Source organism: Euleptes europaea, chromosome 12 (genome assembly GCF_029931775.1).
Source record: "Euleptes europaea isolate rEulEur1 chromosome 12, rEulEur1.hap1, whole genome shotgun sequence".
In the NCBI taxonomy this organism is placed as follows: Eukaryota; Metazoa; Chordata; class Lepidosauria; order Squamata; family Sphaerodactylidae; genus Euleptes; species Euleptes europaea.
The window spans coordinates 54,929,305-55,217,662 of NC_079323.1; the positions used below are offsets into that span (position 1 = coordinate 54,929,305).

Genomic DNA, 288,358 nt, shown 5'->3' on the forward strand with positions numbered 1-288,358 from the left:
GTTGGAGGTCCTTAGGTAACGTCATACTACACACTTTGTAAAAGCATTTCATTTATTCTAAAAGAGTGAAAATATTTGATAGGACTTCTTGCAGTCCTCAACTGTCCAGTTTTTTCTAAGGGTGTATGTGCGTAATAAAATCCTTGGGTCCTTCACATCTCTACCTGTAACTTTAACAGCAGTCTTAGGGAACAATCCTAAGCAGGTCTGCTCAGAAGTAAGCACCATGTTATTCAGTGGGACTTACTCCCAGGAAAGCCTTTGTATGACTGCTGTTTCCGAGAACACAGGGTTACCGCACTTTGTGTTCCCAGCGATGTATTAAGAGTTTGAAAACGTTATAAAAAACATCGCTTTAAAAGGGTTTTTGGATACCACGGCTGATAAATGGTTGGAAGACGTCTTCACAGCTAAAGGGGCCAAACAAAGTGCGAACAGTATTTTCTATAATGTTTTCAAACTCTTAATACATCGCTGGGAATACATAGAAAGTGCGAACAGTATTTTTTATAACGTTTTCAAACTCTTAATACATCGCTGGGAATACAAATGCGGTAACAGTACTTCAAAGTACTTGTGTTTTTTAACATGAGGGTGTTTTGTGTGTGTATGTATTTCAAGTGTATTTGTGAAAGACAATGAGAGAATGAATTACATAGTTTTCAAAAATGAAAGAATTAAAAAAAAAAGGTGCAGTGCAGAATGAAGATTTCGTCAGGCCTGGTTCTTCTCATCACAGTGTAAGGCAGGGGTCCCCAACGTGGTGCCTGTGAGCACCTTGGTGTTTTTAGAAAGTGGGTGAGGCTTTTGCCCATCAAGGCTTCCGATTGACTGTGCTGATTTTTTAAAACGTTGCTTCGGCGGGCAACGATCTTCACTATGTGCCTGAAGCAAGCTTCGACTGTGCCCACCATGCTGTATCACAATTCCAAAGGTGCCTGTGTGTGTGTGTGTGTGTGTGTGTGTGTGTGTGTTAAGTGCCGTCAAGTCGCTTCCGACTCATGGCGACCCTATGAATGAAAGTCCTCCAAAATGTCCTATCTTTGACAGCCCTGCTCAGATCTTGCAAACTGAAGGCTGTGGCTTCCTTTATTGAGTCAATCCATCTCTTGGTGGGTCTTCCTCTTTTCCTGCTGCCCTCAACTTTTCCTAGCATGACTGTCTTTTCCAGTGACTCTTGTCGTCTCATGGCATGACCAAAATACGATAGCCTCAGTTTAGTCATTTTAGCTTCTAAGGTCAGTTCAGGCTTGATTTGATCTATAACCCACTGATTTGTTTTTTTGGGCAGTCCACGGTATCCGTAACCCTCTCCTCCAACACCCCATTTCAAAGGAATCTATTTTCTTCCTATCAGCTTTCTTCACTGTCCAGCTTTCACACCCATACATAGTAATAGGGAATACGATGGCATGAATTAAACTAGTCTTGGTGGCCAGTGACACATCCTTACACTTCAATATAATTTCTAGCTCCTTCATGGCTGCCCTTCCCAGTCTCAATCTCCTTCTGATTTCTTGGCTGCAGTCTCCCTTTTGGTTGACGGTGGAGCCAAGGAATAGAAAGTCTTGAACAATTTCGATTTCCTCATTGTGAACCTTAAAGTTGTGTAGTTCTCCTGTAGTCATTACTTTTGTTTTCTTGATGTTCAGCAGTAGTCCTGCTTTGGCACTTTCTCTTTAAACTTTCAGCAGTAGTCGTTTCAAATCTTCACCTTTTTTTGCCAATAATGTAGTGTTGTCGGCATATCTCAAATTATTAATGTTCCTCCAATTTTCACTCCACCTTCACTCCACCTCCCTCCAATTTTCACTCCACCTTTTGGTTGATGGTGGAGCCAAGGAACAGAAAGTCTTGAACGATTTCAATTTCCTCTGGTGCCTACAGTGCCTACAGGTGCAAAAAGGTTGGAGACCCCTGGTGTAAAAGAAAGGGTGCAGCTGGAGCTGGTAGAATTTTGTTAAGTAGTAAAAAAATGGGGAAGTAACTCATTCCTCCAGAGCTGTTTCTGTGTGAAAGCCTGGGAGGGATGGGGAAGGGGCTTCGTCCCCCCACAGTGGCATTCCAAGCCCATTTGGGCTGCCCTTTATTTTTTAAAAGCAACTCTGGTCCGCTCTTCTGTGGCTGCGAGGATCCCAACTTCTTTAAAAACACAATCATGTTGTTTAGCCCTAACACAGCATGACAAAAAGCACAGAACTTGCCAAAAAAAAAAAAAAAAAAAGCAGGTGAATAACTTTGTTTTCAACAATACGATTCTGAAGTTTAAAAGGTTAGGCAAGGAAATATAAACCTGGGGGAAAAAAAAACACTACCCCACCCAAGTAGTGGGCTGAGCAGAGATATGTGAAACAGCAACACACAGCTGTCAGCGTAACAATATACAATGAAAAATGCTGGACACTGATAAGAATACACAGTCCCACTATGACACGTTCCCCCTGTTTTCACGGACTGACGACCTATATGCCCGGAGGTGCCCCCTACATACAAAACATCACTAACCCCCTCCATCGGCGGGCTTTTATGCTTGCCAGATTTAACATCCATCCCTCAGCAGTTCTCTCCGGGAAATTCCACAATATCCCGTTTAGAGACAGACGATGTAAATTCTGCCACCTCGAACCCGATTCTGTAACTCACATCTTACTGCTTTGCCCTTTTTTTCTCCAGTTTAAGAAATCGTTTTATAGATGCAATCATCATGAATCTCCCTGGCCCAGCGAATAGGACTACCCGACTTTTACTAGCGGATAAGTCCCCCAACTCTACAGAAGCCGTTGCCGGATATTTGGCAAAAATTTTAGCTATCGGTTTTAGTATTGACAAGTAATAGTTATGCCAATTGCTTGTGTTCTTTGGTGCTTATAGTGGAACTCCACTATTGTATTATATTGAACTTGATAAGTATGGTACTATCTTAACATGCTCTTTTTTATGCCATTAAAGGTTTTTGATATTTGATAAGAATACACTATTTTTGAGTGCTTATTTGTGACAGATTCAGACTTTGCACTGTAGTGATTCAAAACCGATCTCATTATTGAAAGGCTTGACGCTTTCTATTTCTGAAGGCTTAACGTTATGATCTATGCCCCCGTTACATTCTCCTCCCAATCCTTGCACGATTCTCACATAAATCCAGCCGTTATGTTACGTCTACATTAAATTGGGATCTAGATAGAGCAGTGGTTCCCAAAGTGGGAGGTACCACGCCCTGGGGGGTGGTTGGCTTACCTGGGGGCACTAAGAAGCAAAGAAGCGGCGAGGGGCGCTGGAGGTGAGCCCCTTTGACCGTGTTGTTCACGTATTTACAATTGACCAGGCGATGGCACCATGCTGGCAAATAGTGCTCTAAGTTTCTGACTCTGCATAGTGCTGAAATCTGGTGGAAACTATTGGATTTTTTTTTGTAAATACGCCACCAGAGTTCTAGTGAGCCCAGTGTATCACGTTTTGAGAAACTGTTGTCATTGCATATCTTTTTGTCGCTTTGTCATTTTTCAAGTTTTTGCTGGTATGATAACAAATTGGTATTAAGCATGGTATTTATTATCCTATGTTCTTGGTCACCGAACCGGTGTGCTTTTTAGCTATATAAGTGTTATTTTTGTGCCAGCCTGCCCAATATTAATATTTCTAGGTTATGTAAGGATTTAAAGTCTCTCAAGATCAGTTTCTTTAAAAGGAAAAATGTAGGGGACAGGAAGACGAATTTGGGTAATCGAGAGCTCATTTCTGAGCCCTGCAGCGTCCGGGGATGGCTTGGCCATGGCGCCTCCAAGGAGATTTCGTGGCCACTGCAGGATAAAAAAGGGGCATTTTTAAAGTAAAAAAAAAAATTAAAAGAGGGGGGAAAGCCCCATAGAGACAAGTGATGCCAGCAAAAACCTGGCCCAGCACCACTGTGGTGTAAGAGGCCTGAAAGGGGTTAAGAGGCTGCCTACCATCAGCCCTGTCCCCGGAACGCCCCAGGGTGCCTCCCAGGACGCTGGCGCATGCAGTTGCATCGGTAGGATGCCGGCGGGACACCGAGCCGGTGTCCAAGGCCCGCGCTGCCCCAGCAGTCCTAAAGGTAGTGCAAGTGGCACTACGCCTCCTGAGCCCATTCGGCCCTCTGGCTCAGGAATGGGCTGTGAGAGAGAATTTGTGGTAAATATATTGCGTGGAGATTTGGGTATATTTTCAGCGAAAATAGTTTTTTAGACATTTATAAAGAGAACATAACACTTTCTTTGCTCGGAATTGCAGTAATAAAATGAAAAAAACAAAAAAAAGTATTAAAAGGAGGCAATAAATTAAAATAATCTTTGTTCCATCCATCAGATGAAGACTTTACTGAACAGTGAGGTGGTTAATAAATAGGGTGTCTAAGATTCTTCCTAAATGACTGTCAGACTTTGAAAAGCGAGTATCACTGGATCAAGTTCATCAATGTTGTTGAATAAATTGAACTAAGAAGTTCTAATTGGATTTTGAATGAATGTGCAATTAATTGTTACTCTTTTGAATGTTATTTATCTTCCTTAGTAGGTTGTGCAAACAGCTATTCTGAATAACGGGTTTTAAAAGGGAGGGTAGGGGGCAATGGAGATGCTTTTATGGAACCGAGGGTGCAGTGGCCTTAAAAAGATTGGGAACCACTGAGACAGAAGAAATGTCTGGTGCTTTCGAACTTCAACTTATCTGCTGGGTAAAATTGAAAAGGTGTTTTCAGAGAGAAGAAGAAGAAGAGTTGCTTTTTATATGCCACCGCTCCAAATCACCGCTTTTAACCACTATACCGCACTGGCTCTTCTTGGGAAAAGTCCTCTGGCATTTTGTGGTAAAGTAAGAAAAAAAAACCTGAATAATAGAGTAAGAAGGCAGACATTGCTATGGGAGAGAAGGTGGCTTTTCTTTTTTTCAAAACAATTTTATTTTAAAACTTAGATTACAAATATAAATTTACTATAAAACATAAACATACATTCTACAAAATACATAACATACATAAAACATTACATAACGTGCCCTACTCCGGGCCAGTCACCCAGAGGTTGCCAAAAAGCCCTCCCCTGGGCCTGCAATTTTTAAAACATTGGTATAAGAATATTATTATATCAATATACCATTGTAACAATAAGTGTAGCAGGTTTTCTGAATTCCTAGCCTAAGCCTTTTCCCGTATATCTCCGCAAGAGAAGTGGCTAGAGGCATCTTTTGGATAATGAAAGCTGAGAACCTGCTACACTTATTGTTACAAGGGCATATTGATATTCTAGTGCAGGTGTTGTAAAAGTCTTAAAAGACCCCACCCCCAGTGGCAGGGGGGAGGAAAAGGCTGCCATGTGGGCCAGAAAATCCTCCCCCCCCCTTACTGGAGCCATCCAGGCTTTACTGTTCAATGCAGCCGCAATTTATGTGTGACAGTCCAATAACCACCATTCATTTTGCACAGTCCTAGTATTCAGTTGCATTGTGCGTGTTAAGTGCCGTCAAGTCGCTTCCGACTCATGGCGACCCTATGAATGAAAGTCCTCCAAAAGGTCCTGTCTTTGACAGCCTTGCTCAGACCTTGCAAATTGAAGGCTGCGGCTTCCTTTGTTGAGTCCATCCATCTCTCGTTGGGTCTTCCTCTTTTCCTGCTGCCCTCAACTTTTCCTAGCACGACGTGTCTTTTCCAGTGACTCTTGTCGTCTCATGGCGTGACCAAAAGTTGCATTACTTGAAGCTAAATACCCGGTAGACTTGAAGCCTCAGTTGCATTACTTGAAGCTAAATACCCGGTAGAGTTCTTTTTAGTCCAAACCATGCTCTCTCCCACATAATGAAATGAAAAGGCAAGGTCTTCTTAGCCTGGTTAGGATGCTTGGGGGAAGGACCAACTACAAATGAAGACGGGAGAAACCGGTTGGAAAATGTGGCGGTGAATTCCAGGGAGGGAAATGGAGAAGCAAAAATAAATAAATAATAATACTCTGCCAGTCTTGATAAGGAGGATCTGGTGATTACAGATGCGGGAGGGGGCTCCTGTGACTTCATCATTGGAAGGTAGTCCTGAGTCCTGGAGCTGTGCCAGCTATATGCCTAGAAGGGGTAGGGTTGCTAACTTCCAGGTGAGGCCTGGAGGTCTGGAATTACAATTGATGTCCAGACTAACCATGCACTCCCGAGGAGGGGGTGAGTCCTCTTAGGAGGCATCACGACCTCCCTGCCAGCGTAAGTGCGCCTAATCACACAACAAGACCCACTTAGCTAGCGGCGAGGCCAGTTCCGTCGGCGGCCGATGATTATATAGTTATTCTTAAACGCATTATGTATATGTAGCTGCCCATGTTTAGCTGAGGATGTTAATGTTTTAAATAAATTAATAAGCGTTTGTATTTAGGAAGAGAATCCGTTAAAGTTCCAAATGCTGGGTCTGTATATGTAATGTTTCAGCATTCATCCATGACGTTGGTCTGTTGTAGTGGTGGTACTAAAATATTATCACAAGGGAGTTCTTTTTATCTGGATCTCGTTTGCCACTTAAAATACTGAAAACAAACCAAAACCGACTTTATGCAGACTAATGACAGAAGGGCAGCATTTGCATTTTTAGCCTATATAATGCATATATACACATACAACCTTTTTGAAATGGTTGCTGTGGAAGCGAACACTCAATTGCTCTTACAATAGTGGTAGAAGGCTTCAAAAACACCATACCCTCATTTCCAGCGCCTTGCTATTCATTGCCAGGGGAACCAGATTGGCAGCGAATTCTCAGACTTCTTTCGAAACTGTTGGTATTTTTGCCTTGCTCAGCTTCTCAAGTACAATGAAAAAAAGCTTAAGTTGTAACTGTCTTCTTCCTCCCAATTTGGAGAAAGAAAATACTTCTTGTGAATCTTTCAAAGCTTATTTATTTTTGCTACCCAGAGATTTGCTAACCCAGAGAATCCCACTAGTACATGTGGATCTTTGCAAGGCTGACCGTGCAAATGAACTTTTTGAGTGGTCAGATCCATCCAAAACACAGCCTGTGCATGTGGGCTCTAGGGGATAGGTATGCATGCCAGAAGGGATAGTTTTGTTATCATCTTGCAAAAAGCTTCTTTTTTAAAGTTTCATTCAGAGTTTTGAGTGGTCTCTAATTTTGTTGGAGCTTTCCTATTTCAGCTTTGGCAAAGGTTATAAAGTTTCTTGCTATTTTTTTTGCAAATAAATAGCTCTATTCAGAATTCTGGAATACATCCAGAGTTAAAGACGTTTCCAAAGTAACGGAAGACAAAAGCTAAGGCGCTTGCCTAAATCTTTGCTTTTCTTCCTTCTGAGTATGTAAAACGGGAAACTCGTTTAGGGGGAAAAAAATTAATTTTCCAATTAGAGTTTACTATAGTAATAATCATAGCTGTAGAAATATACTGAGGCTTTACAAATTTGCAGGCAGATAAAAGTGCCCCCTATGTAATGTCCCTTGGCACTAAAAAAACAAAAGAAGAAATAAGGTGGAGAAATGCTTTAGGACTTTGCAGTCTTGGGAATCTTCCAGTTTCAACCGACTAAACACCTCCAACAGCTATTTTTCCATTTTGTGTTCAAGAGAGCATGCTTTCTAATTCCAAGCTTGCTGTGCTACTTGATTCATGCCAGCTTGGTGTAATGGTTAAAAGCGGCAGACTCTGATCTGGAGAACCGGGTTTGATTCCCCACTCCTCCACATGAGCGGCGGACTCTAGTCTGGTGAACTGGGTTTGTTTTTCCACTCCTCCACATGAAGCCAGCTGGGTGACCTTGGGCTAGTCACAGCTCTCTTGAGCACCCTCTCAGCCCCACCTACCTCACAGGGTGTCTGTTGTGGGGAGGGGAAGGGAAGGCATTTGTAAGCTGCTTTGAGACTCCTTAAAGCACTGGTTCCCAACCAGGGGTCCGTGGACCCCCAGGGGTCCGCGAAACAAAGTTATAAACCCATAATAAATTAATATTTTCAATTAAAAGTTCTCTATTATAAAATATATATATTCAAATATTATTCTAAGCTTAATGTTTAACTAACAGTTATGATTAAGGTTTATTTTCAAATTCTTGGAATTTTGATTTTGAATCTTGGGGTCCCTGCACTGAACAAAAAAGTCCTAGTGGTCCCTGGTCAAAAAAAGGTTGGGAACCACTGCCTTAAAGGTAGAGGAAAAGTGGGGTAGAAAACCCAACTCCTCCTCCTACACCTTCTTCTTCATTGATGAGCTGTATGCATGCAAGGGGGGACTAGGAACACTCTCCAGGGTTCTTGTTTGCAAAGGAAAAACCTATCCTGGTAGTCAGTCCAATATTATGACAAATGGGCTTAGACAGATAGCTAGTGCCAGTGAGCATTTCCCCATGTCCTAACTTATATTGTGTTTTCGGACTTCAAGATAACATATTAATTCGTGTACATTAATGTCATAATCCAGAACTGGAAATTATTTTCCCCCACATATGTGTTTAAAAGGAAATATAGGAAATAATCTATTTCTTCAGGAAGATAATGAAGCTAACTTTGCGCATCTTTCTTGATGATAGGGTATCGAAGCCTGAAGTCCTGCACACAATACAGATACAGGCTTGTTTAGCTTCCTCATTGCTGCTGCAGCTGCTGATACAGCATGGCTGCAATGGGGCTTTTACACTTAGGGTTGCCAACCTCCAGGTACTAGCTGGAGATCTCCTGCTATTACAACTGATCTCCAGCCGATAGAGATCAGTTCCCCTGGAGAAAATGGCTGCTTTGGCAATTGGACTCTATGGCATTGAAATCAGCAAATGAATATTATTGTTAGGGTTGCCAGGTCCCCCCTCTCAATCAGCGGGAGGTTTTAGGGGGCGGGCCTGGGGCGGCTGCCTGTGTGTGCAGCCGCGCACATGCAGTAACGTCACTTCCGTGATTACTTCCAGAAGTGCCATATTGCCACGGCAGATTTAGTACTCAAACCCCCCAATTTTGGGTGTTTGAGTGCTAAAGCAGCCGCGGTGATGCAGTGCTTCCGGGGGTAAACCTGGAAGCAACGTCATCGCGTGGTCCTGGAACGGTTGGGTGGATTCGCGGGCAATCGCCCACCAAAGCCACATACCTGGCAACCCTAATTATTATAGCGATATGTTGTAACAACATATATCATTTTCTGTGAATTCCCAGCTTCCTTTTTTTTTTTAAAGTGTATGGGCAAAAACGCATGGTCGCTTTATCCTCCTTTAATCCCTGTTTTAGCCAGGATTGAACGCACATTAGGCGAAACGCATGCATTCGATCCAGGCTGAATCCTGGCTGAAACAGGGATTAAAGGAGGATAAAGTGACCATGCGTTTTTGCCCCATGTCTCCTTCCATTGTAGAGTTACAAGGGGAAAGGCTTATCTCCACAATGAAAGGGGCAGAGACTTTTTTTTTTAAATGAAAGCTGGGAATTCACAGGAATTGATACAGATATTATTATAACGTTATATTTGCTGTTTGAAAACAAAACTAAAAGTAGTCCCCAAGTGAAAAAAACAACAACAGTCCCCTGGTGGCAGGGGTAAGGAAAATGGCTTTTGTGTGGGTGGGACTGGGAAGATCCAAACTTTATCACTCGTGTGGCAGCCATCCTGGCATTGCTGCAATCTTTCTCAAAACCTCTCAGCAATGCAGGTTTGGAGATCATAGAAACGCCTGGAAAACCTAGGAGATGCACCAGTGTACCACAATGTTGCAGGGAAACGGGGAAAAAAAACTGCTTTCCAATGCATCGAATCCTGGGCAAGCAACCTGTGTGGAAATGGCTTAAATTACATTACTAAGGAGAGCCTATTAAGAGAAGGGATGTTGAATATGAAGAAAATGTTTCTCTCTTTTTTTGCAGATCATAAAGCTTATGGAATTGATGTCTACACAGAAAAAGAGCATGTTACAGCAAGAGAATTTGAGGGTATAGTATATGTATGCACATTTACATTACAGAAAGTGTATTATGGTGCTGAGTAGAAAAAATTACAATGTGATGCAGCTGACACAATATCCTGCAGTTACTCACTTGGCACAGGCAGTTGTATGAATGTATGAAGCTGCCTTCATACCAAATCAGCCAAGGTCAGTATTGTCTTGCCTTACTGGCAGCAGCTCTCTGGGGTTTCAAGTAGAGGTGTTACACATCACTTACTACCTGATCCTTTTAACTGAAAGTGTCAGTGACTGATAAATCACCAAGGTTGAGGAAGAGATAAAATCTATTACAAGAAGATACATAATCATAGTAAAACAATTCAATTTTAATAAATACACAAGATACATGAGCTCTTTATCTTATATATTTGTGAAACACATGGAATTGTGACAGAGCAATAAGTATTTTTATTATGACATATCAAGCCCCTGTCCCCCATGCTGCTCTTTTAGGTTGGGAAAACTGGTGTTTAACGATTTTAAAAGGAACCGACTGAAGATGCAAGTCTAGAAAGTTGGTAAATATGCATATCTTCCATATTCAACTGCTACATTATTTCCTGCGACTCCACAACCCAAAGGTGTTTTGGGTGTTCTCTAAGGTGCACAGTTCCCAAAAGACAGTGGCAATGTGCTACTGGCCCAACCAACTAACTGAGTATGCACCCTAGAACACCTCCAAAAATCTTATGAAATGCATACAGTTTCTATTGCAGGCATATAGGGATGAGTGTTTTTAAAGTGCTCTCAAGTCGCAGCTGACTTATAGTGACCCTTAGTGGGGTTTGCCATTGCCTTTCTCTGCATGAAGGATTAAGCCATGGACACTATCTTGAGCACATACATACATACAAGTCTTTATTCAGTACATAACCAGCAAAGTTGCAAAAAGTCTAATACACAGGTATATCTAACCCGCCATCCAAATGCAATGGATACAACACCCCACAATAAAATTTGATGCTGACTATAAATATAAACTACACATACAAAGCCCAACAAATCACCTAAATAAAGTTACCTTTACTAGGTAGTCCTTCACTTAGATCACCACTTTATCTTTGCAAATTTTAAGGACTACAGCTAAAAATCTAGCACAATTCAATATAAACTCGGGGTTTGTCTCAAATAATAGTTTGTGGCTTATTTCGGCATCGGTAATTCCATGCCATCGCTTTATTATTGGAGAAATAAGCTTCATTCTACTTGCTTCATAAAACCTACAGTGCAATACGATATGGTCCACCGACTCGATCCTCCCTGATCCACAGGGACAAAACCGCTCTTCCAATGGTACCTTTTTATACCGGCCTTCTGTTATGGCTAACTTGAGCACTGGAGCACTTAGCTGAACAAAGGGGAGGGACCCAAACCTGGGAAACTGAGGTGATGGATGGTTTCTGTGCACTGCAACTGCAAGAATATGTAGCCTCTCCATAATCTAACCATCTCATAAGGTGTCTACAAAAGTAGGGAGAGGCAGTTATAGTGCTTTTCATTTGGATCCTTGCTTAGTCTGCTATGTAAATAGCAGTTGGCTGTTTAAATAGGCCATAATTGAACTTCTTTATAATTTGAATGCTGGTAGCCAATCTGGTCCCAAACCATGCCTGATTCAGTCATACTTATCCAGGAGAAGCAAGGGGAAGGGGTGGCTATAGATACTTTCATCCCCAGAGTTCACCAGGGTGAAATCAAGTCCCGACAGTAGTTGGTGAGTGCAGGAGACAAGGCAAAGAGGAAGAGCCTTTAAGCACCAGCGTGGTAATGAGAGGTGATGCACTAGCATTTCAGCAAAAGACATTTTGTAAGACTAGAAAGATGGCAGAGGAAAACTCGGAGAGACGTAGGTAGGTTGAGAGAAGTGGACAGAAATGTGCCTTGCAAGCAGTGTTTCCCCACATTGTGACATGGAGGTGTCGAAGGAGCAAAATGTCCTTGATATAATGGAAAGGCTGTTGGGTACAGAGAAATGACAAGTCATAAAAATAAAATGTTCAGCTGTGTTATTACAAATTGTGCTGTCAGTAGACCCAGTCCAAGGAATGTGTAGAGATTGCTTCATTTTCTTCAGCGACAGAAAATTCTTCATGTTTGTAATCGCATGGTGCAAATGGAAGGTTCCCTAATACTTATGAACCTGCTTGAAACAGACCTGTATGTATAACCCTATGGAACTATAATTGCCAGTATCATCAGTTGGAGGTCTTTTTTTTTTACTTTTGGGGTGGGGTGAATGAGTGGCTTGTCTTCCCTTCCATTATTTCCCTCCCTATGTTTTTATTGCTGCTTATTATTGATTCCAAATGACCTTTCTTGGCAGTCGTGTATGCTGTTATCCTCTTCCTCAACATTTCCTGTGGCTGAGTTGATGCCAGAACAAAATGGGAACTAATACAAAATGTGCCAACTTTGTCAAACTGTAGGTAATATGGAACAGCTACTGAGAAAGAAGGGCATAAAGTGCTCTCTGGAAGCAGCTGTATTGTGCCTCTGGAGTTCTATTCCTCTCTGAATTTTGGATAAACTTATTTAATGTATTTCTTTGACTGCTATATGGATTTTTCTTTCAGATATAATGCAGAACCGAGCATTGATTTTAATGCAAACCATGTTTTAAAAATCACCAACTAGCCGCAAAATATATTTTCTCAGTCGCCTTCCTTCACTTTGACATCTTCCTTCAATTTCCCCCTTTCTGTCCCTATTTTCTGCCCCATGTATAAGTTTAATAAATGTCTATTATGTTCCTTCAGCCATCTTTTTTTCTTAACCTAAAAGCCTCAAACTCTTTAGCTTTTCCTCATGCATATGTACCCAGCCTCTCTCACGTATGAACCACTACTGTCGCCTCCAGGCACCTTTCCCAGTTAGAAATGGAAGATCACCCCAGAGACCCTGTAGGGCCTCTGGGGCATTTGCTAGCCCATCCACTGCTATACCAGAAATGATCGATCACTAGTTGGTGGTGGGCTCTGTATCATCCTTCATGCCTTGGTGGATGTGTGGGCATGCTGTTCTTTGACACTGACCCTGGAACCGATGACTGCAATAAAGCAGAGAGCAAAACTCTTGAGGCTTCCAAAATGCTTTTGAGGTAGAAACGCCAGGGAGGACATCCTTTTTTGAAAATGATACTCAGAATTTAAAGCGTCTGAGTAGGAGGCATGGATTTCTCTCATTCATGCAGGTTTAAAGGATAGATTTGAAACTCAGCAATCCAGTTGTCCTCACGTTATCAAAACCCTCTGATAGAAGAATGAAGGTTGGCCAACAAAAACACTGAATGATACAAACACAGTAGTTCAACAAATGACTTTCATTTTTAAAAGCACATTAAAGCAAAACAAAGACCAGTTGACGCATACAATTCAGGAAAGGCTCCACCTATCCTACTCAATCTTTACTATACAACTTCTGCAAGCTAGTTGGAACGCCCTAATTTCTGAAGCAGGAACATTGTTTAATTTAAAAATAAAAAACAGGATAACATCCTGTCATTAGGAGTTTTTTTAAGGTTGTGTCTCTTAACTACTACAACAAATGTTCTTAGGGAAAGATGCCAGATGGAATCTTGGCAATCTGGAGTTGCTTTTTATTGTTGGCTGAGGAATTTTCCAAAACACTAAAAAAGGTATATGTGAGCTACATGAAGATTTAAAAGGATTATTTTAACAGTATCTTACAATTTGAGTCACAGTTTCCCTAAGATCAGGTCAACTTATATTGATGTAGTACAAGCCTACTGTGGTGTAAGATATAGGGTTGCCAACCTCCAGGTACTAGCTGGAGGTCTCCTGCTATTACAACTGATCTCCAGTCGATAGAGACCAGTTCACCTGGAGAAAATGGCTGCTTTGGCAATTGGACTCTATGGCATTGAAGTCCCTCCCCTCCCCAAAGCCCGCCCTCTTCAGGATCCACCCCAAAAACCTCCCGCTGATGGCGAAGACGGATGGTTGCAGATCTTCTCCTCTTTCCCCTCCCTTTGAAGGCCATCTCCAACCCTTCAAAAATTGATCCATGGGCCATATGAAGTAATGGCCCTATGGTTCAGAGGCAGGTGGGGATGAAATTGTCCTTCCTGCCTGCTCCCACCAGCTGAGCTGACTTTTCTTTCTGCAAAGCTCTGCTAGCGGAAGGGGAGAGAGATTTTTGCCCCATTTTCACCATAGCCGACTCACCCTCATACCTGTTGTCCCATAAAGACCCTGTGACCCTAGGAATCAACTTTTCTAGAAGAAGAGTTGGTTTTTATATGCCGACTTTCTCTGCCACTTAAAGGAGAATCAAACCGGCTTACAATCACCTTCCCTTCCCCTCAACACAACAGGCACCCTGTGAGGTAGGTGAGGCCGAGAGAGTGTGACTAGCCCAAGGTCACCCAGCTGGCTTCATGTGTAGGAGTGGGGAAACAAATCCAGTTCGCCAGATTAGCCTCCACCACTCACATGGAGGAGTGGGGAATCAAACCTGGTTCTCCAGATCAGACTCCACTGCTCCAAACCACCGTTCTTAACCACTACACCACGCTGGCTCTCGACCCTATTTCTAGGATCAGAAATACCTGCTTTTTGGGGGGTGGGGGGCAGAGAGAACCTTACTCTTAGTACAGGAAAATTGCTGGATGCAGCCCTTAGTCTCCTACCTTCAGACTGCGGGCGGGGGGGAGGGGGGGCATGCATTTTGAAATGTCCCCTCTTCAGGAAAACGACGCCCATAAATTATTCCAAATGCCTTCCTTTTGAAAGATCTGCTGTTAATCATTAGTTCTGGAACAGCAATAAGGAGCTGAGACCGATAAAGTGCTTAGTCAATGACTAATTTTCTCATAATTGAGTTAGTATCATGTTAGCAATTGCTTGGGTTCTCTGGGTTTATAGCACTGTGGGTTGCATCCTATGAAGCACAAGCAGAAGGCACTTACAGATGTAGCTCTTGCCTTCCTCTCCTTTGACCCAGCAGCCCATGACACTTTAAAAAAGTTGATGCTGGAAATTGTGGGACCTGCACGGACAAAACACCATGTTGGTTTCACTGTGTAATCTTAATCTCTCTGCCAGCCACAGAGCAGAAACCCATTGCTTGTTTTCGTTTCCTGCAGAGGCAATTCTAAGCTGTGTACACAAAGCAAAGAAGGTAACCAACCTAAGAATAGAATGGAAGAAAGTTAGATCATCTGGTGTTTCATTTGTTTACTACAACCGTACCTTTGTAGGTAAGTAAATTCTCAGCCTGCATTTGTGTGCAAGTTTCATCATAGCAGCTGGTTGCTTTCTTCGTGTTGAGGTGTTCTATGTACAGGATTGTACTGATACCTCAATATATAGGATGTATGCAGATCCGGGCTGTTGCTGTGAATCCTTGTATAGCTTGGCCTTTTCATCTGGCCCTGTACACAGGAAAATCATGTAGACAAAATAAGCGAGCAACTCATATGTGTGAACTGGCCTTTAGTCATACTTGCACACGTACGTGTGTGTGCATAAATGGCTTTCATCTAGTTTATATTTGCTTGCCCTGTATTCGCCTCATGTTCCTGGCTAAGCTATTTGAACTGGAACATGCCGTTGGAGGAATTTTAGAGAAAAATAAATACTCTTGTGCTAATAGTCGGATGGGAATTTAAATGTTGGAAAAACAAACTGCTTTTGCAACTTTTTATACATTTGGAATGGAAACTGATCTTTATTTTTCAGCAATCTGTTTGTACTCATTTCTCCCTCTATTTTTCTCTTTTATTTAAAAAGGTAATTTTACAGGTCGAGCTGAAATGTGGAATTCAAGCATTCGACTCAGAAATGTGACTAGACATGATGCTGGGAGGTACCGCTGTGAAATCAGTGCAGCCACAGAACAAGGACAAGATGCAGCAGAGACAGAAGTCTTTCTTTCAGTGCTGGGTAGGAATATATTTTTATTTTTTTAATTTTATTCCCTTTATACCTCGCCTTTTCCCAATCCAAGTTGGGCTTGGGGCAGCTTCCAACAGTATATGCATACGACAACTAAAACATAAGTTAAAACACAGGATTAAAATATGTACATTTTAGAAGGCCACCTAAGTTTACATTCTGCAATTTCCTAAAGTGAGGAGAGTCCATCAGGATCATGCGCAGAGAGCCAGTGATCTAATCTGATATTAGTCTTCAAAGGAGTAGAGAAAAGGGGTAAAGGATAGGAGAGGTAAGCTGCTCTATTAATCTTGCTGCCTCAGTCAGCTAAACAAAACTATTTGAGATTTAGATTAAAGTTGGTAATGTGGATATCCTTTTTGAACTTGACAAGTGGGGGAAGTTGTTGGTTGCTGAGCTTACTCCTGTAATTACCCCTAACCTTAACTATATGGTAGTTTTTCAGGAGGATTCCATTACAGTGTTTTGGTGGCTTTTTTTTTTACAAAAAACCCCATGGCGCAGAGTGGTAAGCTGAAGTACTGCAGTCCAAGCTCTGCTCACAACCTGAGTTCGATCCCGACGGAAGTTGGTTTCAGGTAGCTGGCTCAAGGTTGACTCAGCCTTCCATCCTTCTGAGGTTGGTAAAATGAGTATCCAGCTTGCTGGAGGTAAAGGGAAGCTGACTGAGGAAGGCACTGGCAAACCACCCCGTACACAAAGTCTGCCTAGAAAACATCGGGATGTGACGTCACCCCATGGGTCAGGAATGACCCGGTGCTTGCACAGGGGACCTTTACCTTTTTACTGGGACAGCAGCTTACCTCTTAAAACCCCCAAACCATGTAAGGAAATTGCTGAGGTTAAACAGTAAGTGAAGCGCTTTCTCCTTACCTGCTCCCTAAGCCCAGCACAGGTGGGCATTTCTCCTGTCTTATTGATTGTTGGCTGAATGGAAGCAAAATTCAGCTGATCAGCAGAGTGAGAGTTTGTGCCTGCCTAGTTCTCATTCTAATGGTTTTCTTTTTACACACATACAGAATAGAAGAGGGAACCATATTATTCTATATATTTGGGGCTGCCCCTGGGCATGCAGAAACCTCCTTCTCTGTGGGCAGTCCCATTTGGTAGCTGTACTGATTTGGCAGAGGGTTACCCACATTATGGTTTGTGTGTTTATGTTATTTATAGTACACCTTTCTTACTGAGACTCAAGGGGGATTATGCACTGTAAGTCAATGCAGTCAATAGAATGGGATATCCAATAAGTAATGTTATAGGATTAGGATGCATAAATTAAAATCAAGTAAAAAAAAACCTGGAACAAAGCTGAAACAAGGCACAAGTATTAACATGGCGAATTAAAACAATGCAGAAATTACACAACAGGATAATATATACACAGCAGATAATGGAAAGTGCTGTCAAGTCGCAGCTGAATTATGGCAACCCAGTACAGTTTTCAAGGCAAGAGACTAACAGAGGTGGTTTGCCATTTCCTTCCTCTGCAGAGTGACCCTGGTATTTCTTTGTGGTCTCCCATCCAACCCTGTTTAGCTTCTGAGATCTGACAAGATAAGGCTAGCCTGGGCCATCCAGATCAGGACAACAGATAGTATGTACCTTTTTTTGCCATCAGGTCACAGCCAATTTATGGTGACCCCACAGGGTTTTCAATGCAAGAGATGTTCAGAGGCGGTTTCCCATTACCTCCCTCCATGTAGCAACCCTGGTATTCCTTGATGGTATCCCATTTGAATACTGACCAGGGCCAACCCTGCTTAGCTTCCAAAATATGGTGAGATTGGGCTAGTCTGTACTATACACAGTAGTATAGTCCGCACTTGACTTTTATTAAAGCACTTTCCTGAATCAATTAATGCTTTATTAAAACATTTTTCCTGAATCAATTCCATTATAATAAAGCTCTTTGTAAAAACGCCCTCCTAAATAATTCAGTTTTGAAATTGTTTTCCGTTTGATTAGTAGATGGAATATTATAGTATTATACACAATATCTTATGGAAAAGAAAACTTCTGTATCATTCTGCTATTCTCAAATGAATGCTTCCATTTGAAAAGGAATGATTTTCATTAAGATGATATTTAATGTTACTCAGAAATGAAGGGTTTTAAAAAAAGAATAGCTAGAAATTATTCTTAGACATTCTTAAATATACTGACTTTGCATTCAATTTTATTTAAAGTTGAGAAGAATATGGGATAAAATGGAAGTAGCATTCCTGATACGTCAGTCTTTAGTTTGCATAGAGATAAGGGTTGTATTAAGTTTTTCTAGTTCATTGGTTATGAGAGCCAGCGTGGTGTGGTGGTTAATAGTGGCGGGCTCCAATCTGGAGAACTGGGTTCGATTCCCCACTCCTTCTCCTGAAGCCTGCTGCGTGACCTTGGGCCAGTCACAGCTCTCTCAGAACTCTCTCAGCCCACCCATGTCAATGGCAAAACCACCTCTGAATGTCACTTGCCTTGAAAACACGAGGTCGCCATAAGTCAGATGTGACTTGATGGTACGCACACACAGTTAATTGTTTAAGTATATTCAGGCTTACATTAAGCTTCAATGGTAAGAAGAAGAGTTGGTTTTTATACCCTGATTTTTCTCTACCTTTAAAGAGTCTCAAGGCGGCTTATAATTGCCTTCCCTTCCTCTCCCATAACAGACACCTTGGGAGGTAGGTGGGGCTGACAGAGTTCGGAGAGAACTGTAACTAGCCCAAGGTCACCCAACAGGCTTCTTGGGTAGGAGTGGGGAAACAAAACCAGTTCACCAGATTAGAGTCTACCTGCTCTTAACCACTACACCATGCTGGCTACACTGGGCCTGCTCAAGTCAGGTGATTTCAGTAGAACAACTTGGGTGCACATATGTGATGTTTAGCTGTACAAATACTTTTTAAAAAAACATGATTTCACTTTCCAGTCCCACCAGCTCTTCCTGTTTGTGTGGTGCCCAGCTCAGCTATGAGCGGAACAGTAATTGAACTACGATGTAAGGAAAATGAAGGCTTTCCTGCTTCTAAATACAGATGGTATAGGAATGGCATTGCTCTGCTGGCGAGTCCAGATTCAAGAAGCGGTAAAAAAGGGGGAGTTTCTTACACCATGAATACCGTGACTGGAACCCTGGTGAGTTGACACTTGTCCAACACCTAGCATTTGACTGATAAAAAGATTGAAGGGAGTATTTTATACCTACTATAGTAACAGTGAGGAAATTTAAAGTCGAATCAGAGCCCTGCTATGTTTTGCATTAAGAGAGAAATCTCTCAGCTGGTTCAGCAGATAGTTCATAGAAAAGTGCTATGTATTCCATTGCGATTCAGTGCAAGATTTGACAGTGGTTTCAGTTGGATGTGGTGTTCACCTATAGGAGAATAAAATAACTGGGAATGGATTAACAAGAACAAGGAAATAGATTTTAAGAACACACATTGTGTATCTATTTCAGGTGCTATTTAGGATGAGAGAACTATAAGCTTTGCTGATGCAGACGTAAGCACAAAAACATTACCTCGGCTTTGATCCTCAATAATCCAGAAGTCTGATCTGAATTAGTTTCTAACTAGTATCCTTTTGCTATGCCTTCACTAGGTTTGACATGATTCACTAGGCCCTGGCTTTTCACTCATGGGAGAGGGGTTAGAGACAAGGGGAACAGCTCCACCACCCATCTGTCTAGAACCCTGATCATTTTGGTTGCTCTTTTCTGCACCTTCTCAAGCTCTGCAATATCTTTTTTTTAGGTGTGGTGATCAGAACTGTACACAGTATTCCAAGTGTGGTCTCACCATAGATTTGTACAAGGGCAGTATGATAGCAGCAGTTTTATTCTCTATTCCTTGTCTAATTACAGCCAGTGTGGAATTTGCCTTTTTCACAGCAGCGGCACACTGGGTTGACATCTTCACTGAGCGATCCAGTACCACTCCAAGATCCCTTTCTTGGTCTGTCGGTGCCAGCACAGATCCCATCAGTATATATGTAAAGTTGGGATTTTTTTTGCCCCAATATGCATCACTTAACACTTGTTCACATTAAATCTCATTTGCCATTTTAATGCCCATTCTTCCAGTTTGTAGAGATCCTTCTGGAGCTCTTCACAGTCCAGTTTTATTTTAACCACCCTAAATAATTTGGTGTCATCTGCAAACTTGGCCACTTCGCTGTTCACCCCCAACTCCAGGTCATTTATGAACAGGTTGAAAAGCACCGGTCCCAACACAGATTCGTGAGGGATCCCACTGCTCACATCCCTCCATTGTGAGAACTGACCATTGATTCCTAAGGTTGAGCATTTTATTTTCTGGAAACTTGTTTCATGTTATACTTACATTTTTAATTATAACTTTAAAAATTTTAAGATGATGTTTGAGACTGCCACAATGATGTTTTAGACTGCTACATCTCTTAACAGACTTTTTCTGCTTTATTAAAAATTAGCTGTTCAATCCTGTTTCAAATAATGACACTGGAGAATATTACTGTGAAGCTGCAAATGGAATTGGACGACCTCGGAAATGCCCTGTGAAGCGAATGCAAGTTGGTAAGTGTCAAATAGCACAAATAAGGGCAACAGAAGCCGTGTGTACTTAAAATCCCAAATCAGATGCTTTACAAAACAGAGAAAATTGTAAATAGAAGTGCTATTTTCAAAATGCAGGAAGTGCCCCTTGGAAAAAGAAGGCATCTTTCCCCTCATTTCACATTAAGAAGGCGTTCAATTAATAACCAAACCATAGATCATATTTAGAATCCTAAAATGGATGTCCCAACAGTTGCTTTCAGAAAACAGCATTGCAAAAGGATCTTTCTAAAACACTTCACCAGTTATCTCCTCAACCCCCTAGTAGGGCAAAAACAAGCACATTATAGATACCTTTCTCTCTTTTTGCCTTCCTCTCCCTCTTCCCATAGTATTGCTTAAAGTATGTCGGGGCCCATTTTCAGTTGAGATAATAGTACAAAGCATAGAGGGACATTTCCACAATGCCTTGGTCCCAGTCTTTATTGGCTATTTCTTTTGCAGCTATATTAAACAGCACTGGTAGTTTGCCTTTAACTACACCATCAGTTGTCTTACTAAGCTAATTCTGCTCCATAGTGTGGACTGCTTGGACCTAGAGACAGGCAAGAATTTCCTAAATAATTAACACAGGCTCCAGTTGTTTAGCTCCATCATTTCATGCCTCTTTCTAACATGTTCTCTAGAAAAATAGGTACTAACCAGACTTATAACATTGCAAGAAAAATATAGGATAGTGCACCTAAACTTGGAAATGGGTCCCTTCATTTAAAAAGAATTTGCAGTGCGTAATGAAGATCATAACTTTTTGGTTTTAGTGTGGAGTTCTTTGAGAAATATGCTAAATACTTGGTTTGTTTTCAAACCAAATGATATAGGAAAGGCCCAAGTCCTTGTTTGGAAGGAATCAGCAAATATTGTATGTGTGCCATTTCTTTGTAGTAGCTGATTCCCCAACCCTGGTTGTCACATTTTATGCTATAGCTGTAGCATTAAAAATGTGTAATAATCATATCTTTCCAGCTAGTGTAAATAAATGCAAAACATATACCTAGATAAAGAGAGGCTCAAAATGTATGGATGTCAGATGTGATTTTAGATGGATCAGAATACCTTTGCCTCACTTTCTTGTAATTAGAGCGCTGTTTCATTTCCACCATGCATCTATTAGTACTGCAACAACTAATGCCAATTTGCAGGACCAAGTCAAGAATATAAACCTTATTTTATTTATCTGGCCCAAATTAGTCAGAGAAATATATATTAATATATTTATCACTCAGTTGATGATCTTGAAACATCTAGCTACGAAGCTCCTGGGAGACCCACTCTGAATTTTCAGCGGAAGAATGGGATGTTCACCATAAAATTAATAGCCATACTACTTACCTGGTTGGCCAATGCGTGAACAGACTGCTGGACTTGATGGGCCTTGGCCCGATCCAGCATGGCTTTTCTTACAGTACTCAAAGGGGTTTCTAATCTTTACCCTGTTGGTTTTTGCAACAGCCCTCTAAGATAGACTCCTCAATGTTAATAATGATCGTCCTGTGTAAGAGATGGTGAGGCTAAGGTGCAGGAAAGAAAGAGAAGCTTGAGCAAAGCCTATGACTGAGGCAGAATTTGAACTCTCACCTTCCCCTTGCAACACTATAGTACTATGGTTTCCTTGAACATTTGGAGCGGGGATATTTCATTGTCCTCTATCAAGACGCACCGTGGACACTGCCCCCAGAGTTATGTTTTCCTTGTTTTGACTTCTAGATGACCTTAATGTTGGTGGCATTATAGCTGCTGTGGTAATTGTGTCTTTAATAATAGCTTCCTGTGGTCTTGGAGTATATTATGCACAAACAAAAGGTTACCTTTCAAGTAAGTAAAAATTTTTTCTACCTTTATCAAAACAAATGTGACTATGAAGTGTGCATGGGATCAGCAGGAGCACAGATACTTCTGGAGAAGGCTAGCAGATCTCTGAAGAAAGTGCAGTAAAAGGACAGTGTTAATTCTATGTGTAAGAAGAGTTGGTTTTTATACCCCACTTTTCTCTACCTTAAGGAATCCCGAAGTGGTTTACAATCGCCTTCCCTTCCCCCTCACATCAGGCACCTTGTGAGGTAGGTGAGGCTAGTTCTGAGAGAACTGTGACTGGCCCAAGATCACCCAGCAAGCTGCACGTGGAGGTGTGAGGAATCAAACCTGTTTCTTCATATTAGAATCTGTTACTCTTAACCACTACACCATACTAACTCCCTTAAAGAAAGCGTTGCTCTTAATGCATAGTGAGAAATGGTGGTTATACACATTGATTGACAAAGAAGAGCTGGCCATTAGTTGATAGATCGCAAGATCTTATTCCAAGATAAGGAGTTTATCACGGACTACAGAATCTACAATATCGCCTATATTCAGGCTAGATGTAACAATGTTTAACTAAGTGGTTCTGCTTTCAGGTCTTCTTCCCCTCATGCTGTAGTCTCAATCCAAATTGGGACCCTCCTTGGACAGTTAGTTCCCCACAGGGGCAGTCTAGTACTGATTACTATAGCAGCATGGGAGGCTCTTCTCTGTAACCCAATCCTGTGCCATTCCAATTATGGGGTACTGTGTGAACAGAAAGAATGGTGTACGGTAGTTCTTTGTTCCTTAGGTGCTGATAGTGGCAACAATAACAAGAGAAGCAAAACTGTCATTTGCTGAGCAAATGTGGTTCATCTCTACCAGATGTTGCTGGAGCAGTGTGGGGCTGGAACATAGTGCAGGGCCCCCGATGTTGTATGCTGTAGTTGCATGCAAATTGTCTAATAGGCTGATTCGAATGTTGCAGATCGCTAACAACTTTACTTTTAATTATGAAAAGCCAGCAGGTTTTTGCAAAACTAGCAGTAGGCAACACACTGTTTCATGAATTCCTGTTCTGTAGGATGTGGTCATAGTATGTAAGCTGCTTCCATGTGGTGTTGTCTGTTGCAATATTTACCTGGATTTTCTTGGCCAGGCAGGAAAATCTAAGAGGCAGATTACTGCAATAGCCAATGGCATGTGGATCGTATCATTATTCGAAATTCTGTCACTGTTAGAATTTGGATCTCTGAGAAAGCAAATCAGTACTGTGTATAATCCAATAAACATTAAAGCACCAACCTTGAACCTTTCTCTTGTAAAATCACTGACAGCTTCAGTGAATATTGGCACAGTGTTTAGCTGGCTCCCTCTTCTGGGCAATTGCAAAACTGCATCACTACCCATATCTAAAGATTTACCCCCCCCACACACACACACACACACCGAATGGAGATCAGGAGGTGTTGCAGTCATAATTAGTTTAACAGTGATGGTGCAAAACTGACAAGACTTTTTCCATAGGCTGCTGGAATAAGGTAGAAAAACATAAAAGCCAACAATTGATAAGATCCCATTCCTATTACTTTCCATTACACACCGCCCCTTGTAAGCTACTTCGTCTTACAAAAATAGCCCTTGTGTCAGAGTTGGAGATTAATTTTAGATGACACACTATATAGCACGCTAATAGTATACCTTGATCTAGTAACTAGAGAGCGTGTAAACCTCACTCCCCACCAGCATAACAGTATAAGCGTTAAATTCCCTTTGAAAATATAAATACCAGCAATTCATCAGAACTGGTTACTTTCTTTTGGTTCTAATGCCTCCTGCCGTTTATAGTTTGAAAAGGAGAGACCAAGACAGCTGTGAACGTTTTTTGGAGAGAAGATTGTCGCTATTGCTGTCTGCTTTTTTTGTCTGTTGTGGTCAAACTATCATGTGATTGGACTGCTAGATCCAAGAAAGGGACCATTATTATGGGGACCTAGAGAAAACTGTGTGCATTAATACCACCACCATGAAAATCAATGAAGAATTCAGTGCTGTAAGCGTAGAATTTTCTGCGGGACCAAGTACACAGACTGCATCTCTCTTTAATTTATATAGCATATAGAACACCAAAGTTACTCTGAATCCTTGTCCAAACTTACACACACAGCATCATTGTGAGACTAATACTGCTGATATACCTAACATATCAACTAACGCAGTCCAGACCACCGTATGCCCCAAGGATATACCAAGTATACCCAGCAGCATGCAAACTGCTGCAGTTGGGGCACTTGACACATGTTAAACCATGAATTACAGTGAAATGAGGAAAAGCCCCTAATCTGTAAAACAACCCAAAACGCTATGCCTTAACATGTTACCAGCTTTCAGACATAGAACTTGTTTCCCATCAGATTGCTTTTATATGTAAAGATCTTTAAAACGTGACACATCCAAAAATAATGTAAATAAGTAGAACATAGAAGGGAAAATTGTTCTTAACAGACTTCCAAAGAAACAATTTGAATGTCCTGCAGTTCAGGCAGCATCCAATTTAACACAATTAAACACACTTAAGAGATACCTTATTGTCTCTTTCTTCCTGTTTTCTAGAAGGAAATTCTTCAATGTAAGTACAGTTATTTTTCCTGTTGATTTTTATTAGCTTGCAATTTAACTGTAATCAAGTAGCTAAGCAAAATCTCTTGCATTAGTCCCAAATGACTCATTTTCTGGACCATAATCCCTCAATTTAGTCACAGCTACCTAAAGTTAATGTATTGACTTTTATCTTCCTAATGTTAGCTGTTAATTGTGAAATAAGGAAGCACTGAAGGCGTTATTTATTCCGTTTATGGACATTGGTCTAGTTTGCAAAAAAAAAAAAAAAAGTTTTTGACTTAATGAGAATGCAACTCAACAGCTGTTCTTATGACAACACTAGGAAAGCAGTGTTGTATGAGAAGCTGATATTTCCCCCCTGGCAAACCCCCTTAAGCCAGTAAAGCACAACCTTACATCCATGGAGCTTGTGAATAACAAGATTTTCACTTTGTATCTATTATTTATGGCCAACCAAAATGCCTTTCCACCTTACCAATTTAAAACTGTCATGGGGTAGGCATCCTAAAGTTTCCATCTGCCAAGTGAAGCATCTTCCATGAAGAGAAAGTCATATGTAAACAAAAAATTCCTTACTTGGCAGAATGGAACCTTATGGCACAAGCAGTTCTCTATCTTCTTGCGTGCCAGTCATTTCACTAGTCTATTCCCCCAGCACTAGATCATCTTTTTAAAAAGTGAAAATGCAATTGAAACTAGAATACCCAAGGCTTGACTCAAGTAACACGTATGAGAAGCTGAAAATGTAAACAGTTCTCTTCCAATTTGTGTTATCAGGAAGAAGAGTTCTAAGCCCAGCACAACACAAAATGAAAATGTGAGTATTTTGCACCCACAGTGGCAGGAGGGCAAGTGCATGTACTGCTCTTTTTTTAAAGAGGGTGAAAACAGGCCCTTCTGGAAATGCACCTTGCTTACAGCTGTAACATACTAAACTGGTTGACTGAATCATAGGGTACATCTGTTATTAGACTCTCTCGCTGCAGAATTAGAGGAGAAAATTAACAACTTGAAACCCATCCACATATTTTTTAAATATTTTTTTGCCGTCAAGTCACAGTTGACTTATGGCAACACTATAGGGTTTTCAAGACAAGAGATGTTCAGAGGTGGTTTGGCATTGCCTGCCTCTGCATAGCAACCCTGGATTTATCTTGGTCTCCCATCCAAATACTAACTAGGGTTGACCCTGCTTAGTATTCAAGTTCAGGCAAGCCTGTGCTATTCAGGTCAGCACGTATAAAAATACATAACACATTAAAAGGCACGACTAGCATTCTTCTCCATGCTATGCTAGACTTTCTGTGCTCAGGAAGTTTTTTCTATACAATCTTCCAATTACAGTCCGTACCAGCCCGTTCCAGAGACAGGAGAGGGAGTGATTCCAGAGGTTCTAACCATGCCGGTTCATCCAAGGGGAAGTGAGAGGGAGGAAGGCGAGTTCTCTTCAGAAGAAGAGGAAGGGGGGGAGGAATCTGTCCCCCAAGAACAACAGTCTCGCCTTTTCTCTGGGGAGGATTACCAAGCCCTCCTCTCCAAGGTCATGGCAACCCTGGATCTACATGAGGACGAGCAGAATGAGGCAGCTAAGAGCAAAGCCACATTCAGGGGCACTAGGGAATTTTTTACCAGACCCCAGACATGCTCTGTGCTTTTTCCAGAGTATTTTGAAGACCTAGTAAGGGCTGAGTGGGAAAGTTTTTTCGATACAATCTTCCAATTACAGTCTAAAATAAGAGTAAATAAAGAAATACTCCAAAGGCTATTGATCATGTAAGCTCACTTGTCCATTACAACTATGGGATGGGGCGCTTGTTGCATAAAGGTTGTTCCCAGTAGTCTCATTTTTAATGAGCAGTGGCCACAGGAAGATGTGTCTCCAGGTGTCTGTTAATGTAGTTCCTTTACTTAGCCTGCCTTGGAATCAGACTATAATATTTGGGCTTTCTTGTCATCCATTAAACTGATTAATTCACACAGGAAATGTAACACGAGGCACAGCAGCTTACTAATTTCAAGCCCAAAGCTGCTCCCTAAATAAGTTTGTTCTCTAGCACTCAATGGCATCCTCTGCTTAGGATAAAGAAATCGTGTATTGAGAGCCACAAGATAGTTCAGGAATATGGTAACTGTGCCATGTAGCCCAGATGATACAGCTTCTTAGAATACTGTGCTTCTGAACTAATTGACTCAGAAGAATGTCATCTGCAGTAATAACCATCAAATACTTGCTCCTGTATCATGATTATTATAAAGGGACAAGGATTCTGTACTTTGTGTTCTTGAAATACCAAGAGACATTCTTAAAGGCTGTATCGGTTTCTTAAAAAGCACAAAACAGTCATGTTTTAACTTTACTGTAGAAATTTCTAAGTTGCTCTCTGAGATACTATCATGCTTATTTCAGGCTAATAGGTAAGAACAGTGGCTGAAAATGTTTGAATTATCAATTATTTTGTTATTTTTCTCATTCTTCCCTCTTTAGGATTTTAAGCACACAAAGTCCTTTATTATCTAAAAGAAATTCAGCCTCTGTGAGGATCATCAAACGCTGTACAAAGGGATTCTTCAACTGTGTTCTTTAGAAATTAGTGTTAAATGCTGAACACCACTGATGTCAGTGAATTGATGTTACAAGTTGGAGACATGTTTGTCAAAGCTGTTAATTTTCTGTTAGTATTTTCTCTAATGAAATGGTAGAAGATGCCTACTAACAGATGGACATCTTTGTTCTAATGTACAAATGAAGGCATTAAAGTAGTGAAGCAGGTGGTAACATGTAAATGAACTGAGAAATTCTAGATATCTGCTAGCAATTTGGACCAGAAGGGTGGTGTTCAATGTATTTTTTCCACTGCCAAATGTTTCTTTCAAGTGCCTTGACTTTAGACCATAGTCAGATGTAATGAACTTGTGCAAGTATTAATTTGTTGAAATATAGTATCCTTACAACTATTTTGTTTTTAAAAAATCTCTTCCAAAAAACCTATTTATGAATTCTGTTGCTGAAAATTATTTGTATATCATGACTATCAGTGCCTTTTTAAACTTAACAGATATTGTAAATAAATTACTTACATGCTTTGTGATTTCACCGCTGCTGATTAAGACACATATTGAGCATACACAACTATTTCATTCAATGGCATCCATTAAATTGGAACTTAAAATATAAATATTAGAAGGAAAAAGTAATATTAGCACTTCAGAGTTCCTGAAATCTTTGTCCTAAAAATTTTTGATCTTAAAAATTTGATCCTAAAATTTTTGATCCTAAAAAATTGTTTAGTCTAAAAAAAAAAGCTTGCTCTAGCTCTGGACCATTTTTTAACAACTGGCTGTAATGCTATATAGAACTTTAACTTTTCAGAAAGCTGATTGTCCTGTAACTCACTATAGGATAATGCTCAGTGTAAGAATGAGGCCTCTGTTATATAAATAATTTAAATACATCCACCAGAACTCCCCAAAATAGCCAGTTACAACATCAAGTTTGATCTTTGAGGTATTGGTCAATACCTTGTTGGAGCTGTGATGTTTACATATTTCTTCTTCAATTCAGGTGTTTTTAAAAGTTTTTTTGGATTTTTCTGCGAACCTGTGGTTTCTTAAGGTTTGTTCTGTAAAAGGCCATGCCGCTTTGTATGGATATTTTGTTCCATAATCTGGGGCCATGTGTAGAATCTGATACTTATACATGCATCCTGAAGAACAAATGACAGAGCTTACTTACTTACAAGTGGCAGAGCTTACTTCTCCAGTCCTTGCCCATGAGCATTCATTTCCCCTCTTTCAGAGTCCTGAGGCAGGATCAATATTTTATATATGATAGTTGTATAAAATCAGCTTTTTTCAAATTACTACCTTGCTGGATCAGGGGAATGCTGTAGACATAGTTTATCATGATTTCAGTAAGGGTTTTGATAAGGTTCCATACAATATTCTTGTTGACAAATTGGGAAAATGTGAACTTCCGGCAAGATGGCGGATCTGATCACAACTTCTCTCAAGAGCTCTTGAGAGAACCTGGAGACGCTCCGAAAACGGGACACTTTTAGTGCCCCGATCCACGTTCCTAAAAGGTGGAACATGGAGCAGGAAATTCCTGCTGCCGAAGAGTGCGGTTTTGACTTCCAAACTTTCCCCCGGGAATGAAAACCCGGGGGGGGGGGGGTTGGATCCTGCCCAGCTGAAGAAGTAACCATCGCCGTGAGCACCTCTAATGGATCCAGGATCAGATCTCCTCTACCAAACACCAGCTATTGAACCATTTTAACTACAGAAACCCCGACATCCGAGACCTGTAAGTGCTAAGAACTCCTTTTGTCTGCCTTTCAATCAGAAAAAGACTGAGGAGATTTTTCAACTAGCTACAAACCCGCACCCCCCCCCACAAGACCAAGAGATAATTTGATAAAATAAGAAAAATCACCAACCAGACTGAGGAATTATAAATCTTTTTCGTGGGTAAACATAACAACACGATTTGAGTGACATTGTACGCAGCAACTGAAGATTCCGAGTTGGAAGGGGGAGGGACGAAGTTCTATTTCTGATTTGAAATACTTTCACTTTAGAGTCTTCCTGCCACGTTTTGCTGTGAGAACGAGGAGACTTTGTGGGAAGGACCGGATGTCTTTAAAGGCTAGAGGACTCCTGAAACTTGATGGTTTGTGTTACACTAATACTGCCCGCCTATACAACCAGCTCCACAGGGGGAACCATGGATTACAAAAGACTGGAGGAAATGTTGATGCAGCACACTGAAACACTCAATAAACAAATTCAACAACAGACAAAACAAATGACTCAACTAATTGACCAGAAACTTGACAACCTTTTGATCAAGATTAAGACAACTAAAGACCAAGTGAAGGTATTAAAAACAGACATGAAAAAGATGGAAATTACCATAACAAAAGTGGAGGAGGAACAAAAGGAAATTTGCATGGAAACTAAGGATAATGAGAAACAAATTGGAGATTTACAAACACAAGGAGAGATTTTAAAGGACCAGATTGCACTTTTGGATTTGAAATTGAGAGAATCCAATCTACGAATACGCAATCCCGCGGAAAAATATGGAGATACTAGAGGGACTATGATAAAGTCACTTGCTGATATTTTCCATTTAAATGAACAAAAATTAAATTATGCAATAGACAAAATACAGAGTTCCCTTGTCACCAAAAATGAAGAAATCAACACCTAGAGAGATTGTGATTATTTTCATGATCTCAGAATGAAGAATACAATCATGCAAATCCAATATGATAGTTCTCTTTTGGTAGATGGATTATCATTAATATTGCTAAAAGATCTACCTCATCACTTGGTCGCAAAGAGAAATGCTTATAAAGATTTCACAATGATATTGAGGAAAAATGGAATAAAATACGCTTGGTTAACACAAGGACTTACTTTAATCTACAAACAGATCAGATGTGTGGTCAACTCACTAGCAGAGCCTGAAAGATTTTTATTAAGATTTTTATTAAGAAATACAGAACTGACAGATCCCATCCAAGGAAGAGACCAAGAAGAAACACGACGGGATGAAAATTCATCTGGGCAAGATGCAGTAACTGGTCACCATGGACGCCAAGAGACTACATTAAGAAAGCAAGAAAAAACCAATAGAAACCCCCAACAGAAAAAGTCGTTTAAAAAGAAGGGATAGAGGGTCGGAGGGTATTGAAATGTTGGGAGTAAGGGGAGGTGCAGGGAAATAACGAGTTTTTTTTTTTTTACTTGCTTGATAATGTAAAGAATATATAGTTCTATCCTTGTTTTTGGAGTAATTATGTATCCTAATAGTATTTTTAAATTTCTTTAATGCTAATTGAATATATTAGAGATTGGGTTACTAAGTTAAGGAGTATATATGGACACTAGAAAGAAATAGGCAATTTTAAATAAATATATACTAGCTCAGAAGGAACAGATAAATAGTAATATAAAGGAGTAACTTAAGAATGGGTTGGAGGAAGTTGGGGGGGAAGTTCAAATTATTATATGTATTTGATTAAGAAGGCATGCATTAAGCTATGCAATATTATTCATAAATATATGGAAAGATAAGCTATATGGAATACCGAATAAGAAGTGTATTATATTTATGGAAAAAGCAATAAAAAGATTTCTTTTAAAAAAATGACAAATTGGAAAAATGTGGTTTAGATCCTATTACTGTTAGGTGGATCTGTAACTGGTTGACAGATCGCACCCAAAGAGTGCTTGTTAATGGTTCCTCATCCACTTGGAGAGGAGCAACTAGTGGAGTGCCTCAGGGATCTGTCCTGGGCCCTGTGTTGTTCAACATCTTTATAAATTATTTGGATGAAGGAATAGAGGGGATGCTTATTAAATTTGTAGATGATACTAAATTGGGAGGGATAGCAAATATGGTAGAAGACAGAGCCAGGATGATCTTGACAGGCTGGAGAATTGGGCTAAAATTAATAAAATGCACTTCAACAAAGATAAATGTAAAGTTCTGCATTTAGGTAGGAAAAATCAAATGCATAATTATAGGATGGGGAAAAGTTGTCTTATCAGTAGTGTGTGCAAAAAGGATCTTGATGTCTTAGTAGACCAAACTCTGAACATGAGTCAGCAGTGTGATGCGGTAGCTAAAAAGGCAAATGCGATCTTGGGCTGTATCAACAGAAGTATAGTGTCCAGATCACGCGAAATGATGGTATTGCTTTACTCTGCTCTAGTTAGACCTCACCTAGAACATTGTGTTCAGTTTTGGACACCACAATTTAAGAAGGATGTAGACAAGCTGGAACTTGTCCAGAGGAGGGCAATGAAGATGGTGAGGTATCTGGAGATCAAGTTCTATGAGGAAAGCTTGAAGGAGCTGGGTATGTTTAGCCTGAAGAGGAGAAGACTGAGAAGTGATATAACCATCTTCAAGTACTTGAAGGACTGTCCCATAGAGGATGGTGCCGAGTTGTTTTCTGTTGCCCCAGGAAATCGGACCAGAACCAGTGGGTTGAAATTAAATGGAAAGAGTTTCCATCTAGACATTAGGAAGAATTTTCTAAAAGTTAGAGCGGTCCCTCAGTGGAACAGGCTTCCTCAGGAGGTGGTAAGCTCTCCTTCCCTGGAGGTTTTTAAGAAGAGGCTAGATGGCCATCTGTCAGCAATGCTGATTCTATGACTAGGCAGATCATGAGAGGGAGGGCATCTTGGCCATCTAAGCATGGCATAGGGGTCACTGGGAGTGTACGGGGGAGGTAGTTGTGAATTTCCTGCATTGTGCAGGGGGTTGGACTAGATGACCCTGGTGGTTCCTTCCAACTCTGATTCTATGAATCTAAGTTTCTTAATAAGCAGTTAAAGTAAACTGCAACTCCCACTATTTCACACAAATATTGTACAGGTGTGTGTGACTTGTTTCCTGGTTCAGTTTAGGTATCATATTGGTACCTTTAAAAATATGCTTACAAAAATTTCAGAAATACTGAATAAGCTTGCTTGTAATCTGCATTCATAAAAATGAAATGTTTGAAATCTCATATATTTCTGAGTTTAACAACTGCAGCTCATACTCAGAGGGCACTTTCACACAGCCTAAATAATGCACTTTCAATGCACTATGAAGGTGGATTTTACTGTGTGAACTGGAAAAATCCACTTGCTAACAATTGTTAAGGTGCACTGAAAGTGGATTGAAAGTGCATTATCTGGACTGTGTGAAAGTGCCCTTACAGACCAGATACTATAATATGGATATGATTCCTGATTATGCCTATCTCAGGAAAAAGGATATTAAACTACTTTATTGAACTTTTGATCTTGTAAAGCATAAAAATAATTTTCAACAAAAGGAAAGAATTTCTATATGTATATCCTTCTGAATTCAAACACACACATATTTGAACAACCAACTGTTTATTTAAGTTACAACTGCAGACCAACGCAACAAACCCAACCTATTGGGGTAGACATGTCCTTCACATCACTTCTGATCTTCTTCAAACTTGGGTTCTATCAAGAGAAAAGCAGTTTCAGCTTAATTAAAAAAACACGCCTCTAGAGAGATACTGGCTAGTTTGCTACATAAATTTACAAACCAATCATTTGCCAAGTTTACTAGATGGTAAGTAACTTTAACCTACAGATGTACAAAAATAATTGAAATATCTGTTGTGCAAAAGCACATATTAAAACACCACTGGTAGTTTTAGTACTGTCCTTGCAATCAATTTGATAGTTGTACACCTTTTTCCCATGCATATTTTCAAATATGGAAGTTTCTTGAAATAACAGATGACAAGACTAAAACACACATATTGGTAAAAGAACCTATTAATACAGTTTTACGTTGAGAACATGAATAAAAGGGAGTCTCGTAACACTGAGTTAGATGCCACGAAAAGGATTCATACATGCAAGGAGGAAGGGCATTTCCACCAATTCTCCTTCTGCTATGGCAACACTTCCATTCTTCTTTCATACTACTACTCCTAAGGGTCCCATATCCCTCATGAGTGGGGAGGGGCATTTCAGGCTGCAATGGGAAAGGGAAGCAGGGAAGTAACTTTTGAGTGCACAGAATTTAGACAAGAGCCAACCTACTTTGTTAATATCTGGGATACAGGTAGTGCTTGCTCACCACTTATATTAAAAATACTAACCATTTGCTGCAGAATATCTTGCCATCTAATGCTAAATTTTAGTCAATTGAAATGTATTTAGAAGTTGGGTATCTAGTTTCAAAGACTGAGGGCAGTTCTACTGATTGCAAGTTGGTAAGGCATAAGATCTTACTTCAAGCCAATTGTTTCTCCATACTTAAACATGTCTAACAGCACAATCTGGACTACAGACACACCCTTCTAAGTCCACTGAAGTCAACAGGCTTCAAACTGTAATGTAAATTAGTGTACAAGCTTTAATAGCTTACCCTCAAATTTGAAGTCTGGAAATTTGGTCAAGTCTCCACTGCCATATAACCGTTGAAGTTTAGCAATTCCTTCATTCAGATCTTTCTGATATTCTGGGCCAGCATCAACAGGGCCACCAGCTTTCCTTCAAATGAAATAATGAGCATTTAAATAGAAGTAGTTAGTGTTAAGACTATGATCTGTAAGACAAAAGCTAGGCTCTCCAGCTGGCCATGGAACCTTGTGAGGTGACTTTGGGCCAGTCACACACACTCAGCCAAACCTACCTTACAGGGTGGTTGCTGTGAGGATAAAATGGAGGAGGGGAGAACATTGTAAGCTTTTTAGAGTTCTCACTGGGGTAAAAAGTGTGAAATAAAAGTACCAATACTACATTTTCTTATGCATTTAAAATAATTTGTCTCACACAGCTTTTTCCCACTGTATTGTGGGGGGTGAGGGGGTACCTTTTAAAGAAAACAAGTTTCAATCACTGCTTGTCACCTACATTATATTTCTTTATTCAAGGAAGTCTACATAGCACAGGCAGCCCAATCCTGAAGGGGGGAGGCAGATCCGCAGCGGCCAGAGGCAGCGCAGCTGCACCACCTCCTCAGAGGCTTCCCAGTCGTCACAGAGGCAAAGAAACATGTCTGAAAATTTAAAAAACAAAGGGGGGAACACCCCATTGCCTACAACAGGGCTGCACAACCAAAAAAGGTGGCTGCTCAAGGGGGCATTCCCAGGGCGAAAGGGCTGGAAGCTGCCTAAAGGCAGCTCCACCCCCTCCACACCGGTGTGGGCTTTCCTGGCGTAGCTGTGCTAGCAGTGCCCGGACGCTGGTGTGTTTGCCCCCGCGCCAGCGCAGATGCCACCTTATGCCGGTGTGGGGTCACACCGGCTCCAAAAGAGCTTCATCTCGCCGCCCCCTCAGGAATGGGTTCATAGACTTTTAAGCAAAATAATACAACCAAAGTTGAAATACACGAGAAAGAAAAACAGTCAACGCTTTAGGAAGAGGTAAATATTAAATAATTTTAAATATCAAGTTAAAACTAAAATAGTAAGGGGAATCATTACAGCTCTGAATTAATGGCAGTAGCTTGGATTTTTAGTGCAGCCAAGATATATTTGGCAACTGACAGAGGTTATATTACTTTGCCTAAAAACCTATGGGCTTTGTCGCCCTTGAATAAAGAAAGTATATGATAATTTGCTACATTATATTAAGCTTTAAACCTCAGCCTCTTTTGTCTAGACCATTCCTGTTACAATCAGCTGAGCTGCTTTACATATTGTGAATTTAAACTTTTGGCCAAATTTATTCTAAAGTTACTACCTACCAACAGGACCAATCAACAAAAAATATAATTGCCTGTCATTAAGTATCACAGTGGATTCTATATTACTAGAAGCCAATTTCTAGAAGGGCTTATACAAGAACCCTCAAGGGAACTGCCCACCAACTACGAGCAAGGGAAAAAGTACCTCCACCAACTACACAGCTGCACTTTCCTCAATACAGGTTGCTGCCAAGTAAGTATTGACCAAAGGAAAGGCTATCAACCAAGGAAAGACCAGAGGCAGGGAATTCACTTCTGACTGAGCCTGAACCCATACAGAAATAATTTTTTTTCCTGTTCCTTATATCCAACTTTAACGTGTTTTTATTGTGATATTTTGTAAGTTATTTTGAGATCCTCTTGGGACTATAAAGCAGAATATAACATTTAAACGCCTTCCAACTATGGAATGCAAGAATGTTTGGATTTTTTTCTTACACTGATCTCGCAGTTAGTTTAAATGATCATCAAATCGGTAACAAGATATTCAAAGCACTGGCTCCTTAAAATTCCTCATTTATTACTGAACTGTCTCCATACACTTACTGGCTTTTTGTATCGTATTCTCTGATCTTGTCCAAGAAGAGTTTCTGCACAGGATCAAGTTCCTTTGCCTTATTGAACACAACAGCAGAAAAACCAATGTTTCTACGCAAGTGGGTGGAAACAGCGGAACGAAAAATGTAAGAAAATCTGAAGAGCTGTTGGAGAATCATGATGAACTTGCAGGCGATGCAGCTAGAAAGACAAAGTACCAACAACTGTCTCAAAGACTTAATGTTTTGGAGTACATTAAAAAAAAAACACCAGACCTCACTTACAATGACTCAATACTACAGTAAAGTTTAAATCTGTAATCAGATCCAAGTATAACCACCGAGTTCCTTCCAATTCTTTTTTAATTTAGACTACTTGTACACTAGCAGCTTACACTTAGAAGCTAAAAATATAAAGAAGTAATGGTATTGAAATCTGAACTCAAGTAAACACAAATTGTATTATAAAAAAGTTTTAAAACTACAGCAAAGTGCTTTTTGTGTCCTGACTTGTACGGCAATCTACACAAACACATCCTTGGATGGCACATATGGGCATCATGGCAAATACCCTTTTTTGGAATTCATCAATTAGCCTTTAGAGCCAGTTTGTGCTGCAATTTCTGCGCAGGCAAGGACCCTAGGTGAAACAACGGGGGCTACCGCACTTTGTATTCCCAGCGATGTATTAAGAGTTTGAAAATGTTGTAAAAAACATCGCTTTAAAAGGGTTTTTGGATACCACGGCTTATAAATGGTTGGAAGACGTCTTCACAGCTAAAGGGGCCAAACAAAGCGCAAACAGTATTTTTTTATAACGTTTTCAAACTCTTAATACATCGCTGGGAATACAAGTGCGGTCACAGCCAACATTTAGATAACTAGACTGGGAAGATAATTCACAGTGGGTAGCTGTGTTGGTCTGTCTGCAGTAGTAGAAAAGGGCAAGAGTCCAGTAGCACCTTAAAGACTAACAAAAATATTTTCTGGCAGGGTATGAACTTATATGAGCCACAGCTCACTTCTTCAGATACAGCTAGAATGTGAATCCATCTGTCTTTAAGTAGAGGAGAGTGAATTCAGACAAGCATTAGTATGGAAATGTTAACAGTATGTAAATGTGAACAGCAGGCGTGATGGGATTAGGTGTGGTATGCCCATGACTGGGAAGGCTCATGTTCATATTCCCTGATACGATGCTCATTGGATGGCCTCAAGGCAGTCATTATTATTTTTTTATATAATTTTTTTGATTTTTCAAGTTAATTCAAATTCAGTTAAAAAAATCCATTAACATATCATGTCATCTAAAAGTTCTATCCTGTCATTTAACAAACGTTTATATCTTTGGCTTCCCCTCTCCCCTCCTCTGTCCGTTTATTGTCACTGTCACTCTCTTTGTATTTACTGTCTAATTCTTTATCATAAATCACCTGTATCTTTGTCACCTATACCTAGTGAACTATTGCCAGCTCTTAATTATCTCATCCTCAGGGCAGTCATTCTGCCCAAACTACTTCAACGTTACTTAAGTCGCTAAAGGCCGCGCAAATAGGGAAAACAGTCAGTCAAAATTGGCTTTTAAGAGGCTAGAGAAAAGGATAAGAGAACCAAAACCACTGCCATCACTGGGGGGGGGGAGGGGAGCTAGGGTCAGCATCCCTAGGGTGAGAGAGACCAAGACGCGGCCGGCCTCCCCCATTTCCTCCCCGCAGCACCCCCTCCTCACCCTTCCAGCTCCACCAAGCCGTTGCGGGGTCACCTACATCCGTCCTAGACCCAGTATGGCCCCGCCTCTACGACGCGCAGTGGGTGCTGGGAGCTTGCTGACGTCCCTCCTTCCCCTCCCCCCCCCCGCCGCCCCAATTGCGCCTCCACCATGGGATGAGCTGTACAACGACCAACGCGCGAGACACACTCACTCTGACCTCCGGCGCTTTCAGTCTTTCATCAAAGGAAAAGAAACGCAGCTAAAATATAAATAGTACAAATATAAATAGTGAAAAATTATATATATATATATATATATATATATATATATATATATATATATATATATATATATATATATATATATATATATATATATATATATCTCCCTATTTAATATAGTGAAAGATTTTATATATATATATATCCCTATTTAATATAGTGAAAGATTTTATATATATATATATCCCTATTTAATATAGTGAAAGATTTTATATATATATATATATCCCTATTTAATATAGTGAAAGATTTTTTTATATATATATATATATATATACACATATAATATATATACACACACACACACACACACATATATACACTATATATATACTATATATACATATATCCCTATTTATCAGTTCTTGCACCGGAAAGGGAAGGATTTGCTTCCGGTTTAAAGTAAGCGCGGTTGATTTTACCTGCGAAAGCTGGTTTCCTTAGTGGGGGGGGCGTGGTGCGTCGGCGGCGCCTTTTCGCAAAGGATGGCGGGACTCGTAGTTTTCGGCCTGCGGGGGGGGAAGCGTACGCGCGCTTTCCCCCCTGTCAGGGGAAGGACTTGCTTCCGGTTCAAAGTAAGATTTCCACCTGCGAAAGCCGGTTTCCTTAGTGGGCGGGGCGTGTCGGCGCCTTTCCGCAAAGGATGGCGGGACTCGTAGTTTTCGGGCCTGCTCGCGGAGGGGGGGGGGGAGAAAGCGTACGCGCGCCTTTTCCCTGTCAGGGCCCCGCGCGTAGGCCTCGCCACCGGAGCCGGAGCGCGTCCCGGGCTTCGCTCCACCGGCCCCCGCAGGGGAAGGGACCGGGCCCTCCGGGAAGGGCTGTGCCGGGGGGCGAGGCCGGGGGAGGGAAAATATCGGGGAAGGCGGCTCCGGCTGGCGTCGCGGCCTGGTCGCGTGTTTTCTGGGACGGAGGCTGAGGCGGGTGAGTCCGGGGCGCGCGGTGGCGGGGGGGGCGGCGGGGGGGAAGCGCCTCGCGCTGTATCCGGGGCGGAGGGGGGGGGGTCTCGTGGCCTCTTCGCTTTCTGGTGTTTTGTTTCCGTTTCTGCCCCGCGCGGCGCCGCTGCTCTCATTTCCGTTCCGAGTTCAAACGGCGAGGAGGCGCCGCCGCGGGAGGGAGGAAGGCAGGAAGGCCTGGATGGAGGCCGGCCTCCCCTCTTCGTTTTCGACGACTGGCGGGAAGGAGACCCCCCCCCTTTCCCTGGGCCGGGCCCCCCTCCAGGGAAGCCCGCCTGAAAGTCGACCATGTTGGGCCCCCGACTCCGCGTGGACAACACCCAAAAGCCCCTCCGCGCGCACGTGGGGACGGCCGGCCCGCAAGGTGCGGGTCGCAGGCCGGGGGAGTCCTCACAGCCGCACCCCTTACTCCCACACCGGGGCCGGATTTAGCCCTGATGGCGCTGAGACCGCAAGGTAGACTTCCCCTGGCTATGGAAGATCCACTGGTTTGGCGATTCGTCACCGTCTCTTTTCCTTTCTGCAAACGTGTTGGGACAGCCAGGGAATAGCTTGTGGCTGGGCGTTATATGCCATTAAAGGGTTTATGAATGAATTGCGGCTGGGCAAGGGGATCCCTGCGTGCCTGCTTGCCAGGAATTGGGGCAAGAGGCACGGAGGGTCGCAGTGGACCATAGCAAGAACGGGGAGAAACTGTTGAATGGTTTTATTATTACGGCGTTAGCCAGACAAACTACAAACCTTACCAGTTAAAATCGATTACGTCAATCAACAATTAGATTAAAACCTCTCTATAAGGGTGAAACTGTTACTTTACTGCCGCCTCCAGGTCTGCAGCGCTATCAGCTTTACCCTGAATGCTGTTGGGTTGTCATATCTTGAATTTGGATAAATATCTCTCCCTCGGTACAATCGGGACTCAGAGATTTCTGCCCATCAGGGCCTCTGGGTCGCAGCTGCTCCAAATAAATAACTGTTTCTTGAAACAATGGTCTTTGGGTCTCTCTCCCGGCCCCCCACCCCGAACCCCTGGTTTGTCACAACAGGGCCCTAAGCTATTGAAGGTAATGGAGCCCTTTATATGTCCAGCTGTCCTTTGTCAACAATAGTAGAAAAGGGTAAGAGTCCAGTAGCACCTTAAAGAATAACAAACATTTTTTATGGTAGGGTATGAGAAGAACTGAGCTGTGGCTCACGAAAGCTCATACCCTACCGGAAAATATTTTTTGTTAGTCTTTAAGGTGCTACTGGACTCTTGCCCTTTTCTATTACTGCAGACAGACTAACACGGCTACCCACTGTGCTTTGTCAACAATAATTTGTTGCTGTTTTTTGTGTTGAATATATGCTATATGGTAATTTATGGACCCCCTAAAACATGCAGAATGTAGGCACCCTATATATAGAAATGAGCAAACCAGTGATATTTTAGGGAGCAGGTGGGGCCCATTACTTACATCATAGGAGCCTACACAACACAAAACACTGTTGCCGTATGTAGGTTTTACTTTATTTGTTTTTTATCTTATACTTTGGAAATGTACATCCAGTGTGTTTTTTTTCCTTTAAAGTTTTTTGGGGGGCCCAAGAGAGTGTGGCCCTAAGCTATGTTGTGCCAAGCTTGTTTAGCTTATACGTAAATCCGGCACTGGTCTACACTTCCCACTGTCTCCGGATTCAAAGTGCTGTGTGTAGCTGACCCTACTGGGACGCCTATATCGCTTGGTCCGAATGACTTCTTAGGTTCTAAAAAAAAGTCACTGCAAATACTTTAGAGGCGTGCTGTCAAAAACCAGAACAGCTATTTCACGGTCGCGGACCGCTTGCTTCAATAGGTTATTGTGTGTTCGTCTATAAAAGAATGATCACCCCGCTGTTTTGTAAAAAGCGGCTTAAGCTGTGTGCAGAAGCAGTGCCGGATTGACGTATAAGCTAAACAAGCTATAGCTTAGGGCCCCACTGTCTTGGGGCCCCCAAAAAAATTTAAAGGAAAAAAAACATTTACATTTCCAAAATATAAGATAAAAAACAAATAAAATAAAACCTACATACATCAACAGTGTTTTGTGTTGTGTAGGCTCCTATGATGTAAGTAATGGCCTGCTAGCCTGCTCCCTAAAATATCACTGGTTTGCTCATTAATAATTATTTCACTATTAATATACTTCTTGTATTTCAGTTCTACAATTACTTTGATAAAATACATATTTTGTTATGTGCAAATGGCTTTAGATACCTATTAGGTCCATAAATTACCATAAAACATATATTCAACACAAAAAGCGACAATTTGTTGTTGACAAAGGACAGCTGGACATATAAAGGGCCCCATTACCTTCAATAGCTTAGGGCCTCATCAAACCTAAATCCGGCCCTGCGCAGAAGTCACGACACAGAGTGGGGTCCCTCCGCAGCTGCTTTTCATTGGGTATCTGAAACCCTGCCTTGATAAGACAGAACATGGGTGTTGAATTTTCTGTTTTGTTAAATGAATATTTAGCGCTTATAAACTGTGAAGCTGCTAGTAGAATGTGCATTGCCTCTTTTTCTCTGAACAACAGCTCTTGTTAGTAAGAGTTCAATTGGGGTTATTAGTTCCGTTTTTATTAACCAGGCACGCCTGGATCTTGATGCAGTTCAGACCCCCAACCTTTTAGCTGCGTTCCGTGGGGCTGACAGTAGGAGGGCAGAAACAGCCAACTGAGAACCTCTCTTCCAGGAATTGTAGACTCGTAGAGTTGGAAGGGTTCATGTAGGCCATCTAGTCCAACTCCCTGCACAATGCAGGATCAGCTCAAAGCATCCCTGACAAGTGCTCAGCCAGCCACTGCTTTAAGACTGCCAGTGAGGGAGAACCCACCACTTCCCTAGGCAGTCAATTCCACTGCTGAACTACTCTTACCATAGTTCAGTAAGATTCCAGCTGGTACTTTTCCTCCCATAATCCTATTGTGGGTACTGTCCTCTGCTGCCAACAGGAACTGCTTCCTGCCCTCCTCTAAGTGACAGTCTTTCAGATACTTAAAGAGAGCAATTATGTTCCCCCTCAACCTCCTCTTTTCCATACTGAACATTCACAAGGCCCTCAGCCTTTCCTCGCATGGCTTAGCCTCCAGGTCCCTGATCATCCCCGTGAGTCCTCCAGAGCTGTACACAGTAGTCCAAGTGTGGCCTGACCAAGGTGGTATACAGCAGAACGGACATCTTGCAATTTGGATGTTATGCCTCTGTTGAAACATCCTAAGACCACATTAGCCTTTTATGCTGCAGCATCTCACTGGCTGCTCATATTTAGTTTACAGACCACCCGTACCCCAAGATCTTATTCATGCACTTCTATCTAGAAGTGTATTCCCTCATCCAGTATGTGAGCATCTCATTTTTGTTACCCAGATGAAAAACTGCACTTGTTGAATTGCATCTTGTTCACATCCACCCGCTTTTCCAGTGTGTTCAGATCTCATTGGACTTTATCTTCCAGGGTCCTTGCAATTTGGTGTCATTTGCAAATTTAATGAGTCGTACCTCTGCCCCCTCATCCAGATCATTTATAAAATTATTGTAAAGTACTGGGCCCAGGACCAAGCCCTGTGACACCCTACTAGACACCTCCCTCCAATCAGATGAAATGCCATTGACAACTACTCTTTGGGTGCGGCTCTCTAACCAGTTCCCTATCCACCTAACTATTCTAGAGTCTAGTCTGCACCCATCAGAACATCATGGGGAAACCTGTCAAAAGCTTTACTGAAATCCAAGTAAATAACATCAACAGCATTCCCTCGATCCAGTAAGCTCATCACTCAATCAAAGAAGGAAACGAGGTTGGTCTGACAGGATCTATTGGGGAGAAATCTGTGCTGACTTTCCTGGATCACCAAGTTGTCCTTCAGATGTTTGCAGGTAGACCCCTTTAAAATCTGCTCCAGTATCTTCCCTGGGATAGAGGTCAGACTGACTGGCCTTTAGTTTCCTTAGTCATCCCTCCTCTCTTAAAAAAAATAAAAAATAAAATTTACTCTCCTCCAGTCTTGTGGTACATCTCCTGTCCTCCAAGAGATCTTGAAGATGATGGACAAAGGCTGTGCGTGCTCTAGAAAGTTCTTTGAACACTCAGGTGCATACCATCTGCCCCAGGGAATTGTACTCATCCAGTGAAGCCAGGTGCCTCTCAACTACCTCGCTGTCCATGTCAACCAGCAGCCCAGGTACAGTGCCTTGCCTACTACAATTTCTAGAAGAGCCCGTTCTCTTTTTCAGGGGAAAAACTGAGGCAAAATAGGCATAGAGCCTGTCCTCTGTCAGAGTTTCTCCATTTTCAATCACTTTGAGCCTATTGGCTCTTTTACCTTGCAATTGCTCCTCATATATCTGAAGAAGTTTTCTGTTGTGTTGAGCTGCCTTGGCCAGCCTCAGCTCACCCTGAGCTTTGGCCTCCCTGATAGCTGACCTACAGTGCCTAGCAACCCTCAGATACTTTTCTTTAGAGTATTCTCCTTTTCTTGAACATTTCCTTTTTCTTTCTTTGCTCATCACAAAGTTATCTGTTCATCCTCTTGGATCCCCTACCATGTTTCCACCTTGTTGGAATAGCGAGGGCTTGAGCTTGCAAGAGCTCTTGTTTTAGGAGAGTCCTCCCTTCACTTGCTCCTTTCCCTTCCAGCATTCTTGCCCGTGGAATGACTCTCATCATGCCTTTGAGTTCATTAAAGTCTGCCCTACTAAAATCTAACATATGGGTCTGGCTATGAACTTCCTTGGTTCCCCACAGGAAGCTCATAGCCAGGTATAAATGTTACATGTTTATTGAAGTGTCATATGTACTGTTTTCTGATCACTGAATTACCTGGTAGCCAATACTTTACTGAAAATCAGAATAAAAGTATAACTTACACTTTAAGGAGATGGCAAGCTGTGACGACAAGGTACTAAAAAGACTAATTTTCTATACTTTGTGGCCCTTTTGGTAGAATACACAAACTATGGGACTATAAGGATGTATATGTACACAATTTTAATGAGAAAGTTAAATACTGGAAATTATCTTTATCATCTAGTTGTATTTCCATCTTGCTTTCATATGCCCTGAAACTAGTCACTTGATTAAGAATTGCAAAGGTGGAGAAAGCTTCTTGCTCAAGTATTTGTACGATAGCATTCCTATGCTTAATTTTACCACAGATTGAAATTCAATACAAAATTTTAAAAATGGCACCCAGATTCTAGCAGTAAAAACTGACTCATCCTGGTCTTGATTGAACATTTCCAAATAAGCTTGTTTAGGATAAATCTTAATCTATTTACTTGGAGTCTTGTGAGATCAGTGGTTCTTTTTCCTTCGGAAAGAGTATATATATTACTACAGAGGGCGTGTGATCCGGTTGATTCTCCTGGACCTCTCAGGGCAGTCGATACCATCAATCATGATACCCTTCTGGACCATCTCTCAGGGTTGGGGCTGCTGCTCAGCCTCTTGGCTTCTGGCCTGCGGGGTCCCACAAGGTTACATCTTGTCTCCAAGCTTTTCAATATTTACATGAAATTACTGGGTGAGATGATCCAGATTTTGGCAAAGATTGTCACCAACAGGCGGATGACATTCAGCACTGTCTTGCACTTCTGGTGGATCCCAGGCAGCTTGTGGAAATCTTGAACCAATGCCTGGAGGCAGCTTTGGGATTGATGAGAGCCAATAAGCTGAAGCTTAATTCCAGCAAGACAGAGATGCTGCTGGTTGCTCGAAGGACTAGCTTGGGATTTGCTGTTTCTTGTTCTAGATGTGGTTGTATTCCCTCCTTAAAAAGCAGGTTTGCAGTCTGGGGTGCTGCTGGACCTGAGCCTCCTGGTGCATAAACAGGTGGAAGCGGTGGCCAGGGGATCCTTTTACCTGCTTTGTCTGATGAGCCTGCTATGGCTCTTCCTGAGTTGAATAGATCTTGCCACTTTGATGCATGCTCTAGTAACATCTAGATTATATTACCGCAACGTGCTCTGCATGAACCTACCCTTGAAGATGTACGGAAGCTACAGTTGGCACAGGATGATGTGGTCTGAATGTTGACTGGAGTGGGTAGTGGCCACTATATCTCCCCAATCTTGCTCCGTTTATGCTGACTCCCAATATGCTTCTATGCCCAATTCAGGTGCTGGTATTGACCTTTAAAGCTGTACACAGTTTGGTACTAGCATACCTGAAGGTCCAGCGACTCCCATATGAACCTGCCTGATAATTACAACCATCTTCAGTGGTTCTGCTTTGGGTATCACCATCATCTGAGGCTAGTTGGGTGGCCCTCGAGGTCATGCCACCGAAATTATGGAATTTCCTCCCCAGGGATATTTATTTATTTCCATCACTCCTTGTCTTCTGCCTGCAAATGAAGACTCTTCTGTTTGGTCTGATCTTGTTTGTTTTTAATTGCTGATTAAATATGATGTGTGTGTATATTGTTTTTAGAAGTTGGTTCTTTTTAATTATTTGCTGCCTTGAGGACTCTAATTGAGCAGAAATGCAAGATACAGATTTTTGAAATAAATAATAATAAATATTAAGTTATTATGATTTACTTTTGCAGGCTGCCTCTTGAAATATTACAGCCATGACTAAGAGAGAAGCAGAAGAGCTGATAGAAATTGAAATTGATGGAACTGAAAAACAGGAGTGTACGGAAGAAAGGTATGCAGAGTTGAGATGGGTGCATATATATGCATTATTCCAATGTGTATTTCTATGCAGCTTTTCCTCATTGTTCATTTTTTTTAAATAGTAAAACAAGGAAATAGCATATCCCTTGTCCCCACCATTCCCCACCCTATATTAGTCCCGATTACTAAGTGAATATTTTAGTTTCTCAACCCAGGTCTTTAATATTATGCAAGCCAACGAGAGAGGATCCAGGCACTACTCTGCCCCTGATGGCAGTTACCTTTCACATTAAACAAGTATTGCATAGTTGCATTTCAAGTTTAGGAAAGATAGTCAAAATATTTTACTTGGCATATTGTGTAGAATACTTTTATACGAGGTGCCACATAATAACAGATTGCATCTTGTTGACACAGTGAAGCTTTTTCTGTATTACTCCTTAAGGACATACTTTTCTGTGCATTGTACTCTTTTAGTTTTTCTCTCTCTGCGGATTTAAGTCACTCCAGAAGACCTTGCACTGAAACAAGTACTTTAGGAGTATGTTTTACTTTCCTTGGTTTGTTTTGGTTAAAAGATTCTTTTTCTATACCTTGCTATTTGGGTCTTACTTCCAGATGAGACTGTTGACATCTGAAGATATTTTCATAATAGATACAAGCTGAAATTTGGTACACTTACCTTAGTCTATCAATATTACCAGAAACTTCTAAAAATGAGGTCTTTATATCTCTCTCCCTGAAAACTCTGTGCATCCATTTTGACTCATAATCACAGTGAAGGCAGAGCAAACTAAGGCAGGGACGGGACAAAAGGTTGGGCAGTTGGAGTTCAAAGCCAGCCTTGGATATGCTTTTACTTGCAGTTCTTTTTAAAAAAACTGTTCAAATTAAGTTGTAATCTGCCATGGAGACATTAACCATTACTACAGAAATGTTAACGCAAATGCATTCTAACAGTGCATTCCTGAGCCTGGGGGCTGATTCTCCTTAGGAGGCGTGACCTCGCCACCAGCGTAAGTGTGTCTTGTGCTGTGATTAGATGCACTTATGCTGGCGGCAAGGGCAGTTCTGTCAAAGTGCTGTGGAGCTGCGCGCCGCTCCTCTGCCGGCACACTCTCCCCATGGCGCAGATCACGGCGGAGACTTGCGGCACTGGTGTGGGGGGGCATTCCCGGGGCGGGCCGGGGGGAGGAGCTGCCATTAGGCGGCTTCCTGTCCTCTTTCACCCCATAATGCCGGCGCCGAGAACAGCGTTGCTGCACCTACTTTTTAGCTGTTCTCTATGGGGCGAAAAGGCCCCGTTTGACAAAAAAAAAAGCAAAAAGGCTTTTTTTTTGTTTCTCAGCGTAGGTGGAACTGCTTAGGAGGTGGCTCGACTGCGCCTTCTCCCCACCATTCTCCTACGCTGATTCTCAGGAATGCACGGTAATAGTAGTTTTCTTTAAAATCCAGTACAAGACTCTTTCTAACTCTTTCAGCATTGTTGAGCAAACTTACACCACTGCAGAATTTGTGAGTCAGGCTATTGATATCAATGAACCAGTTGGAAATCTTAAGAAACTGCTGGAACCAAGACTTCAGTGTTCCTTGGAAGCACATGAAATCTGCCTACAGGATATACAGGTAAAACAAAAACCTGAACTTCCATTTAAAGTCCAGGTTGTTCTCTTTCTTTAATTTTCCATGCCTTGATTTCCTATTAAGGTGTCTATCAGCTGTGATTACAAGAGGTTGAGATCCATTGTCAGCCAGATATACTGGGGAATATTTATTTGTTCATTAGTTTACTTCTTTTCTACCATACCTTTCTCTTCAGTGGGGACTCGGAGCAACTTACATCATTCTCCTCTCCTCCATTTTATCCTCATGAAGGTAGGTAGACTAGGCTGAAAGTGCGTGACTGGCCCAAGGTTTGAGCTTGCAGAGTGGGGATTCAAACCATGATCACCCAGATCCATGTCTGACATACCAACCACTACACCACACTGGCTCTTACAGGTGTTTTATAATGTGGAAGATTTGGGTACTTGTAGGATGTATTTTGAGCTCTCTCATTTGTGGTGGGCTCACCTTAAAACGTAGAATACGATAAATTGCTTAATGCAAAAGGCTACATCCAAAGCACTACCACTGTAGCGAAGGTGGCGGTGCAGGATTTCCTCACCTTGGCCTACAAAACTAACAATCTGCTCCTGGTGGTCAAGAGAACTGCAGAAAGAGCGTAGGAGACAAAATCGGGCTCTGAAGTGAACAGGGGGGAATTGGCAAAATTGCCCTTCCTTCCTCCACCAAAGTAAATGCTGTTATGCTGTTGTAACAACACTTTGAATCCAGCCCCAAGGATTAACTGGTACAAGGGAGAAAAGGAATGTTGTAACAATGTTGCATGCTGGAGTATTGCTCTGTGAACTGCTCTAGGGTGACTTCTATTTGTTAGAAATAGGCACTGGCACTGTCTTCAGGGTAGCTATTGGTACCTAATCCCTTCCTTAATCTGGAGGCCTGTAAGGATTCCTAGAGATGCACAGCACTAGTAAAACTGACATTGGTGCAAGCACAGATTTTTTATTTAATTGAACAGGCTTTCCAACCATTCAGTTTACCATTTTGTGTCTTATTCTAGCTAGTTTAGCATGGGTTGTAAATATTGGAGGGTGTGGAAAAGCTGCAGAAAGTCCATAGATGCTGAAACATTAATTAGACAGCCGTGGCTGTTAGAAGCATCATGCTTGACTGCAATTTTAAGAACAAAATGTTTTGGATCTATAGATTTTGGATCTATAGTGGGAAGTACTTGTTTTGTACATTTTCAGTTTTAATTTAAAGTTTAGTTTCTCTTCTTGAAGTCATAAGCCATCACAAATCAGTGGTCTCATAAGTGTACACAAAAAGGGATTTGTGGGGGTCAAAAAGCCCATTGCTTCCCATAATTTAAAGCAGAAAACAGCAATATATGCTTTAGTAATGCTTGGATCTAGCTTAGCTGAGAACCCATAGAACTATTGTATTTAGTGCGTTTGATACAGCAGTTTTTCATTGGAAGGTGTGAGTGGAATGCAAGTTTTTGCTACATATCTCTTGCCTCAGTAGTCCGTTTTGGCTCACTGGAAAGTTGATTCCAGTTTTAGTGGTGGTAGCAAGGTTGCAGTGAGGATGAGGGGGCAAAATACCCCTCTTCCTTCCAGAGGAGCAATAATGAGGGAAGAGGAGATGCTGCCTTTTTCCTATCTTCCTACAAGAACAGCTTCACTGATGGAAGGAAGAGTGGGCAAAGTCCCCCCAGTGGGAAGAAAGGAAAAAGGCTGTTTCTCCCCTTTTGGCACTATAGCACCTCTGGACCTTGTGGCTCCTGGAATTAACTTTTCCAGAGTCAAAAAGGGACTGCTGAAAGGGAAGACATGTAAAATCTGTGCTTCTTCTGCTGACAGAACACTGAATCTTATCCCATTGTCACCTGTAGAACTGTGAAATGCTTTATGAGACAATTTTGGCTAAACATTGGAACACCAGTACCTAAATAAAAAGCATATCCTTGTTTGTAAAGCTTGTTAACTATATGCAACACTATTTTTATTAAACGTTTCTTTCTTTGCCCATCATGATCAGTATTGTGACTGATTTTATAACTTCTTCAAATGATTTCTTTCCCCCCTTCCCCCCAGCTGGATCCAGATCGCAGTCTCTTTGATCAGGGTGTCAAGACAGATGGAACAGTTCAACTTAGTGTCCAAGTAATATCTAGGCAAGGTAAGAAACTTGAGTTGTTGTTCTGTGATACGGTGAAAAAGAAACATCTTTCTAAATCCAGTTGCAGACAGAACACAGCTATCAATTTTTGATGGAGAGATTGCATTTTCTTGTGAAAAACCTATTGGATACAGGATTGTTTAACAGTGATAACTGTTATTTATTTTTGAACAAATATTCATAATTTAAACCTGTTACAACTTTATCCATTATTGGGGTGCCCAATTAAGTCACAGTTGAAAAAAATATATTGATTAGAAAATGATGTCAGATTATCATTCTTTCTTACACAGAAATACAAATCTAACATGAAAGCTATTATCATCAATGTGTGTTAAGTGCCGTCAAGTCGCTTCCGACTCATGGCGACCCTATGAATGAAAGTCCTCCAAAATGTCCTATCTTTGACAGCCTTGCTCAGATCTTGCAAATTGAAGGCTGTGGCTTCCTTTATTGAGTCATCAATTATCATCAACAGTACTCAACAATCTGAACCATTCAAAATGATCCCTACTCCGTTTGTGGGAAGTATGCAAGCAGTAGAGAGGTTAGAAATTGTCATTTGGCTGTGTTAGCTCCAGTCATGTAAGCCATGGCAGGGAATGGGTAGGGAGTCAACTGAGAACATTTGAAGATTGGTTCATAGCAATTAGCGCCTTGCAAGACCAGCTCAGTTCATGAATTGATTCAGTGCGCAAACAGATTCACACATTCTGTAGTCAGCTATCATAGTGACTAATGGAAGGATTTGAAATAACCTTCTCAGCCAAATATAATACCTTTTTTCAGTAAGACCTTGCAAGTGTTATAATTGAAAGTTTTAACTGCTGTGCAAAGAATACATAGTTAAATTAAATCTGAGTTGCTGACCAAAGTTTTCCACTTGGGATATAATTGACCCTCAAAGCACTTAAAGTTAAAAATTATGAAAATAGCATAAAATGATAACAGGCAACATTCTGTTGTTTGAGGTCATCATGGCTCAGAAAGCTTGGGGAGTATCATGCTTTCATTTCCTCATTTTACTGGGGCACAATCATATCCCATTAGTGTTCTAGTTCTAGCATTAAATAAAAGTAAACGGGGGGCATGAACCAGCGTGGGACACAACTAATCCTGTTTTTTGTTGGTGAAATATTAAGTGATGCAGTTTTACTAAAAACGTTCCATTTTTAATATCTCAAACACCAGAGTAGCTGAAGGAGGATTTTAACGTGAAACTCAAATCAAAGATTTTGATATTGTGAACTGTTTTGATAAATGTAAGATTTACTGTGATTAAAGAAGTAAATTATATTATTGTTATGGAGGGTAAGAGAAAGGCTGATGTCACAAAATCGCAAAATCACACAAGGTTGGAAGAGACCACAAGGGCCATCCAGTCCAACCCCTTGCCATGCAGGATCCCACAATCAAAGCGCTCCCGACAGATGGCCATCCAACCTCTGCTTAAAGACCTCCAAAGACGGGGACTTCACCCCCCCCCCCCGAGGCAGGCTATTCCACTGTCGAACCGCCCTCACTGTCAGAAAGTTCTTCCTAATGTTTAGGTGGAATCGCTTTTCTCTTAGTTTAAATCCATTACTCCGTGTTCTAGTCTCTGAAGCAACAGAGAACAAGCTAGTTCCCTCATTAACATGGCATCCCTTCAAATATTTAAACATGGCTATCATGTCACCCCTTAACCTTCTCTTCTCCAGACTAAACAAACCCAACTCCTTAAGTCTCTCCTCACAGGCCATAGATTCCAGACCTTTGACCATTCTGGTCGCTCTCCTCTGGACCCGCTCCAACTTGTCAACATCCTTCTTAAATTGTGGAGCCCAAAACTGGACACAGTATTCCAAGTGAGGTCTGACCAATGCAGAATACAGTGGTAGTATTACTTCCCTTGATCTAGACACAATACTTTTTTTGATGCAGCCCAGAATTGCATTGGCCTTCTTAGCCACCATATCACACTGTTGACTCATATTCAGTTTGTGGTCCACTAAGACTCCCAGATCTCTTTCACATGTACTGTTGTCAAGCCAACTATCCCCCATCCTGTACCTGTGTTTAAGTTGTTTCTGCCTAGGTGAAGTACCTTACACTTCTCCCTATTGAAATCCATTTTGTTTATGGCCCAGCTCTCCAGTCTATCAAGGTCATTCTGAACTCTGATCCTGTCTTCTGGGGTATTACCTACCCCTCCCAACTTGGTGTCATCTGCAAATTTAATTATCATATCCTCTGTTCCATCCTCCAAGTCGTTTATAAAAATGTTAAATAGCACTGGTCCCAAGACAGACCCCTGTGGCACTCCACTGGTCACTCCTCTCCAGGATGAAGTTGTGCCGTTAATGAGCACCCTTTGGGTTCGGTTGGTCAACCAATTACCAATCCACCTGACAGTAGCAGTGTCCAGCCCACATGGGGGACTTTATCAAAGGCTTTACTGAAATCAATGTCTCAGGATTAAAAATTTTTTAGAAGAATGGTATGGGAACAGGTATTGAATAAAAATAGAACTGTAATGTTTTCATTTTCTGTAACCTGCTGTTTTGGTAAGTTGTTCAGTTTACCATCTTCCCTTTCTGCTTTTAGGAATAGAACCCAAGTTAAACATCCTTGAAATTGTAAAGCCAGTAGAAACTGTTGAGGTAGTGATTGACCCAGATGCCCACCATACTGAAACTGAAGCACACCTTGTTGAAGAAACTCAAGTGATAACGCTGGATGGGACAAAGCACATTACTACCATATCTGATGAAACCTCTGAACAAGTAACTCGGTGGGCTGCAGCATTAGAAGGCTACCGGAAAGAACAGGAACGCTTAGGAATTCCCTATGGTGATTATTTACACTGATAAACTACATGTTTATCAAATTTGCAAGAAGTTCTGCTTAGACTCCGATCTTGTAATTCGTTGCAATCACAATATGTTTAGTAAGAATATGCATTCCATTTCAACTGTTTGTTTCATATGTTTGTTTCATATTTTGAGTTCCATATGAGTATCGTGAATTGCTTACAGAAAAAAAGATAATGTTATTGAACGTGCAAAATTACCAGCACTGTGGTTGACAATTGCATTTACTCTTGGGAGGTTTCTGGTGTATTTGGGATGTAACTTTTTGTTTTGTTTTCAAATTACTAAATTACAGCAGAAAAGCAGCCTTTTAGAGAAATGTTTTATTGTCTAGGGTAGGGGGGTTGAACTCATTTGTTCTGAGGGCCGGATATGACATAAATGTCACTTGGTTGGGCCAGGCCATGTGTACCATAAAATTTAATGCCAGGTACCGGAGATATAAACTTATACAAGACACAGGTAAAGCCAATTAATTATTGTTTACTTAAAATGTATCAAGCCAGAAAGAGCGGTTCTGTTGGCATTGGAGCTACGGTTGTCATAATTAAGGAGCTGACTTCAATACTTTAAAGAAGTGTTCTAGTAATTTAAAAAGCCAACTTTTCTGTGGAAGTTAGGTGCCATGGTTTCTACTTCCATACATTCAGGCTGAAAGTAAGATTCGTTCTCACAGCCTGGCAAATCATACTTGTTTATGTAAGAAGAAAATGTGCTGGTTCCAAATGAGGTATGTCATTCACCATAGGATTCTGACAACTCTAAAGTCTAGCCAGTTCATAAAGTGAATAGTGGATTCCCTGACAGCATAAGCAGCTCCCACCTACGCATGTATACAGCTCCCGTGAACTGAAGTAATGCATTTATATGCATGCATATAAATAACACTTTGGCTTCTGTTATATGTACTTCTGTAAATCTGAGAGTAGGTGGAAATCAAGGTTTTACTAGATAACCTACCAGAATTCATTTTGTTCATTTGTAATTGCTTCAACTGCAAAGATCTGTTGGGGTTTTTATCATGACTCTTTTTATTTTGAGGGCTGCTTTCATGAAAAATAATTAGAATATGTCTCTCTTTTTCTTAGATCCAGTACAGTGGTCAACTGACCAGGTCCTGCACTGGGTAGTATGGGTGATGAAGGAGTTTAGCATGACAGATATAGACCTCAATACTCTTAGCATTCCTGGGAGAGAATTGTGCAGTCTCAGTCAAGAAGATTTCTTCCAGAGGGTCCCTCGGGGAGAAATCCTTTGGAGCCACCTGGAGCTTCTCCGAAAATGTGAGTTTCCTTGGCAAAAATCGCAACTACTTTTTAATTTAAAAAGTTATCTTAACTTTCCTAGACACCAAGTAACAAACAATACATTTAGTTGATTCAGAGTTCCATTATAAATAGTTACACCTTTCTGAGTCCAGTGATATCAGTGAGCTTACTAAGGTGTAACTTTGCTTAAGGTGGGCACTGTTACATTGCTATCTTATGCAGAGTTACTGGAGTCTGAAACCATTGAAATCAAATGCTACTGAAATTTTTAGGATATTTGCACAAGTCTGTGCAAATTGAAATAGTAATGTATGTACTAATATTTTGGAGTTTTCTCAGATATGGCTAATTGGAGGGGCAGCTGGGATGTAATCAATTTTAGTTCATGTTAAATATGCTCATGTTTCTGAGCAAAATTTGAGTTATTGAGAAACTATTAATAGCATTTTAGTGCTTATACACTCCTAAATTAAAAATATGCATGACCTTTTTAGAAAAGACAATAGCCAGATGTAAGCAAAAGTTATTGTAAGGGATGAAACTGTCAAAAGTGAATACCTATATGAAGCCCATTCATAGATCTGTGGTAAATACCATCTCCATCCCACCCTCTTGCCTAGTATGCATATTTATACTTGTATGTATAATTCTGATTTTAATACTCTTCATGACATAGAACATTTCCTTCATTTTCAAATAGAGAACTCTCTACAATTTTAGTACATGGTGTTTTTTCTTGTATATTGCAGACGTTTTGGCTAGCCAAGAACACTCTGGAGAAATTGCAACAGTTACTATTGACCAACGTGAGTACATTTCTAAGAAAGTGTTGACAGCAAACATGAATTTTCGAAGTCATAAAACAAGCTCTCCAAAAATGCATATGCTTCCATTTGGAAACTGAGCTTTCATATTTTTAGTAGAAAGCTGTGTATGGATTTGCAGACCCATTGCAATAATTCCACATGGCCCCCAGCGGTCTCCAACCCCAGGTTGGGAACCACTGGACTAAATATTATGGTGTAGAAAGAGTGACACGAGAAAACTAACTTGAATATCTTGCTTGGACTGTTCTGATAGTGAGGCTCCATCCTGCCTCCATACCAGAACTTGAACATGGACTTTCTCTCTCTCTCTCTCTCTCTCTCTCTCTCTCTCTCTCTCTCTCTCTCGGGCTTTGTAGTTCTGTGATGTACCAAAATTTTAAAGGAAAAAGTCCTGAAACACAATCTGAATCTCTAGGTCATGAGGTGGAAGCACAGAAGCATACATGCAGCCAAAAAACACTTTTACTTGACTCATTGACTTGTATTGATGTCCTGAAATCTTGGAGGGAAATTAGGATTCCTAAATCCATCTACAGATTCAAAACACTTGATTTCTGAAGTTGTATTTATGCATCGAAGGGGCATATTCATGATTTTAGGTATCTGTGACTGTGAGTACCAGGCCTTATGCCTAGAAGTCTTCTTGTCCATCACATTCATGCAAGTTTCATTAACATTTTGAAAATCACATTTTGACTGGGGCAAGGTTACCTAGTCTGTGAGCTTCATGGCAATATGGGAATTTGAGCATAGGTCTTCCAGATTGGAAGGATTGGGTAACTAAGGAAGCCAAGCAGTTCAACCACTTCACCAAGCTGGCTTAGCATTCACTGAGCAACACTGTGTCTGTCTGCGCCCAGGATTATAATAATAAAAAATGGGAGAAGCCTCTATGCTGCCATGAGCTTCTTGTAGGGAGGGCAGGTTAAAAATGAGAGACAGGTATTGAACACTTAACAAAATATACAGCTTCCCCTCTTAAAAAATTATGGCTGCTAAGTAAGATTTGGACGGAAATTAGCATTATCTGCTAAAATCTGTGGGTTGAAACAACATTTATCTCCCCCGCCCCCGCTGCAGCCAACTGATCTCCCTAAAATGCTGCTACTAGGGGTCAGGGGGCCCTCAGGAACAGCATGAAAGGCAAATTGAGTCTGCAGCAAGAAGAGGGAATTGGTGGGAATCACCTCACCCCTTCCGTTAGCAAAAAAAAATTTAGTCTGTGATGGTGGAGTGGGGCTGAGAAGGATTTCTAGGACGCAGAGTGGTTGTCTTCATGGCTAGGAGAAGCACAGTAAAATATGCAAAAAATTAAAAGCCCATTTGTAGTAGAATAGTAGCTCCAAGACTATGGTTACCTTGGTGCATAATTTAGATTTATTCTTCCAGTTAGGAGCACACAAACCTTTGCAGTGAAATTACAAAATGATGGTAGGCTGTAGCTGACAAGCCACTTCTCCTATACAGCGCCATAGGTTCTCGTAAGTTGTAAGGGATTCCATATTAATGTTTCCGGAAACTGGTTTCAGATGTAACACAGCTCAATTGAAAAACTTGCCATACTATCAAATTTTTGTTTCTGATTGGGAATACTGCGAGGTAATCATGATGCATGATAGTACACTGATATGCCACAAATATTTCAGTAAGTAATCCGCATCAATGTTTAGTGTTATGTGAGAGTTCTGGTGAGTGGTAGCATTTTCCTCAAGTAGTAGTGATAATATTGTCAGAGTAAACGTTCTGCTAGTGTTATGAAAATAAAATAAAACTAATATGTATAATTCTTCATGGACTGAATGTTAAAATATTCGGTCACAAATTCAATATTGCTTCTTCCTTCTGGTACAGATTGCCAAGGTTTAAAAAACTGAATGAAATTTACTAATATCTGTAATACTTTATTACATGTCTCTTTGCGCCTTTAACTATAGTGCTTCATTGATAACACTGTTATATTAAATATTAAATGTTTGTAATATCATTGAAAGATTTTTATACTCTAAAATAGCTGCTCTTTCATAATTTTGTTTGATGCCCCCCCGCAGCTGTGCAGATCATTCCAGCATCTGTACAACCTTCTACCCCAACCACCATTAAAGTTATAAACAGTAGTGCAAAGACAGCTAAAGTACAGAGAGCACCAAGGATTTCAGGAGAAGACCGAAGTTCACCTGGGAACAGAACAGGTATATTTTTTCTAAAATTCAAAGATTACAAGTCATCATAATAAATACAGCGGGCCCTAAGATCAGTGTAGAATATGTCTGTGACCTCCTGACATCCATTTTATTTGGGTAGCGGCAAACCATCTTTGCACTTAGATAGAAAAAGCTTTATGTTGGGGGTAGGGGGAGAAGAACAAAGGAGCAGTTCTGGGTAAACAAACAAAAACGTTTTTTATATGTAAAGACCAATAGAAAATTATAGTTTGTTTCAAATGATAATTGTTGAGGTTTTCGAACATTTTTCAGTGCTGCCATCTCACCTGAAGAACTCGGTGTTCCATTATAGAAAGTTTAGCCAGTGCTTTTTATTAGCATAAGATTTCAAATCATAGGTTTTATTTGCTTGACCTTATTCATGTACTCCATTTGATCAATAGTTTACCATCACCTTTGGGATTTCAGTTCTTTCTTGCCAGTTTATTTTTTGCTGTTTCTTATTGTGTTTTGAAAAATACATTATTATTTTAGCTGACTATTTTGAATGAATAAAATAATATTTTATTCTCTGGGGTGGTTGTTAAAAGGATCCCAAGATTTATACAGATGTTTTAAGAAATAAAAGCAAGGGGAAATTTGCAATACTGAAGTAATGCGGAATTCAGTTGAACTTCCAAGTAAACAAGTTTAGGATTGGCTGCCATTCTGTTAATGATTGTCTTAATCTGCATGATCCTTAAAAAGCCATCTTTAAAAACTTTTTTTTAAAGAAGTTTATAATGTTGACTTATGACATTAGTATTTTTTCTAGTTAACTTTTAAATGCAATAGGGAGGGTAGGGAACTTGATATACCAATTATATTGATCATAGATATGTTTGGAGTCTGATTTTTCTGACTACTTTTGTTTTATTCATCTGTTTCTCAAGTTATCGATTGGCTTGTAGGTGAAAAAAATTAACCATGTCCTTTTTAAATAGGAAACAATGGTCAGATCCAGTTATGGCAGTTTTTGCTTGAGCTTCTGACAGACAAAGATGCTCGAGACTGCATTTCGTGGGTTGGAGATGAAGGAGAGTTCAAACTAAATCAACCAGAACTAGTGGCACAGAAATGGGGACAACGTAAAAATAAGCCCACTATGAACTATGAGAAACTCAGTCGTGCTTTACGGTAAGTTAAGACTTGCCCACGCTGGACCACTTTGTGTTATATCAGCTCTTTTTTATGGTTTAGGTACTCTCTATTCCTTATAATTTTAGGCTTTTGTTTTGTACTTTTTGCAGTTCTGTGATTTCCTTTAGAAATGGACTGAGTAGAATAGTACACAATTTTTAAATTGTGGCTGTGCCATTGATGTCTTACAATGGCATAGTGATACTTGCTCCTATTTCCTAATAATTCCTCTGCCTTTTTCATTCCTGCACTACTAAACGGATGTTTTCAATGAACAAATCCTTTGAATGGTACAATTTTAAGTGCCTCTTATCTTATTACTATACCACTTTAGTGTACGTTTAATCACAGTGGGAATGTTTTGAGGAGAGTCAGAAACAGTATACATTTCAGATACCATGTGTACATATTCCTGTTCTGGTGGAAATAAGAAACAGGATAGAAACAACTGGATCAAGCTCATTGATTTTTTTTTCTTTGAACAGCTGGTCCCTTTGCCACATAAGAAATTGTTTTGAAATCTGTATCTGTGAAGTAGTTTGATATGAGACAAGCATGTTTTTTGGAGGGTTCCCAAATTCCCTTGGGCTCATGGAATTAAGCATCTCTTTAGATCCTGGCCATAATGTGCAAGTTACAATGGAAGGATTGGGTAACTAAGGAAGTCCAAATAGCCCTTCAAATTCTAAAGATTTCCAGCATTTATTATCTGATGCACATTGTTTGAGTGTGGTTTAGCAGTTGAGGTACATGCAGTGCCTTAAAGTGGGTTCCCCCCCCCCATAACGTTGAGGAGCTTAATAAAGTTTACCTTAAATTACCTAACTGTTGCCTTTTATTAACTATAGCGTATACTTCAGTTAAATATTTTATCCCTAAGTGCAACATTTACTGTGTACATAGCCTTTATTTTGTGAACCTCAAGAGCAGACTGTGATGTAGCATATGAGGCTGCTGCGGGAAGGGATAGTTGGTATGAAGCCTCCCCTGTTGCATGAGCTCTTGCTCCATTTATAGAAAACTCACATGGAGTACATATGATTTCTCCTATCAAGCTGCAGCCACCTGTGATGCATCCTACTGTTCCTGAGGGTCCCTCAGCTTTTCAGATGGCAACATGAGCAATGGGAGAGGTCCTGTGAACTCCTTCCATTCACAGTTCATAGGATTCAGTCCAGTGATTAGGAGGGTCTACAGACAGGAATAATTGTTGCTTCCCCATGAGTGAAGGAAGGTATCCTGAAATGGGTTACAAACTCCACAGGTGGGGCTGTGCATATGATCCAGCTCGGGGGCAAACCCCAGTCCTTGCCCTGCCTTACTCTGCATCAGATGAACTTCCACAGCCCTTTGAAAGAAAAAGAAAGACAGTGTCACAGTTCAGTAAGAAAAGGATGAAGAACGACGTGTGGAAGTCCTCGAGCTAGCACAAACATTAAGAAGTCCTCGGGTATGGTGGCCGCCTGCCCTGGTGCCTCTTCAGCGCATACCACCAAGACTCCTCATTAGAGCTGGAAGAGCTCGGCTAAGCACCTGTTTCCCGCAATAGCCACTCCTACAGAAAATAACTTGCTTGCATTGGTTCCCCAGGTTGAGGAAATGGCTGGTGCTTCAACCACTAAAAGAGCCCACCAAGATTCCTCCCCACCCCCCTTGCCAAGGCCTCAGCTGGCCTTCCAGACTTTCATTGCCACCACAGCAGCAGCTTCATAAGAAATACTGATGGAACAAATGGATGACACTTTTGATTCAGGTGTGCCAAATATCAGCCTCCATCTTTGTCAGGCACTATAAGGTGAACACAGGTCTGCAGATGCCGCCTTCGGCAGGAGAATTCTCTAGCAGATGGTCTCCCAGTAATTCCTCTTACACTTTATAAACTTCCCTGCTTTTTAACATTCCATTTCAGAACACCTTCCTCCACCGATGGAGAATGAAATTACTTACTGTGAGGGTTTCTTCTCATCAGTGCAATGGAAGATATTCCTTCCGTCCTGCAAGGAAGGAGGAATTATGGGTGGGAACTTCAAGGGTTCATATATATCTCACAATTACATGGAAATTTGCCTTAACTTGAAGCTTGGCAAGTGTGAATTGGGGCTTGCTGCCTAGCCGGATGTAGACGCAGTGCAAAGATCATTTTCATAGCCCTGTCTGGAGTGAGGGAGGCAGAGTGTATTGCAACCCATTTCAGGATACATTCCATTCCATTGAGGACAAGAAACCCTCATAGTAAGTCCACTGTTTCAATCTCTTAAGCAAAGGCAGTTTGTAATGGCATTCACAGTCCAAATATTTTGATAACTTGAAGATCCTGTTAGGTGAGGTGAAGGGTGCGTTTCAGAACACAAGGGCACTCTCATTTTCTCCATCCAGTTTTATGGATTAAAAACTGGACATTTGTGAAGATATCATTGTGAAGACATCAGTATGGTATAGTGGCAAGAATGTCTTACTAGGAGCTGGAAGGCCCAGATTTGAAGCGCTGCTCTACCGTGGAAGCTTGCTGGGTGACCTTGGCCACTCACACACTCTCAGGTTAACCTCCATCACAGGGTTGTTATGAGGATAAAATGGAGGAAAAGAGGGCGATGTAAGCTGCTTTGGGTCCACACAGGGGAGAAAGGTAGAGTATATGTGAGGTAAATACTCTTGCCTCAGCCAAAGCATTAGTTATTAGACCACAGAGAAAAGCTATATGGCTTTACAGACTTCAAACACATTCAGATATGTCAACACCATGAGAAACCCCAACTGCCATGTAGGTACTGGGGGATATGAGTAAGAAATGAGAACAGCACAGTTCATCTCACGCATTGGACCCCTCGTGCAAGCCACTTGCAAGTTTATCAGCAGAAGGACCATAGTAATGTGACTGTTACCTTGGAGCATTCTGTCTAAAAGATTCTGTGTTGATAATTGGCACTTGCTTTACTAAGGACTTTTTTCTCTTCCCCCCCCCCCTCTCTCTCTCTCTCTTTCTCTCCCTCTCTCAATTAAGGTATTACTATGATGGGGACATGATCTGCAAAGTACAAGGCAAGAGATTTGTATACAAGTTTGTCTGTGACTTGAAGACTCTTATTGGGTATAGTGCGGCAGAGTTAAATCGGTTGGTCACAGAGTGTGAGCAAAAGAAACTGGCAAAGATGCAGCTCCACGGCATTGCACAGCCTGTTACAGCGGTCGCACTGGCCACAGCGTCACTGCAAACTGAAAAGGATAACTGAGCACCAGACCTGGAAAGCTTGGAAGCATGAGGCCTTTCTTGTATACTGAGCAGTTTCTGGTCTTAAAATGGGAGCTACTTCTATTCCTTGGCAATTCACTATGATGCATGGTTTTTCTATGAAGAACTGAGACTCCTATTAATTTGGATCTTTTTCACTTAAAGGCATATATTTCATGTACGTTCAGGGCACTTCACAGTTTCCTCAACATGAAGACAGATCTTTTTGTGGCAAGTAGTCTGGGATTGGTAAGAAACCCCAAAATTGGTTTGTGTTATGTCTCACCCTGCTGATAATTTCCAAGCATTTTAAGAAAGTGAAACATCTACGCAGCATAAACTAGTTAATATACTGAATTTAATTTTCTGCATTTCTTTGTTCTCAAACAGCCAGATGGAATGTAGTATTTCCATATGTAGGGCAGGCTTCTGTTAACCATGCTAGTCATTGCCTAAGCATGCCAAGTTGTTAAAAAATGTACTAAGCTGCTAAGGCAGTTTCTCTGTTCATTAGCAAAAGAAGTGAAATAAAGGCAGCACTGAAGATCACTGCTGAGGAAGAGATCTAACTTTTAAGTCCAACAAGGTCAAAAACCAATTATGAGCATTTTGATATAACGTGATAACATGCACAGATGAGGGAAAGTGCTTAACTATATTGAGAGACATTGCTAAGCATAATGTCTGGCACAAAAAAGGTTTTCCACATTTTTCCTGTTGGGAGATTAAAAACTTGAAATACTGTCTCTCATCCAAAGAATAGGTTTGGTTTTTGTTTCAATCTACCCTGCAGAATATATTAGCTGATGCTGTTTATACTTGCAGCGTAGTAGACTTTGAACTGAAGACTTAAGTTAATCACAGACAGACACCCCTTTCTGTTGAGAAACAAAATGTAAACTGCAGCTAAATTATTAAATGAAGTTTGACTTTCCAAAGGTATATAGACTTCTGTATTAAAATGCAGAAAAGTGCAGTTGTTTTCTTTTAATTGCTTTTGTTTTCAAGCTGTTTTTGGGGGGCTTTGGAAATAAAATAGTGTGTTTTCAGAGTAAATGAGACATAGTTCAATAATTAGATAATTTTTTAATGTGATACCTAGCAAATCCAGAGATGCCAATAATAGTGCTTTGTTTGATTGCTTTTTCTTTGTTAGGAACTGTTAAATTCCACATAAAGCCTAGAAAGCACACTTTTATTTTTGTGATATAAATACTATGTTCTAAATGTGGGCTTTTCCGTGAATCACCATAATGAAAAGAACAAACCTATTGGGATGAATTGTGGCTTCACTTAGCAATCAGTTAAAATGTGGATGTTAAACAGACGAGCTTCATCCTTATGAGTGCTCTAAAGTCCAACAGGGTAATACAGTTATAGGCACTAAATATACAACGTGGCTTAGGGTATGTCAGGCAACATTTACAGTAACATTAAGGAATCTGCCAATTTCCAAGGCTTAGCTATACTTGTTTGTCTTCAGAACATTAAGAAATGTTAAATGTCATATAGGCAATATTAGATTTTACATTTTGGGTGACAATCCTGTGTCCATTAATACAGTTAAGTCCCTTGACTCTGGTAGGTGAAACTTTCTGTATTTAATAGAATGCAGGTTTCCAGTTTAAGCTTCACTAGTTCTCAGTGCTGTTCCTAAAACTGGGTAAGAATTTTTCTGTTCAAGCTTGAAGGATAATTATGATGAGAGATAAGCCTGCTTTAATTGTACAACAAGAATTCTAACTCTTCAATGCATAGCAGGGATATTGGCATAAAGCGAAGGAGTAACTGTGTGCCTAAAAATAAAGAGTTTCAGAATTGTTTATGCAACACTATGGAAAATGAGTAGGTTTGCTGAAAAGAATCATAACTCATATTACTGGTTCAGCTCTTTAAAATGTATTTGAAGTGTTCCAAACATTGACTTTTGTTCTTTGTGAAAGAGGTGGCCTGTTAATATTGAGGCAGTTTAGACTGATCACAAGTACCTGTATAAATGCTGTACTAGGGATGCTCTCAGCTATGCACATAATAGAATAAGCCATATTAGGAAACAATGGCATATGGCCTTTCTTTTATATACATTGGATTTGTCTTCTAAACTTTAGATTTTCATTATTTCCTTTATAAGTTTGCTGCACTTCTTGCAATATTTTTCCCATTTATAGAGTACTAATGTGCTTTCAAAACAGTACATGTCAAGTTTCTTGTGGGGACAATCTGTGACTAATTTGAGATCTTCAGTAAGAGGTGTGGATTATTATATGTTGGTGGCATTGTGTGACTTGTCAGAAGAAAAATATAAACAATATATTCCCAATTTTTTTGTAAGATGGAGGGGTTTTGCATACATTTTTACTCTTTACGGACACATACTCTGCTAATTATGTATTTCTTTTGTGTTGAATTTTTTGGTAATTTTACATGAAACAATTATTTTCTATTTTTACTCTAAAATATTTGTGCATAAAATTGTCAATATAGTAAAGTAAGAAAATAAAATTTTACATAGCAGAAAGTCTGGACATTGATATTTTGAAAAGCTACATACATTTTAAATATTATTGATTTTAATATGCACAGTAGATGCAGTATGTAATATAGGAAGAAATTACAGAAGTGAAATTGTAGCCTGCTTATTTCTGCAATTTATGGTTTTCTAAATTCCTTAAGCCCTTAAAATGTACTGTATTTGGACTTCAGTAATCCAGAATAGGTGGACACTATGAAAATACTATCCAGTAATAACAATGTGAATGCTTTCTATGTAAAAAGCCACCACCATTCCTCCTGAAGAATTGAGTGGGTGTGGTTGCCAGTCTAAAGAGGGCTACTACTGTGAATCTCTTTTGTGGCACTGGATTGGAATGCATCTAGTTTTTTCCTTTTTCATATTTTACAGGCTTGAATTTTAGTTTTTTCTGATAAGTGTTTGAATTTATGTGGTTCTACATATACATCCCAATATTGGTGCTTCATCTCCCTCCAAACAAGCAACTAAGGTATGATTATAATGTAGCTGCATTTCGGATCATAGCATCAGGCCTACCACCTGAAAGAAATTGAAATTAGCAAAGTCTATGGTGAATTCACCATATTTAAAGGGGAAAGCTCAAACAATGTGGAAAAAGAACATTTAGTGACCAGAAAGGGGCTGGACAAGAGTTATTCTAAGATTAATGTGAAGGATTGTACCTTTTTACAGATTTGAACTTTCACGTGAAAGCTTCTGTTTCCAAGGAGCTTGAGGGCAAATAGTGATTAATATCAAAATAGGGTGTGGATTGTACCATTCAGGGTTATAGATTAGGTCTTTGCCTCACCAACCATTTGGTGGGCTCTTAACTGGCAGTGACTGATCAGGAAAGAAATTCTGAGGTCATGGAGGACAGCTCAATAATATCTTTCAGTTCTAGTTGCCATATCTAGGTGCATCTTATGGTCAGGTGAGTCCTATGGAGCGAAAAATACGATACTTTCCTTGTACAGAACGAGGACCTGTGCATGGATGGCTGTGTCAACATGCAGAGAGGTATATGCTTAGTCTTCAGTGAGCTAATCGACTATAGTCCTGATTATCTGTTTAGAGAGATGGGAAACAGGGATTTGGAATCAGGACTGTCTCCCAAATAACTTATTTTCTTAAACAAATGGTTAACCCCCATCTGCTGTGCATGTCTACAGTTGGATTGGGGTCATTGTCTTAGACATAAATGAGTGGTTAACTATAACATAATATATAATACTATAATATTATAAATGCAAATAAATAGGTTAGTAAAAGTTTCCAGCAGATGGTGCTAAAGCACATTCTCCAGAATGTTTGGGGTTACTTAAAAGCCATGGCTGTACAATTCGTTGAGAGAATCAAACAGCTAGCACTCCTTTTTAAAGACCGCATCCTTACCCCCCCCACCCCAAATCCTTAAAAAGGATGATGACTAGGGACAGCCCCACAACATACACCAAAGAGTAACAGCCTGGGTGGTTCTTTCAGGAGAAGATCCACATGGAAAATCTGCCCACCTTTTTGAGACAAACAGCATCCTTGACTGGATGTTCCACCAGCAGGTCTCCTGAGAAGAAAGCTGCCCAGTTAGTGGAGAAGAGAGGCAGCCTGAGCAGCTCTCTCATGAGGAAACCTGCTTGGCTTCATAAAAGCAGCTTTGTTACAAGTGTTGCCCAGCGTCATCTGTGTGTCTGTGTGCTAAGGGCGAGATGACTGCCGCGCAAGTGTGTGAAACAGCGTGAGATTAAATCCATTCTTCAAAATGTCATGAATCGAAGCTTCTGTTTTATATTCTATCCAGCGTTTTCTATTCTCTTGCATTCAGTTTTGTTTTCAGAAGGATTGTTGGCATTCTAAAGCTCACTGGATGAAGCCCTAAATATAAAACAAGATGTCTTTTTGCAGACTAACAATGTATACCAGCATAACTAGCCATCCATCTGTTCTAATTAAAATAATTAGTGCTGAAATTTTATGATTTTAACAAGGGATAATTTTGCAGAAGCACGGTTGGAGGTGTGAAAAAAAGCCTGAATTCTATTTTAAGATAACCCAAGTTCCACCCCCTCAGCATCTTCATAAATAGGGTGCAGAATATCTAGGGTGTGTGTCTCGAATACTATCTTCCTTGAACCAAGGCATGACCAGCCATTAGTGCATGGCTGGCTTTCTAATGGTCCACCATGAAATAACTGCTGAAGTGGCAAATTTGGCTGCTGCTACAGACTCCAGAGATGTTTGCTGTGACTGCCTCAAGCCATTAACAGCCAAGATTGTTTTGGGCAACTGCCAAAGGGCAGCGCTAAGGGCACCACCTTATCTGGTGATCTGTACCATATAATGCCCACCCTCTACTCTTCCGTTCTCTGTCAGTATCCATTATTCTCTCTCTCCACTCTATTTGAATGGCCTCATCCAAGTCTACATCTTTCAATTTCACCTAAACAGTGATGACACAAAGAGGTTCCTCTCTACTTTGGACCGGTTTCCCCCTTCCTGGTACCATTCTTCTGCATGCCTAGCAAACAGGCATTTTTTGAATGGCTCATCAATATCGCAAAACTCACATTTCATTCAGCAGGACCCAAGCTTTAGAGAAGTCAGTTGACTCCTCTTCTCATGTTGTAATCATATTATCATGCTCTGCCACACTCCAGTCCTTATGCTTCATACAGCACCTTACTACGTTATACTGTCTTTCTTTGCACCTGAGCCCAATAGAAGACTGGAACCTCTGATCTCTCTCATCATTCAGTAAAGGCAACTACCACATTGGTTCCAGTCCCTTACACACTAGAACGATTTATAACAGGTCTCTCTCTACTTCAACGCCCCCTTTACTGTGATTTTGGTTGTCTCTGTGAAATTATCTACTTTACAAGTAGGAACAACAAGTACTTGAGGGAAGCGCCTCACTTCCTTTCCCCACTATTATTTTTTCCCTTCCCTGAAAGCCCCCATAGACTCTCACGTTTCCCTGCTTCCTTATGGTTGCCAGCTCCAGGTTGGAGAATTCCTGGAGATTTTGGGGTGGAGCCTTAGGAGGCGAGGTTTGGGGAGGCAAGCAACCATAGAGTCCACCCTCCAAAGCAGCCCTTTTGTCCAGGGGAACTGATCGTTGTCATCTGGAGAGTAGTTAATTCTGGGTGAGCCCCCACCTCTTCTATTTTCCCTAGAGGAAATGGCTGCTTTGGAGGGTAAAGTCTATAACATTATACCCTTTGGAGGTCCCTACTACACACACTTGATCTTAGCCGATAGGCCGCGAAGCGATATTTCCTCTTTTCCTCCCCCTGGCAACCCCATATCCTCTCCCATTCCCCTGCTTCATTCTCTCCTAAGCCATTCACCAACCTACCTTTTATCTGCCTCCCAACTTCAGCTAAATTATTATTAATTTACTTCATTTTACCCCACCTATCCCTACAGTGGGGTCCAAAGCAGCTTACATTATTCCCCTCTCCTTTGTATATGCACAACAACCCTATGAGGTAGGTGAGGATGAAAGTATGTGACTGGTCCAAAATCAACCAGTAAGCTTCCACAGCAGGTGGGAATTCGAACCTGGGTCTCCCAGACACTACTCTGAAGCTGTAACCAATACACCACACTGGCTTTCATAGGGTGGTTGCTGTTGAACAGTAGCAAGCCGCCAGGCCTAGTTGAGTCGTGCAAGTCAGGTGGTATCAAGTCACCAAGTGCTTGCTGCCAGGCCTAGGTTTGCTAACCTCCAGGTGGGACCTGGAGATCTTCCAAAATTACAACTGATCTCCAGAGAACAGAAATCTCTCTCCCTGAAGAAAATGGCTGCTCTGGAGGGACTCTATTGCATTATAACCAGATGAGGCCTCTCCCCTCATTAAACCCTGCCTTCCTCAGACACCGCCCCTAAATCTCCAGGAATTTCACAGCCTGGAGCTGGCAACTGTAGCCAGCCCTGACACTAATGAGTCCTCCCTTAAAGTCCAAAATAGGCATAGAAAGGGCCCTTCCCCTCCTGCCTTTTACTGACAGAACCAAGCCTTGGAATGCTGTGCTTTTCTAGCATCTGCCACTGAGGGAATCAATTGCTTAAAGCTACAGGAACCCCTTTTATTAATTTTGGGTTTTTACGTGCCCCCCATGTGTTTTTGTTTTAGATTTCACATTCTTTAGATTTCACACTTAATGTTAGGCCCCCTATCTGTCTCAGTACCCCAGTATGTCATAAGGGCATATGGGACCAAAGCTAACAGGAAAGAACAAGGCACTGCTTTCTCAAAATGAACCAGTTTCTAGGGCTCTGGGAAACCATTTTGGGACCTGTGGCAAGGCTTTGGTTGCTGTCAGACAGAAGGGGCAATTTGCATTTCCCTTGCCTCCAAGGTGAAACAGATTGCGAGACAATGAGAAAAACCCAGCCTTCCTCCCATAGGTAATAAAGAGCCCCAAGCAAACACTTAGCCGGGGTTCGCCTGGCACTCGGTTTGGAGCTGGGACGGTGCTCTCCGAGCTGCTTGCCCGTGGCTGGAGCCCCGTGCGGTTCGCCCGGGTCCCAGGTGGGAGCAGGATCGTTCCCCGGGTGGCAGGTTCCTGCCTTACTGTAAGCACTTGTTTCCACTGAAAGTCCAATAGCCACATCAAGAGACAGGTAGTCCAAAAGAGTTGGTTTATTAGTAACAGGTATGCAGAGCTTAGAAATGAAAAGGCAGGAACGAAGGGGGAAGAGTGTACATTTGGTTATATGGAGAAACCCAGACAATACAGTCATATCAAGATAATACAGTTCAGACTACCAGGCTCCCACAAAGCTCCCAGGCTCTGAGAAGCTATGCCAGCTGGAGGCTGTTCTGGTAAACAACCTTGAAGCTGGAGGCAAACGGAGAATCCAAAAGTCAGCCTGACATGGGCAACATAAAATTTGCACATATTTATAAACAAAATATTTGGGCCGATAAGCAACCTTAAAGAGCTTTGTGGCGCAGAGTGGTAAGCTGCAGTACTGCAGTCCAAGATCTGCTCACAACCTGAGTTCGATCCCGACGGAAGTCGGTTTCAGGTAGCTGGCTCAAGGTTGACTCAGCCTTCCATCCTTCCAAGGTCAGTAAAATAAGGACCCAGCTTGCTGGGGGTAAAGGGAAGACGACTGGGGAAGGCACTGGCAAACCACCCCATAAACAAAGTTTGCCTAGGTAACTTCAGGATGTGACGTCACCCATGGGTCAGGAATGACCCGGTGCTTGCACAGGGGACCTTTACCTTTTTTAAGCAACTTTATGCAGAATGTATGTATATGAGAAGTAGCAAGATATGCAGCAGGGTATCAGTCATCAATATAAATAAATAGTGATGCTAGAAAAGCATTGCCTGGAGAAGGCATCAGAGTCAATCAAAAGAATATGAAAGACGTAAGTGAACAGCCAGTCTAAAATACTTGGGCAATTGCATGCCATTTTCCTCTCAGTAGCCAGCTGTCATAAGTACTCCTGATACCTCTAGCTTATCCTTTGGGCTTGAGGTCTGACCCTGTAACACAGTACCTTGTGGTTGCTTAGTAACACCATTCCGAGGACTGCAGGTATATTGTCCAAGTGGTTTCTAAGGCAGCATTAAAAAATGAGATATCTTGGCAAAAGAATGAGTCATTTACCATTCTGTAGCTAAGCTGCTTCACTGACCAAATATCAGTATTAAGGGGTTTATGAAGGGCATAATCAATGTCTAAAAGCACTTAATGTCTGTTCTGAGTTGTAGCCTTGTAACTTGCCTTGCAAGGTTTTATTTCGGGACCCAAAACCATGGCCGATATTTAAAGAACCTTGTTTGCATTATTCTACTGCCTCTTCCCTGCACCACCTGTTCAGGCTTTTAGGGCTTGTTCTTTTTTTAAAAAATGTTATATCTGCTATAATAGCTTTTTATTGAGATTGTTACCATTGCATCTGTTTTAATGCTATTCGTATTTTTATCCTGTTGGCATGTTTATGCTGCTATAGATATATTTGTCTGATGGCAACCTTTTAAATTTTATGGTATTCTTTTCATTAAATTGTCTTCTCTGTGGTCTTAGGATTTTTTTCTTTTAAAGATGAGATATAAATGGTTTAAATGATACAAAATCATTTTTGAAGCTATCCTTGAAATTTGAATGAGCCTCCACGCTCAAGCGGGCCACTGGTGTAGAACCTAATCAGGGATGGATTGGCCTTTTAACTTATTGGGAAAATTCTTAGTTGCTGCTCTGGTAGTCTGCTAGTGGTCAGAGGCAAGCCAAGCCATGCCCCCCACAAACACGTGAACACACATTCAGATTAACATGGAGAATTAGCTTGTGTGTTTGGGCAGGAAGCAGAAAACTACGATTTTTAAACAAAAGAGTAGCAAGTTTCCGATGGAAAAACTAAGAGAGATTTGATTTAAAATTTTTTTAAAGAAATATGGAGTTTATGGAGGGATTTAGTACAATGGTGGGTCTCCTAAGCAAATGGCAGCAAATACTGAATCAAAACACCGATAAATAGCACATTCTTTATACAAACTACCAATACAGCAACAACAACAGATACCAAAAATCGATCAGAGCTATTCCAGATTGGAGTAGGCATTACTTTTCAGCTGGTGTGGGGAAAATGGGGAAAGAAGACAGATGAGAAGTGGAATCTGTTGGGACGCCAATGTCGTCTCCCAGATGTGAGGGCTTAAATGGCAGAGAGGAGTAAAGTGTGGTGCAGTGTGTGTGGTGTAGTGTGATTTGTAAAATAAAGGGAGATAGATCAAGGTGGGAGCAAAGATATATCTGACCTAGTCTTCGTAGAGATCAGATGAAAGAAGGAGGGATCCAGAGTGCTGGGAGCCTGAGTTCCAGTCCATGTTATAGTCAGGATCAAATTCCAAAGCCCGGTCAGTTATACTGTTTTAGCAAGAAGAAAATGAAAGACTTGGGAACAGAGACAAAGAAAAAACAATGGTGCAGTGGGAAAACAATGTTATTCCAATATAATAACTCCTACACATTTTGTATTGAGCTTTCTCAGGGGGACTCTATACATATGTCAAAAAATAAAAGAGAAAAATAAAAGTTAACAATTATCTTTTAATGGTTTCTCTAAATTATTGGTTAAAAACTTATCAAAACAATAAAAACATGTTAAAAATATAGCGCACCAGAGCATGTACAAAAACACTTAATTATCAAGAACCACCAAAAACAATACAACAAACTTAGAATAATGTTATAACCATTATTGTTGGCATGTGGAACAAGAGCATTCCAAAGCTATTAATTTAGAAAATATTTTATGGAGTGAATAAACCCTTTATAACCAAAGACTCTATACTGATCTGTAAAATAAAAGCAGCAGTGCTCCCACTGAACCAACTTTAAATATATTGTTTTGGTATTTTTAAACAAATAATTTAGAGAAACAGTTAAAAGAGAAAAGAGGTTAACGATTATTTTTCATTTTTGACATCTTTATTGGAATAAAATTGGTTTCCCACTGCACCATTGCTTTTTCTTCATCGCTATACTGTTTTAGACCAGGCTAGTTATACCATTTTAGGCCAACAGTATAACTGGATCTTTTCAGGAAACAAAAGATCACAACTGATGATGAATACTTGAGAGTTGGGCAACTTATCAGGAGAAAACTATAGAACTAATTAACCAGGGAAGGGAAGCAGGAAGGGAAGTTCTTAATTGAATTATAATTCAGCATTACAAAAATGGAGACATAAAGCTGATTCATATAGTCGGTGGGAACTTACGGGAGAGGTTTTCAGTACACTGAACATTTGAATTGTGTTAATGGTCAGTGATTGTCCACCATGTCAAAGACAATACTGGGAGATGCCGACTTTTTCTTGCTTGGTGTGGCTTAATTGCTTTTGTCCTGCTGGTACTCCCTGATTTCTCCTAAAAAGACTTCCTTGGCAGTCATTGCTGTGTTCGTTACTGCAAGATCCATTTAGAGACTTAAAACATGGTGATTGCCCCTCATGGGACTTGCTCAGTGTTACACATGCAGAAGAGTTGTTTTTTATACCCTGCTTCTCTCTCTTTTTAATATTTTTTTATTATTTTTCAATAATTGCTATATATATCATTTGACAATACATCCTGTATACCAATCTTTGAATCAATAAAACATTAAAGAATTATTAGGTGTATGTCTTCAATATTAAATATAATTAATTTTAGTTGACTTCCCCACCGACTTCCTCCCTCCCTTCAATATCTAGTATCTCCTTTGTATTAATATTTTCTAATCCTTATAAATCATTATTTTAATGTTATGCTTTCCCCTTATTTAATACGTTTCACTAAACAATAATATAATATTAATAATAAAGAGGAAAGAAAAAAATCATTTAAAAATGAAAACAGACATAACAAAACTCATTAGCCTAATTCTCCAATCACTCATCTCTGTCAAAGAATGGAGTAGATCTTAAAAAGCTTTATATACCCCCAAGTAGAAAATTAAGTTGATATCATTTTTCCTCTACCCCCCCCCTTTCCCATATAAGAATCAAATTGGTATTCTTCCGGCTTTCTTAACCCTTCTTTTTAAACTTTTTCTTCTGTCTGGAGTTTCTGTTGTTATCTGCATGCTTTCTTGAAGTGGTCACCTGTTTGTGACAATCTTTACCCATTGCTCATTGGGCTGTTGATTCTTTTTTTTGTATACCTGTAGTCTGGTCTGACAGCTCATTATTTCTTGTCAAAACGTTTTTGATATCTTCCAACGAATTGATGGCATGTTTAACTTGTTTGTAAGTGAAGGTAAGTCCTTGTGGTAACAGCCAACTGTATTTTATTCCCTTTTTTCTCAGTGTCTCAGCAAAGTCATTATAGATGGCTCTCTTTTCAATCAGGCGATGAGGAATGTCCTTGAGAATTATTAATGGTGTATCTTCTACACTTAAACGATTCTCCAAATGAAGTTTCATAATGATATTTTTCATCCTGATGTCAAAGAAAGAGACCAAGATCTCTCTAGCTGTTGTTTTCTGTACTTGAGTTGACAAGGAGATTCTGTATATCTTGTTTATTGCATCATTTAATTCTTGTTCATTTAAATGAAATATATTAGCAAGTGATCTTATGATGGTCTCTCTTGTGCCCCCTAGTCTTTCAGGCAAATTGCATATGCGCAGGTTAGATTCTCTCTGTTGCAGGTCCAAAACAGCTAATTGGTCCTTCACTCACTCTTCCTGAAGACATAATGCTTCAATTTGTTGAGCTTGAGATTTCATGTCCATTTTGACTCCTTTCAATTCTTCAGTTTGTTTTTAACTGAAAGTTCCATCTTATTCATACCCTTTTTCATTACTGTAATTTGATCTTTCATTTCCTTGATCTCATTTATTATGCCATCAAGTTTTCGAGTGATAGTCAAAGTCATTTGTGTAGCTGGTTGTTCCTGTTGCATGGAGACCTGTTCAAATTTCTTCTGTAATAATTCAGTTTGCATGGCCAGCATTTCCTGTATCTTTTGATAATTACATTCCATGATTGTCTGTGGCTTCTATATTTTCCAAACTGGTAAGTTGAATGTAAGCAGGCAGCTCAGTGCAGAAAAGCTACTAAGTTGTTAAAAGGCTCTGGCTTGGCTTTGAAGATTGTTCCAGGAAGTATACCAGGAGTTGTGAGACAGTGGACTTTCCGTCGCTCCTACTCTATGATTAAAGAAGGTAGGCCTTATTTTGCTGCTACACTGAGTGGGGCACATCTGGCCCAGCGGCCCACTGTGATTTCCTGTCTTCCTAGAGAGGCCTCTTCCTGAATAACAATGTGGCTGGAGGACTCTCCTAGGGTAAAGGAATGGAGAATCGAAAGCGAAAGATTTCTCCTCTCCCCTGCTACGCCACAGCAGCCGATTGGTAGCTATTTATGCCACTCAGTTCTTTCCGATTGTTTTGTTTGCCTGCTAATTCAGTTTTTAGTTTAAATAGATAGTCTTTTTAGTCGAAAAATCACTTAAAATCCTGGGTGAGGGGGTGCAGAGTCTTTAGCCGATTTTTAAAAATTCCAGTCATTCAAAATCGGATTAGTTGACAAAAGGAGTTCATGTAACTTACTCGGATGTTGGAAATCAGGGTTCTCTGTTATTAGCTTGTTCGATGTACTGTATAAGGTAGAGGAGATCGCAGCCTAATTCCATGAGACGTTCTTGGCGATGGGAGTTCCTCCTCACCCTGGCGGAACTTCAACCAACCCTCCTCCACATCAAGCGGCTCTTGTGGGAGGGGGTGGGAGTCAAACCGCTCTTCTTCAGCAGCAGGGGGTTGCCTGCATTCCGGTCCACTATTTAGGATCGGGGCTTTAGGGGGGCCCCCGGTTCAGAACGCCTCCTGGTTCCCTCGAGAGATCTCGGGGGACGTCTTGCTGGGATCAGCTCTCTACCGGAAGTCCCTTTTCTCTACCTTAAGACATCTCAAAGCGACTTACAATCCCCTTCCCTTCTCCTCCCAACAGGCACCATCTGAGGTAGGTGGGGCTGAGAGTTCTGAGACCCATGACTAGCCCAAGGTCACCCAGCAGGCTTCCTCCGGAGGAGTGAGGAATCAAACCAGATTAGTCTGCCGTATGGTTGTGCAAAAAATTTTTTTTGGGTAAATTTCGGGTTTGGGTTTATTGGGCCTGATTTTTCAGTAAACCTGGAATAAGCTGAATGCCCACACCGGTAAATTTGTCTTTTGGGTTTATTTCTGGGTTTATCGAAAAATTCAGGTCTATTATAGTCTATGGGGATATTTTTCAAAGCTCCTGTGGGGGCATTTTTGGAGGTAGAGTTCCAAATTTTCACAGTAGCTTCAAGGGATTCTCCTTGCATGAACCCCGACATTTGGTGAAGATTGGGTCAGGGGGTCTGATTTTATGGGGTCCGGAAGGGGTCACCCCCCCTCCTGCATGGTAAAGTTTACAATGTTTTTTCTATAGGGAATGGGATCTACCCCTTCCGCACCCCATAAAATCAGACCCCCTGTCCCAAACTTTACCCAACTTTGGGGTCATGCAAGAAGAGTCCCTTGCAGCTACACTGCGAATTTGGTGACTCTACCTCAAAAAATGCCCCCCTGGGAGACTTTTAAAATTACTTACCTTTTCCACAGTGGCCTCCTTGAAAACACAAGTCTCCCATGAATCATTGCAATGGGCATGTACAATTCTGTATATATGTGTGTGTGTATATATATGTGTGTGTGTATGTATGTGTATATATATAATGGTATCTTAACATTATATAATGGTATCTTAACATTATATATATAATGGTATCTTAATAATGGTATCTTAACGTTATATATGTATATAATGTATATAATTTTCTTAAAAAGAAAATCAAATATATCTTAGAGATTAAATTGGGATAAAAGGCATATTTCCACCCAGTGTATATACTTTGTGTATAATTGAACAGTAGATACAATATAATTGAAGCAGTATTGTAATCCCTTATTTTCCCCTTACCATTTAAAAAAAAATTCCTTTATTCTTTTGAAAATAAAAAAATATAAACAAAAAAAAAGACTAACAAAATTTCTGGCAGGGTAGGAGCTTTCGTGAGCTGAAGAAGTGAGCTATGGCTCATAAAAGCTCCTACCCTGCCAGAAATTTTGTTAGTCTTTAAGGTGCTACTAGACTCTTGTTCTTTTCCACTGTGTGAACTTTGGTCCCAATGAAGAAGGAACTACAGTGGAAACTACTTAATAAACTCCCATACTCAGCTCCAAAGGTGAAAGAAGCCATTAATCCAAAGAAGTGTTGAATCCAAAACTTTTGCATTTGATTATTTGATTCCTTTCATCATCCATACAAAGGTATGCTGAAAAAGTCAGATGCAAGTGTTACAATATGTTCTTGGTCTTAAGGAAGGAAAGAATGATGATGGAGCCTGGAATGGACTAAGTGAACGGAATGGCTGCTCCAAGTAAAATTTGCCCATACTGAAAAGATTGAGAACAACCATAATGTGAAACAAAGACCTTTTTGTAAAATGCAACACGAACACTTTGAGAGAAAAAATATCAGTCTATGGAAAGATGGATAGACTCTTGCAAAAAAGAAACGCAACCACAGTTGCTGGCTATTTTGAAAAAAATGATGCCATTGAGGTTGCAAATGGCAGGATTCAGAACAGGTAGCATGGATTCACAAAAGTGAAGGAACTGATAATGCAGTGGCTGAATGGCTGTGTGAAAATCAGTATGCTCATGATCTATGAAAACCAAACATATGAAATTGCTGAGGAACAATTCTATTTGCAAGAGACACTTTGAAACATTTGGAGGTGGATAAATGTCTATTCTGGTGTTTCAGAAGAGGCCTGCTGTTTTTCTTTAGAGAAATGAAGTAATGGGTGTAGATGATTTTGATGTCTCCTAAGCAAAACTCCATCTGAACTGAAGTCAGAACTCCCAGCAACATAGTAATGCTGTGGAGATAAAAGGACATGCTTTGGTATGGGTGGAGTTTTGATTTTCCAGGATAAGGCTGAAGAAAGGTGTTTTCAAGAAATCTAGGCTCTGTACTAAATTCCATATTGTGCTGTATTAAATTCCATATTGTGCTGTACTAAATTCCATATTGTGCTGAGTTGTTCAAAGAAGAAAGAAAGACAGTGTGTGTTAGGCAAATGACAATTAGGGTATAATTTCTATTCAGATAAACAATAGTGAGCTGCAAAGACTGAGCAGTTGGGGCTAAAACAGTTGGCTAGTTTGTATGTTGACACTATCACAGGTGTAGGAATCTGATAGGCTAGAGGACTAGGATGGAGCACTGAGGAAGAGGGCTCTTTTTAAAGACCTGACTGAGTATGCCCTCTGCCAGAATTGAACATGATATTCAGTTACTTTGAGCTACGGTGACTTGTCAATAAGCAGGAAGGTAGGCAATTGCTTTATCAACTTTAATAAGAAACCCTCAGTGTTAAACTAGAGCACTCTTTGGTGAACAAGTGTCCACTTTCTGCAACAACATGCACAACAGACTGGACAGAAAACTTAGGATAAGCGGTCACAGAATCACACCAGTACAAGAGAGCTCCTCCAGGAATGTATTTATTTACATTAAAACACTATTATACAAACTGAAAAAAGAGACATTGTAGAGGGGAAGGCATGCCCAAGCAAACATCCCTCTCACCCACTGCCATTTTGTTCCACTACATTCAAAATGGGAATTTCTATGATCCATGTTTACTTGGGGGAAAAACCCACCCAAGCTCTAAGTGTGAAGTTTGAAGGTCACTGTTAAAAGTCACCTCCAAAATACTTATTTCTCCATTCAAATAAAACTCTTGCCCAGTTGTCTCAATTGTAATTTATTTATGTAACACAGTGTAGAAAGCTATCAATTCATAAGCAATGATTCTGTACAATCATCCTGCAGAAACATTTGTAGGATCCCCATTAATTTTTCAACCAGCAGGCACTTTTTCCCACCCCCCTATAAAAGTGCTTACAATTAACAGGGATTCTTTTTTTTAAAGATGGAAAGGTACATGAAAAAAGAGTTTACCCCTTAATGCCTAAGGTGTGCACATAAAACAGGCACAAAGAAACAAACATGTATTCCCATGATTTCTACATCACTAGTACAGCAGAAGCAACAATCTGTACAATAAAATGCAACTGCAGAGGAAAATAATTTCAACTCATCTGGAATACTTTTCTAAAAAAAGTCATATTGACTTTAAAATGCATAGTGATCAGAAAAAGGAAAAAAAACTCAGCAAAGAGAAGCAGCTCACCCCACGTACACAGAAAGCATCCCCCATCAATTCTTAAAGCATATTTCAATTCGGACTTTTTTTCTCATCACAAATCACAAGAATAATATACAACTGGCTAAAGGAGCTATATGATAAATAATTGGGAAATAATCTATTCATGCACTAGTTAAGTACAGCTAAACTTTACAGTACACAAAAACATTCATTAATAATGTAGTTTAAAGAACAAAATGTAAAGAGAATACATTACTGATTTTTTAATTCAAGTTCAGGCATCTACTTGTGTTACAGCACAGCTGTCAAAAGGCGATAATGAGTAAATAATAAAACAAAGTGTTTTTTTTTTCATTTTTGTTTGTTTCCACAATTTTCTATAACTGAACACCAATGGGTAGTTAAGCAATCATTTTTGATGTCCAACTCATGAGGCTGCTGTGGTGTTCTAGTTCTGCATCTGTTCAAAGAACTTGTAGGTTGGGTTTTCATATCCATTTTGTTGCATCTTAGAAAGGTGGCGTTCCTCTGGTGTCACGGCAGCATCCACCTATGGCAGGTAAAAAGATGGACTACAGTCAGGTTCCCACGTGGGCAGATGATAAGAGTCACATTCACCACACTCCTTTTCCTCTGAAATGGAACAATCCTGAATTTTGCTGCAGTTATACCACACTAGTGCTTGAATGCTGTGAAGTGACAGATGCTCTTGGGGCTATACATTTTTCATGAATTATTTTTGATTTTTACATTTTAAAAAAGCCTATTTAGGTACCATTTAATTATACAAATAAGAATCAAAGACAGAAGATGCAAATCTGGAGACAAAATCAGTTTTCAGTTGGGTAGGCATTCTTGATTTTAGATAAAGGGACAAAGAGTTTAGAGGCAAACCATTCTTGTTCAGAATATACTACTCCATAGATTAGTTTCATTAGTTTCGTTTTCCGCAGTATTATAGTATTGAGTCACTTTACCTTCTGAAAAAAAGTATTTTGAAAAACCCTCCACTATCTGAAAAGAATTATGTATACTTACTACCAAAATAGGTAAAAGGTATTTGTACTACTGCTGTGTTTTTTTAGCACAGGTATTTGAGCACTGCCTGTTTTAAAGAGAGAAATCCTATCACCAAAAATATCCAATACCAAACAATGAAACAACTGTGACAACTTAAATACAAATTATTTTAGGTAATGACCATTAGTATACAACATCATTAAGTTTTGCCATACGGTAATTCTTTAGTTAATTAAAATTGCATTCTTCCAACAACTGTGCTTTGGAATAAATTATTTTTGATGGCCAATATAGTGTATTGTCTTACAACTCTAAACTGAAGAAATTTCACAATTGGAAAAAGATAGCAAGAGGGACCAATGATGTGATCCAGTATTTTACATTTCTTGTTAAAAGACCAGTAAATAGTTTCTCTCTCTTTTAAACACTATGGCTGCCATGAGAGATTTTACATTGTTGAATGCTGCAAAACCAAAAGTACCTGAAATATGGCAGCTATAAAATATGGCAGCTATAAATAATCTAAGTGAGCATAAATCCCCTTCCCTTCAGACCACACAGTAAGACTAGAAGTCTACAATTTTTAAAAGTACTGTTTCATAAAAATATTTTTGCTGCCACACTATTATTTATTTAGAAGTCATTTGGCATATGGAGGTTGCATACAGTCATGGATTTTGCTGATATTTTTCAGATCTTGATTATATAATGCATATTATACATTTTTAAAATGTCCACATCCTTCTTAAAATTTGTTTAAGTTCAAGTTTCCCTTTCTTGTTACTGTACCATGAGATGTACTCTACCTACAACAGTGATTGAGGACTCATTTTGAAGTGCAAAATCTCTTTCAAAAACATAGAGCGCAGTGTGACAAAATAAGCAGAAATTATTATCAAACTTTTAGTACATATCCGGTGTTTCAGGAATTCCCTCACACATTACTTGCTGCATGCAAGTATATCCAGTAACAGGTCCATTCACTTACTGCCTCACTGGCTGAGGGGAGACATGATAGAGGTCTATAAAATTATGCATGGTTTGGAGAGAGTGGACAGGGAGAAGTTTTTCTCCCTCTCCCATAAAACTAGAACGCAGGGTTATCTGCTAAAGCTGGAGGGTGAGAGATTCAAAACAGATAAAAGGAAGTATTTTTTCACACAACGCATAGTTAAATTGTGGAACTCCCTGCCCCAGGATGTGGTGATGGCTGCCAGCTTGGAGGGCTTTAAGAGGGGAGTGGACATATTCATGGAGGAGAGGGGTATTCATGGCTGTTAGTTAGAATGGATATTAGTCATGCTGCATACCTATTCTCTCTAGTATCAGAGGAGCATGCCTATTATTTTGGGTGCGGTGGAACACAGGCAGGATGGTGCTGCTGCAGTCGACTTGTTAGTGGCTTCCTAGAGGCCCCTGGTTGGCCACTGTGTGAACAGACTGCTGGACTTGATGGGCCTTGGTCTGATCCAGCAGGGCCTTTCTTATGTTCTTATGTTCTTACTTATCAATTCAATCAGCACATTTCATATGATATTTTCCATGTACAAACTTCAGAAAAATGGGGGGGGGGGAGAGAATCCAACCACCCCATCAACATGTATACTACGTACTGTGTGTGTGTGTGTGTAAAGTGCCGTCAAGTCACAGCCGACTTATGGTGACCCCTTTTGGGGGTTTTCATGGCAAGAGACTAACAGAGGTGGTTTGCCAGCGCCTTCCTCTGCACAGCAACCCTGGTATTCCTTGTTGGTCTCCCATCCAAATACTAATCAGGGCTGACCCTGCTTAGCTTCTGAGATGTGATGAGATCAGGCTAGCCTGGGCCAACTCATTACCCCTCAAGAATGCCCACCCCACTGCAAACTGCTGCAAATTTTGAATTTACAGTTGATCTCCAGATTTCCCAGATCAGCTCCCCTTAAGACTATTGTATTATTCCCCACTAGGGTCCCTCCCCTCCCCCAAACCCCTGTCCCTAGGCTCCACCCTCAAGTCTTCAGGAATTTCCTAACCCAGAGCTGGGAACCCAATGGATGTCTAGTATTGGAGGGGGGAGATTGGCAAAAATAGTCTCTTCCTTCTGCTGGCAAAAAAAAAAAAATGAATACCTTTGTTAGGTAACATACAATTTGCTTCCTAGAGAAAACAAAAATTAAATGAGAATACTTTTCCACATTTATAGGCCTGGAGTACAGATTGTTTTGTATATGGTTTGTACTTAACATTCATAATTTGAGACCAGATGTAATAGTATGCTGGCCAATCTTCCGAACAAAAAACCAATAATGTTAACTGGAAAACCAGATGTATATAAAGATGGTACAGGCCAGATAATTTATTTTATTTCAATCAATTTAAGTCACCAAGCATCAAGTAGTTCTGTTTGCCGTAGTTTGCTACCACATTAATTCATGGAATTACATTTCTCTAATGTAGCCCTCACTCACCTCCACTACACCATGATGGATTGATGTATACTGTTTCTTCCTTAGCATCACCAAAGTAATTACAATCACAGTTGCGATGACAACACCTCCCACCATTAGTCCAATGATGGCTCCTTTGTTTGACCCTACATCTTCAGCAAAGAATACCTAAGAATTTTTTTAAAAAGGTATAAGATTAATAACAAGTAAACACAAATCAATAAATACAGTTCTCAGCATGGTCCCATATGTGGATACTGAAATCCAGAGACTGGAACCATGAGAAGACAAGACAGACCTTTTGCAGAAAAATCTGAAATATAAAATAAAAATACATTGTGAGGTTAAACCCCCCCCCCCGATACAAGAGAAGCAGCAACTGTATCTTTAAGAAATTGATGCCCTCTGAGATTTCTGTGTCCATTGTGGGGTTGCTAGGCAGCCACAGTAATATTACCAGCCTTCTAACCTTGGTTTCTGTCAGTAAAAGTGAGGGGGGAAGGGGCAGGCCCTTTCCAAGACAATTTGACCTCCCAGTCCAGCCCTGCTCCCCTCCTCCTGCCCCAGAAATAAGACTCATTTTGGGCCAGGTTTAGGAGCAACCAGCAGGCAACTTACTACCATACAATTTGTGCAACTCACCAGGTGTGGCAATGGCTACAACTTGATTCCAACTTGCCTGGGCCCAGCAGCCTCCACCCAATTTCTGCAACTTGTCTGGCAGCAGCTGTGGCCACCAGACAACCCACCTGAGCAATTTCCTACTGCACAACTTTTGCAACTGGACCAGACAGACATTTCCCAGAAATAGCCTTCCAGGGGGAATGAAGGAAGAAAAGTTGACAGACAGTGTGGTGTAGTGGTTTGAGATCTAGGAGACCTAGGTTCAAATCCCCATTCTGCCATGGAAGCATGTTGGATGACCTAGGACCAGTTACACACGGTCAGCCTAATCTATTTCACTGGGTTGTTGTGGGGATAAAACAGAGGAGAGAAGACTGAGGTAAACTGCTTTGGGTCCCTATTGGGAAGAAAGGTATGGTATATAAATAAAGTTAATAAATAATAAATACACTATTGACTGGGGGCAGATTAAAAAAAAGGTTGGTTGGTGAGTGGGAAGGACAGAAGGATGCAGGCAAAGGGGAGAAGATATGGGGGCTGCCAGGACAAGCAAAAGAGGATATAACGTGCAGAAGGGTATACAGGTGAAAATGAAGTTGTAACAGTTCTCATCCCAGCACCTGTCAGGTTATCTTCTCTCATGACTCTTAACCAACCAGTAAGTAGGTGAGTCAGGTCAGTGCAATCCTGCCCAGAGGGTGGGGACCGTTTTGTCCAAGGGAAACCTAAACCTCCCTGTAGGATTCTCTCACTGCTCCCTGACACTCTTAAGAGCTCTGGGTGGCCCTTTCCTTTGGCAGACACCACCACCTCCTGGAATTCACCCCTCTCACCAGTTTAATACCATAAGGACCATCAAATGGGGCGGTTTGGTAACATGAGACATGGTAAGGCTTGCAGGTAGCAATCACTGCAGTCTCTTTATCTCTTAAACAAGTGCAAAACTTTATTCCACTATCAACATCTCTAGAAAGCATATAGTCTACAGAATTGAGGGTGCAGGTTCTAAGAAAGAAAATAAAAAAGAGAAGGATTTTTAACATAACTACAGTTATCTGGCATTTGCTTTCTCCCCACTTCTGGCTGAAGCAAATGGATGCATAGTAAATGATGCTCTCAGGCTGTATCACACGTGGGGGGGGAGGGAGAGAGAGAGAGAGAGAGAGAGAGAGAGAGAGAGAGAGAGAGAGGGAGAGGGAGAGGGAGAGGGAGAGGGAGAGGGAGAAAGAAAGAAAGAAAGAAAGAAAGAAAGAAAGAAAGAAAGAAAGAAAGAAAGAAAGAAAGAAAGAAAGAAAGAAAGAAAGAAAGACTCCTTTCCAATCATCCCACCCCCAGAGTGTAGAAGGTTTTGGCCAACGTAGGTTCTGGAATTCCTGGCTGCAGGAGCTGCCAGAATGCACCAGCCAATAGTCAGATGTTACTGACATCATTATTTTCCTCACAGGATGCAAAAACATGTAGGTCTGAGAGTGGTGAAGTTTTCCAAGCCTGTCTCTAACAACACCAGTTCATCTCAATAAATGTCAGCCCTTCCTAATACAAAACAGTTTCTTCTGCTTTCAACCATGACAGAAGTAACCCCTGCAAACCCTTACAGGTTCCTTGCTTGTTAAGGTATATTTTAGATTTTGTAAATGCATTTCATAAAGTTCTGTATTAACGGCTTGGCTCATAAGCCCTGCTTCTGCTTGCACTCTGCCCTTTTCCAGTGGAGTCCTCTGCTGTGCAGTACATTCCTCTGGGACTAGGCACTTCTGTTCATGCATGACTAGTGTCTTTTAGTGAGACAAAAGGTGCCAAGGCCAGTGGAATGTGCTCCGCGATCAAGGACCACCCCCAAAATGTAAACGATACAGTACTAGTGGAAACAAAACTTACAATCTAAGCAAATGGTACTTCATTCTAAAATCCAATTGTTCTTCAGGAGTGACTAAGGTATCTGAATCTTGTTTCCATGTAAGAGCAAAATTAACACTGCTATTCTCTTTTACCATTGTGAGGGCGTATCATCCAGTACTGCCAGTAACTGATTTTCCAGAGCAGAGAGATAAACAAAGATAATGTTACAATAACCTGGAATTTGGGGGTAACTCCTTTAAAATTTTGAAACACATTCTGATGGAAAATTGAGAAATTTTGGTAAGCACTGAATATGATCCTCCCTTTTTAAAGTACGTTAAATGCTTTAAACATAGCATGAAATGGTCTGAGGATCCCCTCCCCCAAATTTTGGGGCCTACTAAAAGAACACCCATAGAAACATTTGTTTGTTTGTTTCTGAATTAATGAAATGTGCTAAGAAGCATAGGGTGCAGCAGCTTGTGGCTTTCTTTTGCTTTAGTAAGTGATATATCTTTAATTTGTATTTTTTTAATTCCATAAATATGTCTAATTAGAACAATTTTATATACTTATTAAATTATACATTTTATGTTATTAAAGCAGCAAAATAAGTATAGAGTTGATAGGAAAGTTACTATTGTATATATTTCAATTTCCCTCAATATCTTTTTCTGGAAAAGAAACTTTTCCCCACAGTTTCAAAATTGCTGGAAATTTTACACTATTTCTACCACAAGTACAGGATTTGGATCTGCCACACAGTCTTCAGTAACAAACCCTGTGAGAACCAGAATGAGAATGGTTTTGTGTGTTCAGTCAGTTTTCTGTTCGTTTAAAAAAATTAATATCTTGTACTAGATTTATATATGAACAGTATTTGGACAGATTCAGTAATGTAACCAAAATCAACGGACATCGGAGGACAGTTTGTTAAACACTAGTAGATAGTGTATGAAGTTAGCACAAGGGAGTATGAACATACTCTGAAAAAATATTACTGAAATAATAAATGAAAATGCATGGTTAAAGATGAAAGAATAAAAATGTAAATTGAGAATTATATGTAGTCTGAATAGAATGGATTAGTGAAGACCAATTGTATATTATTTGCACATTTAAATGCTATCATTCAATTTACATGTAGATACTAGCAGCTATGTTTATTTTATCCTTTGCATAGGGTCTGATCTGAATAGAGTGGTCATTTGTGAACTGGTGCCATAGTCAGACCACTTCCTTGTAAGGGTCAGTTTGGGGGTGGCCATTCCACCCTGTAGGTGCGATGAGCATATTTATGCTCGCCCACGGAGAGTAACGGATCCTGATGGTTTCCAAAATATTCTTTAGAATTAACTTGGGATGAAGCTGTGAGAACACACTATAGAGCCCAACTGAAGGCCTATGAAGTGGCAGTGAAAGCAGCAAAAAGAGATTATTTCGCTGCCTCCATTGTGTCTACTAATTTGCAACCAGCTCAACTATTCAGATTCGTTAAAAGGTTGACCACCCCTTTGGTGTGTCCTAAAATTAATACTGATTTGGCCCTTAGCTGTGACACATAGGCAACCTTTTTTTGCAGATAAAGTCTCTAAGCCCTGCCGAGAGTTGGCCACTGAACTGCTTGCACCGTCTGGTTCTTTTTTGGACTCTTTTGGCCAGCTCACCCTTGCAGATGCTGACAGGATCCTTGAGTGCCGTAGGCCAGAATCTTCCAAATTAACACTATTGCATTTTGGACTATTTTCTGGCACTGGGAATTCTTAATTCACAGCATCACAGAATTAAAGTAGTGCTTTTGTTTTTTTCTTGCATACAGGGATTATCTAGTTCTAGCACAAGCCAGATTGCCCTGCTAATTGTAATTTTCAGCACCATTTAGCTTCAAGAATACAATCAAAACTTAAATCTTTCAAGTTTAATATCAGAAAGAATACTATTACTCTCTGATATTAATACATCAGTATACAATACAATTACAAAAGAAGCAGCAATAGAGATTCAGGCTCAGGGTACAACCAGTGTATATCTACCTATATGTGTGTGTACTGGTTTGATGTAAATTCATCTTCATTCAATTTCGCTTCAACGCAAACTCAACCTGGGCATACAAAGAACTCCCCCCACTATTTGGTACAAAAAATGTTAAACGTTTTTAAAAGTAAAAATTATTAGTTAATACTCAGCACTTATTTGATAATGACAGATTAAATAGAATTGGAAACATGAAATTATTTTGAGATGAGGATTAGAAAAGAAATGAGTAAGAGTACTGATTCTTGCTTTGACTGGGAACAGGTAGACCAAGGAAGTGTCCACTGGACTGACAATGCATGATAAATTCTCTTTTGTTAGGAAGCAGTTTACTTCCTTGAGGCACACCCAACACATGAGTTGAGAGAGTCCATCTCTAGCGCTAAATCAGATGAGATGGAGAAGGTTTTTGAAAAATTCAGTAGCAGTCCCAGGTGGCTGCTTGGAAGGTAGGGCAAGAAGTCCTGGAGGAGAAATTATTTAATCTTTTAGTCTCATGCTTTTCAATGATGTAGGTAGCCCCTCTTTGAAGCTTCATGGGTGGGAAGAGGTAGACACAATGTGTTTTTGCATTTGTCTTTTCCAATCCAGGAAACTAATTGAAGCTTTGAAAGGTCCATTTAAACCATGGAAAAGATATACTTTCTCCAGCATCAGTGCAAGATCCTAATCACAGATTTGTATTTATCTAGTTGTGAATTTCCTGCACTGTGCAGGGGGTTGGACTAGATGACCCTGGTGGTCCCTTCCAACTCTATGATTCTATACACCTGAACACGTGAAGCTGCCTTATACTGAATCAGACCATTGGTCCATCAAGGTCAGTATCATCTACTCAGAGCTCCATGTTAGCTTCCATGTGGTTGCTTTTTCATAACACCCTCCTTATAAGTGGGTCTCTTAAATCTGGCACAGTTAGATAATGGTATGTCATAAGCCTGACATATATGCTTAGAGACATCTTCTTTCCAGTGTGTAACGCACGTTGCAGAATCCAACTTCAAGTTTGAAAAACTGACATTGTTACTGTTTATTCAGCACCGAATGTTATTGGTCAGTTCTAATCCTCTTATATGTTTATGTTGTCTCTGTGGAAGCATTTGTTCCAAATCCAGGTGTAACCGCCAAGTCAAAATTATAGTGCAGCCTAATTTGTGCTTCAAATTAAAACAATTTACCAGTTTTATGCCCTGGATGTAGCTACTGAACATGGCGATTTTCATTTCCTGTCCCAGGGCTTTAAATCTGACTACAGTATCAATTCAGTGATCATATTCCGCTCATAATAGGGACATACAGAAAAACTATTCTGTGCATACAACTAACTTCCTATGGGCTCTTACTGCATATGAAAAATAAATAAATCAAATATAGCGATATTTTTTTTAAAAAAAATTGGCAAACCCATTCATTTGAGCTAGGAACACTTAATTTACAACCAAATAAAGAAAGGCTCTGTACATTAAAGGCATGGAAATTTGAACTTGGGTCATAGGATGGGGATCTGAACTTAGGTCTTCTAGTCCAGAACTTTTGCCACCACACAACCCTGGCTTTATGAAAGATATTTCATTAATGATACTACTAATGTAACTTTGGTTCCGAAGATAAGAATTTCACAACTGGCCAATACTTACAGCAAGCTCCAATGTTACTTCATGAAGCAATTTAACATAACATGCCATAAAAAGTAAAACATTATTACGAGACAGCAATATCAAGTGAAAGAGCACACTCACCAGTTTCTGATGATGTACGTATCCCGAGTCATGTCTAAATTCTGCATCCATCTTTACTTCTGAGATCTCTTCTGTTTTAACGTTGGTTAGTCCAGAGCCTACAGGTGCATTTGAAAAACAAGGAATAAATCCAGCTTTTAAATAATGACGTGAACACTCTATGTTGCTAAGGGTAATGATAATGATTCACACGTGAAGAATCATGGAATGAAAACTGTGCCGGATGAGTGTAACAGAAGTGAATGACTCATATCCCATACAGTTTTTTAAGAGTCTAGACACACACAGACAATGGGTTGTATTCTGCGTAAGAACCTTTTGTGTTGAGGCTCCTCGTTTGCAGCCCACAGAATGTATTTTTAAGGGATGTGTCATACATTCTTCCTGTGGCCAAAGGGGGAAAGTAATTTTCAAAATATTTTTAAAAACCAAGTGAGCATGATAATGTTTTACGGGATGATCACAGGCAGGAGAACTTCAACAGCAGCAATGAAGCTGAAAATTAATGTATAACATCTTGCCACTCACTTATCCCCAAAATATGCAATGCAAAAGTATTTTTCTTGGTTCATTTTTCCACCTTATGCACCTCAGAACATGCCATAACAAATTAGTACAATTTACACCTCATCCCCAGTCCTGATAAAGGCTCCACTTCTGAGTTTCCTTTCAAAAGAAATGCTTTATAGTGTTAAGGTATTTATGTGACATAGCCATGGCTCGTTTCCTCAACAAGATGTATGAAATGGGGCATAGCTACACATCACTGATACAGCTAAACAAACTGTTATAATGGCTACTGTTGTAGCTGTATCCTGATTTCCTTCATATGCTGAATTCCATTTTATTTGAGCCCTTCCCTCTCCGCATTCTATAAAAATGCAACTTCAATATTTATTACACTATTATCCAACTTTACAGCCAAAATTGGTTCTCAAAGCAACTCAAAGATATATTAAAAAACAAATGAATACAACTCAACAGGTTAAATTGTGTAGATCTATTCTGCTACAGGTGAAACTATCCTCCCATGCAAGATGCCTTCCCTTGACACAGGAGTATTCTACTGGAATAAAAGCACTACTTAGAGGATCGAATCCACAAGATCCGAGCTGGTATTCCATGTTGTAGGTACTACCCAAAATCTTTTGTGGATCATCCTTTAAAACTACAGATATGTATGAGGTTAATGTAAATATTGTATGTTCACATTAAAATACATAAACTTGGTTTTACTGACAAAACACAACCTAAAGACTTTGTATGGGGAAAAAGTAAGTGAAGCTGCATCCCATTATGTTTTCCACGATGCAAGTGGAGGAACAATTTTCACCAATTCCCTGATCCCATGGCAGACCAAAATGCTGTTCCTAAGGGATGGGGGACCTCTACAAACAGTATTGGGGGGGGGGTTTGAAGGTCTCCTGTGGGAGGAGAAAATCAATAAAAATCAGCTCCTCCTCATACCTGTGGAAATCTATGTAGGATCCAAGCCACAGGGTTAGATCCCATGGATGTATTCCATTCAAAGTATTACTTCCTTCTGGTGCAAGAGACTCTTTGGCTGGCAGAATTCTATTTCAAAAGATTTCTTAGGTTAATACTCCCTTCTGAAAATAGCCAGATTTAGCATAGGCTACTAACAGAATTCTGTATTTCGAGCAGTTTGTCCCAAACCTAGGTGGATGCATTAAGCATCTGAACCAAGATCAATATTTCATGTCTATAGCATTGAACAAATCACCTACCTAATTGCTGAAAAAGTTATCTCCCTGGTTAAGTGTGAGTTGAATTGAAGTGAAATAATAAAATCAGGCATCTATGGCTGCAATTTCCAAGAAAATCTGTATGATTTAGTACAACTCTTTCAGAAAGAGCTATCTGAGGGCTTAACTAGACATGACAACATGGGAACCATGAAGGAATCCTCGCCACCGTTTTTTAAAGCTCCAAACAGCAGGTAGTGGAAGGACTGGGGGGGGGGGGGCAGGCGGAAAGAGAGAGTCAGGTATACTGCAATGTAGCGGAGAAGGAACTAAATATACCAATCGCTATGGGCTCGGTATGTACCTGCATATTTCCTCCCAGCAGGCCTGAGTGGAAGGATAGGCAGGGGTAACTACATTTGTGAAATATGTATGGAAATGACTTGGCCCACAGTTCCAGTCTGAATTGGGGGAAGATGTGGCTGTTATGTGCGGGGTTTGTTTTAAAGGGGGAATTCATTAATTTACCTTCCATTACATCAAGTTTGGCCCTGATATGTACATCTTCTTTATTCTACAAAACAGAAATTTCAACCAAAACTTAACTAAAAGCTAAAGATGTATCTGACGAAGGGAGCTTGGACTCTCAAAAGCTTGTACCCTGAAAATCTTGTTGGTCTCTAAAGTGCTACTGGACTCGAACCTAAAAATGTCAGTGAGATTAACAAACTCCTCGGAAATATAAAACGGGTTTTAAGGCCTGTTTGTAAACATGGCAGTTTGCTGAATGTACCACATGACAAACAATTAATTATCTGTCACTGTTGTCGTATGTTGAATGTCCATGAAGTGCTTGAGAGTTAGGTATTGAACGATAATCAAGTTTTCGCAAGCGTTGTGTTACTGGCATGACATACCAGGAAATTAATCAGGAAATTAAAGAATGAAAGTATGGACAGAGCCCAAAGAAAACTGTCAGGATCTCATATTGCCACGCATCGATGTAGCCATTAAACATACGTCATGAAATGTTTTCGTGGAAATTAGTTAATATGTCAACACCACATTGATATATTATATTTGCTTGGGATGCTGAAAGAAGGGTTGCTGAAGACTACCCTTTTTATTCCTGTATAAGAAAAAACAATGTTTAGTTGATTTTAGCGTATCATCCACTCTTAATTTTTTACTCTATGTGCTCGCCAGCAGTGAGATCCATGCACTTAGGATGAATGCAAGAACATACAAATATGATTCTAACATTATTGTCCTCTTGGATGTGTGACTTGAAACACTCTGCTAGAGATATTCATGCGTCCGCAATGCAGGCTCCTGTGTAATCTGCCCTTAGAATTCTACTAAAAACTATTTGCCTTAGTAAGTGCAGAAATATTTGGCTACCGGTAGGTTGCTTATGTTTAACCTTGTTCATTCAAACACAATCATTCAAATTACCAACAAACAAACATATGCAGCAGTGTTTTCGTAATTTCTAAGATACTTTTAACTTCTGAAATATGTTCCTATATGGACAGAGCGGCTATATCTTACTTTTGATTCGTATCATGTAAAATAAGCAAGAGTGGTTAAAATATAAAAAAACAGCAGTGCTTTCAGAATAGCTACTCAAGCAACATTAATTAGCCTCATGCTTGGGTGGGGGACAATGCCTGTTAACTAGATGCATCAGTAGTTTCCAAATTTTGATTTGAAGCAAGTACTAAAAATTTTAATGAATTATTTTTGGACTGTTGTAATTACATAACAGTAACAGACCAGTTTTCTTATCCTGCAACAATTATATGCAGTATTTTTTATGTGTTTGGTCTAGTGTAATGAGCAGGGCTTTTTTTTGTGATGGTATTCACTATTACTTGGATGAGAGACCACCAAGGAAGACTGGGGCTGCTATGCAAACAAAGGCAATGGCAAACCACCTTTGCTCATCTCTTGCTTTGAAAACCCCATGTGGTGGAACTTGATGGCACACAGCCCTTTATTTACTGGTGTTTACTGGCTCTTTTTTCTGGGCTCTCCCAAGTCCTGATCCTCATATAGGCACAGTAAGGTAACAGTTGTGGGAGGAGCACACATTTGAGATTGGGAAAAAGTTGCAGGAGAGGTTAATTCCACTTCCTCTACATTACAGTCCCAATTGGAATTCTACCTCCAGCAGCTGCTATTTACACAAAAAGAATATTTGCTGGAAATTCTCTTGTCGGAATTATTTGTGTTTGACTGGTTCAGCTGCCTAAAAAGTAAATTCAAAACTGGGAATAAATATTTTAGATGAAAAAATAAATGAAAGGAGAGCCTACATTGATCTAATGATTTTGTTATGTAGAACTATTTTAGTATGGAATCTCATAATGTAGAACATAAAATGGCATAATATTGTTTCTTCACTCCCTCTACTTTGGGAAAAAGAAAATACAACAACAGATTTGTTTGGACATATTTCTTTTGACTTACACTGCAATCCTATGCAGTTACTCCAGTCTAAGCCCATTGAAATGAACAGGCTTAGGGAGTAACTCTCTTCAGGACTGTACAGTCATTCCTTGTGACAAAGTCTAAGGGCAAGAAGAGGCACTAAACAACTTTTAAAAAAACTTTTCTCTTGCAGTCTCAGCTATTTCCAAACCCAAAATATTTGTGTTTCATACACAAAAAAATACAAAGGGAGCTTTGACTCTTGAATGCTTCTACTCCAAAAATTTTGTTGGTCTCTAATGTGCTACTGGACTCGAAAAAAATTCATGTGTTTTAAAAGCTCTCTGGTGAATTCGGATATACTCTCTGGGTGGGGGAATCCCAAATAATCCAGCTACTTCACTTTTAACTTCGGCATGTTCTTCTACAGATACTTCTATCATGGGTCAGATGGAAAATGTTTCAGAAAGCGAATCTGTTAAAGTACTTACAGTGTATGCTTAATTATGTCTGTGAGAAAGACATAATAGCTCAGCAGAGGAATATAACAAAAAAAAAGCGATCCATTCAGCTCAAGCCATTCACAGGCAAACAGGCCAAATACAGGTTAGGTAAAAGCCATGCAAATTCTATACCTGGTCGAGTGGTGAGTCCTCTGTCTGCAGCTGGTCGGGCATCAACTGGCTCAACTGGGTATGTGCAGCCAAATAAAAAAAAGGAAAGAAAAGAAAAAAGAGCAAATAAAAAAATAAACAAAAGCTTCAAAATTAAGTTGCCAATGGTTTTGCTCGGGACAGTGCAGGAAAGATATCTGCCATAAACAAAGTTATAAAAGCGGCAGCTGGAAGAGATCGGCTTTACTTTAATCCTGGAAACAACAGGAAAGGCGTGGGAACAATTTCAGACTAAATGGAAAAAATGCAGCGGATGGCACCTCTGGTTACTTTACAAGTTAGCTATCAAGTACTAAGTACAGAAAGATGGTGAATGAGACTTTCTTCAGGACTTGCTTCAGAATATCTCCTGCCTTTGACTTGGAACCAACATAAATATCACCACACATTGTATTAATAATTTTGTCTCCCTTGAAGGAAAGAGGGCCTTTGCCTTCTCACCATCACTTCAGTCCTCTTAAAACCTACAAGCACAGCCCTATAATCTCCTTGAGATAATTATGCAGTAGTCAGGCTTGTCACAGAACATCTGGGGGAAGTTGATGGCTACTTGTGTATCTTCCACTCACAATGTTCCTTGATATAAAGTGGTACAAATAAAGGGTACTGTTTAAAAGGATACAACCCAAAAGCTCTTAGGTATGAGGCCGTGGAATCATTCAGATATAACAGGCATAGTTTGTCATTGTGGGAACACGCCTGGGGGAACCTCAGGCTTGCATACTCCCTCACTCATTTCCTCCCTTGTCTGGACTGCCATCAAAGAGAGACTGGAAATAAGCACTGTATGTTTTAATAGTTAAATTTACCTCAGACCTATTAAATGGGAGGTGGTCTGAATGTGGATGCTTGGTGTGAGCAAGCCCAACAGTATCATTGGAATATAATTTCAGAACTCTCTTGCTACAAAATTCTGGCATATGTTTATTCCCCCTCTCATCTTTCCCCGTAACATTGGTGATTTGAGTGATTTGAAATTAAATCATTTGCTTAAATTCCAAACAGCATATGTACTAATGCACCCTAACTGGTTATATTCATCTATAGCAGTCGTCTCACACTGTCAGCCCTGCCAGTTTTGGCGGGAAAAGTTAATCTTGCTTCAGTATTTTTTGTTGAAAGCCAGACCCCCTATGTTACAGAGCATCTGTAAACTAAAAGGAAAAAGATGCTAATAATGAAACCAATAAACTAATGTATAATATAAACACATTTTCATTAGTTGGTAATACCTAATTAATGGCAAGACCTCACAACAATTTAATTCAATATAGTGATGGGTAGCATATGTAGCAATAGCATATAGATGACACATAAGTAAAGGCAGAATACCAAGGATCATATATTTGCCAGTGTATAATTCTGCCCATAGTTTCTCTTGCAGTATTTGCAAAAGTATATTCAGCGAGTCAAATATCATCTAGCTTTTCATTTATTGCACATATGCATTTTCTCTTTCTGCAATTGCAGGGTTTTTTGTCTGTTTGTTTTATTTCCTTCTTAAATGCACTGGATCTGTGCAAGCGCATTCTTCCTGCAAGAGGAGAGGAGGGTAATGGTCAGGTCATTAAGTAGTAGACTTTTGTGACTGTCAAATACACAGGTTTGGTTTTGCTTAAAAAATGGACAGACAAAATTAAACTGCCTAGCTTAGGTCTGCACAGTTTTCAATCTATCAAGCCAGTTTAGTCAGCAGTGTACAGCAGTGACTAACCAAAAGCTTGATAACATTTTGATTTTTTTTTCTTGACATAAACTGAAAAATGTGGATCATCAAGAACCTGGTAATCCTCAAAAATTTAGCTGGTGGACTGCATTCAGCAAGACTGATTAATGGTAACCTGGATTTAGGGCAGTTATCAGAATGGGGGAGATCAACTGTGCAAAACCTTGTCTTCCTTTAATATGGTACAATTTCCCCCCTAGATGTTTTTGTAGCCTAAATGTAAGCTTGGAACCAGCCATCAAGACCCCCAAAAGGTTCCTCTTCCCACTTTTCAGAGCGTACACTGCTACCACCAGCACATCCATTTCCAGAGCTTCTGTTCCAGCCTGAGAAACTGCACCCAGGCTCCACTTGCATTTAATTTCTTAAAAGACCTTATTCCCCAATGATGAATTACATCTCTCTCCAAGCTACTACAAAGGGGACTAATCTGTCTCATGTGAACTCTCTAGGCAAGGAGGGCTCGACATCTCCCCTTCACCCTCCTGGTAAGCACGGGCTGAACCGGGCTTGATTTGGTTTAGAGAGATCTGATTGACCATATTGAAAATGGAAAGGTTAATAAACCGAACACACACACTGCATAGGAAAATACAACAGACTGAGCAAGAGCAAAATAAAATTGAACCAGCAGATATCCTTTTCCCCTGGCACTATACTTCTCTCTTTAGACGAAAATAAGAGATAGGCTTCCAAATTGCATTCATTTGGCTCGTCCACTAATTTTCAGAATTCAGGGATCACCATGCAGTTGTGGCTGCTCTCCTGTAGGTTTGTGTAAAAATGACTTCTTCAACCAGTTCCAAAGGTGTGTTTTTTTTTCTTTTCCCCGCCTTTCCTCACCCTCTAACACAGTGGTTCTCAACCTGGGGGTCGCGAAGTGTTTTCTGGGGGGTCGTCGCCACGTTATTATCTATAGTATAGAGCCATCAATAAATAGTTCGACAAGGCAGATATGAAACGGTGGGGGGGGTGATGGTGGCGGCCGGAGGGCCAAAGTTCCGCTTCCCGGCAATGCGTGGAAGGGCTTGTCTGGAAAAGAGGGGGCCCAAACCCACGTGCGCGTCTCTGTCTCTCCCAGCCAGCCCCCCATCCCCCGCCCAGGGTGTTTCTTTCCAGGGTGGCATTAACAGGCTCCTCCAGTCCTGCCAAGCGCGCAGCCACCCGGGCGGGGGCGGGATTCCTCTGGCCGTGATCCGGCATGGGGGAAGGACAGGAGGTCACCGCGGGCGGATCAGGTTGAAGGGGTGTGCGAACCCGAGGGCCATTTCCAGGCAGGCGGGAGGCCATTTCCAGGCGGGCGGGAGGCGAGGCAAGTCGGGCGGAGGCGGCTTCCCTTCTCCAGCCCGCCGCTGGCCATCCCCTGCCTCCCTCCCACCGGCCTCGAAGGGCCAGGCCCGCCGGCCGCCCCTCCTCGGGGTCCTGCCCAAAGGCAAGGAGGCGCCCTTTGCCGGCCGCAGCCTGCAAGGAGCCCCTGCGTCGCAGCCGAGGCGGTGGAAGCGGAAAGCGCCGTGATTGGCAACGGAGAGGGCCGGGAAAGGGGGGCAGCCCTAGGCACACGGGCAGGTGGCAATCGGCCGCCAGACTACCTCTGTCCAATCTTTCTTCCTTCCTTCCCTTCATCTGACAGCCTTGGCCTTCCCCAAAGAGCCTGATTTTTACGCCTTGTGCGGTGGGGGACCACAGGAGCGGAGGGCCTGTCCATGTGCACAGTGTGCCATCAAGTAGCCTCTGAGTTCTGAATTAGGGATCTCCAAAATGTCCTATCATGACCAGCCTTGCTCGTGTCTTGCAAACTGAAGGCCGTGGCTTCCTTGATTGAGTCGATCCATCTCATGTTGGGTCTTCCTCTTTTCCTGCTGCCTTCAACTTTTCCTAGCGTTATTGTCTTTTCCAGTGAGTCTTGTCTTCCCGTGATAGCCGCAGTTTAATCATTTTTGCTTTTAGCAGCTTAATCACCAGGTAAAGCTTTTAATGTGTTTTCTTTATCCTATTGAAAATGTCATTTTATGGCTTGCAAATGTGGCGGGGGTCGCAGGTTACTTGGCAATTGTAAAAGGGGGTTGCGACTCGAAAAAGGTTGGGAACCACTGCTCTAACAGATCTCTCACACTTCCTATCTGCAGGTCTACTCTCATCTCCAGTTACTGAGAGCTTTGACTCAACTGCCTATTGTCCTCCTCTGGCTAGGGTAATCTGCATTTCTATCATACTAAATGGCTCTGGATGGCCCAGGCTAGCCTGATCTCAGAAGCTAAGCAGGGTCAGCCCTGGTTAGTATTTGGATGGGAGACCACCAAGGAATACCAGGGTTGCTGTGCGGAGGAAGGCACTGGTATACCACCTCTGTTAGTCTCTTGCCATGAAAACCCCAAAAAGGGATCGCTGTAAGTCGGCTGCGACTTGAAGGCACTTTACACACACAAAAATGGCTCTGTACCAGGGAGGTGATTCATACCAACCCGTTTCATAACTTTCCTCCCACTAACCATAACGGAGCACCCTATGGCCTTTATGTCTGTACCGAGTGCAAACTCATCAATTACCCTTGGGGCTGTAAACTTTGGTACTAAACTCCTGGGGTGGACAGTATCAACACAGTTTCCATACTTCAACACAAACAACACAAAAAAGGACACGTCTTTATGAGAAAGGGCTGGGATTCAGTGATTAGAGAAAACCATTTACAGGCAGAGTCCTAGATTTACTCCCTGACATCTCTAGTTCAAAGGACCTCGGATAGCAGGTATGAGGAAAGACCTTTCTTTGCTGGACACTCTTGAGACCCATTGCCAGTCAAAAACAAACAATACAGAGCTAGACAGGCTAACAGTCTGGCTCAGTATAAGGCAACTCTGGATTAGTAGATTGCCTGGTTTTAGTGAATGCATCAAGTACAGAAGAAATTGCCTGCATAAATACTTATGCTAGGTTTTATAGATAGGTTCTCAGAAAATCACTGGCATGCAAGTGACAATCTGCATGAATTTTCTCACCAATCATAGCACACTCATCAATGAATTATGCTCATGGTAGCAGGTTCTTATACGCACAACTGCCAAACATAAATTCAATCCAGGCAGAACATAGGCAAGAAAAAAAATGCACAAATGCATCAAAATAAACTCAAAACGTTGTTGTGTTACTGTGCCTAAGGGTGACCACTTTTCACACTGAAGCAGAAGGCACAACATCCAGTAAGACCACGTCTGCTGCTAAAATAGCTTTAACATGTCACTGCAGGAGTAAAAAAATGTGTAAAGTATGTTAAAGTTTCTACTGGCAGATCACACTGAAGGCCATTTCAGATGCTACATAAAGTCAAACTCAAGTTGTCCAGAGCATGCAATTAGAAGAGAGCTGCTGCTAAACATGGTTCCGTGACAACTGTACTTAGATGAGGGATGTGTTTGCAAGCATTTTCTTGCATTCACACTTTATGTCTATAGGTGTACTCTTCAAGCATGTTTTGTGTGCACCTATAAAATGCAGGACCCCAAGTTCCACATACCGTATATACTCGCGTATAGGCCGAGTTTTTCAGCCCAAAAAAAGGGCTGAAAAATCCCAACTCGGTCTATACGCGAGTCAATACGGTAAGTGGAGGGAGGGGGGGAAACTTGCCGCCTCCAGCGCGCCTTCCTCCGTGCCAGGAGCGGCCTGCTAGGCCTCCTGCGCGCCAGGGGGGCCGCCGCCTCCAGCATGCCTTCCTCCGGGCAAGGAGTGGCCTGCGCAGCCTCCTGCGCGCTGGGGGGGGGCACTGCCTCCAGCACGCCTTCCTCCGGGCCAGGAGCGGCCTGCGCAGCCTCCTGCGCGCCGGGGGGGGGCACCGCCGCCGCCGCCAGCTGATCGCCGCCTCTCCCGGTAAGTAGGGGGTTCAGGGACTCTTCCCCCTCCCCCCCTAGGGTGGCGCTGAAGTCGGGGTGGGTCTGGAGGGCCCGGGAGGCTGGGCGGGAGAGCGACCTGGGGGTTGTATAAGCCGACCCTCGGCTTATATGCGGGTGCCTAATTTTTCCCCATTTTTTGGGTTAAATTAGGCACCTCGGCTTATACGCGGGTCGGCTTATACGCGAGTATATACGGTAATTCTAATATTTATTTAAGCAGCAAAAGCACATTTACGTATTGCACAAAATCGCCCAAATGATGTTTTTTGTCCAAAACATGGAAGGATAACACTGGACACTGATAAATGAGAGCCAGGGATACAAAATGGTAAAGTATGACACAATTTTCAGAGAAGGCTCTTCTAGACTAATTAAAACAATGTTTCAGCATATCTTAAAATACTCTTTAGAGAGAGAAAGAGAGAGAGAGAGAGAGGAACCTATTTTTCTGCTTTAGCTGTTCTAGACACATGCTATTTGCAGCCACAAATCTGTAATAGCTAGCCCAAGCATTTGCAAGTACTGGCTGTGAGGTTTATTGTTAGAATAAAAGTTTCATGATATAAAATTCAACAGCATTTTCACAGAAATGAAAGAGAGTTGTGCACGGCACAGCTGATCTATTATACAAATTCTATTAATTTTACTGGTTTCTATAAAGGAGAATGTTTAAGCTCTTTGTACCATTTGCTGTTTGAAAACAGAATGATATAATTCCCAATGCTGTAAGAGGATTTAAATTCTTTATCACACTGTATACGTTTTTAAGCACTCTAAATTGTTTGTACTGGATGAGCATGCTCAGCAGTACATAAAGAGATATACAATATACCGGAGCTTTTAAATTGTCCCAGTAAGCCACTACAATTATTTTCTTAGTAGAAAATAATTAAACATTTAATAATTAAGTACAGCTAGCCATAAGTAGTCAAAGATAGGACATTTTGGAGGACTTTCATTCATAGGGTCGCCATGAGTCGGAAGCAACTTGACGGCACTTAACACACACACACAGCCATATGTAGTGGCAAATTTTATAGCTGGAACAAAAGACATAATAAATTAACATTATTTTCCCATTAAAAGTGCACAGCTTCTTTCTGATATACTTATTATTTGGTTTTAGAGCACTTTTTTTACACTTAAAATAAAGTGAAGTAGTTTTTGTCTTTTAAAAGAAAACATTCTGATACAGAAAGCTTGCATCTAAATCAAATCAGACCTGTCAGATTTGATGTCCTAAAGTTTTCAATTTAGATCTAATTGTTTGAAACATCAAACATTTCAAATATGGTAAGTCCAAAGAAGGCCAAAAATGTTCACTTCAAATAGTTTATCTCGCAGATGTTCAAATTATTTATTTCCCCAGTAATCAAAGATGATCAGCTGCAGCAATTTTGAAATGTCAATTGAGAGCAGTCTATTCAGATCTGCCCATATTTATATTCCCTTTCAAAGAAACTCCAAGGTAGCAAAACTTTTTCATTAACTGCTTAAGGCACCTCTTTTAATTAGGCACTTATTATTTAAAGTTGGAAGTAATTCTGACAAGTTAGTTGATTTTTTAGTGGGGTCAGACACCTTACCCCAATTTGGACTACTTTCCCATTAAAGACAGCACCCTGTGCATCTCAACATCTGCAGTCATACAACAGTTTCTATTCCACTGAAGACTGGCAAGCTGTTGTGGAAGATCCTTCATCAAACACAGCGAACCCTGTTAGTCAGAAAGGTCTAGACTGTCTTATATTGTATCATCCACTCCATCACTATAAAAACAATAACAACAATAAAAAAAACAGCCCCCCCCTAGTCATTTTGCATTACCTTCATTTTCAGTATTGGCTGGGACAGTATCAACTGCAAAGGGATGCCAAGGCTGAAGGTCTAGGCCAAATTCCCCATCAACTGGAAGGAGTTCAACGGTTGTTTTAGTTTCTGTCAATGAAGGCATCAGGGCATCATTTCCGTAGCTGATCCTAGGCTCACTGATCATATTTGCCAAAACGTCATCAGAGTAGTTTTGCTCTCTCTGAAGCAGTTCATCTTTTAAAAACAAACAAACAAACAAACAAACAAACAAAAAGCACAAAGAAACGTCCGGTTACTATATGGTTCCCTAAGAATTACTTGATGATGAAAGTTAAATTCGTAAGAGACCACACAAAAGTGGTTTGGAAGTGATTTTGTATGACAGAGACAGACTACTAAGCAAGCACACATGATTAAGGGGGTTACTGCACTTGTATTCCCAGCGATGTATTAAGACAGGGGTGGGGAACCTTTTTCCTGCCAAGGGCCATTTGCACATTTATGACATAATTCAGGGGCCATACCAGGTGTAGATCTCCCGGTGGGGGGGAGAGGCTAGGGTTGCCAGGTCTCCAGCCACCACCTGGAGGTTGGCAACCCCAGGGGAGGCCACACAGCGAAGACCTGCAGGGCCCCCCCTCCCCCCTCCCAGGCGGGAGGGCAGCCAGCGGTGGGCCCGAGCAAACGAGGCGCCAGGGGGGCGCAGCCCACAGTCGATTGGCAAGGGAGGAAGAGAGGAAGGAAAACAGAGAAAGAGGAAAAGGGAGGGAGAAAGCGAGAGAAAGGGAGAAAGAAATGGAGAGAGGGGGAGAAAGAAAGAAAATGATGGAGGAAAAGAAAGGGACGGAGGGAGACAAAGAAAGAGACAGAAAAAGGAGAGAGAAAGGAGAAAGAGTGACAGAAAAAGAGGAAGAGAGAAAAGCCTTCCCCCCCACACACACGCCGGCCCTGCGTGACCAGGCCCCAGCCTCCCCGCCCCCACACACACATGGCGGTGACCCAGTCTCCATACTTTCTCCCCCCAGAGTCCACAAAAGCCCCCCCCCCAAGTCTGATCGGCTCCCGCATGCAATCTCTGCCACCGGGAGCCGCCGGCCTCTTCCCCCCCTCGCAGCTCAACAGCTGACAGGCAGCGAGAGGGACTTACAATGTGCCGTGGCATTCCTGCATGCTGCGGCTGTAGAGGGCAGTCTTGGGGGAAGCATCCCTCCCCCTCCCCTCTCCTCTCGCCAACCAACAGCCGACAGTTGGCGAGAAGAGGTCCAAAGGGCGCCACAGCGCACCTGTAAGCCGCAGCCTCAGGAACACCCTGCGCCCTGCTTCCGCGGCAGGGCCCCGGAGCTCCCGAGGGCCACAAAAAATGGCCTTGGGGGCCACATATGGCCCCCGGGCCTGAGGTTCCCCACCCCTGTATTAAGAGTTGGAAAACGTTAAAAAAATACTGTTGGCACTTTGTTTGGCCCCTTTAGCTGTGAAGACGTCTTCCAAACATTTATAAGTCGTGGTATCCAAAACCCCTTTTAAACATTTTCAAACTCTTAATACCGTATATACCCGTGTATAAGTCGACCCGCATATAAGCCGAGGTACCTAATTTCTCCCCAAAAATGGGGGGAAATTAGGCACCCGCGTATAAGCCGAGGGTCGGCTTATAACCCCTCCCCCCCCGCAGGCTTACCTGGGCTCCCGGCAGCAAGCGGCGAGGGCCTGGCGGCGGCGGCGACACAACCGGGCAAGGGCCGGGGCAGCCTCCCTGCAGCTGCAGAAGGCCGCCCCAGGCCGCCCTCGGCCGCAAGAAGCGGCGGTGCGGCCGGGCGAGGGCCGGGGCAGCCGCCTCAGGCTGCCCTCGGCTGCGAGCAGCGGCCGCGAGGCCGGGCGAGGGCCGGGGCAGCCGCCCCAGGCCGCGAGCAGCGGCGGCGCGGCCGGGCAAGGGCCAGGGCAGTCGCCCCAGGCCACCCTCGGCCGCGAGCAGCAGCTGCGCGGCCGGGCAAGGGCTGGGGCAGTCGCCCCAGGCCGCCCTCGGCCGCAAGCAGCGGCGGCGCGGCCGGGCGAGGGCCGGGGCAGCCTCCCTGCAGCTGCAGGAGGCCGCCCCAGGCCGCTCTTGGCAGCAGGAAGCGGCGTGGGACCGGCGGCGGCGGCAGTAAGTTCCCTCCTCCCTCCTCCCCTCCCCTACCGTATTGACCCGCGTATAAGCCGAGTTCGGCTTTTTCAGCCCTTTTTTGGGGCTGAAAAACTCGGCTTATATGCGAGTATATACGGTACATCGCTGGGAATACAAAGTACGGTAACCCCCTAAGGAAAAAGCCACAATTGCTGTAAGAATTTGTTGGGATTGTACTTCTTGTTCTTTGCATGTGTAATAACTTCCATTTACTTGTGCTTCAACTATGTGTTTTAAAAATAAGGATCACAGGCACACTTTCAGCTTCTAGATACTATTTTAATTAATTATCCTGTAAATTTACAGGGGTCTGCAGGAATTTGTATTCAGGACAAATATCAGTGAACAACACCAGTCACCTGTGTGGACTGCCAGCTATAAGCATTACTCAATATGAACTATAGCATGCACTGCCTTAATGTGCCACAAGTATTTCCAGCCCTGACACAGGCAGGCAGACCCTCCTGGGTTATTCTTTTGTCTGTATTATACAGCTTTGTTGCAAGAAATGAATAGTAGGATACAAGTTCTCTCTGGAATTTTGTGACCTAAGGACTGGCCTAACACCAATGTTATGTATTAATTTAGGATCAATATCAGCACTCCTATTGAAAAAATACCTGGGGGTTGAAACCTTCCAAAATTTTATAAATAGCACCTGTAACTTTAAAAAATAGATGCCCTCTGCAGTGGCCATTGTGGGGGTTGCTAGGCAACCACAACAATATTGCCAGCCTTCAAGCCTTACTTTCTGTCACTGAAAGGCAGAGCCCTTTCAAGGACTATTTTGGCCTTTGAGGGAGGACTCATCAGGGCCAGGCCCACCAGCAACTACTGGCAGGCTTGGCTGCTCGCTACTATTCAACAGCAGCCACCCCAGAAAAGCTAGTATAGTGTAGTTTCAGACAAGGACCTGGGAAACCCAGGTTTGAATCCCCACTCTGCCCATGATGCTCACTGGGTGACCTTCGGTTAGTCACTGACTCAGCCTAACCTAACTCATAGGGTTGTTGAGAGAATGAAATGGAGGAAAGGAGAACAATATAAGCTGCTTTGGGTCCCTACTGTGAAGAAAGGCGGGATATAAATGAAGTAAACAAATAATAAATATAGTTGAATATGGGGAGGCAGATAAAAGGCTGGTTGGCTGGTGATTGGAAATAAAAAAATGAAGAAGGGGAAAGTTAGATATGGGGACTGCTAGGGGGAGACAAAAAGAAAACAGTGTTGGGAGAGGGATACAGGGGAAAGTGAGGTGCCCCCCCCCAAGTCCTTGCGGGTTCTCCACCATGCAACTGGTCCCAGCATGGGGACCAGCGCTGAGCAACTGGGAAGTTTTCCTGGGTAAAGGCTGCTCGGGGAGAAAAGGAGGGAAAGCTGAAGACAGGGTTTAGATAAAGGTAGGTTGGCTGGTGGGTGGGAAGAACAGAAGGATGCAAGAGAAGGGGAGAAGCTATGGGAGCTTTCAGGGAAGGAAAGGAAATAGTGTGGGAGAGGAAAATGAGATGCCCCTTGCAAGTCTTCGCAGGCCATTTTCTAGATTGGAACAGACACTATAGTTTGTTTTAGTAGATACAATTTTGTTTTAGTAGATACAATTTTTTCGTTGGTTTCTTCCCACATTATTTCAGTGCTTTGCTGTGTATGTAAATGAAATGTTGCACAGATGTCTTGACTAGCTATATACACATAAACAGGCAAGTCGGGTGTAATTCATTTGATAAACTGAAATGAGCAAACTGCCCCTGTTCCTCCCTCCTTCCCTATGTGCCATGCTCCATCCATTCAGCTTTGCCCACCCAAGATTTTCCCTGGTTCAGTTCCTATTTTTAAAGGTCACCATCACCCTTTACCATGCTTAATAAAACCTAAATCCCCACACAAAACATTTCTTTTTTAATTACTGTAACTGAACACTGCATAATGATTAGCATGGTAAAAGGAAATTTGAGAAATCCATTATAAATAGAATAAAATAACTGTTTTTATTCATCTTATAGATTCCTACCACAACCCATTAATAAACACTACAATGCACATAGGCTTGGCAAGAGGGTTCTAGAAGGTTGTACTGATAAGGACATCGCTCATTTTCATTTGAAGCCTCACCAGCATATATGACAGCTTCACTTTGAAAGATAGATTTACAGTCCTAATCTGATGCTTCTTGAATCCCATTATTCAAGCATTATCATTACCCTCCCTGACAGTAAGACACAGTCTGAGAAAGCAGGACAGCAAGTGCAGGAGAGAGCAGGATAGGGAATTGTGAATTTTTGAAGCACCTGTGTCTGGCCCATGAAGCTGTATAACCATCCCTGGTTACAGGGTCCAGCAGCAAACCATGATTCTGATTCTCCCCCTCTCTCTACACAAGGCTGCCTGTAACTTGTTTCTCAAATATAGAAATGGGGAGAGGAAGCACATGATCCTGCACATCAAGTATCCATCCACTCAATGGAACACAATACATCTGCACAGACTCTTATAGCATGACTTAGGCCCCTTTCTAACTGCCCTTATAATCTGTTTGAGCAGCAGGTTCATTTTGGCTCCCAGCTGCTAACAGATTTTTTTTTAACCTTTTCAGACAAAGTCACCTGCATCCCATTTTTAATGAAAACTCCCATTTTCGGTTCTTCCTTGTGCATAAAATCACTGTTTAAAATGTCTGAAGTGCTTCTGGAAGGACCGCCTTTTTTTTTTTTTTTTTTTAGCAGCACATTCTTTTTCGGCTTTTTAAAAAATAGTCTAAGATTAGCACTACAGCACCATAGCAATCCAATGCATCCAAATGCTGGTGAAACAGCAATTCAATGCTATATCACCAGCATTCTGATGCATAGGATTACTATGGCCCTAGAGCTCTAATCTTAGAAGTCCACAAAAAAAAAAGCTGAAAAAGAACACATCGCTAAAAAAGGAGGCGGGGTGGGAAGCACAGCACTATTTGAAATGGCCAGAGTGCTTCAGAATACTTCAGAACGCTTTAGAGACGGCCCATAGACAGATTGAAATGAGCTGTATGAAATACCCCTCCCTATATCACTTTACTTGGAATCAGGCCAACAATGGATAATATCTGGTTTAGAATGGTAATCTGAAAGATGGCTCTGTATTACACTTGCCAAATGAGAACAGTCTCACCTTGTAAAATACCTGTTGAAAATTCTGAAGACTACAAAGAGAACTTCTCATAATTCAAGATAAACCTCCCAATTTCAGAGAAAACTGGCCCACTGTACTTTAGATATACCCTGCTATTTCATCTGCTCAGAAGTTCTAAAAGTAACACTGGCACTAAATGAGAATTCCTTTTTTTTTTGCCAGTTTTAAATATACAACATAAAACACAGCCAATTTCCCCCTTCTCCACTAGCTGCATAAAGATAATAAAAAGGTATGAACAGAAGGCTATTTTTAAAAAGGGAGTAAAAGAGAGACAAAAAAGAAAACAACCGAAATCACATTAACACTCTCATCTTTGCCCAAACTGGGACACATTTCCCAATGAAATGTTGTAGTATTTATTTATGGGATACATTTTATTAACTCTTCTTCCTCTCCCAGCACATTATTTTAATATAAAAAGTTACCTTCTAGTCTTATTTATCAACACTCTATTTAATACCAACAATCCAAATATGTTTTAATTCATTCACCCTTTCCTGAGATGAAAATTAACAGTCCCCCCCCCCCCCGGGCACCTATACTTCTAGTGCAAAGTATAGCAACTTACCAACTTCATCTTGGATCTCTTCAGCAACTAATGGCACTTTGTAGAGGAGAGAAAGAGACTGGTTCATACGCTCATATATCACACGTAGGTGTGTCATAACCTAAAGAGATGAAAAATCAGTTTGCAGTGGTGATCTCTAATGCATCAAGGAAAATGTGATGAAGGGTATCACTTTAAATACACTTTAAAGCAAGACAATCTGTACCTCCCTGTCAACCTTATTGATTTGCACCTGAGAACCTATTAAAAAGTCACAAGGCAATTCAGTTCTGTCATCCATGCACTGAAAGGGTAAGGTTTTGTGGCAGGTATCTTCAATGTTATTCACTGTAGATTCATTGTTGATAGTCTCATCTATGTCAAGGAGGATTAACTCACATTAAACAACTAATGTCAGCATGAAGCACAAGATTGTCAACAGACAAGTGCAGAATTTCTAACTCATGTTTTGTAGGAAAAAATAAAACCCAGCATATGACCTGGATGTTCCTCCCTTTCTGTGGGGAATAGCAGGAAAACAGTGTTGTATTTAGATAAACCTGAAGCAGCAAGTTGAAAACTAGAGCTTGCTCTTCCCAGTGTCTACAGTCAGCTGAAGACTGAAGCTTTAGGTGGCTCGGGATAGACAGGTGCTCCTGTTTTAATGATGATTTTCTTTTTTAAAGCATTAATAACATTTGAGAGTATTAACAAGCTCCTCGTTCTGTGAAACAAAATAATAATAATAATAAAAGATCACTGAAAGTACAGAAGTGATCCTTGTTGGATTGGACCAGTGGTCCATCTAGTCCATCAGTGTGTTTCACACAGTGCCCAGCCATTTACCCTGGATGGCTAGCAAACTGGGTATCAAGGCCAAGTGCTTCCCCCGATGTTGCCTCCTAGCACTAGTATCCAGATGTTTGCTGCCTCTGTATATGGAGGTTCCCATAACTCACTATGGCTAGTAGCTATTTATGGACCCATGCTCTATGAATAGGTCTAAAGGTAAAGGTCCCCTGTGCAAGCACTGGGTCATTCCTGACCCATGGGGTGACGTCACATCCCGATGTTTACTAGCAGACTTTGTTTACGGGGTGGTTTGCCAGTGCCTTCCCCAGTCATCTTCCCTTTACCCCCAGCAAGCTGGGTACTTATTTGACCAACCTCGGAAGGGTGGAAGGCTGAGTCAACCTTGAACCGGCTACCTGAAACCAGCTTCCGTTGGGATCGAACTCAGGTTGTGAGCAGAGCTTGGACTGCAGTACTGCAGCTTACCACTCTGCGCCACGGGGCTCCTTATGAATCTGCCTAGCCCCCTTTTAAAGCTATCCATGCACGTGGCCATCACTACATCCATTAGCACTGAATTCCACAGCTTGCTTGTTGAGTAACATAGTATTGCCTTCTGTCTCCCTAGAATCTACTGCCCATCAACTTCATTGGGTGCCTCTGAATGCTAGTATTATGCTACTAATATTACTATATTATTACTATAATTATGTTATAGCATTATTAAGTAGATCTTGAAATTGCTGCCATCTGGCTTTTAGCAGTGTCTATAACAGAGTTTACACCATTACAAACTGTGTATGAACTAAAGTGGAAGACTACTAATTACAGCATAGCATCACAACTTTTTAGAAACAATAAACTAATACTCTGCAAAATTCTTTTACAACTAAAAATCTGCAAATTTGTGCCAAAAAAGGAAACACACCTTTTCAGTAAGACCCAAAGCACCTAACAGAAATTATGCCCTAATGTTCTCAAAGGAAAAACAATTGATCATGCTCAGTCTATTAAGAGACAACAAAGAGGCAGGACTCCATTGCCATTATTTTGCCATGCATAATTACTCATGGTGGGGCTCCAGAAGCAGTAGTAAGATGCAACTCTATCTCACGAAGGGAGCGTTGACGCTCGATAGCTTATACCCCAAATATCTTGTAGGTCTCTAAGGTGCTACTGGACATGAATCTAGCCGTTCTATCGCAGACCGCCATGGCTATCCTCTGAAACTATCTAAACTGCACTACTGGCTATATGTTTCTCAATAAAAATACCCCCAAATGAAAATATCCTATAAAGTATAGGATGTCTGCAAAAACATATCGCAAAACACCAACTATTGGCCTACATATATTGATACTTCTGCTGCTAGAAGAAATTCACTAAATGTAAGCAGTAGATTTCTGGGAGTAACTGCAGCACATATTTTTATTGGCCCCTGTGTTACCTATATAAATTTAATCTAGGGCATGGTAAAAATGCAATCGCTGCCCAAAATGTGAACTAAATACATAACAGTTATTGTAACAGATATATCACAATACCATGTTAATTGAAAGTGATGGAGTATTAAAAACTTAGTAGACATCAACAGGAGGTGATATATACTCAGCTTCATGTTTCTGGGAACCACTTTTTTCAAGAGCCTCAGGAGCTACCAGTCACAAAATGGCAGCTTGGTGGATGGAGCCAGTCACAAAATGGCAGTTGTGCAAAAATTATAACATTTCAGAGCAAGTCTGCAGCGCTTGTCTGGGGAAACCGTTCCTTCACAGTTTCCCCAAAGCAAACCAACAACCTCCCCAGCAGGACAAAACTTGTTACCTCTATGGAAGAAGCAAATAGCAGTTTTGATGCTGTGGGGAAAAGTCAATTGCATGCTCCTTTATCATCAAGAGCAAGGGTCTTTGTGTGAAGGAAGAGGATGAGAGATAGAGATGGGGAAAGGTGCTATCATTTCCCCAACCAGAGCAAAGGTATGTGTGTTTATGTGTGCCTCCTTCTCCCTTAGCATGAAATAAAGAGGAGAGAAGCTGCTACTGTAGCTTTAAGGAAAGAAAGTGATTACAGCGGCACTGAGCAGCCTTTTCCTTTATGCTTTCAGTTTCAGAGAACTCAACCATAATTAAACAAAAATTTTGAGAAAAACTTCTCTACCTGAATTAAAAGACAAATAGTAACACAGATTTTACTTGTTGCAATAATTAGCATTAATCCAGTAATCCAGTATTAAAAGCAAAGGCTCATTTTTTTGTTGGGTGTGTTACCTGAGACCTGATCTGGGCAGCTTTCTTTGGATCCACCATCCGGACATGCTCGAAGTGTTTGATTGTGTGCTGCCTGTCTTTTTGCTCAGCACGAACATATTTCTTCAGCATGTTAAACACATGCCGAGGCTGTGGAGAGGGAGAAAAAAAATACACTACATGTATAATTCAGAGAGTTCAAAGCACAATGTTATAGACTGTAAGAGTTAGAGATACCTCCATATCCTACTCTCAGATTTGAGTGTTAAGAACTGGGATTTTTACTGTGTGTGTGTGTTCGGTGTCGTCAAGTCGCTTCCAACTCATGATGACCCTATGAATCTAAGTCTTCCAAAATGTCCTATCTTTGACAGCCTTGCTCAGATCTTGCAAATTAAGGGCTGTGGCTTCCTTTATTGAGCCCATCCATCTATGGATGTATACTAGAAGGATACTAAGTTCTTCAAAGCACAGGCACAATAGTATCTATGAAAGCTATTTTTAAAATGGTTCAAGGAAACAAGACTGAATTTATTAGAATTTATTGTGTGCATTTTTTCAGCAGGCTTTTGTTTTTTGAGGAAAAAAACACGCTTAAAATGGATTAAAAACCAGAAAGATATTGCTAGCTCAAGGACTGAGCTTAGTGGTAGATTACATGCTTTACATATAGCAAGTCACAGATTTAATTCTTAGCACCTGCAGGAAGCAGGGACAAAGAATCTCTGGCCATGAGATACCGGAGAACTGCTGTGAGCGAGAACAAACCAACCAATGGTCTTTCAGTCTATAGAAATGTCATACAGTTCTTTGCGGGGTGGATGGGAGAAACAGCACGGTCAGTAACAGAGCATATGTTTTGTATGCAGAAAGCCCCAGGTTCAGTCCCTGGTATCTTCAATTAAAAGGTGGCAAGACTGAGAAAGGCCTTTGTCCAAGGATACCACACTGTCAAATGGTCTGACTTTGTGTGAGGCTTCACGTGTTTATTTATATACTTACTTCATTTATACCCCATCTTCCTTCCCAAATGGGAATCAAAGTGGCTCACATAATTCCCCCTGTTTTCCAAGTCAGTGGCCGGGGGAGCTATACTAGGTTTTTTGTATGGAATTAGTGATTCAAGGCACTGGTTTATGTAATACAGCTACTGTAATGAAGCTTCATGCTGCAGCTGTTATCATACAGTGTGCCATTTCTGTGGAGTGACACCACATGGTTGAAGCAATTTTGTTCTGCACCAGTGCAAGGGTTTGTACTGGCATGGAGAAAACTCACCCTGACAATCTGGTAAGCCATGTGGTATATGGATGTGACTTATTATCATTTTGCTACACTAAATGATGCAACAGAGAAAGTTCTGTGCCTCAATGCTTCAGCAAATTTTCTGCTACCAACAAACAAACAGCTCTGGATGTTTTTCGGAAAAGCAGCTTCGCAGTTAATGCTGTGTCACAATGAACAGGAAAAAAAACTTCAATTAATCATAAGCTACACACACAGCTTTGTGTAACATGGGCTTCTCTGAGTTTCCTGTAAGGAACACTACTCTATGGAAGGAAATGATCATTTATTTGCCTCAGCAAAAAAAGAAGAAGAGAGAAATACCTATGAGATTATATGTCTGTGGCATGACCTACATTGACTATAGTTGGAGCTATTCAAGTACATGTCCTCTAGCATTTTCATATGTCCAGGTTGCTCCACAGAAGTGTCCCTCTTGAAAATAACTGCTTAGCTCTTTTGGACCATATAGCTGTAACTTTTTAAAATTTCAGTCTTAACTATTTCTTTTTCTTTTCTAACACATTAGTTCCAACTACTGCATAAATGCTGCTGTTCTTTCTTCTTGGGACAAGAGCTCTTCAATGTCCTGAGCTTCAAGGAAGGAAGAGCCTGGTGCTGCTTCGCCTCCGATGGTACAAGGGCAGTTGGAGGCTCCTGCTTAGAATCTCTGACACCCTGTATCCATTTCTATTATGACTGAACCCCAGAATCTGCAACCCAGTGGTTCTTTAACCCACTACCTCACACCAAATACATATAGTCATCAACCAGCTCCTTAATGTTAGGTTTGATCATTAGAAGACAGCTTGAGCCCCCAAGTCTTCACAATCTGTGATACTCAAGCACTGATGCAGTGAAAAAGCACTCTCAGTTAAGTATGATGATAAGAATGGCAAAAGCCATTGCAAACAGAAAGAAGGGGCTGCCTAAACTACTAAAATTCCAAACCATTGAAGAGATGTCAAGAGCAAATATATTACTATATTAATGGTCTTAAAATATGTTCCTCAGAGCACTCATAATGTCTACCTGTTATTTTGAAAGTGAACAACTTTTTAAAAGTTATGCAATTCAGAAATGTAGTTAAATAAATAATATTAATTAAACTACAAAAAATCTTTACAACATCATACTGAGGAATAATCAAGTTGGAAAGAGTCATAAAGTAGCTTGCACAATTTATTCGCATGGAATAAATAAGATTACCATGGAGGATTTTCCATTTGCTGTTTTTAACATTTTGCATGCTAATTCTCAATCAAACTCAAGGTGTTGGAGAAAGGAGATAATCAAGTGTGAAAGCTTCTTTGCATTTATGATTACTAAAGTGAGACAAAAAATACCACAGACTTCTTTAAAAGCAACAAGCTAAATGATCTAGTTCAGTTTTGTCAGGCCTGTTAATTTAGGTATAATTTTGAGGGCAGTGATGGTATACAGTAAATCCATCAGCCAAGACCTTTGTGAGCCCCTCCCCCCCAACACTATGTACTATTATACCTTATTGATCATCTTTGTCTTTTGGGCTGACACCATACTGCCCTGGTTAGCCAGCTGTTTGTTCCCGAGTTGTGAATTTGTAGCTGTACTTAGGCCAGGAGTACTATTAGAGCTTGCAAGCTACTGCTTTTTTAGCACCACCTATAGTGTACTGTTTTAAATTTAGTTTTAAAGTTATATATTATTCAGTGTATTGAATAATACCCGCCCATGGCTCAGGGCGGGTAACAGCAATTTAAAATACACTGAATAATACATAACTTAAAAACTAAATTTTAAAACAGTACACTATAGGCACAAATTCAAACTTCGGGAGCAAACAGCTGGCTAACCAGGGCGGTATGGTGTCAGCCCAAAAGACAAAGATGATCAATAACGCATAACAGTGCATAGTGTGTATGTGTGTGGAAGGGGGGGGGCTCACACACACAATACTACTTTCAATGATGTTGCTATTCTTTTTCTTTAAAATCCTTGTCACTGATATGAATGTATATATAATTAGATGTGTTTTAGCAATACTGTTTGTTCTATATTAACTTTGCATTTGATCAAGAAATACTCTAAGGGCCTCTGATACAGAACAGTCCAGAAATTTAATAAATAAAATTATACTGTGTCTGGCATGGGTACCCGACACAGGCATAGAACCACTAACAATGGGGGCACCAGCTTAATTTCCCAAGGCAGTTCAGAACACCATTGTTAGTGCCACAAATCGTAACACTATGACATCTTTTCAAAAGTGGTAAATAATTATTACGTCAAAGCAAAAATGGTACGATGAAATACACTGCTAAATTACTGTCTGAGTAATTTCATAAACCATTAAGCTCTCTCCTGCTGGAAGATATGATCCTAGAAAAATAGAACGGACAGTGCTTACATATGACCAAACTGGGAAGGCAATTAGCAATTCAAAGTCCTAAGATAGCACAGGATATTTCTGTGGGAAAAAACCACGACCCCGTTTCATTTCTACTGGGTTTACCCAGTGATGAGATCACCCAAGTACAACATACATAAGAGTGCTATTGTCTTATTTTTCAATTACTAAGGAAAGTATTTCTATTCTGTTATTAATTTTTATTCCTACCAAAATCCCAAAGCAAAAGATAACATGAAGTATCAAAGCAGACCTATTCTTTACAAGGCAGGCAGGAAACAACAAAGGCGTCTTACGGCATCTTACAGACTAGCAGATTTTTAATGTGGATCCTTCAATAGCATTGCCAGAATGTATATAGGGACAAAGTTGGCAGATAAGTTTGCTACAAGGTCAATTCTCTGTGTTTATGTCTGTTATGCAGCTTGCTATTGCTGCTAATTATCTGTCTTAGGTTACAGGCTGTCTATAAGCAAGAAGAGGCCTAGAGACAGAAGCATTCCAATATACTTACAATTATCTACTATTCATCCTGAACAATATAATCATACTGCTCTCTGACAATGGGATAAAAGACATCACCTGCCACCAATGTACTTCTAACAAGGACAAACAGACAAGTTTGTATTCAAAAGAACACGCACACAAATTTGACATAAAAATGGCAACATTTTTAAAAAATAGTGCAAGAAAAGTTCGATTTTCTGGTCCCTTTTGCTGCCAACATGAAAGTCACCACCATTCTTTAAAACAAAACAAAACAAAGCTAAAGGAAACACTTCAGCATACCGGGAGGGAACTGATGGAGTGGTCCAAGGAGAGGGTACAGGCATGCTCTAGCAAAAGTAAAATGGTTTCCAGTTAGCACACTTCCCTACATCACTACTGGAGTCTGAATAGCCACTCAACTTGCATAAGGGGTGTGTGGATAGATGGACTGCAAAGATCCCTGGAGCAAATGGACATTGGCAGTGGTAACTAACATCTGGACTGTAGGATGCTCATAAGGGCTCACTGGCCAAAATAATGGGCCTGTAGGGACGCCAATCCACATGACAGATCCATCCCCCATGGTGATGTGTGATGGGTCAATACTTCAGTTGTGTTGGGAGACCAGGTGGACTTCCTTAGGGTCCTTCCCGCGTGGGAATCAAACCAAGAGACTTGAGTATAGTGCTCCCTGTCTGTCTGCACGTTTCTCCGCCCTGTTCCATATGGCTCATGTGGTCAGCAATGTGACTGGGGATGCTCTATGATGCCTTATCCCTGTGTGCCCAGTTGAGTGAGTGGTTAGAGAATGCCTCCCGAGTATGGGAGGTGTGGGTTTTAGTCCAGCCTCTTCTTCCTATTTGGCTGCTGCTTGGCCTGTTTTGGGGCAACAAATATGCATTGCCTTCTCCCTTACTGAGAATCAAACCCTTGCCACTTGTTTGCCACATGGGTATCTTTCCCCAGTGAATGATCAGCGGTGTGGGGGGAATGCCAAGGTTGCCTTTGGTGAAAGTGCAGCTGCTTGTTTCCATGTTGCTCTCCCAGTGTCTGCATTCCTTTTTCCTGGCAAAAGGTTGGTGATCCTGTGTCCCATCTTGGCTGAAATCCATACCATTGGTGGGAGAAGTCCTGTCTGGTCCACTATGTTTGCTTGGTACTGGGTGAGATATGGGAGCATGTGCATCCACCTATCAAAAGGGGACTCAGTCTGTAGAACTGGAATAAGTTAACTCCGGGAGTCCCGCCACTCATGCCACCAGCATCCAGTGATTGGCTGTATTCAGGACACACCACTCTATGACTGGTGGATGTTAGAGGGGTTGTTATGCATTCTGGTGTGTTCCCTATGTAGTTAATGCCTTGCCAAGGAGTATTTGTGTCTCATTTCTCCTCTGGACAATGGCTATAGGATGTCAACTAGTGAGGCACTGTCAGTGGTGGGGTCTTAGGATGGGGCTGTAAACTACCACTCCCTGCGCTTGTTAGTAAGGTGATCAGAGTCAATTTCATTGTCTGTTTCTCTAGCTATTCCTAAGAAAAGCTATGACTGCAGTTTTGGGTTTTCTGAGATTTCACCATCAGATTATAGGTAATTTAGTATGTCATAAAGAGTCTGGTCTTGTACAAATACAGAGATAGATGGACAGACAACTTTGCATCTCTTAGTCTTTGGAACTGATGACTACAGTACCTTAAAGCAATTATTAAGTAAGTATAGTTATGGAACAAATATTGGTTTTAACATTGAATATGGGGTTTACAAGCATTAAATGTTTTCCCTGTTCAAGATACATCACTTGTGTGTATGGGGGGAGGGTGGGGGAGCCCAAACTATAGAAAAGAAAGCATTACTCATGTTCACCAGAAGGGGCTGTCTGAGCTCTTTAAAATAATTTCCTATGCCCTCAAAAAAACAAAAAAGGACAATATTTTCACCGATCTTTAGTTATCTGTCAGAAGACAATATTTGCAATTCCAATTTTTATTGTATAAATGTAGTTAATTATTAACTCATGAATGCTGAAGGCTACCCTAAATTATTGAATACCAGGTGAAAAATTACTAGCCAGTGTCACCTCAAACATTTCAAAACCATCTCATTATAAGGAGAATGCTACATTATGCAATCAAAACCTTTAAGTGATTAGTTAGCAGGTTTATTTAATTATGGGAAGGGCAACAATTTAATGGTTCACTTACAGAGGAAGTGGAAGTGTGAAGAATACATCCATCCATCCGTGTAATTAACTGTAGATGGCACAGGCTGATAAACTGCAAAATTCAACTACCTCCACAGAATCTTAATTCTCTCCAGATTACATTCTAAATTTAACAGTGTTAATATTTCCCCCTAGAATGTGCTAATGTTTATGTAGCTCTGCATATTCTTTTATATGTCAATTTAAGGTTTATATGTCTTTTGAATATGCATTATACACCTAAGCGCATTACTTCTTTCTGACATCACAAAACCTTTTTTCTTCTGATTAATTTTGTGCTGCTGTGATTTGCTTGTAACACTGGCAGGTCACACCTTGTGACACTTCTAGCACAGTTATAGGAATGCACAAATTGTTGGTTAGACCACTAATTTGATTTTTACTGAATGCCAATCAACTGTAACTGTCACTATTGCTCCAAAATGTGGCAGTTCAAATTAGAACTGTCAAAGTGCTAACTAGTGTAACCAGGGTTTCACTAGTAGAGTAGTATACGATGTGCCTTAATCCTTCAAACAGTCCAATTATCCTCCCATTCTGCATCTTTCCCCATATTTATTCTTTGTAATTTCCATCAGTTCATTATTACCTGAATATACAGAATCAAAACACTGGCTTACTTGGCAAGTAGGGCAGGATGTAATCACTTGGGAACAGAATTGTACTCTGCTGAAATCAAGAATTAGAATGGATTGCTAGAAGGGCTAAAGACAGCTATACCTGGAATAAGATCTGGTTGACCCCATGGTCAAAAAGTTCCTTTTCAAGCTGTTTGTGGCAAAAGATAAGATCTTGTAGGAATGATACATTATATAACTTAGTTTGGGCTTCTCCACAAGGTAGTTATAATATTATGATCCCCCCCATCACTTTCTCTTTGTTTTAAGACTAGCCGATCACGAGTTCCAGTGAAAATTTCCTTTAACGCTGCCAATTTGCTCACCTCAATACTTTGGACTTCCACCTAATTTCCATTTAAACTACCTGGACCGTTTTGACAATCCTAAACTCAGGAAAGTCTTTACGCAAGCTAGGGCTGATTCATTGCCTTCAGCGATCCTCCGTGGCAGATTGCTGAAAACGCCTTACGCTAAAAGAGTCTGCAGATGTGGCACAGGATGTCCTGATGCCTTGTCTCATATTCTTTTGGACTGCCATCTTTATGATTCCCCAAGAGGAAACCTCATAAAACCTATAGTTTTGAACTTCTCCTCAAATAATACGAAAATACTTTACAAACTATTAGCTGATAAGGATCCTGAGATAATCGAAAACGTGGCAAAATTTCTGACGATAGTAGTCAACCAATGGGAATCTAGTCGAAAGTAGAATCACAACATTAAGGAATGATTTATATTAATTTTATTTTACTCTAACTTTTATCCTTTTATATTCTGCAGATTGTACTATGCCAATAAAGGTATTTAAAAATTTTTTTAAAAAATATTTCTCTTTGTTTTTGAATTTGTAAGATTGTCACTGACATTATAAACTGCAATAGTAAGTATATATCTGCAAAATGGTATCCTACAATTAGCTGTTAGTATTGTAAAGCTTTGAGGAGTTGATAAATACTACATAGTACACTCCTCCCAATACTTTTTCAAGTGCTTTCAGTGAGGCAGACAGCTTTTCCTCAAAAGTAAAAATTGTTGCCTAATATGTCTGTTGTAGTTTGGCACACATTCACCCAATATTGCAACTGGTCTTCAGGTTTTGTTGCCACAATGTATTCTCCTCTACATTTTTGCTGGTTCTGCATGTCTTCTGAGGCTGAGTAGTGATTGCTCAAATGTGAATGATCCCAGATTGGTAGTTACATTTTCTCTGCTGCTTCATGCTATTGTGAGCGGGAACTGCCCAGTTCACTTTTTGCCATATATATCTATAGATATGCAACCCAGCATTCCTGAGTACAATTTTCTAAAATCTGTGTGTAAGTTCTAGAAAGTAACATACCAAGAACAGAACTGAGTCATGAGATATCACAACCAAACTGAAATTAGCCATAAGGAAAAGAAAATACACAACCAAGGGAAGTTACTGTGTGGTACACACTGAATCTTGGACAGTACTCCAGCAATATCCCAGGTGTTCATAGAATGCACTTACCTTGTGCCAAGTCCCAATTTTATTTATTTATATTTAATTATGAGAGCCAGTGTGGTATGGTGATAGTCTGCCTTTCTCACAAGGACTCAAGGTGGATTACACATAGTGAACAAGTACAATCACAAAAAATGGGGCATTCAATAACCAATGAATTAGCATTTTAGAACTCCGGAACCACTAGAAAGAACTGAACCACAGCCTAAGTATTCACATGACACATTAAGCAGTACAGAAATTACATAAATATAATCCTACTTACAATAAGCTAAACAAAGAAGTATAGCCCAAAATCCTTAATCCAAGCAAGTTTGTAAAACCATTTTCTGGAGTGCAACTGCATTAGGTTAAGGTCCCCTGTGCAAGCACCGGGTCTTTCCTGACCCATGGGCAAACTTTGTTTATGGAGTGGTTTGCCAGTGCCTTCCCCAGTCATCTTCCCTTTACCCCCAGCAAGCTGGGTACTCATTTGACCGACCTCGGAAGGATGGAAGGCTGAGTCAACCTTGAGCCGGCTACCTGAAACAGACTTCCGTCGGGATCAAACTCAGGTCGTGAGCAGAGCTTTTGACTGCAGTACTGCAGCTTTACCACTCTGCGCCACGGGGCTCCCTGAACAGAAAAGCCCTCTTGAATAGTTCAGTTTTACATAGTTTGTGGAAGGCCAGGTGAGTGGGAGCTTTCCTGACCTCCTCAGGAAGGCCATTCCACAAGACAGGAGGAGCCTTGTTGATTTTGCCCATTTGCTGGTTGACAGCTGCAGAAGCCCCTGCTGACTTGAGTGAAGTTGTCATGGAGGAGCATAGGGAGAGAGGCAGTCCCACAAATAAGAGGGGTGAAGGCCATGAGGTGCTTTATATGTGATAGCCAATGATTTAATCTGAGCCTGGTAACAAATGGGCAAAGGAGCGACTGCAGAATGGGAGTAATATATGTGCTCTGTCTAGTTCCTGTTAATAGCCAAGCTGTGGCATTCTGGACCAGCTGGAGATTTTGAGCTGATTTTGAGGGGAAACCAATCTACAATGCATTACAGTAGCCTAGCCCTGATGTTACTGTGGCATGGATCTAGAAGCCAGGTTAGCCGTATCAAGGTAAGGGGCCATTTTAAGAGTAGTCTGAGTTGGTAGAAAGCCTGTTTCGCAGTTGCATTAACCGTCTTCTCCAGTAATAAAGCTGGATCCAGTGTGACCTCAAGGCTTTTAAATGAGTCAGCAAGGGTCAGTTGACCTCCATCAAAAGTGGGGAGAACAATGACCTTTAAGACCTCCTCCTTCCCAGTCAGCATTACCTCTGTCTTTTTAGGGCTTGTTTTCAATTTGTTCTCTTTTAACCAGTTAACCACTGCAGCCAACAAACCCAGAGGGATTTTATTTCCAGATAATAACATGCACAGGATTGAGGGCCATATCTATTCCTACTACAATTAAGATTCTGCTTACCCTGGGAGGAACAGACTGCAGGGCTGTGACATAGTTTTCTAGAGCAACACGCCGACGGTCATTGAGCATGGCTTCAACTCGTGCCATATGTGTCTCCACTAGCTGCTGTCTCTCATTTGCAGCTTGTTGCTCCAGTGATTCCACTTTCTCTTGGAAACGCTATTGCAGAAGGGGGGAAAAATATAAGCAAGCAAATGAGAATTAAATTAGCAGACACCATAAATTAGCTGTGAACATAAAATGAACTATATTTAAGATGACTTTCTCTTACACAGACTTAATTGAGAGTTTGTTGGCATTTTGTTTTGTGTTTTATTTTAAACCACATAGTGCCAACTTTTCCTATGGTCCTTTTTCAAAGCATGTCAGAAACTAACCTTTCTGCAGATCACTGAGGTTGTGTCAAAGGGGTCAAGGAAGACCTAATGAAGTGAATTAGTTTTAACTTCAATCTCAGGTTTCATCAACATAAAATGATTTGAATGTGTCTGACCAAGGAAAGGAAAGGAAATCCATGAGAGTATCTTGTGCTTAACATTTTTTAAAAAAAGGTTCAGTCCTTGCAGTATTTTCTTTAATATTAATTTTCATTTTTTTAAAATCTAACCCATCTTTCTCCCTCCTGGAAATTAGGGTTTCAGAAGAATTGTTGATAATTTTCTTGTCTGTAGTCAGTTAATTCACAAATCACAACTCAGATATCCAACAGGAACATATCTGCACTTGTAGTGGTGGGCTAGGTGGCTCATATGTGATGTCAGTTGTGGTACAGTACAGAGAGCCAGTGGTTAATGTCAGACTCCAGTTCAAATCCCCTGTGGGATTTGAAGCTTGCTGGGGGACCTTGGCCGAGTCACACACTCAGCCTAACCTAACTCACAGGGTTTCTGTAAAGATAAAATGGAGGAGAGGAAAATTATGTACGCCAGTTAGGGTTCCCAATGAAGAGGAAGTGGGGTTATACATGAACTAAAGAAATCATCAACTATATATTACCATCTATCACATTTTTATCATGTCACTTAAAGAGCATAGGGTGGTATACATGGTTCTTCCCTGACTGACTGTAGCTCTCACAAACAGAGATGTGAATAACCTTCAGTACCATCCATCAGGTAATTATTAGAACGAGGACCTACAGACCAGCAAGCGTCTGCGTTGAGGCATCATTTCAGTAACTTCTCTCCCTCCAAATATTCACAGGATAAATCATATGAGCAGGGGGTTTGTGTGACTGATCATGGTTCACAATCACAAATCTTTGAGCTGTACAGTTAAGAACAGGGGAGCATGTCCATAGAGGAGTTGACAGTAGCTGTGGATATACATGAACAGGGATAAATCTGTGTCACAGATGCAAGACGTGTGGACGGAATATTCTGCAGCCTACAGAGGAAAATACATGCGCATTTCTAGGTGTACACTAGAAATTAGGGGTTGGATCTTATTACTCTCTTCTGGTAAGTCTTCCTTCAAGGGAATAAAGACTTCTTCCAATGTAGAATAATTTTTCTGGTGGAGAGAGGCTTCCTTAGATGCAGAAAAGTCTTTGTTGGAGGAAATCCTTCTATGTTGAATGAAGGTCTGGTGAAACGGAGTCATAGGATTCAACTCAATGTGTGCATGCACATACAATGGAGTTACTGGATCAAGATTTCACTGTTTAAAAAAGGAGTTAAATGTGACTAAACACACACTAATGTTGGGGGAATTTCTCATCCAGAAACTATCTTCCAAGTTCAGTGACTATTGTAGTGATGCTAGAATGCCTCAGACACATGGAACTCCAGAATCACATTTTATATACCAAGACAATAAGGCACATTTGAGCAAAACATTCAGCTTCCAGCAGTAAATCCTGCAAGATACTGCAGCAGCAATATTGCAGCAAGATATAGCAGCAATGCAATTCTATCAGAGCACACTATTATTAAGGACAATCAGCCTTGTGAAAATACTTGTAATCTTGGAGGGGGGGGAACTGAAACCAGATTCCTGCCACTGTTGTATAACTTTCTCTACAACCCTGACTGCTGTGAAAAAGGCCTACCAAAAACGTGAGCATAAGGAACTACCAAAACTCAAAGTACTAAATACTGAGATAGACATGCAGTGACCAGCTTGTGATATTATACTGTATAACATCTGCATAACTTAGTTACTAGACAGTGGCTGTATTCAGACAGTCCCTTTGACTTGTCTGCTTTCCCCCCACTCGCATGCTCTGCTAAGGCTGAAGAACTAACTGCCACTTTGTGTGATGTCTAATCTGGGTACATTAAGAAATTGTTGTTTGTTGTTGCCCGCAATTCTCATTTCTGGGCAAAACTCAAAAGTGCGATGTGTTGAAGTATGCATAACAGGTTGTGGTTAGTTCGCAACTAGAGTTTTTACGTATCAGCATAGTGCATGAGGAAAGAGGGAGAACCAAACAAACCCCAGTTGCCTGGTTTACTCATGACCAGAATGCAGTCAACATGTAAAATAATAACGACTACTTCCAAGTGGTGATGATTCCTTGGTGCAGACTTACTTGCCTCTGCCTTCACACTGGGCACTCTCTGCCCTTTCCCTTCTGCCCCCCTCCCCCACCAGCACCAATAGGTATCATCTACAGCTTGATACTGTCATGACGCTGTAGAAATACAGCAACTACAAATATTCAAAAAAGTTCACCTGTGACAAGGGTGAGCCCAATAAGGTATTTAGGGGGGAAAGGTGCTAGTTTGGGCGCAGAAATTAGAAAATCCAGTTTCCTGCTCACACAATCTTTCAAGAAGGACTGTACCAAAGCAGGTTAGGGAATGTTGCCAAAAACAGAGGGAAATTTGGAAAGTGGACATTTGCACGTCATCACTTGGTTTTTTTTAAAATCTACTTTGGAAAGCAAGACAGAGCAAAATATCTGTGTGGAAGCAGACAGTAATAATACTTCAGAATTCTCAAAGTGCCCTAAAAACTTCCCATAGATTTTGTTTTATGTTACAATCCTAATTATCCTTTACCTGGATGACAGCCTTTTTATCAGCCTTTGGTAAATTCTTTGCTTCATGTTCTGCTTCCTCCCATTCCCTCATGACCTGCCCAAACAAACAGAAAATGAGGACATTTTATTATAATTATATGTTGCCTTGAGAGGTTTGCTGGGAATGGGCAGAGATTTAAAAAATACAATGAATCTGACAAGTCTTTAAATTTATTATATTTTTTATTGATTTTGATATGAAAAAGCTATGAAAAGTGGTGCTTGGTTTTTTGTTTGGTCATCACAATTTTGTGAAGTAGGCTAGACTGACAAATCATCAATGGCTCAACTAAACTGAGCTGAGATTTGAAAACCACTTTCCATACCCCCTGCTCTGCCACCACACAGTATGTTGGTTACTCTCTGAAAACCTGAATCTAAGAAAATAATCAAACTGCATATGCATAGGTACTTAGAAAATAATTTGGAGATGGTTCTAATGAACATATTGTACCATTGGATGTGCTTTAATTCAATTTTCAGTGATGAGGATTTCACACTGAGATCTGAACTCACAATGACAAATAAGAAAAATGATGGGAGTACTGAAACTTTTACCCCACCATCAGGGTGGATTTAATTTAAATCAAATTGATTTAAATCACGAGTCAGTAAGACGAGATTTAAATCATGTTTTTCTACATAAATAATCATTCTTGCTAATATAATCTTAATATTTACAACCAGATGAAGGTTTCATTTTTAGAATAACTTTTCAGATCAGTTTTTTAGTTGTATCAAAAATTATTGATGTGGTTATACTATTAGAAATACATAGATGGATAATAATGAAATTATTGCGAGGTGAACTATCTCCAGTTCAATAGGTTAATCATTCATATTTGGAAAACTTTTCTGCTGTACTTTATTGGAAGGAGAAAAATAATCATTACTTTAATTATAATAATAGAACAATCTTCTATTCATAGAACTGCTTGAAACTTAGCACTTAAGAGGTAAAGGGTTGATTCAATGTACATAGATTTGCAAAAGAGCAATGAGATTAAGGTCTTTTTCTCAATTCTGTGTGTTTATCTTATAACATTTTGCTGTGAAGAAGAGGCACGTTATCTCTGCAGACACAAATTCACAGTTTTGAGAACTGCAAAACCAAGCATCTGTGATATCTTCTAGAGAGAAAACTCCCCAAAATAATCTTACAGAAACCTCTGTCATTGTGAATAAATTAATGGGATTAATTTACCAAAAAATTTAAACATTGCATGAATATACAGCCTCCTGCTACGTAATTAAAATCTAAGCCTTATTTCATGGATAACCTTTGGACTATAACAGAGGTTCCCAAACTGTGCTCCGTGGAGCACTTGGTGCTCCGCGAAACATCTCCTAGTGCTCCATGAAGAGTCTGGAAAGAAGAATACTATTGCCATTTGGTTTAGAATATAGGTTATAGGTGAAAATCAGTGCTCTGTGATGAATTTGTCTCCTGAAAAGTGCTCCATGACTCAAAAAGTTTGGGAACCTCTGGACTATAATGTATCTTAAATAGAAAGCTATCTTTAGATAGATTTTTCCTCAAAAAGAATTTTATTTTTTTTTAAATCTGATTTAAATTTAAAAAACCCGATTTAAATAAAAAATCTGGCTTTTATTATTTTTAAAAAATCATTGATTTTTATTTACTCTGTTTACCATTAACCTTATGAATTATGCATATTCATTTTTGTAATCTGTTCTGCATCACAAAACGTTCTGATAAAACAGCCTTTGGAGCAGGGAAGGAATAAAAACTGGAAACAGCATGAATACCTGATGCAGGATACAGTGAGCAGATCCTGCTAAAAATCAAAGTTCAAGGATTGTCTCAAAGCTCCATGGAACCATACATTAAGAAATTAACTTCCCCATGCCCAAGAGTCTATATTTTAAGACTAAATCTATGCCATCAATGCAGCCATCCTGTCAATGGTCCCTCCACATTTTCCTTTTTCTAAAGCTTATATTAAGTATTTAAGCAATGGTCTAAATCCTTTCCTTATCAATCTTCACTATGACATTGATATTCCTCTAGCAGTTTTACTTTACAGGGCTTCCTGTTTTTGTTGGTTTTTTATAAGCATAATCCTTTACCAAACAATGAATTTTTGTCTTGAAAACCTACCTTCAAATTTAAAATCAAAGGCATTTGGCTGACACACATTGTGGAAGCCAGCTTTACTGCCAGGGTGATATGGCAATATTTCACTTCAGCAAGTTTTCTCACTCTGCTATCTCCTCTAACCTTTAAGAACGATTAAGGTGCGAGTATAAAGTGACAGCTCACATGGCTGGTCAGAGGACATGTAAATTTGGAGACCAGGAGTTCAGCTCTGGTGCAGGGATGATAAATGCTTTGTGGAGCCTGAACTGCATAATTATCTTTAAAAATAAAACACCATGTAGTACCAGCCCAAGCTTTTGCCGACAGTAAAATCTGAAAGGTCTATTAATACTAACTCGACAGAAAGACGCATCTGTTTTTACCAGACACCATCATTAATCAGTGCTACAAAACAATATACAACAATATACAACTCCACTCCTCAATATAAAACAATATACAACTCCACTTCCTTTTTCCAAGCAGCAGCAGCTTAGAGAAATTAAATGTACTTTAAAAAAAATCCTTAGTATCTCTCAGAAAAAACATGATAGGTGCATGAAGAAATAACACTCCAATGAAATAATATTCATAGAAAATGAGCCACAATGCTATCATATTGTTGATTATAAAGTTATTCTCCTTCAATGAAAATTCAAAGCTATCAGAGCCACACAGATTTGTGGCATTTCAAAGACTTGGCTGCTTCATGCCGTGAAAATGACAACTTTTGGACGGAGTAAAAATAAGTAAGTCATTTCAAAGTCATACAGTCCTCAGAATTCAGGACACACAGCACGATATAGATGTGTGGGGAGACAGAAAGGTTGGAGAAGGGGAATAATAAAAATGATATAATTCACTATAAAGAAAATTCTAAATTACACCAATCCCATTAGAGTTCAGGATTATATATGGAGGGTACATTAAACACAACTACCTTAGAATCATCATCGATACTACTTTAGACAATTTAAGAGAAAAGGCATATGGAGAAGGTCAAGAATACGGCTGTTCTTAAAACAAATGTGCAAGCGTCAGTATAGATATACAGCAACACACCAGTCCATTTTTCTTGACACCCAGGGCTAATACTTCAAACTCCTGGCAGCACTGCTATAGCCAGTGATTAGGGGGCGTTTGCTTTTTCCTGTCATCACCTCCCAGACCTGTACAGTCACCAGTTGAGTCCAAGGTGAATACCTGAGAAGCTGACTCCATAGAAGAAAGAACAACTGGTCAATAGATGGGAATAGCATAGAGCAGGTCAAGTCGTTTAAATATCTAGGCGTAACATTCCAGGCAAATGGCCTCCGAGCAGAGCATCATAGACAGGTAGCATTAACCGCTGAGAGATCCACCTATAATATATTAAAATTCTTCAGGACGAAAGGATCCTTTTGCATTCCAGCAGCTCTAAAACTCTTCCAGGCTAAATCAATTAGCCAAATGCTATATGGCACAATCTTAGGCTCAGCTAAATCCAGTTATACACCTCTGGAGAAGGTACAGTCCAAATTCCTTCGGGTGATTTTACAAGTCCCCCGCCTTGTTTCAAATTCTTGGGTTCGCCTGGAAACAGGCATGCTAAAAATAGAGGCAAAAATTACTCTAGCCTCAATTTTCCTTTGGTTAAAGGCCCATGAGGCATCAGAGGGATTTTTACCACTGCTCAGTTTGGACAATTATAGATCCAGATGGTGGACATAGTCTGTAAAAAAAATGGAGAGTCTTGGTTTTGCACCTCAATCCCTCTTAGAGCTTAAAAAAGAGCAAGCTAAGCTCCTGGTTAGACAAAAGATCTTTGATACAGAAAGACAAACAGAGCTTATGAGTTCCCCAGCTTACTTGGCTCCTATTAGCACACGCTATCATTTAGCGCCAGCCGAATATCTGTCTGCTATTGAGCTAAATAAGCAAAGGAGAGCCTTAACCCTGGCTAGAGGGTCGGCCCTGCCCTCAGCAATCCTGGAGGGAAAGTACAAGAAGTTAGCAAGATCTGAGTGGGCATGCCCTTGCGGGTCAGGTGAAATGGAAAGCACTAGTCATGCTCTATTTAGATGTATCTTCTATGAGGGAATTCGTCAGAAGCTAATTCTACCTCTCATTAGCACAATGGAAGCCAGTTCAGAGGAAGAGAAAATTTAATTCCTCTTATGGGAGAAAGACTCTCAGCGATCTTTGCAAGTAGCTAAGTACTGCTCTGCAGCTATTAAAATCCGCTCGGAGAAGGGTATTACTGACTTTTAATTGATATGTGCCTATGTGAACGAGGTGATTTTAATTGATATAATTTTATCTGTATTTGTATATAGAGATTTTTATTATGTAATCGGTTTTACTGAAAAGGTTTGTATTTTATCCGGCTATTGCCGTAATAATAAAATCACTGAGAAGCTGGCAGTGCCACTGAGCCTTGGTGTGTCTCATCTATTCCCCCACATTTTGTCTGCTAGAACACCAATATCTTTACTTAAAATATTGTTATAGTTCATGGGTAGGAAACATTTTTTGGTACAAGTGCTGAATAAAACATGATGTCTACTTGTAATCATATTTTCTCCAGCACTTAAGCCAAAAAACGTTTCCTGCCCATGAACTATATCAGTGTTTTAATATAACTGCAAAGGATATAGATGCCCTGACCTGGATGGCCCAGGCTAGCCTGATCTCGTCAGATCTCAGAAGCTAAGCAGGGTCAGCCCTGGTTAGTATTTGGATGGGAGACCACCAAAGAAGTCCAGGGTTGCTATACAGAGGACGGCACTGGCAAAGAACCTCTGTTCGTCTCTTGCCATGAAAACCCCAAAAAGGGGTCGCCATAAGTCGGCTGCGACTTGACGGCACTTTACACACACACACACACACACACACACAAAGGATATAGATACTATATCTCCCTCCATAGTCACTGCAACTCCTGTCTTGTGAAGCCGCAAATTGTGTCAGGCCAGAAAGACAATTGTCTAGAAGAGTTTGTATTAGACTAGGGTGACCTGGATGGCCCAGGCTAGCCTAATAGCATCAGATCTCAGAAGCTAAGCAGGGTCAGCCCTGGTTAGTATTTGGATGGGAGACCACCCAGGAATACCAGGGTTGCTGTGCAGAGGAAGGAACTGGAAAACCACCTCTGTTAGTCTCTTGCCATGAAAACCCTAAAAGGGGTCGCCATAAGTCGGCTGCGACTTGAAGGCGCTTTACACACACAGGGAGCTACAAAGCAGGGAGACTTTCTTGTCCCAAAAACAGAAGACTGGGAATTTGAGAGAAAAACAGAGCATGCAATGAAATACTCCAAAAAGAATTAAATATCTCCTGTGAAAGTATGTTTTAGTGATATGGGTCAGCAATAGGGCTGCGCTTATCAGTAAACCTGAGCCTAAAATAAAGCAGAAAATCACCATTTCAGCTTATTTTCGGCTTGGGTTTACCGGACAAAAAAACCTCACTTGAATCAGCCGAGCAGAATAGGCGATTCCCAGAAAAAGCCAAAGTTTGCAATATTTCTCTATGGGGGGTGGTGACCCTTCCAGACCCCATAAAATCAGACCCCCTTACCCAATCTTCACTAAACTTTGGGGGTCATGCAATGAGAGTCCCTTCAAGCTACACTGTGAATTTGGGGGCTCTACCTCCAAAAATGCCCCCCAGGAGCGTAAAAGAATCCCCATAAATGGGCCCAAATTTTTCCAGTAAACCTGGAAATAAGCCAAATTTACCAGTATGGGTATTTGGCTTATTTTGAGTTTACCAGAAAAAATCGGGTCCAATAAACCTGAATATATATATATATTTTTGCACAGCCCTAGTCAGCAACATCTGAAAGGAGCCAATCCTCTTTCCTCTGTTCAAAAGTCTTCAAATGATTCCACTCTGAAAACCTCAGACAGATCTGTGTTTAATAGATTCTGGAACAACAGAAGTTCTGGAATGTTGGGATTATGGCAAGTCTTAGTAGCAAGCAGTATGTAATGAAAATATTTCTATCCTGCCTTTCTATATTAAATAAAGATAGCTAAGAGATGAGATGTGAATTCAATACCATTGATAGATGAAGTATTACATAATCTGAAAGTGGCAACTGGCTGTTTTTTTATTATTATTATTATTTATTTCACATTTTTAGCAAAAAGGCCAAAAATCTCACACTTCCTCTAAAAACAGCACAGGAACAAGTTGAAGGTGGAAAAAGGGCCTTCTTCAGAATTTAAGAACGTAAGAAAGGCCCTACTGGATCAGACCAAGGCCCATCAAGTCCAGCAGTCTGTTCACACAGTGGCCAACTAGGTGCCTCTAGGAAGCCCACAAACAAGACGACTGCAGGAGCATTATCCTGCCTGTATTCCACAGCACCCAATATAATAGGCATGCTCCTCTGATACTAGAGAGAATAGGTATGCAGCATGACTAGTATCCATTTTAACTAATAGCCATGAATACCCCTTTCCTCCATGAATATGTCTACTTCCCTCTTAAAGCCTTCCAAGTTGGCAGCCATCACCACATCCTGGGGCTGGGAGTTCCACAATTTAACTATGTATTGTGTGAAAAAATACTTCCTTTTATCTGTTTTGAATCTCTCACCCTCCAGCTTCAACAGATGACCTCACGTTCTAGTATTATGGGAGAGGGAGAAAAACCTCTCCCTGTCCACTCTCTCCAAACCATGCATAATTTTATAGATCTCTCATGTCACCCCTTTAGCTGCCTTCTTTCCAAGCTAAACAGCCCTAAGCGTCTTAACAGCTCCCCATAGGACAGTTGCTCTAGTCCCCTAATCATTTTGGTTGCTCTTTTCTGCACCTTCTCAAGCTCTGTAATATCTTTTTTTAGGTGCGGTGACTAGAACTGTACACAGTATTCCAAGTGTGGTCTCACCTTAGATTTGTACAAGGGCAGTATGATATCAGCAGTTTTATTCTCTATTCCTCGTCTAATTATGGCCAGCATGGAATTTGCCTTTTTTACAGCAGCTGCACACTGGGTTGACATCTTCATTGAGCTATCCGCTACCACCCCAAGATCCCTTTCTTGATCTGTCGCTGCCAGCACAGATCCCCTCAGTGTATATGTAAAGTTGGGATTTTTTGCCCCAATATGCATCACTTTACACTTGCTCACATTGAATCTCATTTGCCATTTTAATGCCCATTCTTCCAGTATGTAGAGATCCTTCTGGAGCTCTTCACAGTCCAATTTTGTTTTAACCACCCTAAATAATTTGGTGTCATATGCAAACTTGGCTACTTCACTGTTTAACCCCAACTCCAGGTCATTGATGAACAGGTTGAAAAGCACCAGTCCCAACACAGATCACTGAGGGACCCCACTGCTCACATCCCGCCATTGTGAGAACTGACCATTGATTCCTACTCTCTGCTTCCTATTTTTCAGCCAGCTCTCAAGACATAAAAGGACTTGTCCTCTTATCCCATGACTATGAAGTTTGCTTAGTAGTCTTTGGTGGGGGACTTTGTCAAAAGCTTTTTGGAAATCCAAATACACAATGTCCACAGGCTCATTCCTGTCCACATGCTTATTGACACTTCCAAAAAACTCTAATAGGTTAGTGAGACAGGACCTACCCTTACAGAAGCCATGTTGGGTTTTGCTCGGCAGACCCTGCCCTTCTATAAGCTTGACAATTCTATCTTTAATAATGCTTTCCATCAGTTTACCCGGAATAGACGTTAAGCTAACTGGTCTGTAATTTCCTGGGTCCCCCCTGGAACCTTTTTTATAAATGGGTGTTACATTGGCCATTCTCCAGTCTTCTGGTACAGAGGCTGATCGAAGGGACATATTACATGTCTTTGTTAGTTCAGCAATTTCCCATTTGAGTTCTTGAAGAACTCTAGGATGAATATTGTCTGGTCCCTGTGATTTGTTAGTTTGCAGTTTATCTAGACATTCTAGGACTTCCTGCCTTGTTACCACTATCCTCATTCTCCCCTCTCCAAAATCTCTGTTCAGGAGAAGGAATCTGCCCTGTATCTTCAACAGTGAAGACAGATGAGAAGAATTCATTTAGTTTTTCAGAAATCGCTTTATCCTCCCTTAGAGTTCCTTTACTCCCATTGTCATCCAATGGTCCAACCGCTTCCCTAGCTGGTTTCCTACTCCTAATATACTTAAAGGATTTCTTATTGTTTGTTTTGATGCGTTTAGCAATATGCCCCTCAGAATCTTTTTTTTGTTTTGTTTTTTGCATCTCTAATTATCTGCTTGCATTTCCTTTGTGCAAGTTTGTGTTTGCTCCTGTTCACCTCATTTGAGCAAACCTTCCAGTCTCTGAAGGAAGACTTTTTTTCTCTAATTGCTTCCTTCACCTTACCCGTTAGCCATGGTGGTGACCTCTTGGACTTATTACTACCTTTCCTGACCTGAGTTATACAATCTAGTTGAGCCTCTAGTAATGTGGAATTGAGTAACCCCCAAGCCTTTTCCGGAGATTTAACCCTCCTAACTGTTCCTTTCAACTTCCTCTTTATTAGTTTTCTCATTTGAGAGAAGTTCCCTCTTTTAAAGTCAAAGGTAATTGTGTGAGATTTCCCAGTCTCTTTCCCACTTACATATAAACTAAATCTGATGCAATTGTGATCACTATTGCCAACTGGCTCAACTACATCCACATCCCGCACCAAGTCACTGGCAGAACCACAGAGTATTAAATCCAGGATCGCCACCCCTCTAGTTGGGTCTATGACCAACTGTTCGAGGGCACAGTCATTTAGGATGTCTAAAAATTTTATCTCTTTGGCTTGACTGGAGCATACATTTATCCAATCAATATGAGGGAAGTTGAAGTCTCCCATTACTACTACTTCATTACCTTTACATGCTTCCTAATTTCATTCTCCAGCTCAAGATCACCCGGAGCCATTTGGTCAGGGGGGCGATAGAATGTCCCCAGTACTAAATCACCTTTGGGGCTCGGAATCGTCACCCATAAGGATTTTGTGGACGAGTCTGCCCTTTTTATGGTCTCTAGCTTATTAGACACTATGCCTTCCTTGATATATATAGCAACACCCCCTCCAATAAGCCCTTCCCTGTCATTTCTATACAGTTTGTAACCAGGGATCCCAATGGTTCTCTCCCCTCTACCAGGTTTCTGTAATGCTCACTATATCTATGTTTTCTCTTAAAACCATGCACTCTAACTCCCCCATGTTTGCTTGGAGGCTTCTAGCATTAGCATAGAAACATCTCCACACTGTTTCTCTCTTTCGTCTTGTCTGGCAAGTGCCTTTGGGCATCTTTAAGTGGCTATCCAGCATTTCTCCCCCCCCCTTCCATGTCCAAGTAATAATAAACAAAGGATCTGTTTGGTACAAATGCTTATCTTGTGTCACAGCTTTTCAAATAAAACATTTGCAGTCATTTCAAACAATCTGTAGCATCACAGAAAACTAAGGGGGAGGGATGAGAAATTAAGGAAGCAGAAAATCCATGTGTCTTCTCCCTTATCTTCTCATCTCTTATAAGATTGGTTTACCAAAAACAAAAACAAAAAAACATTTTGTAGCTCACCTGAGACATTCTTTCACGGTGCTTGGCTTCAAGCATCTCTTTTGCTTTTAGGAAATGGGAATGTTCATTCTCATCACCAGGTGTCTCCAAGTATTTGTCAACAGCATCAGGGGTGCTGGGCGCTGTGGTGGGAACTAGGGGTTGGTGGTTATGGAAAAAATAAAGAGAAAAACGATCATTTAAATGTGAAGGATAACTGCATTTGTACCTTTTCAATACAGTACAATCATTTACAGCAATCAGATGTTAGAAGGCTACATAAGATGTTACTTTGTAAAGAAAGGATTTACAGTGTTGGCAGAAGAAATGTGCACACCGATAAAGATTTTGCCCAACAAAGAATGCATGCACAAACTGAAGATATTCTAGACTATACAGAATACATAAGAGAGAGTAGTTTAAAACACACACACACACACACACACTTTATTTTAAAAAACAACCTGTGCACCAGCAGCACAGAGGCACATATTTTAAAAACATTTTCAGAGGCAATTTAACTCTTCTGCAGTACTACCCAAGGGACTATGTTACAATCTCTACTTCTGATTTCTATTTACCTAAGTTTCAAACAATGACTAAAAACATTTTATATTTTCCTGACTAATAAATACATCCATTGATCCTTTTACATCAGATATGGAAGAGATTAGTCTATTTCATTCAGAGGCTGGAGAAGCAATGTACTTGAAAACAGCAACATTATGTTCTACAGGACAGAAGCTTGAACTGCCAAACAAGGACTATACACTTTTGCTTCACCATTAATGAGCTATGTGAATTCATAAACTCTGCAAACTCGAACCATTTTTGCTAATTATTGTGGATCTGAAACATAAACAATTCTAAGTTGTGTTGCAAAATAATGACAAGCAGATTTGGAAAGTGACATTGTTATGTGTATGCATACAGACATGCAAAGCTCTGAATTTAAAAAAAAAATCAGCTGTAAACCACATTTAACCCCTCTTTATAGAAGTTCTAGTTTTCAGATGAATTTTGCCAGATGTCAAGAACAATGAAATGCATTTCTGAAGATAATAGTTCAGTAGATCTGCCCATGCAATATTGTATATGCAAAAACTTTAATTACACAAAAGTGGCAGTAGGAAACACAACCCAGCAGGAGTATCTTATATATGCATACATGACATAGCCAGAGAAAACCTATGTGAGGAAAAATGAAGCCTACAAAATAGCACAAAGGACTCTCGCGATTGCAAATATTTGAAAGCAGCATCACCTTTTTATTTTGTGTGAAAATTCTCCTAAAGACAACAATATATTTAAAGGCCAAACATTTTAGTTCACAGGATGACAATCCATTGTTTAAAATTGGGCTAAATATATCTGCCACTGTCTAAATGACAATTTCCAGAAGAGTTCATAGCAGCAATAGCAGCTTTCCACTGCTGCAATGGTGGAACTGGTAGCCACTGCTAAATCTAGACAAGGACTCAGGTGTTATATCAGTTACTCTTAATGAAAAGGTTACAGGGTTACCTGTTAAGACTCACAACTAGTTTCATTTCAGTCTATGTTAGGGAACAACAACAATGCTAATTGAACTAGTGGGATTATACCCACACAAGCTTCTGAAGTAGGATCCAACAGTAGCCAATTTCTGTGTGTCGCATGAAGCAGTTCACATCAATCTGAGGCACAACCAATTTATGCTGTTAATATCCCAACAAAACAGTAGTAGACCTGCTGCTAAGGGCCATTCCAGATCTCCTTCCCAAAAATAAGATTGCTGATCTGCTGGGAGAGAGCAGAGATGGCTGTTATCAGAGAAGCATATGTGTTGCAGGAGTACCCCATTTTGCCAGCTCTCAGACAACAAAGGTTTCATATACGGTTGGCAAGCCCATTAGTTGGCCAGTCAATTATCAATTGTCTATTTGACCACAGTTAAGTATTATTTTTAAAATATATGAACATAAACAAAAGCCATGAACTCTTAAAAACTTCCCCTCCAGGATTCTGTAAAACCTAGGGGGGGGGGGGCGGGTTACAACTTTGTCACCTTTCAACTGATGTTCCACATAAGGCATTTCCTGGAACACATTCAGTCTTCACCAGTCTGGATAATCCACCCCCCCACGCACACACACACCTTAGAACGGACTGATTGATTTACACCTACCCTGTGGGTGGTCTGGTCCACCAAATATTCAATTTTGTATGTAGAAGCTTAACTTTTTATTTCATTCGGGTATCTTTTGAAAGGCAGTAATGAATATTGCTGCAGTACTTACAAGCAGGCCCTGACCTGGATGGCCCAGGCTAGCCTGATCTCGTCAGATCTCAGAAGCTAAGCAGGGTTAGCCCTGGTTAGTATTTGGATGGGAGACCACCAAGGAATCCCAGGGTTGCTGCGCAGAGGAAGGCAGTGGAAAACCACCTCTGTTAGTCTCTTGCCATGAAAACCCAAAAAAAGGGGTTGCCATAAGTCGGCTGCGACTTGACGGCACATTACACACACACACACACACACACACACACACACGCTTACAAGCAGACTCAGCAGTAACCAAAGTTCTTCCTACTGGCTACCTGCTATAATGCCCTAACCTGGACAGCCCAGGCTAGCCTGATCTCATCAGATCTTGGAAGCTAAGCGGGGCTGGTCCCGGTTAGTACTTGGATGGGAGACGACCAAGGAAGTCCAGGGTCACTATGAAGACAGGCAAAGGCAAACCACCTCTGTCCATCTCTTGCCTTGAAAACTATATGGGGTTGTCTTAAGTCGGCTGCTACTTGACAGCAAAACAAAAAACAAAAAAACTGCCATAACAAGAACCTGAAATGACCTACCTTTAAAAACCAGTCTAAAAAAGTTGTTGGTACAGAAATTCCCTTTGTTTAAAAACTGTCATTGTAGGTTGATCCCAGGTCCAAGGATAAAAGCCAAATTGAAGAACCGTTCAGTGACTTGCACAGATTGATAAAAAACCTTATCTTACATATGTCAAACATTGTAATAACTACAATGTTAATAAAAAAATGTTTCAGACATACTCAACCAACCAAATTACAAAATCTATTTTGACCAGACCATAGCTAACCCTAATTTTGTGTATATTAAAATCTAAGCCCCCTCCACAAAGACAATATTACAGCCACAGGATAACTGGTAACACAAACTTCACAGGCATCTACAGGTTAGATCCCTTGACCCTTGTAATGTGTTGCCTCTCTCCACTCCATATCATTTTATGGCTTTTCACTTTGGGCGTGCATATGTTTAAATCATACTAGAGAATTAGGAAACCTTAATTTGGGATAAAAAAGGCCAAAGTACATAAGACGACCTATTTGTTTAACTTTCAGAGCAAATGGAGCTTGCAATGAGAAGAGCTGATATTTCTATTACTTCCGCCCTCCTGCCCACACACTATATATTTTCCACTGCCAAGCAACTTTTTGATCAATATAAATAAATGAAATACATACAAATAAATATCAATATCCATTTAAGACTGCTGCCATTTGTGGGAATTTCATTCCAAGGAGATCATAACATCGGCGTAACCATTCCCTAATGGCAGCTCCAAACAAGGAAAGAGGTTGTGATTCCTAAGTTACACACTGCAAGACTCACCACCCAGCGTAAGCAGCATTTTTATTCCATCAGGGAAAAATTATGGCTGGGAAATGCCTAGGGTTGCCAACCTCCAGGTGGTGGCTGGAGCTCTCCCGCTATTACAACTGATCTCCAGCAGATAGAGATCAGTTCACCTGGAGAAAATGGCTGCTTTGGCAATTGGACTCTATGGCACTGAAGTCCCTCCCCTCCCCAAACCCCGCTCCCCTCAGCCTCCGCCCCAAAAACCTCCCGCCAGTGGCAAGGAGGGACCTGGCAACCCTAGAAATACCAGAGAAACCGTCTAAGAACATCAGGTATGAGCCTTTGCTGGTGCGGCATAGCTTTGAGTGGTGCTTTGCTTGAAGCCCAATATAGTGTATGCCACCAGTACGGTATGTAACTACACGAGCTACACCAGCCACACAGACATAAATTGCAGCCGTTACCGGTACCAAAAATCATAATATAATCCACACAGATTGGCACAGATTTAATTTTAGATCTATGGTGCAGTCATATTTGGAATACAGTGCACAGTTCTAATTGCCATATCTTTAAAAAGAAGACATCTGAGTTGGAAAAGTTACAGAAAAGGGGTTGAAGTATCTTCCCGAAAAGGCAAAGCTAAAGTGCTTATGCCTTTTTTTGTTTAGGAAAACGAAATACAACTAAGGAGGGAGGACATACCATGCAGGATGTGGCAAAAGTTGAGACTCTTTCCCTTTCCCAAAATTCTAGAATATGGGAGGGGGACACAGATATTCCTTCACACAGTACATAACTCTAGTTAACCTCATGCTAAAAGATGTAATGATGGTCACTAGCATCACTTTAGAATGGGATTAGACAAATTCAAGGAGGATTGACCCATCCATGGCTATACCCCCTGAAGACTCAATGGAACCTGCATGTTCAGAAGCAACAGATCTCTGAATATCAATTACAGAGGGCAGCAATGGGGGAGCCTTTTTGCCCCTGCTTCTGGTTGCTCTGGGCCATCTGGTTAGCCATTGCAAGAAAACAGATGCTAGAATACATGGACCATCGGTCTGATCCAGCCAGCTCTTTTTATAATATGTTCTGACCACATCTCTCTGTATAAACTTCACAAAAGTCTTTTAAGCAACAAACAACACAGTTTAACAATCTGTTGTAATAATCCAACTGCACCGTTCAAGTATCTGTCAGCAGTAATCAACAGTCATCAATGTTAATTCTTGTGCTCAAACTGGCCTCCTTTAAAGGCTATGACTGAGAAATTAGAGAAGGAATGTTCCTACTGGGAGGAATACTTATGCACAAGTGACAAAATGTTCTTGTACATAATTGCTTTTTTACACTGATTCAACAGTGTGTGAATCACCTGTAAATAATCTGTTGCTTTATATGTGTACGACATGAACTGACTGATTATTTTAGGAAAACAATTATTTAAGGTTTACCAACTAATTCTATTATCAGACAAGAGGTATAATCCATGGGCAGTCCCTTTTGCCCCTTATTTAGCAAACGTATTCACAACCTCCTTGGAAGAGTCTATTATTTGCAGTCATGACTGGAATACTTTCCCCCCTGCCCCCCAGTGATTTATTAACGTAAAATGGTACACTGATGACATCTTTATCATATTTTCTGGTTTGAATAACCTTGTCTTATGAATTAATAATAATAAATTTACATGTCAACATGACAAAAATGCTCCCTTCCTGAAGGGTTAGAGAAAAATAATAATACTTTATATATTAAACCCACTTACAGGAATTCACTGTTACATTTAATACTTTTCATCCTGCTAGATTACGTAGCAATCTTCCATATAGCCAGCATTTGAGGCTTAAAAGAAATTCCTCAACACTACATTAGTATCACATTCAAAAAGGAAATAAGGTAAACAACTTTTAGATAGAGGTTATCCATACAGAATCGTTCAGGAAGCTGACATCAGTGCTGAACAAGTATCCAGGTGTGAACTGCTTCTAGAAAAAAAACCTAAACCTGTTAAGAATCACATTTGTGTAAACGCTGGCATGTGCTTAAACATATACCTTGATATAATCACTTCACCTTTATTGGTTTTCAAAAAACGACGAATTTTAGAGTTTTCACTCATTCTGATATCAATCATGTGACAAGAAAAAAAGAGAATCAGTCTTAGGTCATTATAAATATGGGTGATATTCTGTTTGTTCTCTTTCTTGTGAGATAAAATGTTTTGAACATCCAAAGGATCACTACATGATTATGTTGTGTTATCAAATGTTCATGTAGCTTAATATACATGGGTATGAGCATGTGTCTATTAGAACATGTATAGTGGAACAACTCTCTCACCTTTGAACTATGGTCACAGAAGTTTTAATGATGTATACATTACGGGTCACTATGCTTTACAGGGATTTCTGACATAAAAGCCTGAATATGTTTGCAAGACGTTTCTCTGCTGTTGTTGATTCCTGTCTCTATACATTCAAGATAGGTGAGGCTCTTTTAAACTTCAGTTTAGCCCATTTTTGTAGCTCCCTTCATGCTGGGTATCAATAAGGAATGTTTAACTGTGTATGAGTGTTAAAGCGTTAGTATTATTAAATGACAAGGAAATGCCCCAAACTGCAGCTGTATTACAAAAGCCCCTGTAGTTCTTTATTACATTTGAAAAAATTCAAAAATAGCTTCTAACTTTAGTGTCTGCTACTTATTGTAATGAACATATTTGTCTTTACAGGAAATCTGAACAACATTTTTGTTTACTTGGTAAACACTGAGTGGATAAACATGAGTCGTGCTGTGGAGATGAGATTCCTAGACATCATAAATCCCTGTGTACTGGTCTCAGAGCCAAGGAGAGGGGTAGTGATCTTGGACTTTGTTCTGAGCGGGGCTGAAGACCTGGCGAGAGATGTGGAGGTTGCTGCACCAGTTGGGAACAATGATCACAAGGCGATTAAGTGCAGCATTCAACTCAATGGAAAGTTACCCCTAAAGTCCAAAACTGTGCTGCCTGTGCTGAGCGTCTCCTGACGTCCTCTGCTGCTGGGCCCCAGAGCGGCTCATGGCTCTGAAGAAGCTGGAGGAGCAGCAGCAGCCGCTTGGGTCCTCAAAGGTTACTGTGTTGTCTGCGCATGCTCAGACAACACTATTTTACTTTTGGGGGAATTAACCCCCTGACATGTATTTTTAAAAAATATTTCAGATTTTTTTGCAAACCTAGGGAGTCCTCCACGTTTGTAGAAATATCTGTTTTGGGTAAGTGTGGCCCTGATCCATGGAATCAGATATCCGCAGATGGGGGCACACTTGGGAAATAGTATATAGATTTCTTTCAAAGCTTCTTTATTTTCACACCTTCTGCATCCTACTTAGCACACACGTGTTAAAGGAATTCTACCTTGGGATGTGCACTAGATAAACATATAGGATAGAGAAGAATAAATACAAATCCTAGGTTTATAATAAGAAACAGACGACATAGTTATTTTAAGAGCCAAATTATACATAAACTACTTCAACAAACTTATTATCTGGATGTGTATATTTTGACTCTACCTTTCAATCTGGATTATATAAAATAATTATATATCCACTATAAAAACAACTGCAAACTGTATGCTGGTTTAAATGCTGAAACAAAATCCCAATTACCTAAGGTATGGGAATTGTGCCTACTTGATTTATTTGATGAAATTCCTTCTCTAACCTCACATCTGCTCATTATTCCTGCCTCACTATTTAACCTCAACATGTTTCCTATTTTAAGTCCATGAAACAGGACTCCGTTTTAAAGCAGGGATGTAAATTGGCCTGACTATTTTTGCCACCTGCAATCAGAATTAAAATCAACTAGTATACCGTAGGCTACTTTGAACTGACATGCATTTGAATTACTACAGCATAATGATTTATTTCCATATGTATCACAAAGTATATTTTTGGCATACATGAGTAGTCCTCAGTTCTGTCATCACTGCTGCCCCGGAATACCCAAAGCCTACACATACATGCTACAAAACGAAGCTCAATCCATTGTCAAAGAAAGATAAAGTAGCATTTAACAACACTAAATTTAACTCCCTTGGTGAAATAATCTATTTTTATAATTAAAAATACAACTCAAGTTGCTCTTTAATCTTTTAAATTATCAAAACAACGCTGTGAGATATGGTTACTATCACTATATGGTTATAACTCTTATCTTTTTCTTGGGAGAGAAAAGCAGTCACTTTGAAAGAGTGTTTTAGGATCTTAGATTAGAACCCAGGTTTTCAGAGATCAGGTCTGTATTCATTAAGCCACCATGGCTTTCTCTAAAGGTTTAAATCTTGGGCAAAATTTAAAACAGTTAATATATTTTATTAATCAGGATGAAATCCCTTTAAATAAAATGCTTTAAGGCTTTTTATCCCTCGTACTCCTTGGGTTAAACAAAAACACATCATCACACCACTGCTAAGGTCAATGACTTGTTAGAACAATTTAATGTGTATATTTTAAATGAATCGTAAGGAACTAGCTAACCATCGCTAATCCTTGATAGACTTTAAGGTGCCCCACTAACAGCAGTAACACAGTTAATGTCAATTTTTCTTAAAGGTACTGCTAGGGTTTTGCTAATCTAATCAACTCACTAAAGGCCAATGGCTGACAAAATCCCAAAGGCGATGTTTCACTAGAGATAAGGTACATTTCCTTTTAAATTATTGCTGATACCAACTGTGCTACTGCAGAACTAACTCGAGAAACTGGCTTGGCTGGATCCTTGGAGAGGAAAAAAACACAACCAACAGCAAGCCTGTTTATGATGCAATTCTTTACAGGCTTTCTGTGCCTTGGTTCTACAGAATTTGTTCTCAAACAACAAGGAAGATTTTCCAACAAAAATGCAGATATTTGTCTATAAAAGCATCATTTTGTTCATGCTCCGCTCCTCCCAATCAGGATACAGTAGACTTGGTGTGCTCCATGCACTTATATACTGATTGCTAGTTCTTTTAACATGTAAGCGTAGAGTGTACAATGTATAATGTCTTGAATACATCCAGGCAAAATCCCAGGTTTAGGGCCAAGAAAGACGATTAGATGCAACAAGCAGGGGACCCATGAGACTCACTGGGGGGAATGCTATACTTTTTTTGCTCCTCCCACGTTTGCTTAACAAGCCCCCTTTGCTGGCCAGTCCACTGCGTCACTGCCTCATACAGTGGGAGGGCAGCGGTGGTAAGGTAGCTCCTGTGCCCACATGCAGAACTTCCCCATCTGCCTGGTTCAAGTGATGGGGGGCAACTGCTCTTTTTTCTTGCTGTCAGCCACTTGCAGCTGCTTTGGTTGGTTTGGACTGTTTAAAGGGTTGCTAAGCTACCCTCAAAATGTCACAATATCTCAGTCTTTTATGCTATTTGTTATTATTATTATTTTCTTTTCCGGCTTTTTGTGTAAAACCAGGGGTTGAATCAGATTTGCACAAACATCTTCCCAGTCTACACCTGGCCTCAAGAAGAGGGCTTTCAATCTGCCACCAATGTCCAGGCCCAGCATTAGATATATGATGTAAGAAAAAAGAAGAAAATGTTCTGTGATCAGAAACAAGTATCCGGGCAGCAAGTGTTAGTGCAGCGCTTTTGCAAACAAGAACTCAGTCTTGCATACGTCAATCCCAAGTGAATGTGGGGTTAATTAAAACTTGAAAAACTAGCAACTGGTTAAGTCCTTTTATTACTTCTGACTGCAGCAAGTGTTTAAATGCTCTTTCCTGTTATTTTTCAATTTATTTTTACCTGATTGTATTACTTTAAAAACAACAACTGTGATCTTTTTCTGGGTTCCCATGTTTGGAGTTGAAATCTCACCACAGAGGAGAATTTATCAGGCTCTCCTCTAATGCAGAAGCATTAAAATAGTGTGATGTACAGAAGCATAAAAGTGCAAAATCTGAAATTTAATTAAGAAAAAATGGGGAGAAATATTCCTGAGATGGAGGACAAGAGAAATGAAGCAAGAACAAACATCAAGAGCAGCAGGCTATATATTCAAATTAATCCAAACTATTGTTATTACAAAATTTACAATTATTGTCCATAGGTGTTTACTCTCTTCCAACCTGCCCCCAATACTAGATATTATAGATAACTGGAACAACATGTCTACTGCTTCAAAATATTAAAACATACCTAATATAGTTCAGACCATAGCTCAAACTTTCTGCTTTTAAAACCTACTGTACAGACTCTTGCTTTTGCAGTAAAGAAGTTCTACCTCTTTTCAGGGTTTCCTGTACCAGCCTGCATGCAATTAAATCACAGCCAGTGTTGTAGCCATGTACTTTTGAGTGTCTGGAAAACATGGTGTGTGTAATTTAAAAAGAGCCAGCTCCAGGTTTTGGAGATTCCTAGGAAACATGATCTTCATCATCCTCACCGGACACAGATTCACTTACGTGAACGCACATGTTCCACTCATTTATCCAAGCAGTACCACTGCCCAGAAAGAGACAGACAGGAAAGTGAGAAAGTAAGGGTATTCTTAGGTACCATTACCTCTTATTTATTTGCCCGGGTGAGCAAATGACAGTGACCTAAGTACAGCAACCACCATCCCCGCTAACTTGCTTCTCTTCCCCTAGGTAACAGCAACCTTTTGTATTCATCCAGTTACAATGCGAATATAATTTCTAATACCATGGTCGTTCCCTCCCCTAACAAAAGCACACAGGGCTAGGGGGGTATTCTGCTTGTACAAACACACCTGCCAGCTTTGGAACAGCAGACTTGCTATTGCTTTTTAAAGGTTCTCATAAAACAAGTGAGAACTAAGCTCATACGGCTCTTCTCTGGGCTATTTTCAAAGTCACTGCAGCAAGGTAAAAAACCCAGAATGGAGCTCGCTTGCACAGTTGCATGAAGAAGCCGGTTCTTTTGTTGTGGCCTTGTTCCAGACTATGTATTTCATTTAAACGCCTAATCAAAAAATAAGCAACTCAGCTGAAGCCCCATTTACTTCATCAGAATTTAAATTGTCTTCAGTGAAACTGAGTATGCAACCCCCCCACCGTCAAAATATCTGTTGGTGAGTTATGCCAACAAACATAGCTCTTAATCCCGGTATAAGGCTTTCGAATAACCAAGGGCTAGAGTTCATGCATGGATGTTCATTTCTTCATTTCCATCAATTTGTAAGGCTTTTTGATGGAGCCAGTCTGAGTGCTAGCTTTGGCTACTCCAAGTGGGTCTCTTCCTATGCCTATGTGGGGGGAGCCTTCTATCACCCATGCCACCCTCATCTTAAGCCATCCTATGTGGCAGAAGCAGTAAGGAATGCACAGGATCTTTCCCTACCCATATCTCAATTAGGGGTGAACTAAGGAAAATGTCATTATAATTTTGGATTCAGGACTTGGAGAAGACACCTTTATAATTTATGCCTGATTTTGGGGTAGAATAGTACTGATTTGGGATTCAAAACATTTTTCCCAGGTTCTAGAATTTCAGGACCATTATTTTCAGTGAGGAAACCAATTTGAGGGTTTGGGGCAGCTGGTTGTAAAAAATAATGGCACTGAGTGTGTCTAAAGACCCCTAAGTTTCAAGCAGAATAGACAAAGGACTTTGATTTTACAGACCCCTGAAGCAGGTGTGCCTCAGTGCACTTCTCTACAATGTTTGCTGTTTCAGGGAAATGGCAGCTGCCTGGCAGGACAGTGCCTGCTGCCAGCATTTTTTAAAAAACCTTCCTGGCTGCATCTGTTTTTTTTTGTTTGTTTTTTTTTTTTACATATTTGGAGGGACTATGTTATCTTTGCAAAGTGGCACTAATCCAAACCCTCATCATCAGGATGGTGATGCCTCCAAATATATCACTGCTCTCTCTCACTGCTGCTGTGGCATGGAAAAGAAGAAACCAGAATGGATGGGAGCAAGATAGAGATTAAGAATGCTTTAGTGTCTCTATTTTCTGTTGGCTGTTGTTCCCTTCTCAGTCCCCAACTGCGATCAGAGGGACTTGGCCGTCTGTAGAAATACTGTCCCACCCCATCAGGATTGGGTGCACCTTTCTAAAGACAGCAAGGTCCTTTTTCTATTATGGATAGGGAGGGGAATGAAGAAGAATGACGGTCATGAACAACCAGTCCAAGAGGCAAAAAGAACACAAAAGTGAATACCCTTGGCCCAATACTATGCAAATGGAACCTTGGCTTACCTGTGAAGGTTCCTTCTACCCTGATGGAGGAGGACATCTGTATCCTATGCTCAGGGAGAGGCAGGATCTAAAATATTTCTTCCTGTCCCCTGGGCTAGGACTGCCCACTGATTTCCAGTTTGAGGACTTCCAAAGCAGTTAATTAACTAACTATATATAGTTATTATTATTTTTGGATAAGGAAGAAAAGTCTCTGGAACGACAAAAACTAGAGGCAGTAATTAGTAACAGTAACAATCATTTGACAACAATGGGAAAAGAGGAAGAAGGGACTTGACTTCTTCCTTCTGTAGTCATGTAGAGTTCTGTTCTTTAACGTAGATCTTATCACCGATGCTAGTCTTCGCCCCGGGCGGGCCAGATGTCCTCCTCCATCAGGGTAGAAGGAACCTTCACAGGTAAGCCAAGGTTCCGTTCTCCCCCTGATCTCGGAGGACGTCTGTATCAGTGGGATGTTCAAAAGCTGAGTTCATCGGGTGGGATCCAGAATTACTCATCTGAAGCCACGTGTTGGAGGACTCTTCTCCTGAAGGCTGCATCGGCTGACGCGAACGAATCTATCTTATAATGCCTAACAAATGTAGAAGGGCTGGACCAGGTCGCAGCCTTGCAAATTTCTTCCACGAATGCTTGTCTATCAAAGGCTGCTGACGTAGCTGCACTGTGCACTGAATGTGCCGTAATTCCCAACGGCACCGGAATCTTGCAGTATTGATAGCAGACCTGAATGCACTGGCGAATGCACTTGCTGATAGACGAATTAGACATCTTACATCCTTTATTAGGGGGAGAGATCGATATGAATAGGGATTCAGAACAACGAAAGGACTCTGTCCTACGCAGATAGATACTTAAGACTCTTTTCATATCTAAGGTGTTCCAGCTCTTTTCCTTTGGATGAGACGGTCTGGGACAAAATGAAGGTAGGTGAAGTTCCCGCTGCTTATGGAACTTGGAGTTTACCTTAGGTTTGAAGGTTGGATCGGTACATAGGACGACCTTGTCGGCGTGGAACACACATAAACTCTTTCTGGCTGAAAGTGCACCTAGCTCTGAAACCCTCCTAGCCAAGGTCACCACTACTAGGAACAGAGCTTTCATCCTAAGATGGCTCAAGGACACTTCTTCAAGTGGCTCAAATGGAGGTTTTGTCAAGGCCTGGAGAACTACGTGCAATTGCCAAGTGGGAAAGCAATGAATTACTGGGCTGGCTATACCACCACGCGAAGGCCTTCCATGAGAAACTGCAAATCTTTTTGGTGGACTTCTAGCCTCTAGCATGGTATCCACAACCCTCTGAGAGTATCCCAGGTCTAACAGCCTCTTCCTCTCAAGACCCAGGCGGTCAGTTTTAACCAAGCCGGATCCGGGTGAATTAGAGGTCTCTGTTGTAGGAGGTCCTGAACTGCTGGAAGAGGCCATGGCTCCTGAACCGACAGTTCTATCAATGCAGGAAACCAAGGTCTTCGTGGCCAATGAGGGGCAATCAGGATCACGTATGCTTCCTCTTGACGGATCTTTCGACGAACCCTGGGGAGAATTGGGAGAGAAGGAAAGGTGTACAACAGACCTTGAGGCCATGGGTACTCCAGGGCATCCACCGCCTTGGCCCTCTGATGGTAAAATCTCGACAGAAACCTCGGTGTTTGGTGATTTTTGTGCGAGGCGAATAGGTCTACGAGAGGTTGTCCGAACCTTTTCACTATCTGCAGGAAGATCTCTCTCTTCAATGCCCATTCTGCTTCATCCACTTGTTGACGGCTGAGCCAGTTTGCTTGTGTGTTCATCTCTCCCTTGATGTGCTCTGCCCTGAGTGAGGCCAGATGTTTTTCTGCCCAGCTTAGTATGGCCAATGCCTCTGCATGCAGGGAGGAGGAACGAGACCCTCCTTCCTTGTTGATGTGGGCCTTTGCCGATATGTTGTCTGTTCTCAGCAAGACGTGATGATTTACTATGAACGGCTGAAACTCTAGAAGGGCTTTCCTGATGGCTCGAAGTTCCAACCTGTTTATATGCATCTTCCTTTCCAACTGGTTCCAGCGACCCTGAGTGATGTGGTGACGAAAGGTTGCTCCCCATCCTTCCAGATGCGTCTGTAAAGATTTGGGTCGTGAAGGTTGGAAGATAAGTCTGTCCCTTGGATAGGTTGGAAGCAATCGTCCACCATTTGAGGCTGACTCTCACTGGAAGAGAGATGGTGACGCGGACATCCCTCTTTTGGATTATCTGTAACTGAAAGAGCTTCAGAAACCATTGTAGTCCCCGCATGTGAAAGCATGCCCATGGCACTGATCCGATGCAGGCCACCATGAGGCCCTGAAGTCGGACTAAGGTGAACAGGCCTATTGACTTGGTTAAGATGGCTTTTCTCACTAGAGCTGAGATGGTGGAGACCTTGTCAGGTGGAAGGAAAATAATGTTTCGATTTGTGTTGATAATTACCCCCAGGTGGGTAATCATTCTCGATGGGCAAAGTTTGCTCTTGTTCAAATTTACAAGGAACCCATGACTCTTCAGAGTTCGAAGTACGGCACTGGTGTGTTGAACTGACAGCTGTTCTGACGGAGCGCTCACCACGATGTCGTCGAGACAGGGGAATATGTGTATCCCCTTCTCTCTCAGGAGTGCCACAAGAGTCACCAGCACCTTCGTGAAGACCCGGGGGGCTGAAGTGATCCCGAAGGGGAGGGCCCGAAATCGAAAATGTTGTTGATTGTGAGCAAATCGCAAGAACCTGCAGTGTCCTGACTGAATCAGAATGTGTAAATACACTTCAGTCAGGTCTATGGATGTCAGGTATGACTGCGGGCATAGTGCTTCGATGATCGAGCACAGTGTTTCCATCCGGAAGCGTTTGAACCAAATGAACTTGTTGATATGTTTTAAGTTCAAAATAGCTCGCCAATCTTCATTTCTTTTTGGCACAGTGAAGAATATGGAGTATACCCCTGTGCGCTGCTCCAAGGGTTGCACTGGTTCAATCGCCCTGATTTCCAGAAGATGATCTATGGCTGATTGTGTTCTTAACATTTTTTCTGGCTTCGATGAAGTGGGGGAAACTATGAATCGGTCTGATGGAATCTTCCAAAATTCGAGAGAGTAACCCTCGTTGAGAATTCTCTGGACCCAAGAGTCCGGTTGAATCAGGTCCCAAACTCTTACGAAGAACCGAAGTCTCCCCCACCCCACTGGACTGAATAGGTAGTCATTGCTTTCCTGGTTTATTGGAGAATCTGCCAGTTTTATCTGAGTTCTGGTGGAACTGGGAACCCTTGTTGAACCTGAAGTTCTTTCGGAAGGAGTCCCTTCCCGAAGACCAGTTGCCTCTTCTGCCGTTCCTTCTAGGTCGCGCCAGGGTGTGCGATGATCGAAAGGGACGAAAGGAAGATTGGTAAGAGGCTTTTCCTTCTTTCCGGATAAACTTAGGCATAGCCTTTTTCTTATCCTTAGTTTCAACTAAGATGTCATCAAGTCTGGATCCAAACAGGTGTCCTCCTTCAAAGGGATATCCCAGCAGGATAGCCTTTGAACCGTAGTCAGCTGACCAAGCCCTAAGCCAAAAAATCCTCCTGGGAACTGCAGAGGCCGCAAGAGCTCTGGCCGAAAGCATCATGGAATCTAAGGTAGCATCAGCGAGAAAGTTCATAGCTCTTGATACATGATGCAGACCATGCAGAACTCTCTTGTTGTCCTGTGGAACCAAATCAATAATTTTCTGACCCACATTATAGACGCTCTAGTGACTAAGGCCGCAGTGGCTGACGCTTGAATTGATAAGGCAGAGGCCTCATGGGTTCTCTTACCAGCGTAGTCCGCCTTTCTATCTAATGGGTCTCTAATATTCCCAGCCCCGTCCTCAGACAGAAGACCTGCAGACTGGAGGGCAGCCACAGGGGCTTCAACTAGAGGAGTCTGTAGAAGACTCATAGCTCTTGGCTCTAGAGAGTACATCTTTTTAACTGCAGCTGGAAACTGCTTATTATTGAGAGGCTTATCCCATTCATCTTTTAGCAGATCCTCAAAATATTCTGGAAATTGCACTGTCTTAGAATGAGTTTTAATTCTGGCAAAAAACTCTTTGGTGCCTCTAAACTTAGAATTGCTCTCAGCTGCCTCTGTCTCTTCATCTTCATGAAGATCTAGTGCAGCCATAACTTTAGCCAGTAGGGCCTGATAATCCTCTGCAGCAAACAGATGAGACTGTTGGTCTTGGCCCTGGGGATCCTTTCCTTCATTCTCTTCTCCAGAAGAAAACTCTCCTTGTTCTCTTTCACTATCAGAGGAGGGGGATGGGGATCTGCCTCTACTTGTTGAATGTAATGGAGCCTTCCTGGCCGCCTTAGTTAACCAGGCACGGCCAGTCTCACTTGCCTCTCCCTCCATATCCATTGTAGAATGGGAAGAAATAATGGTCGCCGGGGAGGAAGCCCTGGAACTAGGCAAGTTTCTGCTCACTAAAGCATGCAAACTCCTCTTTGAGGGCTTGCCTCATAAGGTCTAACATACTGCGTTCACCCACACTTCCCGACTGAAGGGGCAAAGAAAAGGCTTCTACATTACCAGAATGGGTCCCTTTCGCTTGATCTCCACTGGAGCTGGCAGTACAGGGGCCAGTCTTGCCCTCGTAACCCCTAGGGGCCGAACGGGGAGTTGCGGCGGCCATATTGTCTTCCCGCGCCTTCTTGCCGCCTTTTTCGCCGCCACTCGGCTGGGAGTCCCGCTTACGCGTAGCCGCGCCTGCATTGAGCCTCCCAGCCCGATCGTCTTCGCCGCAGCTCTTTGAAGCCCGATCTTGGTCGGGGCGGCTCTTTGAAGCCCGATCCTCTTCTCCGCGGCTCTTTCAAGCCCGATCTTCTTCGCCGCGGCTTCTCATAAGGCGATTCTCCTCGCCGCGGTTTTTTGCGGCTGGGGCCAGTTGGGGTGAGAGGAGCCCAGCGACTTGTTCTTTGTCCCCCGACATAAGTTCTTCGCTCCCTCACTCTCAGTCACCACAGCCTCCAGCAGGGAGGGTGGGGAAGGGAGGAGGTAAGAGGGGAAAAGGAGGGGGGGGCAAAGATTAAAGATTAAGAGGAGGGCAGACGAGACTAAGCAAAATAATAATAGAATAATAGAATGTTAAAAGAAATAAGTAGGAAAATTCCAAGAAGAAAAAGAAGTTTGCTAAGAGCTAACGACTAACACTGCTACTCCCTCTGAGGCAGGAGGAGAACTGGAAATCAGTGGGCGGTCCTAGCCCAGGGGACAGGAAGAAAGATTTTAGATCCTGCCTCTCCCTGAGCATAGGATGGAAAGCACCCGCTGATACAGATGTCATCCGAGATCAGGGGGAGAACCCTTCCTTTTCCAGTCATGCTGTTTCCAGTAGCCACCATTACCAACACCCCATTTTTGTCTTTTTTCCTGCATGTCAAGTAACATTTTCAAAGGACAACAGTTTTTTGCTTATGACATGTGGTCACATGCACCCCAGCAGTCTGATGCATGTGTACTGTTTAAAATGAGCAAGGAAAGCAACCACATGCCAATAACCAAAGTTGTGGCACGTGGACCGTTTCCTAGTTTGACCATATACTGTGCATGCATGAGAACAAACACAGATCCCGAAGAGTGAATGTACTTCTATAGCAAGTCCTATAACAGAGTCTCTAGTTCTGTGCCTTGTCTCCCAATTTCCATTACCTTGCTGCAATACAATTTCTGTCTACATCACAGACAAAAGAAGTCACCAACTCTTATGCTTCATTAGGGAGAGAAAGAGAGAGTGAGAGATACATGTACTAATGGCCAAACACACTCTACAAGATGCGGGCAATTAGAGAAGCTGACAGAGATACGGTGAAGGATAGTACAGGCCCATTCCCAAGGAATTTAAAAACAAAACTACTAAAACACAGACCCATTACAAGCAGCAGAGGCAGGAGTGGCACAAGACAGAAAAGAGAGAGACTGCCACAGGCTGGAGAGGTTCACTTACTGACGCTGCCACAGACTGCCATGCAGTATTCCTCAGTGTCAAAGTTGTTTCGGTTTCCACCACATCCGCCGTAAAAGAATGGTGCACATTTTCCTTCAGTCACATCAAAGTACCAGCGGGAGAACATTGCTCGGCAGGGACCGGTCTCAGCTTGTTCAGAGCACACCTCTAATTATAGGAGATGTGGAGTAACTGTATTTAGCATGAAATTTGGAATTGCCATGCTATTCTACATACCTTTATTGGTATACATAACCTTAGGTTGTTCTAGGTTGGGTGTATATCTGGGATATGTGTAAATACTCCTTAATCAATTAAAAAAAATCTACCACTTTAAGTTCTATTTTTTAAACAGGATTCAAACCAAAGTGACATGTTTTCATCTCAATCCACATGCCTGAAGTCCGCCAGGTAGGACCTGACCCTCAACCACTGTCTTCTCAGGTGTCAGGAAATGCTTATGTAATAACACATTACAAAATCTCAGAACAAAAAATTAAAAATGAGAGATTTAAGCCTGCCTACAGGATTTATACTACTGATGCCGAAAATAATGTCTGAAATTCCTCTTAATACAAAGCAACAGTACCAACTCTGCTAGTTAAACTGTGTTTGCAGGGCTTATATTGGATTTAAGAGTCACTGAGGCATTAGGTTCCTGTGGATGAAAACAGATCATATAGAGCAGGCTGTGCATCCATAAACAGTGAATAGCTTTCATGGTTTGCATTTTCAATTTTCACTAAAATCTGGGAAACTACTGATCCCTAAACAGAAAATTACATGCAGAAATAGTACTCATTTGATTTCAGCTACTCACCAGTGTACATAATCAGTAGTTTGTTAACAATAATGTTCCAAACAGGAAAATATGGATATTATACACGTATAGGAACACAGATTATTTTGTAAAACTATAATCTATTATCTGATCTGTTTTTAAAGACACTTGCATTTAAACTCTTCTGAATAAATCCAGTTTCCCTACTCTTCTTATGTAATACCTCTAAGAGCATGTGCCACTGACTAAATCAGGACATTCTCAGAGAGTCACAATGCCCCCCAGGCTAGTTATCTTGCCCAAATTTCTTTTGAGAGAATGTGCTTGATTTTAAATTTCTGTGACATGACAAATATTTTAGCAAGCACATAAACTAGTGTTAATTTCAAGATAGCATGCTATTAGAGGAACAGCTCACCAATATGTCTAACTCTCAACACAGCCAAATCTGGAGCCATGAACAGACAAGACAGGTCTTCCTACAAGCATGAAAAATGCCCCAGGCTTGCAAAAAATCTGAAATCTAACCCAGAACAATAAAATAAATTAAACCCACACATAAATATTAGGGGACTAACTCCCCCCCAAAAATAATAGAAGCTGCACCTGTAGCTTTAAAAAAATGAATGCCATCAGTGGTTGTTTCTGTCAGTAAAAAGCAGGGAGAGGGGGCAGAGCCCTTTCAAGGGCCGTTTCTGGTCTTTGAGAGAAGACACATCAGGGCCAGTCTGGGCGGAAACCACTCGGTGACTTGCTATCATGCGACATGAATGACTTACCCAGGACTGGCTGTTTGAATGACTTGAATGACTTACGTTCAACTGCAGTCATTCCACTAAAGGCAGTGTGGTTTGGTGGTTAGAATTTCATACTAGGATCTGGGAGACCCAGATTCAAATCCCCACTCTACTGTGGATGCTCACAGGGAGACCCTGAGCCAGTCACAAATTCTCAGCCTAGCTTACACCACAGGGCTGGTGTAAGGATAAAATGGAAGTGAGGAGAATGATGTAATCTGCGTTGGGTTGTGTTTCTCCTTTCTCCTGTTGTGGAGAAAGGTGTAGTACAAATGAAGTAAACAGATAAATATTGCTGAGGATGGGGGACAGGTAAAAGTATGTTGGTTGGTGGGCAGGAGAGAATGAGGCAGGGAAAAGGATATTGGGGTTGCCAGGAGAAGGGAAAGAGGAAATGGTGTGGGGAAGGAGATACAGGGGGAAATTAGGTCCTCCCTGCAAGTCCTTGCAGATTACCCACTGTACACCCCACCCTGCAGCCAGCACTACACACCTGGCCATAGCTTTTCCAAGCAGAGAGTGCCATGGGGAAGGAATGAGGGAAAGCTGAAGACAGGCAGGCAGATAAAGTTAGACTGGCTGATGGGTATGACAGAGATGGAAGCAGAAAAAAGGGAAAACGTATGGGGGCTTTCAGGAAAGAGAAAGAGGAAACAGTGGAGGAGGGGGAAATGAGATGCCCCCCCCCAAGTCTTTGCAGGTCTGCCCTTTGTACAACTTAATTATCTTTGCAGTTTTGATATCACAACAAGCCTGTGAGGTTGGTTAGGCTGACAGAATAGGACTGGCCCAAAATCACCCAGTGAGCTTCATGATGTTTAATTCTTGGAGCAGGGCAGTCTTTATGGATGAAAAGACATATCCTAGCTCTTGGCTACAATCAGGGTTCTCTTGAAGAGCAGCAATAAGAGGAAGGGCTTCTCTTCAGCTTCCTGAGATTAGAGCTTGGAAAAGCTTCTTCCCATCTAGAATAATAATTGGGTATATGTTTATACTAACATAACCACTGGTGTGGAACCAACTGCTGTTTTTAATTTTATTTGAAGAAGAAGAAGAAAGGCAGAAGAGAAGAACATCCCACTGGACTTCAACTGACTAAGCCTAACAATCCCCTTGGGGCTACAGTTGGTCTGGCATCATGGCTGCTGGCACTTATTCCTTCTTTTGAAGATGGCAGGGTGGAATCAGTGAGACACAGTATATTATGGTCACGGCAAACTTGGTTTTCTGTTTGAATTTTCTAAATTCCCTGAATCATGTATTGATAGCTATCCAACCAGCTATGGAGTTTGCAGATATATGATATTCACAGTCCCCCGCCTCCTGATACAGGCGAATGAGTCCCAAGCCAGTGAACCCTCAGAAACAGCATAGTGGGAAATATGGAGCCTGCAGCCTGAAGTGGGTACTAGTGGAAAGTTGAAACTCCACTTCAACAGACAGAAAATCTGGTCCTTTAGAGGAACTGTGTTGGTTGGATGCATGCTATTGGTTCTCGGGTTACAAAAGAAACCATTAGAACACAAGGAGCAGAACTTAGAGATAAGCCTCCCAGTTGTCATTACTCCAATTTGACTAGATTATTAAATGTTTCTGGGAAGGCTCATTTAGAGTGCTTGATCTGTCCTGTTGAGCTCCCTTCTACTTTGTTGACCTCAACAGCAATGCTGAATGGAAGAAAATCTATCTTGCCTGACCACTCATATATTTGTTCTTCTGGGAAGGAGAGCATCTTAGATTGCACAGAAATCACAGCTGACTGGACCACGAGAGGGCTCTGTGCTCTGTCTAGCACTGGGGAGCCCCTTTTTAAAAAATGGCTCAGAAGACAGGATTGTCCAACATTTGGTTAGGTTGTTCCAGTACACTTGGCACAACAGAAGTGTACTAGGAACTAATACCACATTCTCTGTGACTGCTCTCACTCCACATGAAAGCATGGATGCTGGAGCAACTATCAACATCTTTTTTTCTTTTCTTATGGTGAGATCTACAATGAGTTAACACCTACTACCTGTAAAAGTCTGAATTACCCATGCCAACTAAGAAGATATTGAGCCTTTCATCTGTGCAATAACTAGCTTTTATACTCAAGCACTGAGATTGGGGTGGGCTAGATCTATATCCCTTAAGTGATCTGTCTCCGGAGGACAGTTTGCCACCTGGAACCCAGGGTTATTATGTACGTGATGAGATAAGGCAAGCTGGCCCCAGATGGGCTCCTCCTCTAAAATTGTAAATGAAGGGGCTCTACTTGTCGATGCCATGGTGTAGGTGAAGTGGCATGGATACCAGGCTGCTGCAGATGGGGTTACCTGAGTGGGAACAAGGCTAGGCTGTTGAACTCACCCAGTGGTTCTTGCTGCCAAAATATAGATGGCAGCAGTAGTCAGAAGGAACCAAGCACCGGTGATCTGTGCATCTTCTCATTTTGGGAAGGGCAGTGGAGTAATCAGAGGGAAGGAACTTACTACAGCTAGGCTGCAGCATTTTACCATCCTGGGGTGGTGGGCAGCAGCCTGAACCCAAAGAATCAAGCACTGCTTGCCTTTCCTACCTCCATAAGGGGTGGGGAAGTCTGCATATGGGAGAGGAACTCATCTGAGGGACCTTCCCAAAGGATCAAAGACATCGAGAGACAAACAGATCTAGCAAGGGCGCCTCTATTCACTGCACCCCTCCATACTAAATACATCCTAGCACCAGCAGCCTATCTCCACTATTTAGAGATAAATAATTACAGAAGGGCCTTTACCCTGGCCAGATGTGCAGCCTTACCATCTGCTTTGCTTGAGGGGAAATATAAGAAGACACCCTGGGAAGAGAGATTCTGCCCCTGCAAATCAGGGGACTTAGAAACTATTGAGCATGCCCTCCTGAACTGCAATTTCTATACATTACCCCGTTTGAAGTTTATTGAGCCCCTCTTATCGAGACTGAGACCTGACAGGGCAGGTGAAAGGTTTGAGATGCTCCTACAAGGGGGTAATCCTTCAACCACTCTTCAGGTTGCAAAATTTTGTGTGGCAGCAATGAAAATTCGTCGCCTTAGAACAGCACAATTGACAGATGTGCCCCAGCTGTAATTCTTTTTTAAAATGTTTTAAAAATGTTTTAAGACTCGGACTGTAATTCTTTGATTGTAAGAATCTATTAGTCCATGCTTTCCGTTTTATCATGTTTTGACTGGCTGAGTAAATTATCTATAAATTATCTATCTATCTATCTATCTATCTATCTATCTATCTATCTATCTATCTATCTATCTATCTATCTATCTATCTACATCTGAGGGACCAGATGCACAGGGATGGCGAAGCTGCTCCAATGTACCCTAACTCTAGCTAGAAGAAGGAAAGGAAGGGCAGTGAGGGAGAGAAAGAAGCCAAGTGCTGCTCTAAGCACTCTGTTTTGCTAGCCAGTTAGGGAGGGTCTGGGAGTTCTTCAATTGTTGCTGCTCTGCAAGAGGGCCCTGACAGCACCCATGAGGCAGTGCCTTCCCATCTACAAAGGCTGCTTCCACCCCATTTCAGCTAGGTCATGCTGTGTATATGTTTTCACTTTTTAAACAAGAGTCAGTGCAGGAAACTCAGAACCACTGATTGCTTTCTTTACCATGAAGATTATTTTTCGGAACATTGACAATGGCAAAGTTTTCCCCCCCAGTTTCCCCCCAGCATTTGTATTTAATGCAGGAGAAAAATAATGATCGTGAGCCTCTCTACAACATATGAAGCACTGATGGCACAATCTGTGGCCATGACATACAAAATACACCAGGCCACACCAAGTACTTGATAAACCATATATTTTTCAGACCAACTGCTACCAACAGCAAATTATAATCTCCATAGAACATCTGATAAAGCTAAACCACAAATGGTATGAAATATAAGGTTCTCGTGAAGAATGTTAACATTCAAAGTCTTGGCACCGGACTACATGTGTATCTGTATTACACCACAGAAGGAACAAATGTACATTTCTCAGAAGCTCCACAGCAGAGCTTTGAAGAGATTAAATTTGATCTGTTTTCTTAGTTTCAAAAAGTAGTACCTGAACATACTTTGGCTTATTCCCAAATGGAGCTTCCAAATTCTAAATATATACTTGAAACCTGAAGCCAAACTTTCAATCTAACACCCAAAGACAAAGTCTAATTTCAAGAGATTTTTACAGAAAGCTGTGGAGCTGGTGTAGGCTTTAGGAATAAAGCTCAGACATTAGTCACACAATAGTGGCAATGTTCTTGCTGCAAGTAGTTAAAGGGAGAAAAAATTAATTTGTTTCAAGTGCAGTGCCAAAAAACAATTATTTCAACAAATACTAAAAAAATTCTAATTTCTAACAGAAACAATTAAGACAGGATTTCTCTTCCTAATATTTATTTTAATCCATAGGGAGAGGCTAATAAGGCTATGACTTCACAGCACAATGAGCTTGAAATGCAGGATTCTAGTTACCACGCAATATATAAAACCCATTTATTTTTTATCAAATATTTATCAGCTAATTGCATTACACAAAAGTAAGAGCCCTATTTTGAAAGCTTACCTACATCAGCAGAATTCTACATTTTAATATGCACTCATTAATGTCCTGCTCATTAATGGATCTTGGTATGTTTCACAGCAACTACTTCTCACTGAGACAGATCTTAAGATACATGAGTGCAGACTTAGGTCAATGTAACTTCAGAATGATAAGTGCATCCCACTTTTTCACATTAGATCGAAATGCCCCATCTTAATACCTGTGTCTTAGGGATCTTGCTAACCTTGCATTTGTTTGCATTCAACATTTCCTACCCTGGCTTTTCCTTCCCTTTGCCAGGCTGTCTCGATTGACATGCTACAGTCTTAATTTAATACTGCAGCTCTCCCAAGCAAGGACAAAGCAATTTAGGCCACTCAGTAGAGCACCATGTACGCTAATGGCACTAGATAAGTAACAGAAATGTTAAATCACATCACATATTATCATTACCAGTATTTTAGTTGCACCTCTTTGGTTAATCCTGTTTTCTGACAAATAATTAATAGGCCTACGTCCATCTGAAGAGACTACTAAATGCAAAATGATTGGCATATGGTCATCCCAAAAACCAGGTTGAGTTTAACATACTTTTTTATAACATACTTAACATACTTTTATAACATGACATTAAAAATCACATAAAATGCTAAAGGCAACAAACAAAAACATGATATAGCACAATGATATCAAAGTACCATAAATAATCACTAACAGGTAATTGGTTCTTGTAGGTTATCCGGGCTGTGTAACCGTGGTCTTGGAATTTTCTTTCCTGACGTTTCGCCAGCAACTGTGGCAGGCATCTTCAGAGTAGTAACACTGAAGGACAGTGTCTCTCAGTGTCAAGGGTGTAGGAAGAGTAATATATAGTCAGAAAGGGGTTGGGTTTGAGCTGAGTATTGTCCTGCAAAAGTATTGTCCTGTAAGTATCAAGATAATGTGCTAATGAGGGTATGGTATGTTAATATGGAACCATTGTATCCTGAAGTGATCTGTTAATGTGTGTAATCCAAAACTAATCTGTATGGCTATTGTTGAATGTTGTCTTTGTCTGGAGGTTTTTCAGGGCAGGAAGCCAAGCCTTATTCATTCTTAAACTCTCCTCTTTTCTGTTAAAGTTGTGCTGATGTTTATGAATTTCAATGGCTTCTCTGTGCAATCTGACAAAATAGTTGGTAGAATTGTCCAGTCTTTCAGTGTCTTGGAATAAGACCCTGTGTCCTGTTTGTGTCAGTCCATGTTCAGCCACTGCTGATTTCTCAGGTTGGCCAAGTCTGCAGTATCTTTCATGTTCTTTTATCCTTGTTTGTATGCTGCGTTTTGTGGTCCCGATGTATTAACATACCATACCCTCATTAGCACATTATCTTGATACTTACAGGACAATACTTTTGCAGGACAATACTCAGCTCAAACCCAACCCCTTTCTGACTATATATTACTCTTCCTACACCCTTGACACTGAGAGACACTGTCCTTCAGTGTTACTACTCTGAAGATGCCTGCCACAGTTGCTGGCGAAACGTCAGGAAAGAAAATTCCAAGACCACGGTTACACAGCCCGGATAACCTACAAGAACCAATGAACTCTGACCGTGAAAGCCTTCGACAATACTAACAGGTAATTTTAAAAGGTAGATCTACAGGATCAGGCACATGATACAGATATCAGAAATTATAAATATCTACTCAGTTATTAAATTTACATAATGCATTTTTAATGCCTCCTTGCCAAATCCAAAGGGTGACTATTCCATTGACCCATTTCAAACAGGACTCTCTCTTTCACTTTCTATACAGGAACTGAGCATATAATCATATGGTTCCATAAGAGTTCACTGGAAAAACATTCTTAGGCAGCAACCCTTGGGCTTCCTTACTCCAAGGAGGGAACTGTTTTTAATTATTTGATTAGTGTTCTGATGAGGTATCATAGAGCATGTAATTACTAATTTATTTATTTATGTATTTACACTTTTACCCCGCCCTCCCTGGCCCAAAGGCCAGGCTCAGGGTTGCTCACAAATACAAAACAATAAAATCAATAAAAACCCTTAAAATATAATTTAAATACATTTATCTAGCATCAGTGATCCTTTAGGTCTGCAACATCTTCATTTCACCTATCCGTGACATCTTTAGCATTTCTATGGAAATGTGCAGCTTACAAATATATTAAATATGGCAATTTGACATCATTTTGCTGTAGGTAATTTTGTATTTAATATAGTATATTATGATATTCTGATCTCTACTGTCAATGTACGTAAAATACACTCAGGTTATTTTAAGGGTCACTCATTTTATATTCACAGTCTATTTTCAAAACTCATTTAAACGGACTGAAACAATATGAAATGTAAAGATGACAGATACAGTAGTAGTTTGTTTTTTGGTAGGAAAACATGCCAGAAATACTTCTGGACTCAATATAAAAGGGATAATTCAGCATACAGAATATATAATTTTCAGATAATTTAGCGTGGGTTAAAATTTTTCACCTTATAGCCTTGCAACCAGTGAATGTTAACTGATAATGTTAAAGTGATATAAGGTCCTCATTCAGAAGCAGTGAAGTTCTGAATATTAGCGTCAAGAGGCAACATCTGGAGATGGCCTCAACCTCTTTGCCCTGTTTGCCTCCCAGAGCAATTGGTTGGCTGCTGTGTGAAACAGGACACCAGCTTAGATGAACCCCTGGTCTGATCCAGCTGGGCTGTTCTTATGTCCTTACTTAAAGTGCTGGTGTTCACTTGTGGGGAACTGAGTACCAGCTTAATCTCCTCATTATAGAACTCATAGAAAACAAATGACTTCAAATATGCTGCCTCAGTAACTTCCTGTAACTTCAGTAACTGAAAGCTTGACACGAGAGGATGTGCCACTTGGCATGAGAGGACTATGTCTCAGGTTGCTGTCCAACAGAAAAGCAATCCCACAAAACAATTTTCTTCTCTTCCCATTCTATATTACAAAAGCAGAAAAGCTGCTAAGCAATTCAAGTTTGCATCACTTTGATTTTATTAAGTTTTAAGTAGATTTTATAATGAAGCGGAATTCACCAATAGTAAGATGATACGTCTGTGCTAATTTTAAAAATGGTGTAGCAATTTAGAATATTTTGCTGTTTGGAACATTTTTAGCAGAGAAGGGCAAATACGCACTGTGAAGGCCTGCTACTTAGACATCTTGCTCTGAAAATAGCAACTTACCTCGTACAACCTCTTCCACAGACTCTGTCGTGGTGGTAGTGGTGGTAGCAATACTAGTTGTTCTTGCAGTGGCTTTCTGGTACTTCTCCTGGGCATCTTCATCATCTTCATTGCCACCATAGCCATCGTCATCTGTTACTTCATATTCCACATCTGCAACCTCCTCTTCCTCTGTTAACTGCTCTTCTGCTACCTTGTCATAACTGTTGAGTGGCAATAATAAGAAGAAGAAGAGTTGGTTTTTATATGCCGACTTTCTCTGCCACTTAAGGGAGAATCAAACCGGCTTACAATCACCTGCCCTTCCCCTCCCCACAACAGACAACCTATGAGGTAGGTGAGGCTGAGAGAGTGTTACTGGCCCAAGATCACCCAGCTGGCTTCATGTGTAGGAGAGGGGAAACAAGTCCAGTTCACCGGATTAGCCTCCGCTGCTCATGTGGAGGAGTGGGGAATCAAACCCGGTTCTCCGGATCAGACTCCACCGCTCCAAAGCTTAAGTTAAACCTGACAAGCAAGATTACTAAACCATGTGTTATATGCAACTTTGAATAAACACTTTAACTGATCTTGGAATAAAAAAGACATGGTAAAAAAAAGCGTTTGTTCTGGATTAAAGAATGCAGCATTAGCAGCTATGATAGTGCAAAATCTTTTCTTTTAAGCTGAATATCTGGAAAATATTTGGCTTCCCCTGGCGCCCAACAACCTTTTCTGAAACTGGGTGGGTCTATTGTAAGGCACTGGCTGTCCTTATTCAATCAAAAGGATTTTCCATGGCTACAATAGCAGCTGCAGCCACTGAAGGATCAGAAGGACTGGTAAGCACCTGAGTTTTCCCTAGTTGGTGCATGGTGCCATTCCCTTTTCAGGCTTTCCTAGTTATTATTCCCTGTTCTCTTTCTCCCTCCACTCTCGGCTTTCCTTTATTTCTTCTTATTCCCTTCTCTGATTCTTTTGTAAAGTGAGGAACGAAATATTGCATTTGGCTCCACCTTCTACAGTAGCAATTTTGGGTTTTGCTCCGCCTCCTGCAGCAGCAATTTTGGGATGGTGCTCAACCTCTCAAGCCTTCAAAGGTGCTGCCAGGTTCAAAAAGGTTGGGGGCCCCTGATCAACACTGCTATTCATCAATATTAGCTGATTCTACATAAATCAAATTAATTTAATGTGCTGAACAAATGCACTGTAGTTGAGGTCTGCCAAATGATTAGTAGCTTCTTATCTAAAGCTTAGATTAGGTAACTCACAAAAAGTTTCTGCATTGGTTTCTGATCAATTATCAGATTCAGTTCAAGGTATTCAAGTGAGTTCAAATGGTCCCCATAATATCTGCAGGAACACTATTCCCACTATGTTATGCTACAATAGTTTTGCTCATCTGAGGGTATCACCATGCAAATGAGTAACATCAGCAACTGTACATGCATGTGTATTCTCTGTTATGGCTTCCACCTTGTGAAATAGCCTGCCTCAGGAGGTCAGGAAGGCTCCCAGATTTCCATCATTCCGAAGAATGTGCAAAACTGTTCAGGAAGGCATTTGTATAAGGGAGTTTATAATTACAGAATAATGGAACATCCAGGAAGGTACTCTTGCAAGGGAATAGGACTGTAGTGTATTACAAACTTTATTTTATGTATCATTTTGTTTTCACAGCACTGTCTTCTACCTTTGTAATCCACTTGCTACATTGTTTACGGTAGGTCATGTCTTGATTTTCTGTTTGCGTTATTTTCTAATTTTGTAATCCAAGCCCCATTGCATTTTACTGCATCTCTTATGCTTTCTGATTGAATTTCTATATTTTGTATTCCGCTTTGAGTCAGAGAGAAAGGTGGACAATAAATGAAGACAATAAATAAATACCCCCTTCCAAATGCCTGCTGCTGGTTCTTTCTACATATACATAGTAAACAGTTTAAAATATTTTTAAAGAAACATTATCATGGAAAAGGGTTTGCGGACAATGGCCATAACTGAGGATGTTTTAGGACATAAAGGAAACTTGCATGTAGAAGACTTATAATAGACTTGCCTTGCGTAAAGGTGCATAGGATAGCAGCCTTAGAGCACAATCCTAAGTGGGGGGGGAGTTGGGAGGGGCTCGGGGACAGCACAACCTGGTCACCTCTTGATGTGGCAAATATCAGGGTTGCTGCTGGGTGCAGCAAGCGGAAAATAAATTCCCCACCAAGCCCCTTGAAACTTCTCATAGAGTTCCATGAGGCTATACCACCATTTTTCACATCAGCAAAAGTCAGCTCCACCCTGTGAATGCCCCCTTTGGCGCTGGTGCAAGCCCCTGGGCTGGGTAAACGCTGCCAGCAAGGCTGCACCAGTGCCTGTGGCTCGTGCTCCTGCGCTGCTCCCCAGAGCCGGAATAAGTTGCCCTGTGCCAGCGTTAGTGCCAGTTTAGCTGGTGCAATTGGCACTAATGCCAGTGCAGGAGTCACGCCGGCTCCTAGCCCCTTTTATCCTCTCCCCCGTGGATCGCTCTGCCCATGTAGTAACAAATTCTAGAGTGACAACTATGTGATTGCCCAGAGGCCAGTGGAACACCAATGTAGTAGTCAGCCATAATTGCCTGTAAGCAAGTTCTAATGAACATACTGGAACCTACCTCTATGTACATAAGAATAGGATTGAGGTATATGACAAAAAATATTGTAGATCTCTGTTTTCTACACCATTATCTAGTTTTGAACATTACAACTGTCTCTCTCAACTTGCACTTAAGGAAATCCATAGCTACAGTAACTTGGCATGACCAAATATTAAACAGCGCATAAACCTATCTGTCACATTTGCCCTAAAGAAACATCATTATTACTGAAGATAAGATTGAACAGGAGTGGGCAACTAGCTGTAAAAGAATTTTGTCTGGTCTAGGCAACCCTGTAACTTTTATAATCAAAGCATAGGGAAAATGCTGCCTTCAGATTGGTCTATAATGAAAACATTTTCAAAATCTGGTGAAAAATAGGAGTTATCCTGTACATTAATACCAAAATCCCTTGGTTTATATTTAGTGTTCCTCTATGTAAATATGACAGAGAGCACATCATCCATTATTACTCAGTGGTGCAAAAGAGCACAGCAAAAAACATTTCCTCCCCCCCCCCCCCACCATCACTACTGGAAATGAGACAGCTCCATAGAAGGTGGAAATCTGTGCTGCAAATAATGAGCAAGGAAGTAAATTACAGAGTCCTTTAAGGTCCTTCAATTAAAGCAATGATAAAAAGTTGCTAAGAATTCAGAAAAACAGTTTTTTTGTTATTTCTAAAAATCCAACAAAGCTATAAATGCCATTTAAACTAAAATAGATGATGGACTTTTAAATATAATGCCTTCTTTAAAAAAATTGAGGAGTGGAGGTGGGGGGGGGGAGAACAGATACCTATGAAAATACACAGTGTCATTGCTAAATTCACCTGGGTTCTTAATACTCATCTCTCAGGACACAGATCTTTATGATAATTGGATTACCCAATCCATTAACTGTATCTGTAAGTCTACTGATGTCGCTAGGTTCTTTGCCAGCATTTATGTCCATTTTCAATAATGCAAGATATTCTTGTTTTCTCTGTTTAACACTTGTGCATTTAGAAAAAAGAAGATGACTGTTCCAAATATAGGGCTTTTTGTGTGCCTCTTTTAAAAAGCTGCTTATTCAGATATTCTCTCTAATGCACAGGACATGGTTTATTAGAGGCAAATCTATTTGGCCTTTAAATGGTACATGACTGAACATTCATATGACAGAGTATTAACCTAAAGCACCAAGCAAGCACCTCCTTCCTTGACGAGTCAAATTTATGCATCTTTCTTAGTGCTTTCTCTTGGTAAAACAGAAGTCCTGTGGCACCTTAAAGATGAACAAAGTTTATTTCAGCACAAGCCTTCAAGGGTTAGGCCTTATTACCCCATGAACAGCCTCAGCACTTAAGTACATAGCTGAGATCCCTTCACCAATCTTCCAGAAGGACTATGCATCCTTTAAATTTTATTTCTTAATTTGCCCTCTACCAAAGGTTGGAATAGTAGAGTAGAGTATTTCTCTACTCTGGGAGCAGAAGGGAAACAATGCACAGCAAATCAACCCACTTCAAAAAGAGAATGTAATGCAATTACCACCATGCTTGGGAAAAGACAAAAGCGAGACAGCTCACCCCCTCTTCATTCAAAGGTAATAACAGTGTTTCAGTAAATCACATTTGGCATTCTACAGACACTAACAGGAACTATCTGCGAAACAGGAATGACACATTAACTCATCAGTCTTCGATTTTGATATATTTATTTCCTTCACTATGTTTCCCCCACCATTCAATCCAAACAAATGATGATCATATAACCTAAAACTGTTATTCCATTTGGGCCACAAACGTCATCAAAGAAGTACTCGATATCCCCAATTTCCCCCTCCTTGTTCTCTTACTGATTTTATTTCCCTCTTGATGGTCCCACTTTTGGGGTATAAAGTTAGCCCCAAAAATCCCAGTTTTCGGGTTCCAGCCATTGATTCCCATCCCAACACTGGGCTCCAGTAGCTGGCTCCAAACTCCTGGATGAAAACACATCTTGGGGAAAGGTGTGCTTTGCACTAGCTCTGCCATCAGGCAAGAAGGTCCCAAGAATATTTGCCCTGAGTACAGGTGTTTATCAGCTTCTGACACGTTAAAAAGGGGATGCTCCTATTGTGTATCATGTATATGCACAAGTGGGCAATGTTGATAACAACCTCATTTCTTTAGCTGCATGTTTTTACTTTGTGAGCTATCCTAAGCAGGCCATTGGGAATGTGGTCTGCAAATCTTATTCATAAACAAACGAACTAGCCTTCTGCTAAATAGCAGTGAGATAAACTGGTGTCTTGCATCTTTCTCTTGTTTTGGGGAGACTGCTTTTTGGGAGGATGAAGGGGGGGGAGTAGCATTCTGCATGCTTGGGATTCTCCTGAACTATGAAGAAAATTTCCGTTAGTTTGTAGGTAGCCCCATTTTGCTAAACTAGTGGAGTACAACTTGTGTGGCTACCTTCTGTGACTGAACAGGGTGTGGAGGCGGTGGCTCCACTGCTTTATCCCAGCAAATGAAATGTACCAGAAATGGTTTGATTCACATTAATTCTGTCTTTCCTCCTAGCAGACAGAAAAAGAATTTATCCAGATCTGCTGCTGGCATGTTCTGTTTCTCTTCTTCAGACATGCAGAGAGGGAGAAAAAGAACATGAGCTCACTAAATTTGGGACCCTGTAAACCCTATTTTTGCTGCTGTTTAGATAATTTCTGACTCTGAGAAATGTTAGTTATTACTAAAGGAAAAAATGTTCCAATCAAAGTTGTGTGTGTGTAAAGTGCCGTCAAGTCGCAGCCGACTTATGGCGACCCCTTATGGGGTTTTCAAGGCAAGAGACTAACAGAGGTGGTTTGCCAGTGCCTTCCTTTGCACAGCAACCCTGGTATTCCTTGGTGGTCTCCCATCCAAATACTAACCAGGGCTGACCCTGCTTAGCTTCTGAGATCTGACGAGATCAGGCTAGCCTAGGCCATCCAGGTCAGGGCCCAATCAAAGTTAGCACCACCTAAAACTAGACAGAATATCTAATCTCTTTGATTTTAAATTAATCTTATAGCATTTAGAATTAAAGGTCAAATATAAGAACAGTTTAGAATGAGTACTTTTTATGTGGAACAATACAGATGTCATGGAATACAATTGCACCAAAGTGTGTTCTTCTGGTCTCCATAAAGAAACATTCCATAGAACAATTCTGGCCTCCATCACAGTGTAAAGATTCTGACATTGTCAATAAAAATAATCATTGCTGTATCACACTAAAGGCCCATATCACTCAGAAATCCATCTAACAATAATGAACTATTTCTACTCATTCAAAAGAATAATAGACAACAGTACAAGACATTAATAAGTTATAGAATTTCTCTATTCATCCAGCAGCTGTTACCTAGAAGCAAGAACTGAACTTATTTTTCCAAATAAGTCTGTCTCTGCCAGTTCAGACTGAAGCGGTTAAAAAACTGAACTTTAATATTTGGGCACATTCATCTAGCAAATGACAATTCTTTTCACTTCAGCACAACTAAGAACCTAATTCTAATGAACAGCAATTTAACATTTCACTGTGAATTCAAGTTAGAATTTGTGTTTAAATGAGATTGGCAGCTTTACAAAAAACAAACCCCCAAGTAGTACTGCTCCTTTAAAATTAAACAAATCACCTTTCAAATTTTTGCTGAATGGTGAGAAAGCACTTTACACATGTTAACAACCGAGAAATATTTGAAAGTATGCAGCAGCAGCAGCAATTGCTCTTTAGAGCTGAGAAACAGAATAAAGCATAATGGCCCCCTATGAAATACATAGCTGACAAGTATCAGATATTCAGAAAAGGGAGGCTAGTATCAATTTCCACTATTCCATACAGATGATATTTTGGTGAGGAAACACTGCATGCAACCAAGCAGACCGACACAGTAAGGCATTTTCAAACATTATGTCTGCCATGCAATATACCTTCTGGCAGCTTTTGCACTGAGACAGTAAGCATTTAATTAGTCTTCAAGTTATAATTTCACCTACTTACTTTTAAGTCCTACTAAACACAGTAGGACTTACTTCCAAGTAAGAAAGCACCAGGCCAGATGGTTTTTGAACTCTTTAGAATGTAGTCAGAACTCTTCCAGAATTTGTCCTAGCCAATGAATTACCACTGAATCCTCCAAGACAGATGCTCACCAATGTTGGCCTAACTATGTGCATGAGAGGGGAAGTGTAGCAATCTTACCTGCCATCTGCATAGTCTGCATCTGCACCTCCCCACCAAACGTCAGAGTCATCTTCTTCAGCGTCAGCTGAGTCTGCATTCTCATTCTCATCTGCTACCGGGCAGCAAACAAACTCCACGCCACGGAACTTGTCAATTCCACAGGGTAACAGCATACCGTAATCATGAAGATTCATACCTTTTTCACTACAGGACTGAAGGCAAAACAAGGAAACAGAAAATACTGTTACAACAAAATATGAAAAACAGACTAGCTAGCACAGAGTGTCGATTCAATCCTTAGAATAGACAGGCAGAAAGTTTGTTATATTGCCATATGGCAGTCACTCCATAGAGCAGTTATACCCAGAGAACACCAATTACCATATCCCTGGTTCCATCTTGTGCACAGTGTCACTCTACAAAGCTTCCAGGTTTAACATGTCAGTCACCCTTAGCTTACCCTCACACATTATTTAAAGACAAAAAGAAACCAAAAGCAGCAATCGCTGACACTACCACTCTTTGCATGCAAGCCAAAGGGCACTTGCAGGTAAGCCCATTAAATATAACCCTGCATCATTCTCATGAACAAGTTTCTATAAGTGAACAGCTTTTTCAGTGGTCCCTCCAGAGGTGAAGCAGAGGGGATGGGTTGGTGGGTTGCCATTTTGAACAATTACAATTCTTAAAACTCTGCATGGGGGGTGTCGCGCGCTCTCAGGTACGGCTGCACCTTCCAGAGGAGCTTCTCCTGTCAGGGCCCCACCTGTCCTGGCCAACGCCCCTCTCCTCGCCTGCTCTCTCCCTCGCCCACCAACTGTTTCCCGATGGTTGCTGGGGCTGCGCTGAACCGCCTGCTGCCCTGGCGCCTCCCTCTCCCAGCGTGCTCCCCCCTCCGCCGGCCAGCTGATGGGCGGGCTGTTTGGCCTCTCCCCGGGGACCCGGCTGGCTGGCCAGCCTGGGGGCCGGGGAACGTCGCGGCCGCTGCGGCGCCCCATCGGCCGGGCGTGGTCCATCCGGGCCAGTTCTCCCGCTTGCCAGCTGACAAGCGGGCCTGTCGGTGGTTGTGGGGGCTTCTGGCCCACCCCCCCGGACGCTGGGAGGAGGCTCTAGCCGGCTGCCGTTTGCCGCCTCTCCGACTGCTCTCCTGGTGAGTGGTCGCTCGAGGGCTCTTCCCTCTTCCCCTGGGGGTTGGCGCTGGGATCGGGGTTGGTCCTGACGGCCCGGGGAGCCCAGTCGGGAGGGTGACCCGGGAAAGGGGGTTATTGGCCATTTATGAATGGGAGGTTTTGACTTGGATTTGCCACTCAGATGCACATTTTCCCCATCCAGATTCTCAAAACTCTGCATGGGGGGTTATTGGCCATTTATGAATGCGAGGTTTTGCCTTGGATTTGCCACTCAGATGCACATTTTCCCCATCCAGATTCTCAAAACTCAACAATAAGCAGCCCTGCAGAGTTTTGAGAATGCAGATGGGGAAAATGTACACCTAGAGAGCGGCAAATGCAAGGCAAAACCTCCCGTGCATGAATGGTTGAGGAAAGGGGGGGATGAATTATCCAAGTCAGCGTGTGTATTATTAAGTTTATTAAGTTAATAAACAGTGTACCTACCTATATATAGTTTAAGTTTAAGAAATTTGGCTCTCAAAAGAAATCTCAACAGTTGTACTGTTGATATTTGGCTCTGTTGACTAATGAGTTTGCCGACCACTGCTATAGGTGATTAAAATACTACATGGAAAGGCTCAGTGGCTTCACCTTTTTAACATCCCTTAATATACAGCAAGTTAATCTGTGAGAATAAATATGTATTTTATTTTTGCTCCTGTGAATTTAAAAGTACTTGGGGTATAGAACAGTCTAGAAAGGTCATACAAAATTAAACTATTATTTTTGCTTTGCTATTTCTCAACAGTAATATTTCCATTGTTGGGTTTGTAATTAGACATTGTTGGTGGGCTCAAAATGGCAACTCGCTAACATAATCACTCCTCTCCAGCTCTGGAAGCATGCAGAAGCTTTTTTCAAGAAGTACACAGGACTGTGTTTATTGCAATTCATGACTATTGGATAAACAAAGGAAAAAATAATACCAGAAAACAGACAAAAAAGAATCACAAAGAATTTGTCATGGCTACAAAACAGAAGATTATAAGTGATGTGGTGACTAAAAGGAAGTAGTAGTGGTCTTCTCTCAAGAGAGAGGGGGGAGGTATTACTAGGTGTCTCAGGGTCACATGAAGATGGAAAAAGTGTGCATGCTTTTTACAGCGTATAATTGATTTATGGAACTCAGCGTATAATGGATTTACGGAACTCACTGTCATACAATGCAACTGGGCACGAAAAAGGACTGCTCATGTCAAAGATGGCTGACAGCCATCATTAAATTTGGTAAGCCAGATTTGCACAAACTCTGCTCGTAGAAAGCATTTTTGTGGCTGCTAGATGACAGGCCCAAGAAAAGAGGATGATATCTTCACTTTGACCTGCTTGTAAACGTCCATGTTAACATCTGGCCAGCAGCTGCTGGGAAAAAATGCTCAGACTCAGTGGGTTACTGTTATTCTAACCCAGCCTTGCAATTCTTATTTTTTCTTATTAGATTTAACTCAACTGATAGACTCTTTGACCAGACATCTGGAGAAATACACAGCACAATACCAATATGCACAGACAGCATCCAAGAGGAACCTCCAGTTTAAAAGGATGAGGTATCAGTGAGATGGGACAGAGCATACTCGGAATTATTTGTTTTTTGAGTAGCAGTTCGAGCATTACAGATGTAATCTCATGCTCTAACTCAAGAGAACTTGAAAGATATTTTGCAAAGATGCCTTTAGGCATGTTCAAAGAAATAAAAAAATAAATACATGTGATATTTAAAAGGGGAGATGAGTGGCCAAATGTGCTTAAAATCCTGTAAGATTTTTGTTGCAGAGTTTCTCACTGACACAATGAGAAAAGTAGCATAAACTGTGCCTCTATTCTTAAAAAGTGAATAGATTTTAAAAGAAAAGGAAATACATTCAAATATGGGGAAATCATTTAAAAATTCTCACCAATGACATTCATTCTATGTGTGTGCGTATGTGGGGGGAGAACCCTAGCTGCTATATGGCATGGGTGGTGGTGGTGGTGGTGGTAGGGCTCAGCACCTCTCAGCTCAACTCCATGCAAGAAATAAATAAGGTACAAAAAAAATATTCTTGACATTGGCTAAAAAAATAGATAAGCACTTCTATAGGTGCTGAGACACAGTCTGTGAACACGTTTAAACCATTTGGATGAACTTTGAATTCTTCTATTAGTTTCTAATTCAAAATTTTCTAATTTAGATTTTTTGAATTAAAAGACTTCCTTTTATAGCACCTAAATAATGATGTCTTTTAACAGCATGAGCTTTCCTAGATTTAACCTTTATTCCAGTACTACCGTAACATACATACATATACAAACATATCATCAGTGAATCCCACCAAGAGTTAAAAAAACAAGGACATGAGAACAGGATTCCAGATAAAGCAACTTTATTTATATAAGTAGATTTCTGATATATCCATATCATATACATATTGCAGACATACATTCAATGAGACTACAGTCCCTGATGGCCATCAGCTAATTCCTTACTGTTCAGTTTCTGTTTGCCACTTTTTAAGCTCCTGGGAGAGACATCTAAGATATGGAGCTTCAGCCTCAGTGCAGATGAGCAGCACAGAATAGCTCTCCTTCAGCAGCTGTCAGAAGGAAGTCACTGACTGTGGGGGAAAATAGCTGCCTAAAATTTCAAATGGCTCCCCCATGTGCCTTCAAAAGTTCTACAAATTTGATATGCATGTACCAACCCCTTTAAAAATCACTAGACTATAGTCTACTTTGTTGGACCCTAAAACGGACTGAACAGTAGCAAATATTTACATTTGAGTCCAGTTGCACCTTAGCGACTAACAGGATTTTCAGGGTATAAGCTTTCGAGAGCCAAAGCTCCCTTCTTTAGATACGAGTACGAATGGAGATCTCAGAAAGACTCAGAGAAAGACTGCATCCTAGTTAGAAGGTGGAGAGGTGTTATAAAGAATACTTGTAAAGAATGAAAAGGTAAGATGCATATTGTAATCAGTTTGATTAGAACAGAGGGGGAAAGCTTGTGGGCAGAAAATTAGCATCTGTAGTGAGATAAGAATCCTCTGTCCCTATTCTGCCCTGGGGAGTCCAACACAACTATCCTTTATCCCCCCCACCACCACCACCACTAAGTACATTTAAATCAGTGATGCAGACTGCTTCTAGAAGTGATTGTTGCTGATTATGCTACATCATTATGCTACATCATGATGGGGATCCCTGACCCCTAGGACCAATGTTCTGAAGAAGTGAAACAGGCTGCAGTGTGAAGTGCTGTTCCAGTAGTGCACCTCTGAAATACTTGCTCTCAGAACCTGGTCATTGGATTAGATCTATTCTTTATTACTAATGGGTTAGATCCAATGGGTTACCTTCCATTATGTGGTGACATTTCTCTTGGAGAAAGGCTCCTTCTACCAACAGAAAAATCCTCACTGAGCAGAAAGAAACCATTGGATTATATACAGAGCTGCTATTTTATTTAAATTCCTAAATGGAGGCACGAGAGATTTGGAAAAGACACAACAAGCTTGCAGATGTACAATCCAATTAACAAAAACATAGTTATAAAAGAACCACTTTCCCAGTATTGTTCATCAAGTGTTCCACATATGAAATCATAAGGAAAATGGTGTCACTGCAAAGCCTAGTTTTCAAAATATTGATTTTAACGTACCTCCTTAGCAACTGTGTGCCAATGCAGATGGGTTTCACATATATCCATCCTCTCTTGGTGAAGGAACTTGCACTTATCTGGCACAAGCAGAGCATCACTCACAAACTCTCCAACTGAAAGAATAAGGTGACATCTTCATTTTTACATATTCTTGGGCACTTTTTTTGGCACAGCAATGTTTTGGCATACATCTTACTAACCAATATCAGGAAAAGATTCTTTGTGGTACAAATCATAGCACAATTAATAGCAAGAACAATTTTTGTATCATTTCCCCAATGATATCTAGCACTTGGTTGTACATATTACTTGGTTGCATATGTTTTGTACTCTAAACAACAAAAAGACAACATTAATTCAAGTTTTGACTGTAAAGAAAAATTCTGCTATGCACTTTCAAGACTATATTTGCAGCCCCAAAGGATAGGAAACTTGATTTTTAAAGAAATACATGTTATTTTCAGGGTGCTGGATCTAATGTTTCTGTGAATGGAGCTAATAATATAAGAAGAGATTGCAACCGTTTAGCTTTTGACAATGCATTTCTGGCAAGCCATTTCTTTTCTACTGTCCTCTTCCTATGTCAACCTCATGCTCTTCCACTAATTTACACCGATGGAAAATAGTGATGTGGGATCACAGGCACATCAACTCACTCAACTGTATGCTACAACAAATAATTGCAAACATTTTTAAATTAAAGGTTCCATAACACCACTTATTTTATAAGCAGAAACCATTCCTCCTGAAGACTTCTGCTCAGCCTATTTTGAACTGAAAGAACAGCACGCAGGCTCAAAAGCTTCAAAAAACTTTTGACACACAATACACATACAAGCACGCAACAGAAATATTATACAAGCTCTATATTAACAATACAAACTCCATAAATCTTATAAGACAATGTTATCCACAGTAATACAATGAAGTCAGGATGGCATACACATCTGTAAACAAAGTCCAATGAAGTCAGTGTGAAACAAGGTTGGGACAGGCTCCAGCCGCCGCTGTGAGCATGAGCTGTGAGCCCCGATGCCGCTGGATGCGTCTGCAAAGCAACTGCCAGAAGGGAAGCCAACTCCCGGCGGGGAGAGAAACAGGACGCCCAATCAGTGCTGACAAGCCTTCATTTGGTGACTGCAGTATAAGGTATGAACCTGGTTTAGGCATTGTAAAGGATTCTAGAAGGCTGACGAAGCCTCAACGAAACGTGCTTGGAAATCTAGACTGCGTGTTCCTTGCTCACATTAGCTTCTGTTCTCCTCGGGAATTTGTGAGATGCTATCATAGGGAGTTTTCTCCCGCTGACGGGAGCATGGCAACCTTGCACTACAATTCTTTTCCCTCCGTGGGAATTGGAGAGCCGGACCTGGTGCCTCGTCTCCTCCCTCCGGGAGTTTGGCATTCCTTTGGGCAGCTCTTTGACTCCTTCTGCAGCGCCAGGATTCATTGTGCATGCCCACAGCTTGATTGGGTATCCTGTTCTCTTCCCACTGGGAGTTGGCTTCCCTTCTGGCAGTTGCTTTGCAGACGCATCCAGCGGCATTGGGACTCATGGCGCGTGCTCACAGCTCCAGCTGGAGCCTGCCCCAACCTTGTTTCACACTGACTCCATCAGACTTTGTTTACAGATGAGTATGCCGTCCTGACTTCATTGTATTACCGTGGATAACATTGCCTTATAAGATTTATGGAGTTTGTATTGTTAATATAGAGCTTGTATACTATTTCTGTTGCGTACTTGTATCCTTTGTGTATTGTGTGTCAAAGTTTTTTGAAGCTTTTGAGCCTGCGTTCTGTTCTTTCTGTGTATAGCTTGTTGTATATCAGCACAGGGTTTCTGTCTTGAACTGAAGCCACAGATCCAAGAAATGCACTAGTGATTAAGAGTATAGCATAGGCTCAAGTGCTTCTCCTTTTACTACCTACATAAAGTAACATCTGAGTGAACTGTGTAGTGTTTCTGTCTGCAAACCCCCAAGGAAGCAGTTATTCTAGATTAAATAAACCAAAAAAGAGATTGTATTTGTATACCTACTGTAATCTGACTTCCTGTATAGCAATTTTCGATCTTGCTGCTGCCACTACCACCACCACTGTTATACCTTTATAGACATTCCTGAAATTTAATTGCAAGTTGTTGTATTGTTCCACTGGTATTTTCGTACTTGGAAAGAGGACCACTTCAAACTAACTAGTTTCACGGGAAAGCTTTTTTGTAATCTAAAACCCAGTGCAAACAGAGGGAAGTTGCAGGGTTCCACTCCTAATTCTAGGCTGAATTCCAGCTGACGTTTCTCACAAGAGTTTCACAGAAAGAGATAATTTTTCTAATCTTAAACTTACTTAATTGAACTGCTGTTGTTTCACTTCTGATCAGACTCTTCTACCAGTATATGTGTGCGTCTCCATTTCCCAGAAAACAACACAGGTTTCCCATTTAGAAAGCAGTACACATAAAAGCATTGTACTCCAACCACCCTCACTTTAAGAGATAATTCAAATAAGGTGTAACTTGCACAAAGCACTGACTGATTCACAATCAAAACAGTATCTATTTGCCCAAATAAGTGAAATATATAAGTGGGGACCCACGATACTCGCATGGAAGAATCTCTCCTCCCCAGTGCCCTCAGTGCTGGGCTGGTGCAGCTCCCAGCCATCCCCAACACCATCAAACCCAGCTCCCACCCTCCATGGCCGGGCGTGCTGTAGCTCACACACCCCCTTGCTGCTGCCACCGTCCAGCTCCCTCATTGATAGCTTGGCAAAGACTGCCGTACCACTCTACCTGATTCCTTGGTTGCTGGCTCGGCGGGGGGTGGGGGGGGCAATGAGGTGATCTGCCCCCTCCACCTAACTCCTTTGTTCCTGGCTTGGTGGGGATGATGGCAAGGACTCCTGAACCTCCCTGCCCAACTCCCTGGTTGCCGGTTCAGCAGGCAGTCTTTCTGGCTCAATGGGAAGGGCAGCAAGGACTTCTGTCCCCCCTTTGCCTGACTCCCTCTTTGCCAGCTGGGTAGGTAGTAGCAAGGGCTTCTCCCTCCCATCACCACCAGTGAGCCCTGCTGAGGCCTCTGTTAGTCTCTTGCCTTGAAAACCCTACCCTACAATTAAATGCTGTTTCAATTCTAACATGCTCGAGTTGTTTCCTGCCATTAATGAAAGAAAAAACCCTTTTAATTCATCAATATAAGACTAACAGCTTAAAAGACAGCTATTTTATGGGCTGATCTTTGTTTTTCATTAAATCTAAAAAAGACTGAATTTTTAGAAATAAAACAAAATTTCTGCAAAAGTTGCTATTTTTCTGTCTGACTGCTTTTTATAATGAAAACATCTTTGCTTTCTTTTCAGACAGGCGGCAAATGTCATTCAGGTTTTACCTGATTCAGAATGCATTTGTTCAGGCACAAAACTACTTAAGCATGCTTTGTTACTTTTGCAGATGTCCATCTGAAATTCTCGCATAGCACCATGCCATTTTCTATTTTCTCATTCAACTTGGAGTAACATTCCCCCCCCCCCCCCGGCAATCTTTTATTCCGTTACCATTAGCATCTTAAGCATAGGCACCCATTCAGGCAGAACAGTACATAACATCAGCCTACTAGTGTTTCAGAAAGGATGGCATAAAATTACAGTTGATAGTGTAGAATCTTAAGCTTTTATTTTCAAGAGAAGCAAGGTTCATGATTGCATATTACATTTCTTAGCAGATAGTGTGTGTGGTTACTTTTCTCCCTCTGGCAGTTTAGCTCATTTAGACAGTTAGGCTTTTTATCAGGCTTTTAACCTCTAAATGTGACAGAGTTTGGGATGTTTTAATGCATTGTTTCGTTTTGAATACTGGTCTTCGCTCTGGGTGGAAATTATTACAAATCTATTATATAGAGAGAGGCATGGATATAAAACAAGACACATGTTCTTGAATGCAGTGCGCATTTCCATAACCAGTAAGCTTCCTTTCACCCTCTCACCCCAACAAGATCCACTGCTATCACACCAATGCGAATGAACGGAAAGGGTATGCATAACAAGCCAGAAAGACTAGTATCAATTTAAAGGCTTTCTAGCCATTGTAAAATGAGCATGATTGCACAGCTATTTATCAATCTATACATTTTTATTCAGCCCTTTCTCCAAGGAACTCATGGTGGCTCTCCTCCATTTGTGTCCTTCTCAGGCATTGTGAAACCTGGCGATGATTGTGCATAGCAGGAGAGGGGACTAGGTGTACTTTTTTGTAATTTCGTTAATCCTACTAACGTAACCCAGACAGGATTTCTGCAGGATTTTTTTTCCTTTTAGTGTTTCCAACAGGAATGACATTAAAATCTAAGTCAATGAGCTATACAAAAAGGCATCTCAGTTTGTTTTGGATGCCCTACAAAAACAAGTCTAAAATTCTACAACTCAGCTCTAGCTGGTGTGAATTTTCACCTTACTAAGCACCTAATCTGTGCTACGAATCATAAATATGTACCAAATAAACAGTTTTGAAGGATTTAGCAGCAGCTGTAGAATTGAGCAGTTCATACAGAAATAGGTGGGGGGAGGCAGGTAGAAACTGAACTCACAGATTGCTAAACCTAAGACGCCCCAGCTGTTGCTGACCAGAAAAAAACCAAGAGGGTATTAGGAACAAATGGCATCCTTTAAGCACTCGAAATTCCTCAAAGCAATTAGAAACTTCACATCCTACAGTTCTGTGTTCTATTCTTCTCCATTGTTATAAGCTGTATTTGTGCAGAAATTCAGGCCTCCTTTCTGCCACATGCTTCTTGAAATGACCTTGTCACAGCATACTAATGAAACTTTCCCCACAAAAACAAAGTTCTACATACTGTTCGTGGTGGTGGAAAGTGCTGTCAAGTAGCAGCTCACTTATGGCAACCTTGGGTTTTCTAGGTAAGAAACATTCAGAGGTGACTTGCTACTGCCTGCCTCTTCATCATGACCTTGGTCTTCCTTGGCGGTCTCCCATCCAAATACTAATCAGGGCCGACCCTACTTCGCTTCTGAGATCAGGCTAGCCTGAGCCATCCACAGTCTTTTTCTTCTCTAATATTTTTAACTACAGGAACTGCTAAACTGCTATATGAGAAAGCTTTGGTTATAATAAAAGTGAAATTGACTATTTCTTATACTTTCCCATATTGTAACTTAGGCAAGTCTATGAATAGATTCTGGAAAATCATTGTTAATGGTTTTGTTTGTGTATGATAAATGCTGACTTTTGAAGGTCAGAACAAAGGATGTATGTTTGGATATTTCCGATAAATACCTTATCAGTATTTTTCAGATATATTCGGATCTCCAAATTCATATTCGGAATTCTCAGGATACCAGTATATCCGAGGCCAGCATTTTATTTATTTATGTATTTTATAGTCTGCCTTGCTCACTTGGACTTAAGGGGGATCACACAGAGTGACTCAATACAATAAACAGGATGGGACATTCAATAAACAATGGAACAGCATTAGAGTTGTAGAACCAACCAGAAATCTACAAACAGAACTGAAGTAAAATCTAAATGTTAATATGACACCTTAAAATGATGAAAAATTACATAGTAGGATCCTACTTACACCAAGCTACACATAGTAGCATAGACCACAGTCATCAATAATTCATCCAAGTAATTTTGTGAATCATTTTGTTCAATGCAACCCTATTGCCTTTTTAAGGATCCCAGGCCTATTTTTTCCCCATTTTACAGGTTTTCTGGGCAACAAAAGGGAGAGGGGAAGCAGATCTTCTGGGCAATGGGATCACTAGAACTGTCTGTCCAATCATAATGATTCTCTCAGAGCACCGGCAAAGAAGATAAAAAGCAGACCCAGGGCATAAGTAAATGGGGTGCTAAAGCCCATATTGGAAGGATTTGCAGTTCCATGGAACCAGATAAAAGCTCACTATGTGGTTTTGTTTCTCTGCAGAAATTAATAATGACATGCCAATTCTGGAAACGGTAATTGGCAAATAATCCTAACATCTTGGCCAACATTTAGTTCTTATTAAGGGAAATGCTTGAGGCTGTGTATGGATGTATGATGGTTTTTGCAACTTCCTAACTAGACATTTGAAATATGGACTGGGTCCGTCACAAAGTGATGGTAAAGGAATTGGTGGTCCTGGCCCCACTGTAATTCTATCACTGCTACAACTAACCACCTACAAGAAGACTGAACCCTCCAAGCACTAACTTGCATTCACTCTATCCCATATCATGATTTCTCCAATGAAAAACAAAGTTACAGAGAACTTGCTAGTGATTTCTGCAGCACTTAAAATGATGTCATAAACTAGGCAAAGAGATTTTAATATGTTCAAGGCTCTTTACAGAGCCAAGATGTCCCTATTTCCAAACATCTAGTACTTTATCCCTTGCATCACACTGATACAAGTACTTCCTTAAGCACCATGTACTAGAGCACATGCACACTGAAAGTCTTTCATTTCAAAATCTTACACAATTAAAACGCAGTGAAATCATCCCCCAAATGTTTGAATTAGCTGCATAAGGAGCAGACACATTAAACATGGAAGTGAAAAAAGAATTCCATATATTTTGCACGTGTTATGTTTTAATTCTTTTCTGTTTGCTTCAGAACTAAAATAGCACTTGTCTGAGAAATTATGTTATTTATAGCTATTTTCCCTGTGAATTACTACTATCCAGTCAAAATGTACTGATGCAGTACTGAATACAGGGAATAAAAAAGTCTATTTCACAAACAGTATCTGCCTGGCTTGGTGAACAAGTTTTTTATGTGAAGAGCGGGGGGAAAACCAAGCACATGCTGCGCAATAAAGTGACAATCTTGAAATGCATGTATAGATTTTCTCTTACCTAAGCACCTGTAAGGAACTACAATGTGAGGATGACTTTTGCATTGCTTCCGTCCTCGCTTGCACCAGTTCTGAATCGTTACAGGTTGGTTTGCTTCTACAACATTTGTAATTTGCAGTTCAGGGTACACCTAATATTCAAAAGTACAAAGAACACAAGGAAATAAAATTAAATATATTTATTGAACCCTGTATGTGAACTTCTTGCTTACTAGCATTACAGCCCATTTCCATCTACCAGTATTTATCTGCTTGTGTTTTTATACACAGAGGCCTGTGAAATTTTATAGAGAATGTGGGGGTGGGGAGATGGGGCTTCTCAAATACCAAGGAGCCATTTTGGTAGTTCACAACAAAGACTTTTTAAGCATATTCCATAGCAGCTGTTTCTTTTTGACTGCAGACTCATTGTCCACACATACAAACACAAGCAACTTTTAATCAAAAACAGTTACTCCATTTTTCACCCCTTCATAACAGCATTTTAGTTAATCATCCTGATTCATATATCTCCCAACTCCTTCAAATTAAAAAAAAATTTTTTTTGAACAGCGGCAATTGTATTTTACCTTCTCCCCAGGTTTATTTTAACCAGTTCAAAGATAAGGAGCACTCTGAAGGGTCTGACAAACATGTATTTTTAAGGTATGCAAGAAACAGAATCATGAAGGAATAGTATCAAAAACCAGATTTTTACATAATACATAATAATACTGCCGTAATGGAATGCAGTAATGTAATAGTCAGAAATAGATTACCACATGCTTATCACTACAGAAAGTAATCAATTGATAAACAGTATAAAAGCAGTCATGGTACACATGCAGTCAGGTTGGGGAGGTGCGGTTTTATTATTATATTCTTTCAGAGGGTAACTGTGTTAATCTTCAGTAGAAGAGTTAGATTCAAGAGTCCAGCAGCACCTTAGAGACCAACAAGATTTTCAGAGTATAAGCTTTCAAGAGTCAAAGCTCTCTTTTTCAGATACAAGTAGAAATGGAGGTCCTTGAGTCCTTATATCCTAGTCAGAAAATGGGAGAGGTATTAAAAAGAAGGGAGTCAGGATGCAATAGTACGATGCAAAATGTGATCCACTTGATTAGAGCAAAGCTTCTTGAACTGTGGGTCACAACCCCATATGGGGTCGCATAACTGAATGGGGGGGGGGGCGCAAAAAAATTGGCAACAGTAAATGAATTGTTTTAAAATAAATTTCTTTATGATTTATCAGTAACTGTTTGATTTGTATATCTATTTTATATACCCAGGGCCACGTAAAAAATTCTCAGGTGAAAGGGGGTCACGAGTGGGAAACTTTTAAGAAGCCCTGGATTAGAGCAGGGGAAAAATGCTTAGGGGCAGAATATTAGTATCCGTAGATAAGAATCCTATGTCCCAATTCAGACCGATGGGGGAGGGGCTTGTTTTGAATGAACTCAAGTTTGGCAATCTCACATTGTAATATCCCCTCGTAGATTCTCTGCTTGAGGACTGCCACTCTTAGGTCAGCAACAAAATGTCAGGTAAGATTAAAACATTCTCCCACTGGTTTTTTAAGTGTTGTGATTTTTGATGTCAGTTTTATGGCCATTTATTCTTTTGCATAGGGACTGACCTATTTGTCCGATGTGGAGAGGGGATGGCACTGATGACACTTGATGGATATATCTCACCAGCAAGATCTACAACAGGCATTTCTGGAATTACAATACCCACCTGATGTAGTAAGGAAACAGCTCAACAAAGTCAGAATGATACCAAGGGATAACCTGCTACAAGATAAGCCCAAACGAAACAACAGAACAGCACTGGTGATCACATACAGCTCTCAGCTCAGATGGGTCCAATGCATTATTAATGACCTGCAACCTACGCTGGGCCCTGACCTGGATGGCCCAGGCTAGCCTGATATCAGAAGCTAAGCAGGGTCGGCCCTGGTTAGTATTTGGATGGGAGACCACCAAGGAATACCAGGGTTGCTGTGCAGAGGAAGGCACTGGCAAACCACCTCTGTTAGTCTCTTGCCATGAAAACTCCCAAAAGGGGTCGCCATAAGTCGGCTGCAACTTGAAGGCACTTTACACGCACACACAACCTACGCTGGACAGTGATACTCTTCTCTGACAGTCATTGAGAGGTAAACCTTTTCTTGCCCACAGTCTCCTAGCTGTAAACAACTTCTCACCCAAAATAATGCACTTCCTAAAATGAACACAGGCTCTGGGACCAAGGCCTGCAATAAACCAAGATGCCAACTCTGTCAACATACTCACCAGACCTAACAACACCAGCCATACCATCTCAAGTTCATTTACAAGCTCATCTTCCAACACTATATATGCCATCAAGTGTCAGCAATACCTTTCCACTCTCTACATTAGACAAACAGGTCAGTCTCCACAGGCATTTTACATACACTTGCTTTCTCTATTTTCAGTATCAAGTAAGCACTCCTTGACTTGTTTAACTTCCCTGTGCTAATTCTAGTCCTTCACTCTATAATGAGTAGCATGACCTACAAGAGTAACAGAGAAGCCTTGCCAGAAATATGGAGATGAAGGTAGTAAGAAGCTCTTACATTGTTTTGGTGGCAGGAAGAAGCTCCAATAAATGCACTGCTTGCAGCATAGATGGTTACAAATTGCAAGGATCCCTACTTAACCTTACTGGTTACTGGATTCTTGAAATAGATGTGTCCCATGAATAAACCAGTGGTAGTGCACTGCTGTTTCTGGACTCAACCCTACTGCTATTCTCGTTCATACTTGACCAGCGATAGTTCTGAGGTTTCAAGCAGTAACTTAATGCTCACGTAATATAAAGCATCCCACCATAAGAAAAACAGGAAATTTACAACAGGTAGAGTATCTCTTATCTGGACATCCCATATATACGGATTGATCTGAAAACTGGACCCTTTGAGCTGGCATGCAGGCAGATGCGTGCTGCCTGCATCTAGTGTTTCCTCTTGTCTAAAAATAATAATAAAATACAGAGTACACTGCATCATAGGTGGAAACTGAAAGCCTGCCATTGTTAATTTGATGTTGCTCTTGTTTAACAGTTGATCAGGTATTCTGGTGAGACAGTTACACCTTTGCTTTCTGATGGTTCAATGTACACAAAACTATTTAAAATATTGTTTAAAATTACATTCAGGCTATGTGTATAAAGCATACATAAAACATAAATGAATTGGGGTCCCAACCCCAAGAAAGTCATTATGTATATGCAAAAATTCAAAAATATTCAAATATACGTAAAGATCCAAAATCCGGACCACTTCTGATCCCAAGCAGTCCTGATAAGGGATACTCAACCTGTAGTAGAAATTGCCCTTTTTCCTGGAGAGAAACTATTGGGTAGCATGCACTTTCTTAAAAAAGAATCTTTAATGTTGGATAGCCATAACTTTCCTGTTTTGCATAGAATCAAAAAAAAAAGAAACAAAACTTTTAACTGTCACTGAAGTTGAAATGCAAACAATGCAATAAGATACTTAAATTTTGAAGTCAACTTGGGAATAAGTAGACTAGTGCTGTTTGCAATGGTAGCACAAAAGTACCTCATTTGTTTGCACATAACTGTAAAAGTTAACTTCAGATGCACTGCAGGACTCGGAAAAGTATGTATATGGCATTCCCCCTACAATTTTCCAAGATCCTTAAAAATACATCATTCTAAGACAATGTGGCTGTGTGTTTTAGGCTCTAGTAGCAAACTGACAAATTAGTTTTAAATGTTCAGTACATTGCTGGAACCATCAAAAACAATGATATAGGCAAGTAACACATAATGAAATGCTGAAAGCCTACAAGGCCTGAGTTTGGCTGGTATTGTTCTGGAGATGTTTCCAGAATCTTGGAAAACTCAGTTTCCCCCTTTCTGTCTGTGCTAAATGAGTTCAGCTATCATCCATTCCTCATAACTAGTCTTTGCCTTAGATTATTTTTTTGCTGTCAAGTCATAGCTGATTTATGGCAACCCCGTAGGGTTTTCAAGAAAAGAGATGTTCAGATGTGGTTTGCTATTGCCTTCCTCTTCGTCAGGACCCTGGTATTCCTTGGAGGTCTCCCATCAAAATACTTGTCAGGGTCGAGGCTTAAGAGTGTATGACTGGTCCAAGGTCACCCAGCAAGGTTCCATGGCAGAGTGGGGATTCGAACCTGGGTTTCCCAGATCCTAGTCCAACACCTTAACCACTACACCACGCTAGCTCTCATGCTTTAGACTAGACTCTCTACCGAAAGGAGTCTCAAAGTGGCTTACAATCACCTCACCACCACCACCACAACAGGCACCTTGTGAGGTAGGTGGGGCTGAGAGAGTTATGAGAGAACTGTGACTAGCCCAAGATCACCAAGCAGGCTGCACGTGGGGAATCTTATCTAGTTCTCCAGATTAGAGTCCGCTGCTCATGTGGAGGAGCAGGGAATCAACCCCAATTCTCCAGATTAGAGTTCATCACTCTTAACCACTACACCACACTGACTGCTTATTTTGTCTACCCAAGATGTGAGCAGAAACATGACTTCATGAGGAAGCTTTCTTAAACCGAGCTTTAAAGTAGCACCTTAGGACAACCGGTAGAAATTTCCAGAGCTGTACTTTTTCCAATGCCAAAAGAATCACTGTGAACATTTCCATACAATGTCTTGTTTATACACATGCTTATCCTGAAATATGTTCATCTATAGCTGTAATAGAGCCATAAAACAGGAGTCCACATATATGTATCAACCAATTTTTAGGTACCCATGAGCTCAAACTCTTCTCTGCGTGCAACTTAAAAGTATACAAATCCTGCCTTGTTCTAAAAATGGTCCATCATGCTTAACTGTGAATAGATTAAAAGTCAAAGTCACTACTTCATCCTCTTTGAAATCCAACAATCACTCTGCATTCACCAATATTTCAGTTTGTGATTTCACATCACTGACTCCAGATTTATTATGTATATATTGCAAAGGAAACTTTCTCCTCAGAATTACAAGGTATTTAAAAGTTTGCCAATGACCTATTCCACTCAGAAGGCATTTCACTGGACGGATTTTTTTAAAGGGTGCTTGGTATTTTGATTCAGGAAACCCACAACAACGTGGAGTCATAGCTACCCCAATGCTGATCATTTTCACCTGATTTATACAACTTTAGTATATAAAGCTGACACACTGATAGTTTTTTGAAGCCCTGGTTGAAAACTAAATAGAAGTCATATTCTACATTACTAAAAAGCTTCAGGGACAGTATCACGGGCTCTGCCCATCAACTCATTCCCACCCCCAAAGAGCCTTACTACTCCCTACTCCTTCTTTCCAGCATGACCATCAACAGAGGCCTCATCATAATAAGATTAAGCATATCAATCACTCACGCTGAAACCTGGTCTTACGTATTCAGTACAATTTCATGCACATACACCTTTCCTCTGTTACATGATGCATTCTTTTTGCATTTTATTCATGTGAGGTATGTTTATGCTAGGAGAGAATAACAAGTAAGCTTCACTGAATAACATAAATTTTAAACTACCTAAATCTCCCAGTCATGTAGTCTAACCATGGCATCAAACTGAGAGTGTAACTGGTTAGCTTCTGCGGGGGCTGCCCTCGGGAGCCACCAGGCCGCTCCAGCTGGTCTCTTCTTGCCAGCGTGTTAGGGGCTGGCTCCGCCGCTTCCGCGGGGGCTGCCCTTAGGCGCTATGAGGGCGCTGTTCCCTCTGCGCCATCAGGAGTGTGGCCTGAAGAACCGAGGCATCCATATTTCGCGGCTGCTGCAGGTGCGCGGGGTTCCGGCCAGTCGCCCCCGCGCTTCAGGGCTCTACCGTTTCCGCAGGTCTGGTGGTCACCGCAACCTCGGGCCCCTGCCAGCCGATTTGCCACCTCAGGCCTCCACTGCCTCTGTGGGGACCCGGCTAGTTGTCCCGTCGTCGCTGGACTCCGCCACCGCTGCGGGGAGCCAGCTGGTCTTTTTTGCGGGCTCCACTGACTCCACAGGGGCCTGGCTGGCCCTTCTGGAGCTCTTCAGCTCGACCGTGTGCGCAGGAGCCACAACAGTGGAGAGGAGTCTGGTCCTCCAGCCGGAGGGAACCGTCAGCTCCGTCGTCGAACGGCGTTGCCATTGAAGATCTGCTTCTTCTAGTTGGTTTGCCAGAGCTGGAGGCTTGGTAAAGCTTTCTTGCACATGGTTTGGTTGGATTGCAGATGGAGCAACCAAGGAGCTTCCTAACCCTAAGCAAGGCAGGAAAAAAAGTGGAGACAAAGGGTGATTCCAGGCAGGAAACAGGAAGTGGGGTGAAAAGCTTTCTACTTCCTGCCTACCTAAGAACCGGGAACGGAATCACCCATCGGTTTCCAAGACGCCCTTCGCCTCAGAGGGAGAATACAGCATCTTTTCCTCGTGGGCTAGTTTTTTTTTTTACCTATTTAGTTTTCTTCTCTGAAGCCTCAACAAATCATGGTATGACCCACAAATTGAAGAGATGTAATCCTTCTGTCTTCTTTAATTGATGCACCATCAAATATGAACTTGGCTTCAATGTCAAATTTTGTCAACAACCTTTCTCTGATGCAAAGCAATTATGTTAAAATCTACACTAAATCTACCCGAGCCAAGAGGAAAAGCAAGGTATAAATATTCAAATAAGTAAATTGTGCTAAGGCCCTCAATAAATTTATTAAATTGGAAAAGTGCATCAATATAATTGGGGGGATTTATATGAAAAATTCCTCTAATTAAAAATGTAGTCTATCCAATATATCAAAAATAAATGTATGAAGTCTGCCAATCGGCAGGTGGGGAAAGTTCCTGATTTCACAAGAAAAATCTCACCAGCCAACATCCCATCACAGCCCACTCATAACAGTACACTCTACACTTAAAGATTCTTCCCCCTGTCCAATTAGGACGAGGACTTGTTAATGCCCATACATTTGATTTATTAAATTGCAAAGTAAATCTATCACCAACAGCTAGACATTTTGATAAAAATCTTGGGTGTTGCATTTTCTCCTGTCTCCCCCCAATTCAACTCACATCTTCTTATGTCTTTTGAATGACTTCTTCAATCAAAGCTCAACAATTCGTTTACATATCACTCCACACATTACCTAAAAGGAAATTCATGAACTAGTTTCAGCGCAAAAATGGCCTCTAGATACCGCTGAATAATATAACTTTTGCTCAGTCGACAAGCAGAATGAGCCTGTTTTGAACAAGCATTGCATAATTACAAGAGGTCACAGAGTATAAAGAAGTCTTCTGTTCTATTTTATTTCAATGACTAGATTATTAATTTCTTTCAACAGGACACAGAAATGTCTTTGTACAAGTGTAAAGCAGAAACACGGTTTTGTGTTTCTCAGATTAATTAAATATTTGCCACACAGATCTAGGGAAACCAGAGTTCCCACAAAGCATTTCAACCTCAGTGACATCAGATTATCATGATCAAGTTTTGCAGGAAAATAAGGTTCACATTGTGTACTTAGGGAAGCACTGAGGACCCACTGCTTCACGGGTATTCAGTCACAGTTAGGGGTAAGCATAAAGCTAGTAAGAAAGTCATATAACTTTGTGTCAGTCTAACTTCACAGCCGCTTAAAAGAATCATTATTTTAAAACTGAAATGGGTAGAAAAGTCTCAAAGTAGGATTGCAATAATTACCAGAAGTCTAAACCCATTTTATTTATTTAAAAACTGTCCACTGATGGGAAAGGATGGTCATCTTTTGGGAACTTAGTGTATCTTTTCCCCCCTTCTCCTGGAGTTAAATGAAAATTTTCTACTGTGGTGGAAAGGTAAAATAAGCATGTCTCAGTGCCATGGCCCCTGTTCAATTATCCCTGCAGTAGCTTTAAAAATATGTAGGGACATCCTACTGCAGATCTCCCACATAACATGTAATTTGACCTCAAACATTTAAACATAAAAACCCATGTCAGCAACAATTAATAAATTAGGCTTCTTAAAAAGATCATACTTTTTCTGATTAATATATATGTATATACTATATCTAACGACCAATCGCCAAATAAGTTAGTTTTAGTTACTCTTTGGCCTTCAAAGACTATAAACAAGGAGATAGAGGAACAGAACTTTTGGATCTAACAGTAGAACTTTCCTTCACATAAGGTATGTGCTTTGGAGACAGACATCTCTTTAAGCTGGATGAAAGCTCTAAACTATATAAATAGGACCAAAAGTTGGAAGTCCAAGAGCAATCATGGTAGGAATAAAAGTATTGGAAAGTCCTGTAGTGAAATCATCTTCGGATGCTTTAAATTCAAGAGCTTCAACAAACCATTTCCCACATCTCTATTGCCTTCCAGTAACTGACATTCAATAACTTTCCAAATTCTGGGCATTGTGGAAGGCACTGAACACATTCTGTCCTCATTTGAGTGGGAAAGAGGTATTGTTTTCATTCACCAACTAATATTTTCCCCTCAATGCGCAGAACTCTCCACCTTTTTTGCTGCCCTACTGATAAGACATAGACCCACAGTTTACAAAATCTATCTAAAAGAAAAAAACAGGGTGTCAAATAGTTTCATTTGTAGAACCAACTTACTGAAGAGACAATTCATTCTTTTATTTATTCTCTTAAGCACGTAGGCTGCAAGTTGAATGTTAGATTAAATTCAATTATTTGAATGATCTCAGTTCAATGAGGCTGGTTCAGGGGGAATACATTGATTGTTATGGTATTAGTGATGCTGTTTAGTAACTACAATTCTACTGTGTTTTAACTTTAAGTATATGTTGGGTATTGTAAATTGATTATTTGGTGTTGTTTTATTTTATGTATTATGTATTATTGTTATGGTTAAGCTCAAGACCGTTGGTCAAAGGAGCTAGCAAATAAATGGAATATTTATTCTCTTATATCCTGCCTTTTTCCTCCATGGGGACCCAAAGCAGCTTTCATCATTCTCCTCTTCTCCATTTTATCCTCACAACAATCCTATCAGGTAGGTCAGACTGAAGGAGTGTGACTGGCCCAAGGTCACCCAGTGAGCTCCCAAGGCATGAGTGGGGATTCTAACCTGGGTCTCCCAGTTACTAGTCCAATACTCTTAACCATTACACTGGATCTCCCTCAGGGGAACACAAGGCAGTAAGCTGTCCCCACGGTAACCTGATGCTGGATAACGGGAAACACAGAGGCAAGGCCTCAGAACAGGGCGAGGAAGCTGGGAGCCCTGGCCCTCTCAGTGGACAATTCCTACAAAGGCCAGGTGGTGGCAGCAGTTTAACACAGAGGGAAAAAAGCCCATCCAGGTTTTGGGAAAACCAGGTAGAGATGTTGGGCAGCCATTGGGTTAGGGTCTCCTTCGCCTACAAGTCCTGTGCGGCTTGCCGTTCACTCCGTCTTGTGTTTGCTGCCCTGCCTGAATCTCTTGGGCCCAGCTGGGGACGGTAGAACTCAAAAGCGAGTTGCTCTACATGGCAGACACTCGGAGCCGTCTCCTGTCTTGCCTCTTAGCTACATGTTTGACCAAATATAGCAAGCTAATTTTTAAGTTGATAATTTTGTATGGCCCGTGAATGATGTTAGAAATATCCAAATGGCCCTTGGCAGAAAAAAGGTTCCCCACCCCTGCCTTAAAGCATTATCAGTTGATATAAAAATATACAAGTACAACTCATGCGTTCCAACTGCAAAGTGAAAACCAATTCTGTGGAACTTCTTTAAAAAGTAAACAGTCACTCTGATCATCCCATTCAGCAGCTGTTCCAACTTTCACCACTTTAAACAATGACCTACTTTATGCCAAAGTTTTCCTCCAGGCCTTGTGTGAGCTGTCACAAACCAAGAGGCCCAGGATCTCATTTTTTAATAATCTAATTAATTTATGCATTCCTAATTTTATTACAGAACTAGCCAAAGGCAATTCAATTCAGTTTAAAGCTGATCCTAGGAAACAGAAACAGCTGTGATTTCCCATTTCAGGGTCTAACATAAAAACACACACAAACGAGAAATATAGTAATGCTCAAACTTTGAAATTATGACCCAAATAATTCAATTTCCATTAATAAATTCAAAACCAACCAAAACTGTACTTGGAGTTCATTTTATACTGCAAATGGTGTAATCTGCAAAACAGAGGGTGATAAACAGTTGAGAAAAAATGACTATGTACTTCTGCCATTGTGAATACATCATATTGATCAGATTACGCATGGAAGAAAAGTACCAAGTGTATATTACAAATCTAACACTACATGTGATGGTGATAGATCTGTATGCTTAAATCTGGATCCACCCCAATCACGCAGAAGCAGGGAAGGGGTGCCCAATATTACATACAACAAAGTATGTGAGGGAGGGATTAAAAACCATAGCTTACTGTTCCAATGGTCCCCCAAAGTCCTGCCTCTCTTCCAGGGCTCTGAACCAATGCTTGTGATTTTGGCCTCAAGCAAATCCAAGTGGCTGTCTGCCAATACGAGCCCATGAACCCCTCTGGGTGGGAGGGGGAAAAGTTTTTCTCAGACAAGCTTTGTATCTGGATCATATTGAAAGTTATGAAAGAGTCTCCGTTTAGCCAGGTTTTTATTTGGCATTTAACTGGTTATGTGGACAGGAACTCTGTGTTAAAAGAACAACTTTTAACAACTGTGTTAGAAGAACCTGGAGAGGTTCTAGGGTTGCCAGTCCCTCTTTGCCACCGGTGGAAGTTTTTTTGTGTGGAGCTTGAGGGGGGCAGGGTTTGGGGAGGGACTTCAATGCCATAGAATCCAATTGGCAAAGCGGCCATTTTCTCCAGGGGAACTGATCTCTATCGGCTGGAGATCAGTTGTAATAGCAGGAGATCTCCAGCTAGTACCTGGAGGTTGGCAACCCTAAGATGATCCTGTTATGGAAACAGGTTCCAGAGAACTTTGTAAGCTGAGGTAGCCTGTCTGGAGAAAGGGGAATTAAGTTGCCCTTCAGGGTTTATTTTCTTTACTTGAGGTTCAGCTATAAAGTAGTTACTCTTATAGGGGAAAAGTCTGTAACCCACAGGGGTGAAGCTGATAGCCAGTTTCAAATTATATATTGAAGCCATCCATGCAAAATGTTCGCCCTATTAAATATTTAAGTTTCTGCTAAATAAACCTTTGTCTTGTCTATGTAGTCAAATACCTATGAATCGGTGATTTCTATTTACTTCATAAATAATGACAGCCTTGGTCTAGAAAGTTCCCAAATAAGAGACCTTTAGGGAGCACATAGCTTACATACTACCAACACTTTAAATCACAGCTTATGCCCCCCTTTTAACCTGATAGTGGGAAGTAGGGAAGGGCCAGAATGGGGGACTGGACATTTTTCAGTCCAGCGGGCCACTACCTCAGAGGGCCCCACCACCCCCGCGCAAATAGCTACCACCCTTACCCTATTCCACAATGTACTGCCAGTTAGGCTGTTATACCAGTACTGAGCCCAGCTGTCAAAAAAGTGCTTAGGAAGAGAATATGCTGATGGAAGGGAAGTTCTTCACTCCTTAACTGGACATCCTTTTCCATCTTTTAACAGGATCCCACCCACTCTTCCTACCAGTATTGAGGGGCATTCCTGGTTTTAACTCATGGCATTGCTGTTCATCGCATGTAGTTAGACAACAGTCTCCTGATACAAACACATTTTAACTGAAACAGTGATCTCCACTGCTCTAAGATTTTCTTGTATTTTAAGAACTCAGTACCTCAGCTGTTCTGCCAAGGTATTTTCACAGTTTACAATTACAGTTTAGACAGGCACATGTTTCATTTGTAATGCAGTGTGACTACAGAAGCCACATTTATATCCACCTGTACTCAAACAGGGCATTAGGGAGGCAGCCCTCACTTTTCACTTCCATGAAGCTGCTGGGTACCTTATCAGCTAAGGTGAAAACATCATGTTAAAAATATATAGCCCTGCCTACCTTCAGCCTAGTCATGCTTTCTGTTGCTGACCCAGCGCTTAATTGGGGAGCAGCTGGAGCCGGCTACAAAGAATCCCAACTCACCCCAAACCCTAGGATGCAAATAAGAACACAGACAAAGTATTGGGATGAAAATGGCCACAACTTTTATTGGTTACAGCATAAGGGCATTGGCGTAGCATAGGGGCAGGGTCCAGAGCATCGGCTGGCCCATTTGCAGACCGATGATATACCTCCTACTCTCAGCCCATCTGCTGGAGAGTAGCCTGGGAGGACCACCAACTCCCAGCCCGCCTGCTGGGAGTAGCCTGGGATGGCAGTATGCGGGACATCACTTGGACATGAGCCACTATGTGAATCCCCTGCCATTTGGAGGGAGGCTGCCATGCTAGTACCACATGATGATACATGAAGACAAAGATGTTATGTTGTTAGCTATAGGGTCCAGTCTGTGGGTTTATTTTTGCCGCAACAGATTAACCCCCCCCCCCCAAAGTGCTGTCCAAAGCATGATAAACACTGTAGGAGAAGCTGTCTCCTGGTCAGCATGCCCCTTGTGATGAGTCACTCATAACTGCAAAATAGGGAACTATTGCTCTCCCATATTCCAGTAAGGTTACATCTCAACCCAACACAGCCCATCAGTTCCCTTTCATCTGTCCTGGCTACAATACTTCTAAGAAAAAGACTGGGCCTGAGCAATTGTCCATCTTATGCAGCTTAAGCTTCAGCACTGCACTTTCCAGTCTGCTTGTCAGTCACCACTTCCTTCTCTTTAGTTGCCAGCCAAGGAGCCTGTCTGATCTCAGCTTTCCCTGGCTCCTCTGCCAGTTCCCTCCAATATAGATTGCACTGCTCAGGCTGCAAATCTCTTAGCAACATCCGCTGCTTCTGACTTGGGCTTTTATTTTTTTTCCCCTCAACCTTGTAAGTCCGACTTGCAACTGCCTCTGTTTTAACTTCTGTATCGACCGGCGTTGCCTCTGTGAAACTGCTCCAGGATACCATCCCACTCTGGTCCCAATCTCTCACCCTTGCACTCATTTGACTATGACAGAGCACAGGAGATGTGAAATCATGCATACATTCTCAGGTTCGAATGAGCAAAAGTCCTTGACTGGGCTTTGCAGAGGCCTTAATCTAGCTGTACAGCTGGTCACCATCCACAGAAATAGGCCAGCATTTTGACCTTATTACCCAAACTATGAGCTGCTGTCACCAAACTCTCTCCCAAGATCACATTGTTATGCTTCTATCTTAACTCATAAAGAGTCCTAAAGAGTCTAGAATCCCTAAAGCAATTATATGATTGTATCATGTTCATTAATGCTTAGCTTAACACCCTGGAGTTCACAGTATATTAATATTCAAATGTTCATGGTTTATGGCAGCTTAACATTTTTACTCAATTTCAACTGTAAACGCTCCTGAAGGACCTTGGAACACATTTACTGCATTAAGATGTTTATTATCAACATATTCCAATCCCTTAAAGGGGAGCCCCGATATTAATTCAATTTTAGCCTGCAGCAGACTGTGAAAGATGTCTCAGAATAAGGCCCAGCCAGTACGGGGGAACCAGGTAGAGTAGGAGCAGCTAGTATTTAAAAAACATTTATGCCTCCTCTGCAGGAACCTGCCTGAGGCATCTTACAAAATAAAAATAATAAAACCAAACCTTAAAAAGTTTTGGATTAAAATCCAGCATTAAAAACCTAGCCCAGCACAAAAACATGTGTGTGTTAAGTGCCGTCAAGTCGCTTCCGACTCATGGCGACCCTATGAATGAAAGTCCTCCAAAATGTCCTGTCTTTGACAGCCTTGCTCAGATCTTGCAAATTGAAGGCTGTGGCTTCCTTTATTGAGTCAATCCATCTCTTGTTGGGTCTTCCTCTTTTCCTGCTGCCCTCAACTTTTCCTAGCATGACTGACTTTTCCAGTGACTCTTGTCGTCTCATGACGTGACCAAAATACGATAGCCTCAGTTTAGTCATTTTAGCTTCTAGGGTCAGTTCAGGCTCAATCTGATCTATAACCCACTGATTTGTTTTTTTGGCAGTCCACGGAATCCGTAACACTCTCCTCCAGCACCACATTTCAAGGGAATCTATTTTCTTCCTATCAGCTTTCTTCACTGTCCAGCTTTCACACCCATACATAGCAATAGGGAATACGATAGCATGAATTAATCTAGTCTTGGTGGCCAGTGACACATCCTTACACTTCAAAAGATTTTCTAGCTCCTTCATGGCTGCCCTTCCCAGTCTCAATCTCCTTCTGATTTCTTGGCTGTAGTCTCCCTTTTGGTTGATGGTGGAGCCAAGGAATAGAAAGTCTTGAACAATTTCAATTTCCGCATTGTCAACCTTAAAGTTGTGTAATTCTCCTGTAGTCATTACAAAACCATAAAAATAGAGCACTGACAGTTTCCAGATTAAAATAGTGTTAAAAGATCAAACTCTTAATTAAAAGCCTGGGTAAACAGAAACTTTTGGCCTGGACTTTAAAAGAAAGGAATGTAGGTGCCAATACTGAAAAAGCCCTGTCTCTGTTTGCCACCTGCTTTACCCCTGAAGGGGGGACACAGAGCAAGGCTTGTGAGGCAGATCTTATCTGGTGGGCTGGATAATATGGAAGGAGGAGGTCCTTTAAGCACCCTGGCCCCAAGCTATTTAGGGCTTTAAAGGTAAGAACTAGAACTCTGAATTGTGCCTAGAAACAAAAGAGCATCCAGTGTAGTTCTTTCAGCACTAAAAAGATTCCTGTGTCCCAACCCTGACAATAGCCTGGCTGCTGCACTTCGGACAAGTGGAAGTTTTCAGACCCTTTTCGAAGGGTGCATTAACGTGCATTAAAGTAATCTATCCTGGATGTAGTCAGAGCCTGGACCACAATGGCCAGATCACCTTTTCATGAAACAATGGTTACTGGTGTTTAAGCCAAAGGTGATAAAAGGTACTGTGAGCCGCAGAGGAAATCTGGTACTTTTATAGTGAGAACTGCTTGGTATATGAAATTGGTCAAACATATTAACTATCCAACAAAAGTTTTTAAAAACCATGCATAGGTAAATTATACAAAAAGTAAAATAAATAATAAAATAATTTTTTTATGTTTATACACTTGCCATTTTGTGACACCATTAATTTTGAAATCACTTGCGTAAAGTTCCAAAAGAAAATTAAAATCTCCAATGAATATATGTTCACCAACATATTTCATGCTTCAGAAACATTGTATTTCGCCACCTCTAGTTAAAAACTATGTTATTAAATCTCTAAATCCCACAGCAATAAAAGGTTTATTGCTTATGATCAGAACAATGATATAAATACAGTATTCCAACAGCCCGTTCCTGAGCTATGAGGCCAAAAGGTCTTAGGAGGCAAGTAAGGGCCTGCGCTGGCAACCGTGCCACTTGCGGCAACACCCGTGCCATTTGCCCTGGCACGGTACACCGGCACGGACACTAGCGTTGGGGCACTCATGCTGGCCTCCCGGCCCTGGGATACTGGCTCAGCCTTCCAACGGCATCCTGCCGGCACACAACTGTGCGCCGGCATCCCAGGGGGTGTTCCGGGGCATTCTGGGGGCGGAGCTGCCTTTAGGCAGTTTCCTAACCCCCTTCAGGCCAGGAATGCCCCTCTGCCCTTACTTTCAATTATGTCACCTTTTTAGGTGGCATAGCCCTATGGAACGCTATGGAGAGGATCCATGGGGCTGGAAAGTAAGGGCAGCTTTCTGGCTTTGGTGGGAGGGGCTGAATCCTCCTTCGGAGGCGGCATGGTGGCATTGCCTCCAGCCACCAGCTCAGCCCTCCCCCTCAGGAATGGGCTGCAAGTCATGGATAGAAGGTTTTCAAGCTGTAAGTTTGATCACCTAATCCTATACAAGACACACAGTCCTATACAAGACAGTATTAACTTCTAGCTGCAAAGAGCAGGTGATCAAATAAATGTTTACTTCTATTTTTTAAATTGCCATTAGAAAAAGCTTTAAATGCTGTTAATACTGTGTTCGATTATAACCCATTTTATTTCAGTGGCCATATAGCTTAGCTGCTTCCATGTTCATTTAAAGTATCTATTTTAGCACCCAAGAAAGGTTTATAGTAATGTTTGTATGGGGATCATTCATTCACAGCTCCTCTCCATGATTCCAGATTGATCTTCAATTCTTCCAGTTCTGTGCTTCACCAGAAATAAAGGCTTTAACGTATGTAAGTTGTTTACAGTTGTGCTGGTCCAAAACAAAAACCAGAAAGGCAATCTACGTAATAGCTTTTATTAGAACCACCCAATAACATATAGCAATATGCAAGCTTTCGAGTTCTCCAGAACTCTTCATCAGGCCAGACTTTACAGAATCAAAAGGGGGGCAGATTTTAACCATATTTTTGCGATCCTGACCTCCTCATGCCAGCACATGGTGAATATTCTGGCAAGCAACATAGATGACAGCGTCAAGTTGCTGTAGCTCCTGGGTCATAAAAGCCTGAGGATCTCAAAAACATACATAGATTGTAAGTGATAAAATAAGTTTAAGTGCACATTGTAATTAGAGAAAATGGCCTTTGCAATGTATGTTTTAACATCCGTTTTGTAACTTACAAACTGTTCCATTCAGAATGCTTTTGGCTAACCAGATCGTAAACATTTCAAGATTAAGCGGTGGTTTATAATCATTGTTTGTATGTAGGAAACAAAGGCTCAATGTGTTAAAGCATTCCATTTAGTTGTCGCAAGGAATTTTGGTTTATTGAAGATTCTACACCACAACTGGAAAACATGTGAAAGCCTTAGGATTCTGGCTCATTATCATCAAACTGAGATGTATGACATCTGAATGCAGCCTGTATTTAACATGCAGGCACACTGGCCCAAAAGGATAAGCGTCCCAGGTTCACTTTTTGACACCTCTAGTAAAAGGGTGGAGGAGCCCCATGGTGCAGAGTGGTAAGCTGCAGTACTGCAGTCCAGGCTCTGCTCACAACCTGAGTTCAATCCCAATGGAAGTCGACTTCAGGCTGCTGGCTCCAGGTTGACTCAGCCTTCCATCCTTCCGAGGTCGGTACATAAGAACATAAAAAAAGCCATGCTGGATCAGACCAAGGACCATCAAGTCCAGCAGTCTGTTCACACAGTGGCCAACCAGGTACCTCTAGGAAGCCCACAAACAAGACAACTGCAGCAGCGTTATCCTGCCTGGGTTCCACAGCACCAAATATAATAGGCATACTCCTTTGATCCTAGAGAGAATAGGTAAAATGAGTACACAGCTTGCTGGGGGTACCCAGTTTGCTGGGGGTAAAGTGTAGATGACTGGGGAAGGCACTGGCAAACCACCCCATAAACACAGTCTGCCTAGTAAAAGTTGGGATGTGACGTTACCCCATGGGTCAGGAATGACCCGGTGCACTGCAGGTTTAAAAATTTTTTGCAGGTTGCTAACAGTCAACAAACAGTTGCTATTTTCTTTTAAAAGAGAGAGAAGAGAAGGCACTAGACCTAAAGACAAATATGATATATTTTATTTCAGTAGTCTAACTTATGCCCTTGACTTTCCAGATTGTTTCTGTAGGTTTCACATTAATCACCAAAGTGTGTCAATATGTGTCTGCTGTTCTAACATCACAACAAGTATATCATGAGCACGCTTTGGAGCAGAAATAGTGGAAATCCATCTGTGTTATATTTTTAAAACTTGAGAGTCTCACAAAAGTATTCCTTTCAACTTAAGAAATCTAATACAGGAAGCGGCTCTGCCATAAGAGAGGGCCAGCCGGAGAACACAAGGAATGACATCTAGAACAGATTACCCCTGTATGCATGCCTCCATGGCAAGGTATTTGCTTTATGGGTTAATAGTTAGGCTACTCTGAGGAGAAAATAGTCTTGAGAAGAAAAAGAAACTCATGACTATTTCAGTACTTTTCACCTCCATTTACTGATGTTTAAAAAAGTTCTCCCTCATTAACATTTTAAAACCAGGATTCTCTGAATAAACATTTCACCTTTCCAAGTACTGAAAAGAGCCTTGGTTACTCACCGTGAAGACTTCTTCTGCTCTGGGATACGGAGGCCACCTTAAGAGTGGGTGTTTCCTCTTCCTCTTGTTCTGGGAGGCAGGACCTAAAATTTTAACTGCCTATCCCTGGGGGGAACGCCCCCGCCCTTTTCAGTCAAAAAACTTTCCAAGCAAGGAGTGTTAATAGTATATAAAGATGCAAGGTAAGAACAGTATATAAAAGGCATAGCATGTTAAGTATAAGATAAACTGTAACTTGTAAATTGACAACGCTAATAAAGAACTTTATGCAAACCCAACCTGAGGCAATGTATTTAAAAAAACTCATTTGAATTTAGGCAAGTAGAGCATCCTCCTGAATTACTTAAACGACTGGGTGGGAAAGATGGCCTCCGTATCCCAGAGCAGAAGAAGCCTTCACGGTGAGTAACCAAGGCTCTTTCTCGCTCTGGGAGAGGAGGCCATCTTAAGAGTGGGACTTAAAAGAGCTGTCCCTGCCCGGGTGGGATCAGACGTCGGGGGAGGATGCTCTGAAGAACCAGCCTACAAAGGCAGCATCCGCTGAGGCATAGAGATTAAGTTTGTAATGCCTTACAAAAGTAGAGATCGAGGACCATGTAGCGCCCCTACAAATCTCCTCTACAGGAGCTCTACGGTCAAAGGCAGGCCTGAAGGTACTTGGATTTTTGCCGCTTTGTATGCCTGAGTAATGCACTAATCGTGCAGCTATTGGATACGCGGGACATGGGTTTACCCTTGTTTGGTGGTACTAAATTAATGAAGAGGGGGTCAGACGTCCTCACTTGTTTTGTGCGGTCAATGTACCAACGGAGGGCCCTTCTGAGGTCTAAAGTGTGCCAGATTTTCTCTTTTGGAGCCTTAGGATTTGGGCAGAAGGAAGGAAGGGCTATGTCCTGATCCCTGTGAAAACGGGAATTAACTTTGGGAATAAAGGACGGGTCGGGAGTGAGAACCATCTTGTCTTTGTGAAAGGTGCAAAGCCCCAGTCTAACTGATAGGGCCCCTATCTCTGAGACTCTCCTAGCTGATGTCACCGCTGTCAGGAACAGAGTCTTCATCCTCAACCAGCTTAGAGTGATGTGCTGTAGAGGCTCAAAAGGAGGTTGCGTCAGGGCTGTAAGGACAGTGTGCAGACTCCAGGTAGGGAATCTGTGCTTCACAGGAGGAAAAGTCAAGGCAAGCCCTTTTAGAAAGGCTTTAATATGCGGATGTCTGGTTAGAGGATGACCTGCTACCTTTGGTACAATGGTTGCAATAGCTGCTAATTGCCGGCGTAGTGTTGCTGTAGATAGATTTTGTTTTCTTCCATCTTGCAAGAAGGACAGTAATTCGGAGAAGTGTGGTTTGACAGGATTGAAGTGTTTCCTATGGCACCATCTAACAAAGACCTTCCATGTAGAGTTATAAATTCTTTTTGTAGAAGGTCTCCGAGAGGCTAGAATGGTCTCAGCTATCTCTGTGTCATATCCTAGTTTTAGGAGGCAACTCCTTTCAATACCCAGGTGGTCAGCCTGTACCAACCTGGATCTGGGTGACAGATTGGACCCTGGAGTAACAGATCTGGTCAATGTGGAAGCGTCCATGGTTCTTTGATGGACATTTCTATCAGAGTGGGAAACCAGGGGCGACTTGGCCAGTAAGGAGCAACTAGGATGACCGTGGCTTGAAGAAGATTGATCCATCGGAGAACTCTGGGGAGGAGTGGGAATGGTGGAAAGGTATATAGAAGGCCCGAGGGCCATGGTGCCGTGAGAGCATCCTTCTGCTCCGCTCCTACCTGGATGAATCTGGTGTAGTATCTTGGTAGGAGATTATTTTTGTTCGATGCGAAGAGGTCTACTAAAGGTGTGCCGCACTGAAGTGTCAGAAGATGGAAGACTTCTTGATTTAGGGACCACTCTGCTTCACTAAGGCTTTGTCTGCTTAACCAATCTGTGTTGACGTTTAGGACTCCCTGGATGTGCTCTGCTGTGATAGAGGACAGATTGGCCTCTGCCCAGGATAGAACCTTTAGTGCTTCTTTGTGTAGCGCAGAGGAGCGGGAGCCCCCCTGCTTGTTCAGGTGCGCTTTTGCTGCTACATTGTCCGTTCTGACCAGTAGGTCTGATCCGGACAGTTGATTATTGAAGTGTAGCAGGGCATTATAAATTGCACGGATGTCCAACGCATTGATGTTCATTGTCTTTTCTTGACTCGACCAGATTCCCTGTGCCGGTTGGTTCCCCAAGGTGGCTCCCCAGCCTGTGAGGGATGCGTCTGTGAATAACTGCAGTGGAGTCTGTCGTATGTAAGGGACACCCCTCTGAAGGTTTGCTGGGATGGTCCACCACTTGAGACTGTGTTGTGTCGTCGCAGAAAGTAATAGGGTTCTGTTTTTCTTTATCAAGATATCCTGTTGATAAACCTTCAGAAACCACTGCAAGGGTCCTGTCGCGCTATGGCCACTAAGGTCACCAGGACCTTGGTGAAGACACGAGGAGATGACCCTAGACCGAAAGGGAGAGCCTTGAACTGGTAGTGGTGCCCCTGATGAAGAAACCTCAGGAATCTCCCGTGGTCCGGATGTATGGAGATGTGGAGGTAGACCTCGGTCAAATCCACTGACGTTAGAAAGTCTCCTGGTCTTAAGGCTTCTGCTGTAGAGTGGAGAGTCACCATTCTGAATCATCGGTATGTTACAAACTTGTTCAGATACTTCAGATCGAGGATGGCCCGCCAGCCTCCGTTTCTTTTTGGCACTGTAAAGAACACGGAATATATGCCCGACGATTGTTCCGAGGGGACCACATGTTCTATGGCCTTGATCTCTAACAGGTGCTGAATGGCCGCTAAGGTTCTGAGTCTTTTGTCTGATTGACAAGACACAGGGGACACCACCAGGCGATCTCTTGGTATTTTGCAAAACTGTATTCGGTAGCTGTGAGTGACAATCTGTAATACCCAATGATCTGGATGAGAAGTAGACCATTGGTTGTGAAAGAGGCTGAGTCTGCCCCCCACAGGTTGTTGTCTGGCGTCACTGCCTTGGTTGACGAAAGGAGTTATCCCCTCTGTCACCTTGAAAATTCTGGGCTCTGGAGGAATTCCTAGAGAAGCGCCCTCCCCTACGAAAGGAATCCCTGCCGTAGTTCCACTGACCCCTCCTCTGGTCTGGTCTGTATCGCGAATATGGGTGGTAGGGACGAAAGGAAGTAGCGTTTGAGAATCCCTTTGATTCCTTACGAAGGCTCCTGGGTAGGTATTTCTTTTTATCTTTTGATTCAACCAGGATCTCCTCTAATTTTTCCCCAAACAACTTCTTCCCTTCGTAGGGATAGCCCATTAAAACTGCTTTAGACCTGAGTTCGGTTTGCCATGGGCGCAACCATAGAGCCCGCCTAGCAGCTGCTGCGGTGGCTAGGGCCCGTGCTGAGAAACACATGGTATCCAGTGTAGAATCAGCCAGAAAGGAGACTGCTTTAAGAATTCTAGATACTCGTTCCACAGCACGTCTATCCTCTTCTGGAATAAGCTTGGCTAACTTTCTAGTCCAGACTATGGCTGCCCTGGACACTACGGCGGAAGTAATTGAGGAGGAAATGGCCAGCACTGAGGCTTCATGGGCTTTCTTACAGGCCAGTTCAGTTTTTCTGTCAGCAGGATCTTTTACAGACACCAAACCTTCCTCTGTGACTGCGTCAGAGGAATGCAATGCAGTTATGGGGCTCTCCACTAGAGGGATCTTTAGTAAATCAGAAGCACTACTGGCTACATTATACAGCTTTCTAGTAGCCTGAGGGAAGTGTTTTCCCGCCATGGACTTATCCCATTCCCCTTTTAGCAGAGACAAAAAATAATCAGATACGGGCACCACCCTATCAGTGACATTATAAGAATGAAAGAACTCCTTTGCCCCTTTCTTTTTCTCTTGAGAAGGGGTTGAGTCATCAGCAAGATCCAGTGCCGCCAGAGCTTTTACTAAAAAAGGTTGAAAATCCTCAACCTCAAAGAGTCTGGTTTGCTTGGCTGGTTGTGGTAAAGGGTCTTCTCCTTCTGAGGAGAACTCACCCTCCTCTCTGTCTAATTCGTCATCATCAGAAGAGAAAGGTGATGGATCTTGCCCAGATTGCTGGGGTTGGGAGAATGAAGTAGCCTTTAGGGCTGCTTTCGTGGGCCGACTGCCGCCCCCCTGTGATGAATGCGGGCCGGTCTTTTCCCTGCCACCCGCCTGGTTGTTTCCCCGAAGACCGCGAAGGTCTCGATTAGGGGCTTGCATGGCACTAACAGAAGGAGTTGGGGAAGTGAGCTGTTCGGCTCGTAACCCCTCTGAGAATGCGTCCTTGATAAGAGACGCGAGCTCCGCTCTTAAGAAAGCAATTTCGCTAGTGGCCGATTGGGAGGGAATGGGGGGGGGGAGTACATTACCGGCTTCAGACGTGCCCCGACCGGGATTTTCTAGAGGCGAGACGCCTACAGCCTGATCAGTGGATTGCCCGCTTGTAGGGGTGTTAACGGCCAAAACCGTTGTTTTTCCCCGGCCGTTCCCGGTTTGGGAGGGCTTGTTCTTATTCTTAGCGGGTTTAGCCGTCGCCGCAGCTGACGCGCGGGCTCGAGCGGCAGAAAAGAGGCGTTTAGCGCTTCCTTGATGAGAGGACCCTCTCTTACGCTTTCTTTAGTTGGCCTTTTAAACCACCGGAGTGATTGTTCGAAGGCGCCTCCAGGTTGCCTGGCATTGCCTGGAGAAGACCCGGGTCCAAATCTCCCTCAGAGATATAGGCATCGGGACGATCGGTCGCCAAGTCTAAAGTTGTTAATCACCTGTTTGAGTAGATACAAAGAGGGGTACATGCAAAGCTGCATTTTTTCTCCTAGCCAACACAATATAATAAATAGGTGGAAAGACTTGTTTCATTTATGCCTTGCCTTTCTGATGGGAGTTTTAAAGTTGGGAAATCATAGGATTTGCACCAGAAACCTTGTGGCTTAAGAATAAACTAGCCTGCTAAGGTGAACTCTCATGCCCTCTGGAACCTTCTGGGTATTGAAGGGAAAGGGAATTGCATCAAGACCTTTGAACAGTCATGACTGCCTCCTGTTTTCGCACTCCAAGCCCAAACCCCTGCTCTGTTCTAGAAAAGGTCTGCAGGGATCCTGGGCTCACCAGCTGTTTTATTTGAGGTATGGATCCCTCCTGGTTCCGATAATTAAAAAAAAAATGCCTGGTCTCAAAGTAAATCTTTTGTAATCATTTGGCTAACCATATTCAGCATCATGTTTGTACAGCGATACAGACAGCAAAGAGACTACATTCCCCCCAAAATTGGGGAAATGTTTAAGACAGACATACAAAATAATGCTATTACATACCGTACCAACAATTCAACTGTCATTCATATTAGCAGAAGCCATCCATAGAAAAGTGATTAGCTTCACTTAGAAGGTAAGTAACATAGAAGGGGGAACAATTCTGTTTGCTAATTAACATTTGAATTAACATGTAACATTTGAAACTCCTGTTTTCATTCTCTAGTGCTTCCTGCTAACAATAAACTGGAACACTTGCACAAATTCTCCCTTCCCTACCCCAAAATCTGATCTGCAGTGAAGTCTTGCTAGATAGATAACTGGCAGAGTAAAAAGGACAAAAGAAAAGCACATTTAGAGCACAATTCTGAAGGGGGGGGCAAATGTGGTTAGGAGCTGGCATGACCCCATGCCAGCAAAAGTGACTATTTATCCCAGGATAAGGGGCGCTTACGCTAGCACGGGGGGCATTCACGCCAGCCCTGGGATGCCACACTGCTGCATGGGGCTCTGCCACCAGTGCTGCCTCCTGGCAGCGTTCCAGTAGTGCAGTGTTCCAGTAGTCCCCACGCCAATGTCCTGGGAGGTGTTCCCGGGGCATTCTGGCAGTGGAACTGCCTTTAGGCAGCATCCTAACCCCTTTTGCCCCGGGAACACCCCCTCCAGTTGCAGCATTGCATTGCTACGCCACTTTTTTGGGTGGCGTAGCCTTGCTGTTTTCTATGGGGGCATTCCCCCCATTTTACATGTTGTTTTAATTTTACTTTCAGCAGCTGGGAAAACTCTGTGGAGGCACTGTGGCTGTGCCACTCCCGGATGCTGTGCATCCACACACAGCCTTCAAGAATGGGATGACAGTGAATCAAGAAATAAAAGGAACCCAAACAAAAGCAGAAGGAACAAGTTGCCTTCAATGTTGCTATTGCTGATTTCTATTTGGCTCTTTTGATGTCTATTCTCCATTTCTCTTTAGCAACCTCATGGCAAGTACCTGTGAGTTTCCATATTCTACCCATTTACGCTCCAAGAAAAGCTACGCTGTGAATTCAGCTCAAATGTGGTAATCTTCCTAGAGGGTGTTTATACAGGCAGGATACTAAAAAATTCTCCAAATTGTGCCATTCAGAATTCATTCATCTTCACATAATTCAATCCAACCTCCCATTTAAAAATACAAATAGTTTCAAAGCTTTACGATTAGAAAAGACATCAAACATATGAACCAGGCACAAAATAATACAGCCGTTTCCCAGCATTTAAGCAGAGTTCTGAAACATCCTCTCCAGAAAGCAGCAATCTAAACCATTATCTATTTGCTTGCATCAGAAACCACAAGATAATTTGTGGTTTATTCTTTGTCTGCTGCAGCCAAAATGCCTACCACAGTGCCATTCACCCCTCCTGAGACTGCTAACGATGACCATAGCAAATCTTCTCTGAAACAAAACCTCCTTTGAATGTGGATTTTTTAAAACACCAAGCACTGAATCAATTAAATTTAATATGATTACTACGAACTACATACTTTATATTTGTAGTGGCTTAGCTTTCACCTTCAGCTTTTTAATTAGTGTGTGCCAATATTCGGAATCTGCACAAAAAGCATCAGCAGACATTTTCTTATTTTTGTAACAAGCATTTGATCTTTTGTTTTATTAAAAATATGTTTACGCCTCTGTTGAGTTCATTACATGTTCCCATTCAAAACTCATGTTTTCCTTTTTCTGACATACTTTCTGAAAAGAAAGCACTTAAAGCATAACAAAAAAAATAAGAAACAAAAAAAGGCAACATCTAAAGGGACAGAAAATAAAGATGTAATAAACTGCATGAAAAAATATTATTCTCTCTTGGTTACTATTTCTCTAATTATATGTGTACTTTAATAGTTACACAACTACTTCTATATAGGTATAACATAAAGCTTTTCACAGAAATCTGATATTAAATAATTTCACAGCAGGCTAAAGCAGTTAAGTCCTTTGACTGCTGATAAACCGAAGGTAAATTATTGTTCTTCCAAGTTTTGCAGTCAGGGGAATTTGCAAAACCTACCTTTTATGACCCATACACCTGGAATATAACATACATTTTTATTTTTTTTAAAAAACCACATTCTCAAAGCCAGTGCTACAGCAATTCATGCACTTGGGGTTTCCAGACTTCCTGATGACCAGTACTTTTTCACTATGCATCAATTGGTACCGGTGAAACTGTAAAAAGTTTCATACTAACAGAAAGCCAACTACAAACACAGGGATGGAAAGGAGTTTGGCTGTTCAATATAGACCAGGACTGAAATAAGGCTGGAACTTCAAAAAGCAGAATTATTATTTGCCAGGAGTCCCAGTACAAATCAGTTTAAGATTCAGAAAACCACTGACTTAGCTGAGCTCTAACTAAGAAGTGTGAGGGCAGCTGACACTAGTTATTGGTGATTCATTGCTAGGACCAACCTTGCCTCTTATGACATAGAGGGGTGTGCAATAATCGGGGTGTTTTTTCTTGACTTGCTATGCAATAACCATATACTGCAGAAAGCAAAGACAACCCTTTCTTTCTGACCTGTTATGTCATAGAATACCTTATCTCCATTAAGTTCATATGATCTAGAAACCAGCTTAAGGAAAAGCACTCCTTCAGAAAAGCTATGTAAAAGAATTAACCAGCCATTTATTACTCCAGCAATCTGAATGGTAGAACCCACTGGTAGAGTTACCAGGTCCCTCTTCGCCACCGGTGGGAGATTTTGGGGGCAGAGCCTGAGGAGGGTGGGATTTGGGGAGGGGAGGGACTTCAATGCTATAGAGTTCAATTGCCAAAGCGGCCATTTTGCTCCATGTGATCTGATCTCTATCGGCTGGAGATCAGTTGAATTAGCAGGAGATCTCCTGCTACTATCTGGCAGTTGGCAACCCTACCCACTGGCCACATCTTGAAACTAGCAAAATCCTCCTCTAAGCAAATGGAAGGACAAGGCCATAAAAAGGAATAAAGTAATATACTGAAGATTCTTCTTTAAAAATAGATTATCATCTGCATTCTTTAGTGGACAAAAATAATCCATCTTTATGTTGAATTAAACACTTACTTGCTGGCAATACTGCAAAATTCCTTCTTTTGTCCCAATACAGGTCTTGGTTCCAGAAGGGTCAGATTCCCATTTTCCATTCTGAACGTTCATATGCATATTCAGTTTGCCGCAAAACATGGCCACTTGAGGCTCTGCCAACAGTCCAGCATTTCCATCAGTTGGAACCTGTAAAAATAGATGATATTACTTCGTTACTGTAATAACGATTTAAAAGGGCAACGGGGAAAAGAAAGCGCCCAAGAACTCATAAAAGTTCAAACAAAAAAAATAATGATCACTTCATTCATTCCGACCCCTGAACTAACAGAAATTTTAGAATATTTATTCATACTGAGCACAGTAGGCTGTCAGCAGGCCCCTTGTGAAATGGCAAACAGAGAATGACAGCCCACTCATTCAATACCCAAGCATCAGCTGCTCTGGTGTTCCGAACGGCAGGAGCCTGATCCGAGGTAGTTTTGATTTAAATCAAATCGATTTAAATCACTAGTCAGTAAGCCTAAATTTTCATGTTTGAATTTTGCACACATGCCTGCCTTACCCATAAGTAGAGGAACTTCATTACAATATTCCCAAACTGGGTCTCTTTTACAGCCTGCTGCCTTTATAGGTTTTCTCCTGCAGGGGGAGAATAATAACATAAACCTCAGGCTATGCACACAAAGATCCTAAGAGTTGAGGAGAATTCTGCTCAAAGGGTTTCATTATTGTTTTTACTGCTTGCCCCTCCCTCCTCACACTTAGCTCCTTGTACAGATCTATTCCACTCCAACCAATCTTCTATTCATTGAACTTGTAGAAACTTGATTCTGTGTACATAGATTTGCAAAGGAGCAATGGGACTAAGTTCCTTTTCTCAACTCTGTGTTTATTTTATAACATTTTTGCTGTGAAGAAGAGGCATGTTATCTCTGCAGACACAAATTCACAGTTTTGAGAACTGCAAAACCAAGCATCTATGATAATATCTTCAAGACAGAAAAAAATTGCCCAAAATAATCATACAGAAAACAACAGTTGGCTACAACACATCTGTTGCAAGACTATATCTTATCAGATAGTTTTAAAATGTAAGCAAAGTGACTTGAAGTGAAAGCCTAAAAATTAGTGTGTAACACACAAAGTTTGCGTATGATTCTTTAAATTCTTCTACGTTATTAAACACAAAGTTGTACTTTAAGATGCTGCATTTGTTTTCAGGTTCTACATCTCCTAAAAATGGTGCTATCTGCCACACAGGCCTTTGGTAACTTAATATTAAATCCCCTTCAAAAATCAAATTAATCTCAAGATGCTTTGTGAGAATAATAAAGCTATGTAACAGTAGACAGCTATGTGCTTGAAGTGAAAAGTCAGCAGATATGTAAAACCACCATGACTACATCTACGTAATGCATTTGGCATAAAAACAGTGGAAATGCATGTCAAACAGCTTGTCAGAGTATCAATTTCCAGAAAGACAGCAAGATGCTCCAAGTATTCGTAGGGAGGATATTAAAATATAAAGCAACTGAAACATTAGAGTCTTACGAACAATCTCCACATGTGAAGGTCAGAAGTTGCATCAGTATAGTGGATTCAAACAAATCATCCCTAGACCAAATATAGTCAACTGGCAACATCCAGAAAGAAAGCAAGATGCTCCAAGTATTTGTAGGGAGGATATTAAAATATTAAGCAACTGAAACATTAGAGTCTTACGAACAATCTCCACATGTGAAGGTCAGAAGTTGCATCAGTATAGCTGAATCAAACAAATCATCCCTAGACCAAATATAGTCAACTGGCAACATACAGGCCAGATCCAGTACAAGAAAATTTTTAACAGACCTCCAGAAATCCTAGCAAATTTTAGTCAAACCGCATTTAAAAGTTCTTTCAAACAATCATTTACAAAGAGAAAAAAATGTCAAGTTGTAACAGGCCTTAATAGTCCACTCTTTGGATTTTATACCTGTATCTATGCACAAGATCCATGCTCTATAATTGCAAAATCATTCACAGCTATGCTAGACTTTGGCTGATTATTATAAAACAAAACACTTCAAAATTTGTAGCATACTGAACACAAAGATGTCAGAGTATGAGGTTTCCCAGACTACAGTCCTCTTCATCAGCTGCTGAAGTGGATTGAACAGCAGGGCTATACAGGGCAGCAGTGAGGACTTTAAAGGGGAACTGCTTGAGTAGAAATTTCATTTAAAAATGATAACCATAATTCTTACCATGAGATTTTACAACAGTGAGAAAGGACACCAAATTCTCTTCTGAAGAAGAGTTGGTTTTTATATGCCGACTTTCTCTACCACTTAAGGAAGAATCAAACCGGCTTACAATCACCTGCCTTTCCCCTCCCCACAACAAACACCCTGTGAGGTAGGTGGGACTGAGAGAGCTTTAAGAGACCTGTGACTAGCCCAAGGTCACCCAGCTGGCTTCATGTGTAGATGTGGGGATACCAACCCAGCTCAAGTCTGCCGCTCATGTGGAGGAGTGGGGAATCAAACCCGGTTTTCCAGACCACCACTCCAAACCACCACTGTTAACCACTACACCACACTGGCTCTGAGAACCTAGTTCATAATATTCAATATTTCTAGCAGTTTTTGTTATGCTACTCCAAACTTTATCCATTTGCCTGCATTAATTTGTTTGAAGGCGGTCACTTTGAGGTATTCCACCACAGCAGTGGTTCTCAACCTGCGGGTCAGGACCCCCAAGGGGGTCGCAAAGTGTTTTCTGGGGGGTCGCCACCACTGTCCTGGGACAGCCCCCATCCCGGGCTGCCCAGGACTAACCCAGATGCCCTGTAACCCTGATCCGTCCGTGAGGGAAGGGAAGACCCCAAGCAGAGAGGTGAGGAACTGGCCAACCGACAGCCAGAAGGAGCCGGGCTGCAGAGACACAGCGGCGTGCCGCCGCACACCAGCTGTAGCCCTGCTGCCCAGCTGAGAGGCGGGTGGGCCAGCCCTGGGTGCGGTCGCACCTGCGCCGGGCGGATGATGCAGCAGGATGTGTGGGAGGCCGAGGAAGCTCCCCTGGCTCGGCCAGTTCAGGTCTCGGAGGAGAAGAGGGCAGTTCCCCTTGAGGCCGCTACAGCCACGTTGTTTTTACTTTTAGCCACGCTCAGGTGGGGCAGGAGCTTCAGCCTGGAATCCAAGTGCGCATGTCTGTAGTGTGGCTTCGCTTTTCTGCCCTGAGTCATCAGTTCCGCTCTGCCCTGAGTCATCAGTTCCGCTTTGGCAAGGCCAAGGGGGAGAGAGTCGAGGTGCATGCGCAGTTTGGGATTTCCCCCTCGAGCGCGCAGGTTCGGTGAGGTGCAGAAGGAGCGGTGACTGGTGGAGGGGAGAAAAAGGCACGAAAAGTCCAAGCGGAATAAGTGGCCCTCGGCTCTTTCCTGGCCCTTCACTCTCATGAGGTGATTAAATGGAGCTCCGCTTTGAGGGATAACTGCAGTTCTGTGCACAAGCAGTGTCCCAGTCACAAGAGAGGGGGTTTCCTCGCGAGAGCCCCGGCCTGCTTGGAAGAGTTTTTGGGGAGAGAGGGGAGGACAAGGAATGCAGCGCATGCTCAGAGGCACTCTTTCCTCCGTACCAGGAAAGGTTGCCGCGCCACACAGTCACAGCCGCTGCGCAACAGGTGGTAGTACCGTTTGCTTGTTTGTTTTAAACTTTAAAATTTAAAGTAATTATATATATGGATACCCTGGACTGCCAAAAAAACAAATGTGTTTTCTTTATCCTATTGAAAATGTCATTTATGCAAATTTATGCAAATGTGACGAGGGTCACAGGTTACTTGGCAATTGTAAAAGGAGGCTGCGACTTGAAAAAGGTTGAGAACCACTGCACCACAGGTTGGTTGGTATTCTAGGACATCCAATTTTTGATCATTCATTTACTTTAAACAGGAATCAAACTTGTTTAACTTTATGTTATTAGCTGTGAGGTCAGTTTCTACAGCAAAAATAAAGTTTCATTTCCAAAAAATGTTTCTGAAGGAAACTGAATCTTGAGATCATGTAAATTTGCCATTCCTGAGTTAGAGTTACTGCACAACTACTCTGCCAGGTAGCAATTATTTATAAACTGAACTGTAGTATTTATCAATCACTGGCATCTCCTGGTTGAATTCTCTAAACTATACATTTATGTCACTATCTTCCCACATTTCAGACTCAATGACAAAAAAATCGGTGAGATGCAGAATTAAGGTGCATGACTGGGACAACCATAAAATATCGGGCACAAGAAAACTGATGATTAAGACACTCCTTCCCTCAATAATTTGGACTGCAATTCTAAGAACATGTTCATGGGAGTAAGCACCAATTTCACAAAAACAGAAATTACTTTCAAAAAGAGCTGCATAGCATTGCTATCTTACTTTCCTACTACATTTTTATTATAATCTTCTTCAACCTTGAGGGTGGTTAGGCTAAAAGAGAGTGAGTGGCACAAGGTCACCCAGCAAACCTCCATGGCAAAATAGGGATTAGAACCTTAGTCTCCCAGATTCTAATCTGACACTCTTACCACTACAAAACACTGGCTCTTCAGTTTTCCTTCCTTACTTACTAGTGGCAGCCTCTCCTTGGAAAAATCTTGCCAAGTTGCAAAAGTTGTGTGGAGGTTGCCACCAGGTCCATGCAACTTGGCATCAAGTTGTAGCCACTGCCACCAGGTCCATGCAACTTGGCATCAAGCTGCAGCCACTGCCACACCTGGGTGCAAACTGCATGGCACCAAGTTGCCCAGAGGTTGCTGCTGGGCCAGGCCCAGTTGAGACTTTCCTCTAAGTAGGAGTAGGGGGTGTACTGGGAGCTCCAAATAGCTCTGGAAAGTACCCTGCCTTTTTTCTGAAAGATGCCAAGGTTGGAAGGCTGGCAATATTGTGGCTGCCTAGCAATCCCTACAGTGGCCACTGAGATCTCAGAGAGCACCCATTTCTTAAAAGAACAGGCACTGCTTCTATTATTTGGAGGGTAACCCCTATGTTTGTTTTGTAAGATTTCAGATTTTTCTGGGGCTTTTCTCAGGTTTTAGAAAAAGTTGTTCAAGGGGGTTACTGCACTTTGTAATCCCAGCGATGTATTAAGAGTTTGAAAATGTTGTAAAAAACATCGCTTTAAAAGGGTTTTTGGATACCACGGCTTATAAATGGTTGGAAGACGTCTTCACAGCTAAAGGGGCCAAACAAAGTGTGAACAGTATTTTTTTATAACGTTTTCAAACTCTTAATACATCACTGGGAATACAAGTGCGGTAACCCCCCATGGCTCCAGTCTCTGGACATATGTATCAACAGATGGGGCGATACTGAGAATTAGGTATATTGACTAGGATTATCTGAGGCCTCTTCAGGACTGAAAGGAAGTCTAACCAAGCAAGTATCAACAACATTTTTTTTAATGTGAAAAACAGGATGCACACATGAAGTCTGACAAACCAATACAATAATCTATAAAATCTATTTGAGGATAGGGGATTGAAATCAAGATTTCTGAATCTTTATCGTAGTGGTCCTATTAACAGAGTTTAAGGGACTGGCTAGAGAGACTACAGTTTGTTTTACTATCTTATAAGAAGCAGGAACAAAAATGAAACACCTTTGAGATGTTTGGAGGGACAGATTATGGCACGAGACAAATTCTTCAGCAAGTTCAGGGACTAGTGGAAGATTTTGCACTTAATGGCATTTAGAACTATTATAGCCTGTGAGTGAGCTATTGGAGGTTTATGTTTCATTTTCACAGCTGCAATAAAATGTTAAACTATAAATAGATTTTACATATCTCTATGAAATCAGGTGATGAAGGCAACATATCCATGGGAAGAAGGAAAAAGATTTAAGGATGTGAGCAGAAGGCAGGACTGAACACCAGAAGTAATCCAAGGGTGAACCTGAAGGGTCAAAAGATGGCAGGGGAGCCAGGGAGACAATGTCTGCCAAGGGCAAACAGACACTTAAGAGACCAAATACAGGGAGCTCCAACAGGTAACCCACTCCTGTTAAGCATCAGAAGGTTGTGCAAGGAGCTGAATGTGTAATAGCCATAAACCATCATTCCTATTTTACAATTTGGAGGGGAACAAACAGGAAGCCTTGAACAGAAAATCTCCCCAGAAGAACCATTCTGTTAGTGCAGCTTGCTAAGGGTATATTTGTAAAAGCAAAGTTAAACATACATAATGAAAGATCATTCTCTAATCATAATATCTGGACATGATTCATTAATGAAATGAACTTCTTAAAGCAGGAAACCCTAGCAAGGAGAATTGGGGGACGGACGATGACATCACTATTAGTTTCAACATTAGTTTGATCAAGAAGAACTTGAGGGGATGACAGCACTGTTGTAACAGTTAACCCTGCAGGAATTATACATAAAGACAGCTATGGTCCATGGATATATTTCCCTTAACATAATTTAGAAATCCTGAAAGAGAATATGCTCTATCACGGCCATCAAAATTAAACCAACATGTTATGCTGCAAGATTAGTGACATCCTTGATACAGGCAGCTTCATTTGCTTGGTATCACATAAGGTGACAGTTCAACTATGGAAGTTCTGCAGCTACATAAATTATTATAATGTAAACCTTTCTGTACAACTTTCAAGTGTTCCTGATTGCATACTCTTCTCCATGTGACAAGAAACATTAAACTGTCTTCAACAAATAACTAATGTGGAATACCAAATATGCTAAAGGCTTAATTAGCAAATGTCTGTCAACTCTCGTGTAATGTAGGAGTCCCAGTGTGCTTATGACTTGTCTTAATAATTCAGTTAACCAGGAAACAGAAACCTGATACTGCAACAATTATGATGAGAATGTTTTATAGCAAAACCAATTATGTATTTGATGGCTCACTTATCTAAACTAATAAATGCCAGTTACCCCAAAACGTTTACACTAATTAAAAATTAAGCTGGATACCTTAATTCTAGAAAGATAGAAGTCTAGATCAATCTTCTCCCTAGGATCTTATGTTAGGTGTTGCACAGAATGAATTATATATGTTCGGCAAATATGAAAGCTTTGGAATTTTCACAGCTTTAAGTTTAAAAAATTCTGCACAAAAAAACCACAGAACAAAAGAGGGCCCAAATGGAAAAGTCACCTATTGATAGCCTTACTCTTGTTGTGCATAGTTGTAAAAGTTAATCATTCCAACACAAACTACCTAAGTCCTCCTCTAATGAAAGTTCATACAGACTCTGATCTTCTTATTACTGGCAAATCAATTTACACTCTGCCTGCATACAGTACAGAACATCACCTTAAAAGAATTAATCATAAATCACTTGCTATAGTCCTGTTAAATGCAACATGACTACAATACGATTAAGTCTTCTGAACGCTGTTCCACAATGTACCACCACACCACGTTTCAGGAAAGTGGCCAAGGCCACTGCTTTTTTAGGTTTCTGGTTGGCAGGTGGTTCCCACCTTGAAACAGCTGCCAACCAGAAAGACTGGAGAATGGATAAGCTGTGAGCCTCCCTGAACTGCAGGCCTCATGCCACGGATGAAGGGCCAATCCTCTCTAACAAACTCCACCCTTCTCAACACCCTCTGTGTTCTTATGCAGGCACCTTGACAGCTGCCAGGAGGACAGCAAGCTGGCCACAGACAAGCTACCACAGCAGCAGGGAGAAAAGTTCTATTTACTTTTTCTCCTGCATCTAGCAGCACCTTCCACTGATGACTCACTACATTTTCCACTGGCTGAATTCATTAATAACTGTGCAAAAGGAGTGATTATTAACGCTTCCTGCTGCAGACCTCATGTTGTTCCTAGGGGTCCACAAACCTCTGGGGTCACCAATTAGTGGGACACAGCAGGCTGCAGTGTCAGCGAATGTTCACACTACACTGGATCCAAAACTCCAATTTTTGTTCATCTGACTCATGAAAAGCCACACTTAAAGTTTTCAAGCAATTAGAAGCATTTTTTTTTACCATCAAGCTACAGATGACTTATGGAGACCCTATAGGGTTTTCAAGGCAAGGGACAGTTGGAGGTGGTTTGCCATTGCCTGCCTCATGTTCCTGATATTCCTTGGAGGTCTCCCATCCAAATACTAGCCAAGGTCAGGGCTGAGAGTGTGTGACTGGCCCAAGGTCACCCAGCAAGCTTCCATGGCACGATTGGGGATTTGAACCTGGGTTTCCCAGGACCCAGTCTGACACCATTAACTACTATACCACATTGGCTCTCAAAATTAGAAGCATACTAAAGTATTTATGTATGGAAAACAGTTGTAAATCCTTATCTTCAATCTATTTACTTAAAACCCCGTCAGGCCTCTCTGTTGTGTCTCCTCGCAGATGCCTCTCTCAAGGTTTGTTTATCTAACGGTTGCATTCCTTTCCAGCCTTTGATGCCCGTGGGAGCCGACTGGATGGTCCTCCAGTTTGACACTCGGGCCTGATCCATTCGCTCTCTCAACAATTTCATGTTTGCCCTGCGGAGGCGGTTCGAGGATCCCTTCTTGGGAGAAAGGGCCAAAGCCGAACTCATGTAACTCCGGCAAGGCTCTACTCCCGTTCGAGAATTCGCAGATGAGTTCCAGCGACTTGCCAGTAAAATTGTGGATTGGCCTGAAGCCACCCGGATACATTACTTCCGAGAAGCTCTACACCCTGACATTTTGAACTGGGTGTACATGCAACGGGACCCCGACACCCTGGAAGATTGGATTTTACTGGCAGAGGAGGTGGAAAGCCGCCGTCAGTTTATATCCCTGGACCAGAGAGGGGAGCAGTCGTCAAAAATCTCCTCCTAAAGTTGCAGCCCCCACCCCACGGAGACCAACGCGGCCCGCGCAGGACCGCGAATCCCGATTCCAAAGAGGAGCCTGTCTCGTTTGCAGAAATATGGGCCACTTTGCGGCTGCCTGTCCGCGCCATCCGGACCTCGCACCTCCTCCCCAACCAGACGGACCCCCTCGGACCCGGGGGCGACCGCAACACAGAGGCACCACGGCCACCAGTAGCGCTGCTCCGGGATGACACGCGCCCTCTGCACTTCACGTCGGAGAAACTCCCAGTTACCCTACGTCTACCAACCCACCTGGGTCTCGGATTACAAGTGCCCCATTGGGGGACAGTTCTCCTTCTTCGGATGAGGATCACACCTGGAATCCCCTGGCACTCAATTTGGAATCTCCTCTCAATCAAAAAACGGGCAGGGTCTGCGGTGAGCGGAGCGACACTGCAGACCTCTGCAGCTTCTTCTGCGAAACCCAAGGCTCCTGTTATGGTGAGTGAAGTCGAAAATACCGTATATGTGGACATGGTATTACAATATTACAAAAAGGGCCCCCAAATACATGTCAAAGCACTCATAGACTCCGGCTGTGGGCGCTCCCTAATCAATGAGGCCACTTTCAAAGCGCTCGGAGTCAAATCCAAGACACTGTCCAATCCCATCCAATTCGCTCAAATGGATGGCAGTAGCTTTCGGGGGAGCCCAGTCGACCGTCGCACCCGTTGGGTGGAGATGGGTATTGGCACTCATTGGGAACAAATCGACTTTACCATAGCCCCTATCCGGTACGAAGTCATCTTGGGAATAAACTGACTCAAGGGGCACAACCCTTCTATAGACTGGAAAGCCGATACTATCAGGTTCTCTGATCCTGGCTGCGCCCCACACAGCCACGAAGTCACTGTTGTCCTTCCGACAGCCTCGGCATTAGTCTCTGACACCCCCCTCCTTCTTCGCTACCCGTTGAATATCGGGACTTTGCGGACGTTTTTGATGCGAAGGAATGTGATGCACTACTCCCCCACCGCAGAACGGACTGTGCCACTGAAGTGGTGGGGGATAGTAAGCTCCCCAAGAGTAAAATTTACCCCATGAGCGCTGCTGAACGTACCGTGTTGCGGGACTTTTTAGACAAGAATGTCGCACGAGGGTTTATACGGCCCTCTTCCGCCCCTAACTCAGCCCCCGCTTTCTTTGTTCGCAAAAAAAACAGGTGATTTACGCTTATGCATCGATTTTCGGAAACTCAATGCAGTTACTCAGACCAATGCCTACCCCATTCCTTTAATTTCGGACATTCTAGGGCAACTAAAGGAGGGGCGCATTTTCACCAAACTGGACTTAGTTGAAGCTTATTATCAAGTCAGAATTCGTGATGGAGACGAACCCCTCACAGCCTTTTCCAGCTGTTTTGGTATGTTTGAGTTTCTTGTGATGCCATTCGGATTACAGGGGGCTCCGGGGGTCTTCATGCAGTTTATTAACGAGATCTTACATGACTTGTTATACCGAGGCGTGGTAGTGTATTTAGATGATATCCTTATCTATTCTATGTGAGGGAAGTGTTACAACGCCTCAGAGATAGCCAACTCTATGCTAAAGCGTCCAAATGTGAGTTTCACCAAGAACGATTGGCATTCTTGGGTTACATCATTTCGCACCAAGGTCTCACCATGGATCCTGCCAAAGTACAGTCAGTAATCGATTGGGATCCGCCCTCAACCCGCAAACAAGTGCAGCAATTTCTAGGCTTTGCCAACTTTTATCGAGGGTTCATTCCCAATTTCGCCCAAGTAGCACTCCCAATCACTGACCTACTTAAGACTAAGGGAAAGGGGACATTGGCCACGTTACCCACAGCAAGAATCCAATGGACTCCCCAATGCCAGGCCGCTTTTGAAACCCTTAAACGACTGTTCACCTCTGAACCCGTGCTAAAACATCCTGATCCTGAACACGTTCATACTGCAAGTGGATGCTTCCGACGTAGCTATGGGAGGTGCTCTCTTACAACAGGATAAAGATGGTTTATTACACCCCTGTGCTTATTTCTCCAAAAAAATTGCGCACTCTCAGCTGAACTGGCCCATTTGGGAAAAAGAGGCAGCCGCTGTCTACCATGCCCTCACTACTTGGAGGCAATTCCTTGAGGGTTCCAAGGTCCCCTTTGAAGTTTGGACAGATCACAAAAATCTGGAGGCTCTCACTGGAACCCGTAAACTGTCCGCGAAGCAGCTACACTGGGCTGACTTCTTTGCTCAATTCCGTTTCGTGCTCAAGCATGTTCCGGGGAAACAAAATGTGCTGGCGGATGCCCTATCCCGGCTTCCCCAATACCCTACCAAAGTAGACCGCCCCACTGAATCACTCTTCTCCCCTGCTCACAGAGGAGTACTCCCTACTCTGGCGGTCCAAACCAGGTCACAAACCCGACTCCAATCCCGCTTTGAGCAAGTCGGGGGGGGACTTCTACCCGAGACCCAGGTCTGACTCCCTCGCCTGCTCCATCCGCTCCTCCGACGCCCAAGCCCCAGGTCGAGCCGGTTGTGCAACCCCCCTCCTCGCCTCCGGTCTCCCCTCCAGCTCAGCAACCTGAACATGTCCCACCCACCTCACAGGGTGAAATGGATCTACCTGCCTTTTTCCTAGACTCTCTTCGTTCCCAATGCCAAGCAGAACTCTCAGCTCAGACACTTCCCGCTTCTCTACTGGAACGGGGTGGTTATTGGTACAAGGACTCCAAATTGTATGTACCTAAGGGGTTGCGAAAGGGAGTCCTGCAACTAGCCCATGGAGCCAAAACCGCAGGACACTTTGGGTTTTTGAAAACGCTTCACTTATTACGCAGGCAGTTTTGGTGGGCGGGCATGCGTGCCGACATGGACTCGTTCATCCAGTTGCCCGATATGTGCCACCGTTAAACGGCCCCAAGGAAAACCCACGGGACTATTGCAACCATTAGAAACCCCCTGCAGACCTTGGGAGGTAATCGCTATGGATTTTATGACTCATCTCCCTCTCAGCGAGGGGAAAACTGTTTTGTGGGTTATTACCGACCTGTTCTCGAAACAGGTGCACCTCGTCCCGTGCGCAGGTATTCCTTCCGCCCCAAAACTGGCCCGCCTCTTTGTATCACATGTCTTCCGACTGCATTCCTTTCCGCGCAAGATTGTGAGCGACCGCAGAAGTAGCTATGTGGCAAAGTTTTGGAAGGCTTTCCTTAAACTGGTGGGGGTGGAACAGGGTCTGTCTAGTGCTTTCCATCCTCAAATGGATGGGCAAACTGAACGTGTTAATGCTGTACTAGAATGTTATCTTTGTTGCTACGTCAATTACCACCAGGATGATTGGGTTGAGTTATTACCTTTTGCTGAGTATGCCTATAACAACGCTGTACATCAATACACAGGTTTCAGCCCATTTCAAGCTGTCTATGGCCAGGACTTCAGTCCCATTGGTCATGTTGATGTTTCGGGGGAGGAGGGCGGCGAAGGCATGGCGGCTTGGGTGCATACGATTCAGACCACCTGGCCCTGGCTGGTGAAAAACCTTGAGCGTGCCAAACGTAAATACAAAGCTCAGGCTGACGAACACTGGTCTCCAAGCCAGAACTTTAACGTGGGTGATTTAGTCTACCTGTCCACCAAGAATCTCCGGTCCACCCGTCCGTGTGGAAAACTCAGTGCCAAATACGTGGGCCCCTACCCCATTTCTCAGATCATTAACCCTGTGACCGTAGAACTCTCCCTTCCAAAAACACTGAGGCGCATACATCCCATTTTTCATGTAAGTCTCCTGAAACCCCATGTTCCCTCCCCAGAATGGCATCCCGACCCTCTTCCTGAACAACCAGTGATGGTGGGGGGGAGGAGCATTTCGAAGTTGCAAAGATCCTGGACTCGCGTATCCGTCACGGTTCCCTCCAATATCTCGTTCGTTGGGAACACTTTACCCCCGCCCAAGATGAGTGGGCTCGCGCACGCAATGTCTCCGCCCCTCGCCTGGTGCGCGCCTTTCATACCGCCTACCCCCACAAGCCAGCCCCCTTGCAAGGCGGGAGGGGGCCCTGAGGGGAGCAGGATGTCAGGCCTCTCTGTTGTGTCTCCTCGCAAATGCCTCTCTCAAGGTTTGTTTATCTAACGGTTGCATTCCTTTCCAGCCTTTGATGCCCGTGGGAGCCTGGCCCCGTAGCTGGGGTTGCCGTGCCAACCGGTACTATCTGATATGTCCTGTTTGACCACTAGTCCTCCATATATTCTGCTGTATATCCTTGCCCCCCCATTCCTGCCTTTACTTCTGCAAGCTCTGAATACCTGTATGTTTTCCAATAAACTCAACTTTCCTTGGATTACTAGTCTGTGGATGTTGCTTTAGGAAGTACTACGGGACAAGTGCTTACACCCCCACTAATACAAATATGATCCCTGATTGCTTATGACTTCAGTAATAATTGCATCTCTCTTCACTTGAAATTTCTGCGCCAGGTGTATTATTCCCAAACCAGTAACAGGCATCCCTAATTTTTAGACTATGTTTGCTTTGCATGCCTTGTCATAATGATATCATTTCTCAGGTTAGACACATTTTCTGAAATGTGCAAGCCTTAAGAAGACGGAAATGCCCTTCTGTGAGAAAATGCCATTTAAAAAAAGAAAAAGAAAGAAGTTATTCCCATTATATTCTGGAACAGCAAACACAAATAGGTAGAAAGGATGCAGAGAAAAGATTAATAACAACCTGCTACCGAAGATTTATATGTTCATAGAAACCAACATAATACATATCCCAGCACATTTGTGTAAAACCATTCAGCTGTAGCAATCTGACAGCTAAGCTATAAATAGAATGAAATACCCCCAGTTTCCCACTGTACTGTTTCTCACCATTCTCTTATTAGAATCTAATGAGAAGAAGTGAGATTGTACAAGGGGTCATGAGTTCCACCATCAATGTGTAAGGAAGCGTCTAGTCCATTTCTGGCTCCAACAGTTCAAGTTTCATTATATAGAGTCCCCAAAATTCCAAATGATATTACACTTAAAGACTGCAGCAGCTTCACCATTAATCCCTTATGATGAGCTGGTGAAAAAAACAGAAAAGGGGACAACATGTCATGTTTTTAATGATATAGCCATGATATATAATAGACCCCATGAAATATTGTGTTGTTTTTCAATTCCAGTACAAACCAAGTCTGTCTCTACTATACAGAGTCTCTGCTTTATAGACAGCTGCTGATTAAGTCACTTCTGATCTGAAGAACTGACATATGCAACTCCAGTTAGCTAATTGGATGGCATGATCCAGAGCAATGCTGTCTGTCCTCGCCTAGCTCTAGGCCAGTGGTGGCGAACCTATGGCACGCATGCCAGAGGGAGCACGCAGAGCCCTCTGTGGGCACGCGCACCGTTGCCCCAGCACATCTAGAGTGTTGCAAATCCAAGGCAAAACCTCCCATGCATTTTGGCCATTTGGTCCCTCCCCTCGCCCACCGAGCTAAGACTGTGCGGGATCCGCCCAGGCCTGCCTCCCGCCTTCCTTTCCCCCCTGCTTCCCGGAGCCTCCCGATGGGCCTCCAAGCGGCCGAGCGGCTTCGGAGCAACAGCAGCAGGCAGCGGCGGTGGGGCGGGCATGGAGCAGCAAAGCCGGGGGCTGCTGCCGCCGCTAGCCACCCTGGCTGGCACACAGTACTAGAAGTACAACTTCCGTGGCTTCCCAGCGGCCGAGCTGCTGCCGCTGCAGTACGAGGGTGAGGGCTGGAAGGACAGCATCCGCGCCCTGGAGGCCAGCCTGCTGTGCGCCGGCAGTGGCGGCGAGGCACCGGGGGAGCCCTGGCTCGGGAAGCGGGCCTTTGGAGAGCAGGCCCCCGGTGCCGCGCCGGATGAGGGGCTGGCTGAGCTATAGCTCTTCGGGTGCGTCCTGTGGTGCGCCTCCTGCCTGCAAGCGCAGCCTGCCCGTCTTCCAGCTCCGCTACCCACCGGCCAAGACCCTGCACGACTTCCAGCGACGCACCCCTTACCTGTACCTGCACTTCGTGCTCTATAAGGTGAGAGGTGCGCCCCCAGAGACCTTCCGGCCACACGATCCTGTGCAGAGCGACTCCACTAGCATGGGATGAAGTGGGGATGTTAATGTAGGAGTTGTTCTTTCTAAACTAAAACCTCAGTATTCAGGTTAAATTGCCGTGTTGGCACTTTGCGATAAATAAGTGGGTTTGGGGTTGCAGTTTGGGCACTTGGTCGCCATCACTGCTCTAGGCTTTCTTTCCCACCTACCCCCATCTCAACCTTTCCTATCTTGATGCCAACCAACCAGGAAATGCAATATGCTCCACACACACAAAGCTGTTTTATACGGAATCAGACTATTGTTCCATCATGGTATTGTCTACTCAGACTGGAAGCAGCTCTCCAGGATCTCAGGCACAGGTCTTTCACATGACCTATACCTATTTTTAACAGGAGATGCTGGGGATTGAATCTGGGACCTTTTGCCTGCAAGCCACAGGGTCTTCCACTGAGCCACACACACAATCCCATCTATCCTTAAGTCAGAGGAGCCAACCAACCCATGCTCTGGCCACACACACACAGGGCTCTTCCCAGTCCAGAGAGCAAAGGCTCTGTGGGCATCCTCTTGTTTTGAGCCTGTAGCCCAGCAAAAAGCAGAGTGAAAAGATCCAACAATCTTGACTGAAAGGCTGGGCTGGCAGCTCTAACTGAGACTCAGGGCTTTTACCATGTGACAGCCAGCTCTAAGCCACAACCCAGAGAGGGGTTTTAGACACCACACAGGATTGTCAAGGAACCAAATTGCTCGAATTTGTTGAGGCCTAGCATAGAGCTTACAAGGTTACACAGAAGAGGCATGGATCATGATTCAGTTGTGACATCGATAAAAACAAACCTCTTTTTCAGCTACACAATACAGCGATCACCGGTATTCCAGGCTACATTTTGATTGCTAAGACATGCACTGCCCAATTACTCATTTGACCCCACTTAATGCATTTATTCTTTTCATTCAAAAGGTGGCTGTCAAAACAGTCTAGGTCTGTATAAGCTGGAACACTGTCAAGCCACTTACCATCAGCATACCAATACTTCAAGCTCGTCCACAAAATGACAGTTTATCGTAACAGTCATATAAAAAGCACTACTTACTTCAAACAAATGTGAACAAAAGAGAAAATGAAGAGGGAAAAACAACCCTACTACTCCACTTCTAAATTCAGAAGTGCTTACACTAATCTTACAAGGAAAAATGTGACCTTTCATACCTTCACCTCAAAAGATTCTGAAAAAATGATCACAGGGGAACTTTACTTCCTTGGTTTACAGTAGCTTATCCTTCACTAGAATTATTTTATTATTTTTATTAATTATGTATTAAACAATACTTTCTTGTTTTACAGAAGCTTATCCTTCACTAGAATTATTTTATTAATTATTTATTAAATACAATAGGGATGATATACAACAACATATATAAATAATGATTTATATATGTTGTTGTATATCATCCCTATTGTATTTAATGCTTTGCTTTATGCTTTGAACAGAGCTTTATACCCCTCCAATAGACCATCCTCAGTATAACATCTTATTTGAAATTATCTCCATTGTGATGCTTCTCTCTTCCTTCCTTATGATGCTTCCATCATAAGATGGAAAGATGAAGTTTTAGTGATGTTAGACTGGCATACTCTTATGCATTTGATAACATTCTTAATGTAGAGGCAAGTCAGTTGAAAAAACACGTTGAAACAAACCTTTATTTATTGTTTCCATTCTACCAGTGTTTTTGACGATGCATATTCAGATAATTCTATAAGAAAAATAGAATCTAAAGCCAGAGCACCTTTAAGCTTCCCTTGCAAAGCAAGATGAAAGACATTTTGCAGCTTCCAAACGTTTCAGCAAGTCAACTGAAACAGAAAACTTTTTTTTCTGAAGGGAGGGAAGGGAAAGAAATGTTTGAAAAGCAACACAGTACAAGTTCCCCCATCTTTCCTATAAACGACCAGTTTACACAGATTCAAAGTGGAATCATTTTACCACAACTCGCTTCTATTGATTACAAGAAAGGGCCCAAGTGAAATGAAATAGTGTCCTCAACAATAAACTCTTTGTTTTCTGATGAAAGTAAGAAACAGTTTCAGTCTCTTCAATGTCCTTCTACCTTTCTCAAAGGCAACTCAAGAGACTTCCAACACAACAGCAAAACAAGTATTATTCGTTTAGTGCAGCAGAACCCAAGAAGGAAAAGCTTCTTCTTGACATTTTCAAAACTACTATTCAGTCATCCTTTACATCTGTTTGCTGAAATTTCCTGATCCTATAAAGTTGGGAAACTGACATATGCATACAAAAGGAATTGACAACCACATTTTCTCAATTTCACTTGTATGTCACCTTTTGGTGCCAGAAATATCCCCAAGGGGACTAAAAATTGCCAATACAACCCAGTAACCTATATATCTATTTCTCAAATGTGGCCTCCATCTGCAGATATCTAAATCTGCGAATAAGGGCCACATTGACACTAACAGGTTTTCCTGCAAACTTAAGAGAACTCAGAGCTGCAGAAAAATCTGACATCTTAAAAAATACATTGGGGGTTAAATTCACCGCAAAACAAAATATCGTTCTCCATGCCAGCGCAGATAAGGCACCCGCGTTCAGCATGGTAGTACAGCCCAGGAGCCACAGCAGGCCTGGTGGTGGCAGATCCTGGGAGCCACGGGGGGCTGGGCAAGGTGTGTGGGGAGACAGGAGCCCCCACACACAAATCTTGCAGGCCCATGCTTGTATCCATATATCCATATCCAAGGGCTCATCTGCGGATACTTATATCCGCAGATTGGAGCCCAGATGGGCAGAAGAGAGATTTTTCGCCAAACTTAGGAGACTCACCCAAGGTTGCAGAAAAATCTTAACCCTCTGATAAAAAAGCATGGGGGGGTTAGAAAGTCCAAAATGCAGTGGGGGAAGGGAAAAAAATGGGAAAACCAGCGCAGAAACTGTTGCTGAGAGAAATCCTCCACCCCCCACCCCCGCCAGCTCTGCTTTTTCTTTCCACAGTCTTGCCCTTTAGAAGTTGGCAGGAAAGTTTTAAAAGGGCAGCTGAGCCAGCGGCTACAGAGACTGGGGTGAGAAGGCTTCTTCTCACCCCAGCCTCTGTAGCCGCTGGCTCAGCTGTCCTTTTAAAACTTTCTCAACCCACCAGCTTCTAACTGGCCAGGCTGTTAAGAGAAGCAACACTGGAGGTGGGGATGGGATGGGGTGGGGTAGGATTCTTTGCTCCTACTCACCCATCTCCAGTGTTGCTTCTCCCCACAATCTGGCCAGTCAGAAGCCAGGGGAAAGTATCCACACGAGGTTTGGAACAGTTTGGCCAGGCTTACAAAGCAATACAAAATAAGACAGTCTAGGGCTGATACAGAGCCCCGTGGCGCAGAGTGGTAAGCTGCAGTACTGCAGTCCAAGCTCTGCTCACAACCAGAGTTCGATCCCAACACAAGTTGGTTTCAGGTAGCCGGCTCAAGGTTGACTCAGCCTTCCATCCTTCAGAGGTCGGCCAAATGAGTACCTGGCTTGCTGGGGGTAAACGGAAGACGACTGGGGAAGGCACTGGCAAACCACCCTGTAAACAAAGTCTGCCTAGTAAACGTCGGGATGTGACGTCACCCCATGGCTTAGGAATGACTCGGTGCTTGCACAGGGGACCTTTACCTTTAGGGCTGATACAATTATACATAGTCAATTTCCATGTGTACAGCTACTACATCTATGTGTACATCTACATCAGGCCCGGGAGCCGTTTCAGGCCCGCAAAATCATTTGGTCTGGCCCTTGGTGGGTCCTGGCAGATCTCTCGCTCAGAAGGATCTCAGACTGGTGATCTGCCCCCTCCCGACGACAGGAATAGCCTCTCTTTGAGGCGGAATAGCTTTTATTAAAGGTGGATGGTCTGTGGGCACCTGGCTGGTGCAACAGATCATCCTGTGCCGCCAGGTGGGCGTGTGCGCCACCGGTTGGATGCCTGCCTGCTTGCTCGTACCGGGGGGGGGGTCATCTGGGGCAGCTGCCTGCTTGGGGCTTGGTCGGCTAATTTTTAAGTTGATAATTTTGTATGGCCCACAAATGATGTTATAAATATCCAAATGGCCCTTGGCGGAAAAAAGGTTCCCCATCCCTGCACTAGGGGATATCGGATGCTGCAGAAAACCTGCATTACGTGTGTGGGGGGGAGGGTTCTCCGCCCCCACTCACTGATCTCCAGCGCTACTTCTCCCCGCAGTCTGGCTGGTTAGAAACCAGGGGAAAGTTTTAAAAAGACAGCTGAGGAGGCAACTGCAGAGCCTAACAAGTGGGAAAAGATGGGTCTTTTTCTCACACTAACCTCTGTAACCATCCCAGCTGAGCTGTCATTTCAAAACTTTCCCACTGGCTTCTAACCAGCCAAAACGTTCGGAGAAGCTGCGCTGGAGTGTGTGGGGGAGGATCCTTCGCTCCTCTCCCCCCCAGCTCCAACGCTGCTTTCCCCCACTGTCTGACCAACTAGAAACCAAAGGAAAGTTTTATAAGGACAGCTGAAGTGAGGGTTATGAATGGGTGGGCACAGTTACTGGGAGGTGGAAGGCAGGACCTGCCCCAACAACTATGAGTTTGTACACACCACCTTTTAAAATGTTGCTTCACAACCCCGACTGACAACTGGACAAAGACACCTGCAGTGCTGTGGGTGAATACGGACTAATCTCAATCCACTGATTTAGGGACAGGAGCCCTGCAACCACGCAGGGTGCAAGAGATGGCATTTCATCTGATTGGAGGAAAGTGTCCAGTGGGGTGCCACAGGGCTGGGTTCTGGGCCCAGTACTTTTCAATATTTTTATAAATGATTTGGATGAGGGTAAGGAGGAACTAAGAGCACCGTGGCGCAGAGTGGTAAAGCTGCAGTACTGCAGTCCAAACTCTGCTCACGACCTGAGTTCGATCCCGACGGAAGTCGGTTTCAGGTAGCCGGCTCAAGGTTGACTCAGCCTTCCATCCTTCCGAGGTCAGTAAAATGAGTACCCAGCTTGCTGGGGGTAAAGGGAAGATGACTGGGGAAGGCATTGGCAAACCACCCCGTAAAACAAGAGTCTGCCTAGAAAACGTCGGGATGTGACGTCACCCCATGGGTCAGGAATGACCCGGTGCTTGCACAGGGGACCTTTACCTTTAAGGAGGAACTACTGGTTTCATTTGAAGGTGACACTAAACTGGGAGGAGTAGTGATCACACCGGAAGATAGAATGTAACGAGATTTGAGCACACTGGAAAACTGGGCAGACGTGAACAAAATGCAATTCAACAAGGATAAATGCAGAGTTCTACACCTGGATAACAAAAATGAGAAAAATGCATAATGGATGGGGGATACACTTCTTGGTAGCAGTGTGTGTGAACAAGATCTTGGGGTTCAGGTGGACTGTAAGCTAAATATGAGCAGCCAGTGTAATACAGCGGCAAAAATGGCTAATGAGGTCTTACAGTGTATCAACAGAGGCATAATATCCAAATCAAAGGATTTTGTAGTTCCATTGTATACTGCACTGGTCAGACCGCACTTGGAGTACTGTGTGCAGTTCTGGAGGCCTTACTTCAAAAAGGATGTAGACAGAATGGAGCAGGAACAGAGGAGAGCGATGAGCACGGTCAGGGGCCTGGAGACCAAGCCCTACGAGGAAAGGCTGAGTGACTTGGGAATTTGAAGTCTGAAAAAGAGGAGGTTGAGGAGGAACATGATTGCTCTCTAAGTATCTGAAAGGCTTTCACTTAGAGGAGGGCACAGAGCTGTTCCTGTTGGCAGCAGAAGATAGGACTTGCAATAACGGGCTTAAATTACGGGTAGAAAGGTACCAGCTGGATTAAGTTTAAAAAATTACAGAAAGAATAAGCAGAGGGTTGGTCTAGATGGCCTGCATGGCCCCTTCCAACTCTATAATTCAATGATTCTATGGTATTTTCTTTACAGAAGCAAGCCACGTCTGCCTCCCTCTTCTTGTCTTGCTGTGAAACCTGAACAATTTCTGTAAATATAATATTTTAATTATTTGTAGTCACCAGCGTCATTCTTTGAGGTATGGGGGAGATAAATGGCTGTGGTCTTAAACAAGGCCAGCCAGAACTGTAACAAGAGGGTAGAAAACAGGTCTCACTTAAAGCATGGCAAACTAACAAACCTAGTTTTATGGTATGTGTTTTAAATGCCTTAAAGCTTCACTCATGACTGAGTTAAGTGCCATAAATTTACTGAGGGAATAATAAAGACAATATTTTAGGCTAGCAAGTGAAAGTACTACAATATAATACTTAGGTTTTAGAACCTAACATGCATGGGGAAAACAAAAAGCTTTGATAAATTGTCAGCCATTTTGAGTTTTCAATTTAATCCATTATAAACAAACCTACAGTGTACAGCTGCTAAACCTACTGGTATCAAATAGGCATCAAAATATTTGGAACAAGCTACAGGATGTGAGTGTAAGGAGATCACACAACTTAACATCTGATCTGTCCGTATTCATGCCAAGTTCATAAAAAGGTCTGCAAGCTTCCTAGCACAGAACATCAGCAAAGTAGTAACAGGGGGGGAAAAAAAAGGAAAGAATTATTCACAAAGCTGTCCTGATTGAAATCGGTTACACAATAGAAAGTTATGATTATTACATTCCATATTACTGTGCTTCATTTATTTCTGAATTACACTCTGTCTTTGTAACTGCCCTTGCACCAATTCAGGAGCTACCAAGCCAAGGACTAAAATGGGGTGTGGTTATATGGGGAAATTGAACAAAATATGACTAAAGTAATAAACATATGAAATCATGAACATTAAAGTTTCATCTTTATTTCATTAACTGAATCTTGAGGCTATCTACATGACAACCAACATTAGTTTTTATAACTCCTGTTTGGTTTTTACAATGCAATCTTAGGAAATTTAATTTGGTGAAGCAGACACAACTGTGTGTTAGAGATTCCCATCTCACACAACAATTCCCAGGGAAGAATCACTTCTGTAGAACAGATATGTTCTTAAATTAATTCAGGTCAAGAGAAAAGAGGCATAACATAAAGGAAGTGCTAGTTTGGATTTCAATGTCTACCCATGGATTATTAGCAAGTGGTGTGAGATGCAATGCTGAAGTATCACCATGTCTACCACTGTATAATTGCTTGGCATTACAGAATAAATAACAGGTAATTAGAAGCCTCATGGTGCAGAGTGGTAAGCTGTACTGCAGTCCAAGCTCTGCTCACGACCAGAGTTTGATCCCAACGGAAGATGGTTTCAGGTAGCCGGCTCAAGGTTGACTCAGCCTTCCATCCTTCCGAGGTCGGTAAAATGAGTACCCAGCTTGCTGGGGGTAAAGGGAAGATGACTGGGGAAGGCACTGGCAAACCACCCCGTAAACAAAGTCTGCCTAGTAAACGTCGGGATGTGACATAACCCCATGGGTCAGGAATGACCCGGTGCTTGCACAGGGGACCTTTATTTTACTAATTAGTGTAAACCACTATAAGGTTCTCTGACATTATCGCCACCGTCAGTGGTACTGAGCTCCTATGGAAATCCTTTATACACACGTATTTTTATTTTGAGAAAATGCTATTTTGTTTTACAGACAACATACTACAAACGTAGATTCTACTGAACACAGAACGTGAAGTATGATATATGACCAAAACAACAACAAAAGTATTAGACAAAAGAATGTTATTTATGTATCCCTCTACCAGCTGTCTCAAGACAGATGGACAGACAAGGCAACTGCCCGAGTGTGATCACTGTCCTAAGTCGTTCTTGTATGTCTGCCAAGTCACTCCACAAGGCCATGAATTTTGTAGGTATTAATCACCAACACTTCCAAAGTACAGTCTGTACAGTACAACTCATACATCTGTTGTCAAATTGGTTTCAATAATGATTAAGGCTAATTCGCACAACTGTATTCACAATAAAATTAGCGGTTTTAGAGGCCAAATCATGGTGGAGACCTACATAACTCAAACGGTGCCCATGACAAAAGTCTAATTTGACTGTGTGCACAATGGTAGAGTATTTGAGCGTCTACGGAACCTACCATGGTGTCCCACTAGAAACCATTATCAACAGCATAATGACCTCAAATCAATCACAAGGCAGCTGTGCCACGTGATAAAGTTGTTGAGGTAAAGTATTTATTTATTTATTTTTATTTATGCATATTTATTTATGCATTTTTATTCCACCCTCCAAGCAGTTCAGGGCAGCAGGCATGGTTCTCTCCCCCTCCGTGTTATTTTACAACCTCCTTGTTTAGTACGATAAACCAAGAGAATGACTGGCCCAGGTTACCCAGTAATTTTCAAGGCAAATGGGACTCTGAACCCGGGTCTCCGTGTGAAAACGCTAACCCCTACACAATACTGGCTCCCAACACCTTTTTTGCGTTTTAAAAAACCAAACTGTGATAGAAGCCACTCTGTACGTATCTTGTCTTATGGAGCAAACTCCACAAAATTCTCTTTGTATAGCTGTCATACAGCAAATTGCATTAATGAAGTGATACTCTTTTTCCTAGAAGCGAGGAAAACCACCCTGGAAATCAACCTTATTCCTTGTCTGTCTTCTCACATTAAAGTAGAATTCCGATACAACCAGGGTGGATAAATATCAATTATTTAAACAAAATGTAAAAATAGGATTTTTTTTAATAAAATGGTTTTTGAGGAAAAAAATTATCTAAAGATAGCTTTCTATTTAATAAACATAGTCCAAAGGTTATTAATCATGAAATAAGGATTAGTTTTTAATTATGTAGCATGAGGGTGTATATTCATGCAATGTTTAATTTTTTTGGTAAATGAATTCCATTAATCCATTCATAATGTCATGCTCTTCCAGAGGTTTCTGTAAGATTATTTTGTGCAGGTTTTCTATCTAGAAGATATTATCACAGATGCTTGGTTTTGCAGTTCTCAAAACTGTGAATTTGTGTCTGCAGAGATAACATGCCTCTTCTTCACAGCAAAAATGTTATAAAATAAACAGAGTTGAGAAAAAGACCTTAATCCCATTGCTCATTTGCAAATACACAAAATCAACCCCTTACCTCTTAAGTGCTAAATTTCAAGAAGTTCAATGAATAGATGACTGATTGCAGTGGAATAGATCTGCACAAGGAGCTAAGTGTGTGGAGAGAGGAGCAAGCAGTAAAAATGAAAGTGAAACCGTTTGAGCAGAATTCTTCTCAACTCGGGATCTTTGTGTGCATAGCCTGAGGTTTATCATATTATTCTCTCCCTGGAGGAGAAAACCTATAATGGCAGCAGGCCTTAAAAGAGACCCAGTTTGGGAATTTTTTAATGAAGTTACTCTCCCTATGGGTAAGGCAGGCATGTGTGCAAAATGCAAACACTGCAACAAAGAAATGTAAGGCCTGGTGGCCCAAATGAAACGGCATCATGAGAAGTGCTGTTTATGTAGAAAGCCACGATTTAAAAATAGTCTTACTGACTAGTGATTTAAGTCATGAAAATCTAATCTTACTGACTAGTGATTTAAACCATAATTTAAATCGATTTGATTTAAATCAAATCCACCCTGCATACAATATATAAAAATAAATTAGAAGACATTCACATTTATAAAAGTACATAAATTGATTCTTGAACAACAGTACTGAATGTGTAGCCTTAAAAAAATTAGCATATAAAAAGTAAAATTGCCAGAAAATAAGTTGATAATATTCATTTAGCCAGTTATTTTATATTCTGAAGACATTTACAGTAAAGCATAATAACCTGAAAAAATTAAAACTATTATATTTGTTTTCCCAAAAGCAATGAGAACCAAAATAAATTGCCTATTCCAGGTTCTATATCTGTTAACAGAAATGGTCCATTAAAAAGTAACATGAAAAAGTCATCAAGAACTCACACACAGCAGCAGACGTCTGGCGTCCTTAAAAAACGTTTTAGGGTAATTAACTCATAGTCATAGTTATTGCCCAAAAAATAACGTAACTGTCGCTGGACTTGACCAAAAAGATCATAGAGGATCTTGCAGCACGCATAAACAGAACAAACCTGGACTCTCAGGGAAGCATGCCAAGAAAGGAGTCTAGAGACTGAGAACAGAATAGCCTTGAAGAGCAGTAAAAAGAAGACAAAGTAATAACATAGTTGTATGGCCTTGTCGGAAGTCATCTAACCCATTATCAATAGATGCAATTTGTTGAGGCCCAGGTGCAGAACCATCTTAGAATCAGAAGAATATCCAACCTCACAGAAGTGAACATATAGTATGAGGTTGGGAGTATTGGTTGAGAAAATTGTAATCACTATTTTTAAATAGTCTTTGCTAAGCTAAAAAGAAGCAAATAAGTTTTTTGTATATTCTAATAAGACATTTTAAGTATCAATAATGTTGCATGGTTTTGAAGTTATGAAATAATGAGTTAGCCAAGAATGTGCACCCTAATCAAGTGGAACAGTTAGCTATTGTAAAAAGCATGATCTCGCCAGAGACAAATGGATCACAATATACATTCAGAGGTGGGGACCCGCCCTAAAGCAAGATATAGTTGCAAAGTTATTGGCTGATACTGACTTCAAAATGTAACCCTCGCTGTGGCAAAAATGTTATCTATGGTTTTTAATTATACCTCTTTTTAACTGTACTGTTTAGATATTATATTTTTGTATGTATGGTTATTTATGTATTATGGAATGTACTGAATTTGTTTTGCTTATGACCAGTTGGTCCACAAGCATAAAGAATTGAATAAAGGAAAGGAATAAAGGTTAGCTATTGTTCACAGATGATTTTAAAATTCTATAAATATGTGAAGTTGTACTGATTGAGAGCTTCTTCTCAGAAGGGGCTCCTTGCCTGTGACCTGCTTACTTCTGGGGTAAAAAAACTTTTATGGACTCATGTAATTGATCTCCTTTCATTATCTAGGTAACAATGATGGATAATATAATGTTTTGTGGATTTAATGTTAAGAACTCAATAGTTATGCTTTAATAAAAAATCTTAGAATGGAAGTAGAGATTCTCTAATAGTATTTACTTGTGTACTATACCAAGAACAAACCTATAGCATTACTGAAGTGTATCTCTGGCTAGGAGTTAGAATCTGGTACAGGAATGCAACTAGATGCCCAGGGTTTCTTCAGAGAGGGGAAAGGAGCCCAGGGCTGTCTGTTTCAGGGATAAGTTTTTCAATTACTACTATGACATGTGAACGCTTCAGCAAATCATGACCTATGCACACTGTTTTATGTTAACAAAAGTCCTCTTGGAAGAGTAAATTCCTGAAATACATGTGCTACTCCTAGGACAAGGTACAGCAGAGACAGATATCCCCAAGATCCATGCCTTGACACATGCTGCATAAGGCTCTATGTTCAGGGCTAAGTATGAAAAGTTTGCTACTGGAGCCTTGCATCTCTGTTTGTTGAGTATATACTCTGTACCTGTCAGTGTCTTCTTCTGCAGTTGACAGATTTGATAGTTGACAGATTTCTAGTACATCTACTTTAGTACATCTAGTATATCTACTCTTGCAGTCTCCGTGTCCCTGCTTGTTTCTCTTGGTATGCATTGTTCCATTAAAGTCAAACAATGAGAAGCTTAAAATTAGAGTATCTCTCCCTACTTGCCCCTGTGAACCTACAACTCCTGCAGTCTGAACAAAGATTTAACCATTATATTAAAGACAGGCCAGACAGATATCCCATTGCTATGGTAAGAGTGCTGTAATCCATTTCAATATATGGCTAGATTATACAGTTCCAGGGCTAGTGGAAGGCCAAAATAATGTGGAAATGAAGTTCATTTGGGTAACTGGTGAAGGGAGAGAAAGACCTCTTAATTCACCTGGCTTGCCTTTCAACACAGGATTAACAAAAGTTTGTTATGCAGCAGCTGGTTGCGTTTAGAATTTGTTGCAAACAAAGAGTGACCCAAGACAGCAACCCAAAGATGCTAGAACACCCACCCAGAAATGAATAGACTGAAATAGACATTGGTTTTTCATTATCTGACAAGCAACAAGCAGTCTCTCTCTTCCCATCCCACTCACTTGTACTAGCTGTGAAATGACAGTCTCAAGAGAACCAATCAGCAGTTCAAGAAAGTGTAACAAACGTTAGTCAAGTATATACGCCTTCACAGATACCTGTGTTTATTTGTATATATAAATAAAAGCATGTGAATAAGATACATGTGAAAGTGACACAAAACTACATGGAAGATGTAAATATATACAGTAAATATTTTTATTCCACCTTTCTTTTTCACGGGAAGAAACTTAAGGAGACTAGTAAAAGAAGTACAAAACTCAAACAAATGAAAGAAGGCCACAAGAAAAGGCTCCCACTTTGTATCTTCCCTCTCCTGCCACTGGGGGCATCCAAGACAGGTCAGGGGAAAGTGTCTGTCACACGATCCACGTTTCTGGACAGGAGAGCCCAAGAGGTGAATGGTTATAATAGCACAATATGCTGTGAAACATGGGTCATGTGACAGACAGTTTCTCCTGACCTGCCTTGGAGGCCACCAGTGGCAGGAGAGGGAAGACAGAAAGTGGGAGCCAAGATCCAACACCCTGGAAGTAATTTTTGCTATTTTAGTGGAGTCTTTTTTTCTGGCACGTATAACCAACTATTAGAACACTGATGGTCTAAATACAGGTTGTGTGGCCTAGTGGCCTAGTGACCACTTTAGACCACCAAGCTTTTCAGAGTCCAGGTCAAGTAGAGAACCATCTAAACTAAACTCAGGCTACACATTGCTCACTCCTAACTTAGTGATGCATAGCCCCCTCTGTACGTAACAACATTTGATGCACAGAACGTAAGGAATCTATTTTGAGAATAAGTATTTTTACAACATAATTAGCAATGACACACAAACTTGTATTTTCCTCCTTCTTCAAGATAACACTATCCAATTATTAGCATGCACCATCTGTAACAACACAGGAACACTTTCTTCTGGAGGAGAACTCTCAGTAATACTTATTGAAGTTTAGGAAAGCAGTAATTATATGAATAAAAAAGTGAAATGTACTGTGCCCATCAGGAGAATTATTTTGGACTTAAGGGAGAGTAGAGACAGAAAACCGAGAAACAAAGCCCTTGCTTACTCCACGCCTGACCTGAAAATGCAAAACAGAAGATGCCTCAGAGTTACAGCCTAGCAGGTGCAGAAACTGCAGGAGGCTTCTGTTTCCTCTCTGCTGCAGCTTTAAAGCAGAATGGCACCTCGAGGCATAACTAGATGACTGAAAAAGCTGTGTAAAGCAGCCATATGGTCATGCTATGCATTTGCTTCCTCTAGCAATACCAATTTTAATTTCCATATTGGGATTTTTTTAAAGTTCTTGAAGATTGCATGAAAGTAATTTGTTTAATCTTTGTCAATCTGTGATATACGATTTTATTACTCTGGGATGTTTGTTTCTTACTTGCCTCCTAGGCCATATTTTCTACATCCTCTTTGCATAATGCTAATGGTTTTGCACTTGCAGTCATTCATTCCTCCTTACAAGCACCAGAGAAGGGTAACCTGGCTACTTACCGTGAGGGTCCTTTCTACTCTGAGGATAAGGGCATCTTGATTGGGTGATTCTCGCCAATCAAGACGCCCTTTCCTCAGAGGGAGGATAGCACTTGCAAAACTGCAGAAAGCCTGCATTATGTTAACAGTGTACGTAAATAAATTACTAAAAATAATGAGCACTAATAGCATCAAAAAAAACTGAATTAGAAATGCACAAGAAAAATGTTACAATGCTTTCTTATGTTGCTATATTTATAAAAGGAATGTTAAACAGAACTGCATGGCTTCTAGAGCTGGACAAACTATCTACAGAAGAGACTCAAAAGCATTTTGAGGTATAAAGGCCAAGATATCCTTCAATAGCCATTGTGGCACTTTATCAAAATCTGTTTTGCTGTCTCATTCAGTCTTGAGAACTGACTTATTTACTCCTTTCCAGCAGTTCCATTCAGAAAGCTGCTGTGTCAAATGAGAAGTGCTCCTGCTGCCAAATTGTGCCATGGATAAGAAGACTGGAACTTGAAGCATCTGGAAATGTTCCTCTCAGACACTTAACACTATTCAAGAGGGTAATGTATACCCAATGCCCCACTATAAACGGATACTGAAAGGCGGATCAGAGACAGGTGAAAGCCAGTTCACTTGTGTGTTCCTTGGTCATGCTGTGCTTCCGGTGGCCTATACACAATACATCAGGTACCACAGCAACAGACCTTCCCATTCCAGTGACAACCCAAAGGGGAAGGCAGCAAATTCAGCTCCTTTTTCTGCCTCCCTTCACAAGACACTTGAGCCACTGTTGGCTAAACAACCAAGGCCTACTGAGCAAGCAAGACAGCTAGGGGGTGAAGAATTTAGATTTTTCTGGCCAACTGCCAAAAAAAGAGGGCAAAACACCTTTTATTTCCACTGCATATGCAAAAGTGGCAGTGTCTGCACTCTGAAACTCCCACCACCTGACTATCCTCAGCTCCCTATCAGCCATGGTCTGCCGGGCTACCCCTACCAGAAGAGCTCAGAGACCATCTGGCGCCTACCTACAAACCATTTCTCTCTGTTCCCAGTAGCTGTGGGACTTGCAAATGGATTGCATAAGGGGCTGTTTCAAAGACAGGCAGCTAGTCTCAGCAAAACACACACACACACGAACAGCCACCAATAAGGCCCTAGCTAGACACTTAGCTTGTCAGCATAGGCCAGCCAACTCAAAAGCAAGCCACAGAAATATCAGAAGGCTGTGTAAACTGTATGGGGAGTCATGATGTACTAATTATACATGCAGGAGTATGATTAAGATTGATTGAATCACTGAAGTGAGGGATCCTTTTTGAAATCTATTCACCCCCCCCCCAAAGAAGTCCTTGCTTGAATTGAAAAGAGAATAATTATTGGGTATTCTCTTCCTTTGCTTCCATTCTAGGTACACAGCAGTTTAGTGACAGCTGTTGGTCTGCCTTAAAACATTAGCATAAACAGGAAGGGCTGCAGTCTGCAAAACCTTATGTTGCAATACAAGTCTTCTAGATGCTATAGGATTCTTAATTTTTGTATATAAGTACAGCTACAGTATACTTGTCCTGACCTGGATGGCCCAGGCTAGCCTGATCTCGTCAGATCTCAGAAGCTAAGCAGGGTCAGCCCTAGTTAGTATTTGGATGGGAGACCACCAAGGAATACCAGGGTTGCTGTGCAGAGGAAGGCACTGTCAAACCACCTCTGTTATGTATTGTACATAGCAGAGGTCTATAATTTCAAACACATCATGCAAAACAATAGAAATGACAACAAAGAACAGGGATTTTTTTTTAAAAAATAGATTAATCTCAATACAGCAAAAATTAAGCCCACTGAAATCAAGCACTTGGCTAACTATGGACTGATTATGAATCAACAGCTTTGTAAAACACCAGTATATCAAAGTTCAGATATCAAGTATTTTAGTGAACCAACAATCTGTGTTGCATGCCAACTAGATATTTAATTCATGGTCAGTCCCCATAATTCCAAAAGGCTTGCAACCCACACAACTCCTGTCCAGCAATGAGAATGGCACTTCCTCACAAGGAAATGTCCCTTCCTTTCTCCAAGGCACCTTCCACACTTCAGATGTAATGCTGTAAGTCTCAGCTAGCAGAACCAGGACCAAAACATTTCTCCACGTATCACAGCTGCACTTTATAATTTAATAGTGTTGGCATATATGCTGAGGGCACAACTCTTTGATCTCATACTAAAAGTACTGCTTCCCCAAGCCAACTACTGTATTCTAATTCACTCAGGATGGCTTTGCCAACTGGAAGCAGTTCTTTCACTCATTACCATAGCTCATCACGGTCCCATAAAGTTAGCTCTGAATGTTAATGCCAGGACTAAACTTATGCTTTTTCAAAAGGAGGAAGAAAGGCAAAAACAAACAATGGGGTACACTCGTGCTTTATAATTAGGGATCTCACAAGTCTCTTATGGTTAGTATGAAGCTGGTGAACACAATAAAGGTGAACCTGCAGTGAGATCATACTTGCTGGTTCCCTACAGAATTTACAAATTATTTTTGTTTCATTTCTCCACCAGCTCAGATATCTTAAGCCACAAAAGCCCAACTGCGGAAGTTATTGAATTCTTAATGGTTACCACAATGGAATTAGCAAGGCAACATTTTTATCGGGTTCCTTTTAAAGTTAAAGTTGACATCCAGAAAGAATTCATGCGGTTATTTTTGTTTGCTTTAAAAGGAAGCCAAGCAAGGTCTGCTCAGTTTATGAACAAAATGTATCACAGCAACCATATGCATCTGTGGACACACCAGGTCAATTCCACTCAAACAACTGCATTGATGTTTGTATTCATATGTAATACTTTCAACCCTAGTCTTATAGAGCTCACAAACTCATGTATGCTTTGCATGTCTGTTTTGTACCAAAGCTGATGTGGACTTTATTGGCAGTAAGTTTTAAAAGCATCCCCTATGTACAGATATGTTCTATCAGCAAGCTACATCTGCACAAAGCAGTAGAGCATTTTTCATTTTCTTTTCACTTTTATTCTTCTTATACTACAGCATTTCTTTCCCCAAAATCGCAAGAACTTAAGGCTAATTAAAACGATCTCAGAATATTCACAATCATGCCAAATATTCTGGATAGCTTCAGGGAACAGATTACAGCATGAGCATTCTGCTTCAATGGCTTAGAACTCCTTCTTCAGCACATTTAATTTACTGTGCTGTTCACCAGTAATCCCAACAAAAAAGCCAAACCACCTATGGGGGGGGGGCTGAAAAAAGCTTTTTACACATTTTCCTCCTCTTTTGGTAAAAAAGAGCCCATATTATAAAGAAACATAAGATACAAATGAACATTCCTTATTCTATAATATATGTATATTAAAACACAAGTTAAGATACTGCAGGAAGCAACACAGTGTCATATGTCTAGGAAGAGATAAAGTCAGCAGGACAAGGTCAACACAGCTGGCCTCTAATTCACATCCTGAAATAAATATTATTGTCCCTCTTTTCACTTTATCTCAAGGTTTTCAGGCACATATTTTCCACTAAGATAAACTCTCCGCTTTCCAAAATCTTCATAAAAATGTGCATGCCTCAATTAAAAGCAACTACAGAAACCTAATGTTTAGCAATATTTAAGCAACACATATCCATCAGAGCAGTGACCCTAGTTAGAAATACACTAAAGGAGAGGCAGACAGGAAGTACACCATGATCCTCCGGTGGTCCACCACATTCTGGTGGACCACTGAGCTCTTGCTAGTTGCTACGTTTTTTGTTAATTAATGCTGAATTAAGACCTTAATGTAATCCAGCAATGTTATTATTATACACAGGCTTACTTAACAGACGGTGTGTGTTAAGTGCCGTCAAGTTGCTTCTGACTCATAGCAACCCTATGAATCAATGTCCTCCAAAATATCTTATCATTAACAGCCTTGCTCTGGTCTTTCAAACTGAGGACCATGGCTTCCTTTATAGAGTCAATCCATCTCATGTTGGGTCTTCCTCTCTTCCTGCTCCTTCAACTTTTCCTAGCCTTATTGTCTTTTCCAATGAGTCTTGACTTCTCATAACGTAACCAAAGTATGATAGCCTCAGTTTGGTCATTTTAACTTCTAGGGAGCCTTCAGGCTTGATGCGATCTAGAACCCACTTATTTGTCTTTTTGGCAGTCCATGGTAACTGTAAAACTCCCCTCCAACACCACATTTGAAAGTAATCGACTTTCTTCCAAATATAATATTTACCATTGTTTTGTAAGTTTAAAAGAAATACACAAAAGCAGATCATGCAAGATGGAAATCAGCCCATCCCCTGCACTAAAGAAAATGCAACAGAATATTATTCTATGAATTAGACCTCTTCCATTGCTGATTCACAAAACTTCCCAATTATTGAGCCAATGTAACGTAACTGACAGGCTGGGAGATACAGGCTGGGAGAGAACCCAACCAGCCATAACACTCACTATGAGCACTTTCACACACATTAATAACACAACTTCAATCCACTTTCAATGCACTTTAGCAATTGTTTGCAAGTGGATTTTGCTATTGCACACAGTAAAATCCAAATGCACTAAAAGTGGATTGAAAGTGCATTATTCAGCATGTCCAGTCAATGGCATGGAACTAAAGAACTGTACGCCTAGTTCTAAAACCCAAGGGAGATCTGAATTTGTGCTTCTCAAAACAGCAGCATTCATTTACACAGCACAATTCTTTTGTAAACCAAGGAAAATGTTAGATGTACTGGGGGTATGCTGTTCAGCTTTTAAAGAAACACCCAGGGTCTTGGACACAGTTAAGTAGGTCCCAATCACAATATCTCAGCCTAATCTACAATTGCAATAAGAATAAAATGGATGTGGAGAAAGAGGGAAACCAAACATTCTAACACAGCTTGATGAAAATCATAACTTAAGTATTAAACATATAATACAGTGACCTACCTGTCGAAAGCTAGGACATTTTGGAGGACTTTGCTTCATAGGGTCACCATGAGTCGGAAGCGACTTGACGGCACTTAACACACACACAGAGTGTTTTTAAAATAGTGTATTTGATAGATCTTACTGTTTTATAAAACAGCAGAAGCACACTTTTCTAGGGAATACAAGTGATCTACAGAGGTAGAAATCAACACCATTTGATATAATCAAACATTAAAAACCATATCCTTTTGTTTAAGAAGCGTCTGAAGTACAAAAAACCTTTCCAACTGTTTTTCTTGGTGATTTAAATCTAATCACTCTATCTTATGCCTCCCCTTAACATATCACTGTCACTGCACAATCCATAGTCAGCAGAACGCACTCACCAAGCACTGAATAGGAACAGCAGAGATATTTACAAACTCGTTTCTAAAAACTGCTTGCTCTTATACCCTGGAAAACCATTTGGCTGCTTCTCAATATATTCAGTTCTCAACGTGGCTATATCTGTGGATACTTCATTCTAGAGGCTGGGGACATGAACAGATGAGACCAAGCTTTCTACAAACCTGAGAAAAGCCCGCGGTTGGCAGAAAAATCTGAAATCTACAGAAAAATACACTGAGGGATTAAAAAAAAACCAAAATATGGAAGCAGTACTGTAGCTTTAAGAAACAAGTACCCATCTGTGGTTATTGCTAGGCAACCACTAAAGTACTGTCAGATTCAAGGCTTCCTTTAGTAAAAGGCAGAGCCCTTTCCATGGCGGTTTTTGCCTGTGAAGAAGGACTCACTGAAGCCAGGCCTGGTAGCAACCATCAGATGACTTTCTACCAGGTGACTTCCATGATTCACCCAGGCCCATCTGCTATTCAACAGAAGCCACCACATGAAAACCAATGTGGTGTAGTGGTTAGAGTTTCAGGCTAGAATCTGGAGACACAGGTTCAAGTCCCCACTCTGAAGTGAAAGCTCAAAGGCTGACCTTGGGCCAATCACATACTCTCAGCCTGACTTACCTCACAGGGATGTTTTGAGGATAAAATGGAGAAGAGGAGAATGACGGGAAGTAGATAAAGGCAGAGAAGAAGGTACGGGGGCTTTTAGGGAGAGGAAAGAGGAACTAGAGATGGCCCCCGAAGTCTGTGTGGGTCCCTCACTTCTCTATATATAAACTTGGGCATCTTCCACAGGCAATACAGAACTTATTCAGGCTTATGTAATATTTGGGGATACCTATGCACTCTTACTTTGATATTTAAATAAATATTCTATAAATTATTATAACAAGGAGAAGAAAATTTGCAGTAAGAAACTACTGAATGTAGAGTATCAACAAACAAAAACACAAAATAAGCACATCTTTTAAACCCAAGCTGTCTACCTAGAGCAGTGGTGGCAAGCCTATGGCACGCGTTCCAGAGGGGGCACATAGAGCCCTCTCTGTGGGCACGCGCACCGTCGCCCCAGCACATCTAGAGTGTTGCAAATAGAAGGCAAAACCTCCCGTGCGTTTTGGCCATTTGGTCCCTCCCCTCGCCCGCACTGACTGTGCGGGATCCGCCCAGGCCTGCCTCCCGCCTTCCTTTCCCCACTGCTTCCCGGAGCCTCCCGATGGGCCTCCGAGCGGCTCCGGAGCAGCAGCAGCAGGCAGCGGCGGTGGGGCGGGAATGGAGTGGCAAAGCCGGGGGCTGCTGCTGCCGCTGGCCACCCTGGCCGGCACACAGTACGAGAAATGGCTTCCCGGATGCCGAGCTGCTGCAGCGCACCTATGTGCTGGAGTACGAGGGAGAGGACTGGAAGGACAGCATCCGCGTCCTGGAGGCCAGCCTGCGCCTCCGCCGCCTGCTGTGCGACAGCAAGGCGCACTGCCACCAGGAGTGCACCAGTGGTGGCGGCAAGGCACCGGGGAAGCCCTGGCTCGGGGAGCCGGCCTTTGGAAAGAAGGCCCCCGGTGCCGCACCGGATGAGGGGCTGGCTTCCAGCTCCGCTACCCACCGGCCGAGACCCTGTGCAACTTCCAGCGATGTACCCCTTAGCTGTACCTGCACTTCGTGCTCTATAAGGTGAGGGACGAGCCCCCAGAGACCTTCCGGCCACATGATCCTGTGCAGAGCGACTCCACCAGCATGGGATGAAGTGGGGCGTTAATGTATGAGTTGTTCTTTCTAAACGAAAACCTCAGTATTCTGATTAAATTGCCGTGTTGGCACTTTGCGATAAATAAGTGGGTTTTGGGTTGCAGTCTGGGCACTCAGTCTCTAAAAGGTTCGCCATCACTGACCTAGAGGCTTGGTTAGCAGTTTTTTGTAAACAACATTGGTCTTATTTATTATTTACACTTATATCCCGCCCTTCCTCTGCATAACAGGGCTCAGGGGACTCACAACATAAATATAATACAAGTAATTTAAAACCGTTAAAAACCAGAACTATAAATATACTTAACTACAACTAAAACAACTTGATGGTGCTTAATAAAGCAACACAGCCCCCACCCCCTAAAATTAAATCTCAAGTAAAATAAAAATCATACAGAGCCGGGCGGGGGGATATAATGACTGTCAACGACCCAAGCAGTAATCTGGGGGACTGACGGGGTGGAAAGACTGGGTCGTGACAGAATCCAGGTTGGCACAGAACATATAGGCCATATAAATCATTGCTGTCCTTAACTGTAGGCCTGGTGGAATATCGCCATCTTGCAGGCCCAGCAAAACTGGGCCAGGTCTTTTATGGCCCAGGTCTCACTCGACATAGAGTTCCATCAGGCAGGGGCCATAGCCAAAAAGGCTCTGGGCCAAGCTGAGGTCAGCTGTATGGCTTTTGAGCCAGGGACCACCTGTAAATTGCTATAGATAAAGGGCTCTTTGAAGGGCATACTGGAGAAGACGGTCCCGAAGATACAAAGGTCCCAGACCGCTTAGGGCTTTACTAACATCATGAACCTGATCCGGAAAACAACCAACAGCCAGTGAAGCTGAAGGAGCACTGGTTGTATATGTGTTCTCCACGAGTTCTTCATAAGGACCCAAGCAGCTGCATTTTGAACCAGCTGCAACTTCCAGAACATCCTCAAGGGTAGCCCTGCATAGAGCAAATTACAGTAATATATTCTTGGAGGTGGCTGTGGCATGGATTATTGTGTCTAGATCAGGGCAAGGCAAGTAAGGTAAGGCCATTTTGGCAACATTGTTGACTTAGGTCTCTAATGAAAGAGAAACATCCAAAGTCACACCCAAAGTCCTGACAGAGAAAGATGGTATCAATTGTACTCAGTCAAGAGAGGAGCTGGATTGTCTGACTAAAGCCTCCCTTGGTCTAGCCATAGAATCTCCGTCTTAGATGGAGTTAGTTTCAGACAGCTGTGCTTTAACCATCTCACAATGGCCCCCAAACACCAGCCAGGGGAGTACCCGGTGGACAGTCTACCAACAGAAAGAGCTGGGTGTTATCTGCATATTGAAGAACCCAGCCCCAAACTCCAGACCAGCTAGGCGAGGGGGCACATGTAGATGTTACAGAGCATCAAGAAGAGGATTACCCCGAGGCACTCCACATGTAGAGCGATGCCGGGTTGACATTCTCTCTCCCAACGCTACCCTCTGTCCCTGACTGTGGACAAAAGAGATCAGAATAATTTCAACAGAAATCATACACGTTCAGTTAGGGCTTCAATTCTTTTTTGCTTCATAAAAAGAGCTTGTTCACTAAAATATTCACAATAACTGTGCCCAACTGTGGTAACATATTGAAATCTGACTATCTACCAAGAAAAAGGGTGGAAAGAATTCTACACAAGGGTATAATAGTTAAAGGAAAGGGCAGTTTTGCAATCATTAACATTATTTGTTTAACACAACATCAATATGCACCTTTTACGTTATTTGGAACAATATTACCGGTATTTGGATTTTACATTATTTGGAACAAGGTACAGACCTAAACGCTGTGAGATAACAGCTGCAATTTGATAAAGGCATAAACAGCTATGTTTTTGAGACAATATTCCTCAAACAAACCCTCAAATATATGTTGGTACTGTACACACACAAAAGCGCAATTGTCCACAACGCAAAGGCCATTTATGCAGCGTCGATTTTGATGCTCGCTCAAAGCTGCTTTTTTAAATCCGCCCTTTAAAATGACTATTCACAGTCCCAATGGAAGAGGAGAAAGTCAAACAAATTCCACACACACACACACACTCGCCTGCTCCTTCATTCCCGCAGCCATTAGCAATGGTAGTTTGCATAGCTAAAGCGGCTGTGATTTTTCATGGTTCCTTCAGAAAATGCTTCTATGCGGGGGCGGAGCAAATACAAAAGGTCGCAGTGACGTCTGGAATGATGGTTCAGCTAGTTCAGTGTGAAGAAATAAAAAAAATATGCGGGACACTGCTAATATGGAATGCACTGCTAATTACCAAGCATAAACGTCCACAATTTAACTTGACCGGGACTCACCTCAGTTTAACCTTAGGGCAAGATTTCAGTTCTAAGGGCAGCGTGCAAGTAGGAATTGGCTTTGAGGCAACCATTGAAGAGAAATTACACAAAAGCTGGTTCTTGCAGGTCTCACAGATTACTAGCATAGGTACAAGAGGACAAGCAGACAAGGAATTTATCTTTACTTGGCGACATCTGCAATTCAATTGAATTTAAAGATGAGATTCTCCATTCTTTATTGCTTCATATTAGCCTTGCAAATAAGTTTAGCCAATGTTAGGCAACTGATTTTTTTACATTTTCCATGTGACATGAGGTAAGTAAAAAGAACACATAACTTATTTGCCATTCTTCCATGTTTTTTCATGTGAAGGAAAAATGCATGTATTGCTCCCTCCAGAAAATGTTCATACACTGTTGACCTGCTAAGGCTCCCTTCACAAGAGATACCAGAAGGACATCTGACCTACTCATAAATCTTCCGTTGCTTCATATTAAAATTCAGCAATCACAACCAGCTTCAAATACCTGGAATGACAGAGAATGCAGTAGGTCAGATTGTCAGAGGCCATTTAACAGGAATGTATCTAGCAGATTTTTAAAAACTAGCTGCCAATGTGTTTCTGGGATCAATTCATGGTGCTTGTTACAACCTTTAAAGCCCATTATGGCTGGATATCTAATGAACCTTCTCTCTCTATATTCAACTATATTCAACTATATGCCAACTATATTCAACTAGCCATCACCTTCTGGAAGTCTCTAAGCACCTAGGATTGCTAGCCTGACATCTACTCGAGTTGGTTCCTTCTCAATATCGGCCCCCACATTGTGCAATGGACTCCCTGAAGATATAAGGGAAATCCTTTGTAGAGGTTTTTAGAAGCCACTGCAAGGTTGTGCTGTTTGAAAAGGTGTTTAGTGGGACTTGAGCTGTAGGGATGAGGTTTCCTATGAAGTGTTTTTATGAATGGCTTACTGCATGTGTTTGGTCCTAATAAAACACACTATGAGTCACCTTAAACCATGAAGGAAAAGGATGGATGTAAATGTTTTAACTAATAAATGCTGGACAAATACATTGTGTATTTGGATTTCCAAAAGGCTTTTGACTAAGTCCCCCACCAAAGACTGCTAAGCAACTTCATAGTCATGGGATAAGAGGACAAGTTCGCTTATGGATTGAGAGCTGGCTGAAAAATAGGAAGCAGAGAGTAGGAATCAATGGTCAGTTCTTACAATGGAGGGAAGTGAGCAGTGGGGTCCCTCAGGGATCTGTGTTGGGACCAGTGCTTTTCAACCAGTCGATCAATGACTTGGAGTTGGGGGTGAACAGCGAGGTGGCCAGGTTTGCAGATAACAAATTATTTAGAGTGGTTAAAAAGAAAATCAGTCTGTGAAGAGCTCCAAAAGGATCACTTCAAACTGGAAGAATGGGCATTAAAATGGCAAATGAGATTCAATGTGAGAAAGTGTAAAGCGATGCATATTGGGGCAAAAAATCCCAACTTCACATATACACTGATGGGATCTGTGCTGGTAGCGACATACCAAGAAAGGGATCTTGGAGTGGCAGTGGACAGTTCGATGAAGACGTCAACCCAGTGTGCAGCTGCTGTGAAAAAGGCAAATTCCATGCTGGCCATAATGAGGCAAGGAATAGAGAATAAAACTACTGCTATCATACTGCCCTAGTACAAATATATGGTGAGACCACACTTGGAATACCATGTACAGTTCTGGTCACCACACCTAAAAGGATATTGCAGAGCTTGAGAAGGTGCAGAAAAGAGCAACCAAAATGATTAGGGGACTAGAGCAACTGTCCTATGGGGAGCTGTTAAGACGCTTAGGGCTGTTTAGCTTGGAAAGAAGGCAGCTAAAGGGGTGACATGATAGAGGTCTATAAAATTATGCATGGTTTGGAGTGAGAGGACAGGGAGAGGTTTTTCTCCCTCTCCCATAATACTACAACGTGAGGTCATCTGTTGAAGCTGAAGGGTGAGAGATTCAAAACAGATAAAATAAGTATTTTTTCACACAACGCATAGTTAAATTGTGGAACTCCCTGCCCCCGGATGTGGTGATAGCTGCCAACTTGGAAGGCTTTAAGAGGGGAGTGGATATGTTCATGAAGGAGAGGGCTATTCATGGCTTAGTAGTACAAATGGATGCTAATCATGAGGCATACCTATTCTCTCCAGGATCAGAGGAGCATGCCTATTATATTAGGTGCTTTAGAACCCAGGCAGAATAATGCTGCTGCAGTTGTCTTGTTTGTGGGCTTCCTAGAGGCACCTGGTTGGCCACTGTGGGAACAGACTGCTTAACTTGTTGGACCTTGGTCTGATCCAGCATGGCTTTTCTTACGTTCTTATGACTTGGATCAGAATGCGCTCTTTGGATCGTATGGGATTAATTGCCTGCAATAACTACTAAAGTAGGCAGTGGATTCTACAACTCCTAGAAAAGCTATGCAAATATTCTATTTTACAAACTGTTCCAGAATATACTAGAAAGTGCATTCTTGTATTCCTACATTAAGGGTGACACATGAAAAAAAATTATGCAGCTCGTCCTAAAAATGGTTACTGGAACTTTGCCCAGTGTGCTCAGACTTACTGTCTAGATTTTACGTACTCTTTAAACAGTTTCTTACTAGTAAGGAATAAAAGTATTTTATAGCCTCATCCTATGGATGGCTACTTAGAACTAAGTCACACATCCATTTCAACTGGACTTACTCTTGAGTTTAGTGTACACAGGAGAAGGCTGCAGACAGTGAAGGAAGGGCAGTCAGCCTGGAAATCAGGTTTGCAAAACAGGCAAGAGAATAAAATCAGAAGATAATGGTTATTTTGCCACCATGCAAAAAGGAGGAGAGTAATTTTGCATAGTCTGTGTGATATTAAAGATCCACACATTACATTTCTTGTTCATTAAATTCTGGTTCTTCCCTTGCCGCCTAAATTCCGAAGGGAGGTGTGGCACATTTAGGTTTTCCTCTGCCACTCCCCTGCTCCCTTTTTAACAAAGGGAACCAGGCTGCATGTTTGGACAAAACCCAAGCTGAGCAAAGCTTTACAGATCTCTGCTAGTGTCTGCATGATGCTGTGATGATTTGAATATATCATATTTTCCCCTGGAACTACATGGAAACTGCAGGAGAAAGACACGAATGCAGAAACAAGAATACAGGATGGCATCCAGAAGAGAAGGGGGTGTGGTTCTCTGGAGCCCTTACACAGTCTATTCTTTCTGTTCCCTATTAAATATATTGCACATGGGATTATTCACTGCCTGCTAGGGAGTTGCATGAATGGCGGGAAGAGTTGTTAAAACACCTAACGGTGGGAGGATTTCTCTAGGCTGCAGCTTTCATTACAGCGTCTCCTTGCTGCACTGCAGAGGCGCCATCTTCTCACTCTTAATCTCCGCTCCAATCCATTTCCTTTCATCTGGTCCCTAAACACTCACACTAGAGGAAACGGGGGGTTGCACAGGGCAGGAGGCAGCTTAAACCCACAAAGGACAAGGGAGTTCCTCCTGCAAACGGTGGCGGGTCGTGAGAGGAAAACCATTCCGCCATCCACCCGCCACAGCTAATACATCTTCTCCCAACCCCCGACACACAAAGTCTGCAACCCACTCTAGGATAAACAAAACCACCTCCTCAGAAACGGTGGGAGCGACAGTCTTTCTCATGCACTGCCTCTTCTAAGAAACAGATGCCAATGCACTGGCAAGGGGACCCAGGTAAGCTCCCACAGCCAAGCTAACTGCTCACTGTGGGAACAGAGAGACTGCCTTTACTCTTTGGCCATTTGTGCGCAGGGAAGGCTTTGCCCTGGGTTTGCCGCTCTCTAGACGCACCTTTTCCCCCTCCGCATTCTCAAAACTCAAAAAATAAGCCCCCATGCAGAGTTTTGAGAATGCGGAGGGGGAAAAGGTCCGTCTAGAAAGCGGCAAACCCAAGGCAAAGCCCCCCCACCCCGTGCATCAATGGCCTTTTGTTTTAAGGCAACCAGGATTAGGCGGCAGAAATTTCATCCCGCAGGTGGAGCAGTGTGTGCGAACTTCACCATTTAAGGCCAATTTGTGCATGGGAGGCTTTTCCTTGGATTTGCCGCTCTCTAGATGCACATTTCCCCCCACCTGAATTCTCAAAACTCTGCATGGGGGCTTATTGTTGAGTTTGGAGAATGCGGAGGGGGGAAAGGTGCACCTAGAGAGCGGCAAAGCCAAGGCAAAACCTCCCAGGCACAACTGGCCCAAGTCAGCAGAGCAGGAGCCGCCTTCTCCGAGGCCTCCCTCCCCCTCCCCAAGCCCACTGCAGGGACGGGCAAGCAACCAAAGGGCCCTTCCCGTCCGTTTCCCGCCCCAGGATGTGGAGGAGGCAGCAGGCGAAGGAACCCGCAGAAGTGGGACAAGAGGGAGAAGCCATCCCTGTCTCTCTCGCTCCCTCCCCAAGCGACGCGGTTTCCCCCACCCCAGGGCCATCTTAACGCATGGGCCCGATGGGCACTCGCCCGGGGGCCCCACGAGCATAGGGGCCCTATGCTGATCAGTGTATGTTAAGCGACTTGCCATAAATAAATACTCTCACAGAGTAGTCCAGGCTACAAGGAGATAATCCCTCAATCACCTCTCAGGTAGCAAAATTTTGTATGGCTGCAATGAAAATCCGTTGCCACAGAGTAGTCTCTTACTCCAAATGGCAGATGTAACTTGGATGTTAGTTATTTTATTATTATTTTTAAGTGAATTAAGTCTCGGACTGTAAACCTTTGTCGGTAATAGTAGAAAAGGGCAAGAGTCCAGTAGCACCTTAAAGACTAACAAAAATATTTTCTGGTAGGGTGTGAGCTTTCGTGAGCCACAGCTCACTTCTTCAGATACAGAAAGCTCATACCCTACCAGAAAATACTTTTGTTAGTCTTTAAGGTGCTACTGGACTCTTGCCCTTTTCTACTACTGCAGACAGGCTAACACAGCTACCCACTGTGAATTATCTGTGTCGGTAAGACCATTTTAGTCCATATATCTTGTTTTATCAGGCCAAGGGCCGCAAATAAACCATCCATCCATCCATCAGTAGTCCATCCATCCATCTATCTATCAGTAGTCCATCCATCCATCTATCTATCAGTAGTCCATCCATCCATCTATCCATCTATCAGTAGTCCATCCATCCATCTATCTGTAGTCCATCCATCTATCTATCAGTAGACCATCCATCCATCTATTAGTAGTCCATCCATCCATCTATTAGTCCATCCATCCATCTATCTGTAGTCCATCCATCTATCTATCTATCAGTAGTCCATCCATCCATCCATCTGTAGTCCATCCATCTATCTATCAGTAGACCATCCATCCATCTATCCATCTATCAGTAGTCTATCTATCTATCTATCTATCTATCTATCAGTAGTCCATCCATCTATCTATCTATTAGTAGTCCATCCATCCATCTATCTGTAGTCCATCCATCTATCTATCAGTAGACCATCCATCCATCTATTAGTCCATCCATCCATCTATCTGTAGTCCATCCATCTATCTATCTATCAGTAGACCATCCATCCATCTATCCATCTATCAGTAGTCTATCTATCTATCTATCTATCTATCTATCTATCTATCTATCTATCTATCTATCTATCAGTAGTCCATCCATCTATCTATCTATTAGTAGTCCATCTATCGATCTATCTATTAGTAGTCCAGGCTATACTAAACTACAAAACAATATTTGCTGCAATGTTATTGTGTTGCAAATGGACATTGCGGTTTGTCTCCGACGTCGCTTTTATTCCTGCGAGCGGTTGTCCTGGGGGACCCCAGCGCGCCGGTTCGCCCAGGGGCCCACGACGCTGTGGCGACGGCCCCGCCCCTCGGCCCCCACCCCAAAACCGGCCCCAGCAGACCACGCAGGGAGGCGTCCCAAGGGCAACCCCCGAACCCCCCCCCCGGCGCTCGGGCACACCCTCGCCGGCCCGGACGGACCCCTCCCCGAGCCTCGCCGGGGAGGAAACCCCCCTCCCCTCCCCTCCCTTCCCTCTGCGGCTGGACCTCGAGCCCAGGGGGAAGGGAAGCCGCTCCCCCATCCCCAGCAGCCGGGCAAAACAACGCTGGCGGGAAGGGGAAGCGGCGCTTCCTCCGAAGCGCGCGCGCACAGCCTGCCGAAGCCGGAAGCGCCAGGCTTTCGGGCCGAACAAAGGCCGTTGGTGCAGGGGAGGCTTCGCCTCAGCTCGGCCGCTCTCGAGACGGCCGTTATTTCCCCCCCTCCCAATTCTCCGAACGCAACAATAAGCCCCCCCCGCGAGGGGGGGGGCTTATTGTTGCGTTCGGAGAATTGGGAGGGGGGAAATAACGGCCGTCTCGAGAGCGGCCGAGCTGAGGCGAATTGGGAGGGGGGGGGGAATAACGGCCGTTTTGAGAGCGGCCGAGCTGAGGCGAATTGGGAGGGGGGGGGAATAACGGCCGTCTCGAGAGCGGCCGAGCTGAGGCGAAGCCTCCCGCGCGCCCGACGGCCGTCGCCTTACCTCCAAAGCCTCGGCGGCCCAGGAGGCCACGAGCAGCAGCCAGCCCAAGCGCGGGAACATCGCCGGGAGAGGGGGGTTGGGGGAGCGGCGAGGCTCCCGGGGCTCCGGCGGTAAGTCCTTTCCCCCCCCCACCCCGCGGCTTTCCTCTGGCGGGGCTCGGAAGCGGGACTGGAGCGGCGGCGGCGGCGGCACCGAGCGAGCGCCCGGGAGGAGAGGGCGAGTCAGCTGATCTCCCCCAGCCCACCCAAAGCGGCGGCGGCGGCGGCGAGGGCCGGGCCCGCGCTCGGCAGAGACCCCTAGCGGAAGCGCCGCGCAAACGCAGCCTCCCTCCCAGGCGCCGCGAGGGTAGGGGGCGGGGAAGGGCGGAACAGGCGAGCCCATTCATTCCTCCCTTGCGTCTCCCGGGGGGAGGACCGGTGACGCTGGTTCCAAGCTGCATTTGCTTGCGGCATCTTTTTGTTTGTTTGTTAAAAAAGCAAAAAACAACAACATCAGAATCACAGAGTTGGGGACCGCCAGGGCCCTCAAGTCCAACCCCCTGCACAGTGCCGCATTCACGTATAAGCTAAACAACCTATGAAGTAGTCAAAAAGGGCAAGAGTCCAGTAGCACCTTAAAGACTAACAAAAATATTTTCTGGTAGGGTGTGAGCTTTCGTGAACCACAGCTCACTTCTTCAGATACAGCTAGAATGTGAATCCATCGGTCTTTAAATAGAGGAACAGTATGTGAATAGCAGGCTTGCTATAATTAGGAAAGCTGGATTAGATTTAGATGAAGGTGGAGTGAAAATTGGAGGGAGGAACATTAATAATTTGAGATATGCTGATGACACTACATTATTGGCAGAAAATAGTGAAGATTTGAAACAACTATTGCTGAAAGTTAAAAGAGAAAGTGCCAAAGCAGGACTACAGCTGAACATCAAGAAAACAAAAGTAATGACTACAGGAGAATTACACAACTTTAAGGTTGACAATGCGGAAATTGAAATTGTTCAAGACTTTCTATTCCTTGGCTCCACCATCAACCAAAAGGGAGACTGCAGCCAAGAAATCAGAAGGAGATTGAGACTAGGAAGGGCAGCCATGAAGGAGCTAGAAAAGATTTTGAAGTGTAAGGATGTGTCACTGGCCACCAAGACTAGATTAATTCATGCCATCGTATTCCCTTTTACTATGTATGGGTGTGAAAGCTGGACAGTGAAGAAAGCTGATAGGAAGAAAATAGATTCCTTTGAAATGTGGTGTTGGAGAAGAGGGTTACGGATTCCGTGGACTGCCAAAAAAACAAATCAGTGGGTTATAGATCAAATCAAGCCTGAACTGACCCTAGAAGCTAAAATGACTAAACTGAGGCTGTCGTATTTTGGTCACGTCATGAGACGACAAGAGTCACTGGAAAAGACCGTCATGATAGGAAAAGTTGAGGGCAGCAGGAAAAGAGGAAGACCCAACAAGAGATGGATTGACTCAATAAAGGAAGCCACAGCCTTCAATTTGCAAGATCTGAGCAAGGCTGTCAAAGATAGGACATTTTGGAGGACTTTCATTCATAGGGTCGCCATGAGTCGGAAGCGACTTGACGGCACTTAACACACACACACAGGCTTGATGGGATTAGGTGTGATATGCAGAAGAGTCTGTGATGTCCAGGGGAGAGATGGGTGTGGAGAAATCAGCATTGGTAATGGGCCATGAATGCAAGGTCTTTATTCAGCCCAGGTAATTTCTCCACACCCATCTCTCCCCTGGACATCACAGACTCTTCTGCATATCACACCTAATCCCATCAAGCCTGCTATTCACATTTACATACTGTTCCTCTACTTAAAGACCGATGGATTCACATTCTAGCTGTATCTGAAGAAGTGAGCTGTGGCTCATGAAAGCTCATACCCTACCAGAAAATATTTTTGTTAGTCTTTAAGGTGCTACTGGACTCTTGCCCTTTTTGACTACTGCAAACAGACTAACACGGCTACCCACTGTGAACCCGGTTCCCCCTGTTGTCTTATAGAGTACAACGAAGACAACTAGGAGGAGGTTAAAATAAGCTACAGCTCTTTATTTAGCTAAACCTGGGGGGGAAACAACCCACAAATAAGATGCAGAGTTACTCACCCGAGAAACAAAGGGAAGTCAGTATCATTTATGCATTCACATGGGGCAGGCCCATGTCTAATGACAAGCCGATTGAGACACAAAAGCACCAATGCACATTTAAGGGTCTACTTCACTCTAATTATCATAGCCATAGATGTTGGCCGAAGGTTGTCTCTAAGCAGGTCCCAGGTCTCGTGATCTTAGTAACTAGAAACCACATACCTGAGGATGAAGGTAATTCAGAGCTCTCTACTGGTGAGAGGCCGTACCAAGCACAGAGAGCATGATTTGTTGGTTCATGGCTCCCGGATGCCAACTTCCCCAAAGCTTCCATGTGTGTGCATGTGAGTACATAGTATTTTATACCAGCCCTTATATCTGGGCATTACAGATATAGCTTAGGGTCCCACTCTCTTGGGGGCCCCCAAAAAAATGTAAAGGGGGAAAAAAACTGGATGTACATTGTGTTTCTAAAGGAACTTTTGTTTTTGCCAAATGCCAATGTGTTTGCATTATTAAGTTTGTTATGAATAAAAAATCATTTTAAGTTAGAGCTTAATAATTAATTCACTATTAATATACTTCTTAATTGTATTTCAGTTCAACAATTACTTTGATAAAATGCATACTTTATGTGCAAATGGCTTTAGATACCTATTAGGTCCATAAATTACCATATAGCATATATTCAACACAAAAAACAGTGACAATTTGTTATTGACAAAGGACAGCTGGACATATAAAGGGCCCCATTACCTTCAATAGCTTAGGGCAGGGGTCGGCAAACTCATTAGACAACAGAGCCAAATATCAGCAGTACAACGATTGAGATTTCTTTTGAGAGCCAAAACGCCTTTTAACAACCATTCATGCACGGGAGGTTTTGCCTTGGATTTGCCGCTCTCTAGATGCACATTTTCTCCATCTGCATTTTCAAAACTCTGCAGGGTTGTTTTGTTGTTTTGAGAATCTGGATGGGGAAAATGTGCATCTGAGTGGCAAATCCAAGGCAAAACCTCCCATTCATAAATGGCCAATAACCCCCCACGCAGAGTTTTGAGAATCTGGATGGGGAAAATGTGCATCTAAATGGCAAATCCAAGGCAAAACCTCCCATTCATAAATGGTCTTTTGCCTCACCTACCTGCCCGGTCCCTTTAACCAGAGATGACGGGGGGGGTTGAACCAGGGACCTTCTGCGTGCCAAGCAGAGGCTCTGCTGCTGAGCCACGGCCCCTCCCCATGACCCTTCAGGGTCTCGGGGAGGTCTTTCCCATCACCTTCTTGCCTGGTCCCTTTAACTGGAACAGCCGGGGGTTGAAGCCGGCGACTCCCGCCGCCTGGCCAAACGCGCCTGGCCAGAGCACTACCCAGGCCGGCGAACTCCGCTGAAACTTGGAGCCGGGCTGGGCGCGTGGGCGGGACGCCGCCGGACCCCCCCTGCCCCCCAGGGCTCTCAGCGCCACTCCAGCTCCACCCAGCCCCAACTCCCTGCGCTGGTTGGCTAAATTTAGACGGGGGGGCACTGCCGAGGGGCCTGGCCGGCACCCCCTCCAGCCCAGCCAGCGGCCGTGCGCCCTGGCACGTCCCCACCGGTGCTACCCTCCTGTGCTCGTCCCGGCGGTTCCGGGGCTCACCGTGCTTGCCGTAGTACTCCTCGCCGCCCGCCATGCCCACCACCCCGGCTCTGCCCTGCCCGCCGCCACTGCCTCCTCCTCAATGCCTCGGCCTCCTCTGCCAGCCAAAACCAGTGGGAAAAATCCCGCCCGCTGATTGGCTGCCGCCGCCCACCTTGGCGCCGCCGGCCCTCGAGCACCGCGTGCAAAACCTGGCCGCGCTGTGAGGGGAGGGAAAGGGGGGGAGGAGGAGGAGGAGGAGGAGGGCGCTTTCTAGAGCCGCACTCAAGGAGCCAAAGAGCCACATACGGCTTGGGAGCCAAGGTTTGCCAACCACTGGCTTAGGGCCTCATCAAACCTAAATCCGGCCCTGCCCCTGCACAATGCAGGAAATTCACAACTACCTCCCCCACACACACCTAGTGACCAGAAGATGGCCAAGATGCCCTCCCTCTCATCATCTGCCTAAGGTCACAGAACAGGAGCATCTTGTTGTGGGAACGGGAGCCACTAAAACAAAGGACAAGAATGCCACCAGAGGAGGATGGCATTTTCTGTGGCGGAGATAAATATTCTGGGACTGGCATGACAGCCACCGGAGTGGGATTGTCATTTCAATCCCTGAGTACTGATGCCGGGTCCAGGAACCATAATTCCTCTCCAGAGGCTCTCATTCCTATCTGAATCAGATAACCTATTGATGGTCACAAGGTCAGAGATAACCAGGTAGTACATATCTAGATTAAAATTAAGTTTGAATCATTTCTGTCCCAGAACACTTTGTAGTTCCCCGGGACGCTGATTCCACTGGAGGGAGGGTGTCATTCCAGTCTCAGAACAATTATTAATGTGAGGGATTGCTCTGATCTGTGTCTGGACTGTCCGTACAAGCGACAGGCCAGGCCTCTGTCAGTAGAAGGGTTCAGGCCTTGGCTGGACTGTTTCCCATTTAGGCCCCTGCTGGAATGTCCCGCTCGCTTTCCTTTTCTCATTCCCTCCTCCCTCCTCCGACCTTGGCTTTCTCAGGCTTGAGTTAACGAGCTTCTCTGATGTCTTTGATGTGTATTCAGTAGCTTAGCTCAGCGCTGTTATCACTTGGTTCTCAAAACATGTAACCGACGTCTGCAATGTAGAACTGTTTATATTCTAGCCCTTTTGAATATGTGAGCATTTGTAGCTTTGAACCATGTAGGCCCTGACCATACCTGATGCTTTCCAATAAACTTACCTGCTTCTGAATGGTCGTCTGAGCGAGTGATTTTATGGAAATAGCTCAGGGAGGTTGGAGACCCTCACAATTAGGTGGTAGCTGGAGGTCTCCCGCTATTACGACTGATCTCCAGGCAACAGAGATCAGTTCACCTGGAGAAAATGACTGCTTTGGAAATGGTGAATCGAGGGTGTTATACCCTGTTGAAGTCCATCCACTCCCCAAACCCCACCGCCAAAATCTCCAGGAATTTCTTAACCTTGAACTGGCAACCCTTAACAATTATGGTGCTGTAATGTATTTCCATGGAACCCAAGGAAGTGCTTCATTGGGGAAGGGCTGTGGCTCAGTGGTACAGCATCTGCCTGGTATGCTGAAGGTCCCAGGATCAATCCCCAGCATCTCCAGTTGAAAGGACCAGGTAGTAGGTGATTATGAAAGACCGCCACCTGAGACCCTGGAGAGCCACGGCCAGTTTGAGTAGACAATACTGACCTTGATGGACCAATGGTCTGATTAGGTATAAGGCAGTTTTGTGTAAGTCAGTTGTCACAGATATGGCCAGAAATATAGGGGAACTGTTGCTGGATTTGACCAAAAAGATCATAGAGGATGTTGCAGCACACATAAGCAGATGCCAGCTCCCAGCTCTTGATGGTGTTCAACTGGCACCAGCGTAATCCGTCAGGAGCTTGGGTGTGATTCTGGATAGTTAGTTAGCTATTGTTCACAGATGATTTTAAAATCCTATAAGTATGTGAAGTTGTACTGATTGAGAGCTTCTTCTCAGAAGGGGCTCCTTGCCTGTGACCTGCTTACTTTCGGGGGTAAGAAACTTTTATGGACTCATGTAACTGATCTCCTTTAATTATCTGCGTAACAATGATGGAGGTTATAATGTTTTGTGGGTTTAATCTACGTTAAGAATGCAATAGTTATGCTTTCATAAAAACCTTAGAATGGAAGCAGAGATTCTGTAATAGTATTTACTTGTGTATTATACCCAGATCAAACCTATAGCGTTACTGAGAGGTATCTCTGGCTCCAAGTTAAATGATCTGGTGTAGAAAAGCTGACCAGATGTCTAGGGTTTTGCCTATATCTGAGTCAGCCCTGACCAAAGTCATCCAGAACAATATCTTTCATGAGCATCACCAAAAGTATCCCCCAAATTTATTACTGGTTAGAAAGAAAGTCTTGGGAGACACTGTCCTTCAGTGTTACTACTCTGAAGATGCCTGCCACAGTTTCTGGCGAAACGTCAGGAAAGAAAATTCCAAGACCACGGTTACACAGCCCGGATAACCTACAAGAACCAATGAACTCTGACCGTGAAAGCCTTCGACAAAGTCTTGGGCCTTCGGCATGATCTCAAAGTGAACCTTCTAAGTCCTCTTCTGTGTAACATGACATATTTAAGGGCTTTTAAATAGTCTTTGTTAGGACTAAAACATTTATGATGCCACAAAGCATACATTCTCTCATTTGTGTGTGTAAAATGTTGTCAAGTCACAGACGACTTATGGTGACCCCATAGGGATTTCAAGGCAAATAATGAAGCAGAGGTGTTTTGCCATTACCTACCTCTGCAAAGTCTTCCTTGGTGGTTTCCCATCCAAGTACCGACCCTGCTTAAATTCCTAGATCTGGCAAGATTGGGCCATACTATACCATTCCACATCCCCCATACAGTCTACAACATACTAATAAAATTATTCTCTTTTTTTAAAAGGGCAAGAATTTGCTCCAATAACTGCTCAAAGAAAAGTAGACAAAAGGAAATGATCCACAAGGCCGTCCCCCATATCTTTGGATTTATACCAATATTGGATATCCTGTGGAATTGATTATCTTGAAATCCAGAAGAGGACTGTTACCTTCAGATACATATCAAGGACTGTTTCATACCTGTGAATTTGTATATACTTAGTTGCTTATTTTTCATGTTCTGCACTTGTCTTGTTTTTCAGCACTTATTACACATTTGTTATTTACTACCTGTTTATGTGCATTTGTGTACCATAATCCCGTGCTAATTTCCAAACCTATTGGTACAGGCACAGAGGTGCCCTATTTTTTGTTGCTTAGTACCTGGAGGTTGGCAACCCTACTTCAGGCACTTTGACAGACTTGGGTATTGGGATTTTGTTCTTCATGGAAGGATCTTGCACTATTACTGTCACTAGTTTACAGTTTCACAGTTCTCAAAAGACAGTTACGCATGTGCATTTATGCTTAGATTCTGATGTGGGGGAGCAGACTACTGAGGCTGTTACTGTAGTTGATCCATCTTGTAACAAACAGTGGTTTCACAATGCTGCGTTGAAAGTGGTAGCACTAGCAATTTATTTATTTAGTACTTTTTTAAAAAAATCCCACCCCTCAAGGAATTTAGGGTGGTGTACGCTATTCTTCCCTGTGCCATTTTATACTCCCAACAACCCAGTAAAATTAGAGGTTTTTTAATTTACTTTCTTCATAAATCTATACTTGATCTTTTGAAAATGACTACAAGGCATATTACGATAAAAGAACAAGATAATATAGTCCTTAATTCTCTCTTCTGAGTGATTGAAATTATCATGGTCTTTCAGCACCTTTGTTGCAGCGCACCGGCTCTCTCCTTGTGGGTTAGGGTTGGATTCAGTGATCTCTTCCAAATCTATGGCACGTTTCTCAAGCAACGTTCCTCTTGGAAACTTAAATTATCCCCCTTCTACCACTTTCAGTTTGAATGAAATACTTCATTCATTATAATGTAGATTCTGTTCAAGATGTCTGCCAAATTAAATGATTAGTAAAGGTTGTTATCTAGATGTGTAAAGTAATCCTGTGAATGGTTACCAGAAAGTAATCCCACAGAGATTAATAGGGGCTACTTCCAAGTAAAAATGCTTCCCAAAGCATTTTTATCAGGACTAATAAACAACCTTTGGATTCTAGTTTATTTAATTTTCTGCAAAAGAATAGCCTACAAGCATCTCGGAGTACACTTCCATTTTTATTTACTTCTAATAAATTCATTCTCTCTCATTGAAGTAAATGTAACTTATTTATGACTTAACTGCATAAAGCAAGACTGCAGATTAAATACTGTCTTCATTTTGATTGTGAAGCCATAACTGCCTTGCCTTTTTTGTGTGTGTGTGTGTGTGTGCAGAAGACCACACTGTGGTAATTGTGAGTGCTAATAATGAAAACCTAATTGTAATCATTCTTGTATTTTGATGTGTGCAATGAAAAACTAAGCAGAGAACAGAGACTAGTTCCAGATGGAGCAACAGGAATAACAAGACAAAGTGTTATCGGAAAAGTGGATAGATACCATTAAAATGCAACTCTAATCCATTCTGCTGTTGCTACTGGTAAAACAAACAGACAAAGGAGATTCTTGACTCACAGGACAATCCTATCTTTGCATTAACAACTGCTGGGAGGGATAATATTGCCCTTAAACCCCCTTTGTACTGGAGGCACAAAGAACACTGTAGTTCTGACAGCACAAGGAAGAAAACCAGGTGACGCTGGGTCCTTGGTGAGAAGGAGTGGGACAGCAGTTGGGGACTCCTGTGCTCACTCAAGAGTTAGTCCTAGCAAAGTTATGGAAATCTGTAGCATCTTTCTCAGACACGGGACCTGCAGACTGAGAAAATTTGACAACCTCTTTCCTTTCAGATCTTATTCTCCAACTGATGCAGTTCAAAAGAGGCTGTGATCTGTCTTCTCTTATTATGTTTGACAGATCAGAAAGCAACAGGTTACTTATCTCAGAAGTCCCTAGAATGGGGCACAAACCATTGAGCAATAGGAACTATGTGTGACAGAAATATGCAGCTGGAGATATGCCAAGTAAGAATTGACCCAAACCACACCCTTTCATTAACATTATAAATGCTCTTAATGTGAACAGAATATTTCTGACATTCCGGAACACATGGAAACTTTCTGATCCTATTGTTATTCTGATGCCCCAGTTGATCAGTTTTCCAGGGAAAAGGAGGCAGGAGGGGGAGCCAAGGAAGAGCAGATACATATCTTTCCACTTTCATTTCATTTTACTGGCTTTAGAGGGGTTATCTAAATCTGTAACACATGCATCCTGTGTTTGCAAGTTATTTCATTTTCAAAGCTTTCTTGTACCCACAGGCTGGACAGATTGGGGGGAATGGTGGCTCCTAATCTTTCCCCAATGTCTTCAGTGGTGAGGGATTTAGATCAATCACAGAACTTTCCGTTCCAATGACTTAAGAAGTAGGAATTTGATAGTCTTCACACTTTTGAAAATCTAATCATTAATATATCAGTAATCTGTTTTGATATAGTTGCTGACTTAATCATAAAATTAAGATATTTGAATACCTGTAACTTAACAAAATTGCACGCTGGTCTTAATATAAGAAAAGTGTTCGGAATTGGAAAAAGATATCATGGGTGATCATAGTCATTTGATTGCAAAGACAGTGAATGTTCTTTCTAATATTAATTTGACAAAGTTTTCAAAGCAGATGAGGCAAATATCTAGGTAAAATTATTCCATGTGAAATGTGGAGTTGCATATTAAAATATTGCTCTAGGTTTATGGTGTCTTCACAGTTCAAAGAAAATTATCTGAAAATGTTACATCAGTGATATTTATCTCTGTATAAACTAGCAAAAATTTATAAGAATCTACCAGATAGTAGTTGATATTCAAATTCTCCTAGAGCTGACTTTCACTGTATGTGTTGGATGTGTGTTCAGGCTGAAAATTATTGGCAATCTTGCCTTGATATAATTCAAGCTAGATTTAGTTCTGACTTAACTTTAACAATTGAGGCTTGTTTGCTTAACTACATACCACAGGTCTCCGATAACTTGCAGTCTATTGTATTACATCGTATTACTGCAGCTAGAATCATATTTGCAAGGCATTGGAAACAAACTGTACCAACCATTGATGAGTGGGCGCAAAAAGTTATAGAGGTTTATCAATTGATTAGATTAACAGTATTAAGGAATGTGAAAGGTTTTCAACAAATAGAGTTAATAAGAATGTAAGAACATAAGAAAGGCCCTGCTGGATCAGACCAAGGCCCATCAAGCCCAGCAGTCCATTCACACAGTGGCCAACCAGGTGCCTCTAGGAAGCCACAAACAAGACGAGTGCAGCAGCACCATCCTGCTTACGCTCCACCGCACCCAAAACAGTAGGTATGCTCCTCTGATACTAGAGAGAACAGGCATGCAGCATGACTAGCATCCATTCCAACTAATAGCCATGAACACCCCTCTCCTCCATGAATACGTCCAATCGCCTCTCAAAGCCCATCAAGCCGGCAGCCATCACCGCATCCCGGGGCAGGGAGTTCCACAACCCAACCACGCGTCGTGTGAAAAAATACTTCCCTCTATCTGCTTTGAATCTCACCCTCCAGCCCCAGCAGATGACCCCACGCTCTAGTACCATTGGAGAGGGAGAAAAACCTCTCCCCGTCCACTCTCTCCAAACCATGCACAACTCTATAGACCTCCATCATGTTGCTGTGGAGTCCAATTTTGGCTAAGTTATGTTATGTTGCTAAGTAAGGTCACTATTAGTTTTTGTAAATTTGCATGAATTCTGTATATCTCTATTAAAACCAGAATTTATAATAAAGATTTTTAAAAAACGATTAGGGGGAAATGGTGGCCACAGAAGTTCCAGGCCTCCTGCCGTTCTGGGGACAGATAATCAACACAAAGCAATCACTATGGCTACTTTATAACAATAACCAACGATATCAGTTATTTCAAGCACAATTCCTTTTTAGTCTTTTGTTCCTTCACAAAGACATATGAACATGAAATATACCCAACAGGGCTTCAAAACAACATCAAACATCAATCAAGACAGGCTTCCGGTAACTGTCCTGTTTCATAAGAATTTTCATCAGTTGGTAAGTATCAATTGGTAAGTCTCATAGTTTATAAAGATTAATCCTCTATTTTCCTTTTTTTTCAGATTTCTTGCTGAAGAAGTGTTGAGGAATTTTAGTGCTCAATGGCCATCCCACGGTGCTTCTATTCTAATTAAAACATTTTTACAACATGGTATCACTGGACATTCTTTCAACATTAACATAACATGCAGCATAACAAATTTATAAATATCATAGTACTTACAGACAACTTTTTCACGTCTTACATATTTATAAGCACAACTCCATGAGTTTGTATTTCATTCCATGATGGGATACAATAGGGAAAGCGGGTGCGAGATTTATAAAAAACGCCAATACTCAAAGCTGAATTAGAATTAAAGTCACAGAAAGGCTGAGTAGTCGCATGCCGAGTTCAATCCATTAGGAATCATTGTATTGAACATTGTAATGAAGTAAGCCTCTCTCTGGTGCAATATTTTATCAACATTCTCTTTGTTGTAACATTTCTTCTGATATTGCCAGAGAGCAAAAAATCTTAAGTCTGTGTTGCGATGTTTGGCTTGGATGAAATGTGCAACGACCGGCGCTTCTAAAAAAGAATTGCGCGACCTATGCTCTGGGGACAGAGGCATATGTAAGCAGGGCTGCAGAAACTGGGAATGATAGAGGCAGAGGCCCAGGTGACTCAGAGAGATGAGGAAGGATCAGATGACGCAAGGAAAAAAACCTGTACAAGAAAAGAACCTATTGACTAAGCAGCTGACCTCTCAGATGTCTTTATTTATTTTAAAAACAGTGCAGCTGTACCATGTGTGTGTGTGTGTGGGGGGGGTTAGACCTGATAAAGAAGGAAGGTGTATTTTTAAGCAAAACTGGAGCTCCCAGATTTATATAAAGACTAGCATAAACGAGAAATAATTCAGTTCAAATTTCATAGATCTTTATTTGGAGTACTTTGTTATATTCTGCAAGCCTGACTTTACTTTTTCCCCAAAAGAGACAAATAAAACAGTTTTGAGTTTTTATTTCATTAAGTCTCTCTTGTGCCAAATTCTAATTAATACAAGTAAGGACCTGCAAGGAACTTGTGGGAGCAGCTGTCCCATTCCTCCCCACCTTTGCTTTCTCTTCTTTCCCCCTACTTGTCTCAGTCTCTCATTCTTTCTCTCTCCTGCCACTCCTTTTCTTACTCTCTCTCAACTCCATGGCTGTGACTTTCTCTCTTTCTGTTCCTTCCCCTATCACTCTTTCTGCCCCCATCATGCTCCCGGCCTCCCACCTGCTTCCTTTTCCCCTCCCACAGCAGCATCTCCAGGTATTTCCTTCCCACACAACAGCCAACCTATCTTTATCTGTTCCTCTGTCTTAAGCTTTTCCTCCCCTTCCCTGCCCCCTGCAGCCTCTACCTAGGCTATAGCGCAAATCTCAAAATTCTTTTTTTAAGGTGGAAAAGAATGTGCCAGCAAAAAAGGCAGGAAAATTTTCATGGTCCTTTAAGCGCTCCAGGCAGTTCAAACAGCATACTGGAGCAAATCAGAAGAGCTAGGAAGGACTGAAAATGGTTAAAAGCAGTTTTCATATAGACTGGCTCAGCCCCGTTTTGCAAATGGTACACAAGCGGTTTTGTCTGAACGGGTAAAGAAAACCCATTGGCACCTGGGAGCCAAAGCGGTTGTGTCTTAACTGATGCAAAAAAAAATCCATTAGCAACCTGCTGCTCAAACATTACAAAGGCAGTTTGGAAAAGGCCAAACTCTTCAGACTCGAGTTCTCCTTGCAAACTCCTGCCTAGAACACCAAGTGTAATGAGAGCACTGTGTTTATTTTCTGGCTGTCTAGTGCTGCTTCATGTGTGGACTGTGTGTAGAAGGTTTGATTAAATCAGTGGGTCACTTGGCCATTGCTGTGCATTGACTGTGTTTTATGCATGGCTAATATGAAGGGAGCCAGTGCAGTGTAGCTGTGTTGAACCAAGATCTGGGAGACCCAGATTTGAATCCCTTCCATGGAGGCTCTCTGAGTAACCTCATGTCACCCAATCACATTCTCTCAGCCCAACTCACCTCATGGAGTTGTTGTTACAAGAGTATACTAGAGAAGGAAAAAAGTATGTTGTAAGTTGCTTTGGGTCCCCAATGGGGAAGAAAACGCAAGATATAGATGTAGTCAGTGAACACATCATGATTTGTGGGTGGTGATGGAGTTGCAAGGAATGCTGTGAACCGTATTGATATATTTTGTTTCTACAGCTGTGTTAGTATTTCTCCTGATCATAAGATCTAGACTATGTTACACCTGCATAATGTTTGGTATAGCAGCCTCCTTGTACATTAGAAGCATAGCATCTCCCTGCCTAATGGAGAATAAGTGATTGATTACTTTTATTACAGCTGTAAAGAATTCTATGTTCAAAATTATTTTTACTGCTCTGCGAGGTTGTGTTTACTGAGTAAAACATGACAATAACTTGTTTTATGACTCTAGAAATGAGTATATTTGAAGTTGCACAGTTACAATGCTAAGCAGGAAGTTAATGCCAATCTTCCTTATCCTACTCTTGCAACTATTGATGGCTGCTTTAGAATAAGTGAAGGATTAGCACTCACAGAATGCAATACACAATATGAAGGAAAAGGATGAGGCAAAACCAATTGATCCACACAACACCTCCATTTCAACACCAAGGCAGGTATGCCTAAACACATTGAAATCCATGTCTTTAAATGCACCAAACTCTATGTTGGATTCTAACTAACCATGGCAGATGTAAGCAGCAACTCAGGCTGAGTCTGTGAGATGGACATGATAATAATCTAAATAAATGAGTAAAAAGACTGACACATGCATCTCCAATGCATCTGAGTTTTAAAATATGTAAATATTCTAAACAATGTAAAATGCCCCCATTTTTTGCCTTCTTTGCTGCTCTAGGCTTCACAGTAGGAAATTCCTGGACAATTATGTCAAAGCAAGTCATGTTTGTCTGCAAGCTGAGCATTCTAATTGTTCTGAGCCTAATATAAACTTCCAGGCTCAAGTCATCTTTTTCGACCAGCATCTCAAATTGCTTTGCTTCATTCACCCAATACTTGCCTGACCTTGCTCCTCCTCTTTCATCTGATCAGTACTTTCTGCCATTCACTGCTTCCCACCTGAATGACTCCATTTCTACTCCATTGCAGCAGTTATTTGACTGCACAAATTAATGTCACATGAGCCCCATTGACCTGTTCCACCTAGCTTGCACTCAGTAGTTACCACCTCTGAGCCAGGCTCTTGATAATTTGCCTGAAAGAAAAAAACGAGAACAAAAACCCCCAGAGGATGGAAACCAATGAAAGCTCCCTGCTTTTTCCTTCATGCTCAAAGCACAGAGCTAAAATGTCTCTTTCCTCAATTTAATTTTATAATACAAATGCAGATCTTCTGTCCTGGAAGAATTTTTGATAACCAAAGTGGTAGTGAAATTAACACATCACAGGACCCAAACAGAAAAGTCTTTGAGGAAGAATACGAAATAGACAAACCACCAAGTGGCCAAGCTACACTCTAATTAAATATCCTCAGGATGTAATCATTAAACTGCTTTTCCTTGTTTCACCTATTATTAGGGTTGCCAGGTCCCTCTTGACCACCGGCGGGAGATTTTTGGGGTGGAGCCTGAGGAGGGTGGGGTTTGGGGAGGGGAGGGACTTCAATGCCATAGAGTTCAATTGCCAAAGCAGCCATTTTTCTCCAGGTGATCTGATCTCTATCGGCTGGAGATCACTTGAATTAGCAGATCTCCTGCTACCACCTGGCAGTTGGCAACCCTACCTATCATTCAATAATAGTTTGTAATTTATGCCAGATTTCGCAGTTATAAACATTCTGGGTGGGTCTGAGGAAAAAAGGAAACTTAACCAAAGCAATCTCTTTTAGTCAGTGTTGTATTGAAGTATATGGAGAGCCTGTGGTGGAATGCAGAATGGGTCTACCTGGTCAACAGCCCTAGTATTAGAAGAATAAACATCTAAAGGTATCAGTGTTTAAAATAACCACTGATGGACAACGTGAAGGGATCTTACCTGTAATATTAATACCCAACATTTTCCTAGCATTTCAGAGTATTCAAAGCATATTGTGTGCATTATCTTCTTGTGATCCTTACATTATCATTCAATTTTGTTCAAATATCTGCGTCTTATATTAATTTCATAGCTGGGGGAAGAAGAAGAGGTAAAACAATTTGGAAATCTATCCACCCATCCCCGTCTCCCCATCAAGGACTCTATAGTCTCTCAGGGACTTGACCAGGATGATTTCCCCTCACTATGCTTGCCTTTAACTGTCTTTCATCTGCTCTCACTATTCCATGCCTTCTAGAACATAGTTCTGATCATGCCAATGTTCTGGTATTCACTTTCATTTTCTTTTGATTAATTTACAAAGTCATATTTTTGTGCATACCTGGGGAGTCCCCTACATTGTCTGGGGTGGTTTGATCTGGTTTTGCAGTCAGCATGGGGGCCATTTACTGTATTATTACTGTAGATATTGTGATAACACCTCCATGAATTTGTCTGGGCCTTTTAAAATGCAGGGCATGATCACGGCCATCGTCATATATTCTGGTAGCAAGTTGTAGAAATTAAATATGCAGAAAGTGAAGAAGTATTTTCTGTCTTTTGTTCTTTTGTCATCGCCGAATGACTTCACTTGGTGTCATAAGTTATAAATATCATGAGGATGAAAACAAATCTCTCTCTTTACTCTCACCCTCTTATTCACAACTTTATAAACCTTTATTGTGTCACCTTAGTCGTTTTCTTCTTGAACAAAGAAGGCCCAAGTACTTTTTTTTTCTACACAGGCAAAGTACTGCAATCCCTTGATCCTTTCCATTATCCTTTTCTGTATCATTTCCAGCTCTACTGTATCGTGTTTTAGATATGGTAAGTAGAACTGCATTTGGTATTCTGAATTTGGCTGCTGCAAAGATTTACAGGGCATCCTGATATTTGCTGTTTTGTTTTCAATCTTATTATTAATCATTTTGAACACTGAATTTGCTGTCATATTTACAACAGTGCACTGAGCCGTTCTCCTTAACCCTATCAAGAATTTAAAAGAAGAAGAGATACCCCTCCATCATATCTAGATCCAGCATCTGCTGAAAGTGTCCCTTTTCCCAGCTACCATCTGTCCTTGCAGGAGGTCAGGAGAAGAGAAGCTAATCTATATACCTAATTCTAAAGTGTGCCCCCTGCCTGTGGATACTTAAATCCACAGATAGGGGGCACATTTGCCCAAAACAGATGTTTCTGCAGACTTGGGCGAACCCCTATGTCTGCAGAAAAATCTGAAATTTAAAAAAACCAGGGGGATTTAAAACCAGGGGGATTTTTTTTTAAAAAAAAAGACTTCTCTGCACATGCACAGAGAATGCACCTACCATTTGCGTAGGGTTGCCAGGTCCCTCTTCGCTACTGGTGGGAGGTTTTTGGGGCGGAGCCTGAGGAGGGTGGGGTTTGGGGAGGGGAGGGACTTCAATGCCTTACTCCAATTGCCAAAGTTGCCATTTTCTTCAGGTGATCCGATCTCTATCAGCTGGAGATCAATTGTAATAGCAGGAGATCTCCAGTTAGTCCCTGGAGGTTGGCAACCCTACGTTTGCAGCTGCCTCTGACCCACCCTAGCGGGGGGTGCGCTGCTGATGTGCCCCTGTGGCGATGGCACTTGGGAGCCACTGGCAGTCCTGCCCTGCTGCAGTGGGGGAGAGAGGAGATGGGATCCCCCCCCCCGTGACTTTCACTAGCCTCAGACTCCGGACGAGCAGCTCCAGATGAGCCAGGGAGAGAGCTGGGCTGGGGGGGGGGGAAAGGAGGCCTTGCTGCACCCACCCAGAGAGGCTCTGGGTGAGGAAGTAAAAGAGCAGGGCTGGGGAGGGAGGCCTTACCTGCCTCCTAGAGCAGCTCCAGGTGAGCCAGCGAGTAAGGATGGGGAGGAGGTCTGGATCTGTGATTGGGGGGGGGGAGATGGGATCCCCCCCATGGGTTTCATGGGCCCCCACTTGTGTGATATAATTTTCAGAACATTAGATTCAGATTTGGAAAACCAGGATTCCAGTCTCCATTCAGCCATGAATAACTTTGTGCAAGTCACTATTTTTAGGCTGAACCTACCCCCTTGGTTTGTTGTTCTGAGAATTAATTAAAGACAGGGAGAATAATGTATGCTGTTCTACTTTCCTTAGAAGAGGGCAGATTAAACTGTGATTAGAGAAGTAGTATCCAGGTACCATTAATCATGATTATCCCCAGACGTCTCTGTCAGAACTTTGGTATCCCACCTTCAGGACACAGTGTTTGGTTGAAAGGAATATACATTAAGAATTATTTGGATAAATAAATAAATCCAAAGAATTCTTTACTTGGCAGTCAGTGCAGATTCAGAACCCATTAATATTTGTATATGTGGTTAGGATTTTTTTTGTGGCCTTAGTGTGCATCACTTGGTATTTATTTATGTGGATCTTAACTATCATTTACTTCTCCCATAACACTCAGTCCCATACTGAGTCTATGAAACCTAGTCATATTCTGAGTCCTCACCTTGGCCTCTTTTCCTTGACACCTTGGCCTCTTTTCCTTGACAGAGCCAGTATAGTTAACAGATGCAACACATGGGTTGTCCCTAGTACCCATTTCCCTCAAGGCAGCATTTTCTCTTCCTCCTTCCTCATGCTTCCCCAATACAAATGACATTTGTTTACTCTTAGATTACGTGGTAGGTTACTGGTTAACCAATGTTTCCTTGCCTCTGATGAACAAACTCAGCATTACCATTGTAAAAGCACGATAAGCACCTCTCTGTACTAAGATTCCTTTAACCCCTCCCAAGTTTCACTGGGCAAGAAAACCACAAGGCACAATGATCATCATCCCACCTTGATGACAGTTTCCGCCTCCAAACCAATGACACGTCCATTTCATCGTTCAAACAATGATGTGATTGTTTTGAAAGTTTGCATGTTGCTTACGCCCAATGTACAAAATTATGGCCATCAATTAGATGTGTAGGTTAGTTGCATTTGCTACTCAAATCTAACTTTATTAAGCAGTAAATATAAGAACCACTGCCCTATTCAACCTCTTTACAGTTCTGTTTTTTTCAGTGCCTTTCTGCAACTTACATGTGGGTTTTACAAAATATCTTGGAAGATGAGTAGATTTGAGAAACTGAAGGGATATCAAACAAGCTTCCTTTAAAAATATATATATAAAGGCATTTGAAAGAAAATGTCTGTGTTTGTGTTAGAAATATACTGCACAAGGGCTCAGATCTTTTGGTGATACTGAACCTCTGCATTTTAGCTAATAGGCTTTGTTCTTCCTTTGATGCCCTTACAAAGCTTCTTTTTCTGTGGACTACAAGGAAGGAGTTATACATAACATCAGAGCCTATTCCATTAAGGCACTCACAGATACCTTCAGATGTGACCATTTATATGTTGTGTTCTACATAATTCAAGACCACAGTAATGCTTTTTTCTTCACCAATGAAGAAAAGTATCTTTTGATTATTATTAGACTACAAGTGGGAACCTGCAAGGACTCGTGGGGGGGCATCTCATTTTCCCCTCCCCTACTATTTCCTCTTTCCCTTTCCTGAAAGCCCCCATAGCTCTTCCCCTTTCCTTCTTCCTTCTCTCCTAAGGTTGCCAACCTCCAGGTGGGGCCTAGAGACCTCCTGGAATCACAACAGATTTCACAACAACAGAGATCAGTTCCCCCTTAGGGTTTCCATCTCCAGGTTGGGAAATTCCTAGAGATTTGGGGCTGGAGCCTTGGAGGGGAGAGGCAAGGTTTGAGGAGGGAAGCAACCTCAGCAGGGTATAATGCCATGGAGTCCAGCCTCCAGAGCAGCCCTTTTCTCCAGGGGAAATTATAACTTTCATCTGGAGGTCAGTTGTAATTCCAGGAGATCGCGCTAAGAACCCTAGTTTCCATGGAGAAAATGGCTGCTGTGGAGGATGGAATCGATGGCATTATAGCTTTTTGAGCTCCCTCCCTCCTCAAACCCCACCCTCCGCAGGCTCTACCCTCCCAAATCTCCAGGTATTTCCTTCCTTTCGATTTCACATTTTCTTGCAAACCTGGGGCCCTTTTCAGGTTTGTAGAAAGATCTGTCTTGCCTGTTCACAACTCCAGTCTCAACTCCAGTATCCACAGATCTGGCTGACTTTGCTATTAGAATATAAGATATGCAAGTTTATATAAAAACTGACGGCAGGAAAAAGTCAAAACAAGACAACCCTTTCCTAGAATTCACCGGGGGTGAAGCTTTGTTGAGAATATGTAACAGACATATTCTGGAAATATCTTACGTAGGAAAATGACAAATAAAATCATAATGACTTCTGGCTGTCTTCAATGAGCAGGCCCACACAATTTTTGACTCACTGAGACTAGCACCGCACAACAGCTGTTGATAACAGCCTACCAGGGATTGATATTTACAGGTCTACTGAGCACCAAGAAGGCTCAGCTCGTGTGCTGCATTGGGCTGAGGCCGGCTTGGCCAGGGAGGGCGAGGTATAAATAAAATTTTATTATTGTTGTTGTTGAGCCAGAACTTGTGCAGGCCTAGTCAGTTTGATAATGTAGTCTACTTTTAAAATGACTTCTTCATTGAAGTAATAGATTCTAGTGTTCACTGGCAGAGAGCAGAGTTGCCAGTAACCCCTTCTGCCACCTCCAATCTGTCAGCCACCAGGAGAAAAATGAAGGAAAAATCAAAGTGATGGTGTTATATCATTTTAGGGGGAATCTTCAGACATTCTACGGTGAAACCTAGACCTCAACTTTATAGTAGATTCCTAGAGAGACATGATGCTAAGTATTCCATGGAAATGACATAACACGATCATGGTGACAGTGCTCCTGCATATCCCTCCCCCACCCCCAGACTGGCTGGCAACCCTAGTACAGAATCAGAGTTGAATCATCTGCACACTGAGACCTGGTAGCTGCATATTCCTGTTTATATACAAACCGATGGCAGGAAAAAGTCATATGTGGGTCTCTTATGCTCACTTCAAGCTTCTCTGTTTCCTTGCATGTGTAAGCCTTGTAAAAAATTGTATTTATGTTGAAAAGTGTATTGCCCTGTTTGACTTGCAAAGTTATGAAACACTAACCTAGAAGTACTGCCCGAGGGCAGTGCTTCTACGTTAGTGTTTAGTGTCATCCTAAGAAGAGACATCCTTCTAAGTCCATTGAAGTAAATGGGGAATCTACAAGGGTTTGTTTCATTTCCCCCTGTATCCCCTTCCCCACACTATTTTCTATTTCCCTCCTCTTGGTAGCCCCCATAGTCTCTCCCCTGTTTCCTTCTTTCCTTCCCACTTACCAGCCATCCTTTCTCTTATCTGCTTCCCCTATCTTCAGCTTTATTATTTATTTCATTTATATCCCTGCTTTCTCCTCAACGGGGCCCCAAAGCATTAATTAAAATCTGCATCACAGGCCCTTCCCCAAGCGTCCCTGCCTTCACAAGTTAGATGGCTGGTTATTGGAGAGGGCCTTTTTTGTGGTCCCACAATAATGGTGACACTTCCTTTTTCTGTTGTATTTCCTCACCCCCTGCTTTTACATCTTATAGGCAATGGTGCTGTCTCTCCAATTTAATTGTGCTTTTAATGGCAAATAAAGGGCACCAATAATCTGTTATTAACTATTCACAATTTTATGGCTGGATTTGTTGAATTTGTTTTAACTGGATTTGCAGTTATAGTTTTAGAGGTTGTTGATTATTAGCCACCATGAGTGTCTTCTAAGCAGATAAAAAAAATGTTAAATAACGGTTTTACATTTATTTTTTTTTAGGATTCATCCTTGACCTACTAGGGTAAAGGTAAAGGTAGTCCCATGTGCAAGCACCGGGTCATTCCTGACCCATGGGGTGACGTCACGTCCCGACGTTTACTAGGCAGACTTTGTTTACGGGGTGGTTTGTCAGTGCCTTCCCCAGTCATCTTCCCTTTACCCCCAGCAAGCTGGGTACTCATTTTACCGACCTCGGAAGGATGGAAAGGGAGAGTCAACCTTGAGCCAGCTACCTGAAACCAACTTCCGTTGGGATCGAACTCAGGTTGTGAGCAGAGCTTGGACTGCAGTACTGCAGCTTACCACTCTGCGCCACGGGGCTCCTACTACTGTACTGAAATCAATAGGGCTTCCTTTTGAGTCTGCTGGACTGCAGCCTTCCCTGATCCTAAGAAATGAATTGCTCTCAGTGCAGAGTGACTTGCACTGATTGAAATTTCTCTGGCATCCTAGGCTTAAGAAGCATGATAGGCATGGTAGGAAGCATCCTAGGCTTAAGAGAGCATCTCAGGTTGCTACTCATTCTTTTGTTAGAATAGGACTACCAAAACTTCAAACACCAGGACTTTACTGACAAATGGATAATGAATGAAAAGCATTTAAGATGTCACAATAGCTGAGTCCTTCACAGTCCTGTCTCTATCTCATCCTTGACATACCACTCCAACAAAGTCAGCATTGTGCAACAACCTTTTGAGCCACTGTTATATATCTGGGTATAGTGGCTGTTGCTAGAGTAACCAATCCACTCCCCAACAGCAGCAAGGCATTCTGCCCTGGTTTAGTAACACCTATGATTTCAACATTTATTTTGATTTAAGAACAGCATAGTCTATTCTAAGACAAACATCCAAATTCAGTTAAATGTAATTTTATAAAAACAGACTAGGCATAGTTATTATCTGTAGACAAATGAAGACATAATTTGCTTTTTTAAAAAGTGAAAGAGCAGACTTGCTGTACCACAGACTTGTTATATCATGTTAGCAGATAAATAGCTGCTCCCTGCACATCTTGATAATTGGACAAGAAAATGCATGTCCACCTTTGCTAATGCATTTGAACAATGGAAAGGACACTATAATAACACAGACTGCAATCCATATCTAATTGAAGCCAACAGCAGACCCCCACTGATTTTAATGAATGTGGATTATACTCACAATATGCTTACTATTTTTATAGTTCTACAACACAAAAATAATATTTCATAACATTTTGATACACTTGTATTCCTGGAATAGTACTTCAGACAAAATATAGGTACGGTGTGTTGCATTTTGAAGACTATCAATTATAAATCAATCTAGTACTATACTGGATAATAATAAATGCCTTTGGTTTGGATAACTGGAAAGAATTAAGAGAGTCAAATGATTATGGAGAGAGATGAAAAAACAGTACTACGCTTTCAGCGCAATCCACAAGCCCCCCCCTGAAACGCTCAAGTTGCGCCACCCTGGTGACTACATAAATGCCTCTTGCGCCCACATCAGGGACATTTATGATGGGGATGGGGCACTTACGCCAGTGTTGGAGAGCAGCAGGGGAGCATGGCGCATGGGCACTGGTGCAGCTGCAAAGGCCGCACACGCCAGCGTGTTTCTGGTGTAGGAGCTCGTGCTGGCACAAAAGGGGGCCATGTCTGACAGTAGTTGGCTCCCTGAGCCCTTTTGGTCTAAGAGCGCCCAGTTTAACTGGCACAAAGTTACGCCATTTTGAAGAAGGCAATAGAAACCAGGAGATTGTTCTTGCCTTAGAGGCAATTGATTGGCAGCAAAATGGAGACCTGAAAGTGGCTAGTGAAAGTGTTACATTCGGCTCTCAAGTGAAATCTAATCAAGAAATTGACCAAAAAAAAGCCTCTTAGTAAAAACAAAGACCTAGCATCCTGAAGTGAATTTAGCCTTACCATCTAGAAGAACCAAACCTATCTTGTGTAAAATCTATATTATTGTGAAGTGCCTTCTCTCTGTTTGTTTTTGGAATATCCTAATACCTTTCTGAAATCCAAGTTTACCTGCCTGAATCCTTATCCTGCATTTCTGTTATAAATAAATTCCTAGAGTTGTACAAAAAACAAAACAAACAGTAAATTTCAGGTTCGGGTTTATTGGGCCCAATTTTTTTTTGTTAAACCTGTAATAAGCTAAATACCCAATACTGGTAAACTGATATTTTGGCTTTATTTCTGGGTTTACCAAAAAATTCAGGTCCATTATAAGTCTATAGGGATTATTTTCAAAGCTTCTGTGGGGGCATTTTTGGAGATAGAGTTCTCAAATTTTCAGCATAGCTTCAAGGGACTCTCCTTGCATGAGCCCCGAAGTTTGATGAAGATTGGGTCAGGGGTCTGATTTTATGGGTTCTGTAAGGGGTCATTTCCCTCCTCCATAGAGAAGCATTGTAAACTTTACCATATTTCTCTATGGAGGAGGGGTGTGACCCGTTCTGGACCCCATAAAATCGAACCCCCTGTCCCAAACTTTACCAAACTTTGAGGTTCATTCAGGGAGAGTCCCTTGAAGGTACGCTGTTAATTTGGTGACTTTACCTCGAAAAATGCTTTCACCTGGAGAATTTTAATTTTTTTTAAAAGACTTACTTTTCACAGCCTGTAATGGCTGCTTCCTCTCCAAAGAGTCGTAGGAAAACTCATTTTCCCATGAATGCTTGTAATGAGCCTGCGCAATTGTGCATTACAAAAATTCCCATAGGGAAAAGCCTGTGGAAAGCCGAAGCGGAAAAAAGCCAAATACATATTTAGTGATTGGCTATCTGGCTTTGGCTTTATTCGCAGATTTTGGTGTTCGGTAAAACTGAAACCCGAATATTGCCGAAATGGCTTATTTCGGGTTTATTTTTGGTTCGGGTTTATCGATATGCACAACCCTATAAATTTCTGTTGTTTTGAACTTTTGCCTCAAACCTCTGTGTGCCTTTGAATTTCTGACAGACCAAATTTCCCTGAAAAATCCAAGTCCCCCTTTGATCCATCACAGCCATCAAAAACCAAGATGCAGCCCATTGAGCTGCACGCAAGGACCGTGGAAAAACCTCCCCTCTTGACAATGCCCACCCCTATGGCCACAGGAAGCCTCTGGAAGCCAACCAAATGGCCGGCCAATGGGGCAGTGGCATATGCTGGCCCAGCCCCCTCAGCAGCAGCCAACAGTGTGTGCCCCTTCCCTTCATAAACACCTGTCAAGACACAAACCATCCTCAGAACCCTAGTCCGGTCTATTAAATGGGGCTTACTCCCAGGAAAGTGCTCTTTGGATTGCACGGTAAGTCTCAGAGTTTGTCTTTTGTGATAAAGCAGACTAGCATAGTGAATACTTAAGAAAGAAACTGTAGCTGTTTCAAAGCCCAATATCTGAGAGAAACTAGTGAAAGATTTATGATTTCTTAGAGGAACCCACATTTACCCTGTGAGAATCCTGAGGTTGTGGGGAGGCCAATATTTACCTCAAGAATATAAGCTTGGCTGTTATGTGTTCTGTGCAGCCAAGAGTTGACATTTGAAATAATGTATTGAGCAAAAGCTGTGTGTTATCTATAATAGTTTTAAGCCTCCTTATTTCTCCAATCCCTGGTAGTGAGTAAAAGTTTCCCTAATATCTTACATGTAAGTGTTCCTGTTCCCTTGATGTTTTACATGTAAGAATGGCATTTAGAAGGCCTCTTGGGTTCAGTTTGTCACTAGAACGTTGGGGTGGAGACCACTCTGGTCCTATGCTACACACTATCTCTGTTTAAATGGCATTTTAAACCCTAACCTTCATATCCAGGCACCTAGATCTCCTTCATCAGTGTTTAGTACTCCATTGGATGTTTTCAGGTGCTCAGGCACATGGCAACTCAGGCAGTAAAGCAGAAGCTGAAGCCAGGAGGCAAGGTAGCCAGAGAGTCAAGGTTCGGTAGTAAATCTAATATGGGACATCAGAAGCCATATGGCACAGCAGAAGTAGTAAATCCATATGGCACAGTGTGGTGTAGAGGACAAAAATATTGCACCAGGACTTGGAAGACTCTGGTTCAAATTCCCGCTCAGCCTTGAATTTTAGTGCGTGACCATGGTCTAGTCACTCAGTCTCTGAGCCTAATCTACTTTATAAGGTTGTTGTAGGATTGCCAACTTCCAGGTACTTCTGCTATTACAACTGATCTCCAGCTGATAGAGTTCAGTTCACCTGGAGAAAATGGTTGCTTTGGCAATTGGACTCTATGGCATTGAAGTCCCTCCCCTCCCCAAACCCTGCCCTCCTCAGGTTCCGCCCCCAAAACCTCCTGCCGGTGGCGAAGAGGGACCTGACAACCCTAGGTTGTTGTGAGGATACCATGAAGGAGGGGAGAAGCATGTACTCCACATTTAGTTCCTGAGAGCAAAGGTGGGATGAAAATATGGCAGAGAGACAAACATCAGGCTCAGGCCAAGGGCCAGGATTTATGAAAAGGAAGTCCAAGACAAGAGAAAGCCACAGTCCTAGTTGAGAAGAGGCTATAATCCAATCCACCAGGCAACCCAGGGGGCAGTGTTCAACATCAAGATCAACAGTATTAGCACAGTCTTCATCCTACACTACAGATCATCAACAGTATTAGCACAGTCTTCAAACTGTAGACCAGAACTGCAGACAGAAGATGCTTTCTCTCAGTTCCTGTTCTTCTGTCTGAGCAGGGTCCTCCATGCGCTTGGGATCACTCCTTCATCCAGATCTGTTAATTCCTCTACTCATGTGATGCTTTGTATGATTCCCTTTTAATAAACCTCATTCCTTATGTTAATTCTCTGTTATGTTAATCCCTTCAAGCCTTCTGGTAGTGCTTCACTACTCTTTCAAAAAAATCTTATTGCTGGTGTGTGGGTCCTTGTTTGAATTAGTCTTTTATGTTTCTGTTTATGGGAACCATGGGGTGTGCTTAAGAGTATCACTTGTGGGATATTAGCCTGTGTCTAAATGTTAAAATCCATGCCAGCAGGTCTATGGGTGAGTGATTTGAGAGGCTGTGAAGGGGAAATAGCTTCTTTACATGGACCTCTATTGCCATTTTTCTGGGTGTGGACTTGGTTGAAGAAAATAGGACCAAATTCAAATGTCTAGAGAACACTTATGACTGACCACAGACGTGACATGATTTCCAACGCAGTCCTAAACAGAGCATACCCTTCTAACTTCATTGATGTTATTGCACTTCATGGCATTCTTGGAACTTAGTAGCAAAATTTGCAGTGGCAGACATTCACAACAAATGTACCTTTTGATATTATAAAGGTAATAATTCAGTTTAAATGAAGCATTACATGGATGATTTTGATAGCTGTATGACTGTTAATTTTGTGTTGTTTTTTTCTGCAGTTGTAGCTTGATGTATTATTTGGCTTAATTTTTTTTATTTTAATTATACTTGGAATCATCTCTTATTATTTATTTGTTTGTTTGTTTATTTGTTAGATTTATAGGCTGCCCTTTCCTTACCAGGTCAGGCTCAGAGTGGCTCACGTCCATTTAAAACCAATCCACAATTACAATAAGATTATGCACATACTAAAATCCAGGCATCGTCAACCATAGCAGCAACAAGTCCAGTAACAAAAACAACAACAACAAACAACAATAGTGGGAACTATAAACAGAGGTGGTGGGGTGGAGGAGGAGGAGGGGAGGCCATCCAGATATAAACCGTCGCTGTCCTCAACCATATTGTTAGGGTTATGAGTTAATTCTGCTACCATTCAGAGGGACAGGATCGTGGTTATGGCTTATTGAAAGTAAAGTTGAGTCACACACACGCACAAAAGAAGCAAAGACGTTTGTCTTAGTAAAAACTTTGCATTATATTGTTTTTCTTTCTTCTTTTTTTTCTTTTTTTCATGTATTCTTTGTATGTTTTCATTATAAAAATGCAATAAAAAATTTATAAAAAAACCAATCTTTACTAGCTAAACACAAAGGTAGGGTTCACTGGGAGTAAAACAAATAATCCTTTCTACATTGCCAAATTTCCTAACCTTGCCAGATGCTTCTGGCAGGTGCTAAGCTTACTCTCGAGTAGGCATTCTTAAAGGACAAGATCGCCTCTCCATCCTTACAGGCTGGTATCGAAACTCGAACTGGATACTGCTTTCACTTCTAAACAAAGGAAAGCAGTAAACATGCAGATTGCTTGTGTACGTGACAAACAAACACGTCTGCAATGGATACTCTGCTGACCATTTGGCTAATTAACACATTACATCATTTGCTTGAGCTGGTCAGCATCTATACCTTCAACATTAACTCTTGACTGTCTGACATGTAACAAAGCTCGCTACTTAATACCCAACACATATGCCTGGCAGAACAGCTCAGTTTTACAGGCCCTGTGGAACTGCTTCAGGTCTGGTAGGGCCCAAACCTCACTGGGGGCATAGCATTCCACTAGGCCAAAGGACAGCCAGATGCTTTTTGGGCCAGGGGTACCGGTAGGTTTTCCCCAGCTCAGCAAAGTGCTCTTTGGGAGGTGCATCCGGAGAGGCAGTCATTATTGGTCATTTGTGATTAATTCTTGTGTATTGTACTGGCTAATTGGCTAAGCAACAAGCGTGAAATTTGATTGTACCTCTGAGCAGGAAAATCTTTTCTCATTTCAAATCTCAAAGAGAGAGAAAAGAAACACTGAGAATCTGGCTGCAGTTGGGTGCATCTGTGCTGCATCCAGAATTTTAAATAAAAGTTATGGCAAAATATCAACTTGCTTTGCAGAACATAAATAGTTCATTTACTCCTTTTCATGGAAATTTCATAAAATGAAACTGCATTTCCTAGATACTGAATTTATTGGACTTCATGCCAATAAAATACTGCAGTTGGCAGATATTTTAGTGATATTTCCTCAGCAGCCTATTTATGCATAGATTAATAAAAGCAGTCTTCTCATGACATTTCTTCCTCAGTCAACTGGCACATACCAGTCCAATAGGAAAGCTGGTTGGCTTCAGCTTTAATAAGAATCTGCTCAGTAACACCATCTGGCTCTGCACCATGACAGTCTAGTATCATATATATCTTATTTCACCCATCTTTGTGCATCATCTTCTGTATGGAAAGCTAGTATAGAAACTCGCAGAACCCTGTTATTGCAAATGAAATATTTGCCTTTGCTTTCCTAGTACAGAGGGTTTCGCTAAAACGGTGCCATAATAGTCTGGCCTTTTAAATCCACCTGGATCAGTGTGACAAGGGATATTTGTGCATTCCTCAAGCATGCACTCTGTAGGATATTCCCTGATATAGATGGGGTTGCGTCACAAAACCTATCCGGCAACTGCCATTTTTGCCTTTATAACTGCACAACAGCAGCTTTGGATGACTCTTTAGAAGTTTTAGCTACTAAATAACACAGCAGCCTACCGATTATAAGTGGTCGTTATTGTCAGGATATTACATCAGGGTTCCATTATCAATCCATTATCAATACCAATTCCAAGTGCAAGTCCAGAGACTAAACTGAGTACAATCCTAGACAGTTACACTTTTCTAAATCAATTGATAACAATGAGGTTTCACAGTTGAGGCTCTCTGTACATGCTTTAAATCTATCTCTTTCCCCCTGAGTTCTACCAAAATCTCTAAAACTGACCAAGAATGACCCTTTTAATAATACAAGTGGCAAACCAATTTCTGATGACTGAAATCATATTTATGCAGATCTATGCTCACTGTCCCTACCAATCTCTAGTTAGACCCAGGATAGAGAATGAAAAACTTATAGATTAAAAGGGAGAAGCAAAAAATGACCTTTCCTGGTTGCTACAGAATGACCTAGTCGGATCAAGCAGTTGTACATTTTAATATACAAGAACAACATATTTGTAACAGCCTTTGGATAATTAGATGTGAAATTGTGCAACCGTCGAGCCAGGAAAACAGCTCTTCAACAATCTGAGAAAGCTAAACCAAAGGCTTCACCAGTTTCAACTTTTAACTATACAGAAGCAAGTCAAATATGTACCAATTTGTGGCAGAGAACCAGATTTTCCAAGAGCCCATTCCTGAAAGGGAGGGCAGCTCCTTAGGAGCGGTTATGACCCCGCTCCGGCATAGGTGCCCCCGGAATAAGGTGGCACCTACACCAGCGTGGGGGTAAACATGCCGGCATCCAGGAGCCACCGGCCCCCACCGCCAGCATAGCCACACCAGCAGGGCTTTCCCAGAAAGGAAAGCCTGCACCCGTGTGTGTGTGGGGGGTGTTCTAGGGGATGAACTGCTGTTAGGCAGCTTCCTCATCCCTTTCGCCCCTGGAATGCTCTCTCACACTGCGGCAGTTCTGGGCCACCTTTTTGGGTAATGCAGCCCCGTTGGAGGCACTGGGGGATTTCCCCCCCCTTTTTTAAACTTTTTTTTTTTTTTGCCTCCGCGGTGGCCGGGAAGCCTCTGAGGAGGCGGTGTGGCTGAGCCGCTCCCAGCCACCGTAGATCTGCTCCCCATTCATGATTGGGCCATCTGTCTCCTAAAATAGAGAACTGATGAGTCTCCCAATAACACACTGCCTCCCATCACTACATGATTCTTGGCCAAGTAAACATTCTTAACCAAAGTGAATAATGCTAGCAGCATATCTGTAGCGTTACAATTAATGTGAAACAATGGGGCTTATATAAGGCTTTGATCACGCGATGATTAATGATTTTAAAAGACTCATGGAATGAAAACTATTGGGACACAGCATGAAAAGAGACAGACTTGCTGTTGTGTGTGAATAAGCACAAATATTCAGTTTTGCTGGCTGAGGCAGAAAATGAAACTGGATGCGAGAGATGAGGGAAGCCATTCAAAGAATGATGGCATGGTCACAATGAGTAATCTTGACAGCAGCATCTTGTCTGGGTTGCAAGAAATTAAGAAATGGCAAAGGTCATGATGCACAGATTCAGAAAAGATTACATGGGAGGCTAGCAGAACCCATATCAAAAATTTAGTGCTTCTACTGATAAAGAGATAATCACTGCAGACATGTTTTGAAGAGGAAAATGCCCGTGTTTCTGTACAGAAGAACACTTACGCTGGGAGGGGGAGTGACTGGAACTGCTGACTGACATAAGGAAAAGATTCAATTAGATGAAGAGGAAATATAGAAAGATGGGTGAACAATGGATAACTTGGCAAGAAAGATTCCAGAAGAAAGGGAGAAGTCCAATCCAAGTGAAATAAATGCCACTGAGGGGGGGGGGGCATTTGGCAAAATGGTTGGGATCACTTGCAAAACAGGACAAGCTTTTATGAACATCACATATTGCCTAAATGTGCACTACATCCACATAGGAAAAAAACAGGAAAACAGGATGTGCATTACAGCATATGACGATTAGACATGTGTCTATTTCATTGTAGGTACCTGCATACTGGAAGCTGTCAGGGATGCCAGGGTTGAGGAGGACAAAGAGGTTTTTGTAACAGTGTGACAAGGTTTATGTAGCAAGGTTCAAAGGCCTTTGGTTTTTAAAAACAAACAAAAAGGCAGACTATTTTTAAAACATTTACTTTCTATGCTTCATAACAAAGATGTAATATACTTCAGAGGTACAATCACATGTCACAGTTGCCCTCCAGCAATCCGAAACGGCACTTTAGGAAGCCATGCGTTATCATCCTTTGTGATGATGGGTTTCCATGCTCTTTCTTACATACAAGTTCCCTTCTAGTGTAGCAATAACACAATGTTCGAAAACTTTCAGAAAAAATAATGAGAGCTCAAGAGCCAAAACTGTGCAAAATGCCCTTTATGTGCTATATTAAGAATAGTGAGAATCTCAATTCTATAAAAACAAGCAAACTTCATATTCTTTGTGATGAACAAATCAGCACAGGATGTCAAAAAAGAGGCGTTTTCACCGAAGGAAGAATATTACAGAGACGTTCAGATAAATAGTAATACGTTGCATACAGCTCAGCCTTAAACATGGTACTGACAGTTTTAAATGACAGAATTTAAAATGAAGAATTATGCAGATGATGAGGTTTTATCTATGCAAAACCCGCAAGATTCGGTGGGTTATTTAATGGACTTAATCGGGAAATTTGGACATCACTCTGGATGCAAAATAAACAAACCGAAGACAAAAAAATTTTTAACACATCTTTCAAAAAAAGAGGAAGATGGCATTAAAGAAACTACAGGATGCACAGTGATGGATGGCATAATAAAATATCTGGGCATAAGGATCTCAGGACAGAACAAGACTTTGTTTAAAGACAACTATAACGCCACGTGGGAGAAAATTGAAAAAGATCTAGAGAGTGGGCAAAACTTAAGATTTCATGGTTGGGCAGGATTTCTACAATAAAGATGAATGTTTTGCCCAAACTTAACTTTTTATTCCAGATTCTGCCAATATACTTGGAAGAGAAGATGCTTAACAAATGGCAACAGAGACTAAACTAGTTCGTATGGAGTAGCAAGAAACTGATTCGATTTAAAATTCTACAAGATGAGAAAAAGAGAGGTGGTTTGGCGTTACCAAATATTAAACGCTGCAGGATTAGTACAGATTTTGGAATGGATCAAGAATCCAAAATCAAGACAAATGAAATTGGAGAAAGCAAACTTTAAAGAAGGTTTGTATTATTATTTATGGAAGAAAGTAACATCAAGAATTCTCATACGACTGGACTCAGAACATACAATCATTGGAAGTTTATTGAAAATATGGGAAAAAATAAAAAGAGACTCAGCCTCTCACCATCCCTATTAATGTCTCTGACTGAAGCACACTATGACAGGCCACAAAGAAAGTAAGAAGATTGCATTACTTACAAGGTTATGATCAAAGCACAAAGAGAAGTCAAAACATGGCAAAGGATTAAAGAAGAAAATAAAAACATAAGATGGCTTACATATTATCAGCTAGGGTTGCCAACCTCCAGGTGGTACAGGAAACTGTATATACACAAAGTGCAAATATTTATAAGCTACTGAGGTGAAACATAGACCATATACGTGACATATACACAACACAATTATATACAATATGTACAGTTCACACAAAAAATGTAGAGAAATTTCCAAAGGTCTCAGCTGAGTACCACAAATATATAGAGGAAGTTCCAAAGGTCTCAACTGAGTACCAAATGAATGCTAATATTGTAATCCTTGTGTAAAGTTCATATAGAGCCACAATCATCGATGGATACGGCCGTTTCAGATCCACAGCAGTGGAAATCTTTCTTCAGTCCTTCTAAAAATTAATATATTACCATCAGTATATAAATATATAAAGATTATGTCTATTAAAAATTGAGTCAATACAATATACTTACAATACAAAAGTGCTGTTACATAGTCATCATTCCTTCCCACACAGGGTAAGTATGAGCAATCAGAAGTCAGTAAAGTACATCACATAGTGCAGCTAATAAACTAGAACAGAGTCTTAATCAGATACATAGGAAAACCCAGGTGTTGCTGATGATGCATCCCCGAAGTGGGTTAGAATTCTTTAAAGTGACAATGTATATTTTAGCAGCATTTTAACATCAGCTTTACCCTATAGGAAGTAAGAAATCTCCAGGCCCCACCTGGAGCTTGGCAACCTTAGAACTGACAGTCCTAGTATAATACCATATAGTCCACCATTTAAGGGTAAAGAGTAATGCTTCAGGTCACAAACTGGCAACCCCAATAATGCAATTTGTGGTGGGTAGTTGGTTGGAATTCTTAAAGTGACAGTGTATATTTTAGCAGCATTTTAACATTGGCTTTACCCTATAGAAAGCAAGAAAAATCATTATCCAGGTTTAATCCATTTGGAGACATCGTGTTCAAAAGGTGAATGAAGAAAGCCTCCTTCTGCCTTAACAATCTTTCGTTGTCACCTATATTGAAACGTTTCCTCTGCAGTCGCCAGATTACAAAGTAGCGAAGCTCATTTTCATTATGGTGCATCTCGAGAAAATGTTCTACAACCGGGGCAGATACTATCTTGGCCCGTATCCTGGATTTATGCTCCAATATGCGCATTTTAATTGGTCTAATTGATGAGCCTATGTAAAATTTGCCACACGGGCAGCGCAAACAGTAAACACAGAAACGTGTGTCACAGTTGGTAAAGGACTGCAATTTGAATACAAAATCACTATCAGTTCTCCTGAATTCTTTGACTTCAAGACATAGATCACATGCCATGCATTTATGGCACTTATAGTGTCCCACAATAGATTTGCCTGAAACATCCCTGTATATATCTGAATGCACTATCTTATCTTTGATAGACTGCGTTTTGCGGAAGCCTATACGGGGCGGAGCCCCGCATCCTGGAATCTCCCTCAAAAGGTGCCAATGTTTTTTCACGATGCTTGCAATATGTCCAGATAAGTGGGTGTATTGAAAAGCAAAAGTAATTGGCTGTACTTCGTTCCTGATTCTTGGTTCCCTATACAATAAATCTTGCCTATCTACTCCATTAATCCTGGATTGGGCATTGTTAATAACTTTAGGAGGGTAACCCCTACTGGCCAAAGCTTTTGATAAATCCCCCACTGTCTGTAAATAATCCCTAGTTTCAGTGGTGTTTCTTTTAGCTCTTACAAATTGCCCATAAGGCGTATAAAGATGCCTTATGTAAATTCATATTTTAATAAGATATATATTGGTAGTATGTAAGCTATTTTACTTATGGATTAATTGTGTTCTTATTTATATTCTGGTCTATGACTGTTTTAAATAAACTTGACTTGACTTGACCAATTAAAATGCGCATATTGGAGCATAAATCCAGGATACGGGCCAAGATAGTATCTGCCCCGGTTGTAGAACATTTTCTCGAGATGCACCATAATGAAAATGAGCTTCGCTACTTTGTAATCTGGCGACTGTAGAGGAAACGTTTCAATATAGGTGACAACGAAAGATTGTTAAGGCAGAAGGAGGCTTTCTTCATTCACCTTTTGAACACGATGTCTCCAAATGGATTAAACCTGGATAATGATTTTTCTTGCTTTCTATAGGGTAAAGCCAATGTTAAAATGCTGCTAAAATATACACTGTCACTTTAAGAATTCCAACCAACTACCCACCACAAATTGCATTATTGGGGTTGCCAGTTTGTGACCTGAAGCATTACTCTTTACCCTTAAATGGTGGACTATATGGTATTATACTAGGACTGTCAGTTCTAAGGTTGCCAAGCTCCAGGTGGGGCCTGGAGATTTCTTACTTCCTATAGGGTAAAGCTGATGTTAAAATGCTGCTAAAATATACATTGTCACTTTAAAGAATTCTAACCCACTTCGGGGATGCATCATCAGCAACACCTGGGTTTTCCTATGTATCTGATTAAGACTCTGTTCTAGTTTATTAGCTGCACTATGTGATGTACTTTACTGACTTCTGATTGCTCATACTTACCCTGTGTGGGAAGGAATGATGACTATGTAACAGCACTTTTGTATTGTAAGTATATTGTATTGACTCAATTTTTAATAGACATAATCTTTATATATTTATATACTGATGGTAATATATTAATTTTTAGAAGGACTGAAGAAAGATTTCCACTGCTGTGGATCTGAAACGGCCGTATCCATCGATGATTGTGGCTCTATATGAACTTTACACAAGGATTACAATATTAGCATTCATTTGGTACTCAGTTGAGACCTTTGGAACTTCCTCTATATATTTGTGGTACTCAGCTGAGACCTTTGGAAATTTCTCTACATTTTTTGTGTGACCTGTACATATTGTATATAATTGTGTTGTATATATGTCACGTATATGGTCTATGTTTCACCTCAGTAGCTTATAAATATTTGCACTTTGTGTATATACAGTTTCCTGTACTGTTTTTCTAAACCTTTTGGTACAAGTACAGAGGTGCCGTTTTTCTCCCCACAACCTCCAGGTGGTGGCTGGAGATCTGCCGCTATTACAACTGATCTCCAGCCGATAGAGATCAGTTCACCTGGAGAAAATGGCTGCTTTGGCAATTGGACTCTATGGCATTAAAGTCCCTCCCCTCCCCAAACCCCACCCTCCTCAGGCTCTGCCCCAAAAACCTCCTGCTGGTGATGAAGAGGGACCTGGCAACCCTAGGATGGGGGTACCCTGCCCCAGCTCCCAGTTACTGCTGCTGTTTTGAATGGCGACAGGAGAAGAAAATACTAGAAATATTGCCATTGGGCTGAGGCACGACATCACTTGGAAAAACCCTAGATGAGATAAAAGTCCTCTCTAGGAGTTGGCAGTCACTATGATTTTACCATATAATTTCTGGCAATTCCTAGATTTGACATCACTTCCAGATTTCCCCAGAAGAGATGTGATGCTGTCTCCAATAGGACCCCTAATGTCCTTGCTTCCCCCCACCCCACTTTGTCTCCAGCTGGTTGCTAGGACATGCCTAGCAACCCTACTTCCAAGAGATCTGATCTCTGTAGTCTGGAGATTAGTTGTAATTCCGGGAGAACTCCAGGCCTCACTGGAGATTGGCAATTCTAGTCCAGAAGCAGCTAGCAGCTCCTTCGGGCCCAGACTGGAAATAAAAATGGGGGCTTTAGTGTGACATAGCCCATATATGGTGACTGCATGCGTATACTGTGTATTGATTGCAAGTTAATGATAGGTTTTGAAAAATTCAACAAATTATTTTTCTTACTTTAAATGCTTTCTTATTTTATTACTTCTGCTGGCAGTGAATGCAATAGTTGCCATTGGCTTTGACCAGGGAAAACAAGGCCAGAAAACTATTGCGTATGTAGTCCTCTCCTAAGCCTCCATCATTGTTTGGGTAAAATGTAATTTAAATGCTTTAATTTGACTGTCACTACAATACAGTATGAAACGTTTGTGCTTGGGTTCAAGGTCTGGTTCATTCTATAATACAACTTAACACAAGGTAGATGTAGGAAAGGGCAAAACCATGTTTTCTTACTGATATTTCTCCTCCTATTTTGATGCCTGGAATTCAAGGCAAAACCACTAAAGGAAAAAAAAAATCTGAAATCATTGTCATTTGCAACTGAATGCTGCACCCCAGTGAATAGTAACGTACAGGACACTGTGACATGCTGAAATGCCTGATAAGCTGTCCTTCTACTGCCAGGGAGAAAAAATATATAGAGGGAACAGAACTGGAACAATAGGCAAGGGAGAGAAACATGTACTGCATCTATCCATCTAAATTGAATTTCTATACATACAACATATAAACAATACAGCAGAAATGGTTCATTCCTCAAAAATCGATGTTGTTCTTCAGAAAAAGCAGAACCTCTGTGATGTTAGGTACACTGTTGCACAATTTCTTCTAGAGTGTTAAAAGGAATTTCTCCTGTAAGCAGACACAATGCACACTGAAGCTTTCCAAACTATAAACTGTTTCAATTCCACTGTCTGTCTCACTGCAATAAATGATGTGTACTACAAGGTGGTGGAACTACTCAGCAAATATGCAAGAAGAATATGGCATTTGAAGGACTAAGGAACTGCATGCCATGCTTCTTATTAGATTTATCTCCTACCTCTGAGTTTATGACAAGAAGTTTTTTCCCAGCTGTGAATGATACACTCACAGTGTTCTGATTTAAAAAAAATATTAAGAGTTACATGTGATTAGGTGCCTGAGCCTTAGACTAAACACAGGGGAATATTAAATCCAGCCGTCTCCCATTTAACTACTTATGATCTTATTAGCTTGGTCAGGGAATAAGATATGGTTATGGGAAGGTAACCTGACCATTTAGTCAGATACAACTGGATTACATCAGTGGTTTCCAATCCTTGGGTTGCAACTCTCGGGTGAGTTATAAAGCCCTACTTGCTGAGTCGTGAAACCATATTGAACAATCATTGATTTAGGCTGACTTTTGCATGCACAGAGGACAAGGGTACCATGTCTCCCCTCCTTTCCATACACACTGAGAGGACCAGCAATACTGCAAGGCATGGTTATTTGGGTGGTGGCGGCGGGGGGGAGTATTTCTCCGTGACTCTGATCTTCTGCCTATTACAGCTCAGCAGGGTCATGGTGGGTGGGTGGGCGGTGAATGGGGGGACAAGATTCCTGAGGCCAAAGTCAGCTCAAGGGCCTATTTAATCAGAGCCAAGCTGTATTCAGCTGAATGCATTTCAATTTATTTTACTTTTAGTGCAGTTCTGTGCTGCAGCCCCTAGGGGCGCAGAAAAATCTGAGCACAGTAAACAGTAGTCACTCTGACTACCTGTTCATCTCACCTTTCTGCGAGGCTGAAGCACATTCTTACCTGTCTGAAAGATCATGTAATGCCAGATCTACATTTTTTTTGAAGGGGGGGGGGGAAGTACAATATACATATCTAATCAACAACTCTTTCAGACAATAGAATAAATTGTTATGAGTTGTTAATAATTACACATTTACATTATCTTATCTAGCTATTATCTATGAATAATTACTGATAGGGCTCATAGAGAAGGTTTAGAGCCATCAAGGAAACTGAACCATTCAATATGATGTCACTCTTCTGAATTGCTGTATTTATATGATTAATCTCTCTCAAAATACAGTTCCATATTACCAGATTCAGAATAAAATCGATTATTGCATGTAATAATCGAAATAATCGATTATTGCTTGTAAAACACTTCCTGCATTGGATTTAATTTCTGGAGGAAAATCCCTGCCTTTAATTTCTTCCAATGCTTGAGCTACTTTAGTGGTAAAAAGTGCCATTGAATCACAGCTGACTTATGGCAACCCCATAGGGCTTTCAAGGCAAGAGCCATTAGGAGGTGGTTTGCCATTGCCTGCCTCTGCATGGGCTGAGAGAATACTGAGAGAACTGTGACTGGCCCAGGGTCACTCAGCAGGCTTCATGTGAAGGAGTGGGGAATCAAACACAGTTCTCCAGATTAGATTGTGTACTCAGATAATATTCTCTTCAGAAATATATCTTACATAAGAAAAGCCATGCTGGATCAGGCCAAGGCCCATCAGTCTGTTCTCATAGTGGCCCACCAGGTGCTTCTAGGAAGCCCACAAACAACACAGCAGCAGCATTATCCTGCCTGTGTTCCACAGCATGTAATCTAATCTAATCTAATATAAAACTACAGGAAGGTTATAGTATACATGTTTAATACAAGAATGTACAATATTTATTTATGCATTACATTTATATTTCCCCACTCTTCGATCTCAGAAGTTCTGAAATTCCAAGAGGTCTCACATCCAGGCATTCACAACAAGGTCCATACCTGCACAGCTTCAGCAAGATTTTTGAATCATGTTCCTGCCTGCCATACCCTGGGATGTATCTGTTTCTTTTTAATAAATCAGGGTATTAAGAAAATCACAAAGGTAGTGTTAAGTCCGCGTGGGGAGGACACATGAGGTCGAGACGGAGTTCCAACAACAAGGTCTATTCAAAAGTGTCCCATGTTATCCTATAGGGTTTACTCATAGGAAAGTGTTCTTGGGATTGGAGTAATACTAGTCCTGAAATGGAGATCTGGATTGGAGGGAGGGTCCACAGTTCTCTGCAGGCTCTCAGATTGTTCTAGTTGAAATAGAAATCATGGTGTAATCCTGTGAGAGCTAGTTAAATAAGGAAAACATTCCCCCCCATTAGTATATCTTTGGGGCTTCAACCTTCCCTCTATAGTGCTGTCTAGGAAGATATCTAGTAGCTATAACCAGAGATGCTGAGAGCTGTCAAGGGCCCCAGATGGAGCTGCAAACTCTGGGAGATCCCTAGACCCCACCTAGAGGTTAGCAGCCCTGAGGTCAGTAGATACATGGTCCTAGAATTAATCCTCACAACTCTGTGAAGTAGTTTGGGATAATTAATTAGTGCCTGTCCCATACTTACTCCTGGCCTTCCCTCAATAAAAAGGGACCACTGAATTTATATCCATACATCAGTAGTACCTTACCTGGGTCCCCATGATGACCAGGGCCCTGGGAATTTTATTCCCTTAGTTCCTTCTGTTTTGGTGGTCCAGTTCAGAATATGCATTTATGTTTGAACTATCAGAAAGAAGTTCAGCATCCCTCCAAAGAGCTTTGTCTCTTAACCATCAAAGCCTCAACAGACAGCTTGCTTTCCTTATTTTTTAGATAATCTAATTCATTAATTTTAATTCAGCCTCCTTGTGTACAATTATTATTCAGTGCAGCAGTAGCATGCCACTCATCTTCAGGCAGTGAGCAGTCTTAATGTTTAGTAAAATTCCCCTTGGATATCTCAATTTTCATGAAACAAAGGAGGAAGGAATAATTTGTCGCTGTAAGAATGTGAACATCTGGCATTTTCTGAAGACAGAAAATATTTCTAGTCTCCTAGGCAAAGTTTGAGAGGTCTGAGTTTTCAGGATTTAACCAAAACAGCTGGCAGGCAGAAAAAAGTATCATCACATAGGGCATGTATTACACTTCTTCACTTGTGAAATCTCTTTCCTCAAATGAAGAAATTACCACAAAGGAGGATACTCTAAGAAGCCTATACCCTCTTTAGGAAACCTTAATTGTTTTGAAATATCAGAAGATCAGTCACTAACAGCCCATTCCTGAAAACATGGGCCGAAAGTCCTTAGGAGGCGGCGTGACCTCACCGCCAGCATAAGTGCATGTAATTGCGTGATTACACGCACTTATACTGGTGGGGAGGATGGCTCTGCCAGCTCCCCACCACCGCTGAGCTGCACCGCACCCCTTGCGGCCTCTCCGTGGCGCAGGCCACGACCTAGAGAGGCTGCGCCGGCGCAGGGGGGTGTTCTGCGTGGAGGAGCTGCCGGTTAGGCAGCTTTCTATCCCTGTTCGGCCAGTTATGCCACCAGCGGGAACAGCAGTGCTACACCTGATTTTTAGCAGGCGCAGCCTTGCTGTTCCCTATAGGGTGAAAAGCCCCAGATAAACCAAAAAAAAGCCACGAAATGGCTTTTTTTTGTTTAACGGCATGCGCAATTTGGCTTAGGAAGAGGCGCCACTGCACCTCTTCCCCACCGACTCCGCACACCATATTTTCAGGAATGGGCTGTTCGCGTGTAATCCTAAACCATTAGTAGTTCTAATTTAAATAGACTCCATTGAAATAAATGGGCTTAGAAGGACTGCCATTTAGCCAATAATGGACATATAACAAGCTTTCTACCAAGAAAGGCTATTGTTCCATGTCTATTCTTATTTGTTGCACCTCTTCAGGATGCCAGGCAGCTTTCTCAACACTTGCTACCCAAGATCCATCAATTGCTACCCAACTGGATTAAACATGGGAACTTTTGCATCAGAAGCAGATCCTCCTCTCAGTGGGGGACAATGCATTTCTGTTAAAAAAAAAAAAAAGTGCCAGTACTATGATTGCCAACTCTGGGTTGGGAAATTCCTAGAGATTTGGAGGTGGAACCTAGAGAAGGAAGCCTGGGTTTCCCCCAGAAGTGACACAGTAGTGCAGATGATGGTCCCTCCATTTCCCTGCCCTTGAACCTCCCCGGCCCTGAACCCTACAGGTAACTACGCTTATAATATGTATCTCTTCTGACCACATGGGTATGGGTATGATATATTACAAAATTGTTGAAACAATGCAGGTGGAAGACATTTCATCAGAGTGGCAGGAGAACAATCATGTTGCTCTACATAATTAATAAACTGGGCCTTTAACATTCTACAGTGAATGTAAGGGGAAAAAAAACCAATTTGTACTAATAGTCCAATCTGAGCTACTGAAGTTAGATGGGAACATGGGGCAGTAATATGATCACACCATCAATACACAGTTATGCTTGCAGAATTGCTGTTGTTTGGTATATGCAGGAAAGGATTTAGTTTGGTGAAAGGTTTCTCACAGAAGGAGGGCACTTGATAGTATAGTAAGGCAGATGGCATGTCTGGATGAGATACATATTTTGTAGAAAGGAGGGAAGTTTGGTGTGTGTGTGTGTGGGGGAACCAGGGGAAACAAAAGGAGAAACTAAAGATGGAATCAAGCATGATCAAGACAGAGAAAGAGCTTGGTATACTATTTATTTCAATACACACTGCATACAAAATACATAGTACATATGAATGCATTCTTATGCATTTTTAAAAGCAAAATCAGGTTTAGGAAGGGGAAATGTAAAGTTGAGAGAGGCATCCCTTGCACATGCGTACATGAAGCTGCCTTATACTGAATCAAACAATTGGGCCATCAGGAGCAGTATTGTCTACTCAGACTAGTAGCAAATCTCCAGGGTCATAGAATCGGAAGGGACCACCAGAGTCATCTAGTCCAACCTTCTGCACAATGCAGGAATTCTGAACTACCTACCCCCCACCCCCCCAGTGACCCATGCTTCATGCCCAGAAGATGGCCAAGGTGCCCTCCCTCTCATGATCTGCCTAAGGTCATAGAATCAACATTGCTGTCAGATGGCCATCTAGCCTCTGCTTAAAAACCTCCAGGGATGGAGCGCTCACCACCTCCCAAGGAAGCCTGTTCCACTGAGGAACTGCTCTAACTGTTACAAAATTCTTCCTAATGTCTAGACGGAAACTCTTTTGATTTAATTTCAACCTGTTGGTTCTGGTCCGACCTTCCGGGGCAACAGAAAACAACTCAGCACCCTCCTCTATATGACAGCTCTTCACGTACTTGAAGATGGTTATCATATAGTCTTCTCCTCTTCAGGCTAAACATACCCAGCTCCTTCAATCTTTCCTCATAGGACTTGGTCTCCAGACCCCTCACCATCTTTGTTGCCCTCCTCTGGACCCGTTCCAGCTTGTCTACATCTTTCTTAAATTGTGGTGCCCAAAACTGGGGAATGCTGTAGATCTGTCAACCAGTTACAGATCCACCTAACAGAAATAGGATCTAAACCACATTTTCCCAATTTGTCAATGAGAATACTATGTGGAACCTTATCAAAAGCCTTACTGAAATCAACATTCCCCTGATCCAGCAAGGTAGTAACTTTCTCAAAAAAAGGAGATAAGATTAGTCTGGCATGACTTGTTCTTGAGAAAACTATGCTGGCCTTTAGTAATCAGATCCATCCTTTCTAAATGCTCAAGGACTGACTGTTTGATGATTTGTTCAAAAACTTTCCCTGGTATAGAAGTCAAGCTGATGGGTCGGTAGTTACCCGGATCCTCCTTTCCCCCCTTCTTTTCCCCTCAGGTAGAGATTTTCATGTCATCTACTACCTGATCCTTTTAGTTGGAAGATGCCGGGAACTGAACCTGGGAGATGCTCTAACACTGAACATGACAAAGAGTTGCTCCATCACTAGGGATGCCAGCCTCCAGGTGGGACCTGGGGATCCCCTGGAATTACAGCTCATCTCTAGGCTACAGAGATCAATTCCCCTGGAGAAAATGGATGCTTTGGTGAGTGGACTC

General features: G+C 41.8%; 4 protein-coding genes across 8 annotated transcripts; 2 read left to right on the top strand and 2 right to left on the bottom strand.

Moving 5' to 3' along the window:
• Positions 1-4,017: 4,017 nt before the first annotated feature.
• JAM2 (junctional adhesion molecule 2) lies at positions 4,018-27,409 on the top strand. Its single transcript, XM_056858207.1, has 10 exons — positions 4,018-4,177; positions 9,842-9,907; positions 15,026-15,139; positions 15,672-15,824; positions 18,757-18,962; positions 20,277-20,379; positions 22,123-22,230; positions 24,811-24,826; positions 25,597-25,636; positions 27,305-27,409. The coding sequence occupies exons 1-10, from the start codon at positions 4,018-4,020 to the stop codon at positions 27,335-27,337; spliced, it is 999 nt and encodes a 332-aa protein (XP_056714185.1). The 3' UTR covers positions 27,338-27,409.
• Positions 27,410-32,764: 5,355 nt separating this feature from the next.
• ATP5PF (ATP synthase peripheral stalk subunit F6) lies at positions 32,765-35,817 on the bottom strand. Its single transcript, XM_056858471.1, has 3 exons — positions 35,606-35,817; positions 33,737-33,861; positions 32,765-32,817 (listed from the first exon to the last, which is right to left on the bottom strand). Exons 1-3 carry the CDS (start codon positions 35,773-35,775, stop codon positions 32,789-32,791), a joined length of 324 nt encoding a protein of 107 aa, XP_056714449.1. The 5' UTR covers positions 35,776-35,817; the 3' UTR covers positions 32,765-32,788.
• Positions 35,818-45,115: 9,298 nt separating this feature from the next.
• GABPA (GA binding protein transcription factor subunit alpha) lies at positions 45,116-60,931 on the top strand. Its single transcript, XM_056858470.1, has 9 exons — positions 45,116-45,216; positions 46,667-46,811; positions 48,851-48,935; positions 51,522-51,767; positions 52,876-53,070; positions 53,805-53,861; positions 55,931-56,071; positions 57,028-57,220; positions 60,225-60,931. Exons 1-9 carry the CDS (start codon positions 45,140-45,142, stop codon positions 60,451-60,453), a joined length of 1,368 nt encoding a protein of 455 aa, XP_056714448.1. The 5' UTR covers positions 45,116-45,139; the 3' UTR covers positions 60,454-60,931.
• A 15,061-nt stretch (positions 60,932-75,992) lies between these two features.
• On the bottom strand, positions 75,993-202,158 carry APP (amyloid beta precursor protein). 5 transcript variants are annotated; one of them, XM_056858465.1, is made up of 16 exons: positions 201,990-202,158; positions 175,650-175,779; positions 168,791-168,903; positions 164,000-164,193; positions 157,187-157,389; positions 147,861-148,028; positions 130,111-130,244; positions 120,457-120,531; positions 117,452-117,610; positions 107,538-107,666; positions 104,500-104,599; positions 98,615-98,833; positions 91,136-91,189; positions 86,362-86,459; positions 80,147-80,293; positions 75,993-77,226 (listed from the first exon to the last, which is right to left on the bottom strand). In XM_056858465.1, exons 1-16 carry the CDS (start codon positions 202,107-202,109, stop codon positions 77,125-77,127), a joined length of 2,145 nt encoding a protein of 714 aa, XP_056714443.1. In that variant the 5' UTR covers positions 202,110-202,158; the 3' UTR covers positions 75,993-77,124. The 5 variants fall into 5 exon arrangements, with proteins under 5 accessions (XP_056714443.1, XP_056714446.1, XP_056714445.1 ...); XM_056858468.1 differs by lacking the exon at positions 147,861-148,028; XM_056858467.1 differs by lacking the exon at positions 120,457-120,531.
• Positions 202,159-288,358: the final 86,200 nt, after the last annotated feature.

What these genes read in the sequence shown, in the direction of transcription:
- JAM2 (XM_056858207.1), top strand. Translation starts at nt 4,018, where the DNA reads ATGCCGGCGGGACACCGAGCCGGTGTCCAAGGCCCGCGCTGCCCCAGC. An exon ending in AGTCTTTCTTTCAGTGCTGG is followed by an intron (nt 15,825 to 18,756) that starts GTAGGAATATAT and finishes TTCACTTTCCAG; the next exon opens with TCCCACCAGCTCTTCCTGTT. An exon ending in ATACCGTGACTGGAACCCTG is followed by an intron (nt 18,963 to 20,276) that starts GTGAGTTGACAC and finishes ATTAAAAATTAG; the next exon opens with CTGTTCAATCCTGTTTCAAA.
- ATP5PF (XM_056858471.1), bottom strand. Translation starts at nt 35,775, where the DNA reads ATGATTCTCCAACAGCTCTTCAGATTTTCTTACATTTTTCGTTCCGCT. An exon ending in GAATACGATACAAAAAGCCA is followed by an intron (nt 33,862 to 35,605) that starts GTAAGTGTATGG and finishes TTTCATTTGAAG; the next exon opens with GAAAGCTGGTGGCCCTGTTG. An exon ending in TCCAGACTTCAAATTTGAGG is followed by an intron (nt 32,818 to 33,736) that starts GTAAGCTATTAA and finishes TTCTCTTGATAG; the next exon opens with AACCCAAGTTTGAAGAAGAT.
- GABPA (XM_056858470.1), top strand. Translation starts at nt 45,140, where the DNA reads ATGACTAAGAGAGAAGCAGAAGAGCTGATAGAAATTGAAATTGATGGA. An exon ending in TCTGCCTACAGGATATACAG is followed by an intron (nt 46,812 to 48,850) that starts GTAAAACAAAAA and finishes CCTTCCCCCCAG; the next exon opens with CTGGATCCAGATCGCAGTCT. An exon ending in ACGCTTAGGAATTCCCTATG is followed by an intron (nt 51,768 to 52,875) that starts GTGATTATTTAC and finishes TCTTTTTCTTAG; the next exon opens with ATCCAGTACAGTGGTCAACT.
- APP (XM_056858465.1), bottom strand. Translation starts at nt 202,109, where the DNA reads ATGTTTTGCGGCAAACTGAATATGCATATGAACGTTCAGAATGGAAAA. An exon ending in TTTTGCAGTATTGCCAGCAA is followed by an intron (nt 175,780 to 201,989) that starts GTAAGTGTTTAA and finishes TTTGAATATTAG; the next exon opens with GTGTACCCTGAACTGCAAAT. An exon ending in GGCACACAGTTGCTAAGGAG is followed by an intron (nt 164,194 to 168,790) that starts GTACGTTAAAAT and finishes TTTTGCCTTCAG; the next exon opens with TCCTGTAGTGAAAAAGGTAT.